This window comes from Xenopus laevis, chromosome 3L (genome assembly GCF_017654675.1).
Source record: "Xenopus laevis strain J_2021 chromosome 3L, Xenopus_laevis_v10.1, whole genome shotgun sequence".
Lineage (NCBI taxonomy): Eukaryota > Metazoa > Chordata > Amphibia > Anura > Pipidae > Xenopus > Xenopus laevis.
The window spans coordinates 45,424,684-45,633,654 of record NC_054375.1 but is presented as its reverse complement, the minus strand read 5'-3'; the positions used below and the strand labels follow the sequence as shown (position 1 = coordinate 45,633,654).

General features: G+C 39.4%; 6 protein-coding genes across 14 annotated transcripts in view; 2 read left to right on the top strand and 4 right to left on the bottom strand.

Moving 5' to 3' along the window:
• Positions 1–339: 339 nt before the first annotated feature.
• On the bottom strand, positions 340–20,417 carry LOC108710576. Of its 3 annotated transcripts, XM_041586186.1 has the most exons (16): positions 19,573–20,417; positions 19,362–19,475; positions 16,526–16,796; positions 15,052–15,099; positions 14,614–14,667; positions 14,211–14,276; positions 13,089–13,136; positions 12,399–12,498; positions 12,035–12,111; positions 5,369–5,416; positions 4,931–4,984; positions 4,527–4,592; positions 3,236–3,283; positions 1,868–1,967; positions 1,493–1,569; positions 340–1,125 (listed from the first exon to the last, which is right to left on the bottom strand). In XM_041586186.1, the coding sequence occupies exons 3-16, from the start codon at positions 16,596–16,598 to the stop codon at positions 632–634; spliced, it is 1,353 nt and encodes a 450-aa protein (XP_041442120.1). In that variant the 5' UTR covers positions 16,599–16,796; positions 19,362–19,475; positions 19,573–20,417; the 3' UTR covers positions 340–631. The 3 variants fall into 3 exon arrangements, with proteins under 3 accessions (XP_041442120.1, XP_041442122.1, XP_041442121.1); XM_041586188.1 differs by lacking the exon at positions 16,526–16,796 and having other exon boundaries at positions 19,573–20,415; XM_041586187.1 differs by lacking the exon at positions 16,526–16,796 and having other exon boundaries at positions 19,362–20,413.
• A 3,535-nt stretch (positions 20,418–23,952) lies between these two features.
• On the bottom strand, positions 23,953–52,779 carry kif3a.L (kinesin family member 3A L homeolog; the record flags this gene model as incomplete). The annotated part of the gene is given in 16 exon segments (NM_001090799.1): positions 23,953–24,001; positions 25,037–25,161; positions 27,433–27,501; positions 27,591–27,644; positions 30,102–30,227; positions 30,418–30,528; positions 31,580–31,760; positions 32,340–32,496; positions 38,800–38,898; positions 39,162–39,336; positions 40,921–41,118; positions 41,630–41,769; positions 43,563–43,668; positions 45,000–45,084; positions 45,335–45,479; positions 52,506–52,779. Coding segments are annotated over 16 exon segments (2,094 nt in total), but the record flags the coding sequence as incomplete, so codon positions are not given.
• An 11,218-nt stretch (positions 52,780–63,997) lies between these two features.
• On the top strand, positions 63,998–82,209 carry ccni2.L (cyclin I family, member 2 L homeolog). Its single transcript, NM_001094251.1, is given in 7 exon segments — positions 63,998–64,257; positions 70,003–70,158; positions 70,671–70,805; positions 71,280–71,354; positions 77,239–77,379; positions 78,699–78,929; positions 79,630–82,209. Coding segments are annotated over 6 exon segments (1,080 nt in total). The 5' UTR covers positions 63,998–64,257; positions 70,003–70,044; the 3' UTR covers positions 80,014–82,209.
• Positions 82,210–83,585: 1,376 nt separating this feature from the next.
• Positions 83,586–150,885, bottom strand: septin8.L (septin 8 L homeolog). Of its 5 annotated transcripts, none has more exons than XM_018251060.2 (10): positions 150,621–150,885; positions 113,091–113,205; positions 111,186–111,381; positions 106,387–106,567; positions 104,051–104,212; positions 102,158–102,254; positions 101,508–101,676; positions 99,471–99,603; positions 98,452–98,642; positions 83,586–85,899 (listed from the first exon to the last, which is right to left on the bottom strand). In XM_018251060.2, the coding sequence occupies exons 1-10, from the start codon at positions 150,648–150,650 to the stop codon at positions 85,737–85,739; spliced, it is 1,437 nt and encodes a 478-aa protein (XP_018106549.1). In that variant the 5' UTR covers positions 150,651–150,885; the 3' UTR covers positions 83,586–85,736.
• A 17,258-nt stretch (positions 150,886–168,143) lies between these two features.
• sowaha.L (sosondowah ankyrin repeat domain family member A L homeolog) lies at positions 168,144–171,528 on the top strand. The gene has a single exon (XM_018252139.2). The coding sequence runs from the start codon at positions 168,671–168,673 to the stop codon at positions 170,249–170,251; it is 1,581 nt and encodes a 526-aa protein (XP_018107628.1). The 5' UTR covers positions 168,144–168,670; the 3' UTR covers positions 170,252–171,528.
• A 31,357-nt stretch (positions 171,529–202,885) lies between these two features.
• The window catches only part of shroom1.L (shroom family member 1 L homeolog), a 41,722-nt gene continuing 35,636 nt past the window's right edge, over positions 202,886–208,971 (bottom strand). For all 3 annotated transcript variants that reach the window (NM_001090687.1, XM_041585026.1, XM_041585027.1), the window contains 3 exon segments: positions 202,886–203,534; positions 206,514–206,786; positions 207,944–208,043. In NM_001090687.1, coding sequence (NP_001084156.1) covers positions 203,280–203,534; positions 206,514–206,786; positions 207,944–208,043 — 628 coding nt within the window. In that variant the 3' untranslated portion in view covers positions 202,886–203,279.

The window sequence follows — 208,971 nt, the reverse complement described above, 5'->3', positions numbered from 1 at the left end:
ACAAATGGCATGTGGTCATCCCTATCCTTAAAAGTACCCTGAACAAAATCTCCTCCCCCATTTTCCCTTCCTATGCCTACTATCTCGTCTTCCACAGAAACCTTTATTTCACCCTCCCCCCCACACCTAGTTTAAAATCTACTCCAACCGTCTAGCCATCTTCTCCCCCAAAACAGCTGCATCATCATCATTGAGGTGCAGCCCATCCCTAGCAAAGAGCCACTAGCCAACTGAGAAATCAGTCCAGTTCTCCCAAAACCCTCCTTCCTACACCAATCTCTCAGCCACGCATTAATCTCCCTAAACTCCCACTGTCTTCTTAGTGTTGCTCGTGGCACAGGTTATATCTAAGAAAATTACCTTGGAAGTCCTCGCCCTCAACTTTTCACCTAGTTTTTAAAAATAATTTTGGAGGACTTCCCCCCTCCTCTATATTTGTCATTGGTACCAAGACAGCCGTTGTGAGTTCATTTGAGGTATTAAAAACTCTAAAATTCAACCTTTGATAAATAAACCCCTTTGTGTTCAACCTATTATTAAAAAAGATGCTTAATTATAAAATTGTTTATTTTATAAGAAACTTTGCTTGGGGTGAGCATGGGAAAGGGTCCTTATTTCCTTCAAGCAGTCATTACACATGGCATATCCGTAATTTCAGGCGCTTTCGACGGCGCCAATCCCTCTTGTTCTTGATAGCGCAAGGCAATATATATTTATATTTCTGGGCTCCTCTCTCTTTCTTATCATCAGTACTTGTCTCTGCCATTATTTCTTCATTTTTCTCAACTTCCTCGTCTTTGCTATTGGGTTCTATTTTACTTTTGTTTTCCTCTTTCATCTCCTTATCCTTGAGGACAACACCCTTTTCTGTTATATTGTTCGGGGTTGTTATTTCTGCTTCTTCTTTCCCATGCTCCTCTTTGCATTTTGGTTTTATTTTATCTTGTTCTGCTTTTTTCTCTTCCGGTATCTTATCAGGACCATGTTCTTCTTTCTTTTTAGGAACCTCTTCTGCTTTTTTCTCTTCTGGTATCTTATCAGGACCATGTTCTTCTTTCTTTTTAGGAACCTCTTTGCCAGTTTCTTCCTCAGTTGTTATTCCTGCTTCTACAGGTGTTTTGGTTCCTAAAGCAAAACATTGCAACAGCTCAAGTGAACTCTGTCTTTATAATATTACTACTGTATCCCATAACGCACTGCATTGTCATATACTTGCGTTTCTACAAATCGCACCCTCACTCTTACCCAGCTCTATCTCTCTTTCTTTAGCTCTATATACTGTAACTACAATACTGAGCCACAGAAATATATATTTCTATATTTGCCCACTTTATTGTAAAGCAACCTCTGTACACACCTTCCAACCACCCCTGTTCCTATGAATTACAGTGCAAGTCTAACAGAGCTACTGCACTGGGCAAATAGTCTAATAACACTCTAAAATGAAGGCTCACTATCTGTTCATGCAGCAAATCATAATATTTACACTTACCGTCTGTTTGTGCCCCATTAACTGCTGCTTCTTCTTCTGGTGCTTCAATATCCTCTTTGCGCTTCTTACATTTTTTGCTAGGGTAAAATGATAAAATACCATGAAACAAATATTTTACAATATTTTACAATATAAAATAAACACATTCCATTACAAAGTATGCCAAAAAAAGAGGAATCATATTAAGAATGTGACCCTGGCACAGGGATATTAAAACTTTCATTCTCTAGTGGCAAATGGGGAACATGGTGATAGCGCTCCCCCAAATGCCTTTTCATTTATTTTAGATATTAAATACATTATTTTCTTTACATGTATATTTATACACAAGCACGGGAATGTGATGGCTACATGATTTAGTTTCAAAGAACTTACCAGAGGCAATAACATACAAGGGCAATTAATGCCACGACAATCAAGCCTACGGTTATGAAGACTTTCCAGAAGAGATCTAGCTGAATATTGTGTCCTGCACCTGCACAGAGGATTAATACAGTCATTAGAAGCATAATATCTTAATCCTAATAACGGCAAAATATTATATATATATATATATATACAAGTTAAGTTGCAGGTAATACCTAGTCCCTTTGTAAAATGTATAATGAAGCAATAGAATTCTTAATGAATCAGATAAAATTGAGCATAGGACTGGCCAGATATGGGATGACTTTGACGTAGTTGGCCAGCTTAAATATATTGCAATATATGGACAAACAATCCCTGTTTTGTTTAAAGGGTAAGGCATTTTTTAGTAGCAGTATGCACAAAATGTCGCTGTCTTAAATATATTGATAATGGGTTGAGTGCAGAGGACTCTTGTATTTGACTATATGTATTTTGTGGTCACAGCCTCATTGCACCCCCGCCTAATGGTTTTAAAAAATAGTGGTGAGCACAACTTTCCCTTGTCTGTTATAGTTTATACAGGAGCAGTGACCAGCTCTATGTTGTAGCTCCCACCCTTCCCAGCTATAGTCAGGTGATCCCACTGGTGTCTAATAAAAGGGCAGCCAAGTATGGAGGTTTACTTTGAAAGCAGCAAGTTAAGTTGCAGGTAATACCTAGTCCCTTTGTAAAATGTATAATGAAGCAATAGAATTCTTAATGAATCAGATAAAATTGAGCATAGGACTGGCCAGATATGGGATGACTTTGACGTAGTTGGCCAGCTTAAATATATTGCAATATATGGACAAACAATCCCTGTTTTGTTTAAAGGGTAAGGCATTTTTTAGTAGCAGTATGCACAAAATGTCGCTGTCTTAAATATATTGATAATGGGTTGAGTGCAGAGGACTCTTGTATTTGACTATATATATATATATATATATACACGAATGCAAGGATTGACAGCAATGCAGTAGTTCAAATAAAGTGGAGATTTATTGGTGATCCAACGTTTCGGCTCCACATTGGGGCCTTCATCTTTCCCTGACGAAGGCCCCTGTGTGGAGCCGGAACGTTGGATCACCAATAAATCTCCACTTTATTTGAACTATTGCATCACTGTATTTCCTCGGAGTGCTGTCAATCCTTCCATTCGTTTACATACTTCTTGGACTAGCACCCAGGCATCTGAATACTAATGGTTGTGCATTCCGTTCGGTTCAATTATATATATATATATATATATATATATATATATATATATATATATATATATATATATATATATATATATATATATATATATATAAAATGATGAGTACATGCAAGAACATACACACAATAGAAATTTACCTTTCATTATATTGTTAATCGTATTGTCTTCTTTATCAGTAGTAACTCCTGCAGAAGAAAAACAAAAATCATTACACACATATATATATATATATATATATATATATATATATATATATATATATATATATATATATATATATATATAACACACAGACGCAACAGACGCATATATAAATTAAACACATCTGGGTTTTCAAATACAGTACCCTGTAGTAGATGTGTCTTCAGCAGTAGTTGTTGGAATTATTTGCTTTATTTGGATTTACAAATACAACATATAATTAACAGAGACAAGCAAATGCCACTTGCTCTCTTCTTAAAGCTAATATTCCATTTAGATAATGATATTAATACACTAAAGTATGCTTTTAATTAGTGATTTCTGACAATAAAGCAAATTATCAAAAGTGTTTTTTGAATTAAAATGGGGGAGCATTTGCAAAAGCTATTGGTAAGCTGATGGAAACCTTATCGTTTGATACTTGGTTAGCTATAGTATTACTAATTTCTGTTTTTCTGTAGGCTCAAGTGCTCCTGCATTAGTAACACACAAATCAATGGGTACATCAAACAACTCTGGGTGTTCAACTGCTACAGCATAAATGTAGTTGAGTATAAAATATTTCTCTATGGAACAAGATAATTCAGCTTCCTTGAGCCCCAGAGCAAAACCCTAACTATTGGTGTCTAATTGCCAGACTGAATTAACCAATAAAATTGTAGTATTCAAAAGGGGAATGCAGATTGGTAACTACAGTTATGGGACCTGTTATCCAGAGTGCTCGAGACATGGGGTTTTCCAGATAATGGATCTTTCAGTAATTTGAATCTTTATACCTCAAGGCTACTAGAAAATCATATAAACATTAAATAAACCCAATAGACTGGTTTTGCTTCCAATAAGGATTAACTGTATCTTATTTGGGATGAAGTACAACATACTGTTTCTTTATTACAGAGAAAAAAGCTAATTAGTTTTAAAAATTTAGATTATTTCAATAAAATGGATCTAATGGGAGATGACCCTCCCATAATATAGAGCTTTCTGGATCATAGGTCTCCAGAAAATCGGATTCTATACCTGGGAAGATTATGTATAACGCAATAATATATGCAGTTCAAATCTTAACCAATGCATTGCCATCATCTTTACCTTCATTGCTTCTAAATTTTGTATTAAATATATAATTTAATGTCTAAAGGTATCAATACACTATGCTTAATATAGAATACTTAAAAGATCTCATTGAAAGAAAATCTATTAACAGAGACAAACTGTAACTCCTACCGTTTGACATGTCATTACTTGGGGTCGAGCTCTCTATTTTATTTCCCCCTTGAATTTCAAATTCTCCTGCATAAGAAAAAAAATGTAAAATGAAGTCAGTAATGAAATTAAAAAAAAATAAAATTAGCAGAAAAAAGCAAACCGTAACACCTGTGATATCATCTGTCAAAATATATATTGTAATAAAAAAGAGGAATATCTGTAATATTATTTATATCTTTCCAAAAAACACACTTTACTGTTTTTCCAATGTTTTGCACTTTTAAAATCAAACATGCATATTAATTAAAGGGGTAATGGTACTGATACACTATAGTATGTATGATTCAGTTACTGTATATAGAACAATAACACTAAGAAGATCCCATTAAAAAAAACTATTAAGTGAACAAGGTAAATCTCACCGCTCGGCACATCATCGCTCTCTATTTGTTTCCCGCTTTGAATTTCAAGTGCGCCTGCATTAGAAAAAGAAAGAAATAAATAACGTACAAATGTCTGAGTTTTTGACAACAATAGAATTTTTCTTTTTGGATTAGGGCAATTCTTTATAAGCCAATCAGAACACTAGCCCTCGTCATTCTGTTAACCAATGAAGGGCCTTGACTAAGCAATACAATAATGGGATTAAAGTAGTTTAGTAGGAAGCCCAAGCCACGCAGATAATTAACCCTTCTATGTAAATAACTTCACCTTGAATTTCTGGTACCATGCATCCATTTATATTAGTTTTATTTCCCTTGAAAGGCTCCTTTGGGATTATTTGGTATAACCACAGAACAACATTGATCTCTGTTCTGTATTAACAATAAAATATAATCATTGATGCCATTTCAACTTACCAGAAAGGTAGTCGGGATATTCTGCATTTGTATAAGTGTTTTTTGAATCTGCATAAAAAAAGAAACAGAGTAACAGAATTAGTAGTGTATGGGAATATAACATATGTACTTGTATATCTCATATCATATCTCATTTCTTCATAATAAACACCTTCCTTCTAATCAGAATATAACTACTGTACTCCCAGTTCATGAAACTGTTGGACATCCCAATGGGATCCCCTGTGTTGGCCTCTGATAGGAAATAAATCCTAGGTTACATCCAGGACAAGTAAATAATATATATATAAATATATAGATGTTACAACACAAACAAGTTGGCAGCAGCAGAGGAATAATGTTACATGCATAGAGATTACTGATATAACATTACATTCCTTGTAAAATATAACACAAAAAAATGATTTATAGTCAGTGAAGCACATTTATAAATATCCACTACAGCTGGAAAAAGTGTGTAACCATAGCAATCCCCTATATATACGTAAAGGCTGCTGTCCATCTAATCTAATAATGTTGTTTATATTAAAATCACATTTGTGACCAATAGCATCAGCCTAGAAATAAAATTGGACATTTAGTATTATAATGCTAATATAATAGAAAACTGTTACCAGTAGATTTTGATGAAATGTATAAAAAATAGAATAAAAAGAGTAAAATCCGCCAAGAGATTTTCCTCTCCATCTTCACAGTCGCTCTTCTCTAGAGTAACTGACACTGTGAGGTGGTTTCCCTAGTAACCTCCCTTTGCATTGTGATGTCATTGCATATTATTATTATGATGTCATAATGTGACACCTGCATGTACACCTGCATATAACTATGTAACATGCAGGTGTGTAACTAACTATGTAACTGTCCGATACTTTGCATTTAATCTCTAACATATATGTCTCTGCAACAATAATATTGTGTCATTTCTGATATATAAATGCCTGTGCTAGTATAATGTAAAATATGTCTCCTATATAAATGCAAACATTTAGGGGGTTATTTACTAAACTCCGAATCCAAAAAATCAAGAAAAATATATATATTTTTTTAATATAAAATTGGAAAAATCACAAATTTTTCGGAATTTATTTAATCCTGAGGATGGAAAAATCCCAATTAGAAAATCTGGCATCTCAGACCTGTCGAGGTTGCATATAAGTCAAAGGGAGAAGTCACAATGATTTTTTTGATGTACCCTGGGTGTCATGCAATACCCCGAAGTTTTAGGGTGAAAACTCAGAAAAAATCATGAAAATTGGATGAAAAATCCAAAAAATTGTGAAAATCGGTTTAAAAAATCCCAAAAAACCTGCGAAAATCGGAACTTCGCAAATTTTATGAAAAATGTACTAATAAATAATCATAAAAACCCGAGCGGATTTGATCTGCGTTTATAGCAGGAAATATTGAGATAAATTCGGACTTTGATAAATAACCCCCTTAGTATTATAATGCTAACATAAATAGAAAACAGTTACCTGTAAATTTTGATGAAATGTATAGAAAATAGAATAAAAAGAGTAAAATCTGCCAAGAGATTTTCCTCTCCATCTTCACAGTCGCTCTTCTCTAGAGTAACTGACACTGTGAGGTGGTTTCTCTAGTTAAATCCCTTTGCATTGTGATGTCATTGCATATTATGATGATGTCATAATGTGACACCTGCATGTACACCTGCTACTAACTATGTAACATGTAGGTGTGTAACTAACTTTGTAACTGTCCGATACTTTGCATATAAGTCGGTACCTGTAGATTTAAAAAAAAAAAGTAGTTGTAAATAAGAAAAAAAATGAATAAAATAATCTTCATCTTCACTCTAGTTCTAAGTTAGACAAAACGACTCTGAAAGTCTGTTTACTTTCATCTGCCTTGTCATTATGATGTAATTGCATGACTATCATTATGATGTCACAATGCAAGGAAGTTTGCAAGATTTTGCTGGCTGTGTAAAATCATGGCTACTTGTGCTGGCAATTGAGATTTTTTTTTTCTGCAGTTTTGAGAATATTTATAATTAATCTCAAGTGACTATGAAGATTTTATTTTTATAATTACTTATATTTGATATTACTCTCAAGTGGTTAAATCACAATCACATTACACTTTTATTCATTTCCAAGAAAGTCAACTATGAGGGGTGCAAAACCAAGGGGAAAACCACCATCATTATTAATTTGCTTTAAACTAGAAGCTACACATCACCTTTAAAGGGGGTTGTGCTCCTTTGAATTAACTCTTAGTATGATGTAGAGAGAGAGACAATTTGCAATTGGTTTTTATTATTTGTGGCATTTGAGTTATTTAACTTTTAACTCAGCAGCTCTCCAGTAGCAATTGGGTTGCTAATGTCTAAATGACCCTAGCAACCATGCATTGATTTAATTGAGAGACTGGAATATGAATTGGAGAAACCTGATTAGAAAGATAAGGAATATGAAGTAGCAATAATAATAAATGTGGCCTTACAGAGCATTTGTTTTTAAATGGGGTCAGTGATCCCTGTTTGAAAGCTGGAAAGACTCAGAAGGTAACAAATAATTCATTCCTAGAATTGACCATTCTAGAACATAATACAAGTTAACCTAAAGGTGCCCCACCCCATTAATATCTTGCAAAAATGTTAATTTATGTTACTTGTTTTTTATATATAAATGAAGGGAAAAAGGCAATTACTAGAAAAATTACAATTTATGGTGGAATTTGCTGAATGGTGAGCAAGTTTGGGGCAGGAGGGGAGGGTGTATTTCCCCTTATCTACACCGTTTGAATCAGTTCTAAGCACATTCTGTAGTTATTCACACATTACCCTGCTCTTTGGCCAAAGTATAAAAACTGGCCCATTGCTGCCTCCAGTATTTCTAACACCCCAACAGGGCCGCCATTGGTGGGGGACACTTGTGCCGGGCCCGGTGCTTTTTGGGTCGGGGGGGGGGCGGTGGCTGTACTCACTTTGGGCCGGAACCCCTGCTGCTGTCAGGGAGCTGTAGAATCTGGTAAGAAGGGCAAAGCTGTAGTGCCTGCACATTTCCCTCCCCTCCTTCTATACTGTTAGTTTTTTTATGAAGTCTTAGTCCCAGTAGAGCTGCAGGGCGATTGGATAAACTGGGAGAGGTCAGATTTCACCCTCCAGCCTATCCAATCCCTGTCTGGCTCTATCAGGACTTAAGAGAAAACCAATAGTGTAGAAGCAGGGGAGGGGAAAGAAACATTCAGGCACAACAGCTGCAGCATGTGGCTCTGGCAAGGCCGCCATCATGTGGGCACAGTTGTCCCGGGCCCCACAGGGTTTTGTGTCTAAGGGGGGCCTGGCCATGCTTCACTTACTTAATCAGGGCAAAAAGGAGCACCTCTTGTTTGCAAAATGTGAAAATATTCTCTGGTGCCCCAATTATTTTTTTAACTTGTAAGGGGGGCCGTGGCACCAATGTTTTTTTAACTTATAGGGGGGGACCTGGTCACCAATTTTTTTTTTTTTTTTTAACTTGTAGGGGAGCCCTGACCACCAATATTTTTAAAAAAGCTTTTATGGCCTCCAAATTCCGAACAGATTATTTCTCTACTTTGTCTGTATATGTTTTGTTTTTTTGTTTTCCTTTATAAAAAATAAATAAAAACATTTAATAAAAAAAAAAAAAAAAAAAAAAAAAGCTTTTATGGGGGGACCCTGGCGCCACAGTTTTTTTTTTAACTTATAAGGGGGCCGCGGTGGACGGAGCCCTGAAAATCTTTTACAGAGCCCCATGATTTCTAATGGTGGCCCTGCACCCCAATATTTATAAATATATATTGTTTGGGAAGACACATTCTACTTGGTAACAATGGAAATAAAACACACAAATCAGCTGAGGAATTGAACTTAGATTTATTTAAAGGCCCAGGAAAAGGCACACATGACATGGGTATTGTACAAGTGATGCATGAAGGTGCTGGGATTATATGGATATAAAACAGTACATGATTCCTAACGAGATCAATAACACCCATCTATTATATATATATATATATATATATATATCCATAGACAACTGTCCAGTCATGAGCCGGAGCATGACGTCCATTTGGCTCAGTAAGTGCTCAGGGCAGGCTGGAGTAGGGAGGGGAATATTCAGAGTAGAACATGGCTGTGTTATTTAAAATAAAATGTTTATTTTCTTTACTGACATCAACACTTTGGGGCAGATTTGTTAAGATTCAAGTTTTTTTTCTTTTAGATCAAAAATCTATTTTTTGTGTTGGGGAAAAAAAAAAACTCGAATTTTTTGAGATTTATTATACCCTGACCCTGGAAATAGCTTGAATCAGAATATACACTATCTAACAGGGCGGGGCCAAGGTAGTTTGGCCCCCTAGTCAAGGGTTCCAATCAGTGCCCCCCCGCCCCATATTTCCCAGCAGCCATCACACTGCCCCCCATGTAGAGTCCTGCGCGGGTCTGTTTTTTGGAACCCGTACCAGCAACCTGCAATCCACAACCAGGACACACAAACCGCATTCTTACCTGCTTGGACCCGCTACCCAACCAGACCCTCAAGTACCTTATCCGCAACCCGGACCCATTGAGAATCATGAAGTGCTGTCATTGTAAACCGGAAGTGACATCATCGGAAGTAGACTAGATCAGACAAAAAGGAGTAAAAATCGCTGAAGACCCGCAGAACCGCCCACCCGCGTGTACCCACACTTGGAAGTTCCACCCGCAACCCGCAGGGGCACCCGACCCGCTGCAGGACTCCCATGTACCTGTGCCAGCAGCCATCACACTAAAGCCCCCACTGTACCCCACAGGCTGTGCCACTGCCAGCCCAGGCCCAGCCATTTCCACCTTTAATACTGCAGCAGGCACCAAGCCCACGCCCCCACCTGTACCGTCCTGCTGTGCCCAACCCAAACCTCCATGATCTGTACGGTACCCCACCCCAGGCTGTGCCACTGCCAGCCCAGCCATTTCCACCTTTAATACGGTCTGCAGGCCCCACCAGTACCAGCCTGTGCCCAACCAAAGAAGCCCCCATGATCTACCTGTGCCAGCAGCAAGCGTCAAAGAAGACAGTAGTAAAACTTAGGTCAAGTGCAGTTGCCAAAAGTGCCCAGGCGGCCAGGCCCCAGCCAGCAGGACAGAAAGCCTCTTCAGAGCGACTTTGAGCACTCTAGGCGCACACACAGCAGGTCCTCTCTGTGGCTGCCCATCACTCCATCGATTGTAGTGACTGATGTGACGTCTCACGGCAGTGTCAGCAAGCATGGAAGGCGCCAACTCACGCTCCCTGATGGGGGAGAGCTTAGACTTTCACAATTTTGCCAGGCTAAAACATACCCCATTTAATGCTTTTATAGGCCAACATCTGCCAAGTGAAGTGAATAGTAAAAAATTAAGAAGAAATATATCTTTCCCCTGAGAAGTGCGCCCCGCCCTAGGCAGTTGCCTACCCTGCCATCTAAAACCTGTCGAGGTCATGTAGGAGTCAATGGCAGAGGTCCCTTGAACCATTTGAAGATGTTAATAGCCTTCATGATGTTTTTTTCCACTGAAAACTTGATTCATTTGAGTTTTGGGGGGTTGCTAAACCCGAACTCGCTGATTCCAGTTTTTTCCACATTCCAGTTTTTTTCTAAAATTCGAAACCATTCGAGTTGTGAGTTCATTCAAGGTCTAAAAAACTCTATAATTCGACCTTTGAGAAATAAACCCCTTTATGTTCAACCTATTATTAAATAAAGACGCTTAATTATAAAATTGTTTATTTTATAAAAAACTTTGCTTGGGGTGAGCATGGGAAAGGGTCCTTATTTCCTTCAAGCAGTCATTACACATGGCATATACGTAATTTCAGGCGCTTTCTACGGCGCCAATCCCTCTTGTTCTTGATAGCGCAAGGCAATATATATTTATATTTCTGCACTCCTCTCTCTTTCTTATCATCAGTACTTGTCTCTGCCATTATTTCTTCATTTTTCTCAACTTCCTCGTCTTTGCTATTGGGTTCTATTTTACTTTTGTTTTCCTCTTTCATCTCCTTATCCTTGAGGACAACACCCTTTTCTGTTATATTGTTTGGGGTTGTTATTTCTGCTTCTTCTTTCCCATGCTCCTCTTTGCATTTTGGTTTTATTTTATCTTGTTCTGCTTTTTTCTCTTCCGGTATCTTATCAGGACCATGTTCTTCTTTCTTTTTAGGAACCTCTTCTGCTTTTTTCTCTTCCGGTATCTTATCAGGACCATGTTCTTCTTTCTTTTTAGGAACCTCTTTGCCAGTTTCTTCCTCAATTGTTATTCCTGCTTCTACAGGTGTTTTGGTTCCTAAAGCAAAACATTGCAACAGCTCAAGTCAACTCTGTCTTTATAATATTACTACTGTATCCCATAATGCACTGCATTGTCATATACTTGCGTTTCTACAAATCGCACTCTCACTCTTACCCAGCTCTATCTCTCTTTCTTTAGCTCTATATACTGTAACTACAATACTGATCCACAGAAATATATATTTCTATATTTTGCCCACTTTATTGTAAAGCAACCTCTGTACACACCTTCCAACCACCCCCGTTCCTATGAATTACAGTGCAAGTCTAACAGAGCTACTGCACTGGGCAAATAGTCTAATAACACTCTAAAATGAAGGCTCACTATCTGTTCATGCAGCAAATCATAATATTTACACTTACCGTCTGTTTGTGCCCCATTAACTGCTGCTTCTTCTTCTGGTGCTTCAATATCCTCTTTGCGCTTCTTACATTTATTGCTAGGGTAAAATGATAAAATACCTTGAAACAAATATTTTACAGTATAAAATAAACACATTCCATTACAAAGTATGCCAAAAAAGAGGAATCATATTAAAAATGTGACCCTGGCACAGGGATATTAAAACTTTCATTCTCTAGTGGCAAATGGGGAACATGGTGATAGCGCTCCCCCAAATGCCTTTTCATTTATTTTAGATATTAAATACATTATTTTCTTTACATTTATATTTATACACAAGCACGGGAATGTGATGGCTACATGATTTCGTTTCAAAGAACTTACCAGAGGAAATAACATACAAGGGCAATTAATGCCACGACAATCAAGCCTACGGTTATGAAGACTTTCCAGAAGAGATCTAGCTGAATATTGTGTCCTGCACCTGCACAGAGGATAAATACAGTCATTACAAGCACAATATCTTAATCCTTATAACGACAAAATATTATATATATATATATATATATATATATATATATATATATATATATATATATATATATATATATATATACACGAATGCAAGGATTGACAGCAATGCAATAGTTCAAATAAAGTGGAGATTTATTGGTGATCCAACGTTCCGGCTCCACACAGGGGCCTTCATCTTTCCCTGACGAAGGCCCCTGTGTGGAGCCGGAACGTTGGATCACCAATAAATCTCCACTTTATTTGAACTATTGCATCACTGTATTTCCTCGGAGTGCTGTCAATCCTTCCATTCGTTTACATGCTTTTTGGACTAGCACCCAGGCATCTGAATACTAATGGTTGTGCATTCCGTTCGGTTCAATTATATATATATATATATATATATATATATATATATATATATATATATATATCTATATATATATATATATATATATATATATATATATATATATATATCTATATATCTATAGATATATATATATATATATATATAAAATGATGAGTACATGCAAGAACATACACACAATAGAAATTTACCTTTCATTATATTGTTAATCGTATTGTCTTCTTTATCAGTAGTAACTCCTGCAGAAGAAAAACAAAAATCATTACACACACACATATATATATATATATATATAAACACACAGACGCAACAGACGCATATATAAATTAAACACATCTGGATTTTCAAATACAGTACCCTGTAGTAGATGTGTCTTCAGCAGTAGTTGTTGGAATTATTTGCTTTATTTGGATTTACAAATACAACATATAATTAACAGAGACAAGCAAATGCCACTTGCTCTCTTCTTAAAGCTAATATTACATTTAGATAATGATATTAATACACTTGGTTAGCTATAGTATTACTAATTTCTGTTTTTCTGTAGGCTCAAGTGCTCCTGCATTAGTAACACACAAATCAATGGGTACATCAAACAACTCTGGGTGTTCAACTGCTACAGCATAAATGTAGTTGGGTATAAAATATTTCTCTATGGAACAAGATAATTCAGCTTCCTTGAGCCCCAGAGCAAAACCCTAACTATTGGTGTCTAATTGCAAGACTGAATTAACCAATACAATTGTGGTATTGAAAAGGGGAATGCAGATTGGTAACTACAGTTATGGGACCTGTTATCCAGAGTGCTCGAGACATGGGGTTTTCCAGATAATGGATCTTTCAGTAATTTGAATCTTTATACCTCAAGGCTACTAGAAAATCATATAAACATTAAACAAACCCAATAGACTGGTTTTGCTTCCAATAAGGATTAACTGTATCTTATTTGGGATGAAGTACAACATACTGTTTCTTTATTACAGAGAAAAAAGCTAATTAGTTTTAAAAATTTAGATTATTTCAATAAAATGGATCTAATGGGAGATGACCCTCCCATAATATAGAGCTTTCTGGATCATAGGTCTCCAGAAAATCGGATTCTATACCTGGGAAGATTATGTATAACGCAATAATATGTGCAGTTCAAATCTTAACCAATGCATTGCCATCATCTTTACCTTCATTGCTTCTAAATTTTGTATTAAATATATAATTTAATATCTAAAGGTATCAATACACTATGCTTAATATAGAATACTTAAAAGATCTCATTGAAAGAAAATCTATTAACAGAGACAAAATGTAACTCCTACCGTTTGACATGTCATTACTTGGGGTCGAGCTCTCTATTTTATTTCCCCCTTGAATTTCAAATGCTCCTGCATAAGAAAAAAAATGTAAAATGAAGTCAGTAATGAAATTAAAAAAAATAAAATTAGCAGAAAAAAGCAAACCGTAACACCTGTGATATCAACTGTCAAAATATATATTGTAATAAAAAAGAGGAATATCTGTAATATTATTTATATCTTTCCAAAAAACACACTTTACTGTTTTTCCAATGTTTTGCACTTTTAAAATCAAACATGCATATTAATTAAAGGGGTAATGGTACTGATACACTATAGTATGTATGATTCAGTTGCTGTATATAGAACAATAACACTAAGAAGATCCCATTAAAAAAAACTATTAAGTGAACAAGGTAAATCTCACCGCTCGGCACATCATCGCTCTCTATTTGTTTCCCGCTTTGAATTTCAAGTGCGCCTGCATTAGAAAAAGAAAGAAATAAATAACGTACAAATGTCTGAGTTTTTGACAACAATAGGATTTTTCTTTTTGGATTAGGGCAATTCTTTATAAGCCAATCAGAACACTAGCCCTCATCATTCTGTTAACCAATGAAGGGCCTTGACTAAGCAATACAATAATGGGATTAAAGTAGTTTAGTAGGAAGCCCGAGCCACGTAGATAATTAACCCTTCTTTGTAAATAACTTCACCTTGAATTTCTGGTACCATGCATCCATTTATATTAGTTTTATTTCCCTTGAAAGGCTCCTTTGGGCTTATGTGGTATAACCACAGAACAACATTGATCTCTGTTCTGTATTAACAATAAAATATAATCATTGATGCCATTTCAACTTACCAGAAAGGTAGTCGGGATATTCTGCATTTGTATAAGTGTTTTTTGAATCTGCATAAAAAAAGAAACAGAGTAAAAGAATTAGTAGTGTATGGGAATATAACATATGTACTTGTATATCTCATATCATATCTCATTTCTTCATAATAAACACCTTCCTTCTAATCAGAATATAACTACTGTACTCCCAGTTCATGAAACTGTTGGACATCCCAATGGGATCCCCTGTGTTGGCCTCTGATAGGAAATAAATCCTAGGTTACATCCAGGACAAGTAAATATTATATATATAAATATATAGATGTTACAACACAAACAAGTTGGCAGCAGCAGAGGAATAATGTTACATGCATAGAGATTACTGATATAACATTACATTCCTTGTAAAATATAACACAAAAAAATGATTTATAGTCAGTGAAGCACATTTATAAATATCCACTACAGCTGGAAAGAAGTGTGTAACCATAGCAATCCCCTATATATACGTAAAGGCTGCTGTCCATCTAATCTAATAATGTTGTTTATATTAAAATCACATTTGTGACCAATAGCATCAGCCTAGAAATAAAATTGGACATTTAGTATTATAATGCTAATATAATAGAAAACTGTTACCAGTAGATTTTGATGAAATGTATAGAAAATAGAATAAAAAGAGTAAAATCCGCCAAGAGATTTTCCTCTCCATCTTCACAGTCGCTCTTCTCTAGAGTAACTGACACTGTGAGGTGGTTTCCCTAGTAACCTCCCTTTGCATTGTGATGTCATTGCATATTATTATTATGATGTCATAATGTGACACCTGCATGTACACCTGCATATAACTATGTAACATGCAGGTGTGTAACTAACTATGTAACTGTCCGATACTTTGCATTTAATCTCTAACATATATGTCTCTGCAACAATAATATTGTGTAATTTCTGATATATAAATGCCTGTGCTAGTATAATGTAAAATATGTCTCCTATATAAATGCAAACATTTAGGGGGTTATTTACTAAACTCCGAATCCAAAAAATCAAGAAAAATATATATATTTTTTTAATATAAAATTGGAAAATCACAAATTTTTTGGAATTTATTTAACCCTGAGGATGGAAAAGTCCCAATTAGAAAATCTGGCATCTCAGACCTGTCGAGGTTGCATATAAGTCAATGGGAGAAGTCCCAATGATTTTTTGATGTAGCCTGGGTGTCATGCAATACCCCGAAGTTTTAGGGTGAAAATTCAGAAAAAATCATGAAAATTGGATGAAAAATCCAGAAAATAGTGAAAATCAGTTTAAAAAATCCCAAAAAACCTGCGAAAATCGGAACTTTGCAAATTTTATGAAAAATGTACTAATAAATAATCATAAAAACCCGAGCGGATTTGATCTGCGTTTATAGCAGGAAATATTGAGATAAATTCGGACTTTGATAAATAACCCCCTTAGTATTTTAATGCTAACATAAATAGAAAACAGTTACCTGTAAATTTTGATGAAATGTATAGAAAATAGGATAAAAAGAGTAAAATCTGCCAAGAGATTTTCCTCTCCATCTTCACAGTCGCTCTTCTCTAGAGTAACTGACACTGTGAGGTGGTTTCTCTAGTTAAATCCCTTTGCATTGTGATGTCATTGCATATTATGATGATGTCATAATGTGACACCTGCATGTACACCTGCTACTAACTATGTAACATGCAGGTGTGTAACTAACTTTGTAACTGTCCGATACTTTGCATATAAGTCGGTACCTGTAGATTTAAAAAAAAAAAAAAAAAAAGTAGTTGTAAACAAGAAAAAAATGAATAAAATAATCTTCATCTTCACTCTAGTTCTGAGTTAGACAAAACAACTCTGAAAGTCTGTTTCCTTTCATCTGCCTTGTCATTATGATGTAATTGCATGACTATCATTATGATGTCACAATGCAAGGAAGTTTGCAAGATTTTGCTGGCTGTGTAAAATCATGGCTACTTGTGCTGGCAATTGAGATTTTTTTTTCTGCTATTTAGAGAATATTTATAATTAATCGCAAGTGACTATGAAGATTTTATTTTTATAATTACTTATATTAGATATTAATCTCAAGTGGTTAAATCACAATCACATTACACTTTTATTCATTTCCAAGAAAGTCGACTATGAGGGTTGCAAAACCAAGGGGAAAACCCCCATCATTATTAATTTGCTTTAAACTAGAAGCTACACATCACCTTTAAAGGGGGTTGTGCTCCTTTGAATTAACTCTTAGTATGATGTAGAGAGAGAGGCAATTTGCAATTGGTTTTTATTATTTGTGGCATTTGAGTTATTTAACTTTTAACTCAGCAGCTCTCCAGTAGCAATTGGGTTGCTAATGTCTAAATGACCCTAGCAACCATGCATTGATTTCAATGAGAGACTGGAATATGAATAGGAGAAACCTGATTAGAAAGATAAGGAATATGAAGTAGCAATAATAATAAATGTGGCCTTACAGAGCATTTGTTTTTAGATGGGGTCAGTGATTCCTGTTTGAAAGCTGGAAAGAGTCAGAAGGTAACAAATAATTCATTCCTAGAATTGACCATTCTAGAACATAATACAAGTTAACCTAAAGGCCCCACCCCATTAATATCTTGCAAAAATGTTAATTTATGTTACTTGTTTTTTTTATAAATGAAGGGAAAAGGCAATTACTAGAAAAATTACAATTTATGGTGGAATTTGCTGAATGGTGAGCAAGTTTGGGGCAGGAGGGGAGGGTGTATTTCCCCTTATCTACACCGTTTGAATCAGTTCTAAGCACATTCTGTAGTTATTCACACATTACCCTGCTCTTTGGCCAAAGTATAAAAACTGGCCTATTGCTGCCTCCAGTATTTCTAACACCCCAATATAAATAAATATATATTGTTTGGGAAGACACATTCTACTTGGTAACAATGGAAATAAAACACACAAATCAGCTGAGGAATTCAACTTAGATTTATTTAAAGGCCCAGGAAAAGGCACACATGACATGGGTATTGTACAAGTGATGCATGAAGGTGCTGGGATTATATGGATATAAAACAGTACTGGATTCCTCCCGAGATCAATAACACCCATCTATTTTATATATATATATATATCTATATATATATATATATATATATATATCTATATATATCTATCTATATATATCTATATATATATATCTATCCATAGACAATTGTCCAGCCATGAGCCTGATTCTCAGTGCAAACAGAATGTACCAGTGCTAAAGTTTCAGGGTCAGAGGGGTGAGTGCATGGCTGCAAAGTGTATTGAAATCACTTTTTGATGCACGGAAATTATAAATAAAACACTACATGTCCCCATTAGGATTAGTTCAATAAACGGCTTCCAAAGGTGTTATATTGGTGCCAGGTTTAGACTGCAAGCAATGAAAGCTCACACTGAGAGTTAGACTATTTGCAATGTGCAATATTTGGAGGCACGTTTATCAAGGGTCAAATTTCGAATTCATGCAAGTTTTTTTTTTTACTCTAATAAAGTCAATTGGGGGGTTATTTATTAAAAAAAATCGAATTTTACCAAAAACAAAAACGAATTTGACCAAACTCTAATCGTGTTTTTTTCCCCCCGAAAAAAAACTCAGAGGTCCAGTGACCAATTTGAAGATGTTAATAGCCTTCCTGACATTTTCCATTGACTTATACATGAATTCGGCAGGTTTTAGGTGGCGAATAGTCAAATTCTTAAAGGGCCAGAATTTGATAAATCTCGAAAAATCTAATTCTAATTTTTTTTTTTTAACAAACGAATCAAGTTTGGATAATTCACCAGTCGAATTTGACAGTTTAGAGTAGACCATAAAAAAGTTAGAAAAATCTAATTTTCAATTCAACCCTTAAAAAATTTGCCCCATAACCATGCAGTTGCTTGGGTCAGTGACCTTACCCCTAAGCTAATAGCCCCACCCAGAGACTACATTTTTCTTTTTCTCAATTATCTTTATTTTCCTATTCAAACCCTCTCCTAATTCTCATTCCTGACAGCCAGACCCTGTGGGAATGTCCTTCAGAAGAGTTACTAAACAAAATATACCATAATTCTTAACTATAAAGACCAGTGGAGACTGGATGATTCTGTTGGTTTCCTTGTTCTGTAATTGGCTGCAGTATTTCCCACTTAAAGCAGATTTGCTGTGTGCCCACATACGTTACTAAGAGAAATAAAAATGAAAGCTAACTTGAGATATATTGTCTTTTATTTAAGTAAACAGAGAAACAATTCAGTGTAGGAACATGTAAATCTCTAGAATATTGTGAGGGTTATAAAGCTTGGCTTACCTCTAGTACTTGTAGTAATTCATCTGAAATCCAACAATTATTTAGCTTTCTCATAGTATGGCAATCATGTAGTGTAACGTCACACAATCATGGCTTCACGGGATATTTTCAGCGCTTATGCAACAAAATGGAGACAAAACAGCAAATGTACAACAGCGGACACTTTATACAGCCATACAAAAATTAAATATACAAGGACAAACCATCTTACATCTTTTAAAGTGCATGCTGAACTTGTCCTCTCTGTCGCCTGAAAGAACATTGTGTTGAAACTGTAAATACGAACTCATGTGTATTAATCTCAAGATGGCTCCACCTACTTTTTTATAACTAAATGAGCTTCACTGTTCGGCCTTCGTCTTTTGTCAAAGTTTCTGCTTGTTTATCTTGGAAAAACAATAAAAATCATTTAAAACTGAAACTGTAAATACCATATACAAAAATTAGGGGGTTATCTTTCTGATACTTCAAAAAAAAAAAAAAAAATCAGACCAAACGTGAATCCACGATTTAACCTTATTTATTATTTAAAAAGCACAATTTCATAGGATCGGGGGAAACTATAAAATCTAGCGAAAACTAGAATCGTACGCGCTTTTTTCCCCGAAAGGCTCGATTTTATTTCTGCCTTTTTCCCAGAAAAGACTGCATTTTTCTGATTTTAGTCCAAAATTGTTGGATTTTTGGGCTAATTCCAGCGCTGACCCGAGAAACTTCCAAATAGGATATTCATATTCAAATTCAAGTTTTTTTTTTTTTTGCACTAAAAATTCGCATTTTATAGTTAAAAAAAACTAAAAAAAAAAATCTTCAGCCAGAACAGGCAACAAAGACCTGCACAGACTTACAGCATCTGTGTTATTCTGCCTTGTGAAAACATAGGTTTAGGTTCACATTAATCTATATACAGTCAGGCAACTGTGTTTCGCATACACTGCGCAGTCACACATACTGTATATAAAGTATGGGACCTATTATCCAGAATGCTCAGGACCTGAGGTTTTCTGGATAAGGGATATTTCCGTAATTCAGAACTTCATACCTTAAGTCTACCAGAAAATCATATAAACATTAAATAAACCCAATACGCTGGTTTTGCTTCCAATAAGGATTAATTATATCTTAGTTGGGATTACGTAGGAATGCACCGAATCCAGGATTCGGTTCGGGATTCGGCCTTTTTCAGTAGGATTCAGCCGAATCCTTGTTCCTGGCTGAACTGATTCTGAATCCTAATTTGCATATGTAAATTAGGGGCGAGTAGGGAAATCAGGTGACTTTTTGTCACAAAAGAAGGATTTTTTCCACTTTTTCCTTTCCTGGCCCTAATTTGCATATGCAAATTAAGATTCCGATTCGGTTCGGTTTCACCACGGAGTTGGGGATTCGGCCGAATCCCAATTAGTGGATTCGGTGCATCCCTAGGATTAAGTACAAGGTACTTGTGTTTGGGTTTCAGATTATGAAAGTTACAACCCAGTGAAGACAAATACATTTTTTTAGCCTATTTACAAAAAAGCAGACAATCCTGAGCTCCTAGTGTCCCCCTGCTGGCCATAGACTAGTACTACTAATTTGCTAATAAGCAATAGGCAGCACAGCTTGATAGCTGATATACTGACAGTTCCTTATCACAGCAAATCTTGGTATAAATAGTGTCATTTTTAGGTATGGGGGTTAGAGGCAGAAACCAAACAAACAGTTGTGTGGTGCTGTAGGTCTGTGCTGGTCTTCTAAAATAACTAGCTGAAATAAACACAGCCTAAAGCATAGACAAATGAAAACACAATGGGAACAACTGCATTACATGTAACACAACATCAAAATAAAAGCGCATAAAAACAATGAAATTTAAAGGTGTAAACAAACACACACACAGAGCAGTAGTGTAAAGGTTATGTCTCCAAGTCAATACAAGACAAGGATGCAGCCAAATCATCTATCTCATGGCAGAAACCTTTTTTTTCCACCTAGAGGACAAGTTCAATTCCCCCCACAGCTGTGCATGAAATATAAAGGGAATCTGCCACTAAATCCTTCACCCACCCCTAGATTCACAGGCCCACCCCAGGACTGTGCAAGCACCTTAACAGAGGCCTAACAAAGGCCTGAGGAAAAAGCCCAGTATACAGTGCAAAGTGGATAATGCAGGGATCAATTGTGTGGACAATACTGTGTTCCCTTATCTGTCTGGATAATGAATAACTCTCAGCTGATCGTACAGTACAATAACTATACCCATTATTTTTGGGTTTACCAATGAGTCCATTCATTAAAATGAAGCTACATTATACAAGTATAGGCTCTATTATCAGAATGTTTGGGACCTGGGGTTTTCCAGATAAGGGATCTTGCCATAATTTGGATCACCAATCATTTGCTAAAAATCATGTAAAGTTTGAATAAACCCAATAGGACTGTTTTGCCGCCAATATGGATCCATGCAGCTTAGTTACCATCCAGTACAAGATAGTGTTTTATCACTACAGAGAAAAAAATAATTGTTTTTTTTTTTAATATTACAATTAATTGTTTAAAATGGAGTCTATGGGGTATAGCCCATCCATAATTGTGTTAGCCAGTTTGAGAAACTGATAAGTTTTAGCACTTTTCAACACTAGGGCAGAGATTGGGGGGGGGGGTATAGTGGGCCGGCGACAAATCTCCTCTTCTTCGGGGCGACTAATCTCCCGAACTGCCTTCCCGCCGGCTAGAATGTAAATCTCCGGCGGGATGGCATTTGGAGCGCTTTGTTTTCCAAAGTCGCCCAAAGTTTCCATGTAACTTCGGAAAACGAAGTACCGTGAGTGCCATGCTGCAGGCGTTTTTTCATTGTAGCAGGCGGAAGACACGGAGAAGCAGTTTGGGGAGATTAGTCACCCCAAAGAAGAGGCGATTAGTCGCTGGGCCACTAAATCTCCCCGAATCCCACAGCATGTCCTTAACCTAAAGAATCAGGCATTAATGCATAAGAAAGTAGCTCACAATACTGTCACATTTCCTGCAGCAAAATGTTACAAGAATACTCCTATACAACTGGGAAAATCCTCAGCTCCTTATATGCACTGATGGCATATGGACAGTGCTGCACAATGGGATAGATACAGTAGGAAATCAGGAGCAGCCAATCACAGGAGCTCACCTGGCAACATACTCCCTTGCTTGCTCTTAAAACTCTCTCATCTCTAGAAAAAAACCTATCTAGTCTGTGGAGCTGGTTATATAGGATAGGAACACGATAGTATGTTAACCAACACTGTTGCCCAGTCTAAAGTATTAGCACTTCTGCTACTGTAACCATCAATACACAAATATGGTTTCTAGTATTATCCCTTATATCTGTAATTAAAGAATAAAATGTAAGTCATTTTTCATGGAAGAATAACACATAAAGCATACTATTTAAATGGTTAGTAAAAAAAATGTATAAAAAAAGACAAAATCTCAATAAAAAGTGCATGTGCTTGAGAACAGAGTCATAGTTCCCTTTGCTGCCTACATGGGGGATGTATTTTTAAAGGGATTCTGACATGATTTTTATGGTGTAGTTTTTATTTCTAAATTACACTGCAAATAATTCACTCTACCATATCAAATTGAACCAATAAGTGTACTTTTTGTTGTTGTAATATCGGTGCCTGGCCATGTGCTTTCAGAAAGAGCCAGCACTTTAGGATGGAACTGCTTTCTGGCAGGCTGTTGTTTCTCCTACTCAATGTCGCAATGGGACCTGGATTTTACTATTGAGTGCTGTTCTTATATCTACCAGGGAGCTGTTATCCTGTGTTAGGGAGCCGTTATCTGGTTACCTTCTCATTGTTCTGTTGTTAGGCGGCTGGGGGGGGTGATATGACTCCAACTTGCAATATAGCAGTAAAGAGTGACTGAACTTTATCAGAGCACATGACAGGGGGCAGCTGGGAAACTGAGAATATAACTAGCTCCATGTCAGATTAAATATAAAAAAATCTATTTGCTCTTTTTAAAAACAGATTTCAGTGGAGAATTCTGCTGGAGCAGCACTATTAACTGCTGCGTTTTGGAAAAAAAAAACAAAAAAAAAACAGTATCCCTTTAAGGTAAGCACTATAGCTGGGACCCTACATACAGAATCACTATCACAGCAATAGTCTCTGCAGCCAGATAAATAATCCTCTATCTGAATCGCTTGACTTACACTTTAACCACAGTAGCCATGAGAAGCCTGAATAGATGTTAGTAGAAGAGTGGGTAGGATATAAGAAGGGTTTGTGTAAACAGAGACAACCAAAACCATTATTGTGTTATGCAATATCCCTTTAAGTCGAAGGTACGGCTGACTTTCCCACTATAAGTAGAAGAGAGTTAACCCATACATACGGAGGGAACTCCACCTAAACGAATTTTACTGGAAAAGCAGCTGGCACTTGCATGGGGAACAGGAGGCAGGTATTCAAAGAGTAAAATGGTTCTTCTCGAACACAAAGGAAGCCGACACAATGCCTTGGAATCTAACAAATGACAATTTATATCACACCAACAATTGTTAGTTGGTCACCAGCACACAAACGTCCTCATTCTTATTGAGTGGGGGGGAGGGAAAACAGTTCATTCACTGCAACAAGGAGTTGATCACAGCTTCGGGCTTTGCAGAGCGCTTTCTGTTGAGAAACAAGAAAGTATAAACATTATTGGGATTAATGACATCGTATAGCAGCCTATATGGTGCATAACTGGATTGACTGGATTGTTATAAAGGCCTGTTGTATTGTGAATAATGGACCTACCAATTCAGCAATGGATACTATTACAAACAGAATCAGGATATAGAGATTTGTCACTCTCTACGATCAGAAAATAAAGCTGGTTGTACATGTTAAAGGGGTGGTTTACCTTTAAGTTAACTTTTAGTATGTTCTAATTTTAATTCTAATTTTAAACAATTTTCAGTTGGCCTTTGTATTTATTTTTTTTATTATAGTTTTTGCATTATTTGCCTCCTTCTTCTGACTCTTTCCAGCTTTCAAATGAGGGTCACTGACCCCATCTAAGTAACAAATGCTCTGTAAGGCTACAAATGTATAGTTATTGCTACCTTTTATTTCTCAGCTTTCTGTTCAGGGCCTTTCCTATTCATATTCCAGTCTCTAATCCAAATCAATGAATGGTTCCTACGGCAATTTGGACCCTAGCAACCACATTGATGCAATTAGCTAAATAGCTCAAAAACCATATATAATAAAAAATGAAAACCAATTGCAAATTGTCTCAGAGCACTCTCTACATCATACTAAAAGTTAATTTAAGGGTGATTAACCCTACTGATTTGGTGAGGTGTCCAAATGAGTAAAACTTTGCCCAGTGTGTCCAGGCTAAGGTCCAGGCAGACACATCAGGACAGGACTAGGGATGGGCGAATTTGACCCGTTTCGTCGAAAATTCGCTGTCGGCGAAATGTCGCAGACGGCGAAAAAAAAAATTTTGTTGCGAGGCGCCATACAAGTCTATGGGCGTCATTTTTTTGGGCGAAACGAGGCAAACAAATTCACCCATCCCTAGACAGGACCTCCTTAATACACTGGTGCAGTCCTTGCCAATGAGATTTTTCAAAATTCCAGAACATATGCACTTTGAATATATTTTATATGAGTGGCTACATTAAACTTTGGACTTTGTTTCCGGGTGTAGATACATACCTTCTACCCGTCTTAGGTCGTGTTTTTCCCTTTGAGGTCCTTGGCCTCTCCAGCTTCATTAAGGACTGACGGAGACTCTCCTCTGTGTACGCCAAATACACGTGAGACAAGTCAACTTCAAAGGGCTGATGAGGGGAAAACAAAAAACAAAAAAGAAACCGTAGATCTCTTTTCAGTTTAAAACAGTGATTATATTATTAGATATTTAGTTATTATTGCTTACATAGGGGCAGATTTATCAAGGGTCGAAATGAATTCGAGGGAATTTTCGAAGTAAAAAAAATTTGAAATTCAAAGTAATTTTTGGGATACTTCGACCATCGAATAGGATACTACGACTTCGAATTTACTTCTAATTCGATTCGCAGTAAAAATAGTTAGAATATTTGACCATTCGATAATCGAAGTACTGTCTCTTTAAAAAAACTTCGACTTCAATACTTCACCATATTAAACCTGCCGAATTGCTATGTTAGCCTATGGGGACCTTCTACAAACTTTCTCCAAGTCTTTACACATCGAATTAAAATCCTTTGATCGATCGCTGAAATCCTTCGAATTGTTCGAACGATTTTAATTTGATCGATTGTCACATTCGCTGAAAGAAAATCGAATTCGAAGTATTTAAATTCAATGGTCGAATTTCCAAATATTTTGTTCGACCCTTGATAAATCTGCCCCATAGTGTCTGTATTATAGTATAATGTATTAGAACATATTTGATTTATATTGGGAATAATAAATCCATCCCATATTGTAAAATATATAGACACAGAATTCAATTCGAGTTTTTCACCCAAAAAAATGTAGTTTTTTCCCCCCCAAATATTCCACCAAACGACTACAAATTGATTTTAGGAGGTCCTCCATGGGCTAAAACACCAATTCGGCAGGTTTTATATGGCGAATAGCCTAATTCGAATTTTTAAAGGGACAGTACATGATAACTTTTCTCATAACATAATTTTATATATATATATATATATATATATATATATATATATATATATATATATATAGTCAACTACAAGAGGTCCTCTGCACTCAACCCATTATCAATATATTTAAGACAGACATTTTGTGCATACTGCTACTAAAAAATGCCTTACCCTTTAAACAACACAGGGATTGTTTGTCCATATATTGCAATATATTTAAGCTGGCCAACTACGTCAAAGTCATCCCATATCTGGCCAGTCCTACGCTTAATTTTCAACTGATTCATTAAGAATTCAATTGCTTAATTATACATTTTACAAAGGGACTAAGTTTTACCTGCAACTTACTAGCTGCTTTCAAAGTAAAACTCCCAAACTTGGCTGCCCTTTTATTAGACACCAGTGGGATCACCTGACTATAGCTGGGAGGGGTGGGAGCTACAACATGGAGCTGGTCACTGCTCATGTATAACTATAACAAACAAGGGAATATATATATAGCTTAGTTGGGATCAAGTACAAGGTACTGTTTTATTATTACATAGAAAAAGGAAATCATTTTTAAAAATCTGAATTATTTGGATAAAATGGAGTCTATGGGAGATGACCTTCAGAGCTTTCTGGATACTGGATCCCATATCTGTATATATATATCAGCCACTGTGCAGCTTGTAAATCAGAGGATGATCAGAACATGCTACAATATTAAAGAGAGTCAAACTCGAGAAAACAATATCAAGTAATGGCTTGAATATAATTTAACAACATTGTACTTAAGGTACAGGTATGGGACACATTACCTGGAAACCCATTTTCCAGAAAGCTCCAAATTACAGAAAGGCCATCTCCCATAGACTCACTTATATCCAAATGATTTCCTTTTATATAAAAAACAGTACCCTGTACTTGATCCACACTAAGATATAATTAATCCTTATTGGATGCAAAACCAGCCTGTTGGGTTTAATTTGGTGTTTACATGATTTTCTAGGTTTTTTTTTTCTAGGAGGTCCTGAGCACTCTGGCTAACAGGTCCCATACCTGTAATCTACCCTAAATCTTTTAACTAAAGCCACCATAAGGCAATGAAGATTTACTTTAAGATCCCAGCCTTATGTGACAACCTATGCAGGACTGCTAAAAGCTACGGACATTAATATGTGCTTTGGGGGGGGGGGGTTATTGTGCTGAAACAGTTAACGACCCTGCATTTTATTTACATTTAATAAAATGCAATCTATACCTCCTGTACATGAATCAGAAATTCAGTAACCGATGCTGTATATAAGGATACTAAAAAATGTGGAGGTATCATTTATTAACTGAAAAACCAAACCTTATCTGAGATTTGCAAAACTGCATTAGTCACCCGAAGTTTTTTTTATAACGGGAACTTCCTATGGTCTCCACTTGCATCCCCACATAAAACTTAATTCACTGAGATAAGAATCATCTTACATCTTTTTCTTTCTTGTCTGGTACTGGAGTCTGTTTTCTCATGTTGTTTCCTGTGTAGGCCACACATTTCTTAGAAAGAAAGACAAAATAAATGTTAGATTTAGTTAACAGATATTCTAGGTGATTTTTAGAAATGTGTTCTAGGCCCAGACACGTACCAGTTGCCATTCTCCAATATCTTCATTCCAGTGAACGTAATTTTCAATCATTTCCTAAAAAAACATACAGAATAAACTTAAAGGGGTTTTTCACCTTTGAGTTAACTTTAGCATGATATTCTGAGATAATTTGTAATTGGGTTTAATTTTTTATTATTTGTGGTTTTTGAGTTATTTAGCTTTTTATTCAGCAACTCTCCAGTTTGCAATTTCAGCAGTCTGGTTGCTAGGGTCCAAATTACCCTAGCAACCATGCACTGATTTGAATATAAGACTAGAATATGAATAGGAGAGGCCTGAATAGAAAGATGAGTAATAACAATTAGCAATAACAATACATTTGTAGAATTACGGAGCATTTGTTTTTTAGATGGGGTCAGTGACCCCCATTTGAAAGCTGAAAAGAGTCAGAAGAAGAAGGTAAACAATAAATAAATAATGAAGACCAAATGAAACTTTGCTTAGAATTGGTCATTCTATAACATTCTAAAAGTTCACGTAAGGGTGAACCCCCCTTTAACATGGAGTGCTGCAGATCATGGGCACAGCTATAAAATTATAGATAGTTATGCTTTCTATCTGGCCAAGGAAATTTCCTAAAATTTGATCTCACAAAGATTTTTTTTTTTGATTTTTTTTAATAAGATTTAATTTTTTTTTATATTTTTCCCAACAAATAGCAAAGATTACAAATGTTAAGGATAAGGAATATTTCAGAAACATTTTGCAAGTCCAACCAGGTATCCCATATAGCATTTAATTCCTCTGGGCAACCCCTGGCTATATAGGTCAGTTTCTGGCTTGGGAGGGCATCGTTCACCAATTTTTGCCAATAATAAAGCAAAGGGGGGGGGGTTCAGAAATTTCCTGTGCAGTAGAATGGCCTTTTTGGCACAGCAAAGCAGCTGTAAATAGTAGGGATGCACCAAATCCACTATTTGAGATTCGGCTGAATCCCCGAATCCTACATGAAAGATTTGGCCGAATACAAAATCCTAATTTGCATATGCAAAGGAAGGGGAAAAAGTGGAGGAAACATTTTTACTTCGTTGTTTTCTGACAAAGAGTTACACGATTTCCCTTTCCGCCCATAATTTACATATACAAGTTAGGATTCGGTTCAGCCAGGCATAAGGATTCAGCTGAATCCTGCTGAAAAAGGCCGAATCCTGAACCGAATTCTGGATTCGGTGCATCCCTAGTAAATAGTATAGTCTGGAGTAGGACCGGAGTTTAGATCACCCGTTATCCCTAGTAAACAAAGTCCATGAGAGCATATATTTGGCAGTTCAAGCTTTTCATTAAAAAATGTAACACATCGCCCAAGAACCTCTGTATTGCCCTGCAGGACACAGAAGACATAAAACAGAGTGCCTATCTCAACCCTGCACTCGGGACATAGGTCGGACACATTGTCATAGATTTTGGCAAAGAGGTAAGGGGTCAAGTACGCTCTGTTTAAGAATTTTATCTGTATGTATCTAGTCTCATGGAGATGGATATTTCTGGAACCATTTTAAGAGTGTCGGACCACATCTCATCATCCAACCCAGGGATGTCTCTCTGTTATTTCATTTTAGTTTTTTTCAAGAGGACAGGGAACTGAGGAAGACAATATAATATAAAACCAGGAGAGCGGTTAAGTCAGGTCTTGTCTGTCGAGGTAGGTCTCAAGGGTAGTTTTGGCTAAGCTAATTGAAAGCATGACACAGCTGTAGGAACCTAAGAAGCATGCTCGGGGGGGGGGGTGCAGTTCTTGCCTCAAAAATCATTGGTTTTACATTCACCATCTGGCAATATCTGGAAGCCCATGAAAGTGAGGGAGATGATTATTGCCCCAGAGTGGAGTCCAGAGAGATCAATGTATACCCCCCCTCCCACCCACATGACCATGAAGTCATCAAAGAGTTAATAATGATATAAAAGACAAAGTCTTAGGCTGTGATGCAGTGGCAAAATAATAATTTACATCTGATTCGCATAAGGTTTCTCTAATAGCTGTAGCCACTGGATATAGATTGGGCCAAAGGAGAGATGTTAAGTCAGAGTGAATGTCATATAAAGGAAAGTACGCAGGTTAAACAAATGATTAAGGTTGCGTTACAGCATTTTAGGTTGTCTGCTGCCACTGTGTGGTTGATCTAAAGCCTTAAGTATGAAATACTGAACTCATGCTTAGACCTACTAAAAATCACTAAATCACAAGCAGCTCATTTCAGCTAGTTCCATGTATAGTGTGTAGCTCCACCCCCTTTTCTAAGATCACCTCTCACTGTGAAGACAGATAAAAGGGGTGGGGCTTCACGTTAGACCAGGAACTGGCTGAAATGAGCTACTTATGATTTAGAAATTACACAAGGCCGAATGCAGGATGAGAGGTTATTCTGGGGAGATATTTTTAATTAAAAAAAAAAAAGAGTTTACTTGTTCTTTAATACCGCAGAAGGGTTGACAAGTGAGCATCACTATAAAAAGGAATTACATTGAAATGACATTAAATCAGTTGGTTACCTGATATTCCTGTGGAATAAAGCTATCAATTATGTTCATCTGAAGTCGCAGCTCTCGACTGAGCTGCCTGATGTTCTCCAGCAAACCCTCTATCTCTCTTTGGTGCTCTTGTTGCAGATCTGCCATCTAAAAGGAAAAGAAGTTATAAATATTTAATACATGTTATAGGTATGAGAATCAATATGTCCACAAGTAGCCCCTTCCACTTTAAACCTCATTAAGAGCAGCACAATGCTTCCAGTGCATTCTGTATTTAATAAGTTGCAAATACATTAAAAGACTATATACCGTTGAGAAAAAAGACACCAGTTCTCACCTCTGACTTTGCAGCCATCAACATAGTCCATACTTTCTTCAGTTTTTTGGTTTTACCTTGGGCCTCCTCCTGTAAACTTGTATATTTCTCTTCAATATCCAAACGCTCTTGCTGTCAACAGTAAAGATATTTCATAGTATTAAAGTACTGGTGCAAAATTTGGAATCGCAGATTTCAATACAATGTCCAATACAAACAGCTTGTCTCAAGTTTCTTGGCCCCAGAAAATCACACAGTAAACATGTAAATGGCATCTACGGAAAAAAAATTCAAGCTGTCCATTCCCTGCCTTTTCTTTGATTCGTTTTGTATTTTTTTACCCCTGATGAAGACCTTTTTGGTCGAAATGCGTATGGCCTATGCTTTGGGGCCACTTTGTAATTTAGCTTTTTGATGTAATAAATAATTTGTTTTCATTTATTTTGAGTGTGCAATCTTTGTATTTTCTACAACATTCCTGTTATCTTGGTGACTCTCCTGGGGAGTCCCGTATGTATATATTGTTTGGGTGTGCGCCTTCTAATTTTCTTTTTCTGCGATGTCCATTCCCATGTAGATCCAGGTTGCTGCAATTGGATCATATGGCAGAGCCATGCAGATCCGCTGAGAGAATACCACATCCATTGCCCAATCTTAAACTGTTTATCAATCATGTTTTAGTCCCATACATGGACTCTCACCAGAACTGAGTAAAATAATTAAAAAATAAAGAAAAACCACAAGAAGGGGCAACAACTTCTATTTCAGGCTATAAGCGCACGTCCAGGGTATAGAATGATTCTTAGCTGGGTGGGTGGCTCTGGAAAGTAAACTCTGGCCCCTTTTTCTGGCATGGCACCCATGGTTCCTGTGTCCCCCAATCTAGTTAAGAGAAAATTAAAAAAAACTACAAGAAAGGGCAACAACTTCTCTTTCATTTTAGTGTCCTCATCTCCAAGTTGAGGGTTCCCTGAGGTGTACCCCAAGTGAAAAGGAGAGAAATTGTCTTAGATGATTATAATGTACAATTTATGAAAATGTAATTGATAAAAGATAAACTTCCTCGTCTACATGTTTTTTTTTTATTTTAAAGAAAATCAAGCCTGTAATATTTCCCATTTGTGTTCTTTTAAACAAGACAAAACTGTTGCTTGGGAAAGAATGATTTGCCTGTTCTGAATACCTCTTTTTCCTCTAACTCTCTGCGCAGTTTCTCTGCTCGCTTTCTCCGCTCTTCAAGTTCAAAATTTGATTCATCTAGAAGTTTCTCTTGTTCCTCTGCTTTGGCCAGCAAATCCACTCCTCCAACAATGACCTTCTTCTCCAAAGCAGATAATTTCTCAAGCAGCGATTGATGTTCTTGTCTGAAAATAAGTCTTTTGTCTTAAGCTCAATAGGAAGCATGGTAAGTGGGGCTGTTAAATATTACTAGAATCTATACAGAACTCTCCCACTTCATATTACCCGAAAACAAGTCAAGTGCCTGCCATGCAAAAAGTGCACATTTAGTGATGTTTGCAGCTTTCCTAAAAGTCAAGTTTTTTTTCTCCTAACATTTGAGGTTTTTTTCTCATGACAATCGAGTTTTTTTAAATTTGAATCAAGTTTTTCTAATTGGAATCAAATTCGATTTGAGTTTTCGGGTCGATTCAATTCGTCCGAGCTGAGAAAATTCGACTTTATTAATACATTTAGATTGGTCCGATTTCTAATTTATGGGAGTTTTAAAAAACTCACATGAATTCGAAATTCGACCCTTGATAAATGTGCCTCCCCGTTCTTTAATGTCCCTTTAATCTAGCAAGCATAGCCACTTTGCTTCCTTCCATAGGAAAGGAAGCAATGTGGATCCTGCTTAACTATATCTGTCTGTGCCAGCCAAATATCCTGCTGCCCAATCTCCCCCAGTGTGATCATCTTCTATGCCGAGTTGTTATACTTACTGTGCCTTAAACAGATCCTTTTCTCTCCTTTCCAGCTCTGCTCTAGCCTTGTTCCTTTCCTCTTCTTCCATATCAAGTTTAGCTTCGAGAACTTTCCTTTCCTCGTCAATTCTAGCTTGCATCTCTGCCATCTTATCTGGGGAGCCTTTCTTTTTGCCTATAAGATATCAGCAACCATTCATTCAGTAGTCTGATACATGATAAACCATAAAGTGACGGTGTCAAGCAATTATTTCACACTCGTAAATAAGATTATCAGATCCTTTATTTACACTTTGGGAAAAAATATGCTCAGAAATTGCAACCCAATAAAAAAGCAGATCCTGTAGTCATGGAAAAGAAATGTCAGCGTGTGCATGCCACTAGGATGCATAAAAGGAAGTAAAGAAAACATTAGAAGGCAGTTAATAAGCACAGAATATTAGAAGAAATAGAAGCACAACTGAGACAGAAGAGCAAAGAAATGTTATCCATAAAGCTCTCGTTGCTTACAGTGAGTGAGAGAAAACCCTTCACACAAACCTGCTTGCTCTTGCATTAAATGGATGATGCAATTAAATTCACAGGTAGGCAGCATTGGCACAAAAACAGGGGAAAAAAAGAAAATGACATCACTCTATTATCGTATTAAAAAGGTAAGTATTACGGTGTGTTCAAGGCAAAAGGTTAAGGTTACAAATAGGTTTCTATTTAAGAGCGCATATATCCCATTTATAAATACAGGTACTGGATACTTAACCCAGCATCCTGCTATCTGGAATACTCCAAAGCCTAGGGCAGCAGGGGGACCAACAAATCTGAGATAATGCACTCCAGTGCCAGGAGTTTGCCAGGTCTGTGAGCAGGTTGTTAGTTCTAGCTAAAACTCCTGCACGATGGGTCAGCACTATGCTGAAATATATCGACCAGCATTTAGAATTTCATCCACTGCAAGGACAGAACCCTTTGGAAATAACAATTCAAATGTATTAATGAATAAGCCCTACTAGATTTGCTTTCAGCATATATCTCTACACCAGATTAATTAAGGTCTTTATTAGTAAGGTACGGCAGATGGATACCTTAATGTTATCCCACAACAGACAAATGTAGTTGTAGAATGCTCTACCTGAATCAGTCGTACAGGCTGATACATTAGATAGCTTTAAGTAGGGGTATGATGGTTTTTTAGCAAATGAAGGAAAACAGGGTCATGGAAGATAGCTCATAGTACAAGTTGATCCAGGGACTAGTCCGATTGGCATTTTGGTGTCAGGAAGGAATGTTTTCCCCCTCTGAGGCAAATTGTAGAGGTTTCAAATTGTGTTTTTCTACCTTCCTCTATATATATTTATATATATATGACTTAATCGGTTGAACTTGATGGATGAAACTTCAACCAAACTTACTTTGTAGCTGGAGATGCCAATCCTTATAGCAGCATTTTTGTAAAATGTTTTTAAAAATATAGCTCAAAAAGACTCACCGACTTTAAGACATATTTTCAGCAGTGCTGAATAGAGACCTGGATGTGTAATTGTGCAGACGCCCTTTTAGACCGCTACCCAGCCTGTAACAGATTTATCCGCTACCCCCACCCGTTGCAAAACATGCAAGTGACATCATTAGAAAATAGGCAGAAGGCGGGATGGAACATGGAAGAGATGGTTTCAGGAAATGTATCCGCCCAATATGGATGGCCCCAAGTACCTGTCCCCGTGCAGAACATTGCAATTGTGCACTCTCCCTGAATTGAAGTCAGTTAGGAGCAACTGCAAAACAATTTAATACATTGGTTGCTGAAATTGCTCATTAAAATTTACAGCCAGCTTAACATGCCAAGAACATCCTTCACTGGCCATAGAGGTAGCAGCAATAACGCTCTGTGTATGCTTGTTGTGTAGTTAAATCAATACAATTCAGCAGTCAATTGAAAAGCTCCTTATATAATGAGCTGCTCCTTATCCAAGACCCTAACTGGCTGTAGCCTGGGGCAAAGGGGTTTGTTTATACAGTGGGCTTTTCAGTGCACAATGATTTACTTTGATTGTGCTTGTAAAAATAAAAAAGTAGATTGTACTTTAGGGTTCGGATTATGTCCTATCTAGTGCCAGATCATTATTTTATTAGTTGAGGTTCATTGACCTAACAATTGTTCCTTGCTTCAGACAATAGCAGGGGGTCACTGGTTTGCTAGGTGAAAATTGTTAAATTGAGTAAAACAGATCAGTCGTTTTCCTGGGTGTGCCAAACAAATTCCAGCATGAATCAGAGATCGAGAATGTTCAAGTGCCAACCAACTTGACTTGCACGCTATTAACACATTGAAAGGAAAGCATAATTAAAATGGATTATGTCTTGGTTTTTATGGTGTAATTTTTATTTCTAAAATGACACTGTTTGCAAATCATTTTTACCAAATAAAATTTCATTCTTGAACCAGCAAGTGTATTTTTTTTTATACTTGTAATATTGGTGTGTAGGCAGCGATCTCAGGTCATTTTGCCTGGTCATGTGCTTTCAGAAAGAGCCAGCACTTCATGATGGAACTGCTTTTAGATAAGCTATTGTTTCTTCGACTTGAACTATAGGCGTTGCAGTGGAACTTTTACTATTGAGTGATGTTCTACCAGGGAGCTGTTATCTTGTATCAGGGAGCTGTTATCTGGTTCCCTTCTCATTGTTCTGCTGATGAGCTGTTAGGGGGAAGGGAGGGGGTGATATCGCTCCAACTTGCAGTACAGCAGTAAAGAGTGACTGAAGTTTATCAAAGCACAAGTCACATGACTGGGGGCACCGGGGAAACTGACAATATGTCTAGCCCCATGTCAGATTTCAAAATTTGAATTTGAAAATCTGTTAGCTCTTTTGAAAAACAGATTTCAACACAGAAGTCTGCTGGAGCAGCACTATTAACTGATGCATTTTGAAAAAAAACATGTTTTGTACAGTATCCCTTTAAGCACATGTACTGTTTAGCATAACTTTTTTTTTTAAGAAATAGGTCCTGTAAAAAAAAAATGAAAAGTTTCTGAGAAAGGCAAGGAGAGCTATTGATGGGTAAAATCAAGAGCTCTTGATGCAGTAATCCTCTCCATTCAGAAGCCTCCTGCATAAAGAGTTCATCTTAGTGCACTACTTTTATTGACCTGGGTTATGAAGCAACTGAGCAAAATTCCTGAGCCCAGAGCAGTATTTTTAGAGCTGCTGCAGACTCCATGCCAATATTCTCTTACTATTAGCAATATGATATGGGTATGGTATGCTCTATTTTGTACCCAAAGAACATTTTTGCTCACTATGTATATTTAGGTGGGGCTTCTTACGATTCTGTTCCTTGTATCCTTGTGAACAGGAGCATCAGCCTAAGGGAAATGTTTATAGTCACTGGGGAGTGCCTAACAAATTGACACCTCCAGAAATTATATCTTTCCTTCTCTTTTAAGTTCGTTGTTTTATAGATAATTAGCTAAACAGCCCAACCACTTCTGTTGCAGTAGGATTAATTATTCTATAGAAGTGATTGCCACGTGTAGTGATAGTTACTATAAAAAGAATACAAAGAAAAGACATATGCTTTAGGCAAAGTAAAAGAGACAAGTAAAATGTGCAGAACACAGCAAAAAATATCCCATAAAAAAAAACTTTAAAAAATGTAATTAGTTAGGTGGAAATATTAAGAGATGGGGAGAATTATAACAGCAAAAAAGAAAGTGCTCTGAAAATACACATGCAAAAAACAGGAATATTACCTTTGGAGGAGTTTAATATTAAGCACATCCCATTACAGTTGCCAAGCCATGCTCCTCAGACAAACCAAAATAAAGGACCTCTCTCAAGTTACCACAGTGCATTGAATACTAAAATATACAGATGGTATTGCTAGCAAATTATTTTATTTCCCAGGAGCTACCTAATAACCAAACTGACATTTTTATTTATTTTACCCAAAAAGAAATCTAGTGAATTCCTAGACACTTGATAATTCCATGCAAAAATAAAAATGACATTTCAGAACATTGAACAAAATGTGTCCAATCTGGCAGTTTCACACCAGCACCAAGTGAGGGGTGCAGCAAATTGTGGCATAACAGTGTTCCATCAAGCATGTACAATATCATGTTCCTAAACCAAACGGCATTGCTGCTGCATTAAAGGAAAACTATACCCCCAAAATGAATACTTGAGCAACAAAACAGCTTATAACAAATAAGGTGGCATATTAAAGAATCTTACCAAACTGGAATATATATTTAAGTAAATATTGCCCTTTTACATCTCTTGCCTTGAACCACCATTTTGTGATGGTCTGTGTGCTGCCTCGGAGATCACCTGATCAGAAATACTACAACTGTACCTGTAACAGGAAGAAGTGTTGAAGCAAAAGACACAAACCTGTCTGTTAATTGGCTCATGAGAGCTAACGTATTATTTGTTTGGTATGTTTGCAGGCCCGGACTGGCAATCTGTGGGTTCTGGCAAATGCCAGAGGGGCTGCTATAAGGTGCCATAGAAAGTCAGTATTTAGTGGGCTGATGGAGAGCTGATTGGGCCTCTGTGTGGGCTAATTGGGCCTCTGTGTACCTGAAATGCCAGGGCCTATTTTAATTCTCAGTCCGGACCTGTATGTTTGTGTGCACAGTGAATCCTACGATCCCAGGGAGCTGCACTTATTTTTTTCTATTTATGATTACCCAATGGCACATACTACTAAAAAAGTATATTATTATGAAAATGGTTTATTTACATGAAGCAGGGTTTTACATATGAGCTGTTTTATGCAATATCTTTTTATAGAGACCTATATTGTTTGAGGGGTATAGTTTTCCTTTAAGCAAATTTCCATAATGGAAAATGTTGATAGCAGACCCTCATCTGCGGCAGCAAATAAGTCGTGGGGGGTCAGTGTGAAAGGAAAACATGCAATGGGATATTCCTCCAGCCACATGGTTCACATTGCAGGCAAAAGCGCAGCAACCAAAAGGGGAGCATAGGAGGTGGTTTCTTACGCAGCCTATGAGATGCCACTCACTAGGTAAGCATTTATCCACTGGTCTCTCTATCACTGTGGAGTCTGAACTGCTACTGCTGCTGCCTGGAAAAAGAGACGTCCCCAGAAAATAGCATGGAAAACACAAGTCATGAGAAGAGAGACAAGATGGGAAAACTAATGTTGTGCCTTTTGTACAGTATCCAATTGAAACATACTATTTAAAGGATCAGTTCGGTGAAAAAATAAAAAATGGGTAGATAGGCTGTGCAAAATAAAAAATGTTTCTAATATAGTTAAACTTAATGTATAAAGGCTGGAGTGACTGGATGTCTAACATAATAGCTAGAACACTACTTCCTGCTTTTCAGCTCTCTAACTTTGAGTTAGTCAGCAACTTTAAGGGGGCTCACATGGGACATAACTGTTCAAGTTTGCAATTGATCCTTATCATGCAACTCATATTCAAAAGCAAACACGTAGGGTAAGGACACACTGGCAGAATCGGGGAGATTAGTTGCCTGATAGCTTTTCAGCTCTATAACTCTGAGTTAGCCAGCGACTTAATGGGGGCCCACATGGTACATTTCTGTTCAGTGAGTTTGCAATTGATCCTCATCTCAGATTCAAAAGCAACAGATATGACCCATGTGGCCCACCCTCAAGTCTCTGATTGGTTACTGCCTGGTAACCAGTCTGTGTAAACCAAGAGAGCTGAAAAGCAGGAAGTAGGGCTCTGGCTATTATATTAGACATCCAGTCATTCCAGCCTTTATACATTACATTTTTGGCTAACTAACTATATTAGAAACATTTTTTATTTTGCACAGCCTATCTATTTACCCAGTTTTTATTTTTACACTGAACAATTCCTTTAAATCCAACTTTTAGTAAGTATTCTTGGTTAATATTGATTTCCACTACTAAATTCTGTTTCTCCAAAGATTGGGGAGAGCTGAAGTATTAATTTGAATGCCAGACAAGAAACCCGAAAGCAGAGTGACTTTCTAATTACTACGTTTATTGTCCCTAGTAGTTTGGAAAGAGGCAGTACAAGGAGGAAAATCCCAAATTGTTAAATAATAATGAATTTCAATGTTCGCTTAAATCTTCCTAATATTTAGCTACAGACCAGAAGGTCACAAAAACATAAGTCCTAGCTGTTTCCATGGTATATGGCAGAATAAAACGCAGTGTTATCCTTCTATAGCGATTTCCTTCCGATGAACCGGAGACATGGCTTTGGCAGACACTACATCCTCAATCTGGGAAACTGCAACAAGGGTCAGTTTCTAATTCCTCAAATGTTTTTTTTTTTACTGAATTCAAATTACTAATAAATGCAAGGCCTAGAAATATTTCTCCATGACAGCCAAATACAACTGCAATGGCAATGTAGATTTAGCACTACAGCTCACAACATTTAGCCTTGTTTCGTATGTGTGGCTTTTAATTCTTTACACTAGCAAAAAAAAATTGTTTCTAGTTTACCCCTTCGCTTTTTTTTCTTTTCTCCATCTTCTCCAATTTCTCCATCTTCATCATCATCATCCTCTGTGCCACTGTCATCAGAACCGGAAACATCTTCTCCTAGAAGAGATCACAGGTACATATAAAGTTTGCTTCTAGTGTATCTTCTCTCATGTTTTCATGTATTAGGAACTCCCTCAGTCCAATGACTATGACATGTAAGTGACTTTTTTATCTCAATTGCGGAGAAGCAGTGATCAGAACACCATGGGATCACCACAGGTTGCATCTCACTAACAGAAAGAGCTGCCGTAAAACTCACCCCACAAGCAGTGATCAAGATACATTTATGTGCCACAGCAATGTAAGCGGTTCCACATTACCTTCCTCCAACTTCTTTTTGAGATCTTCAATTTCTTTTTGAAACTCTCGTAATAACGCATCCTTGGGGTCTTCATTAATTCTAGCTTTATTTTTGATATTTTTGGCTCTGTTTGCATATCTCAAAGTACTGATTGTCTCATCGTAGTTGTAATCTGCAGGGCCGATATTTGCACACTGAAATATAAGAACACATAAAAACAGATATTTAAAATGAATTATACGAATACATTTAATTACACATAAATGACTTGTATACAATAGGGGCTTATCTACCATATCATTTACCCTTAGTAAAGTTAAAGGTGCATTCTCTACAACAAGAACGGAAAGACAAAAGGCATACACAACTTGATATGTATTAACTAGGGCTCCCTCACTTTTGCACATGCCCCAATTACGATTATCTCTGTTCCGATGTTTTAAAGTTGGTGAAATAAAATGTAACTGTGCATTAACATTTGCAAATACTCACTGCTGATTCCTGCATTAATTGTTTCCTACGTTTCAGAAAATTAACTAAGTATTTGGCAAGGGATGCCCAAACTTTTGTGTGCCTTTCAAAGCACCCAAACTCCAAATTCGTTTTTTATGTGACATTGTTTTTTTCTGTTAGAACAGTAACAATTAAAATGCTTTTTACAAAATATTTAATGCACGCAATGTTATATTTTGCAGATCCACCTTTAAGTCTTCTGGAGTAATTACCCGCTCACATTGTTTTGTGTTTAAACAAGACTGAAACAGGTTCTTATGCCATAATTCCCAGTATGCTGAACCACCCATAGTTCCTTCAATAAGAGCATAGACTGGAAGCTCTGTGGGGCAGGGATCTCCTTCCTACTGTTTCATATGCAGATATTGGATCAATTTTTCAGAAACCCGTTATCCATAAAGCTCCCATCGACTCATTACCTTGTACTTGATCCAAACTAAGATATAATTAATCCTTATTGGAGGCAAAACCAGTTTATTGGGTTTATTTAATGATTACATGATTTTCGAGCAGACTTAAGGTGTGAAAAATCACATTACGGAAAATCCGTTATCTGACCAGGTCCCGAGCATTCTGGTCCCATACCTGTACCACATGGCATTTAATCTGTGTATACTTATTTATTGCATGTATTATAATACTTGTCCTCCCTATGTGAACTTTTGTGTGTACTTTTGTACATTCCAAAGGGCAGATTCCCTAAAGGGCGAAGTGACTAACGCTAGCGAAAAATTTGCCAGCGTGACGTCATTTTCGGAACTTCGCCAATTTCCTAACGGGCGCAGGCGTCACTTCGCTAGCGAAGGAGATAGACTCTAGCGTTGCTTCGCAATCTAACGCCAAGCAAATTTTCACTCTGGCGAACGGACGTAACTCCGCAAATTCACTAAGATTCAGATTTTACTGAAGGTTACCTCATTCCCAGACTTCCCAAAAACGTTCAGCGCCCTGGACGCAATTTCGCACTGTAGTGAATTGGCTTTGTCCTATTGAATTTATGTCTGGTGAAGCGTGGCGATGGGTGCGAAGCCGTCGCTGGCACATTTTCGCCGCTTAGGAAATTTGCCCCCAAGATTGTACAGCGCTCTGTCACCGGTAGAGCTTTATAAATAAAGTTATACATACATAGATACTTCACTGTAGGTGTGGGCCAAGCTTGTCAATAGCTCTGCTAACAGTGGAATATATGGGATGATGTTTTTTACAAAGATACATATACGGAGTTATAAACCCCTAGGGATTATAGCTCAGCAAGCAACTCTTACCATCATGGTCTTGGAGTTCCCACCCAGTGAATCCTGCAGCAGCCGAGTTAGTTTGGAATTCCTGTAGGGCACATGAGTACTCTTACCATCAACTAAAGCAGAGATGACATTACCCAGGGTTGAAAGTGACAGATTTATCTTTGTGGCTTCCTTAAGTCTCTGTCCAGTTGCCCCTGTTTTTGCTTGTCGCTCTGAGCCCTGCAAATAACAGGCAAAGAATATTGAATATTGAACAACAGTCATTTGAAGTCGTAATTGTGTACACCTAAGGCCAATCCTCACACCATTGTGCATAGCGGTGCAAACTAGGGTGATGTACAGTGAAAACTGGACGCCAACCAATCACACTGCTCAAGCTATTTTTGGGCTTCTTTAAAAGGATGAGATTTTGTTAAAAACTTAATTTATGTAATCTAATCAGTTTTGCAAGGGGATGTCTGTTTTTAATTATTACAGAATTGTAACTGATATGATAACAGACTTATCAATCACAAACTATTGTTTTATTTAGCTAGGAATGCACCAAATCCATGATTCGGTCAAATCTTCAGAGCAGTCTTACACTTGGCATTTTTGAAACTGTGAAAATACCATATTGGTGTATGGGCCAAGTGTTCAGCTTAACACATTTCAGGTTGTTAATATGATTTTACAGCTCTGAGCAAATGGAAGCAATACATTTTCAATTTCATTCTCAGAAAATACTTACTGCCAAATCTACAAGGTGAAGCTTTCCCATGCGAACGTGAATGTTTCCATCTGCTCCTTTCTCGCTGCATTCAATAGTAATTGTAAAGATAGCATGGGAACGAGAACTGTGTTCATTCATATTAGTGGCCCCAACGGACCCTTGGGAGAAAAAATGAGAATCCTTCATTATTGAACAGTCACAATATTACAGTTCTTTATTGATATGCCTAATACTAGACAGCAGTACATCTCATACCCATGATTCAAAGTGACAACTCCAGCCATAAAAGGGAAATCTTGTAAAGCAATACTGGAAACAGTTGTATATAATGAACATCCTGGGGCAAATTATATTTTTTATGGTCAAATTGACTAGGGAGTTATCCAAATTCGACTCGATTTTCAAGATTTATCATACTCTGGCCCTTTAAGAATTTGAATTTGACTATTCGCCACCTATAATCTGTTGAATTGCTGTTTTAGTCAATGGGATATCAATTTGGACATGTTTGCAGCCTTCCTGACATTCGAGATTTTTTGCGGAGGAAAAACTTGAATCAAGTTTCATCCAATTTGATTAGACTTTTCAGGTTGCTTATAATTCATCCGAGTTTAAAAAAATTTGATTTTCTTTAGGGATGCACCAAATCCACTATTTTGGATTGGGCCGAACCCCCGAATCCTTCACGAAAGATTCGTCCGAATACTGAACCAAATCCGAATTTGCATATGCAAATAGGGGTGGGAAGGGGAAAAGCTTTTTTACTTCCAGGAATCCAAATCCTGCTGAAAAAGGCTGAATCCTGAACCGAATCCTGGATTCGGTGCATTCCTAATTTTCTTAATGAATTCCGACTTGTCGAATTTTGAATTTATGGGTGCTTAGGGGAGTTTAAAAAAAATTCACATGAGTTCGAAATTCAACCCTTGATAAATGTGCCTCCCAGTAAACATGCCAGCTAACAAGCTGTAAATCCCTCTACAGACCCACTATGATGCCTGCAAATGCCAACCTAACAACTGGAATGGAACACAGTGGCAGCTCATACAGTTCTGACGGATGTTCTTACAGTTCAGAGTAAGGGACAGAAAAGCCTCTGCTCAGATTTTGCCCCCAAACAAGTCCAGTCAGTAGGTAAGTTGCAGCTGCTACTAATGGTGGCTCTGAATGAATGGAAACGGGTTATGGATACAATTCTGTGACCAGTGCCGACTGGGGGGCCCACCCTGCCTGCAGCCTCAGAGGCCCCCCCACACCATTCCCTGGGCACCCCAGCCACAAAATCCTCTCTGTGCCCCTATTCCAGCCACAAACCATGACACACACACACACAAAATTTTCAGGTAGCGGATGGGTGCAGGTCGAGCTCTTCTCCCGCTCTCCCAGTCCGCGACCTACTGGCAGCTTCTGGAGCCGGAAATTTATAGACTTCCGCCTGCCCGCCCCGTCCCTTTTGTGGTGTCACTGGGGGGCGGGTCAGGCGCGGGTATACAAAAAGAGGGCAGGAGCGGGCCCGGGCCGGGTGCGGTTCAGGAGGGGGTGGGTTAGGGTCGGGTGCAGGTCGAGAAATTCTCGACCCACACATCACTACTGGCCGGGACAAAAAAAGAGCTGGGGCCCACCGGATCTTTTCCCAGTGTCCTGCCGGCCCAGTCGGACCCTGTCTGGGACAGTGGACAGCATTTTGTTATTCATCTTAGCAGTAAGAAATCATTAAAAACTACAGCAAGAATATGCAGCTAGGGAAAGTAGGTGCAGTTATGCTGGACAGCTTGAGGATCAGCCAGAAATTTGATAATGGCAGAAAATATACATTCCATTCCAGTGCACTGGTAGGAGCAATCACTTCAACTCTGCTTTTCCAGAACCATAGAAATAAGATGCATATATGCCCCATATTATTATAATATTAGGTTTCGGTTGGCAAGTAGACAGTGGCAGCAGAACTTACGATTTTTGTGTCCCAAGGTCATGATTCTATCCATGTCATCTGCATTGTTTACAACATAACCAGACAAGTCCTTAATGTAAACTCCAACATCAGGTCTCTCTTTCACCTGGAATACAGTAAGTTTTAGTAACATTATTACTTTTTTTTATTTTTTATAAACTTGTAAAAAGAGTAGAATTGGAACAGCAGTTAATCTTCCAGGTGTGGCTGGCCTGACAATTATGTGCAAAGGGAACAGCAACAACTTATTCAGGAAGTCATAAAACATTCCAATAATAGCAATAAGAAAACAGAGATTTATGGGGTAGTAACAAGGTTGAAATGACTGCTATCCAATGAAAATACCACTGCTCATTTTCTGCAAAAATAAAACATCTTGATCATCCCAAGCTTTCTGAGGAACTGAAATCGGTATCAGTCTGGCTGTTTATATTCTCTAGTCCAAATAATATGGGCTACACAGACCTTTTTGGAGAGAATAGCATCAATGTACTGCTTTGGTTCTGGCCCAATGGGATTTTCAAACCTGCCTGATTTTGGGGCAGATATCAGTCAGACAGACCAATGAAAGCGCCCATAAACTAGTCAATAAGATGCAGCATATATTTCTCCATGTTTTTGTTTATTTTCTCTCTCTCCCTGTTGAGTGGTAGTTCAGCAAGTACTCACAGGACTTGCTTAAAAAATAAAAAAATTATTTTTATTTTGCAAAGTCAACGTTTCGATCACATAGTCAGACTTTTGTCTGATCTTGATTTATTTGCACAATAAAAAGGATTTTTTTAATCAAGTCTTGTTAGTGCCGAGTTATTGCTGTGGACATATATAGAATATATCATTTTATTTATTTATTTGTATGCGTCAAAAAAAATCTTTATGGGGCTGATTCACTAAGGGTCGAATATCAAGGGTTAATTAACCCTCGATATTCGACTGGGAATTGAAATCCTTCGACTTCGAATATCGAAGGATTTAGCGCAGATAGTACGATCCAAGGATTATTCCTTTGATCGAACGATAAAATCCTTCGAATTGAACGATAAAATCCTTCGAATCGAACGATTCAAATCCAACGATCGAAGGAATATCCTTCGATCAAAAAAAGTTAGGCAAGCCTATGGGGACCTTCCCCATAGGCTAACATTGACTTCGGTAGCTTTTAGATGGCGAACTAGGGGGTCGAAGTTTTTTTTAAAGAGACAGTACTTCGACTATCGAATGGTCGAATAGTCGAACGATTTTTACTACGAATCCTTCGATTCGAAGTCGTAGTCGAAGGTCGAAGTAGCCCATTCGATGGTCGAAGTAGCCCAAAAAAAACTTCGAAATTCGAAGGTTTTTTTACTTCGAATCCTTCACTCGAAGTTAGTGAATCGGCCCCTAAAAGTTGTGCTACACAATACTGCAATACTGAAAACTGGCACAAAAGCTTCCTACCTCCAGCCTCTGGTTCTGATCCTTCCCAAGCAAGTCCCGCACTTCTTCATTATAAATCTCCAGATAAGAGACGCGCACCAAAAATCTGTATATATGTAAATGACAAGGTCATTAAAAAGAACTACAATAAGCCTATTGATGATTATAAGAACAGGTTTGCTATTGCTTTTCCTGTGCCCAACCAGGACGTAGCCCACGTGTTTGCAACCAGGACGTAGCCCACGTGTTTGCATAGGTTTTTCCCCTGTAATGGTTTTGCAGCATTTGAAGTGATCACATTAGGGTCAGTAAAGTAGTGTCTGTATATGAAAAAAAAATTTTGGTCCCTGACTTACCGTGTATCCCCTTCAGCTTTAGCTATATGTCCAAATACATGAGCAAAGGAATTAGGAATGATCCCTCGGAGTTCTGGAACTGTTCGAACTCCTTCCATAGTAAAAGTTTTGCCTGTTCCAGTCTGTCCATATGCGAATATAGTGCCTGGAAAAAGAATCCAGGATTAAAGGAAAACTTTAAGCATGCAACGATCAGTGAAAAAGAAAGGTGGTTGTTTACATAAAATATGATAAAGATAATACAAGCTTGATCATGTCTTACTGTATATGTAATAGCATAATGTATTGAAAGAGAGAAACTCCTGGCCTCTAAAATTAAAAGTATAAAGCTTGACTTGATATGTAGTTTCTTTGTGAATACTGCTGATACACAGAGGAGTGTCTTCTCAAGCTAGATACTTAAAGGGTAACTATTGCGAAAATGAAAATTTAATATACCGTAAGCTTCCTCATACTGAATTTTGAAACTTTCTAAATACAATCAATTAAATATTCTGCACTGTTTGCCTGCCAAATGCAGGCAGCAATGTTTTTGTGGGGAAGTGCACAAAAATTGCAAATCTGTGTCCATCTTTGGACTTTAAACACTGCCTTCCTAACAGTCCCAGACAGATATAGAGATCACATTGACGCTTAAAGGGGTGGTTCACATTTTAGGTAACTTTTACTATGTTCAAGAATGGGCAATTCTAAGCAACTTTTCAATTGGTTTTCATTATTTATTTTTTATAGTTTCATCGTTATTTGCCTTTGTCTTCTGATTCTTTGCAGCTTTCAAATGGGCGTTGCTGACCCCTTCTAAAAAACAAATGCTCAGTAAGGCTATACATTAATTGTTATTGCTACTTTTTATTACTCATCTTTCTATTCAGGCCTCTTCTATACATATTCCAGTCTCTTATTCAAAATCAATGCATGGTTGCTAGGGTAATTGGGACCCTAGCTACCAGATTGCTTTAAATGCAAACAAATCCTCTCCTCCTGTTCATCTTAATGTGGGGGTGCCTCAGGGTTCTGTACTTGGTCCTCTGTTGTTCTCCTTGTACACTCTCTCTTTAGGAGACCTTATATCTTCATTTGGCCTTAAATATCCCGATGCCGATGACATTCGGATATATTTAGACACTCCCTCACTAACCCCTGATGTTCAAACCCAGATAGCAGACTGCCTAGGAGCTATCTCTTCCTGGATGAACCAACACCACCTCAAGCTCAACTTGGCCAAGACTGAGCTCATGGTCTTTCCACCCAAACCGAGCCCTTCTCTTCCTTTCACCATTACTATTGACGGCATGACTATCAACCCGGTTAACTCAGCGCGCTGCTACGGGGCAGGGACCTCCTTCCCACAATGTCTCGTCTTACCACACAGCACTTAAGCTCTTTGTCATATGATTCTGTATATATTTATTATGTGATTTGTCTCCCCCATGGATACTTTTATGTATATTATGCACTGTACAGCGCTGCGGCTCCTTAACAGCGCTTAACAAATAAAGTTATACATAGAAATTGAAGTGCTGCTGAATAAAAAGCTAAATAACTCAAAAACCTTAAATAATAAAAAATGAAAACCAATTGCAAATTGTCACAGAATATCACTCTCTACGTTATACTAAAAGTTATCTGAAAGGTGAACAACCCCTTTAATTTCACTACTACATATATGCAAAGCAGATCATCCTCCAGAGGTCTGAAGGACAACAGGTTTTTATGAGCAAAGTCAAAACAAATTAGCAGTCAAATGAGAAGCCCTCTGTATAAGCAAACCCCTTCCTTCTCCCAACTACAGCTGGCTAGGCTTTCAGCAGATCACTCTACGGGTTGTATTTTGCTAGCATGAGCAGGAAGTAAAATGTGATAACGTTCATATTATTAGACATAATTAAAGGAAAACTATGCCCCCAGAACAATGTAGGTCTCTATAAAAATATATCGCATAAAACAGCTCATGTGTAAAACCCTGCTTCATGTAAATAAACCATTTTCATAATAATATACTTTTCTAGTAGTATGTGCCATTGGGTAATCATAAATAGAAAATTGCCATTTTAAAAAATAAGGGCCGTCCCCTGGGATCCTAGGATTCATGATGTACACAAACAAACTATACATGTCCCAGGTTACATGAGCCAATAAACAGACAGAGTTGTGTCTTTTGCTTCAACACTTCTTCCTGTTACAGTTAGAGTTGTAGTATTTCTGGTCAGGTGATCTCTGAGGCAGCACACAGACCATCACAAAATGGTGGCTCAAGGCAAGAGATGTAAAAGGGCAATATTTACTTAAATATATATTTCAGTTTGATAAGATTCTTTAATATGCCACTTAATTTGATATAAACGGTTGCTTGAGTATTCATTTTGGGGGTATAGTTTTCCTTTAAACTGGAACTTTCATGCCAGATGACATACTTCAAACAGACACATTTGATTCTCATCAAAACTGCTTACTTTGTTTATTTCCCCCCCCCCCATACTTTTGCTTCTAAGTCCCACAGCACTTGCTTTTATTTCTATCTTTCATTTCCTGTTATTGCATTGAATTCAGAAGCCACTAGTGCATTTAAAAAAAAAAAAAAAAAAAAAAAAAAAGAGAGAACAGAAACGTCCCAGTGGTTCATCATTTTTCGGACACCTATCACTGCCAACTGCTGTGTGCAATACAAAATTCAGTAAGGGTCGAATTGAAAATTCGAATTTGAAATTCTAGTTTTCTAGTTTTTTTATGGTCAAAACGGTCATATTCGACTAGGGAGTTATTCAAATTCGATTCGAGTTTTTTCAAGATTTATCATACTCTGGCCCTTTAAAGGGGTGGTTCACCTTTAAGGTAACTTTTATTATGTTATAGAAAAACCAATTCTAAGCAACTTTTCAATTGGTTTTCATTATATATTTCTTATAGTTTTATATTTGTCTTTTTCTTCTGATTCTTTGCCGCTTTCAAATGGGCGTCGCTGTCCTCTTCTAAAAAACAAATGCTCTGTAAGGCTACAAGTGTATTGTTATTGTTACTTGTTACTACTAGGGTTGCCACGGCCGGTAAAAATGATGGCTGATCCCAATGTTATTAATAGGAAAAAAAGTTAAATATATAGGAAGGCTGGTATTTTTTTCCAGAAAAGGTGGCAACCCTAGTTACTACTTATCTTTCTATTCAAACTCTCTCCTATTCATATTCCAGTCTCTTATTCAAATCAATGCATGGTTGCTAGAGTAATTTGGGCCCTAGTTACCAGATTGCTTGAAATGCAAATTGAAGAGCTGCTGAATAAAGCGAAATAACTCAAAAGCCTTCAATAATAAAAAATGAAAACAAATTGCAAATTGTCTCAGAATATCACTCTCTACATCATACTAAAAGTTATCTTGAAGGTGAACAGCCCCTTTAAGAACTCAAATTCGACTATTCGCCACCTTAAACCTGCTGAATTGCTGTTTAGGTCAATGCGAGACGTCCACAGATAAATTTGGAATTGTTTGCAGCCTTCCTGAGAAAAATTCAATTCGTTTTTCAGGGTGGATTTAATTGATTTTTAAAAATTTAGATTTTTTTTTAAATTTATTTATTTATTTTTTGAAAGGGATCCTGTCATCGGAAAATGTTTTTTTCAAAACACACCAGTTAACAGTGCTACTCCAGCAGAATTCTGCACTGAAATCCATTTCTCAAAAGAGCAAACAGATTTTTTTATATTCAATTTTGAAATCTGACATGGGGCTAGACATTTTGTCAATTTCCCAGCTGCCCCTGGTCATGTGACTTGTGCCTGCACTTTAGAAGAGAAATGCTTTCTGGCAGGCTGCTGTTTTTCCTTCTCAATGTAACAGAATGTGTCTCAGTGGGACATGGGTTTTTACTATTGAGTGTTGTTCTTAGATCTACCAGGGAGCTGTTATCTTGTGTTAGGAAGCTGCTGTCTGGTTACCTTCCCATTGTTCTTTTGTTTGGCTGCTGGGGGGGAAAAGGGAGGGGGTGATATCACTCCAATTTGCAGTACAGCAGTAAAGAGTGATTGAAGTTTATCAGAGCACAAGTCACATGACTTGGGGCAGCTGGGAAATTGACAATATGTCTAGCCCCATGTCAGATTTCAAAATTGAATATAAAAAAATCTGTTTGCTCTTTTGAGAAATGGATTTCAGTGCAGAATTCTGATGGAGCAGCACTATTAACCGATTCATTTTGATTTTCTTTTTTTTTTCCCATGACAGTATCCCTTTAAATAAATTTCGATTTGAATTTATGGGAGTTTACGGGAGTTTTTAAAAACTCACATGAATCCTAAGTCACCAGATTCACCAACAAAAGTAGTAAAAGTAGTAAAACAAATTCTTACAGGGGCAGAAATCCATAATGAATTAACACAAAGCAGGAAGGATGACAACCCATTTAAAGACAAGCTTGGGGGGAAATCCAGCATGCCTATGTTATTACTACAAAGAGAGTCATTGTGCTAATGGCCTTGGCCTCTGAAAGGCTTGTGCTGTGAATGTGTGTCATGCCAGCATTATGATTATGAATGCAGATTTGATACCAGACACAGTAAAATATGTACTTCAGTAGAAATAAAGGGCAATGCTTATACAACTGCACATTAACATTTTAGAATCATTTTTGCTTTATCATACATAGCTATGGTTGCCGTCTGGACACTCAAAATGAGACTTGATGACAATATTTTTAATTTTGGCCTGAAAATGCACAGTTGCTAGTTTATGGGTCAAATTCCTGCCCGTGTGATGACAGTAGATTCACGTAAATACACCAGAAGGGAAAAAAAAAAACAGGTGTGAAAAATACGCCAGTGGAGAAAATACCACTTGTGATATTAGCTGTCCACAATTTCATATACCGTATATACTCGCGTATAAGCCGAGATTTTCAGCACCCAAAATGTGCTTGAAAATCCTACCTCGGCTTATACGCGGGTCCCCGCTCTTCATCTGGTCATTTAAACCAGAGCGGCGGCGGCAGTGTTCACGGTGTAAAATCAATACGTGTATGTGCGCGTACGTGTATTACCGGTAATATAAGCGAGAGAGAATGTCAGTCAGTGGTAGTTCTCTTACAATGGGCAGTACATGTATATAGACGGGGCGGCAGGAGCGGCCCAGCACTTACAGGCAACCGGAGCACAATCAGGAAGTCAGAGAAAAACACACAGACATGTTTGATCACGATGACATGGGAATAGAACGCCTCCACGCACATTGCGCTACGCTGGACCTTCCTTACGCCCGGATTTGCTTGCGGCCAGGTAGGCTTTACATTCGGTGCTTTCCTTCTATCTTGGCGCAGTCGCTCTTTATTCTCCCTCGCAGTGCAGGGGAGCCGGCATCGATCGCGTGTAAAAAAAACTTTCAGGAGAGATGGTTGGGAAGTAAAAATGGCTCCCCCGCCTCCCTCTAAGCCGCCTTGGGCCCGGTGGTGGAATGTTGTGTGTGCAGTTGAGTTGGTTGGGGGCTAGAAGTAAAGCCGGCACCCCCTGTCGCTACACATGACGGGGCCTGACACCTCCTGACGACGCCTTCTACTTACGGTAACTGGGGGAAGCAGCCACTCTGTATGGTTAGGGGTAGAGTCGCTGGGGAACATGCCTTCTACTGTTTCCCCGTGGCCCCTAACTTTTTGTCTTCCTACTGTCTACTACATACTGTACTATCCTGGCTAGCCCCATATCTATCATCTATCTATCTATCACTGCTGCTCTTAGCACCTGTATTTTATTTATATATGTGGCTATTGAGTGGATCTGTTGGGATGTTTGTTCCCTTTGTTATGAGATGGGTACGACTAGCTGCTGCCTGGCCAATCAATTACATTTTTTTTTTTAAACTTGTGCTTGTTTTTATGAATTAATGTTTTAAGCATCATGGCTTGATTTTTAACATTAAACCGACTGTTTGATATTTCTGAGACTTTTCTGAGTTGTGTCTAGGCTTATACGCGAGTCAATACGTTTTTCTGGGTTTCATAGGTAAAATTAGGTACCTCGGCTTATACGCGGGTCGGCTTATACACGAGTATATACGGTACAGTTAGAAACTGAACTATGAAAGAAAAGGGAATAATGAAGACCAATTCAAAAGGGAGGGGCAAGCTGGCCAAACCTTCTCAGTGAACTCGCTTGCCACCATGTAAAGGAACAGTAACATCAATAAATTAAATTGTTTTAAAGTAATAAAATTATAATGCAGTGTTGCCCAGTACTAGTAAAACTGGTGTGTTTGCTTCAAAAACACTACTATTGTTTATATAAATAAGCTGCTGTGTAGCAATGGGGCAGCCATTCAAATGAGAAAGGGCTCAAGTTACACAGCAGATAATCTCTGTAGAACATAATGGTGTTATCCTTTATCCACTATTTAACCTGTGCCATATAGCTTTTTTTTCCAATTTCCACCATTGCTACACAGCAGCTTATTTATATAAACAATAGTAGTGTTTCTGAAGCAAACACATCAGTTTTACCAGTGCAGGGCAACACTACATGATATTTTCATTGCTTTTAAAACGCTTTCATTTTTTTGGTGTTACGATTCCTTTAAAGGAATTGTTCAGTGTAAAAATAAAAACTGGGTAAATAGATAGGCTGTGCAAAATAAAAAATGTTTCTAATATAGTTAGTTAGCCAAAAATGTAATGTATAAAGGCTGGAGTGATTTGATGTATAACCTGTCAGTCAGATCACTACTTCCTGCTTTTCAGCTCTCTTGGTTTACACTGACTGGTTACCCTGGTTACCAGGCAGTAACCAATCAGAGACTTGAGGGAGGGCCACATGGGTTGTTCCTTTTGAATCTGAGCTGAATGCTTGGGATCATTTACAAACTCACTGAACAGAAATGTACCATGTGGCCCCCCTTCAAGTCGCTGACTAACTCAGAGTTATAGAGCTGAAAAGCAGGAAGTTGGATTCTGACTGTTTTAAATAGACATCTGTTCACTCCAGTCTTTATATACAGTATTACATTTTTGGCTAACTAACTATATTAGAAACATTTTTTATTTTGCATAGCCTATCCATTTACCCAGTTTTAATTTTCACACTGAACTATTCCTTTAAGGCACAACTAAGATTATAATGCAGTATTTGCAACAAAACCCCAAGGCTTTACACAGAAAGCTTTGAATACAGCCGGACGCCAAGGAATAAAATCCATACCATTGTAGCCTTCGAGCACAGAATCAATGATTGGTCGAGCAGTCAAGTTGTAGACATCCAGTTGGTTACTGTCTGGCCCAAAAACAGTGTCGAATGTGAATGTCTTGGGGGGCTCGTTCATAGAGTCCACTTTGTGTACACTGATAGTCCCTCGAATTTCATCCACGCCAACGGCCATCTTGCTGCTCATGGCTCTCTCTCGCTCGTTGAGAGGACGACATCGTACCACAACCTTGACGTTATCACAGGACTCGGGCTTGTCTGCTCTGTTGATCTGTAAGACACAATCACAATTTTAAAAACTATCAATAGCCGAATCGTCCCAAACCACTGAGCAACAGCTGTAAACGCATAAATCTGGATATGTGTACATTGTCAAGAGACACTTATATTAATACAAGTCTAAACCACAAAGGTGAGAATTAAATTCTACAACCTGATAATGTACTGCTGACCTTGACTAACCATACAGTTCTCAATTTCCCAGCATGGGCTGTCAGAGATCAGAGTAAACAGTGCTGGGCTACACACACACACACACACACACCGCGGTTCCTACTCTTCTTAGCACTGCAGGGAGTGTTTGATAAAGGAAGATTCCTATGTAAGGAAATAACATCCCATGCAATAACTGCTAATATTAGTACATGCAACATTGAAATCACACAACAATGAAGATTAAAGGGGTGGTTCACCTTTAAGGTAACTTTTATTATGTTATAGAAAGTCCAATTCTAAGCAACTTTTCAATTGGTTTTCAAAATTTTTTTTTTTTTATAGTTTTATAGTGATTTGCCTTTTTATTCTAACTTTCTGCAGATTTCAAAGGGGTGTCGCTGACCCCTTCTAAAAAACAAATGCTCTATAAGGCTACAAATGTATTGTTATTGTTACTTTTTATTACTGATCCTTCTATTCATATTCCAGTCTCTTACTCAAATCAATGCATGGTTGCTAGGGTAATTTGGACCCTAGTTACCAAAATGCAAATTGAAGAGCTGCTGAATAAAAATAACTCAAAACCCACAAATTATAAAAAATGAAAACCAATTGCAAATTGTCTCAGAATATCATCGTCTGCATCATACTAAAAGTTATCTCAAAGGTGAACAAGCCCTTTAAAGCGAACGTGACCAATGAACACTCCTCTTTTTTGCCTTACCTGAAGCATTCTCCCAAAAGATCAGCAGTGGCAAAGAGCCATGGTACTGTTCTATTGTGCTCCTTGCTGATGGATAAAATGAGGCTGCTAATACATGTCTAAAAACGGGTATAGGACCCCAGAGTGCTCGGGACTTTGGGTTTTCCGGATGACGGCTATTTCCGTAATTTGGATCTTCATACCTGTCTACTAGAAAATCATTTAAACATACACCCCCCATATGTAATAAAAGGCACTAAGTTCATGCTCCCAACGAGCAGAAAAAATGTAAGGGAACCCTCTCACTATTATACAAACAAATGATATTGATGGGTTCAGAAGACCCTTTGAAACATTTGATTGACTGGGAAGCAGATATAGGACAAGTAATATCTCAACAAGAATGGAACTTAAACTGGAATACGGTCTCAAAAATCTCTCCAAATACCGCAATAAAAGAATCAGCATACAAGGTGATAATGCGATGGCACATCACCCCTGCAAGGAAAAACAGATACGATCCTTCAACCCCCAGCTCCTGGTTTTCAAGGGTGTACAGAAATTGGTGATTATAAACATATATGGTGGACATGTCCCAAAGCGGTGACATACTGGAAAGAATTTTCCAAATAATAGGGAAAGTTTTTAACAAACCCATCACCCTGGACGCTCTCCCTTCCAAAGAGCTCACAAAAACACAAAATATACTAATGGGATAAAAACAAAAAGGTTTAATATGCCAAAACAATGACAACATTGATTGTTTGTATTAACATTACTCTTTGAAAAACAAGGAATAAAAGAGAATTAAAAAAAAAGGCACTAAGTTTGCCATGGGGCAGTTACCCATAACAACCAATTGTGTACAATAAGTTAAGGCTTCCAAGGCATGCACATTATTTCTAATAAATAGGGTATACATATCTGCCTGTTACAGGGGTTGTTCCCATCTTGCTTAAATTTTAGTATGATATAGAGAGTGATATTCTGAGATGATTTGCATTTGGTTTTCATTTTCTATTATTTGTAGTTTTTGGGTTATTTAGCTTTTTATTCAGCAGTTTAGTTGCTAGGTTCCAAATTACCATAGCAACTATGAATTGATTTGAACAAGGGACTGAAAAATTATTAGGAGAGGGCCAGAATAGAAAGACGAGTAATATAAAGTAGCAATAACAATACATTTGCAGCCTTACAAAGCTTTTGTTTTCAGATGGGGTCAGTTACCCCTGTGTGACAGCTGGAGAGTGTCAGAAGAAAAAGGCAAATAATTAAAAAAGCATAGGAAATCGAATAATGCCAAGAAACACACTGTGCAGCACTCCGAATCCTGTGAAAAGTGATTTATTGTGCCAATAAACTTGTTAGCACAATAAATCACTTTTCACAGGATTCGGAGTGCTGCAGCGTGTGTTTCTTGGAGTTATAAGTGGGTCCCTGGCAGGGGGACCAGCAGCTTGCACCTGACGCTACAACAAGCGGTGAGTTATAGTTGAGCATCGCCCACATTTGATTGAAAATTGAATAATGAATTAGTCATTTTACAACATACCAAAAGTTAACCACCCCCCTTTAAAGTAACTACAATTCCAGTGCTCTAGATTTGTCCAGTCACACACAGGGGAATGTATCATACTAGCGTGAGATGATATTCTTATTGCTAATAACATCATTACACATTACAGTACATACTGGCCAAAACCACATTTCCATCATCATCATAGGGCTCATTTAATAAGAACAACAGCAGTTGTGCAACTTTAGCCACAGTAATTGCACAGATCAGTGCCATTCATTACAGGCAATTACAGGTTTCAAAGCCACTCCCTGTACTTATACATAGTTATGCTCAGTGTCTCTGTGTCTATCCCTCCTGTCTCAGAGTGAGTGCACATGTATCGATTTGAATGATCCGTGGTCCCCACAGCAACCTGTGTCGATAGGTGCAGTGCTAAGTGATTAGGGATACACCAAATCCACTATTTCAGGAATCCAATCCCAACCCTCACTTGCATAAGTAAATCAGGGACAGTGGGAAGAAAGAGAACCGTGGGCACAAAACATTTTTTGGATTCCTTGTTTGTGTGATGAAAATTCACGTGCTTTTTCAGATTCGGTTCAGCCAGGCACTTGGATTTTGCCGAATCCTGCTGAAAAAAGCTGAATCGCAAACCAAATCCTGGATCCCTGAAAGTGATACTGACACATTAAAAGTTACCTATAGGCCATGTTGATTGTTTTTAGCTAATAGGTCTACTTTTGTAAGTGTTTGTTACTTGAAATTCCTAAACCTGACTGTTTTGCCAACCTGACTGTCCCTCTCAACCTATCAGAATTTTTAATGCTAACGGACTCCTGCTGCACAAATATGGCAGCCCCCTTATAGAGGAATATGAGGGGATCAGATACATAAAAGTATTGGGAATATACTTCTATGGTTTAATTTCTGGTGTGAGTGCTGGTTCTCGGGGGTCGGGTGCGGGTTGATGTTTTTTACCTGAAAGAATTAATCCTGACATTTCAAAAAAAGTTTCAACATCCAATGCAGAGTGAAACACAATGGTGCACTTTCTGACACAGCAGCTGCAATTGCTTCAACTATATCCCCCCCTCATCGCCGAAATTATTGTTTAAAAAATGCTGCAATGTGGTTAGAAGATATGGCTATTTGTGTCTGAAATTGCACTTACCACAATGCACTTCCAGTTGTAAATGACCCCTCATGTGTGTAAGGGCAGACACACGCGAAGATTCGGGGAGATTTAGTCGCCGAGATTCTTCAGGCGACTAATCTCCCCAAAAAGCCTTCCCGCCGACTAGAATCTAAATCGCCAGTGGGATGGCAATCGGAGTGCTTCGTTTTCCGAAGTCGCCCAAAGTTTCCTTGTAAGGAAGCTGGAACACCATATTAGCTTAACAGGCTTTTTACGTATCATGCAATTCTTTAAAGGGTCATGGGAAAAAAAACATTTTTTCAAAATGAATCAGTTAATAGTGCTGCTCCAGCAGAATTCTGCACTGAAATCCATTTCTCAAACAGATTTTTTTATATTCAATTTTGAAATCTGACATGGGCTAGACATATTGTCAATTTCCCAGCTGCCCCAAGTCATGTGACTTGTGCTCTGATAAACTTCAATCACTCTTTACTGCTGTACTGCAAGTTGGAGTGATATCACCCCCCTCCCTTTTCCCCCCAGCAGCCAAACAAAAGAACAATGGGAAGGTAACCAGATAACAGCTCCCTAACACAAGATAACAGCTGCCTGGTAGATCTAAGAACAGCACTCAATAGTAAAAACCCATGTCCCACTGAGACACATTCTGTTACATTGAGAAGGAAAAACAGCAGCCTGCCAGAAAGCATTTCTCTCCTAAAGTGCAGGCACAAGTCACATGACCAGGGGCAGCTGGGAAATTCACAATATGTCTAGCCCCATGTCAGATTTCAAAATTGAATATAAAAAAATCTGTTTGCTCTTTTGAGAAATGGATTTCAGTGCAGAATTCTGCTGGAGTAGCACACTTAACTGATGCATTTTGGAAAAAAAAAAAAAACATGTTTTAAGATGACAGGATCCCAGATATTTTCTATAGCCTTACAAAGATGACTTAAAGGGGGTTTTCACCTTTAAATCAGCTTTTAGTATGACGTAGAGAGAATTTACAATTGGTTTTAATGTTTTATTAATTGTACTTTTTGAGTTGATTTAGCTTTTTATTCAGCAGCTCTCCAGTTTGCTGTTTCAGTAATCTGGTAGCTAGGGTTCAAATGACCCTAACAACCATGTACTGATTTGCATAAGAGACTGGAATATGAATAGGAGAAGGCCTGAATAGAAAGAGGAGTAATAAAATGTAGCAATAACAATAAATGTGTAGCCTTACAGAGCATGTGTTGCTAGATGGCGTTAGAGACCCCCATTTGAAAGCTGGAAAGAGTCAGAAGAAGAAGAAGGCAAATAATTCAAATACTATAAAAATAATAAAAAGAAGGCCACACACTAAAAGTTAACTTAAAGGTGAGCCACTCCTTTAAAGCTCAAGGGATTGAAACATTGCTGATCAACCTAAGAAACTTGTGTATAGTCAAATCCTTTAGGCCAGTGATCCCCAACCAGTAGCTCGTGAGCAACGTGTTGCTCTCCAACCCCTTGGATGTTGCTCCCAGTGGCCTCAAAGCAGGTGCTTATTTTTGAATTACAGGCTTGGAGGCAAGTTTTGGTTGTATAAAAACCAGGTGCACTGTCAAACAGAGCCCCAATGTAGGTTGGCATTCCACATAGGAGCTACCAAATAGCCAATCACAGCCCTTATTTGGTAGCCCAAGAACGTTTTTCATGCTTGTGTTGCTCCCCAACTACTTTTACGTCTCAATCTTGCTCACAGGTTCAAAAGTTGGGGATCCCTGCTTTAGGGTAGGACTACATGAACATTTACGGTGTGATCCGACGCACTGCGACAAGTCGCATGCGACAAAAATAAGGTAAGTGGATGCATTGTCACATGGTGTAGCAGCGTTGATCCGACGTGACACGACTGTCGTTTTGTCACAGTGCGTTGGATTGTGCCGGAAACGTTAAAGTAGTCCTACCCTTAGGCTAAGGCACATGAGGCAGATGGTCATTTCTTGTTAGACATTCAAATGGGCAGCACTCCGATTAAAAGAAAGCCTTTATTTTTCACATGCAGGGCAACAGCAGAGCAACGTTTCGAGCCCACCTGGCTCTTTATCAAGCTGATGGTCATTTCTTCGCCACCTGTGTTTTGCTTGCTGCCGGAGAAATTTTGTAGCTCCACTGACAGGCAGCGTCAGACTATGTCCAGGCCTGTGTGAGTGGATTTTGCGGCAAAAAACACAAACGTGCATTTTCAGGCTCAATGTAACTGCACACAGACCAACACCGTGCCTTTCAGTGGAGCTATACGAGGGAGCGGCTCATCAGTCCCATGTGCCCCTAGCCTTAACTGTGGGGACTGCTTATATCTTTTTATTTAACAGCTCAGGCTCTGACTCCAGGATCCCAGCACTTTTTGAAGGATCTGAATTCAAAGTCAAGTGATTGTCAACAGCTCAATGCATCAATTTTTGTTTATTTGGTGCACCCTTATTATTACATGTGCTGTATGTCAGGGTTTGGAAGGGACAGATAGCAGGAGGGCTGCCCCATGTTACACAGCAAAGCTCCAATCAATAGCGTTTGTAGCCTTAGTGAGTACATTATATAGTGAATAAAGTACCCCCTCTTGTAAATTATAAGGATATTAGAAGTAGCCGAGGAGTTTCATGACCTTATACAAATCATGGAACTCCGAGGTAACGTCTAATATCCTCATATTTTGCAACTGGGGGTACTTTATTTATTATAATACACAAATTTCTGTGAGCCATGTGACAGAAATGACATCAGAACGCACCGTTTATAACTGATGACATCAGAACGCACCGTTTATAAATGATGACATCAGAACACACCGTTTATAAATGATGACATCAGAACGCACCGTTTATAAATGATGACATCAGAACGCACCGTTTATAAGGACATAATTTACAAGATATTCATGGTTTTTATGTATTATAGTTATGTGTGTGTGTATGTGTGTACTGGAGTGGAGGAAGAGGAGGAGCAAAGTGAAAAAATAGAGCTCTATTAGCCCTATACACACACATTTCCATGAGGAGGCAGAGAACAATATAAGGCAGCCATTATGCCGGACAGCGGCCTGTATTATAATGACAAAAAGACAATCACTCAGCAAAGAAGGAATGGAGAATGTCTGTGGCACAGTATTGGGCTGTGACTGACCCAACAATACGGTTCTCTTTCCCCGCCCCTAGCAACCAAGCTGTACCAAGCACAGAGTACACACGCGAGAGCCTCTCCTTACCGGCATTGTTCACACGCTGCAGCACCGTGACTCGTCGTGACCTCAGAACCGGGGCCTCCCAGGAGTGCCTTACAGAACGAGACACACCGTAAAGACCCGCCTGCTGACAGAGCAGCTTCAACCCCAGCCAGTGGCACAGGCACTGCTGACGCGCATGAGCAGTACAAAGGACGACAATTAATTCCAATGACAACCTAGTTGACCAATAGTCAAATGCGGTGCCCACTTGAGGCTCTCAGACATCCAATGAGCGCGCGATGTTGTGGCAGAGCATCGTGTAGGCGGTACCTAACGCTTTATATGGCCAATGGCAACATTGATATTGGGCACCCAGGGCTTGGCTTCTTGAAGAGTCGCTGCTACTAGCGGGTTGGCATGGGAAGGGATATAAAGAATTGCTGTTGTGTTGCCTGCAAATATTTCAGCGTGCCCGCTGTCTATTAAATGTTCTTGGAACGCTGGCACCCATTGACTTTCCCTGCTGTGATGCTATTGGGGTGCCGCAATAGTTGGTCACCAGTCGCCTTTGGTGGAAGTTCTGCCACTGGTTGGAAATAGAGTTGCCACTTTTGCTGATGGCTAAACCTGAACACAGGGGGCGGGGCAGATAACATTGGGGGTGGGACAGTAATGTAGGCAGTGGCATGATGACATCAGAGGTGGGCACAATGATGTTGGTGGAGTGATGACACCAGGGCAAGGTTATTGCATCACTTAGATGCAACTGGCTGGATTTCTATCCAGTATTCTCAATGTTTTAAAGTGTTGATGCCCAGTTCAAAACCACACAGGAGGCAACCCTATGTCTAGCTATAGTCTGCTTGATGATTACACCCAATCCTTTAATTACAGGTATGAGATCTATTATACCAGAAATCAATTATCCAGAAAGCTCTGAAATACAGCAATGCTAATTTAGAATATAACATTAATATTTTTGATTGATTTGCTTTGTTTTGTATCTGTAATAATAAGAAATGAACTGTACTTGATAGTAACTAAGCCATGTTTAGGTGAGGGACTTTAATGGGCAAAGTAAAGTGAGGGACTTTAATGGGGGCAAATTTTTGTTGAAGCGAAACGGGTCAAATTCGCCAAAGCCTAGTGAGTATCTTAGTAATATAATGCTTTTCATGTATTGGCCAGATTAGTGTTTGGGTTTCATAAGTTCAGACCCAAACAGGCCTTACAAAAACCGAACTGTTTCGGGTCAAAACTGAACAGGTGGCAACCCTTGTTGAAACACATGTGTATAGAAAACGGATCCACACACACACACTGGTTAATGCAGTCGGGGAGTATCCCCTTTTATTCAGCCACCAAACATTCAACATTTGGGGGGGCACCCACCTTTTGGGGGGGGCACCCTTCATTCTGATGAAGGGTGGGTGTTCCCCGGGTGGGTGTACCCCCCCGAAACGTTGCATTGCTAAGGGACCCGGCTGGGTCAACGGAAGAAACGCACCACCAGTTGTAGGATTGGTGAACTACTGGTGTGCGGTAGGAGAAATTACATTGTAACCCTTGTTGAAAACCCCATTAAATCTACATTCATTGTATGGTGTTTATAGAGCAAGAGCTTTTAATTGTGGGATAGTGTGTATAATAGGAAAAAAACATGTCTACTTGTTGAACTGCCCAATAGTGCATGTAGTAATGTGAGATGGTATCTGGGGCATATTATTTGGATATTTTTCTCAGGGCACCAATCCAGAAAAATAGCCATGATAATTTATATGTTATTCATATGGTGCCATATATGGTGCCAACACATTTCTGCAGCACTTTTAGTGAGATTATACCACCACTCAAGTATGGAGTGCTCATTCTGTGAAATACGCTATGTGGGTAAGGTGCAGGACAGTGAGTAGATCCAACCTGCCATGGGTCAAACAATATACCAAAAAGCAATATTCACTGTAGCAAGCTACATCAAGAAATTAGTGCTTTAAAGGTGTTGGCAGGGGCGGAACTACTGGGGGTGCCATTGCACCCTGGCCCACACCCTCTTGCAGTCCTCCAGATGCTTGCGTGCTCGGGTGTTGGCAATGTTAATGCCAATGTTTTTCGGCGGGGGTCAGCAGGGGACAGCAGCACATTTGGACGTGCCTCGTTTTTTGCGCACTGGGCTCTGCCAGAGCGACAAGAGGGAACCAGACTAGGGTGTAAGGCACAGAAGGTACGTGCCTGGTGCCTCCCAGCTTTGCGCCCTAGGCATGTGCCTACTCTACCTACCCCAATTTCCCGCCTTGGCTTATGAGTTGGCCCTCACACCCAGAAATATTTGTTAAAATGTGTCCAGCTGAATGCCACCCTATGTGTTAACTTGTACTATTGATTCCTCACATTCTATGCTAACAGGGCCAGAGATGGACACTGAACATAGAAACAGTCTGAATGGAAGAAACAATGCTATATTTATCAAGAGAAAAGTTTGTAGTAGAAGTCCAACAACACTATCCCACCAGACTTTCTTCTGGTTTTGAAATAACATTTTTTTAGCTTTCATTCTGAGTCTATACTGTATAGTTACTGGTCTATAAAGACATACAGTTATGTCAATGGGGGCAAAGACAGCTCTCAACCAGGTGATCAATAAACAATATTTGAAGATTGGTTGCTATGAGTTACTAGTAGTCCTGGTTCCAATTTTGTGCCTCAACGAATTGGCTCCTGAAATAAAATATGTTTGAACTAGATAGCTTCACAGGGGCAAGGACTGGTGAATGATGTCAAATCTCTGCAAAGCGCTGCAGAAATGTGTTGGTGCTATGTAAATAACAAATTCAACTTGTATTACACTATCTCTGCAGACAATTGTCAATAAACGTTGTTTTCTAAAAAAAACTGTCAATAGAAATGTTATTGACAGTTCCCTTAGTGCCTTATTATTCCCCATACAGCCTCCACTTTTATTGCTTTCAATTCAAAACCCGACTTTTTTCACGGGGATACAAGGTTACATTTCCGATCGAGGAAACGGATTGGAATTAGTGGGTGTTTTTGCTAAGGCAGTGGAATGGAGCGCAAAGCTTATAGCAGAACAGCCGCTACGCTTCCGGGGCAGAGCTCGGGTGTCTGCCTTAACTTGGGCAGATCAGGTTTGCCAGGCTGGCAGTTTTCCAGCCAAATTGGGCTACTAATTGAAAGTACAAACTAGCCATGGTGCAGATTTGGGCTACTTTTTGAGCTTTTGGCTGGTTTGTAGTTTTTTCTTGCCCTACTGTGCCAAGCCTGTCTCCCAATGCATGTTGGGTAATGTAGTTTTTGTTTAACAATTTGCCAACTGCCAAGTTTTAATGTAAGACTACAATACCCAGCATACAATGAGACTGACTTTTTTAGAAGTCGGGAGTTACCAGATTTTGGGCTCTGTACCTCAGTCTCCTGTCCCATTTTCAGCTGACTCTCCTCAATTTCAGAGAAATTTGGGGCAAAAATCTGCTGGTCACCAAAATGTCTAGACTCTAGGGGGCAGTGGCGTAACTAGATGTTGCTGGACCCCACAGCAAATTAATTTTAGGGCCCCCAACATATCCAGTGTTTGTCCTGTTTTACCAATATATGTTCAAATTGCTCATCAATGAGAGCCTCATGGGCCCCCTGTACCTCCTGGGCCCCCCTGCAGCCGCAGGGTCTGCTTCCTCTGTAGTTACGCCCCTGCTAGGGGGTATATTTATCAAAGAGTGAAGTTCCGCCACTAGAGTGAAATTCTGCCACTTTCCATTCATTTCTATGGGTTTTTTAAAGGCGTATTTATCGAAGGGTGAACTTTCACTTTCACCCATTGATGAATATGCCTTTCAAAATCCCATAGAAATGAATTGCGAGCTGCGGAATTTCACTCTAGTGACGGAACTTCACTCTGATAAATTTACCCCTAGAGGTTGACCTGCTTTCCCAATATTTATTGAAATTGTATCTGTATTAGGGACTTGTGGGGCCCCTGTACCTCCTGGGACTTGCTCTGTAGTTACACCACTAACAAATCTGTCACATTTTGCTTCATGGAACGATATGAGAAACAGTGGGACATTTGAAAGAGGTATATTTCCACCTATAGTCATTTATTTTTTTTTAGACTTTTTTCACTGCACATATTGTGCTATTTCTGGGCTACTTTTGAAGTGATTGTTGGCTACTTTTGGGCTGGTTTCCAAAATTAGACCTGGCAACCATTGGGCAGAGCTTTGCCAGTCACGTCTCCTACTCTGCGGGGCGGAGTCAGTTTGTGTGTATAGTCGACTCCTCCCAGTCATAGTTTATACGTCGGGGGCGGGGACGGGTTGCGTCACTCCCGTTGTGAAGCCCATATGTCCGTACATCGTAGTTCTAGTTGTTCCTACTGTTGGCCCCGCCCCATTATTTCCCTAGACGTCCAGTCACGCCCTGGGAGGAGCCTGTGTTTCAAACAACTGAGAGACGTATTTGCACTTAGTACGTCTTGTAAACAATAGAAGCCAGTTGTTCCTGCTGTATAGCTTAGGGTTCAGTATCCACCCAAAAACACCCTCTTCTGTTGCCCTGGTAGCGGCTGGACTCTGATGACCCCCTGTAGTCGGCACCCTGCCTGGCACAAGCCTAATATGATCCAGGATTGTGGCGCTTTGCGCTGGACCCTCGCACAACAGACGCCGCGTCTTTACGGTTTTGGGGCGCCGGCTGAAGCCGAGGAAATCATGGAGTAATGCAGCGTTAGACGGGGGAAGACTCGGAGAGGTAAAGGCATCATTCTATTGTACTGGGTGCTGCTGCTGCAACGGGATTTCACTTCCATCCCGCCCAAATAGACCCGGATCTCAAAGTGGGTGGGACCCTGTATCAGCCCCGCTTACACTTTCCCACTCTCTCACTGTTATGTGATACGGTACAACTCCCAGCATCCCCTGACAGACACAGATGGAGAACTTAATTCACTGTTCCTTATCACTCAAGCTTCTCATTTTTCTAAAGGGGTTGTTCACCTTTGAATTAACTTTAAGGATAAAGGCACACGCAAAGATTCGGGGGCCTGGCGACAAATCGCCTCTTCTTCGGGCGACTAATCTCCCCAATTGCCTCACAAGGCAATTTCGAAACGAAGGGCTCTGAGTGCCATCCCGCCGGAGATTTAGATTGTAGCCAGCGGGAAGGCTTTTCGGGGAGATTAGTTGGCAGGCGACGAAATCCCCCCCGAATCTTAAGCTGGCCATAGACGCAAAGATCTGATCATAGGAATCAAGGATTCGTACGATTTTTGGACCGTGTGTGCAGAGTCCCGACATTTTTCGTCTTGTGTTTGGTCGATCGGACAGGTTAAAAGATTTCTGTCGGCTGCCGATAATATCTCTGCGTGTATTGCCGATCGTACGATTTTACGAGGGAGACTGTGACTAGCTTTGGTCACACATAACTTTCGTACGATTGCTGTCAGGGGCAGAACATCAGCTGTTCTGTTCTTTTGTACTTTATTTGATCTGAATGGTTAGTCGCAGGTCGGGAGATGGGAAAGGTCGATCGTACGATGATTCGTAAAATCGGAGCTTTGCGTCTATGGCCAGTTTAAGCGTGTGCCCTTTAGAAAAATCAGAAGCTTGAGTGATAAGGAAAAGTGAGGCAGTGAGATAAGCTCTCTATCTGTGTCTGTCAGGGGATGCTGGGAGTTGTACTGTATCACATAGCAGTGCAAGTATGGGAAAGCAGGGCTATTACAGGGCCCCCACCCACTTTGAGATCCGGGTCTATTTGGGCGGGATGGAAGTGAAAGGAATCCCGATGCGACTAAATCTCCCCGAATCGTAGCGTGTGCCCTTACCCTTAGGGTGGTGGTGGCTACTTGGGGAAATTAGTCGCCCCATCGACAAATTGGCTCTTCTTTTGGTGACTAATCTCCCCCAAAATGCCTTCCCAACAGCAGGATAGCACATGGAACGCTTCGTTTTCCAATGTCGCCTCACAAAGAAATTTCGGAAAGCTGAATCGATCCAAGTGCCATCCCGTCGACGATTTACATTTTAGCCGGGGGGAAGGCATTTAGGGAAGATTAGTCGCCTGAAGAAGAGGCTATTGTCGCTGGGCGACTAATCTCCCCTAGTAGCCACGTCTCCTACCACCACCAGGGTAAGGGCACACGCTAAGATTCCGGACAATTTAGTCGCCCAGCGAAAAATCTCCTCTCTTCGCGCGACTAATCTCCCCGATTGTCTCACAAGGAAACTTCGGGCAACTTCGGAAAACGAAGTGCTCCGTGTGCCATCCTGCCGGAAATCTTATCTAGGCGGCAGGAAGGCTTTTCGGGGAGATTAGTTGCCTGAAGAAGAGCCGATTTGTCGCTTGGCGACTAAATCTCCCCACATCTTAGCTACTAGGGGAGATTTATAAATCGCCTCTTCTTTCGGCGAGTAATCTCCCTGAAATTCCTTCCCTCCGGCGGGATAGCACTCGGAACTTTTTGTTTTCCGGAGTCTCCTCACAAAGAAACTTTGGAAAGCCGAAGTGGTCCGAGTGCCATCCCGCTGGCCATTTACATTCTAGCTGGCAGGAATTTGGTTGCTAGGGTCCAGATTTCCCTAGCAACCATGCACCGATTTGAATAAGAGACTGGAATATGATTAGAAGCCTGAAAAGACAGATGAATAATAAAAAGTAGCAATAACAATATATTTGTAGCCTTATGAGGGGATCTCCACCCACAAACTGTTGTAGAATGAAAAACATTGTAATTCTAAGCAACTTTTCAATATACGGTAATATACAGAAATGCATTTCAGTTTACAAATACTTCTTTCTGTAGCAGTTCCATGTAGCAATGGAACAGTTTCAACAATTATAGTGTACAGGTATGGGGGTATGGGATCCGTTATCCAGAAAGCTACGAAGTACTGGAGGACCATCTCCCATTTTATCCAAATAATTCACTTTTAAAAAATTATTTAATTTTTCTCTGTAATAAGAAACCAGTGTCTTGTACTTGATCCCAACTAAGATATAATGAATCCTTATTGGAAGCAAAACCAGCCTATTGGGTTTATTTAATGTTCACATGATTTTCTAGTTGAAGATATGAAGATCCAAATTACTAAAAGATCCATTATCCAGAAAACCCTAGCTCCAGATCATTCTGGATAACAGGTCCCATATCTGTATATGAATGTTGCATAGAATGTCCCATTCTGTCATTATGCAAAACAAAAACTGTCCTTGGGTGATGTTCCCCTTTAAAACTGAAGCTGCATGGCAATAGTCACGTCTGATTTACATTTATTACGTGAATTGTCTTATTTATGAGATTGATATTTATGTGGCTTAATGTGACGGAGCAGTTTCATTCTGATTTCAGTGACATCCGGGTGTCTTGCTGGGAGTTGTGGCTTGCGGGAGATAATATACCTGAGAATACCTATAATCAGAAAACTCGCCTGCTTCAATCACGTAATTGTGTTGCAATGTCTGTGGCATAAATGTGTGAAGGAAATATTTCACACAGGCTGCAAAACTCCCCAACTTCTACCCCCTTAAGTTAACTGCTAGTTCAGGTACACTTATGAGATCTGTTATCCAGAATGGCCGGGACCTGGGGTTTTCCGGATAAGGGATCTTTATGTAATTTGTATATTCTTACCCTAAGAGGCAGATTTATCAAGGGTCAAATTTCGAAGTGATAAATACTTTGAAATTCGACCCTCGAGTTGAAATACTTCAACGTCTAAGTATTTTTCACCGAATTTGGCCATCGAACGATCTAAGTAAAACGATTAAATCGCTCGAATCGAACTATTTTACTTCGTCGTGTGAAGACTTAGAAAAATGGTCTAGAAGGTCCCCATAGGCTAACATAGACCTTCGGCAGGTTTAATTTGGTGAAGTATTGAAGTCAAAGTTTTTTTTAAAGAGACAGTACTTTGATTATCGAATGGTTGTATATTTGAACTATTTTACTTCGAATCGAATTCGAAGTCGTAGTATCCTATTCGATGGTCAAAGTATCCAAAAAATGACTTTGAATTTTTTTACTTCGAAAATTCCCTCGAATTCATTTCGACCCTTGATAAATCTGCCCCTAAGTCTACTAAAAAAAATCATTAAATAAACCCAACATGATTATTTGGCCTCTAATTACATTTTAGCTGGGATCACGTCAGGGGAGTGAGCACCTTGCCTCAGGTGGCAGTTCCCCAGAAGAGGAACAAAGCAAAAAGCTTATAAAGGATTCTATCATCGTTACCCTACATTTTAGCCCCCACCCTGTAGTTAGCATCAATGAAATTATATATAACTATGTTTAACTTTGTTCAAAGTTTGGCTACCATGGTCACATATACATATATATATAAATATATATGTATATATCTGTACATATACACACAGTAACCCCCATTTTACGATATATATATTTCATTGATACATATCATTGTGCATCTGCAGCCTTTCTTGTTTGTTTTTGTTTTGTTTTTTTGTATCAGGGACTTTTTTTTTTTAACTGACCATAGTCTATCAGTAAGGTTGCCAAAGTAACTTCCCTCATGAAAAAGCCCCTTTGGGGAAAGTACTTAGAAGGCCAGCGTTAGAAAGGGAAGTGACTTCACTGCTGCCCTAAATATTGTGAATCATGAATGCTGCAGATTATCTTGATTGATCACCCTGCATAATTAGCGTAAAACGGTGTGGGAGTCACTACTGAACCTGCACAGGGATTGGAGTGCACTTCCAAAATGTTTGGGTCACTTGGGATTAGTGTGGCAGCTTAGTATGGATTCGTATGGCTTTATTTATATAGAACTGTTACATTTATGTATTATAAATGAAAACTTCCCCACTGCTAACCTGTATTAGCTTGCAATGACCCACAGAAATGAAAGATCAATCAACCAACTTATTTCGACAGTCTAGCTAGAATATAACATGAATATATTGAGGCATACTTTAAGGGGCAGATTACAAATGAAAGTGAAAATGAAAATTTTCGAGTTTTTTTATGGCCAAAACTGTGAAATTCGACTAGGGAATTCGATTTTCAAAATTTATCATACACTGGTCCTTTAAGAATTTGAATTTGACTATTCGCCACCTTAAACCTGCCAAATTGCTGTTTTAGCCTATGGAGGACGTCCTGGGATAAATTTTCTAGATTCTTTTTAGCTAGATTGCAGTTGGTCGAATTTCGAGTTCATGGGAGTTTTAAGTAACTCCCATGAACTCAAAATACGACCCTTGATAAATCTGCCCCTAACAATCCGCAAAACACAAAAAAGTATTCTTGGATGTAAAGGGGCTCCTTCCACAACATAACATAACAATTTGTGGTTTCCATCAAAAATGCATGTGGCTTAATGCATATATTTTAAAAAAAATCGAACCATTGATGTGCAATGCAGGTGTACACATGTGCTATAAGTAAAGTATCTGCAATTATATATATATATATATATATCTTGTATTTGTCTATATGTATTTTGTGGTCACACCCTCATTGAACCCCCGCCTAATGTTTTTAAAAACTAGTGGTGAGCACAACTTTCCCTTTTATATATATATATATATACACACACACATATATACACATATATACACACGCTAGGGATGCACCGAATCCATTTTGATTCGGCCAAACCCCTGAATCCTTTGTGAAAGATTTGGCCGAATCCCTGGATCCGGAGCATCCCTAATGAATATATAGTGAATAAAGTAGACCCTCTTGTAAAATATAAGAATATTATAAGTTACCGAGGAGTTTCATGACCATATAAAAACACTAGGCTGAAACACAAATTTCAGTGAGTCATGTGACAGAAATGACATCAGAACTCACCGTTTATAACTGATGACTTCAGAATTGTCGCAGACGCCCATTAAAGTCTATGGGCGTCAAAAAAAAAATTGTCGTGCGGCGGAATTTTTTTTGCCGCACGTCTTTTTTTTTTTTTTTTTTTTTTTGACGCACACAGCCATACAAGTCTATGGCCAGGGGCGTAACTATAGAGGAAGCAGACCCAGCGGTTGCAGGGGGGCCCAGGAGGGTAGGGGGCCCAGTAAGACCCTAATTAATTAGCAATTTTAATATATCTTGGTAAAATAGGCCAACTTATAAATATTTTGGGGCCCTAAATTGAATTTGCTGTGGGGCCCAGTAACAACTAGTAACGCCACTGTCTATGGCGTCATTTTTTTGGCGAATGGAGGCGAAAAATTTTGCCCATCCCTACTCATTTATAAGGATATAATTTACAAGATATTCATGGCTCTTGTGTATGGTCCCCAGGTGGGACCGAAACGTCGGATAAGAATCTTTTGTTTAAAATAAACACGACTACTTCGCTTTATAACAGTGTGTGCTGATCTTTTGCAGAAATATACATGCTTTATTGATCGTGCACAACAAATAGAAATGTAATTAAAACCACATTTGTGTAACTAAGGTGCCGGTGACATATCTTCGGGGGTTAATTTTGTTGTGGACCATTAATAAAATCTTTATTTATTCCCTAGATATCTGTGCCTGCAGTGAAACTGGACAAACCGCCAGCAGCCATGAAGTGCCCTGGACTTTCAGATATCCAGCGTCTAATGATAAGCCTGGAGAACAGCCTGCAGTTAGAAGACACCAAGTGGAAGGTGCCTGTTTTTGAAGGCGGTACTCTCAAGGTATAAATAAAGGTCTAAAATGGGTGTGATCTTTTAGCATTGCTAATGATCGGTGACACTAATCGATTTCTACACCTCAACTATAAATGTCAATGAACAAAGTAGATCTGGATTCTTAATATTGGGAGTCTGATACATAAGTGGATTGTAGCATCTCAATGGTGAACATTTTCTCTTGTAGGAGTTACATTTGGTGTAAAAAAACCTGCACTCCATAATACATTTTGGGGTTTACAGTGTGAGGTGCTTGGCATTTTATTAATGCACACATACAGTTGTGGAGAGTTCAAAACCTCTGGGAAAATGACCTTTTTTGAAGTGTCAGGTGCCCGGTCACTGGTCTACTTTCAGGCAGACCAGTCGGAGGGCCACCTTAATCCTGTCATTCATGAAGTAGGAGACAGAGAATGATGGCAGTTGCTAATCCTGTTTAGCCTGGGGTATCAGACTGTGCATACGTAGTTTGCTTATAAATACAGATTTTATTGCATATTGTTTTGTTGTCCTGACAGGGCACAGATATCTCTCTGACACATTATGAGCAGGCAGTCCTGTGGATGGAAGAAGTGACGTTGCGCTTTCATTTTTATCCAGAAACATTTGGTCTGGCTGTCAGTATTCTTAATCGCATTTTGGCATCAGTAAAGGTAAGTGATCTCTTGGTGGCTTTACATTTTGTAATGGATTTTAGTGCAGAATTCTGCTGGGGCAGCACTATTAACTGATGCATTTTGGGAAATAAACATTTTTCCCATGACAGTATCCCTTTAACAAGTGTTAACAAGTGATGGCATGGTTTAAAGGGGCAGCAATGAAAAATCTGTATATAAACTGTGCCTTAGACACAATTCCCTTATATTTTATAAAAGTGACTAGTCTTTTATTACAAGTTTGCCCAGTAGCAATAACCTATAACAACCAATAGAATGTTTGCTTTAAAAAAGGTAACCAGTAAATGCTACCTGCTGATTGGTTGCTATGGGTTACTGCTCCCGGGCAAACGTAGTGCCTTTTATTACATAACCCCCAATGTCTGTTCTATGCACTCAGGTAGCTAATCTGGCTACTGCTCCATTTGAGTTTGGGTGTAGTTAGATTTTTCTTTTTTTTCTCTTCTGTAGGCCCAGGTGAAGTACTTGCGTTGCATTACAGTCGCATGCTTGTTCCTTGCAGCAAAAACCAGTGAAGAAGATGAGGTAGGTTATTAAGCCCAGCTACTTGGTCATGTGAGAAAAAGCACAGCTGTTTTATTATGGTGTGACAAAACTGACATTTCTGCTTGATTGCCACCAAACTATTCTACAGTTAGATAATAATAATAATGCAACTGTCATCTGAGCAGGCAAACTAACAACATGATCACTGTTTTCTGAAAGCATTTTTTTTTTTAACTTTTTTGTTGACCCTGTATTTTATGTTTCCTTTGGATTTACTGACTAGAAAGCAAGAATGTATTTTTCCTTAGCATCTGTGAAGCAGTTACTTGCAGTTTAGCCTAACCAGCTACTGGTTCCACTTACACACTATACACAAGCGTCTTTATCACCCCATATTCCTCCTCTTTTGTTATAATTCCATTTCAAGAAGCCAGTCAACAGCATAACAGCAGTTCACGAGTGTGGAATAATATCGATGTAGGGGTGGTATGGTCGGCCATAAATTACATTTCCTATATAACAGGGACTGCTCATTACATTTTCTCATGACTTGCATGAGGAGGTACAATAATTCTGCATGTGTCGATATTCCTCTATACTAAGTTCTGCAGGAAAGTGGCTCTCCAATTTAATCAGTGTTTATTTTGTGCATGCTTTTATAAAAATGTATAGGATCCACATGCAGATCAGCGCTCCGCAAGAATGTTACAGATCTAGCAAAATGCATTCCAAATCATTAAATCCTTTTGATTTTGAAGATTCTGGAAACTGGGTCCCAATACTGCAATTAAAAAGAATGCTATAAGAATGAAGTAGCGCAGAGACTGTCTCTTTTTCTGAGCAAAATCAAATGATTATCATTGTATGTATTTAAGGGTTTATTTAAATCATCATCAATTTAAATCATCATCATCACTGCCATTAAGCCAGTTAGCGTGTAAGGCTTCTCTTTTAAGAGGAAACAGGCTTTGTATCTGCATTTATTTATGTAGGAAGTGGTCAGATGAGATTAGACGGCTGTTTAAAGAGATAGTTTCCTTTTTAATGTGCCAATACTGCTAACCACATTGTTTTGTTTTTTAATACTGAGTTTTGCTCCTCGCAACATCCCATGCTGTCCTCAGGCTTTCTTAACCGCACTGGTGCCATGAATTCTTTTATGGTGGGAGAGTTGTTATATGCCCAGCAAAAAGGAATAAAGTAAAGCACTGGCACAGTGCTGGCAGCAAAAGACAGTCATGTTTTACAGTTGGTGCTTAGTAATAATGATAATGGCCCCCAAATTGTTCAATACGAGGATTTAAGAAAGCGACTCCAAATTTCAAGACTTGGTGGCTTTGTGTTGTATAATTATTTATTTATTTATCGCTCAAAATGTGTTTTCATATTGGTGTTAAGATATATTTTCCTTTCATGGGACCAGTCCATGCTTTATGCTTTTAAAGGAGAAGGTAAGGTAAAATCAACAGGGGTTGCAAAGATGGTAGGTTCCTTAACTGCTGCCTCATCTTCTTAAAGGAGAATGAAAGTCTTCGTGCACTTGGGGGTGCCAAATGTTAGGCACCCCCAAGTGATTGTATTGACTTACCTGAAACCCCGGGCCAGTGCTCCTATCAGCAGAAAACTGCACCGGCCTGGGGGTTATACCAGTGAGCACCACGGAGCGACTTTCTTTTTTCTTCCTCTTTCTTCTCGCAGCTGCACATGCGCAGTAGAACGAAAAGCCGAACTTTAACTAAAAAGTCAGCTATTTTGTTCAACTGCGCATGCGTCTGCCTTGGGAAATTTGAAGGAAGAAGAAGCTGGAAGAGGATCGATCCGTTCACTGTTATAACCCCGGGCCAGTGCAGTTTTCTGCTGAAAGGAGCACTGGCCCAGGGTTTCAGGTAAGTCAATACAATCACTTGGGGGTGCCTAACATTTGGCACCCCCAAGTGCAAGATGACTTTCCATCTCCTTTAAAAAAAAACACCAGCCCCTTGAACTGTTTATTGAGGATTGTGCTTTATTTTGTCCTCCCAGGTGTCCCCTGCACTAATTCTATTAGGGAAAGGTATAGATGCTGTTACCTTCAAACCAATCAGGCCCGGACTGACCATCTGTGAGATCGGGCAATTGCCCGATGGGCTGCCCTCTTCCTTATGTATATGGGCCGCTAGAAGCAATTAGAAATAAAGAATCGGAACATCCGTACTGACAAGCTTTGCAGTGTGTGTGCACGAGTTGAAATAATTCCCTCCCTCTTCCTGGGTCCTGAAGTGCTGCACATTTACATAACGGCTCAGCAGCCAGCCCAGCCAATGCTTTCTATAGGTCAGGTGACTTACTCACTGACCTATAGGAGAAGATACAAATAGGCGCGCCTCTTTTTGAGAACGTGCAGCCAACTTATCTCTCTGGCTGGCTCCGTGGGGACTGGGGCTGTGCGACCATGCAGGAATCAATTAACCCTCTCAGCCTGAACCTGAACAGATCTACACAGAGAGGAATCAGTAAAACAGCTGAGCATAGCAGGCCCAACCAAGCTAAAGACAAAACAGTAAGAACTTATACCTGACTGTAATTGGCAGTAAGGAGGAAATGCTTAAAATAGGAGATGTCTGCCTGATTTTTAACAATAACTGTCATTAAAATAGAAGGAAATGTACAAGAGCTCATTGATTTCCCCTCATTTTAATATAATGGTTACCTAATACAGCACATGCTAGCAATGATTATGTATATCATACTGCTAAGGGTGGTAGAACTACAGCTCTCAGATTTAGCTGGTATGCCAACCTATAATTCATTATTTAATCATTCTGCTTCCAACCCCAATGAATTATCTGTAAAACTATTTGGAGGAACAGTTAATGTTGGCTACCCATAATTAGAGAGTTGTAGTCTATCAAACAGGACTGGACCAATTTAGTTTGGCTCCCTATACAAGTTTCAATTAGCCCCCCCCTTCAGGCATTACCATTTCCCACCTTACCATGACGATATTTAAAGGGAATCTGTCATCATTTTAAACTTTTTTTTTTTTTTGCCTTTTTATAAAAAGTACACCTCACTAAACACTGTCTGGCAACTAAAATGTTAATTCACAAATTCATACACAAGTTATTACAGTTTTTATTGTGTCATGGGGGCTTCCATATTTGCTCATTATACATTCATCAAGCGCTGCACTTACAGCAGGCACGGCATTACCTGTGTGCTTGGAGGCAGCCAGCCTCTGTTGAAAAGCCAAGTCGCACTACGACATGAGATCCTTCTGTGTACTCCCCCTCCCCTTCTGTGTACTCCCCTCCCCTCTCTGCTCATTCGTGTTATGTCACCAGGAGAGCGGTCACATGGTCTGCAGAGCAGCTACTGCTTTTACTTTCACACTTCCTGTCTGCTCTCCAGCGTCCACGAGCAGCCCTTCTCACACAAGTGGTTATAACAGCTCCTGTCCTCCGGTAAATTTACAGCTCTGCATTCCATTGAAGTAACGTTTGCAGAGTTGGGAGGGGGGAACTTTTACTCATTGCTGCCTTCATTTGTTTATTTGAGGCTGGTTACAAGATAAGGTGATAGAGCTGTGACCGTGTTCCCTCTGCTTTCCCACCCCCACACAGACCTCACTGTGCCTGCAATGTTTATGTTTTGATTAATTACCTACTGCCATCCCTCTCCATTTATGAACTATACAAAGTAGCCCTGAACTATTTAACCCTTCCTAGACTTTATCGTTTCCCCCCTGCTTCTCAAGTATGTCCTTATTTTTTCATTGTTCTGTTCCCTATCATCAGTCTTTATAAGGTCACAGAACAACCCCTCAGTGACTTCTAATATCCTTATCATTTACAGTAGGGGGTACATTATCCCTTATAAAACACGAGTGATACTCAGAGTTCCCTGTATAACTCAGCCTGCAGCCTTGTGCCTTTATATGGTCACAGAACAACCCCTCAGTGACTTCTAATATCCTTATCATTTACAGTAGGGGGTACATTATCCCTTATAATACATGAGTGATACTCAGAGTTCCCTGTATAACTCAGCCTGCAGCCTTGTGCCTTTATATGGTCACAGAACAACCCCTCAGTGACTTCTAATATCCTTATCATTTACAGTAGGGGGTACATTATCCCTTATAAAACACGAGTGATACTCAGAGTTCCCTGTATAACTCAGTCTGCAGCCTTGTTTTAGTCAAAGCAAAGCACTGGTAACAGCAGGCAGCTACAGAGCTCCTCTCAGTCCAATCAGCAGAATCCTTCTGAAGAGCTGTCAGTGAAAGCTGTTATCTTGATACCTGCCTATTGTTCAATTGACAGGCTAAGCAAACAAGGCTCTGTTTACATTACATCAGCTGGTAGGAGGGAGGGGGTGATATCACTCCAACTTGCAGTGCAGCAGTAAAGTGTGCCTGAAGTTTATCAGAGCACAAGTCACATGACTGGGGGCTGCTGGGAAAATGTCAAAATGTCTAGCCCCATAGCAAATTTCAAAATTAAATATAAAAAAATCAGTTTGCTCTTTTGAAAAACGGATTTCAATGCAGGATTCTGCTGGAGTAGCACTATTAACTGATGCATTTTGTAAAAAACATGTTTTCCCGCGACAGTATCCCTTTAAATAAAGAAAGCAAGAAAGTGTACAATACATTAATGAATGAAAATTTTCATTTATATAAATATGTATATGCAGCCATCCATCATACTGCCCCTGTACCTGGCAAACAAGCCCACCACACAGAAGCAGCTCTTAAGCTGTAGGGAGAAGATGAGGAAGGTAAGGCGGGAGGTGGATTCCGTTCTGCCCGGCAGCCCGAGTACCATGTTTATAGAAATAAATTATTGAATAAGCGCAAAGAATAAAATAAAAAATCATCTTTAAAGTGTGCCCCTCGATGATGGCGCCTTACGCAGCCACTTATTCTGCCTACCCCTAGTTCCGGCCCTGCTACAAAATAAGGTATACCATCCTACTATGAGTTCTGAAATAATCTCTGTGCCATCCTACTATAAGTTCTATGGTATTTATACTGTATATATGAAATAGTCATCATTTTGTAGCGGCATCTGAGCGCCTGATGCTTTATAGCTAACCTATTTTCTGCACTCAATAGGCCACTTTTCAAAGAATGTTTACAATAATGTCTGTGATTTTAAACTCTCTAGGTTTTTGGTGAATCCTTTAAGTTGACCTTGTTATATTTAGAGAAATTTCACATATAGAAAAAACGTATCTGACATAAAGCTTTGCAGGGTCCAATAACTGCATTCTAACTTGAGCTTGGATGCCATGGGTTATTTTTCCTGCATTTTATTGAATATGGTGTTTTGTGTATAGCATTTGTTGTCATTTAAAACCTTTATATTCTGCTCGGACGTGGGCTGCTTAGATGTTTTTGCCTGGGCTGCTTTTAACTCCCAGTCCGGCCCTGAAACCAATGGCAGGAAAATAATTAGCCACATTTCTTGTATTGCACCTCCGCTGTGGATGCTACAATGGTATCCAAAATGTAGAAAATTCACAAGAATAGGCCACAATGCAGGATTAACTGCTCAAACTTTAGTGTTTATTGTCAACACTACATGTTACGAGCCCTATGAGACTGTGTTGACAATAAACACTAAAGTTTGAGCAGTTAATCCTGCATTCTGGCCTATTCTTGTGAATTTTCTACATTTTAAAATCTAGTAGGGCACTTGCACAGTACACAAATCTTAGAAAAAATTCTGTTCCGCAACCCAGGCTGGTGAGAGGATCACGGATCATCTATGCAGAGTCACAGGAAGCAGGGGTAGTAAATGATTTCAATACATTTGTATACATAAAGCCAGATTATTTTTCTCTCATTACAAAGAACTGCTTTTAATTCATAATTGCCAATAAAGGCACAGTCATGTGAAAATCTTCACTCAATTTCCTTTTGTTTGATATATTGCAGGTAATACCTTCCGTCAAGAAACTGGCAGTGCAGAGTGGGTGCATGTGTTCCTCCGCTGAGATTCTGAGAATGGAAAGGATTGTGCTGGACAAGCTGCAGTGGGATCTATACACTGCCACACCTGTGGACTTTCTGAACACAGTAAGAATATTTACTGATAGGCACATATTGTTATATTAAAGGAGAAGTAAAGCTTAACTACAGAATTAGGCTAGAAATGTTGTACATTATGTTTTGTGCTTCTGTACCAGCCTAAGGCAACCACAGCCCTTCAGCAGTTAAGATCTGTGTCTCCAAAGATGCCCCAGTAGCTCCCCGTCTTATTTTCTGCTGATTCACTGCACATGCTCTGTGCTGCTGTCACTTACTGAGCTTAGGGACCGACCTAGAATATACATGTCACAGTATAAGGCTGATAAGTTATTAATACAGATTATTGCTACATGGCAGCACAGAAACCGGTGCAACTAGCATCAGAATTTAATAATCAGCCCTGTAGCATCAGTTTATATTACAGACCAACCTCATATTCTGCTTGATAATTTGTGACGACCCCTTAGCTTAGCTTCTCAACTAGGGATGCACGGAATCCACTATTTTGGATTCGGCCGAATCCGAACCCTAATTTGCATATCCAAATTAGGGGTGGGAAGGGAAAACATTTTTTACTTCCTTGTTTTGTGACAAAAAGTCACACAATTTCCCTCCCCGCCCCTAATTTGCACACGCAAATTAGGGTTCGGCCAGGCAGAAGGATTCTGCCGAATCCCGAACCTAATCCTGGATTCGGTGCATCCCTATTCTCAACAGCTGCTCAGAGTCCACTGAACATGTGAGTGTCACAGACACTTTCCAAGATGGTGACCCCCTGTGACAAGTTTGAAGTCCTGGATCATTGCTGCTGTTGAGAAGCTGAAACTTTAGGCTGGTGCAATAAGTTATGTATAGAAAACATGCCATTTTTAGCCATATTCAATTTTGCGGTTTAGTTCTCCTTGAAGGTTTAAAACGCTACATATACAGATATGGGACCTGGGGTTTTCTGGATAATGGATCTTTCCATAATTTGGATCTTCATACCTTTAGTCTACTAGAAATTATTGAATAAACCCAATAGGCTGGTTTTGCCAATTATATCTTAGTTGGGATCAAGAACAAGCTGCTGTTTTATTATTACAGAAAAATATTTGGATAAAATGGAGTCTATGGGAGATGGCCTTTCTGTAATTCAGGGCTTTCCAGATAACAGATCCCATATCCGTACAACTGAAAGCCAGCTTTCATTGCCATGATCTCATTCTAAAACCAGGGGGTATTAATTAGATGTTGGCACATTGTGGAAAAGGAGTTGCTACATTTCAGGCTTCCTGATCTTATATCTGTGACTATATTTGGTCCACAAAAGTGAAAAGACGGGTACAACAAAATCAAGTATATTGATGATTGTTCTCTTCCTGCAGTTCCATGCCATGTTGATGTCCAACTTGCCTCACCTCTTCCACAGTCTTTCTCAGATGAATCCGTCCCACCACTTGGCGCTTTTGACTAGACAGCTCCAGCAATGCATGGCATGTCACCACTTAGTGCAGTTCAGAGGCTCCACATTGGCTCTGGTCATTATTACCTTGGAGTTGGAGAAGCTGACTGCCGATTGGTTCCCTGCCATTACTGAGCTGTTGAAGAAAGCAAAGGTAGGCGTGCGAAATGGCAGCCATGATTTTACTTTCGTGATCTTTGTAAGCAAATATATGCAGTGATGAGAACACACCATGTGTTAGCAAGGGTCAAGATACTGAATAGCTTCCCGTTAATAAAGTATGACCGTGCAGCTTGTGCTCAGTACCTTCATTCTGTACATCGGAGATCCCATATTGCTTGTCTGAATCTTATTGCAAATACAACCGTTTGTGGGGTATTTTGGAACATATACTTTAGACTTGTATTATGTTTATGGGGTTGGAACAAATAGCTTTCCTTTTTAGTTGTTTACAGCCCAGGGGACTAAATGCAGACCCCCCCCCCCCCCCCATAAGATATATTGGATCTAACTGTCAATGATTATCTGACACCCAACTGTTGCATAAAGAGAGAATGGCCAGTGGACGAAATGTAGTCCTAAAGGGGAACTATAGCGAAAATGAAATTTTCATAACATATTTACAAGATGGCAGTCTTCCTGTATGGCCATGATTAGATTTGGCAGCCTTTAACCATCCACATTGAGTCTTGTCATGTTTTTGTGCTTCTAAAATGATTGGATTCTTTTTATGTAGCCTTACTTTAAATTGTGTTGGCGGCGTCCGTTATGTAAAGAACAACAAAGTTATATGGTAATGTTAAATGCGGGGGAATCCTTTAAATGATGCACTGAACTTAATTTCTTTGTTGCAGGTTGACAGTGCCAAGTTTATTCTTTGTAAAGAACTGGTTGACCAGCAACTTGGAATGCTTTCTCCACCCAACCATGTCTATGTTTTCATCTCTGCCAAAAGGGACCCTCCGGCCTATCGCAAGGAGAAATCCTCTGCCTGTTCCCCCGCAGGGTGTTTTCCACAGCCAATAAGCATGAACACCGAAGTTCCAGAAGTTCTTCTCTCTGCCAGGAAGCAAGCTGAAGAAGAAATCATGGAGACCGAGTTTTATGATGGTTTCCGGTATCTGTATAATGAAGAAAGTGTTTCCGAGGATAGACGGATAAAGGAGATGGTCACGGGCAAGCTCCAAGAAGCCAGCTGTCCGTGCCCCGTCTTACAGGCTCCTGGGCAAGATCAGTAACTATCGTGTTGGGCTCGTTATTCAAAGCAGGGGAACCTTGCTAACGGCCTTACTTTTCCTTTAGGAAATGCTGTCTTCCTTTCATCTTGCCAAATCCAAGTCTCTTTGCCAAATATGAGTGTTCTTATTGCCTCTGGTTCTAATGCTAGCTGTACAGTAATATACTGTGCACTTCTCTAGGTACATATGTCAGTCATATTATGAGGCGATGCATAAAGATTTCTCCTGGTACTGTTTGCTAAAGTCCTTTCTTTATTCTTGTGCGATCTGGTATCCAATTAGGATTTGCCATGACTTCTGCTAGTAACAACAACAGTCTATACACATTGACACTGCCGTGTTTTTGCAATAGAACCAGAAATGGACACGCAGGGACTGCCTATCATTATACAGAGGAATAAATATGGTGCAAGGAAAGGTTTCAGGTGAATACAGAGCATTGTGGGAAATGAAAAGAATGCCGGTCCCTTTTGATGCAATTTGGGCAATGCTATGATGCCTTCTTGTGAGACCAATTGCTTCAAAGGCAACATATCCTGATACTGACTATTTAAATGCCTTTTGTGTGACAGATTTACATTGATATGCTCATTTTATTAATATTTTTCAGAAAAAAGAGCTTAATCTTTTTTTATATGTATTTATATGCAATATAAGAGAGGGAATGTTTCCTGTCTTTGTATCTGCCATCCCCAAGGGTCCAATATTTGTTTTGTAAAGGGACCCAAAAATGAATATGCCATGCAGCAGTGTTTTAATTTGTGTGTAGAAGAGGACGAATTCTAGTTCAGCTCCTGCAAGGCAGCAGTTTGCACAGACCTTATGTGTTCTTATATTCTATTATATATATCTATTTTATAAAAAGAGGAATTTCTGTAAAATCTGCCCGGATTTGGTCAGGCAGTTTTTCCCCAGTTTCGCGCTACCGTATTGTTTCGGCATGTCGCCTTGGGTATCAGTTTCCACATGCCAGCCTATTGGATCACAGTTGATCCGTCCAATAAATTTAAATTTTATTTGTGTAATGTACCATTAGATGCTATATGCAGCGGCAGACCCAATAGTTTGGGCCATTGGCTTGATCAGACAGAGCAGTAAAATTGTGGCCATCCTCGTGAACAGCCACTTTTTCACAATATTTGTCTATCTGGAATGCTGGCCAACTAATTGGATATGTGTATGGCCTTGTTTAGTGCACCATAAGTTTCTTATTATCTAAAAGGACCAAATTGCTTTGTGTGTTGGATAAAATGCGTATGGCATGTGCAGCTTCAGTTTTTGTGTTTTTTTTTTTTTTTGTTGTTGTGATTTTCATTTTGAAGTGTGTTCAGTTTGGTGTATTATATTGATGTGTGAATGTTTGAGCCATTGTTTGGCAACTCCAGTGGTTTTTGGATTGGGGGGTGATCGACCTACTTTTGTGTTTTTTATTGTTCTTTATTGCATATCATAAAGATTTATTATTATTATAACATTGGCGCATTCGATTCTTTGAAAAAAAAAGGATTGGTCCACTTCTGAATCCTTCAAAAAGTTCGATTTGGCCGAAACCTGAACAGAATCCTGAATTTGGCGCATCCCTATTATAATATGAATATGCAAAATGTTAATGCAGTATCACTGTTCATAGAATTTGGGCAAGACTCAAATGAATTATTTTTTTGAGGAAGCTGGAAGAAAATTGTATCCAAGGTACTGAATTATATCTCGTCTTAAATGTGAAATTGGCAGCTTTGTAAAGGGATGTCCAGAGGCTGACCAGGAATGCTGGGAGCTGTAAATCAGAAAACAGGAGGACAGCACGCTGGATTTCCTTGGATTACAATGACTTATTACTGGCAGGTGAAGAACTGCCAGCTACAAACTGTGATCACTTTCATGGGATCTGTGCTTTCCTCTATTTTTCTCACGTTGTCAATGCAGTAAACGGTTTCAGGCATGTTCGGTGAAGATTGTGAACTGCCAAATCTCCAACTGTGTGCCCTCATGTTATAAATACTTCTTTATTTATTTCCCAGTTAATGACAGCGACAAATACTGCACTTTTCCTTTATCACATAACTGTGAGTCTCCTGCCAACTCCGTAACGCAGGTGCTAATGTGCTACTTCTGGTTTAACCAAATGCTGTATTACGTGAGTTTTGTTTTTGTTTTCTTTTTTTAAAGAAAAATACAAATAAACGTTTTTGTTTTTTACATTACTGTGTATTTATTGGTGACAGATGTTGCACTTTTCTTAGTGCAGGTGTCCCCACAAAACCAAGGTGGACTCCTGGGAGTAGTTTAGGTTTTGGGTACATTGATATTAAAATTATTTGTAGAAATGTTACTCAACTTTCCTCTGAAGCGGGCTTCAGCTCAACACTCCATGGAAAGCTAGGTTCCATCATCATAAAAGCAAAGATTATAGGAAAGGAAAGTTATTACCCTTAGGCGAATGCGTTTGGATAACCCTGCAATAGGTGCAAGTGACAAATGCCTCAGTCTCTACAAATGAGTCCATGGACCGACTCTCCAGAAAGGTTTTCCGTGTCCAGTAGGCCTGGAACAGGTTGCCCCTTTAAAGCAAGTTTATGGTTAAACCTCCTGCGTACTATTGAGATGGCAGCTTATGTGTAAATGAACCGTTTTGTTAGCTACATACTGGTCATGTTGTGGTATATCTGCAAAATCATCCCATGGCCTGTTCTCTTCGATTAGTTCAGTTTGGCCATCTGTACATAGGAAGCTGTGGAGAACAGACAAGAGCGGGGTAGGGTTGCCACCTTTTCCCAAAAAAAATTCCGGCTGGTGGGGGCGGGTACAAAAAGGAGGTGTGGTGTGACGTCAAAGGGGACGGGGTTATGCCACAAAGGGGCACGGCCAGGACAAGAACCGAAGGACAAGGTACGTTTTAAAAGGGATTGGGGGCTGCCTGAGGGGGTCTTTTTAAGGGTATTACAAATTTAACGGCAGCTACATTGCCGGTAAATTTGTAATACCGGCCCCAGCCTTGGCAGGTGTTTTACCGGCCGTATGGCAACCCTAGAGCCGGGTTAATATCAAAGTCTAGGTATAGTAGTTGTAGTCGGAGACAGTAGTCAGGGATAGAATCCGGCTGGAGGGTCAGGAAACCTATAATCAAAAAAGTTCCATTGCACCCAGTAACTTACAAAGTAAGACCTAAAATTGGGCATTGAACCTAGGTCCAGATGCATTTCTTTCAAATTTTGCCATACTTGTATGATGAAAGCAGGTGTGGCGTTGGTATGGCCACATCATCACAATGGCACCAGAGACTGGCCAGCATGATGACAGTTTCATATAGAACAAACAAGGACAATATGCCACCCGTTTAGACTTGAGAACCAGAATGTTCTAATGAAGCAACACAAATGATTCTTCACCATGAGGTCAGTGTTGTGATGCCAGATTCGTTAACACTGATAAAAGAAAACATTTTTTGCTCTGAACTTATATCCAAGTGGCGGCAGCTCTCAGTAGTGTAGAATACGCCGCTTCATACACACCAACCACATTCCCTTAATCTGGTTTCTCATTCAAAGAAGAATCAAGGTTAAAGACAGACACACGAGATTTTTGGCTCAGTTTTATTCTGTTGGATTCATTACAGAGAACACTGTCAGTCAAGAAGTTCGCCGTGCAGAATGGGTGCAAGTGTTCCACCACAGAGATCTTACAATGGGCGACAATTGTACAGGACAAGCGGCAGTGGAAAGTGTATTCCGCCACACCCGTGGACTTCCACACGTTATTATGCCACTGACAGCTACATGTTAAATGAAGATTACAAAAATAAAAACACGTGAACAACTGCAATTGCTTTAAAACTCCCATCCTTTATAAGCTGCTTCCAGACTGCTAAATCCCTTGGATAGAAAAGTGACAGTTGTTTCATTTCTTATTTTTATTTTATTTTTTTAAATAAATCTAGATTTTTCACTTAAAATCCCTTTATCATGAGATCTCAATATGATGCAAAAATATTATTTTTTTTCTGATTCTGGTTCCATTCATTTAATACTGTACATAGTAAGCATTATTTTTATTATAATGTACACAACACCACTGAAGTTTCCCAGCTTTGCAAAACTGGGTCCATAACGCTCTCTAGCACTTGATAAATCACATTTGTGTTTGGAAGGCTGAAGAATCTGTAATCCGTTCTCTGCTGACAGAAGCGTTGGCTAATCCAAGCAGAGAAGAGAATATTGGACAGTTAAGGGCAGGCAAAGCTTTTTGCTGCTGAAAGTGATTAAAAGTGTCATAAATCTGTCTGCAAAGACCTTACCTGAGCCTCCTGTATTATGCGTATTGATGTCTATCATCTTTGCATGCATCACTGATGGTCTGGCTGAGAGTTGTTCAACTGGAGACCAACCGGTTCATGGCCCTCTAAGGGATTCTCTGTGCCCCCCAGATGCCATAGAACAGGGGTCCCTAACCTTTTTCACCCATGAGCAACATTCAAATGTAAAAAGAGTTGGGGAGCAACACAAGCAAGCGACGAGTTCCTGGGTGCCACATAAGGGACGTGATTGGGTATTTGGTAGCTCCTTTGTGGACTGGCAGCCTACAGGAGACTCTGGAAGTACACCTGGTTTTTATGCAACCAAAACTTGCCTCCAAGGCTGGAATTCAAAAATAAGCCCCTACTTTGCGGCCACCGGGAGCAACATCCAAGGGGTTGGGGAGCAACATGTTGCTCATGAGCTACTGGTTGGGGATCACTGCCATATAACTTTCTAAAGCATCACCAATCTCAACCTTGACGCATATAGTGAGCCTACTACACTGAGAACGTTGTTCTAACAACCTAACTCATTCTCCAAACACAAACATCAGCCAAGTCATCAAACGCACCCTTTGACCTCCTTTGCCTAAACCCACCAGATTCATCTCTACCCTGTGCCAAAGTTACATATTGAAATCAAAAATGCATGCTGTTGCTTTATTATCCAAAACTGGCTGGTGTTATTTCCCTGTATCATACGACTATCTTCACTATATTGAAATATACTTTGGAAATTGCATGTTTAAAAAGGGACTAATGCCACTATGTTATTGTTTACAAATGCCTCCTCTTTAAATGATTGTCTAAGGCTACACTGCAATGCCAGCTTCTCAACACTACTCTTACTCAGTTCTTAGTTTTTTTGGTAATTTCTTTTAAGAAGAATTATTGCCACAAACTGTCCACTGTCATCTGTAGATGAATTTGTCCCCGTGACGTGAAACGCGTTGCTGTTTTTTGCTCAGATGTTCACTGTTCTAGATTTTATAGAAATAAATAAATGCCCGGGATTTAGGAAATGTAAATGGTCTGCAACCCAATTCCTCCCAATCCTTCATAGAAATAATGATAACTGCTTGTGTGTGTTAACTTTTGAGAGTTGGACCCTCTGATTCTGGGTAGGTGGAACATACAAACAGGTATGACCCAAGTAATGGTGGAGCGAGGATCTAGAAAAAGGTTGTGTTTGGAGAGCACAGATCCCCTTTACATTCAGTAGAAGCTTAAAAGGCTGATGGTCAATAACAAGATGGGCTGACGCATGGAAAGAAGTTGCTGTAGTTCAGGCTTCCCAGCGTGATCTGTAATTTATTTGCTATATTTTGGTCCAGAAAATAAAAAATGGAGACGACTGGCCTAAGAATATTGGTGATTGTTCTCTTCCTGCAGTCCCATGTCGTGTCGATGTCCAACCAGCTCAGGCTCTTCCTCAGATAAATCCCTCCTGCCATGGTCCTGTCTTGACCAGACAGCTGCAGCACTGCACGGTGTTCCACCAGTTATTGCAATTCAACGACTCCACATTGGCTTTGGCAATCATCACCTTGGTGCTTGAGAAGCTAACTGTTGATTGGTTCCCTGCTATTACCGAGCTGCCAAAGAAAAGCAAAGGGAAGTGTCAATAAAGTCACATTTCATTTTAATTTTAGACTAGGGCCACACGAGGTGGAAATTAGTCTGTGGAAATCCACAGGCCAATTTCAGCTCCTACCACCAGCTGTAGCCTCCTCCTTCTTTCTTCTCGTTTGGAACCAATCTGTCGGCTCCAGTGTGAATTTACTTGGCGGATTTTGGCACAAATGCAAGTTCCGCACAGTGAGTTTGTTCTGGAGTCGTAAGAATGGTTCCAGATGTTAAGAAAGAAGGAATCTACTGCTGGAGGTATGGGTTGCAAATTGTGTCTGGATTTCATCATGTTGATTTGGTCACTGTGTGGCCCTAGCCTTAGGCTTTTTTCTGAGGAATGTGTTTGGGGCTTGTTTGTAGGATACCAAAAAATACAAATCTGGTTAGAAACCTGCCAAATTCCTCTCTTATGCAGACTGCACATATGTCTCTCTAACTCTGGTTGCCATTAGCAGAACAGCGACAAGCAGCATTTACCACATTTTATGCAATCATATATGACCCACAAATGTAAATGAGACCAGGGTATCACCCCTCAAATTATCCTTCCTCCACAACTTCATTTTTGCCATTTTTAGTAACTTATGTCCCTGAGGTGTGAGTACCATATTTAGCCACACTTGTACCATGGTCAAACTGGATGCATGTGAGTGGCAGGACATGCTTTGTTACAGGCAATAAATAAACGTGGGGTCTAATGGTATCATCCTGTCCTATATCCAGAAATATAGAATGGACTGGTTACAGATAAGCCGTTGTATTACTATTTGTTGCATTGTTGGAGCACTAGTATTTGCATCTCATTGCAGGCCCTGTGGTTGAAACTTTTCTCAGTAATGAAATGTTTCTGAGGATCACCAAATATTTAACAAAACAATGCTCCCCCATATAAACCCTTTACTTGCAGGGGATCCTAATGTATCTTAACTACATAGGGAGCGTTTCCGTTTCCTCAAAGGGCATGTAAAGTCTAAAATAGAATAAGGCTAGAAATGCTGTATTTTGTATACTAAATATAAACATGAACTTACTGCACCACAAGCCTAATCAAACAAATAATTTATGCTTTCAAAGTTGGCTACAGGGGGTCACCATCTTGTAACTTTGTTATACATCTTTGCAAGACTAAGACTGTGCACATGCTCAGTGTGGTCTGGGCTGCTTAGGGATCGTCATAAACAAAGCTGCTTGAGTTCTGCATGGCTGGGAAGTAAGGTGGGGGCTCCCCCTGCTGTTCATAAGTATGATTGTTTCCCTGCTCAGCAGTTAGGGACCATCTGACAATTCCTATCCACAGCAGTAAACGAATTTCACTGCATACAGTCAGGTTTCATTTAAAAATGGTACACATTTTTTAATCAAAGTATATTGGAGATAGGTTTCTTTTTCATTAAAGAAGTAAAAATTGGATTTTATTTTTTTGCCTTTACATGCCCTTTAAATCTTTATGGACCAGTAACATCAAAAAATTAAATTGTTTTAAAGGAATGACAATATAATATAGTGTTCCCCTGCACTGGTAAAACTGATGTGCTTGCTTCAGACAGACTATTATAGTTTATATAAACAAGCAGCTGTGTAGACATTAGGGATGCAGGATTCGGTTCGGAATTCTGCCTTTTTCAGCAGGATTCGGCCGAATCCTTGTGTCTGGCTGAACTGAATCCTAATTTTTATATGCAAATAGGGCAGGAAGGGAAATCGCTTGACTTTTCGTCACAAAATAAGGATGTAAAAAAATGTTCCCACTTTTTTTCCTTCCTGCCCCTAATTTGCCTATGCAAATTAATATTTGGTTTGGTATTTGGCCAAATCTTTTACGAAGGATTCGGCCGAATGTGGATTCTGTACATCCCTAGTAGCCGTGGGGGCAGCGAACACACAGTAGATAACATAAATTCTGTAGAATCTAGGGATGCACCGATTCTAAGGATTTGGCCAAATCCTTCTGTCTGGCCATCCAAATCCTAATTTGCATATGTAAATTAGGGGCAGGGAGGGAAATCACGTGACGTTTTGTCACAAAACAAGGAAGTAAAAAATGTTTTCCCCTTCCCACCCCAGGTTTGGTATTCGGCCAAATCTTTCGCAAAGGATTCGGGGGTACAGCCGAATCCAAAAAGTGTATTCAGTGCATCCCTAGTAGAATCCCATTGTATACTATAAAACTTATCGGTTATCTGCGGTGTAACCTGTGCCCTTTTTCAGCTTTGAATGGCTGCCCCCATGGCTACACAGCAGCTTATTTATATAAACTATTGTAGTCTGTCTGAAGCAAACACTCCAGTTGTACCAATGGAGGGCAACCGTACATTAGATTTTAATTATTTTAAAATTCTTTATTTTTTTGGTATTACGGTTCCTTTAAGCCGTCTGATATTGATGTGCCATGTACTACGCAGGGCAGCTTTTTGGACATGAGCTCATTCAGTAGGGTTTATATAGTAAAGGGGCGTAAAAACAGATCTGAACCATACATATCTAATTCCACAGATAGCGTTTTCACCTTTTCTGTTAACACTACCCGCCTAGTGGGGGGGCAGGTAACACAGGGCTTCATGTATAGCGTTTTTGCCACGTGCTGCAGCACCTACCCTATGGGTCCCCATGTTGCTGGTTGGTCCTCCATCATCCCCCTAAATAATGTGAGTTATTTTCCTGCAGTTGAACATAGAGATAAATAAAAGGCAAATAAGTGGTTCCCACGGAGAGAAAGGAAAGCAACCCCCAGCCAACTCCGTGCTGGAGAAGAAACCCACAGAAGCTTACAATTCACCTCTGAAAGAAAAGCAGCATTTTATGAAATCTTGCCCCTGGGATATTTTCCCCCCAAACAGAATGTTAAAATGAAACAAAAGGGGGACTCCCATTCCCCTGTGATGTTTCAGTCCAGTATCAGTGCACATGACTGTGCTGATGGTGGGCCCATTAGTAGAAGAAAATGTCACTCTCGGTGCAGTTGGACTTGGTGTTTTTTAGGGGTGAACTCTCAATCCTTTCTTGAACCCATCAAATGTGTATTGAGGTTCCTTAAAAACAAAGCAATAGCATCCAATGTCCACCTCTTTGTAAGCATCCATGGCGTGAATTTGCAGTGGTAACAGTGACCCTACTAGAGTGTGCTGGGCCCCCCTGAGAAAAAAAATTGCCAGAAGGGCCCGGTGCACTCTGATCCCCATCCTCCCACCCACTTCCTGTCCAGCCTGCTTCCTGTCCCGCCCATGTCCTGTAGCCATCCCGCCACAACTTACATACCAGGTAAGAGAGTGGCTGGGGAGGAGGGTTTTTATTTTATTAGCTATTTAGAAAGCAGACCCCACAGTCCAGGCCTGTTCCCTAGGGCCCCCCTGCGACTGCAAGGTCTGATTCCTCTATACCACTGAGTGGTAATAAATCATACACATTATCACCAACATTTTGAACAAACTGCTACCCAAAATGTATTAGGAGTAAGAGCACTGCACTGTGAATACTAAAATATGAATTATATTACAGTTACTGGATCCGTTATCCAGAAAGCTCAGAATTCCGGGAATGGCCATCTCCCATAGACTCCATTTTAAACAAATAATTCAATTTAAAGTAATAAAACAGTACATTTTACTTGATCAATTTATGGAAAGATCCCTTATCTGGAAAACCCCAGGTCCCGAGCATTCTGGATTACAGGTCCCATATCTGTAGTTTGTCCTCAGTGGCGTAGCTATAGACTAAACAGATCCAGGGCCTGGACCACGAGGTCTGCTTCCTCTGTAGCCACTGAAAATGTGTATGCCGCTGCAAACTATCCCCTTGTGGGTGAGTGAGTGGGTGGGTCGCTGAGTTGGTGGGTTTGGCTAAGTTGCTGTGCTCACCAGCCCCTTTAAGCGTCCCTAGTAGACACGAAACGCATCCGGCCCTTGCTTTTAATTATGGATAATACAATGTACATTTTTAACATCTGCCTTTTGCTGCCCTACTTCGTGTGGTTCGGCTTGTGCCAGCCTTTTTTGATGTTTCCTGGTGTCTAATCGGGAGACTGTCCAATTTTCTAAATTTTCAGATGGCAAAGAACGTGGGACGGAGTGTTTCGGAGCCAAATTAAACCTCCAGCATCAGCAAAAGGCAGTGCATAATGAAAAGTCAAAATAAACACACACACACCACAATGCAAAATAAAAGTGAGATTTAATAATAGGAAAACAAAAAGAGTACAAATGTGAACAGATGATGCTAGGAGCCAATAAAAAAAAAAAAAAGAATAACATAAAATCACACAGAACAGAAAATCAAGTAACGCTTCTGTTTAAGGCTCATAATGAGAAGAAAAACACTGTATAATGTAAAGACCTGATCTGCTCGGCACAAGAAGCCCTGGCACTTTATACTGTTCTTCAAGAAGGAATATTACCTATAAAAGTATATACTCTCATTGTAATGGCAAAAAGTCCCAAGAACTGTAGAAATGCACTGAAAAGATGGGCAGAGTTCCCCTTTAAGTGCACATATTAAGCAAAGCCCTCAACTGTTGCTGCATTTACCCCTTTACCCGTGAATTCTGCACTAATACAGGGCCAATAACTCCACAGAGGGAAATCGTTTTTTAGATACATGTTATACATTTATTTGCAGCAACAGACTTTTTTGATATTCTATTAACATATTATTTATTTAAGAGACATAAACCCACCCAAACTGAACACTATCATGAATTTGTAACAGGAGCTCCCCCTACTGTTCTGTCCAGGCAGCCAGTCGGTCATAATTTGTATGGTTTACTTTTTATTTCTAAATGACTGTTTACATTGCAAATAATTCACTCCACTATTTATAACGTTATTCTTGAACCAATTTTTTTTTATTTTTTTAGCTGTAATATTGGTGTGCCTGATCCTGAGCTTTGAGAAGGAGCCAGCACTTCAGGATGGAACTACTTTTAGACAGCTATTGTTTCTCCCCTTCCCGTTCTACTTCACCACTCCCCCACCTAGTGGTAGTCATGAGAATATCACCCAAGCAGAAAAAAGCAGGGAGTAATTTTTAGCACTGCAAATGAATCCTTCAGCAGAGGCGTCAGGGAGCTGCTATCTGGTTACATTGTTCTGCTGATGGGATGCTGGGGGGGGGTGATATAACTTCAACTTGCAGTGCAACAGTAAAGAGAGACTGAAGTTTATCACATGGTTGAAGGCACCTGGGAAATGGACAGCCCCATGTCAGATTTCAAAATGAAATATAAAAAAAATCAGTTTGCTCTTTTTAAAAAAAAATGGATTTCAGTGAAGAATTCTGCTGGAGCAGCACTACCAACTGATGAAACATGTTTTTCAGCAACAGTATCCCTTTAAGCTGGCCATACAGTAAAAGATCCACTTGTTTGGTGACCCTGCAATCTTTCCCTGATAGGTGGGTGCTGATCTGAAGGTCAAACTATTGGATTGCAATGACAGCAAATTCAGGCCATCAGTGCGAGGACTATCCTCCCCAGATACGATTTTAAGACCTGACCAATTTTTGGCCAGATATTAGTCGGGAAGGTCCATTGGACGGTCCTATACAGAGGCAGAGAAACTGACGACTTGGTCTGAATAGGCCAAGTTGGCACCTTATATCTGCCCGTGTATGGCCACCTTTACTTATACATGAAGTGTCTCCTGGTGCATTTCTGCTCCACTCAATGGCACAATTTGACAGAAGAGCTAGAACTGAGCAGAGAAACGTTTAGCTCTTTGTCCACACACCTGGCCAGACCCAGCAGAGAGTACTCCTGCCACAACATCATGACATCAGATTTACTTACTAATGCAACTTGCATCAATGCTCAGAAGAGCACTATAAGCAATTGGAATATGAAGTCTGCAGTGAAAGCGCTGCATGGTGCCCCATTCTTATCTAGTAATCTCACCCACTGCATCTATACAATATATATATATATATATATATATATATATATATATATATATATATATATATATATATATATCATCCTGTTGTTTGCATGTTTAAACCAAGGTTTTCAGTTTTGTACTGTGTGATTGGTCGATACCAAGAGTGTCAAACAGTAAAAGCTAAATATGAACAGTCGTGATCTTGGTTCCCATACAGAGGACAGATTTAGGGGTCATCCTACCTTTATCTTCCCCACTGTGAATCTCAGCATAGGCATAAACGATGGGACATCAGATTTACATGAAACACCAAAGACAATTGTGCTTTGTGTCTGACAACATGGAAGTCGCACAGACACAGGTTCTGTTGTCCCACAGACGTATATAACAAAAGCAGTAAGTGATACTTTGTCAGACAGTTCTATACAATATCGAAGTTCAATAAGACATAATTTAACATTCCTTTGGATTTTAAGCTGCGTTCAAGTTAGGGATGCACCGAATCCACTTTTTGCGATTCGGGGCAATTCCCCCATGAAAGATTCCGCTGAATACCGTACCAAATCCTAATTTGCATATGCAAATTAGGGGAGGAAAAGGTGGGGGAAATGTTTTTTACTTCCTTGTTTTGTGACAAAAAGTCACAAAAAGTCACGTTCCCACACCTAATTTACATATGCAGGCGGATTCGATTCGGCCAAATCCGAATCCTGCTGGATTCAGTGCATCCCTAGTTCAAGTAGTACAAATATATGTATTCTGACTGAAATTCAACAATGTGTGGTGTTCTAGGAAAAATTTCCATTCACAGAAAAGAAAACTGTTTTCTTTTTCAATTTAATTGTTTTTTTTACTATGTTGCTACCAGCTGCCTCTGCCTCATTTAGTACATGTATGGGATCCGTTATACGGAAACCCATTATCCAGAAAGCTCGGAGTTACGGAAAGCCCATCTCCCATAGACTCCACTTTATCCAAATCCAATTTTTTTTTTTAAATAATTTCCTTTTTCTCTGTAATAATAAAACAGTAGCTTGTACTTGATCCTGACTAAGATATAATTAATCCTTATTGGAAGCAAAACCAGCCTATTGGGTTTATTTCATGTTTACATGAGTTTTTAGTAGACTTAAGGCATGAAGATCCAAATTATGGAAAGATCCGTTATCAGGAAAACCCCAGGTCCCGAGCATTCTGGATAACAGATCCCATACCTGTATAAAGACAAAGTTTCTGGTCCTATAGCAACTTTTACTTCTAGAAAATAAGTAATTTTACTTGTTAATTGTCTTAACAGAATGGCAATCTAAGAATTGAAATATTTGAAAACCCTGACACAAAACGGACTGCGTATATAGTGTATGTCCTGCTCAAAACGCCCATAAATAAGAAATAATTAGCCGCCTATTCTATTTCCTATCTTTACAAACACCAAAAGGAAAAGAAAAAAAAAATAAAGGGAAAATTAAATACAATTCAAGCAGGATTTCTAATATTTCTGCAGGAATATTTTATTTTAAAACAACAGTAACGGATAAAACATCGGCTATTCAAATGGCAAGAAACAAAATAATAGTGAAGCCCTTCTGTTACTAAAGGGCCTTTAGGTCCACTTAAACACCTTTTTGCCTAAAACTCCCAAATGTTCATAAATAAACAAAAATTCAAAAAAAAAAACAAAATAAGGAAAATGCAGGAAAAAGAACCAGAACGTGGACGAAAAAACCAATATGAATTTGCTGACATGATCGGGCAATTTGTCTCAAATATACTCATCAAATATAACTGCTTCCAGACAAAAATATTTTATAAATCATTTTTTCATGTAAATGTATGGATTATAGTTAAAAAAAAATAAAAAAAGTGCTGCAATGCATTTATTTTGTACCAAATTTAGTCCTACCACTCTGGATTATACTGTATTTGGAATTTCAGTGACATTTTATCCCCCATTATAGTATTTAGTCTTTTCCTCTCATCAAGTCTCTCTAAAAAAAAAACAAATCAATTAAGGGGGAATAGATAGATAGATATATATATTTACATTTCTAGATAAATGTAATGGATTGTCTCTTTTTTTTTCTTTTTAGTTCTCCTACAATAAAAAAAAGGGAGGTCTTTGCGTTTAGTCAATATGGTTACCAAGAGAAAGACTTCGATATGTTAAAAACTATTAAATACATTTGTAAGTGTTTTAAATACACATTGTTATTGCATAGATAATTAGAAAGAGGCGCCTTTCTATACTTATTTTATACCTGCAGACTTTTCAAAAAAAAAAAATCTGTTTTGCTTTGTTGCAGTTGTAAACGGAAGTTTTCTTTTAAGCTTTGGTCCGCTCGTGTAATGTTAGGGAGTAAAGATGGCATGGTGAGAATTCATGCAGTTAAATGACATGAACTGGTAAGTCCACTCTCGACATACACTGTAAGTCTGTGCCTCCTTAACTGAAAAAATGGAGAAAGAAAAAGCCAACGTTATAACACAGAAAAAAAAAAGGGGGAACAAAACAAATGTGTGAATCACGATAAACGACTGGTGGAACAGAGGGAAAGAGAAATGGGATCGGCAACTAGAGGAAATGACAAGTCACTCCTGTTTGTATCGTCGTGGTGCGATACCTTTACATTAAGTTTTAGTATGAAGCAGACAGTGATATTCTGAGACAATTTGCAATTGCTCTTCTTTTTTTATATTTCTGTGCTGCTCTATGGTAGCTCTACAGGTCTTAAAGCTTTGTGAACCATTTTGAATTTCAATATTTTTGCATAAATATGACCTCTAACATTTGATCTGTTTTTCGAAAAACTAAATCAGTCCCAGCAAAGTTTTTGACCACACCCCCATTTTTTGGCCACACCCCCCCTAATTACCATGTTCATTTTACAAAATTTGGCGGGTTATGAAAGTTTGAACACATTTCTGTGCTTTTTCTGTGTTATTACAGTTTTGCTAATGAAAGTGAACTGTCCTTTAAGCTGCAAGTCAGTTTCCCATTGTTACAAAAGTATCAAGTATCTATTCTGGGCTCTGGGCCAAAAGTAAATTAAAGTGGACCTGTCACCCAGACATAAAAAACTGTAAATTAAAAATCCTTTTTAAATTAAACATGAAATCCAATTTCTATTTGTTATTAAAGCATTCATAGCGGTTGTAAGCTTATTTAAAAATCTCAGCTGTGAATCAAATATTGTCTGCCCCTCCTCTATGCCTTAGGCATAGAGGCGGGACAGACAATTACTTTCACTTTCCATTCAGCACTTCCTAGATGTCACTGCTCTCCACACATTCCCCCACTCTCTTTACCGTTTAATTGTGTAGCCAGGGCATGGGGATGGACATCGGGTCTCTTTTTCAAGTGCACAAACAAGATTCTGCAAGCAAGGCTTGCCTTAATAACAGTGTCCACAAAATGGCTCCTGCCTGCTTGCTATAATTATGAGTTCCCAGACCAAAGGAAACAAGATTCACATAATTTATATAGTGTAATCAAAGTTCATTTTGCTTGACTAATGTGATAAAATAGCATTTTGAATTTTTTTTAGGTGATGGTTTCCTTTAAGTTAGAAACTTTGTATCTTTTTCTGGCTGTTAACTGCAGGAAATGAAACAAAGTCAGAACATTTCAGTAACAAACCAGGGACTGCGGGTTGAGTTGTTAAAATCGGGACTGAGGGTTGAGCTGTCAAAATCGGGACTGAGGGTTGAGCTGTCAAAATCGGGACTGAGGGTTGAGCTGTCAAAATCGGGACTGAGGGTTGAGCTGTCAAAATCGGGACTGAGGGTTGAGCTGTCAAAATCGGGACTGAGGGTTGAGCTGTCAAAATCGGGACTGAGGGTTGAGCTGTCAAAAACGGGACTGAGGGTTGAGCTGTCAAAATCGGGACTGCGGGTTGAGCTGTCAAAATCGGGACTGAGTTTAGTTTGGCATCAGCAGGAACACACAGTGGATTTTGGGGCTAAAATGCAAACTGGAGCATTTCCGCATCAAAATCCTCTGTGAATGCCTGCACCCGAGCCAACGCAATGGTTCCTGGTACAGGCAAGGAATAACCGTTAGAGGCACATTTATCAAGGGTCGAATTTCGAATTCATGCAACTTATTTGTTTATTTTTTAAAGCTCCCATGAACTCGAAATTCAACCAATCGAAATTAATAAAATGAAATTTTTAAAACTCGGGTGAATAAAATTGACCCGTAAACTCAAATTGATTCAAATCGAAAACGTTTCGAATTTAAAAAAATTTATATGTTTTTTTTTCACCGGAAAAAACTCGAATGTCAGGAAGGCTGCAAACAACTCAAAATTTATCCCTGGACGTCTCCCATTGACTTAAACAGGAATTCTGCTGGTTTTTGGTGGCGAATAGTCGAATTTCAGTTTTTTTAGGGCCAGAGTACGATAAATCTTGAAAATCAAATTCAATTTAAAAAAAAAAAACTCGAATCAAATTTGAATAACTCCCTAGTCGAATTTGAAATTTAAATTTCGCATTTTTAATTCGACCCTTGAAAATCTGCCCCTCAATGTCAGTGTTGGGGTTGATTCTCGTCAGCCCCCGTGTGTCATTAGCCTTTTTCTTCATCTACGTCACAGTTCTAAGAGGGTCTATTGTGCATCTAAATTGGATAATAGGTTCCCCTGAAAAGGCCACTACAGATGTATTACATTTCTATCAAATATAAATATTAAGAGCTGAATGGTACAATTATTCCCCTCTTCCTTTTTTAATTTGATAAAGATGTTACTGGCTCAGCTTGTACTTATTTCAGTCATAAGACTGGATTCTCCAACAACCCTCATCTAGTCAGAGTAGAACCCAATTAGTCTGTGTATAGCAATAAAAGATATACCAGCGTATGTAGCTGAAATATGTGGCCCATCAGCGGTGGTGCTGAGAATACGGAAAATTGTAGTTACAATTATTGCTATGGTTGGTTGGCGTGTATGTTATTGAAGTCCTATCGCTGCACAACATTCAGAAACTCTGTGCCAACATTCACCTTTAAAGAGGCAAACGTATCAACCTGGTGGTTGCTTCATTTTTTTAGTAGTTTTTTAGTGCAACCCATAACATGATGCCTTTTTCTCTCTCTTTACAGTGGAGTGTTAGCAGGTATATGTGCAAGGTGTTAGAGTATTCACAATTCTTGTTTTCACGCAGAACACCATGACCTACAAACGGTGCTTCCCGGTCATCCAATCATCTCAAATTTTGCAAAATGTTACAACCGATCCCTCTGTCCTGATATAGCCACATGCAGTGAATGATTTAGATTTCTCTTCTGTCAAGAGAGGCCATGCTTAGTAGAACATCCTAAGAGAAAACAGTAAGTGATGTGAAGAGTGCAGAGACAGGCATACTAAGCCAATGGTTTAGAAGCAGGCCATGTACACAGACAGTATAGCTTGCTCTTGGGTTAGAAGCTTCCATTAGTAGGCTGCATGTACGGCTGTTATTTATTTTAACACTTTGTCGAGCCAACTGTTGAACTTGTGAAAGGAAAAAAATACTGACAGAGCTGCCTTCAGGAAAATACCCCATGTAATACAAGTCATTACACTAATAAAAAGCCTTTGCTTGGCCGGGAGCCATGTTTGTTAACATTTCCACAGTAAGTGAAGCATATTTTAAGTTCCAAGTAGCACAGGCATCCATAGTGGGCCCTCAAAATCATGCAATAGAATTACAGTTGTGGAAGTTACATCTGGCAGACATGGAAGGCCTTTTATATAAAAGTAATATGGGTTGGGCTGTGTTCAAAATGCTTTAGCTGCATTAAGAGACTAACACACGATCGTACTCCTTCTTAAGTGGTTAGTTTCTACTAGGCTTTTCTCCAGCAACAGGGCAGGTACCCACAGTGCTAAGCAAATAGTGGCTGAGTTGTGGGTTGGTTCTAAACTTAGCTTTTTCTGCAACCCCTCCAGCCTACATATCCCTTCAAGGCAGGTGGGTTAATCACCGTACTGTTTTGTAGGGTAGGCACTAAAAGAGCAGTCTTCCAGGCTGTAGTAGTAAAAAAACAGGTCTTTTAATTGAGGTACAAGCGTGGATCACTGCCTTATGCGTTTCGTGTTCTCACAACACTTAATCATAGGCTCGTGTTGTGAGAACACAAAACGCGCAAGGCTGTGATCCACGCTTGTACCTCAATAAAAAGACCTGTTTTTTACTACTACTACTGGAGGACTGCTCTTTGAGTGCCTACCATACAAAACAATTCAGTGATGTCCGCTTCCTTATAGTGAAGGCTTGGGGCAGAGCACTTAAGCCTCCTCGTTCACATAGGGAGTCTCTCTAAAGAAATGTCTATATGATGGGTTTGTGGGTTAAGTAGTACATCCAAGCAAGTGAAAACATGGGTCTGGGTTCATGTCTACATATTAGATAGACATTATTCCTGCCTTATTCCCACACTTGTCCTCACAAAACCATGTATATCCTTCAGTAAACCGTGAGAAACACTTTTGTGGTTAGTGTCTTTAATGATAAGGTCTATGTATCCATACAAACTACACTACTGAACTAACCATGATATGCAGTGCTATAAAAACAAAGTTAAAGGGAAATGATTAGTATTAGATAACAAGCTTGGCAGCGGCATTAACGATGTTAGTAAGGTTTCTGTAGGACAAAATAACTTACTTTTTCCGATCTTTGTCTTTCTTCAGAGGTTGCTGGGAGGTGGCCTGGAATGACTGGGACTGGAGAGCTTCCATGGCGGCTTTCCGTCTGTTAAAGGAATTCATTTCTTCCTCTAAGTCTCTCCTTTTGTCTTCCACCTTCTTTGACTCTTCTTGGTGTATCCTCTTCAGCTGCATGAACTTTTCTTGCAGCTGGAATTAGGGAAACAGGCAATGATGTGACAAGGTATACAAACTATATTTTTCTTCAAAAGAGCAGTGTTGCAGTAAATCGCCGCCCTCTCAGGCTATGGCAGCACTACACATGGACTTGAGCAGGATCAGCCAAAACTTGTCTATGGATTGCAAATTTAAATTACAAAACAATTACACTACGGGGGGGATTTTTAAGCTCGAGTGAATAATTCTAATGGGAAAAAAAAAAATCGAATTTCAAAGTATTTTTTTGGGTACTTCGACCATCGAATTGGTCAAATTCGATCGGATCCAATGATACAAACGATTCGAAGTAAAAATCGCTCGACCATTCTATAATCGAAGTACTGTCTCTTTAAAAAATACTTCAAACCCTCGAAATTCGACCCTTGATAAATCTGCCTCTACGTGTAAACAGTTCATTGATTTTATTTAAAAAACAAAGGGGCAGCCATGTTCATAGCTGGTTTTCCAGAAGAGACACTGCATAAATGTGTTCATTTCATATATTCAACAGGGGGGGGGGGGTTGAGCCAATAGATGTAATCCTAAAATAGACTCTATTGGGTCATTTAGCTGCTTTCTCCAGTAGAGGCATCTTCTCTACTATTTGACGATAGGATTGTCTGTGAGCTGTGAACTTCTTTTAATGTATAATTTATGTTTATAATCCACACTTTCAAGTGAGTAAAAGCTGGTGCTTAAAGTTCTGACTGATACAGAGGCTACATCCCTCTAATTGCTGTCTAACAACTTGAACACAAACACACACATAACGCCATAGCTTCCAACTGAGTAACTAGTTAGAAACTTGCTAGGACTTACCTCCCGTTCCCTCTCTTTTAGTTCGGCCTCTGTTTCCTTCACCTTATTTACAAACATCTGCCGCATTTCCTCCTCCTTTCTCTGTAACTCGGATAAGAACTCTTTTCTTTTGGCTTCATAAGTCTCTTGAAGGCTAAAAATGTACAATATTCAATGAGATCTTGTGAGAGCTATTTAAATACACTCACCCAGCAAGGGTCTTTTTTACACCAATAAATGGGAAATGTTTCATGGCTTTAAACAGTTGCTTTGACTGCATGTATAAACCCCATTACCTGGGGATACAGTGAAAGGTTAATGAAATTGTTATTAAAACATGCTGAATAGCTATTTTAAACCAATTTTTGTGTTCCAAAGCTGATTCTCCAACTAAATGTGGGTCCTTTTAAAACATTTTAATAAACACTGCTGTATAATGTATACTTTGCTCTGTGTCCTTTCAGCTCATCAGGTGCAGAGGTGACAACCAAACCACACTTACAGGTAACCTACAGGGTGTAGACCCATTGTACAAACAGAAGGGGCTTGCAGAAACTTCTATCATATGAGGAACTCATTGGAGAAGCATCTAATGGAGAATAAGCAAGAGTAATGTTGAACGGTACTACCAACAATGCTGTACTGTCTTTTTATTGTGATCTGGAAATACAAATGCGGTCACATTCCGCTGCACAAGAATAGTGATATATACAAACACTACAAACTGGTGTATAAGGTGATGAGTGCCTTGCTTGTGAGAGCTTTCAATACAAAATGCACAAGCACTCCCCAAGGGCAGGAATTGTGTAGTTTGCTTTCACTTATTACAGTATTGGAATGTAAACACAAAGTTTGCAGCATTTAAAGCACAATATTTGTTCAGATGCCTTAGCTCCTTACAATGTTACTGATGTTTACTTGTTATTAGTGACCATACTGTAGTTCCAGCTGAATGGAGGGTATGAAGTAAAGATCACTAATATGAGACTCCCTGCGGGAGCAAGCCCCATAGTTAGGGAAAACCCTGCTATAGAGGGAAGCTATCACATCTACCTGAAAGATTATTCATGAACGGTTATATCCGTATGTCATTTAATGCTATTCATCTCAAAGTATTCCTTTGTTTCATCCCAACCTGAGTGAATTTGGTGTGATGGTTGATGTGTATTAAATCAAAGCAAAGCACCTCATTTGTCCAGAACTTTTACTATAGCAGTGCTGGCTGATGGCTGGTATTTAGTTATTATAAATGCTTTTCTCAGTAACACACAACACCAAATTGTTGATAAAACTTTACATGAGACTGGGGTATTCATTCAATTCTTCCTTAAACTAAAAGGAAGAGTCAAATGTTAGATAAACCATACCCCCAGTGATTATAATCACTTACCTGAGACCCCTGGCTGGAAACTGCATCTGCCCGGAGTACTTCTGTAAGAGCACCATGTCATCTTCTGCTTTTTCCATCTTTTCTTTGGGCCTGGGCTGTATGAGCAGTAGAGTGAAAAGCAGGCTTTTTGTTCCTAAGATCAGCTTTCCACTCTACTGTGTATACAGACCAGGACTGGAACACAGATGAAGATCCAAAAGAAGAAGATGGCATCATTGCACTTTTAGAAGTACTCTGGATCAGTACAGTTTTCAGCAAACAAGAAATCCTAGTAGAAATCCTAATCACTGGGTGCTGCCTAAAGCTGGCCATAAATGCAAAGATCCGAACGATTGGACTTCCCCATCTCCTGACCTGCCACTAACCATTCAGATCAAATAAAGTACAAAAGAACAGATCAGCCGATGTTCTGCCCCTGACAGCAATCGTATGAAAGTTATGTCCGACAAAGCTGGTGACAGTCTCAGACTGAGAATCATACGATCGGCAATACATGCAGATCGTACCGAACGACCGATTTCCGCCGGACGAAAAATGTCGGGACTCTCCACACACTGGTCCGAAAATCGTACAAATCTTTACGTCTATGGCCAGCTTTACATTTTGGCATTTTACTTTTCCTTCTCCTTGGATTCATTTTTCTGCATCTGGACATTACCAGGAGGTACCTGAATGGCTGTGTGTCGGGATCATTGTCCTTGAAGCCCATCTCTTCCAGCTTGCACCGCCTGTACAGCTCATAATGCCGGGTGTGAGTCTGCTCTCTCAGGTCTTCCATGTTAACCCGAATCAACATCTCCCTCAGCTTCACAAAATCACAGTGGCTCTCATTTTCAACTACATTTCAGCAGGTAATGAAAAAAATAATAATGTACATATTTAATCTGTTAAAAAAAATTAAGCAGTGTTGTGCATGTAGTTTTACCGCACTAGCAAATAAAGCAGACATGCAAGACACCTACAATGTTAAACTGCATGACCTACCATGATCTGAAGAGTTTTAGGGTTGGTAGTTAGTGACTTTTGTTTTCATTCATAGAAAAGGGGAAGATTTATTACAAGTCAAATTGATTGTTCCTGTTAAATGTTGTGTTTTACTCACAGATCAGATTTTCACGTGATCTATGCCGTTTGGGAAGTTTTTATTTAAACTACAATCAGGAACAGTGTTAAAGCTGCTAGGGTGCCATAACACTTAAGAGTTGTGCTTTAATATCTAAAGTGTTAGCAGTGTAGTCTGCATGTTTCCTCATTCCATTCAAATTAATGGTGGGGGGGAGTAAATCAGAATTTTTTTTTTAAATAGCTACAGACATACCTTGTACTACTCCCCAAGGATACTGCCTGGCTCTCACAAGTTTATTTCCTACTTTCACCTCCTCTGTGCTCCCAACTACAGCGAAGGGCAGGTGAGCCTACAAATAAAAAACAGCATTCACTATTAATATTTACAACCTTATGAAATAGAAATATAACTAAAGACATGAAAGAGAAATTCACAAAACGCTACATGCAAATATTGTATTCACGAACTACAGTACTAATGCTCTTCGAGGGGCTAATACTGGGATCCAAAGCAGTATTGTCTGTAATAAGAAGCTCACTGATTGGGAGATTTTTTTGTTAAATACAGCAGAACCCCCATTATACATCCCCTGAATTTCAGTTTTCTCTCATTTTACTTTGTTGTTTTGTGGTCCCACCTATATATTATGCATAATACATTTTTACACCATTTTTTTCTGGTCCCCTGAAAAACTTAAAATGGGGGTTCTATTGTATTTAAAACATGCTTTGGATATAATGTCGCCAGTGAAAAAGTAAAATATATTTCAGCATATTTTGACCGCAATCAATCATACAGAATGTTGCGGACCTGGGGTTTTTCAGATAAGGGATCTTTCTGTAATCTGGATCACCAGACCTTAATACCTTCTAGAAAAAATTAACTTAATTTAAACTCAATAGGCTTGTTTTGACACGAACATGGATTCATGTGGCTTAGTTACTATTGAGTGCAAGCTACTGATTATTACAGATAAAAGGAGGAAATACAATTTTTTGCTTTAAATTTACTGTATGGGATATATCTGGCATAAATGTGATCTAGCTTTACAGAGCACATGGTGCAAAGATAATATTTGTGATATCTGTTTTTCAGTTATTATTAACATAGCCCCCTCCCCCGTTCAGTTATTATTAACATAGCCCCCTCCCCCGTTCAATTATTATTAACATAGCCCCCTCCCCCGTTCAGTTATTATTAACATAGCCCCCCTCCAGCCTACCTGGTGTTTGCCAGATACCGCCAATCCCCATTACTGGACTTTCTTATGTTATTCTTTGGCAAGAATTAAATGTTCAGTTATGTATAGAGCACAGAAATGTACAAAACTGCACAGTGCCTTGCAAAGTATTCAAGCCTTTAAACAATTCTCAAATTTCTCAATTCTGTTCTTCTTTCCACTTCTGCTATGGTGTATAAGAGTAACCGCTATACCAACCACTGTCAGAAGATGGCCCCAGAGGTTTAGAGGACAAAGTAAGATTGAGAAAATATCAGCCCAACAGCCGAGACTGACAATTTTTTTTTTTTAAATTCCATAGCTCTATCATGTATTTTAGCATTTCCCAAGCAGTTGCTCGTGACCAACCCCTTGGATGTTGCTCTTAACGGCCTCAAAGCAGGTGCTTATTTTTTAATTCCTGGTTTGGTTGTATAAAAAACAGGTATACCGTTAAATAGTCTTCAATAACCTACCAGTCCACATAGGGGCAAAAAAATATGTATCTACTCTGCTGAGACGGCTCTCCCCCTTTACAGGTGACATACTTGCAAACACAGTCAGGTAGGACAGTCAACATTGGCCAAAATGCCTGACAAAATGTGGGAATGTATGTCCAGCTTTATATAGGCTGATGAAATCAGGGGAAGGTCTGCAGATGTGAATAAGGTTTGGACCAAAACTTCTATAGGTTCCTTGCCTGAAGGCCAGTAAGTATAAGAGTTGAAGTGTTATCTGACCTGTATAGTCCTGGATTATTAGTGGGTTAGGGATCCAATGAGGTTTCCATATGTATTTCTAAACTTGCTCTAAGCGAACATCAGCCTGAATAACCAGTGGTGCTCAAAAGGGAAGCTGAACCTAACAAGGTATAAAACCTTTGCCTGTTAGCTGATGGATGATATTGCTCAGAACGGAGTACTTACATTCATTACAGAGTTGATCTCTGCCACTGCATCATCGTCTGTAGGGAACTGGTAGATCTGAACTCCATTGCTGACCAGTTCACTCATGATCTTGATTTTGAACTTGTGGAGTTCACTCTTGGAAATAGTGTCGGCTTTGGCTATAATGGGAATAATATTAACCTGCGGGACAGAGCGATGAGTGTGAGAAAGGCAGATTGATGGGCTTACCTCCCACTTACTACAAAGCAGCATTTGGTTTCAATAGCAATTATTATTCCCAGATGGTGGGAGGCAGCCAAAATGTGTAACAGCTAATACTGCAAGCCAAAATCTTTAAGGCAAATGTGTGAATAAAAACTCAAGTTTGGCTTTTACAATATAAAGCCTTACGCTATGTTAAACAATGGTGTGAGCAGTTTACATCTTTGCAGTAAGATTAGATAAGGCTATTCAGACTTGCTTAGAACATATAAATAATGATAGCAAAACCAACATCATATATTGACCAAGTTAAATGCCACGTAACACACCAAAATGCTGATCTAGAATATTAAAAGGATGCCGACATATACATGTGCCCATGACATCTTCAGGTCTGATGCGAATAATCTTTTCTGGTCAAAACAGTGGGTTTTTGTTTGATGGTACAGCCACCCAAACTCTCAGGTCTTAACTATTGCATGTTGCAAATTATCGAGCAGAAAATGAGGTTTGTCTGTAATATAAGCTGATGCTACAGGGCTGATTATTAAATTCTGATGCTAGTTGCACTGGTTTCTGTGCTCCCATATAGTAAATATCTGTATTAATTACTAATCAGCCTTATATTGTGACATTTCTATTCTATGTGTACTGTATATTGTGAGTGGGTCCCTAAGCTCAGTAAGTGACAGCAGCACAGAGCTTGTGCAGTGAATCAGCAGAAAAGAAAATGGGGAGCTACTGAGACATCTTTGGAGGCACAGGTCTTCCCTGCTAAAGGGTTGTGGCCTTGGGCTGGTACTTTAGTTAAAGGGATACTGTCATCGGAAAACATGTTTTTTTCAAAACACATCAGTTAATACTGCTGCTCCAGCAGAATTCTGCACTGAAATTCATTTCTCAAAAGAGCAAACAGATTTTTTTATATTCAATTTTGAAATCTGACATGGGGCTAGACATTTTGTCAATTTCCCAGCTGCCCCTGGTCATGTGACTTGTGCCTGCACATTAGGAGAGAAATGCTTTCTGGCAGGCTGCTGTTTTTCCTTCTCAATGTAACTGAATGTGTCTCAGTGGGACATGGGTTTTTACTATTGAGTGTTGTTCTTAGATCTACCAGGCAGCTGTTATCTTGTGTTAGGGAGCTGCTATCTGGTTACCTTCCCATTGTTCTTTTGTTTGGCTGCTGGGGGGGGGGAAGGGAGGGGGGTGATATCACTCCAACTTGCAGTACAGCAGTAAAGAGTGATTGAAGTTTATCAGAGCACAAGTCACATGACTTGGGGCAGCTGGGAAATTGACAAAATGTCTAGCCCCATGTCAGATTTCAAAATTGAATATAAAAAAATTTGTTTGCTCTTTTGAGAAATGGATTTCAGTGCAGAATTCTGCTGGAGCAGCACTATTAACTGATTCATTTTGAAAATTATTTTTTTTCCCATGACAGTATCCCTTTAAGCTTTAGTTCTCCTTTAAGGCTGGTAATGAGTAAGCTACAATGGTCTCCAGTCCCTGCGAGAAGCACCAGCTTAATAGATAATGAAAAACGCTGGTGAGCAAAGGTTGCATTTCCAGCTGTTCCTTTCTAAATGTATTATTTTACTACTGTGCAGTCCCTAAAGTAATATTTGAGAAAAGCAGCCCTGGGCCAGCACTTGCCCATGACTCAGTGTATCCGCTCTATTCACTGCCACCAATGCAGCCTATACTGACAGCTTCACAGGTCTTGGGAAACAAGTGTGGAAATGAAAAGAGCAGTATAAAGGGTTAGGGGTGGAGAGAGAAAATAAATAAACAAATTAAAAAGGCAAGTGTGTATAGATACAGGCTGAGAAACAGCTGATTTTTCCGGCTCCTGTGCACACTCAGGCACAGTGTCCACCATGGTGCAGACACACTGAGAATCTTGTCTTGGAAAAGTCTTGAGATCTACCGATCACCAGCTAAAGGTCTACTTGTAGAACCTGATCTACCTTTTGGGCACCCCTGCCTTAAAGAGTTCTGAAGGGTGAAGCACATGATACCTGGGAGAAGAAACATGTTACATCTCATTGGGGGGGGGGACAGGTTGAAAAGGACAGAAGGGTGAAGAAAAAGAGAGCTACAACAGAGTGGAGAAGTAAAGGTTGTTTGGTTGATGGAGATCCTGGTACCTTACTGTCCAGCTTCTTCATGGTGACCAGATCTAGTGACTTTAGAGAGTGCCCAGTGGGTGTGATGAAGTAAAGGCACACGTGTATCCTGGAGTCGTGGAAGTTGAATAGGGAACGGCGGATCTTGAGCTCTTCTTGCAAATAATTTTCAAACTGAGTATCAATGTAGTCAACAACTGACCTGTAACTGCACAAAGATACCATGTAAAGCTCTGGTTATGTCTCCTAAGACTATTTTTACATTGTTTAAAAAAAAATCATAGGAACGTGTCAGTATCAAGATATGCTAAAAGCAAAAGTGTCCAAAGTCTCTGGAGCTTCCCCTTTAATCCGACTCAAAAAAACTTGTTCTCCTCGAGCATAAAATTCAACAAAAAATCAACCAAAAATCTGTAGGGATCAGCGCTAAAAAGCTAGGGAAAATCAGAATTTAGCAAATAGAGAACTTATGGTGTAGTATTTCTTGGAGAGTGGTAGTTCAACACCTTCACCTATTCATGCACTATGCAATATTGTGTTCCTGTTTTATATTTAAACACCACGTGCTGATGATGGGTGGGTACTCACAAACGTTTCAAATTAAATTCAGCATATATCAACAGAGAACGGAAACGGAAAGGCTTCCCGATGGAATCTGCTGCAGATAGATGTGGAATATGAGAATAGTGTAAAACCTTTATTACTTTAAAAATCTCTATAAAACAATGCACTCACAATTTTGTGGTTAAGATTGAGCATATCATATCACCCCTTTTTCTTGCTTCTCGTCTGTGGTTTTCAAAGAAACCGTAGTGTCAGTGGTTTGACTCCGACCCGCAGTGTCTTCCCCTCCACGTGTAGGTTCCTCGGCGCTTGGGGATGATGTCAACAGTCACCAAGGCAAAGTATTTAAATTCATGTATATGGTATGTAAACTACTTTTATGTATAAATGTGTAATTGATTTTTAAAGTATTAAAGGTTTTACACGATTATCTATCTGCAGCAGATTCCATCAGGCAGCCTTTCCGTTTCCCTTCTCTTTTGATATATGCTGAATTTAATTTGAAACTTTTGTGAGTACCCACCGATCATCAGCACTTGGTGTTTTAATATAAAACAGGAACACAATATTGCATAGTGCATGAATAGGTGAAGGTGTTGTACTAAAACTCTCCAAGAAATACTACACCATAAGTTCTCTATTTGCTATATTCTGATTTTCCCTAGCTTTTAAGCGCTGACCCCTACAGTCTGTTGATTTTTGATGGAGTAGGTGCTGCACCTGGAATATTTTCCCTCAAAGCCTCAATAGGAACGTGTCAGTATCGCTTTAACCTCTGACCATTATAAGCATTAGATTGTGGGAGCTATTTAAATGGCTTGTTCAACTTTGACAACGATATAGCCATCAGAATTCTAAGACTAACTGCAAATGGTCTTTGTTATTTTTGTGTTTCTATTTACACTTATAGTTGTGCAGATCTCAGGCTTAGAAAGTAACCTGCGCTTTGGTTTCTAGGGGATAATGTTTTCTCACTAAGAAAACAATATGCACCCACTTTCTTTTTATGTACCCACCTACCCTCTTTTCTTTATTCATGTATTTTTTTAATAAAGCAGCCTGTAACCAACGTGTAACAGTGAGTGAGGATGCTAAAGCTTTTTGTTCAATCTCAGTAACCTGCTGTGACTTGAGACATGATGCAATGAACAAAGGGTAAGTAGAGCAGACAAAAGAAATCTCCTAAAACCCTCACAGCAATGAGATGTGCAATGTCATCCCGGCCCTTTAACAAAGTGCCCTGTCTTTTGCACCTTGCCCCTCGGGTTATGCCCTTTGTGAATTAAAGGGGTGGTTCACCATTTACTTAAAATTTAGTAAGTAATGGCTAATTCTAAGCAACTTTTTAATTAGTCTTCATTGTTTATTTTTTAGAGTTTTTGAATTATTTGCCTTTCCAGCTTTCAAATGGGGGTCATTGACCCCACCTAAAAAGCAAATGCTCTGTAAGGCTACACATTTATTGTTATTGCTACTTTTTATTACTCATCTTTCTATGCAGGCCCTCTCTTCTTCATATTCCAGTCTCTTATTCAAATCAATGCATGGTTGCTAGGGTAATTTGGACCCTAGCAAAAAATCAAAAACTACAAATAATAAAAAATGAAAACTAATTGCAAATTGTCTCAGAATATCACTCTCTACGTCATACTACCAATCCTTTAAGAACCATGGCTCAGACACTTAATTTGGCAGACTGTGGCATATTCCCTGGATACAATTTGGGTCTGGGGCATTAGTAAATGACCCCTTTTGTCTAAGAAGTGTAATATGTAAGAAAACTTCACTCAAAGATACAACAGAGTATAAGAAGAGAAAAAAAGAGCTTGCAGTGATACAGTGTCATGGTTTCTCAGATTAATGGAACTGCTCCATTCTTGTCTTTGTCTGCAACGTTCCCTAAAGCAGCGGTGGAGGGCACATGACTTCATGAATACTGTATACATAAACGATGGGTTATTAATACAGAAAACCCACAGACACCTCATAGCAGTGCCAAGACTTACTGGGAAACATGTGAGACTTCCCTGTGATTTATTTCTCTAGGAAGTGAGAGTCTGCTATTCAGCTCCAGTCTGCACAAATACTTCTCCAGAAGACAGAGCAATCACCTTTATTTACCTAATTTTAGGCTGGATAAAATGTGGTTTTTAGTCACCTAGAACAGGCAATATACAGCCTAGGACAAAGGGGTGTTTTTGAAACGTGTTAGGCGTCCATCCACAGCAGCCAACTGTTTTTTTTAAATGTTATAATAAACATTGGTTTTTACTTTATGAGGCAGTGTGCCCTCTATTTTTTCTTTTTCGTCTTGAATATACAGCTATGGTCAAGACAAGAACATTAAAGGGGTTGTTCACCTTTGCGATAACATTTAGTATCATAGAGAGTGATATTCTGAGACAATTTGCAATTGGTTTTCATTTTTTATTGCTGAAGGTGTTTGAGCTATTTAGCTTTTTAGTCAGCAGTTCTTGAATTTGCATCTTAACCAATCTGGTAACTGGGGTCCAAATTACTCTAGCAACCATGCATTGATATAAAATAAGAGACTGGAATATGAATAGGAGAGAGTCTGAATAGAAGGATCAGTAATAAAAAGTAGCAATACATTTGTAGCCTTACAGAGCATTTGTTATTTTAGAAGGGGACAGCGATACCCATTTGAAAGCTGCAAAGAATCAGAAGAAAAAGAGCCAAATAACTATAAAAAATAAATAATGAAAACCAATTGAAAAGTTGCTTAGAATTGGTAGTTCTATAACATAATGCAAGTTACTTTAAAGGTGAACCACCCCTTTAAAGGGTTATTGCCTTCCCCCTGAATGGTCAGTGAAGCTGCAAATAGCTCTTTAACGTTCTTGTGTGTATATGTGTATATATATTATGAAAAAGGTCAGACTCCTTTTTAATAAAACTTTCATAATATTTATAAGACCTGGGAGTGCGGATCCTATTTGTATTCTATAGATTTATAATTGAAGATACTGCACCCAAGCAATTGAAACTTTTTTATCGTGAGTGCCGGCTTTTCGATGGAATATATATATATATATATATATATATATATCTAAATAAAATCGAATAACAATGTCCGCACTCTCAGTTCTCAGTTCTTTTCAATAAATAACCTTTTCACTTTTTAAGACCTGAGAGTGCGGATATTGTTCGATAATTCTATATTTTATGACTGCACCCAGGCACTTAAGATTTTTTTTTTTTTTTTGTAACGTGAGTGCCGGCTAATTTTGATGTTTTATATAGTGAATAAAGTACCCCCTCTTGTAAAATAAAAGGATTTTATAAGTTACTGAGGAGTTTCATGACCATATAAAAACACGAGGCCGAAGGTCATGGAACTCCGAGGTAACTTCTAATATCCTCATATTTTACAACTGGGGGTACTTCATTTATTATAATACACAAGTCTTCAGAGTCATGTGTCAGAAATGACATCAGAACTCACTGTTTATAACTGATGACATCAGAACTCACCGTTTATAAGGATATAATTTACAAGATATTCGTGGCTTTTGTGTATTATATATATATATATATATATATATATATATACAAATAGTCCTGTTTGGTGCACACAGAAAAAACGTTCACGTGCCTGGGTGCTGGTAATTCTGCATCGTTTGTTTGCTGCCAAATTTAAACTGAGTGGAGGAGCTGAAACATTGATAATAAAACTACTTTTGTATAACTTAACAAGACCTGTGAGTGCGGCACTTAGCATATACAGTGACATACTGTGAAAAATAGACATATATAAAAAGCATGTACTTCAGTAAAGACTTATTATTTGATTAAATTGGAGTCTATGGGAAGCAACCTTCCTGTAATTTGGTACTTTCAGGATCCTATACCTGTATATAGAATAATGACAACTCACCTGAAGAGTTCCATGACCTACATATATAAAAGTATTTGGACCCTGGCTACAAGCCTTTATATGGTCATGGAACTCCTAATAACCTTATATTTTCATTATTAGTCTATTCAGAGTTCTGCTAGTGGAGCATTTTGCTAAATATATTTTTAATGCATTACAAGCACAAACAAAACTGCTGGCATGAACCAGCACTACACATTAGGTGAAGTAAGTGCACGAGTAACTCTAGGCAGCTGCCAAACCTTTGTTCTAGTTGGTTAACCTGGATCTATATAACTGAACACACTCCTAATCGGTACATTAATAGAAAGTAGGAACGCAGGAATTAAAAGTCTGGTGAATCAGTCATGATGCTTGCCTGTCATCTTTGTTGATCTGATCCCCAAATCCAACAGTATCGACTATTGTCAGCTTTAGATGCACGTTGCTCTCTTGTAGGTCATATGTACGTGGTCGCAAGCAAACGCCATTCTCATAATGACTGGCCTCTTCTGTCTCGAATGTTGTATTAAACAAAGTGTTCATTAGCGTGGACTTTCCAATGCCGGTTTCACCTATGAGACAAACAAGGTTTAGTAGCAAGGTCGTATAAAGGAGTCGGATTTGTGCAGCTCAGTTGATACAAGCATGTACCTGTTTCATGGCAGAATAGCTTCTTGCTATGATTACTACTGCATACGCTACTCCCAATAATATTACATGAAAAAACACATACAGATATTTTCACCTTCCCAACCACTTTCACAGGTGAAGGTACATAAACATTCCATTCATTGCATATCATGGAAATGATGTTTTCCATTTGACAGCAAAGTTTTGAGTACATATACTGGATAACTATTTGCATAGGCACAGAACATTTTCTCTCTGCACATTTATACATATATATGAGAGGGAGCTGCAACTTTGCTTGCTTCATTTAAGGCATTCTTTACAGACAAATGGAACAAAAGTACCCCTTTTTTTAATGAGAAGTAGGACAGCAGTTATTATTTAACGTAGCAGGTTATTAATAAATGTTTTAATTAAGCTACCAACATTGTAATTTAAAATAAATGGAACAAGCATTTGGTATACACTGAATTTGATTTATTTCCCTTTACTTTGGACAAAGTCAAGATAAAATTATGGATCAGCGCCACAGGCAATGGGGGAAAAAAAACCTAGTGCAGAATTGTTAATATTCAGTGCAGTCAGGGTGTTGCAACACAAATCTGTGTGTGTCTTGAACCATAGAAAGTCTAGGAACAGGTTTTTCTTATGTGTTCTGAAGTGCTATAGTGATTTTTATAAAGTGCTATCTCGAAAATAAAATTATAATTAAGTCAAACAAGGTGCTTGTAGTGCTTTCTTCAAAAGGTAAAATGAATTAAAATAAGGTGCAATGGTGTATTCTTCAAACAATAAAACACAGCGAGGCACATTTACTTAGCTCGAGTGAAGGATTAGAATAAAAAATACTTCGAATTTCGAAGTATATTTTTGGCTACTTCGACCACGACTTTGAATCGAACGTTTCGAACTAAAAATCGTTCAACTATTTGACCATTCGATAGTCGAAGTACTGTCTCTTTAAAAAAACTTTGACCACCTACTTCGCCACCTAAAACCTACCAAGCATCAATGATAGCCTATGGGGAAGGTCCCCATAGGCTTTCCTAGCTTTTTTGGATAGAAGGAAAATCGCTCGATCGATGGATTAAAATCCTTCGAATCGTTCGATTCGAAGGATTTAATCGTTCGATCAAACGATTTTTCCTTTGATCGTGCGATCGCAGGAAATGCGGTAAATCCTTCGACTTCGATGTCGAAGGATTTTACTTCGACTATCGAATATCGAGGGTTATTAAATTAACCCTCGATATTCGACCAATAGTAAATATGCCCAGCATGTGACTTCTCCACGCTCTTGTGGGATTAGCAATTTACAATATATATATATATATATATATATATATATATATATATATATATATATATATATATATATATATATATATATATATATATACACACACACACACACACACACACACACATATATATAGGCAAAGGAAATAATTCTGAGGGTTTATTTTTCCTTTAACATTGCAAATTTTGTTTGTTTTGCTTTTTTAACTTTGTTATACACTTTGCACAAAGGTCTGCGGCAGATTTAAAGGAAATAAGCTTTAAATAAATAAAATTTTTCCTAATAAAGACTTAAAACTCAAACTGCAAGAGCGCTGCATAGCAACTATAGCTATTACAGAACACAACTTACCCACACAGAGAATGTTGAAGCAGAAACCTTGTGTGACAGATTTACTAACAAGCTGGTCCGGAAGGCTATCGAATCCCACATGGCCACTCATCGCAAGGCTTCGCTTCTCTTCATTCTGCAAAAGAGTAACAAATATAATATATGTAACTGAGAATATTCTCCACATTTAAAAACACATTTGGTTTTAAAGCAAATTAAAAAATAAACAAAACAAAAACAACAACCTAGGCAAGCCTTTTACAGAGAGGGGGGTCTGAGTTGCCAGACCATACCAGGCAACAAAGTTCCAGGATTTTGCCCCAGTCCCCAGGGCACCCTCAATTATTATTTAGCAAAACTGCCCGTGAACTGTTGGTTATAAAAAATCACATTTTTATTAAATTAACATATTAAAAATAGTACATTCTGACCCCATATGACCCACCTTATGCATTTCAACACCTATGATTAAGTACCAGAGGATACAAAACACGTAAGGTGGGTCATACGGCGTCAGTATGTGCTATTTTTAATATGTTAATTTAATAAAAATGTGACTTTTTATAACCAACAGTTCACAGGACATTTTTGCTAAATAATAATTAAGCCTTTTACAGATTGGCTGCCATATTGCTAAGCTAAGCAGTTAAACATTGGCAGTTGCATGTTCTACCCTTACAAGAACCAGGCCCAGGTCTTGTGTTGTTTTGATATAGCACATTCCAGACATACTGACAATTACACACGGCATTACCATGAAAAATGTAATCTTGATGGTGATCTAAGCACAGGGAGGGGTGGAGGGGAGGATGATCTGCTTTTCTCAAAAGTAGATACAGCCCGTGTGTCCCTTGCCGAAAAAGGGATAGAACTCAAACCTCAGAAATAGGCAAGGCCATAAAAAATCCAGAGAATCCAGAGAATGACTTTATGCACAGACAAAAGCAACCAGAATCATCCATGGTTCATGCTAGTGAGTAGGATAAAAAGTCAGAGCTTCTGCAAGGAAGGCCTGCTAGAGGGGATTCTGGGATGACCAACCCATGGCCCTACAAGGGTTATAGAACTAAAACTGCAAGTAACCCTAAAAATTCACCTAAAAAAGTAATTTTTAACATACACATATGAAATCCATACATGATACATCATGTATAGTATACGGAGGATCCTGATGGATATGTATGTACTATGGATATTGATCTCTTTGTAAACTGGGCAGGCTTCACTTGCAGCTGTTCTGATCATTCAGGCTGAATGTGGCCTCTTGGGGATCAGTCTAAAATATCTTAATCAAAGAACTGCTTAAACTACATGGAAATGCAATTGTAAAGTATAAGTCACACACATTGAGGGGGTTATTTACTAAAACTCAATTTTTTTTTCTGTCTGGGCCTTTTGGGGCAAAAATTTAAATTTTTCATGGAAAGGATTTATTATACCCAGATTCTGCAAAAAGCCCAATCTGAAAATCCGCCAAAAGGTGGCCACCTGTAAAGGTGGCCATAGACACACAGATCCTAACGTACGAATCGAGGATTCGTATACGATTTTCGGATCGTGTGTGGCGAGTGCCGACATCTTTAGTCCGGCGAAGATCGGTCGTTTGGTCGATCGGACAGGTTTGATTTTGATCCCGCTGGAGCCCATTGCGCATCGTAATCGAATTGTTCGGCCGTACAGCTGAACGTTCAGATTACCCCTGATATAGCCATGCTTGTTAATGGCATATCGGGGAAAGATCCGCTCGTTTGGCGATGTTGCCAAACGAGCGGATCTTTGCGTCTATGGCCACCTTTAAGGCCATGGATAAGTCAATGGCAGATGTCTCTATACCAATATGAAGATATCGTGGTTTGTGTTGGCTTTAGCTCCATAATCCAAAAAAAATTCAGGGTTTTGGGCAATAACCCGAAAAAAATTGTGTGAATCGGGTTTTTGATCGTTTTATCGAGTTTTCCCCCCAATTCAAATTAAGTTATTTTAATGATAAATAAGCCAAAATCGTGGATAGGAGTTTGGTCGAACTTTGTTTGATAAAAAAAGATTTCATAAATTCGGATTTTGGTAAATAACGCCCTATGAGTTGAGCCAAATTGGGAAGATTGGATCAGGTCAGTCTGGATGGGGAAAACGTGCCAAATCGGTCCCCCTTTTTGCAGACCAAGAAATGCAGAGCAGAATACTTGTTATTGCAAGGATGTGCTGAACAAAATTATTTTGATTTTTTTTCCTATTCCCTTAAATAATATATACATTAATCAGCTATAAAGGCAAAATCATGTGCTCTTGCCATAAGGTGAAATTATTTTTCCTTCCCTGCTATGTTATTCATCTCAAAATAGCTTAGTTCAACGCTTTGCTCATGAAATGTGCAGGAAAAGAAAGACAAACACAGCATGGCCACAAAACTTCTGAAAAGCTTATTAATGCGGAATTCCACCAGTGCTGGAAAATGAACCCTATTCAGTTCACAATCCCCTGCAAGCAAGTGCACCTCACTGCTGTCTAACAAGTAAATTGGAGCTGGTTTTGAAGCATTTTGTCCGCTACTTGCGTTACTGCCAATCCCTCTGATACAAGAATTATTTAAACATTAAATAAACCCAATAGTATTCATTTTTATCATTGTCGCTTTTTTTTAAAGAACGTAAAGCAATATTTCAGAATCGGACTATGGTACATAAATTATATGGAATATACAATTAAACAACAAAATTCTAAAAGCATAGCAACGTATTTATGAAAACAGCACAATGGCAGTGCAACAGACGTGCGGCACCTCTTATTTGCTGCAGGATATTTTAGGTGCAACTGTTGCATAGACGGCCATGCTGCTTCTTCCTGCTGTGACTAACTACTTTCAATAGCAAGTGGCAAGTTTTTCGGGAAAACCACAGTTGTGGTCAAGCTGCTAAATCACACGTTTTGTACAAGCGCTGCTAAATATAAAAGGCTTGAGCCCTTAGCAACATACTGTAGCCATAGCAAAAAAACTTGACGTTCCTAAACGAGCAGCAAAAAGAAGACAAAGTCATAGCTAAAAGCTGGCGGTTTCTGGCCTTCAAGCTGCATAAATGAATCATTAGAGATAGGAACACATTCTTTTAAAATGAAAATAAATATAATAGTAATGGCAATTTCCACTTAGCACTCCAAATAGCTATTTCAGCAATTCACTGCAAGGGCTTATAATGCCAGAAAATGAAAATGTTTCCCGGTTACTCTGGTTTTATACAATTGTCTTATTTATATTTTATTATTATTTTTTTAGATAAGCGTTCCTATTCTGCCATTTTCCAGGCTACAGTTGCAAATACCAATTTATTGGGGTCACAGACTGGCAGCCTATTGGCCCATCTATGGTAGCCTCCTGATGTGCTGCCCAACCTACTGATCCAGACGGATCGAGGAATGCATTGGGTCATTGATGTGGTCCTTAATCCGACCGCCCATATTCTCCTCGTTGGGTCCTACCTAGGGCCCACAATGAGCCTGATATCGGCCACTTCAAGGTGAGCTTTAGAGTAAATATAGAATCCTTGCTAAAGGAAACAAATTATTTTTCACATTGGTTCACCAATATAGTCATATAACGTTCCAGAATCCTCTGCCTCACTCTCATATCAGGATTCTGTCAAAGAAACATTTTAAATGACTTGCTGTGCTTTCTGTCTGTGGTTAGAGTCCTGCAGAGACCCCCTATCGGGAGCCATCCATTTCATCGCATGCCAATAATAATATTCCGCTTCCAAAGGAAAACAAAAGACCATAAGGAAATGATGTGATGGGGACAAGGGCATAGTGTCTCCAAAAATATGTTCATTGCTTTGAACGTTATTTGTAAATTACTTCGCAATCGAAAGTATTGTTCATCTCTTTCTGTTCTCTGGTTCTGACTCTTAAAACAAAATAGCCGAAGACAGTCCTTGACTGGACTTAATTAGCTGGCTTCTGCTGCAATTTTTTTCAGGAGTCAGAAGCAGAGATGCAGAGAATAAAAACAGTCAGACAGATAAACAAATCAATTTAGACGAATTACTGAAGCAGAATCTTTTGCAGCCTTATGGGCATCAGCACACAGGGAAAACATAGGGCAGAGTGTGTTCTTAAGGTGGCCATAGACGCAAAGATCCTATCGTACGGATCGAGGATTCATACGATTTTCGGACCATTTGTGGAGAGTCCCGACGACCGTCCGGTGGTCGTTTGGTCGATCGGACAGGTTTGATTTTGTCTCGACCGTCCCGTCGGAGCCCATTACTCTCTCATCGTAATCAGATTACCCCCGATATATGCCCGTTAGTGGCATATCGAGGAAAGATCGGCTCGTTTGGCGATGTCGCCAAACGAGCGGATCTTTGCGTCTACGGCCACCTTTATGTGAATAGGAAAAACAAATATTCTCGGCTTTGATCTGGTCTTCCACTGACCCACGGTGTCAGGTCATGAAATGTTTATGTGCAGGGTTGCCAGGTCTAATTTTCAAAACCAGCCCAAAACTAGGCAAGAGTCACTTCAAAAGTAGCCCAAAAATAGCACAATATGTGCAGTGGAAAAAAAGTCTAAAAAAAAATTGTAATTAATATATGTGAAAATACGCCGTTTTCAAATTTTCCGTTATTTGCAAATTTTTCAATGAAGTAAACAATGGGACAGATTCGCCCATCACTAGGGTCGTAACTACAGAGGGGGGCCCAGGAGGTATAGGGGCCATTTTGGTGGCCAACAGATTGTAGAAAATTGTCTAAAATTTGAGAAGAGATTTTTGCCCCAAAATTGTCTGAAACGTGAGGGACGTGAGATTGAGGTACAGAGCCCAAAATCTGGTAACTCCCGATTTCTACAGAGCTTAGTCCCAATGCATGCTGGGTATTGTAGTCTTACATTAAACTTACATTAAACTTGGCAGTCGGCAAATTGTTAAACAAAAACTACATTACCCAAAACGCATTGGGAGATACAGGCTTGGCACATTAGGGCAACAAAAAACTTTGGCTGGTTTCCAAAGTACAAACCAGCCACAGGCCCAAAAAGTACCCCAAATCCGTACCTCGGCTAGTTTGTACTTTCAAAACCCGCCTGGACTTTAGATTAGAAGCCCAATTGGGCTGGAAAACCGCCAGCCTGGCAGCCACGGTAATGTGAATAATGGTTGCAAGGATGTTGGTAGCAGTTGAAAGACGTCAGTTTGTTTTTCTGGTTGTCATGATACATGAAGAAAACAAAAAATATGCAAGTGGGCGATAAAGCTCTTCCCTTCTGCTGAGTTTATTGTTGGAAACAGGAAGACACAACACTTAACAATGAAGTGCCCCTCTCCACCATTACTAGACATTCACTTTTAACCACTACAAATATACCAAAATGCCAAAAGCTCTTTGACTGAGCAAGAATGGCACAAGTATGGGACCTGTTATCCAGAATACTCTGGACCTGGGGTTTTCTGGATAAGTGATCTTTCTGTAATTTGGATTTTCATACCTTAAATCTTCTAGAAAATCATGTAAACATTAAATAAACCCAATAGGCTGTTTTTTCCTGGCTTTGAAAAAGCCAACATATTGATCTACTAGTATTAGTTATATTATTCTTAGTTGGGATCAAGTACAAGGTAATGTTTTATTATTACAGAGAAAAAATAAATTGTTTTTAAAAATTTTATTTATTCGGTTTAAATAGAGTCTATGGGAGATGGCCTTCCCATAATTCGGAGCTTTCTGGAGAACGGGTTTCCAGATAATGGATCCTATACCTGCACCATCAATGATATGTATCATTGTTAATCCCTTGTGCTCAACCATAAAACACAAATCTAGGGAATGATCCATTTAAAGGGGTGGTATATATTGCAGTTTTTACAGTATTTGACTTTTGACGCTTTCCAGCTTTCAAATGGGGGGTCACTGACCCCATCTAAAAATGAATGCTCTGTGCTGCTCCAAATGTTTTGTTATTGCTACTTTTTATTACTCATCTTTCTATTCAGTTCCTCTTCTATTCATATTCCAGTCTCTTATTCAAATCAGTGCACGGTTGCTAGAGAAATATGGACCCCAACTACCAGATTTCTGAAATTGCCAACTGGAGAGCTGCTGAATACAAATCGAAATAACTTAAAAACCACAAATAATAAAAGAACGAAAACCAATTGCAAATGGTCTAAGAATATCACTCTCTACGTCATACTATAAGGTAACTTAAAGGTGAACAACCCCATTAATATTATTTTGTTCTGAAAACGGGACATTACCGAGGCTGAGAAATGTTAAACCATACTATTTGCTAGCAAGCATTTCCCTCAACTGTCAACAAAGCGCTAGAGCGTATCCAAGGCGTTCAGATTCCACTCACACCAGTAAAATACATTTTCGACATTTGTTAAACACACACTTGAATATTGTTTAAGTTCTATTGATGACTTGAGAACAGCATAGTGGAAAGATGTGACTTTTTTTTGTTTGTTTTTGACGAGAATGTGTCGGACTTGACTACAGCATTCTTCTAATTCCAGGGTGTACCCGCCAAACATTCGGATAGCGACCTGCCCTCTTACAGGAAAAGACGTTATCTGGGGAAGTTGTGCTCCATACGTTACACAAAATGCAATGCAAAACTGGGACAATGCACAGCGTTCTGCTATTCATAAAGTCCCTGACAAACAATGGTTATTTCAGTGCCTATTGCAGGAATTCTATGCCTTTGTACCCGTAGATTTTTGTCAACTGCAGTGGTTTAGACACTGAGCTCTCAGCGGTCTCAGGCACTATGCTTGGGAAAGTGGCTGAACATAAGCAGTCACAACATTACATATTATATATTACATATTATTGGGTTTGTGCTGTATCTACCTGCTCGTAGTTGTAAGCGCAAACCCTGTATTTGTAGGTGTCAACAAAGCTCATCCATGCGTTGGAACACTCATGCTTCCCAGGGCTGTGCCGAGCAATTCAGCCAAGAGTTTTATTAAAAGTCTATTTACTGAACCCATTGATGTAAATCTGTCAGCAGGTTATATCCCACACTAAATAAGCCAATGACATTACACAGAGACTAAGCCGCAATGAAGCTTAAAGGGACAGTATAAACCACACCTCCCAACATTTTGGAAACAGAAAGAGGGACAAAAAGATTTGGCGTGAGGAGCACAGCCCATTTTTAAGGCACACCTCCTAATTACCATGTACATTTTACAACATTTGGTAGGGTTATGAAAGTTTAAACACATTTCTATGGTTTTTATATGTTACAGTTTTGCTATAGAAGGTGAATTGCCCTTTAAGCTGTGAGTCTTCCTTGTTATCTCATCTAAAACTGTTACAAAAGTATCTTGTGTATGTATTCTGGGCGCTCTGCCAAGAGCCAATTGAGTTAGAAACTTTGTATCTTTTTTTCTGGCTGTTCATTGCAGCAGATCAAAGAGAAACTGGGGAAATGTCACTACAAATCCGGGACTGCGGGTTGAGCTGTCAAAAGTGGGACTGTCCCGCTAAAAACTGGGACCTATAGTACCTATAGTTTTATTCTCAAGCTCAAACTACACAGTTACACTGAAGCGCCTCTTTGTAAGGTAGATTATTATTATTATTATTATTATTATTAACATGTATTCATAAAGTGACAACATATACTGCAGTGCTGTACAATAAATGGTTCATAAACGGAATTTACAGATTTACATACAAAAACAACCAATAACCGATACAAGAGGTAAAGAAGGTTCTGCCCAAACATGCTTACAATCTAAAAGGAGAAGGGATATGGAAGACTGGGTTTGGGCAAGTTTAGGAGTTGGCCAAGTGAAAGAGGCATGGAATACTGTATTTAGCAGCATATAGTGCACACTGAAGCTGACCATACATGTGATAATCATTTGGGGACCTTCTTTCACCTTGAGGTGGGTAACATGGGACACTGATCTGATTGTTTGGCCCTCGGGGCAACAACCAGACCATAATTGGAGCTATGCAAGCAGTCGGGACAAGGACCACACTGAAGCATACATGCTGCCCCCCCCCATCAGATAGCAATGTCAAACCTGCCCAAACATTTTTAGGCAGTAGCTTACCTTAATCAGGCCCCCCCCCCCGCAAAAATCTTCAGAGGAGGACCTGGCGATCCTGTTGAAACCCAACCACCTCAGGACACCGATGAGCGAGCGCTGAGTTTAAGGGCAGAGACACTCTCAGATTCAGCCCGGCAACAAATCCCCTCTTCTTCGGGATAACATCCCCCCGAACTGCCTTCGTCTACCTTCCCACCGGCTATAATGAAAAATCGCCAGTGGGATGGCACTTGCAGCTCTTCTTTTTCCTGAAGTCACCTGAAGAGAGCGTGTGTCTCTGCCATAAATAGTAAATCAACTGGTGACAGAGAACTACCATACAGTGGACCCTGAGGTCTGAGCCCCTTTAGCCCCCCTTTCAGTTTCGGGGGGTGTGCTGTATAGGTAGTTACACAACTGTTTATAAGCCATATATTGCTCAGGCAGAGCGGTCGGCTGGCACCATACACAGGCCAATAAGCTGCCGACTCAGCCGTCTGTATGGTTTAGCTTAACATACTATTTCATTTAAGTGTAAACTACCCCTTTAAATCAGTTTCAGCATGTAACAGCTATGAGGCATAAACAAATAGCTTCAGCGTGAATTCATGGGCCATTGCATAGAAACAGAACAATCAAGGTATAAATCACTTCAGCAGCACAAACTTGATATGAACCATGTTTAGTCAGCAATCTGCTCATAGCTTTAGTTAAAGGGAAATATACCCTTTTTACATGTATGGCTTATATCCACTTCTTCTCTATATTCTCAGACAGGCTTTCCTACATAACCAGCATTATATATATGCTAGGCTCAGGGACAGGATTAATGTGTATCTATATCACTTCAGTACAACACAATTGAATTTTCAGAGCACACAAAGAGACTTTAATGGCAGATATTCCTTTAAGGATTTTAGAAATCAGGACCATGCATAGTGGCTCTGAATCCAACATCCATACAATTTCACTGGGATGACTGGGTATACGTATGCATACCTCCCAACATTTTGGAAATTAAAAGAGAAGAGAATTTTTTTGACCATGCCCATTTTTGTGGCTCCACCCCCTCATTACCATTTTACAAAATTTGGCACGTTATGAAACATATTTCTGTGTTTTTTTACTTATTACAGTTTTGGTAATGAAGGTGAATTGCCCTTTAAGCTGTGAGTCTAACTTTTCCCAAGGGACCTCCTTATCTAAATTGTTACAATTACTGATTTGTTTATCTCAAAATTGTTACAAAAGTATCTTAGCTGCTGTGGCTGTTCTGGGCTCTCTGCCAAAAGCCAATTAAGTTAGAAACGTTGTATCTTTTTCTGGCTGTTCACTGCAGAGAAAGTCAGGATTTTTCGGTACAAACGAGGGACTGAGGGGTTGAGCTGTGAACATTGGGACTGTCCCGCTGAAAACGGGACAGTTGGGAGATATACGTATGTCCGACCAGGTTTCATTCATTCAGGTTTCATGGGTAACCTTGCCATTCCACATGGGGATCTATGGAACACCTATGCAGTGAAGTGGGACTTGGAAAAACTGGCATTGGGCTGTGCTGCTTTTGCTTTCATACATAAAGGTTTATCATACTTATGTGAGCCCGGCCACGCTGTTTCCGTTTGTTTATAGTAAATTCCTATCCTCCCTTTTACCAAAAATAAGCATTGATACAGAGGGAAGATTAGGGAAATTCCAGGGATAAAAAAAAATCCAAAAAAATAGAAAACTCTTGTACTGTTTCTGTCATGTAATGTTACTGAACAATGTAAGATATTGAATTGCATCAGAGTTTGGACATATTTCTGCCCGCCTGCTCATTAATTAAAGCAGCGATTAAAGAGGAGAACCATGAGCACCCTGTCGGCTGATTGGAGCACCGAGAGGAAGGCCGAGGCAAAGGTTATGGGAATGTGCGGCAGGAATGATACTGCATTTATTCCAGCTGGGAAGACTCTATCTTTGACCCAGGTCATTGCTGTCTTGGTGAGAAAGAAGCCAAAATGCAATGAGAAAGAACTGTATGTGCTCCAGTGTGTTCTCCGGTGCAGGAAACTGCGGAACTACAAATCTCAGAATCCCATAGCAGAAAGTTCTAAACAAAGCAGTGGGGCTTGTATTTTACTAACTGCTGTTCTTAGATCTGTTATCTGGTTACCTTCCCATTGTTTTGTTGTGGGTGATATCACTCCAACTTGCAGTACAGCAGTAAAGAGTGACTGAAGTTTATCAGTGCACAAGTTACATGACTGGGGGCAGCTGGGAAACTGACAATAAGTCTAGACCCATGTCAGATTTCAAAATAAAATATAAAAAAATATGTGCTCTTTTGAGAAACAGATTTCAGTGCAGAATTCTGCTGCAGCAGCACTATCAACTAAAGCATTTTGAAAAAAAAACATGTTTTCCCATGACAGTATCCCTTTAAGCTTTCAAATGGTGCTCTGCAAGGCTACAATTGCATTGTTATTGTCATTTTTTGATTACTTATCTTTCTATTCAGTCACTCTCCTAATCATATTCCAATCATATTCAAAACCATTGCCTAGTTGCTAGGGCAATTTGGAAAGCTGCTGAAAAAAAGCTCAATAATTAAAAAAAAACAATAAATAAATTAAAATAAATAAATAAAAAATGAAGACCAACTGCAAATAGTCATGCTAAAAGTTAAATTAAAGGTGAACATCCCTTTAATTAGTGTAGCACTTTTTCAGCAAAACGTTTGCCTTAAAACTAGAACTGTTAGTGAAGGTTACCATATACTGGCCAAAACCTGGCATTGTACCCTTCAAGGTATCCAACTTGAATAAACAACAGATAATACTGCACATCTGGTGATGCAGAGGGATGGCTAAATGCCTGAATTATTGGATGTGTCAGAAGTTAAAGGAGCTTTGGCTATTCCCTGCCATGCCCCAGATTCAACAGTTTATTAAAACTGAACCTCAAGTTATATCCAGAACGACAGGCAGCATGGACAGAATAGAACAGCATGACCAACCAAATCTAAGCATTCATCTCCAGATTTACAGGCACTTCCCTGTAGAGTCCTCCAGGTCGGGTACAGGTTAGCTTCAAAAACCTGCGGTACCCTGCGGGTTGCAGGTAGAACTTCCGGGTGCGGTATAGACGCGGGTCACGGGTCGGGCTGCGGGTCTTCTCAATAGTGATTTTTACTCCTTTTTCCGGATCACGTCTACTTCCGATGATGTCAGTTCCGGTTTACAATGACAGCACTTCCCGATTCTTGATGGTCAGCGGGTCGTGGGACCGGGTTGCGGATAAGGTACTTGCGGGTCGGGTAGCGGGTAAGAAATGCGGGTTCCAAAAAATGGACCCGCGCAGGACTCTACCTCCCTGTCAACAGCTCCAAGCCCGTTCTTACCAGCACATGCAGACCAATTGCAAATGATCTCAAATTAGTGCTCTCTACTTAATTTAAATCAAAGGTGACCTACCTCTTTAAAGATTCCAACATGCCGGTGTTTGTAGGAGCAGCTACTAAGCAGGAAGTCAATATAGAAATGCATTTGACTTTAAAATTTGAAATCAATTATGTATGCTGGATATATTCAACAGTGCTATACAGGAATGAAGAGAATGATAATCTTTGTTTTTTTTATGCATGGCAGCCGAGCGGGCTTTCATGACCACCCTTGAAGTGGTTAGCGCTGCTCTCTGTTGAACAACAATGCGCTACAGATCTTACAAGTCCATCTGTCCTGCTGTGTGAGTGGCATGCAATCAGAAAAGGTTACATTCCTGAGCCCAGTGCCAGTCCCGCTGCTATTCACTTTATCACGTTACATTTGTAGCTGGATCCTGCAACAAGATGTCAAACTGCTATGCTTTGTTACCAGATCAAAGCTTATTGTAATGGAAACCAAAACCCAGCACACATTTTTAGAATTTGAAGAATTCAGAGGAAACGGGGCTGTGTGTTTTTTTGGCACCCTGCTTAGCAGTGCGTGGCCCCCAGTTATGTTTGAAACTTATTAAAGAAATAATCTAAATGTCAGTCATGAACATCAGCACCCTGAGCCTCAGGCCCTCACTAGGACAAGAAATGAAAAAGCATCTCTATATAGGATTCTGCTGGCTGTATGACGGACTAGAAATTCTATATACATGTATTGTTTTAGCAGCTACTAACAACTCCACCTCTAATGACTGCCTCTGTTCTCTGGCTGCTTTTGTAATGGCGTTCCCGGAGCATGATTGGTAAAAAGGTGCAAGGCAACAAGTGTGGATGGACAGCAGGATTGCTCCCTTGTAAGAACTGCTGGTATGACTAAAGTGCTGTGCTGGCTGCGTCGAGTCTCGTGGTCATTTTCAGCAAACATTTCACACCGGTCAGTCGTTTGTCACAACACAAGACATTATAGAAGATGGCTTACCCTCCAAACCTCTTTAATTGATTCAGAGGGTCTTGTGACTTTACGTTACTGAAGGTTTTCCACATGGGTCGGGACCATAAGGGGTGATGATCTTTTGCAGTGAATAGGGTGGTAAGAGGCATTTATAGAGGACAGATACAGTGTGACACTATGCATGGTGGTGGCTGGAGAGTGACATTGGTGGTTGGTTGTCCACAATGTAACACCAAGTTTGTTGGGGTTTATGTTGCTGCATGGAGAAGTCAGAATGTCTTGGTTGGTTTTTCTCTACCCATTACTAAAGACCCCATACACTTGCAGATATAAATCAGCAGCTTATTGGTCGGTGTATGGGGCCCTCCGACAAGATTCCCCAACCGAAAGTCGGCCAGAAGTCAATCAGCCTGGTTTAAAAAATCCTGTCAGATTAAGGACCACATGGGCTCGTTGATGTGGCCCTCTATTCGATCGCCCGTATTGTACTCATTGGGGCCCAACGATCGGATCAGCCGGACATCGCTCACCTCAAGCATATCAGGGAGAGTTCTACCAATGTATGGCCAGATTAAGTCTAAGCAGCCCATAAAACATGCTTGGTTAAGAGATACTGCTTTCCTACTTTGATCTAGAGAGCTGGTGCCCATATTTTACTAATGCAAGATCTTTTAGTGATGTTGTCCCATTATGATCTACATCCATAAAATATTGTGTGTTCTGTTCTATTGAAAATATTATTTAAATATTGATTTATGAGAAAGTGTATATATATATATATATAAAACTTTTTCTAATGTAACCTTAACATAATAAAAATCTGAATGAAAAGCATGAAGTAGGAGGGTGATTTAGAGAAGCTGTTTGTTGACAGTGTCTTGAGATCTACTGATCACTAGGTCTACTGGTAGAACCCCGATCTACCTTTTGGGCACCCCTGCTCTAAGCAGTGTTATCTGCCTTCCATAGCTATAGATCTGGAGTTGTATACTCAGAACCCATGACACAATTTGTCATGTAGGCTTTGTTTTGATATTTAGGCAGTTAAAGCCCATTTAATGTGATGGTTATTTCACCTTTAAGCTAACTTTTGGTATGTTATAGAATGGTCAGTTATTAGCAGCTTTTTAACTGGTCTTTTGGTTTAATTGTTTTTTTTTTTTTTTTTAATTATCTGTCTTCTTCTGACTCTTTCCAGCTTTCTAATAGGGGTCACCAACTCCGGCAACCCATAAACGATTGCTCTGCGAAGCTGCAATTTTATTTTTTTATTATTTCTCTTTCTATTCAGTCCCTGCCCTATTAAAAAACCCAGTCCCTCATTAAAACCACAGCCTGGTTGTTAGGGTATTTTGGACCCTTTCAACCAGATAGATGCAAAAATTCCAAAATGGAGAGCTGTTGAACAGAAAAAGCTAAATAATTCAAAAACTACAAATAATATAAACACCTGTTGCAAATTGTCTTAGAATATCACTCTCTACATAGCCCTAAATTAAGTCCTAATTTGAACAACTCGCTTTATCCGATTTGAATGTATAAAAAGCTATACATATTTTGTTACAAATGTTTTAAACATGTTTAGCATTAGAATTACGTGGCCCAGTCCGAGAACCTGAGAGCAAAATTAATTTTCTGACGCCTTAGCATTCAGTCGAAACAAACCGAAAAGGCTGTGTGTATATAGGACTTCAATCACTGGACAGTGGAAACCACATTTTTTTCTCACCAAAAATAGAAATATGTGAAACTGCAACAATTTTTAAATAATCAAAAACATATGGCATTTTTGTATCCATAGGGGAGGAGTCGGGTCCTCAAGGGCTCGCCCTATATAAATTAATGCACATTAAACTCCAGCAGTTTATAGCAGTAAACTGTCTAAGCATTTCCTCAAAATCCTACCAATTTCTCACATCCTTTTAGCACAAATATTTTGATTACTGCCAAACTACAGCTCCCTGAATGAGCTAGGTTACTAAGGTTAGGTTAATAACTTCCCATAAGTTATGGGAAGAAATACATTCAACAACTCCGTATTTGGAGATGATGTGTTATATTTATATATTGTGTTATATTTTAGTACACAATTTCGGTACAATCCAGTTAAACACTACCAAATAATGTGCCACCATTGCTTATCTGCATCCTGAAACAATGAATGGGTAATACTGGAGTAAAATCAATGGGGCATTCACACCCAGAGAGAAACAGATTAGATAAGGGGCAGGGTATATGTTTTGCAGATCATTAATCAGTGTCCCGAGTTCTGTCAGGGAGAACAGTGGTAGGGAAAGCAATGTTAAAAAGTCATGGTCACCACAAACATGATAAGAAATGTTTAACTGGGACTCTACATATTCCTGGAAAGGCTTCATTCATTTAGTCCATGTTATACTTGATATCTCCAGCACTATTATCACTGCATCCTTATGGAATGAAATGCCTCATGGCTGGAATTGATAAAGTGGCCCTAAGGGCAGAGACACACAGTCAAATTCGTGAAGATTAGTCGGCAGGCGTCAAATCTTCTCTTCTTTGCGGCGAATAATCTCCCCAAACTGCGTTCCCCTGCCTCCCACTGGCTACAATGAAAATTGCCGGGGGGATGGCACTGAGTGATGCATTTTCTGAAGTCTCCCGAAGTTACGAGGAAACTTCGGGCAATTTCGGAAAATGAAACGCTCAAAGTGTCATCCAGCCGGCGATTTTCATTCTAGTCAGTGGGAAGGCGGGCGACTAATCTCCACAAATCTGAACGTGTGTCTGTGCCCTAAATTTGTGTGCTCATGCTCAGTCTTAAAGGAGAAGGAAAGATACTGAAGCAATTTATTGCCAATAGATTAGCCACAATAGTGCAAGCTATAACTGTATATTTATTATGCAGAATGCTTTACCATACCTGAGTAAACAGCCCTAGAAGCTCTCTCTGATTGTTTAGGGTAGCAACTGCCATATTAGTTTGGTGTGACATCACTTCCTGCTTGAGTCTCTCCCTGCTCTCTCATAGCTCTGGGCTCAGATTACAGCAGGGAGGAGAGGAGGAAGGAGAGATAGGAAGAGGGAGATAGGAGCAAACTGAGCCTGTGCCCTGGTGGTTTAATCTGAAAGAAGAAAGTCTGATACAGAAGTCCATGTGTACACAATAGAAGGAAACAAATGATGACAGACAGAGTAGCATTACTTTGAGGGTTTACTGGTGTATTTATACAGACCTTTCTGATAAAGCTTACTTCATTTTAGCCTTTCCTTCTCCTTTAAATCAACCTACTTCCAGTAACGACTGCCCCGAGGGCTGATCTACTGGGTCTGTGCATTCAGTCCATCCACATGTGATTTAGTCATGGCACAGATGGGTTCCTGTTGAAGGCTAGCATGGGTGGTGGGTATACTGTAGACAGCAATAACAGTGCATAAGCTGCTGTGAAAGCAACACTCTTCCAACGTTTCTTTAACCTTTTATACCTTCCCTGGCAGGTTGATGAAAGGCATGAGTTAAAAAGGCTGCAAGTTGTCACACATTACAAGTACTGGATGCAATGGTCACGTTGGGTTTGGGGGGAGATGGACTTGTGTGGCCCCAGCTTTGGAACATTGCTATAATGTTTTGAAAATGTCCTAAAGAACATGTATTGTTTTTTAAATCACTAATTTGCCCATATGATAAAGAAACAGTAGACTGGGGATAAATCACATAGGCAATATACTCTAAGGAGCATATTTATTATGCTGTGTAAAACAAAATTTGCAAAATAATTTATGTAAAAAGCAGTGTAAAATCAATGGAATTATCAAAGTGTGTTTTATTTTACACCAAGCAAACGCCAAATTTGCCGCTGTTATTTTGCACTGCTCCTGGCATAAGTTTTTAGCGCCGAAGCCTGTTGATGTGTGGTGTAATATCCCGCTGTTTTTTTTTACCCCACATAATAAATATGCCCCTAACTGTAGAGACACCAACCCAGTTCGGTTAACTACCGAGTGTCTTTTGGCCATACCCACTCTGCCATAACTATGCCCAGGTCATGCTGCCAATTTCCAAGTATGCTATACCCTTTTGAAGGGGGGTTTGGTAGGTTTCAATCATTTTCAATGCTTGAGGTAAGTTTAATTGGTTATTGCACATGACTGAGTGGTGAAAAGTTAAATCAAAGGTTAAATCTATTTTCCATAACATTAAAGGTGTGTTTTGCTACTTGGAAACTTGCAAAGTCACATCAGAGTGTATCATTGCTGCTTAAAATGTATGTGGGGGTAAATCCCTATGTTCTCTTTGTTAATATGCCTCTACTTTTCTATTATTTGACTGCACATGTTGGGTTTAAAGCTGCAATTTTAGATTATTATACTGTATCTCCTATACAGATGCAGAGGCTTCTCACCAGTTACAAAAGACCAATAAATCAAGGTACGAACACTGGGCACATCAACTATTAAAATGGCCATACACGTAGAGCAGTGGTCCTCAACCAGTAGCTCGTGAGCGACAAGTTGCTCCCCAACCCCTTGGATGTTGCTCCCAGTGGCCTCAAAGCAGGAGCTTATTTTTAAATTCCTGGCTTCGAGGCAAGTTTTTATTGCAAAAAATCTAAGTATAATGCAAGTAGAGCCTGTTTGTAGGCTGCCAGTCCACAAAGGGGCTACCAAATAGTCAATCAACGCCCTTATTTCGCACCAAAGGGACTTTTTCATGCTTGTGTTGCTCCCCAAATCTTTTTACATTTGAATATGGCGCACAGGTAAAAAAGCTTGATGACGTAGAGATAAACCCCTAATATGCCCACCTCGAGGTGGGCAATATCGGGCTGATTCAATCATGGGCCCTAAGGCCCAACCATAGGATAACACCGTTGAGCATACAGGCAATCATATCGATGAACACATGAACAAACCTATGTGGTCCTCGATCCGAGGGGATTTTTAACCCCGCTCCCCGACCGACAACTGCCCCGACTATTCGACAGATATCGATAGGGAAGCCTGTCGGAGGGCCCCATACACTGGGTAATAATAATTAATTTGTCTGCAGCTTATATCTGTCTGTATATGCTGGCTTTTACTAGGGATGCACCATCCAGGATTCGATTCGGGGTCGGGCTTTTTCAGCAGGATTCGGATGAATCCTTCTGCCTGGCTAAACCAAATACAAACCCTAATTTGCATATACAAATTAGGGGTGGGAGTGAAATCACGTGACTTTTTGTCACAAAACAAGGAAGTAAACATTTCTTCCCACCCGTAATTTGCATATGCAAATTAGGATCCGGTGCGGCCGAATCTTTCGCGAAGGATTCGGGTGTTCGGCCAATCCAAAATAGTGGATTCGATGCATTACATAGCTAAAACTTTGTCTAACAATCCATGGTCCTCTTTTCTTTTTCATTTTCCCTTTATACCCCCTTAAAAATGAAAAATAAAAATCAATTCAACAGACAAAGGACTTAGTTGGAATACACAAAGCCAAGTGTTTCTATCTTATAGGAAAGAGTTATTGCGGTAAGTTGCAGTGACATGTAAATACATAGACATTGGTTTAACCACAAAAAATCCAAGTAATTTTCATGCAAGTCATTGTGGTATCTAAACAGACACAAACTCAATTTAGTATTCACATTCACTTAGATAAAGATATAGTACCAACAATATACAAACATGCACATTAGCCAGAACCGTAAATATAATTCCTTTCAGCGCTAGCAACCATAGGGCATTGAGGAGCAGAGTGGCATGCACTCTGTGTATAACCTACATGAACGAAATGATTAGAAAATATAGCTTTGTGGGCCAGATACATCTATGACAATACAGTCACATAAAGTTGTTTAAATAATGTTCACAGACACTTGACAGCCATTAAAATAAGTAAATAAGAACCTGAGCATGACACGCTGCCTCCAGGCTTTCAGCTGTATTACCCTGTTCTTAGGAAATACCACTTAAGTACAAGGAAAGGTTCCCTCCACGCCTATCAACAAGAGTGTATACAGTACAGTTTTCCACAAGTAGCCATTGTAAAATTCCATTGTGATATAATGGTGGGAAAATGCCTTTGGTGACCAGCACAGAAGAACAACAAATGACTTTAGCTGGGTTATCTAGCTGGTAACATTCCACATGGAAAGATAACACTCCAATTAGGCGGTCCTGATGTTTAATGTTTTGTCTCAGTGGTTTGGACCTATTATCTGCCCGTTTTAAAAACAAAAGTCTCGATCAGCTTTTGGAGTAAAGGTGGCCATACACACACAAATATTTATCAATCTGTACATGTGTGGTGGGCAACAAGGCGACCAATATCGGTAAAAAGCCTTGGATACCGGTCATCTCATCGATCTGGCAGGACTGAAAATTTTGATCAGGCACCTTTGAAGGTGCCCTAAAAACCTATTATTAATGCTGAATTGTCAGAGATAAAGAATTACCTGCATATAGGACGATTCAGCTCTTAATGCTAGTACAGGTATAGGACCTGTTATCCAGAATGCTCGGGACCTGGGGCTTTTCAGATAATGGATCTTTCCGTAAATTGGATCTTCATACCTTAAGTCTACTAGAAAATCATTTAAACATAGGCATAAACAATAGGCTGGTTCTGCTTCCAATAAGGATTAATTATATCTTAGTTGGAATCAAGTACAAGGTACTGTTTTATTATTACAGAGAAAAAGGAAATAATTTTAAAAAAAAATCTGCATTATTTGGATAAAATGGAGTCTATGGGAGATGGCCATTCCGTTATTCAGAGCTTTCTGGATAATGGGTTTCCAGATAATGGATCCCATACCTCTAGATTGGATGAAAGTTCTTTTGTACAACCAAAGGTCGTGGGAAAGATTGTAATGTTAGGTAATTTTGGGTGGGGTCTCTTAAAAAGGCAGTACAATGTTGCCAGGCATCTATTACCTGCAAATTCTTAAATGTGATTCACAGAGGAAGGTTTTATTGGTGTATTGTTGGAAAAAAACAGAATGCCACTGACTGTTCCACATGCCACTGGCCCAAAATGTAGAGTCTTGAACATAAATGACATACTGTTTGTGGCCCCTCGTACAGTACCCATCCATCAGCCAAAAGCACAAGCACCTACATATTCCCATGGTGGTTTATCACTCTAGCTGCTGCAAAATACTCAAAAATGTTCTTCTCTGTTCTACTATCATATTCTTTGTGATAAAAAATGTTTATTATGTCTTTCAGTTTAATAAAACTACCCTACGCCCTTGTGATAATCTCGAAACCTTATTATTAATAGAGACACAACAATGTAGTAAAATAAGTTTGGGCAAGTGGAATGTAACCACTCCCGGGCCCAGGGCCAATGTCACCAATGAAAGAAAGTCATTTTGCACTGCAGTTTAACACGGATGCCGTATCTATCTGAAACAGCCAGGACTGTGTAAACTCATTTCTGCTGCAAGTTTTTCTAATAATCTAATCAAAACATTCATTATCGGCTTGTTCATATGAAGGATAGCAAAGAAAAGCAAACTTTTATCAACTTGAAAAAGCATTTGTGCCAAGGAATAAAGTTGTATAATACCCCTGGTTCCAACAGAAGTGCAAGGCAGTCTGTGAAGCTATGGTAACCCATGAATTTTTCATTAATTATGAAAAGTGATTCAACTCTACATTCACTTACATAAACAGAGCTACAAAAATTAGCCAGCTTTGCAGTTACACATTAAAATATATATTTTTCTGAGTGATTTATGAAGCATTTACCTTCAAATTAAATAGTCTCATTCTTGGCAAGTTTTCAGCTGATCTTAATTTTTTTATAGCTTTTTATCTGCCTTCCTAATTCAGGTATGGGACCTGTTATCCAGAATGTTCGGGACCTGGGGTCTTCCAGATCTTTCCATAATTTGGATTTTTATACCTTAAATCTACTAGAAAATCCTTTAAACATTAAATAAACCCAATAGGTGGGTTTTGCTTCCAATAAGGATTAATTATATTTTAGTTAGGATCAAGTACAATGTACTGTTTTAGGGTTGGGGCAGACGGGCAGATTCGGGGAGATTAAGTCGCCTGGCGACTAATCACCTCTTCTGCGTGGTGACAATCTCTTTGGAAATCGAAGCGACGCGAGTGCATTAGCGCAGGCAATTCTTCATTCAAGCATGAGGAAGGCAAACGGAAGACAGTTCGGGGATATTGTGGCCACGCAGAAGAGGTGATTAGTCGCCAGGCGACTAAATCTCCCCGAATCTGCCCCAACCCTTATTATTACAGAGAAAAAAGAAATAATTTTTAAAAATTTTGATTATTTAGATAAATTAATTCTGTGGGAGATAGATAACAGGTTTCCAAATAACGGATCCCGTACCTGTACCTGCGTGGCACTTTTATAGAAACTATTCAAAATACGATATGGTTGTTGGAATCACTAACCCCAGCAACTCTTTGAGGCTGAATTTGTTCTATTGTTGTTAATTTTTGTTGCTTGTCCTGTTGTTCAGGTTTTGTGCTAATTGTCTTCCAGTCATTCAAATCATTGCCTAGTTGTAAAGGTAAGCGAGACCTGCACAACCAGCTGAGGAAACCGAACTGTTGAACAAAAGGTAAATCATTCACAAACAAAAAAATAAAAAATTACTATGGGACCTGTTATCAAGAATACTCAAGGATCTGGGGGTTTTGGGATAAGGAATTTTTATTTAATTTGGATATCCACACCTTAAACGAGACGTATGTAAAAAACAAGAATGTGTCACTGCATTAAACTCTTTTAGATATAGAAGCAATGTGCTTTAAAATGTTTTGTTTCTGAATACTTTATTGAACATTTCTGCAAAACCCAACTAGTCCCGGCCATCTTTACACTTCTCGATGCCTCCTTTCCCAGGCTGTGCAGGGGAGCCGGAGGCACTCAGCACATCGCGCTGTAGGATAAAAACCAGCAGCTAGGCTGACCTGATAGGGAACTGAAGCATGTATTTGCTTGTGTGACTACATAGGACTGTGATTGGCTGTCCACCTCCTTATGTGCTTCGGGCAGGGACCGTCAGGACACGCCCAACCCTCATTTGAAACACAGAAAGGGACCAGTGAACATCTATAGGAAACTTGAGTAAAGGGTCCATTTTTAAAGACAATATTAATTTACACCCAAAAGTAAAACCAGCATCATATTATACATCACTGACTTCACAATTAGATTTTTTTTTTAATTTTTCTTATATGTCTCTTTTAAGTCTACTAGAAAATCATTTAAATGTTAAATAGACAGAAATAGGTTTGTTTTGCCTCCAATAAGGATTAATTCCTTAGGCACAAGACAGTTTCATTATTATGGATAAAAAGGAAATAATTTTTTAAAATTTGAATTACCTGATTAACATGGAGTCTACAAGAGATGGCCCTTTAAATCCCAAGAAAGCTTTTCTGAGGTGCGGGGGGGGGGGGGGTTAGTAGAGGTGGTAGGCTGCAGCTGGACAGGACCAGTCAAAAGGTCCTACTGTAGTACTGAGAGTAGTTGCCTTACTGGATCTTCTCTCAGTGTTTGACATCTTCTTTCTGCCAATGTTGTTACATGAATTTATTTATAAATGCAAAATATGTCTTTACACACATCAGTGTGTATGCTGAATGTATAACTAGTTTGTGTGTGCCCAAGTGCAAGAGCTGATACAAGATACTTTTCAAATGAATACGATTCAGAAAGGAGTTCAGGTCACATGAAAAAACATTCACTGCTAAGTCACAGCAGCATACAAGTCCCCAATAAGCACCAAATAAGTCATGTGTCCTGCCTGTCTTTTGGAATGCACATTGCACAATGCAGGCAGCAGGGCAGGAATTCCTTGATTCTCTGCTCTGCACTAACATAAAATTTACATTTTGAATACTGGAGAGTTAGATGCAGGCAAAACATACTCTATTACACAACAATAGGGCAATTTAAAGGAGAAGGAAAGCTACCGAAGCAGTTTCTTGACAATAGATTAGTCACAATAGTGCAAGCTATAACACTATATTTATTCTGCAGAATGCTTTTTACCATTGCTGAGTAAACAGTTCTAGAAGCTCTCTCTGCTTGTTTAGGATAGCAGCTGCCATATCAGCTTGGTGTGACCAATTCCTGCCTGAGTATCTCACGGTTTACTCATAGCTCTGGGCTGAGATTAGAGCAGGGAGGGGAGGAAAGAGAGGAGCTAACTGAGCATGCTCAAGCCCGTGGACTGGACCCTTAGGTTGAAAAGCGGAAATCTGATACAAAAGTCCATGTATACTCTATAGAAGGAAAGAAATGCTGTGGTATTTTTAGACAGAGGTCTCTGAGGAAAAAAGGGGGCAATAAACATTTTAATATTCCTTTTTTCACAGAGAAACAAAAATCCTCAGACACCAACAGTACAGGGGTCAGACTTTGCAACCAAGCTCCCCAGGCCCCTTCCTCCCCCTAGAAGTAACCGCCATCTGCTAAACCTTGTTCCATGTTGAAGTGATGGATTCTGGTACAGGTATGGGATCCCTTGACTGGACACCAGTTAACCAGAAAGCTCCAAATTGCAGGAAGGTAATTTCCCATAGACTACATAATAAAATAATTAAAAATGTTAAATGATTTCCCTTTTCTCTGCAATAATAAAAGCGTACCTTTTACTTGATCCCAACTAATATATAATGAATCCATATTGGAGGTGAAACAATCCCATTGGGTGTATTTAATGTTTAAATTATTTTCTAGTAGTAGTAGTAGTAGTAGTAGTAGTAGAAGACAAGGTATGAAGATCCAAATTACAGAAAGATCGTTATTCAGAAAAACCCAGGTCTTGAGCATTCGTTGAACTCCCTCTGCTTTCCATGGGGTTTGATGCACATTTCTCTGAAGAGCAAAGGGATTTCAATGACCTAAATCAAACCTTATCAAAGAGTCATATAAAATACTAAAAAAATGCTATAAAATCCACATCCTAGCCATGAAAGTTGATATATAAAAAAATGAGTAACCCTCTATCCACAGATAGATAGGAATAAGGGATTAAATTAGATTAAATTAGAGTGGTTGTATAGCTCAGTAAATGATGCTGAACCATCTTACTGGTCTAATGCAAAATAAACATCAATAAATGCAAGGTACACTCATTACATTTAATATCTCTTTTACTATTTTGTTACATTTGGCATTGCCTAATCATCCCTGTGCAATACATACAGTGCATCTCAATTTAATTCAGTTCTGATTCATGTTGCCAGCTTCACTGATTTTAATGCAAGTAAGTGATGTGCAGCCAAAATAATTACTAATCACTTATGAACTGTCAATTAAGCATCTATGTACTACAGGTATGGGATCCGTTATCTGGACACCAGTTATACAGAAAGATCAAAATTGCAGAAAGGCCGTCTCCCATAGACTCCATTTTATCCAAATAATCAATTTTTTTCCCTTTTCTCTGTAATAATAAAACAGTACCTTGTATTTGATCTCAACTATAATAGAATTAATCCTTATTAAAAGCAAAATAATTTTATTGGGTTTATTTAATGTTTACATGATTTTCTAGTAGACTGATGGTACGAAGATCCAAATTACAGAAATATCTTATTTGGAAAGCCCCCAGTCCCAAGCATTCTGGATAACAGGGCCCATAGCTGTACAGAAAAATGAATAAATAATACAAGTATAGGATCCCTTATTTGGAAAACAGATATCCAGAACGCTCTGACCATCTTTCACAGAGTACTTTTTATTCAAATAATTCTAATTTTAAAAAATGTATTTCCTTTTTCTTTATAATGTAACAGTAGCTTGTACTTGAAAGTAACTAAGCTGCATGAACCCATATTGGCGACAAAACAATACTATTGGGTTAATTTAATGGTTACATGATGGGGCTGTACTCACACAGGCACGTGTAGGTGCCGAACGCAGGAAAAATGTAGCATGTTGCGTCTCAACCTGCGTTCGTCGCCTACACGCGCCTGTGTGAGTACAGTCCCATTGGAAAAAATGTAATGCGTCTATTCCTGTGCTCCCCTGTGGCATGAACGCAGAAAAACAGAACGCAGGGGAGCACATCTACAACCGCTTGTGAGTAAGAGCCATTAGAGTCTGTACCTGAATTAATGAGCCGCCAGACACAAACACCAGTCAGGAACATTAAACTTTCAACTTAGATTTTGAAAAAACTGTAAAAAATAACGAATTGAAAACAATTGAAAAAATTCTTTATTTCTGGGGAACAATCTGAAAACAATTGAACTGAAAAAAGTGTGTTTGGAAAGCAAACAACCCCTTTAAACATTTGTGACGATTTGAGTTTGGATTATACTTACAGCATTAAAACTATTAGTATAATTGCACCCACATAAAGCTCTGAATCAATTTGAACTTGATTTGTGATCTGCCATCATTTATTGCCAAATATTAAAATGATATAAATGAATTATGCAGCAATCCTCCATTCAAGCAATTGTTGTGCAGTTGAAGCCCACCCATAATAACACAGCATTCACAAGCTGACACTTAGGGTGAAGAAAGAGACGGGGATTCATCGGCGCAACTTTTTTAAAAATCACGATTGAGGCGATTTAGTGGCCATAGGATTATGTATAAGTCGTCGCAATGTATAGCGGGATGTTTGCTGTATGGCCAACAGTTGCCACTATTTGTTGCAGCGACAAATCTCTACCTGTGTCTTTGCATTAAGATATAAAGGCTGATGCCACACAGGGCTGAATCTCGGCCTGCTGAAAAACACAGGCCAGGACTCAGACCGTATGCTGGCATAAGCCTTTTACCTTGCCTGTATCTAGAATGATTGCGTTGGCCAGGGGAGACACACGTGGTGAATTTTGGTGCCAAAATGCAACAAAATCCACCACACCATACTGAAATTCTCAGCATGCACTTTTCAGCAGGCTGAAATTCAACCCCGTCTGGCATCAGCCAAAGAAGCTGTGGTAAAAGTAAACAAACAGTATACCGCTGCTAAACCATTGCAAGCTTTTGTGAAAACTTAAAGGAGCAATTAAAAATGAATTAACAATTGTATTTATTTTGTTACAAATGGACACTTTTTACAGCAAAACTTCTAAACAACTGCATTTGCCTGACTGGTTTCTATCTTAATGCCTGATATAAACGAAGAGAAGCAGAAAAGTAAAGAGAAAATACTTCAGTTTATCAGGCCCTTGTCCTAAATTTGGATGCAGATCAAAGGTTCTTGGCTAACTTTGATTTGGGAAACTAAGCCAGACAGGGCTGTCATGAGTGGCAAAGTGCCGACTAAACATTCACCTGATACGGTCTGGCTACAAGCAACTCTCACAACGTTTAAGTGCAGAGCAGACAAAAAAAGAGCGGGAAGGTGGTGGAGCAAAGGAAACATAAGTGGCAAAGCACACAACAGGTAATACATTGTTGTGCAACTCTTAAGACATACTCATATTCCAGACCACACCCAGACAGCCATTTCACATTAAAAGAATTAAGCCATCACTATCTATGGAGAAGCCAGAAGGTGTCACAGTCACCGTCTGAACAAAAACATTTAATAAAATGTAGGAGTATCACCATAAAATGCTTTCACTAATGGCAAGGGCCTTGTGCACTTTCTTGCTGAGGGAAAAATTTTTTTCCCTTTCTAAAAGTACTTTCAGTCCTCGCTGCCGATGGGACACAATCCTAAAATATACAGTAATACCACCATGCTTGACAGTAGGTCACCATGACATGATTCAGTCAAACTGGTAGTCCCCAAGATCGGTTCCTTGATAATTTATCAGATTGCAGGAAAAACGCTATCTTTGGGTCTATGAGGGGTGTATCATATACCCGGGAGAGGGTTTACCTACTCATCAGCATCTGAAACTGTGGTATTTGGGGGGGGGGGTATTTAAAATCTGTACCATCAACTGATTTGTGGGTTTCCACAGCTCTGTCCCACAGTTCTTCACAAAACAACTTTTTGCCCATGTTAAATCTTTCAATTGCCCTAGACAGCAATTGTCCTGAAGTGCCCATGTGCAGTCTGTCCACAAAGTTGCAGGGTCAGGCTTTCAGAGGGCTTAGCTTCAGATTGAATAGAGCTAAGCATTAGGTATGCCACTGAAATAAAGGGACTTTCAAAGTCACTAAAAACTATTCTTCACATTATTAATGAACAATAAGGGGCCGATTCACTAACTTCGAGTGAAGGATTCGAAGTTAAAAAACTTTGAATTTCGAAGTTTTTTTTGGGCTACTTCGACCATCGAATGGGCTACTTCGACCTTCAACTACGAATCGAAGGATTCGAAGTAAAAATCGTTCGACTATTCGACCATTCGATAGTCGAAGTACTGTCTCTTTAAAAAAAAATAACTTCGACCCCCTAGTTCGCCATCTAAAAGCTACCAAAGTCAATGTTAGCCTATAGGGAAGGTCCCCATAGGCTTGGCTAACTTTTTTTGATTGAAGGATATTCCTTCGATCGTTGGATTTAAATCCTTCGAATTGTTCATTTCGAAGGATTTAATCGTTCGATCGAAGGAATTATCCTTTGATCGTTCGATCGAACTATCTGCGCTAAATCCTTCGACTTTGATATTCGAAGTCGAAGGATTTTAATTCCTAGTCGAATATCGAGGGTTAATTAACCCTCGATATTCGACCCTTAGTGAATCGGCCCCTAAAGGTTACCCATAGACCATGTTGATCGTTTTTTAACAGACAGGTCTGCTTTTGTAAGTAATTGTTACTTGAAGTTCCTTAACCTGACTGTTTTGCCAATCTGAACTTTTTCAACCTGTAAAGAGTTTCTAAGGCCTACTGCTGCATAAATATGGCAGCCCCCTCATAGAGAAACATTGGGGATCATAGAACTAAAAGCGTTGGGAAAATACTTTTATGGCAAAAGTATAGCATGAAAAAAAGTTATGATAGACGTTTAAAAAAAAAAAGTTTACTTTCTGGTGTCAGTATGTCTTTAAGTTGCCTTTCAGCTTGGTATGTGATTATATACACAAAGAGACACAGTCAGTGTAACTTAATATTTTAAGCCATTCAGCAGTATTTCTGGGATTTAAGTAATGAACCCTGAGTGGGATGTGCCCAGTATTTCATTAAAAACATAAATCACATATATGCAGAAAATTAAGTGGTGTAAACATAGAAGTAACCTTAATGCCCTAAGGGTAAGGCCACACTAAGCGATAGCGCGGCGATTTGACTCGCCGCGACTATTCGCCGCGACTTTTAATCCTCAATCGCTGGCGAAACTTTGGCGCTGGCGTCTATGGGGAATCGCTGCGTAAAAACACACGCGGCGATCTTTTTTCTATTGTCGCTCGAAATCGCCTCGCTAGGCGATTTCGAGCGACAATAGAAAAAAGATCGCCGCGTGTGTTTTTACGCAGCGATTCCCCATAGACGCCAGCGCCAAAGTTTCGCCAGCGATTGAGGATTAAAAGTCGCGGCGAATAGTCGCGGCGAGTCAAATCGCCGTGCTATCGCTTAGTGTGGCCTTACCCTAATGCTCTAATAACAGAATCCTTTAAATCCTCTTTGAATCTCAAGAGGATATTTAAAAACCCTGCTCCCCACCTTAAACACAATACACCCAAGCCAGGAGCAATTAACAGATAGCAGTTAAGCATATGCTTCCTTTTGATTACATCGCTATGAGATATGGGATTTTCTGAAACTAAACACATACGCCAATTAGAGCAATTGCTTGCTGTCATGTAGATAAGCTAATAGATGGCACCAGACCAGCTTTCTTCCCTTAAACGGTCAATATACTGTGTGCAGGATACATTTTGCATGCTCAATCATTACTGTGTATTTATGTGCAAAGAAATGGAAGGAAACACCGATTTATAGTACTTAAATAGGGTATATTATATAATTGCAGTGCAGTTTTTCTTAGCTTCTTCCTTGTCTAGCTTGAAGCTCCGACCCTTTTCCCTCCTGAACCTTCATTTACTATATGTTAACACTGCAAATGGGTACCTACAGGACATACCTGCGTCATTTGTTTTGGAGCGGAGGCAGTGAGCATGTCCAGTAGACACCAATTTGATGTCTTCACAATCAGAGAGAGAGAGAGAGAGAGAGAGAGAGAGAGAGAGAGAAAGGTTTAGAGAAGAGAGGGGGTTCAGTAGCTGAGAGAGCTGCACTTCAGCTGCTTGTACTGTCGAATCGAAATAAAATCAAAATGGAGGAAGAAAGAGATGTTTTTCTGAGGGCTGTTTAGAGTAATGTAAGAGTTAGGAAAAAAAGTTTTACTTATTCTTCACTGAAACTTTGGGATTCTGCTCAGCTGGACAAATGATTAAAAATGTATCAACCAATGTATCAATTTAGAACAGTTTACAGAGTCAACAGTGAAAAATAAAACTTTACACTTCAATAATAGAAAATCAGTCACAAAAAAAAAAAGAATGTAACTGAAAAACCAGGTAACTGGTATACTATCTGAAAACAACTGAAGTTAAAAGGGATACGGTCATGGGAAAAAAAATTTTTTAAAAATGAATCAGTTAATAGTGCTGCTCCAGCAGAATTCTGCACTGAAATCCATTTCTCAAAAGAGCAAACAGATTTTTTTATATTCAATTTTGAAATCTGACATGGGGCTAGACATTTTGTCAATTTCCCAGCTGCCCCAAGTCATGTGACTTGTGCTCTGATAAACTTCAATCACTCTTTACTGCTGTACTGCAAGTTGGAGTGATATCACCCCCCTCCCTTTTCCCCCCCAGCAGCCAAACAAAAGAACAATGGGAAGGTAACCAGATAGCAGCTCCCTAACACAGGATAACAGCGGCCTGGTAGATCTAAGAACAGCACTCAATAGTAAAAACCCATGTCTCACTGAGACACATTCAGTTACATTGAGAAGGAAAAACAGCAGCCTGCCAGAAAGCATTTTCTCTCCTAAAGTGCAGGCACAAGTCACATGACCTGGGGCAGCTGGGAAATTGACAAAATGTCTAACCCAATGTCAGATTTCAAAATTGAATATAAAAAAATCTGTTTGCTCTTTTGAGAAATGGATTTCAGTGCAGAATTCTGCTGGAGCAGCACGATTAACGGATACATTATGGGGAAAAAAAATGTTTCCCATGACAGTATCCCTTTAAAAAAAAAGTGCTGAAAGGTGAACAGTCCCTTTAAAGGGGTTGTTCACCTTCCAAATACTTTTTTCAGTTAATTTTTCAGAAATAAAGACTTTTTTTCAATTACTTTTCATTATTTATTTTTTACTGTTTTTCCAAAATCAAAGTTTAAAGTTGAATGTTCGTGTCTCTGGTGTTTCAGTCTGGCAGCTCAGTAATTCAGGCACACACTTTAAACTGTTACAATTTTGCAACATTTAGTTGATACATTTCTCAGCAGCATCTCTGGAGTATTAGCAACTATTGTATCTATTCTAACAGCTGCCTGTAATGAAACCCAGAGATTCTACTCAGTAGGGACCAAAATAAGAAATGTATCAACTAAATGTATCAATTAAGAACAGTTTACAGGGTCGGTGACCCCCCCCCCTCCCAGAGCTGCTTTAGAAAGCGAAAAATTACACTTTACACTTCAATATTAGAAAAACGTGATAGACAGAAAGTAGTTGGGAAAAGATGTTATTTCTGGTGATCTATCTGAAAACAACTGGTTGTTTGAAGGTGAATTACCCCTTTAATGGCTATAACTATCCTATTTGCTCCTGAATGTATAGTTAGCCTAAGGGTCATATGCATTCCTCCTGCCACAGTTCCTCAAGTCATCTGTTATTGCAAGGCAATGTCACACAGGAGCCACGTGAAGATTTTCTGTTTGAAAAATGCCTTTACTAATATTTATTCACCAATTGACTAGCTTGACTCCTTAAAAGTCCACCTTAGAATAATCTTACAGTTTTATCTGTTACAGCAGATTTCAAATATTCAGTTTAACATGAAAAATGGCAAGTGACAACCCCCCCACACACACACAGACACACAGACACACCTAAATGAACCTCTTTATTGCAAGCGCTAACAAGTAGGAGCCTCAGCATATCAGGTGGCACTTTTCTTATCACAAAGAGGCTTTGGGAGTTGCCAAGAATTAACTGTCAAAGAAACAAAATTACAGAAAGTACAATTAAATCTAGCCAAATATCACACATTATATGTACAAGCGTCACAGATTTATTTCATAGAATGCTCACATGCCCTAAAATCCAGCATTTTAAAATTCAGCTTAGCCGAAACCGAATACAACTGATAATATAAACAAATTAAAACATAAATACCCTTAATTATTTCAGAAATAAAATACAGTTGACACACTGCTTTTTATTGAGCAGCTCTACGGTTTGCAAACATCAGCAATCTGGTTGCTAGGGTCCAAATAAATCTAGTGACTTAGCATTGATTTGAATGAGAATCTGGAAAATAAATAGAAGAGGGCCTGAATAGAAAGATGAGTTATAAAAAATAGTAAATATGTAGCATTACAGAGCATTTGTTTTTTAGATGGGGGTCATGGACTCCCATTTGAAAGCTGGAAAGAAAAAGGCAAATAACTAAAAGAAAACTTTAAATGAAGACCAGTTGAAAAGATGCTTAGAATTGGCCATTCCATAAAATACTAAAAGCTAACTTAAAGGTGAACCACCCCTTTAAATCAGTCACAAAACATGATTTAAGTTAGAAAGAACATGAGTATAGAGAGACTGCTGGTCCTGCACATGGTGGTGCAAAAAAGGTGCAAGCACCTCATAAGAGGACTCATTTATCAAAAATCAGAAAGGAGTAAAGTGCAAAAATGCAGTGTTTATTGTGATCTGCACTTAATCCCATTGGAATTCTGTGGTTGCAATCTTTTTATGGAGTTTGTGGTGAATCTAGACTATCCACACTGCATACAAAAGGAAAGGAATATGTGGAGCACGTGGTGCAACCTGGAATGCACCGTAGCTTGTGCTTCATTAAGAACTTACAACCAGGGAGTTCCAAGGACACACACACACACTCTTCTTGTGCCTGTACCTAAAAGAGCCCAAAGGACTTGAAGCAGCATTTTATATGAGCATCTAATTTTGGGTTGCAAACAAACCATTGCATGACAACATGGGGAAGCACATCTGACAATTATGCTGATAAAAACTGTCAGGTACGGTTTTAGCATATATACACAGTTCAATGAAGATTTATTCAGGGATACGCAACTTTAAGCAGAGCTGGCAGCTAGATGCTCAGAGTCGCTGTTCCAGAACAGTTGCAACGCCAGAAACTTAATTTGCCTGGATTAACATGCACACAGTGTAGAAATATTTGCACACACACACACACACACAATTTACACGCACACATCAAATTCAGAAGCTCTTAATGGTGCTCAGATGCTCTCACGAGGCAGACAGAGAAAAAAAAAAAAAAAAACAAAGTTCTATTAAATGGGACCCCTACAGATTTCCCTAAAGAACAGTACAGTGAAACCTTGATTTTAAGTACCCTGATTTTAAGTTTTCCCACATTTTACATTTGTGGTCCCACCAATTTATAAACAATTCACAAACAGAACACACAAATACACCCACGCCTGGTCCTTCCCTACTGTTGTTCTATTACACACAGAATCTAAATAGAGGGGGACACTGGTAAAGTGGCCCTACAACAACTGGAAGGCTTCAAGTTAGCCACCCATCCCCTTAAATATTTGGTCTTCACACAAGTGAAAGACACTAACCTACATGTAGGCAAACTTCTCTCCCCCCATCCTGTAAAACAAGTGCCACAGAAACGTTCAAACAAATTCTGTTCTAACAGGTTATGGAACATTCTGAGCATACATTTGGGGATGACACAACATTCTCTCTTGCACAAGTGGAAGACATTTTTATGCTTCGCTGCAGCAAATGACTGTGGCCTGTATAGTACTGTATATTTAATTGTTCTTATTTTCAGAATGTTAGAATTTCTTATTTTTGTTCTTTCATTATTTAGCCTTAATTGCTTAGAGCAAGATTTCCTAAATGAATCAATATATCAGTAGCTAGATTGACATATACTGCTCACAATATGCATAATAAGCAAATTCAATTTTCTTTGCCCTCTGTACCAGGGTACATGGATACAAGTGTTCCTTTGCACAGTGCTCCTTTCAGAGATAGGACAAAACAGACTTTGCCAAGCCAGGTTCCTTATATAAAATAGGAATGTCCAATGTATGGCCCCTCAACCTTTGTACTACAATTATATGCCCCTTCAACCTTTATACTACAATTCTCAGCACTTCTAGAGCACCATTAAACCCAAGCCCCAAAATTCTGTATGGGGATGCCGACCTGAACATATGCATGTTTGACAACACAAAGTGATAAAATCACCATTTTGCCCTACCATAGCCATTGATACTACTCTCTCCATTGTACTAAAAGGGGTTGTTCGCCTTTAAATTAACTTTTAGTACGAGGGAGAGAGTGATATTCTGAGACAATTTGCATTGTGTTTTCATATTTTATTATTTGTGGGTTTTGAGTTATTTTACTTTTTTGTTGAGCAGCTCTCCAGTTTGCAATTTCAGCAATCGGGTTGCTAGGGTCTAAATTACTCTAGCAACCATGCGTTTATATTAATAAGTGACTAGAATATGAATAGTGGAGGGCCTGAGTAGAAAGATGATTAGCAACAACAATATATGTGTAGCCTTACAAAGCATTTGCTTTTTTATATGGAGTCAGTGACATCCATTTGAAAATTGGAAAGAATCAGAAAAAGGCAAATAAAGAAGTTCAGTTCAGTTTTTTAAAAAAAAAAAAAAAGAGTATGGCACATACAGGAAGCATAGGACAGGCAGAGTATGGCACAAACAGGGAGCATAGGGAAGTCAGAATACAGTAGGTGACAGGGAATCTTATCAGGAGCACTCTTAAATGAACAGTTCATACTTTGCTACATACAGTCACACAATACTGTGAAGTGTGCAGGTTTTAAGGGGTGTGAACAACAGAGATATTACAGCTGTGAACAATGCAGGTGTTTAGGGTGGTGGCAGATTGGGAGATTAGTCACTCAGCGACAAATCAGCTCTATTTTGGGCAAGAAATCTCCCCGACATGAAAGTCTGTTTGCTGTGACTGCTTACTTTGTGTAAATTTAAAAGATATCAGAACTGAGATTAACTGGCACATGCATTGTTTACACTTCAAATTCAGACTATAAGGGTGGTGGCAGATGGGGAGATTAGTTACCCAGCTACAAATCTTCTCTACTAATCTCCTCGAAATGCCTTCCCGCTGGCAAGAATACGAATCGCCTTGGATTTCCAGAAGTTGCCTCACGAAGAAACTTCGGGCAACTTCGGAAACCCAAAGCGATTTGTATGCCATCCTGCCGGCAATTCGTATTCTTGCCAGTGGGAAGGCATTTCGGGGAGATTATTCGCCCGAAGTAGCGAAGATTTGTAGCTGTCGCCCCAGCAACAAATCTCCTCTTCTTAGGGGCGACAATCCCCCCGAACTTCCTTCCCCCTGCCCTCAACCGGCTAAAATGAAAATCGTTATGCGGAAATGCACTCGCGGCGGTACGATTTCCGAAGTCGCCCGATGTTTCCTTGTGAGGCAACTTTGGGCGAATTCAGAAAACGAAGTGCCACGTGTGCCTTCCCCAAGGCCATTTTCATTTTAGCCAGTGGAGGGCAGGGGAAAGGCACTTCAGGGAGATTGTTGAAGAAGAGGAGATTTGTCACTGGGGCAACTAATCTACCCCTAATCTGCTTGTGTGGCCAGACACTTATAGTCTGAATTTGAGGTGTAAACAATGCACAGGCCAGCTTCACCATGTGCAAACTCTAGCCGTGCAGCAGCAGATTCACATAAGTTCAGGATTTTCAGCTACCAGGGACAAGTTTTTCCTCTGGATAAAAATAGAGATTTCTGCATACCAGGAGTAAAATGACGCAGATTCCTCAAAAGATCTGTTTCAGCAGATTCTGTGCCAAAATACCCTGCAGTGCATTGCTCAGCACTGTGTTTCCAATCCATTTGCCAACAAATCTGTTTCCTCTGCACATGTTGATAGGTAATGTGGGATAATTCATTACAAAAATGCTGTGCATGCCCTGTGGCATCCAAGTTACTGTGTCACGTATTAAGGATAGACGGGCTCATTCCAAGAAAGGAAAGAGACAGCTTTCTCTCACACTCCCCCTTAGAAGCGACCATAAAACTCACCTGTGTAAACATGGATTTACCATGTATGAGACCTCTAGACTGACAGTAGACTTCACAAGCCAAGGAGAACTTTTTTTTTTTTTTTTTCAATTATTTTAAAGGAGAAGACCATTTAAAATCACTTTGCAGGAGGTGCCAATTTGTTAGGCTCTCTCAAGTGATTAAAGCTGATAAACTTTTACCCTGGGCCAGAATGGCTTTTCCTTACAGAAGAACTCTTCTGATTCTTTAGGGTAAGGGCACAGGCTAAGAGTCCGGGAGATTTAGTTGGCTGGCAATAAATTGCCTCTTCTTCGGATGACTAATCTCCCCGAATTGCCTTCCAGTCGACTAGAATCTAAATCGCAGGCGGCGATTCGTTTTCCAGTGTCGTCCAAAGTTTCCTCGTGAGGCAACTTTGGGCAACTTTGGAAAACAAAGTTCTCCGAGTGCCATCCCGCCGGCGATTTCGATTCTAGCCGACGGGAAGGCTTTTCAGGGAGATTAGTCGCCCGAAGCAGAGACAATTTGCCGCCAGGCGACTAAATCTCCCCAATTCTTAGCGTGTGCCTTTACCCTTATAGTTTCACTGACCCCCGTCTAAAAACACACATTCTCTGCAAGAAAACAAATCTATTGTTATTATTACTCTATTCAGGCCTCTACTACTAATATTTCAATCTCTTATTTAGATCAATGCATGGTTGCTAGGGTAAATTGGACTCTAGCAATTTCTAGGAATGCACTGAACCCACTATTTGGGATTCAGCCAAATCCTTCATGAAAGATTCAGCAGAATATCGAACTGAACCCTAATTTTCATTTGCATATGCAAATTAGTGATGGAAGGGAAAAAGTGGGAAAAAAAACCCAGTTTACTTCATTGTTTTGAGACAGTTGCGGGATTTCCCTTCCCTAATTTGCATATGCAAATTTGATCAGGCACGAGAATTCGGCCGAATCTGACTCCTGCTGAAAAAGGCCGAATCCTGGATTCAGTGCATCCCTACCAATTGCAAATTATATAGTGAATAAAGTACCCCCTCTTGTAAAATATAAGGATATTATAAGTTACCGAGGAGTTTCATGACCATATAAAAACACGAGGCCGAAGGCAGAGTGTTTTTATACAGGTCATGGAACTCCGAGGTAACTTCTAATATCCTCATATTTTACAACTGGGGGTTTCTTATTTATTATAATACACAAATTTCAGTGAGTCATGTGACAGAAATGACATCAGAACTCACCGTTTATAACTGATGACATCAGAACTCACCGTTTATAAGGATATAATTTACAGGATATTCATGGCTTTTGTGTATTATATCAGAATATCACTTTTTGCATCATACTAAAAGTAGGGATACACAAAATCCACTATTTTGGATTAGGCCGAATTCCTAAATCCTTCATAAAAAATTTGGTTTAACATTGAACCAAATCTGAATTAGCATATGCAAATTAGGGTGGGGGAGGGAAAAAGAGCTACGCACACTTGTTTTGTGAAAAAAATCACATTTTAAGGATTTGGATTAGATTTTGCCGAATCCTGGCTAAATATAAAACCAAATCCTGGATTCGGCACATCCCTAACTAAAGGTTACAAGCCCTTTGAAAGGGATATGCACCCTGCAAACAATATGCAATGATGTTTCTTTTCATGTATTCAAAATACATGTAGACTTTTAGGTCACTACTTTCTGATACTGGTCCAGCGGCACACAGTCAGGTTTAGGTTGTTTTTAAGAGGCCATTAATAAAAATGAAATAGGCAACAATCAGCAATTCATTCCTTATAGCCTACTACAAGTTAGAAAATACAGTAGAAAGAAAATAATTGTTTGGTTGCTACTGGCAAATGCACTGGTGGAGTGAAACACCAATCTGCCCCCTGATGCCCATTCTATGTTAAAAAAAAATCCATATGATTTGTTAGACTACAGGCCTAAGCAAAATAGCTCTTGATGTCCATAGTGGGGTGAGCGGGAACTGCTGTCAAACAGCTGGCAGGCAGGACAGGGATTAAAACTGCCAACATTCTCAAGGGCAAGTGCTGTAGCGGTTGCAAGCTGAGGGCCAGACAACACTAACCATGCACGAGAAAGGGAGCGGAAGGGAAAAAGAATGTTAGAAAAACTAAATTTAAATGTGTATCAGTTTAGAACTCCATGGGGAAAAAAAACATATCCGGTATGTACAAATATTTCTTGGAATTTGTCTTAAAGAGATTCATCTTGCTTCTTCAATAAATCATGCAAGTGGTGCTCGACAACTTGAAACGCCGCAAGTTCCGAAATCCAAACTAGACACATATCCGATAAGTAGTAGCAATTCATAAGAACACTCCTGCCCACACCAGCATTTATGAACCCAGCGCACACACCCCAAAGGCGCTGTACACACATGGGTGCCAGTCACCCTCACTTTCTGGCCACAGCACACAGAGGAGCCCAGGCTAAAGAAGAAAGACTAGACAGCAGAAAGTAGGAGAGAAAGAGACTGCAACTGATCATGGATTGCCACTGCCATGTGTTGTGTGCTGAGAGCCTGCTGATCTGGCAGCTGGTGAAAATGTGGCACTTAGTGGTACAGTGGGCGGCAGAGGGCAAAATTGCTTTAAGAATGAATGTTCTAATTGTATAAAGTCATGTGTTCCCAAGCCCAGGGGGAGTTGAATGGAAATAAGGAACTATATTAAACACTGACTTCTCCGAACATCAATCTGACAAGTAATAATCGGAGCCCACTGGCTACAACTAGCACTTTCCTGCAACAAGATGACCCTGGACTGGGAGGATGCTTGCAATTAGAGTTTAAGGACGACTCCCCAGATGTGTGTATTGATCAGTCACTCTCCAGTGAGAAGTTGCTGTAAAAAGCGCACAGTCTTCAGTGGACAGAAAACCGCTGCGCCGTGTAGTCCTACGATTCTACTGTATACGCGCACCTTAAACACCCGCAATCCTGCTGCAAAATCGCACACAATAGAATGAAGCGTGATTGGCGCACTCACCGAAGCCCGTTGTACATCAGTGGCAGCCATAGTGGCCTGGATGAGCGCAGCGATATCCGAGCGTCTGTCCTGCTCTGAATGGATGCACTAATCCCAGCTCGGAGGCTCTCAATGGGATCCAAGATGGCCACTGGACTTCCTGGTAACTCCCATCTGCATTACGGAGAGTCCTTTCCACCGCCCACGGGTAATCGCACCGCTCACACTGAGGGAAGTCGAGATCCCTTTCTGTTCTTGCTTTCTATATATTTTGGTTTTTAAACAAACAAGGGCATCATACAATCACTGGCTATCATCAGTCCCCCACTCTCCGTCCAGGAAAAGCAGAGCATGTCGGGGTTTGTAGTCCGCTCCCCAAAAGCAACAAAGGTGATGCTGTCATTGTGCTGTGGGGAGGGAGAGGGATACTGGCATGTACCAGCCGCCACCATTCAGCTGTGCATAGGATAGTATTGTGTGCAGCAGGACCAGCTCATTACTGACTATTTACATATATATTTACACTGGAGCATTTCTTTATGAATATACACAATGTCCTACCAGAAACCATCAGCCACACAGCACTTGGTCAATTTATTAGCCCCTTCCCCCCCCAGTTTGTGCTTTTTTTGAAGGCTTTGAAGAGTTTGACTGTATTATAAAGCACAAACATAAGCTATAGTAAAAGGTGGCCGATAAAAGCTGTCGACAGGCTGAGTCATTGGGCTTCTCCGATCGATATCTGTCAGAAAGTCAGAGTCGGTAGCTTATTGGCCCATGTATGGGGTCCTCCGTCGGGTTTCCCCGATCGATAGCTGGCAGAAAGCCAAACGAGTGGATCTCTCAATGTATGGCCACCTAAATCTAAATAGCCGGCGGGATGGCACTCGGTGCTCTTATTTTTACAAAGTCGCTTGAAGTTTCTTCGTGAGGCAACTTCAGAAAACAAAGCGATCCGAGTGCCATCCCACCGGCAAATTAGATTCTAGGCTTTTCAGGGAGATTAGTCGCCCAAAGAAGAGGCGATTAAATCTCCCTGAATCTTAGCATGTGCACTTACTCTTAGGGGCCGATTCATTAACTTCGAGTGAAGGATTCGAAGGTAAAAAGCTTCGAATTTCGAAGTTTTTTTGGGCTACTTCGACCATCGAATGGGCTACTTCGACCTTCAAATACGACTATCGAAGGATTCGAAGTAAAAATCGTTCGACTATTCGACCATTCAATAGTCGAAGTACTGTCTCTTTAAAAAAAAATTCGACCCCCTAGTTCGGCAGCTAAAAGCTACCGAAGTCAATGTTAGCCTATGGGGAAGGTCCCCATAGGCTTTCCTAAGTTTTTTTGATCGAAGGATATTCCTTCGATCGTTGGATTTAAATCCTTCGAATCGTTGCGCTAAATCCTTCGACTTCGAATATCGAAGTCGAAGGATTTCAATTCCTAGTCGAATATCGAGGGTTAATTAACCCTCGATATTCGACCCTTGATGAATCGGCCCCTTAGGGTTGCCACCTATTCTGGAAAAAAATTCCGGCCTTCCAGTATATCTTTTTTTCCCTATTAATAACATTGGGATCAACCATAATTTGTACCGGCCAGGTGGCAACCGTACCGACAGTAAGGGGAGTAACTATAGAGGAAGCGGACACAGCGACTGCAGGGGGCCCAGGAGGTATATACAGTATATTTCATATAAAGTTTCAATAAATACTGGTAAAACAAGTCAACCTCTAAATATGTTGAGAGGCTGAAAAATAATTTGCTGTGGGGCTCAGTAATATCTAGTTACGCCACTGCCGACAGTACTGTACAATATTTATCAAACATAAAGATAAGTCCAGTTGGCAGGAACACTTCAGGCTTCTTCTGGCAGGGCCACTTCAAGGCCATACCAAATCAATGTTTAGCAATTTTGCCTGCAATAACCACTTTTAGGCGATTGTCATACAGGGCAATGGAGAGTGATTTCAATCATTTTGTCCCTTTGGGCTACTAAAAATGTGGGCATTAAAATACTTGAAAACGCACCCAGAGCACTTTCCATTAGACGACATTCCATTAGACAACAGCTCAATCAAGGCTTTCTGTATCTACAGGTATGGCTTCTGTTTTACAGGAACCCGTTATCCAGAAAGTTCAGAATTACAGGAAGGCCATATCCCCTAGACTCCATTTGATCCAAGTAATCCATCCATAAATTATTTCATTTCTCTGTAATAAAACATTACTTTGCACTTGATCCCAACTAAGATATAATGAATCCTTATTGGAGGCAATTGGAGTCATTTAATGTTTAAATGATTTTCTAGTAGACTTAAGGTATAAAGATCCAAATTCCAGAAAGAACCATTATCCAGAAAACCCCAGGTCCTGAGCATTCCTGGATAACAGGTGCCGTATCTGTACTTAGTGGCATGCAAGGTTTGTACTAGGCTTGGAAAAAATACCTACCCTCCCATCATTTTATTTTTCTTTCTTATTGACATTGGCATCAAGTATAATTTTTACATGGCCAGGTGGAAATTATATACTGGACTACACCCTGTTTTAAAATAGTAAAGTTTTAGGGATAAAATCTGCTCACCCTTGAATAGCCACTGATTTCTGTAAGTTTCAGTGCCAAGAAACAAAATAGTCCAATCTTTTAACTTACACGGACCACAGAGAAAAAACAAAAACAACTGCTAAATAAAATGTTTTCAATCGACCATTATAAATGTGTTAAATTTCTTTTGTTGAACAAAAAAGTTTAAGTAAAAATAGACAGATGAAAAGCTGATCTTAAAATAACAGAATCTGTATTTCTAGGCCGAAAAGAGATGAACCCCTGTTCTAATGGGCCACGAGCAAATGCCCATTTATTAATACTCCACTGGAGATGACTGTGTGAATTTTAATTGTATGCGCACTGTATTTGTCTACAGGGTTTGGTCTTGACAGGCACATAAAGGCTGAGCCTCCTGGAGTGTAGATGGGAACTCAGTATGGGAATTTCTAAACTAACCTGGCTAGGATCTGTATTTAAGGGGTTATGTGTGGAATCACAGAGTATGGTTTTCACTCACATATAAATGATAACTAAATATAAATGATAAATCAGCAGTTTGAATGTGGAACAAATATAAACCTGTAGGTACAGGTGCAAAAGTAGTATATGAGAAGGATGTATTGTCTTTTACCAGTAGATCTTTAAAGAAGAATTAAACCTAGTTTTATCCAATAGGGCTCCAGCTATCCATGCAAGTCCCTCCCCATCCTCATGTTCCCTCATGCAGAGCTGCACATGTTTGGCTACGTCATGTCCTTTCTTTAGGTATACATGGACAGATTTAATCTGCCTAATTTGGGCCCTTTAGCCCTATTTAGATTTGTTTGTAGATCTGCCCATGTATGGGGACCTCTGATGGGCCCCCCGCCCAATATCTAGCCAGAAATAGGGCAGATTTTATTTTCCCGTCAGATTGGGGACCACTTTGGCTAGTTGATATGGCCCTCTCTCTGATGGCTTTTATATCTGGCATTGTAATCTGATCGTAATGATTGGATTAAACCCCAATATCATCCACCTTAAATGGGCATATCGGGAAAGATCCACTTACCAAATGATCAGATCTTATAATGTATGGCCACCTTTAGGCAGGGTCGGATTTAGTGGGCAGGGCCCCAAGGCCGCACGGTCCTGGTACCCGGCCACGCAGTCCTAGTGCCCGCCCATATACCACCCAACATTGCGAGCACACATTCGTGCCTGCACCATAGCGCTGGGGTGATGTAAGCGGCTGGGCGGCATGCCGCCCCTATTATTTTGCCACCACAATCTTGCTTGTCAGCCAGAAGAATGCAAAAAGTTCCTATATCAAAAGATATCTGTCCCAAGGCTTTTTTCTTCAGTAAAACAATATTTAATCTAAATTCACATTAAAATTCAGATACATACTGACCCCACATGGCCCACCTTACGCGTTTCGCACCCTCTGGCGCTTAGTCATAGGTGTCTTGACTAGGTGGCAATGGTGCAGGGGTGTGGAACATGTACATTTATGTATGTATTTATATTGTAGTGCTCGGTGCTCCTAAAGAGAATGGGACCCTTGCACAGGAAGCAGTGTTTCCCTGGGACATAAATATGGGAGTGCTCACAGGGGTAAGACAGTATCAGGTGACATGTTGTGGTGCAAAATTGTATTTGTATAGGGCTGTGCAAATAGACTGCTGTTGTGTCCAATATGCCTGTTGCCTTCACAGTCTTCTAAAACATATACAGTATATTTATTCTTTCTTATGGGATCTTCATTCTCATCAGTTCCCACATACCTGCCAACATTCCCACCTGTAAAAACCGTATATATATTTTTAGATATTCTCTCAGTCTGCCCAGACAACACCCAGATTTGTAATTAACCCTGTCGCCCTCCAGGAAGCCATCAGAAAACCCACCCCATCCCAGTACAACTTGTAATGTGGGACCACCATACGTAAAAATGAAAAAAGAAAAAAAGGATAGCAACTAGTCAGGTCTTTGCTTTTGTTTTCTAACTTGTATGTGACTGTTCAAATCTAATTGCTAGGGGCAACATCACGGGTGATGGAGACAAACATCACAGGTGATATTGCCCCTAGCAACCAATCAGCAATTAGATGTGAACACACCTACAAGTTAGAAAACAAAAGCAAAGTTTTATCATCCATAGCTTTCATACTTTACGTCTTCTAAAAATAAACAGTAAACCCAATAGGATTGTTATGCCATCTATATCAAGTACAAGGTAATGTTCTATTATTACAGATAATTAATGTCATCCTAAGACTTTGTTGGCTTTTTTTGATTTATGATATGGGGGAATTCAGTGTAGTGGTGTTTATGAATTCATTGGTGAATGACATTACAGTGGTTGTAGCGCCCTCTATGGTTTTTACTGATTAGTAATGAGCCTATTTATAAATGTGTGGAAAAAAGGCAGTTTGCATGATTTTCCCTACGCTGCATCACACACTAGAAATGTTCCTGTATTTACAAAATGCAGTGAAGATTTCCACATCGCTGTACAAGAAATGGGTGTTTACATTGAATATAAAGATTACATACAAAAACAACAACAAATACAAGGTAAAGAGGGCTATATGCAAAACAGCTACAGTCTAAAAATTCAATGTATCAAGCATACATTTCTCTGCACCAAGCATGTTCTGTTGATGTGATCATAAATTATCTGTGTGGAACAGGTTTAAGGAAGTTATCTACCTTAATTCAGGAATTGTTCCAAGAATAACATACTGTGAGAAACAGAAGAGCTACAGTAATACTTGAAACTGCCTTCTAATTGCATAGAACATCGTTACATAACTAGACACTGACAAATACACTGAGATAGACTAAAGACTGTAAATATGCTGCTGCAATTTAGGAAGCCAGAATGATACACTGCAGATCACTGGACTACTGATAGTATTGCAACCCCATCTTCAGTCTCTCAGGAAGATGTAAGAGAGTGGCACAACTTAAAGAGCCCAAGTCTAATGGTACTACTAGAACCCTTTTCTCCAATCCCTGAAGAAGATAGGAGAGACAGGAGTACAAAATCCTGCATCTACTGATATTACTCAAATCTCATCTCCAGCCCCTGAGAAAGCCAGGGGCACAAATTAAAGGGATCCTGTCAGCGGAAAACATGTTTTTTTTTCAAAACGCATCAGTTAATAGTGCTACTCCAGCAGACTTCTGCACTGAAATCCATTTCTCAAAAGAGCAAACAGATTTTTTTATATTCAATTTTGAAATCTGACATAAAGGCTATGAGATTAAATTGTTGTTTGTATAAGAAACATCTATTTAGGGTATTAAATAGCTAAACAAAATAATTAGGTTCATTTTTGTTACCATGGTAGGACGGGCTTTGGATGAGGCAGTTATTTAAGATAAAGTTAAAGGGATCCTGTCATCGGAAAACATGTTTTTTTTCAAAATGCATCAGTTAATAGTGCTACTCCAGCAGAATTCTGCACTGAAATCCATTTCTTAAAAGTTTCTTTTATATTCAATTTTGAAATCTGACATTGGGCTAGACATTTTGTCAATTTCCCAGCTGCCCCCAGTCATGTGACTTGTGTCTGCACTTTAGGAGAGAAATGCTTTCTGGCAGGCTGCTATTTTTCCTTCTCAGTGTAACTGAATGTGTCTCAGTGGGACATAGGTTTTTACTATTGAGTGCTGTTCTTAGATCTACCAGGCAGCTGTTATCTTGTGTTAGGGAGCTATTATCTGGTTACCTTCCCATTGTTCTTTTGTTTGGCTGCTGGGGGGAGGGGAGGGGGGTGATATCACTCCAACTTGCAGTACAGCAGTAAAGAGTGATTGAAGTTTATCAGAGCACAAGTCACATGACTTGGGGCAGCTGGGAAATTGACAATATGTCTAGCCCCATGTCAGATTTCAAAATTGAATATGAAAACATTTTGAGAAATGGATTTCAGTGCAGAATTCTGCTGGAGCAGCACTATTAACTGATTCATTTTGAAAAAACATTTTTTTCCCATGACAGTATCCCTTTAAGGAGACAGTGTCTACTTCTAGTATTGTAACGTTATCTCCAGCCACTAAGAAAACTGAAAATGCTAAGGGTGCAAATTGCAGATCCTGATAGTTGGTTACCACATGCCCAGTGTGTAAAGGTTAAAGAGCCTTGCTTTCAGGGAATTATTTTCATAGCTTTCCTTTGTATACACTGCCCTGCAGTGACAGCCAATGCAAATTCTTTACAAACTCCATTTACAATGGCCCAATTATGATGGCTTAAACGAAAGAGGAATCCAAAGAACATCCAATGGCATTCATGCATGCTGATGAATATATATTACATACATAGTAACACAGAGAATGTTTGTTACATGAGATATCAAAAAAATATTTAAACTTTAATAAAGAATAAACAACCTTCTGCATGAAAGGGGTCATTTACAAACACAGTGCCAAATTTACATTGCTGTGTCTTTTATCCATAATTGTTATCCACATATTGAGTCACCCCACTAAGGGTACCAATAAATTTGTGCCATATCCAGGCTGGTGGTATTTCCAAGGTTCCCTCACACTTCAAGTAGCAGAAGAAGGCTCCTTAGTGCTCTTGTGTTTCTGCCCGAGGGACTTGTAAGTCTTCAGCACTTTGCTGATTAAAGCTTAGACTTTCTACTATTCATAGGAGAAAAGTGATTGCAGTCTGTCTGCATTGTGCATTCGGCTAATGACTGATGTATGTGATGTGCGTATTAATTTCATTCACTGTCTCAGCACAAACAGCAAAGCCACTGTGTCAAAGGGGTAGCCTTTTGATGTCCGACAATACTTATCCTCCCTGCCCTCTCAGATGGACTTTCAGACAGTTCCTATATTGGGGAAAACATAAATATCATAAGAGACAATACAGCTCTATGAAAATCCACTTGGCCTGCAGCCTTGTGCTTTTGTATGTTCAGAAATCGACTTGGCATAGCGAGGCCAAGTAAGTCTGGTAGAGTTACAGTAGTAGTGTACACAGACCAGCTGACACAGGAAGGGTAATGAGAGACAAGAAGCCTTTCAAATTTACTGCTGTGCATAACACACTAAATTAAATTTTTAAAAAAAACTACGTTTTCCAAAAATAATTGCACTATAAGCAAGCGCTTCTTTTTATTATTACTACAGTAGATCCACTTATTTAACATATGAAACTTGGCAGTGTTGGGGTTCCAGGTTTGATTCGAACCAGGGCACTATTTGCAAGGAGTTGGTATTTATTCCCTGTGCATGAATTGGTTTCCTATAACACTCCGTCCAAAAACATATAGGCACCTTCATTGGCTTCTAATTAAATTAACCATAGTGTGTGTGAGAATGTCACATCAGTCATTAGCCCAGCAGAGCATAGAGTGTAAGCTTTGCTCGGACAGGGACTGATGTGACTATAATAGGTCAGTGCTATTTCAGTAAAGAATAATAATAATGACATCCCAAAAGCTTAAGGAGTGATCAAACCTTATTGAAATGTTTCCCATACACTGCAAAACCTTTTTCCCCTTTGAACCTACAATATGCCACATAACCTAAACACTTCACAAGTTTGCTCTCATGTTGCCTGCCAAAATATTACAGATATTCTCTTAATTTAAGTACGCTGCTAGTGATTAGTGAGCAGATGGGGCATGTAAAGGTCAAGTAGAAAAGTGTGTACATAAACTGCAAATACATAATGCTGCGCATGTGTATCTATGTCAAATACATGGCATTCTACTTGTTTGAGTAGAGCTGTCTGGTGTACTTGTTGATACTACAGCAGCTCCATTCACTGACACTCAGGAATTGAGTGCTCTATCTTCATACACCTTTAGTCTGGCTTGTTTCTCGCTTTTATACAGTTATGGGATCTGTTATATGACAACCCATTATCTAGAAAGCTCCGAATTACGGAAAGGCCGTCTCCCATAGACTCCATTTTATCCAAATAATCCAGATTTTTAAAAACTATTTCCTTTTTCTTTGTAATGGTAAAACAGTAGCTTGTACTTGATCCCGACTAAGATATAATTAATCCTTATTGGAAGCAAAACCGGCCTACTGGGTTTATTTCATGTTTACATGATTTTCTAGAAGACTTAGGGGCACATTCGCTTAGTTCGAGTGAAGGAATAGAATAAAAAAAACTTCGAATTTCGAATGTTTTTTTTGGCTACTTTGACCATTGAATTGGCTACTTCGACCTTTGACTACGACTTTGACTTCGAATCAAACGATTCAAACTAAAAATCGTTCGAATATTCAACCATTCGATAGTTGAAGTACTGTCTCTTTAAAAAAAACTTCGACCCCCTACTTCGCCACCTAAAACCTATCAAGGTGCAATGTTAACCCCCATAGGCTTTCTAACAATTTTTGGTCGAAGAAAAATCGTTAAATCGATGGATTAAAATCCTTCGAATAGAACGATTCGAAGAATTTAATCGTTCGATCAAACGATTTTGCGTTCGATCGAACTATTTGCGGTAAATCCTTTGACTTCGAAATTCGAAGTTGAAGAATTTACATTCGGAAGTCGAATATCGAGGGTTAATTAACCCTCGATATTCAACCATATGTAAATCTGCCCCTTAAGGTATGAGGATCCAAATTACGGAAAGATCCATTATCCAGAAAACCCCAGGTCGCAAGCATTCTGGATAACAGGTCCCATACATGTATACTAATACAATCTTCTGTAAAAATATATATACAGGTATGGGACTTGTTTTTCAAAATGCTCGGGACCTTGGGTTTTCCGGATAACTAATCTTTCCATAATTTGGGTCTTCATACCTTAAGTCTACTAGAAAATAATTTAAACAATAAGTAAACCCAATTAGCTTGTTTTGCTTCCAATAAGGATGAATTATACCTTAGTTGGGATCAAGTACAAGCTACTGTTTTATTATTACAGAGAATAAAGGAAATAAATAAATAAAGGAAATTTTAATTATTTGCTTAGAATGTAGCCTATGGGGGACGGCCTCCTCGTAATTCAGAGTTTTCTGGATAAAGGGTTACCGGATCCCATAACTGTATATTTAACTACAAAGGTGAGAACATTTAACTATTCATCATATAGATGTAAATTGTTACAACTGCATTCAAAGGTTTTGTTGTATAATCTGAAAAGATCTCGACTCTGTTATGCCCAGGGCGCTGAGTTCAGTTGATCCTGCCAGCAAGTATTAAATAACAGTGCACATGACAAGGACATGGCACAAAATGACATCTAGTGAGTAATTCACCCGGATAAAGAGATCGACCAAGAAAGAGGGAATGTGAATGTCTATAGGTGTTAGTGTGGAACGTTAGCACTGTTATTATTAACAACACAACATGTCTCGCTGAGAAAAGAAAGAGGAGTCTGGCGACAAGTGTAATTACACAGGCAATCGTATGACTGGAATGTTTCTAGAATAGACAAGAGCCACTATTATTAATGTAAATAAATCATGTAATGCAATCCAGCGAGCATGGCGCTGTTGCTTAATCCGCTTTAAAGCAGGAATATATACTGTATTTTGGATTTGTTTATAGATACTGCATACAGGAGAGGGACAAGGAGTGAATATAAAAACGTCAGTGCTTCAGGGAGCTAATTCTAAAATGACATTTTGGTAAAGTATTTGCTAGACAATCTAATTTTACAGTCGGTGCCATGGGAAAATACAACGTTCACCCACCACAGTTTTTTACGCAGTTATTTCCAGAGAATTTGTCCCATTGATTGTAACAGATTACACGAGGTCTGAAGTGGTGTCAAATAATGCTGGCACATGCGGCATTTGGGTGGCGTAAAAAATAAAAAAAACACATACCTTGATAAATTAAATGTCATTTATCTCACACAGTTTTTTAAACCATTTCTCTGGCTTTAGTTGTTGGCATCATAATTTATCCCTGTCATCAGCCAAAAAAGACCTTAGGCAAACCTCCAAGGGGAGGCCCATTTATTGAAGGTTACATTTTAGTGTGTTGGAGTTTTTTGAAACCACTATTAAACCCATTTTCTCTAGGACCACGAATGCCATGAAAGTTATTAAACAATTCGAATATAAAAAGCTAGAATGGAAAAAATGCTGGAAAATGTGCTAAAAAATATGAAAACCTCTAAAACCGTAAAAATATTAATTTTTAGGACAATTACTAGTGGAAAAAAACAAAAACCTCTAAAAGTCTGGCTATAAAAAATGTCCAATAGGCTCAGTGCAGCTCCCACTGACTTCTATGGGACCTCAACTGCTTTTACTTGGCAATGTTTTGTAGTAGAGTTTTTCTTGGTCTTCCTAAATCTCAAAACAAATTAGAAATCCAAATGTTAGTAAATTGGCCCCTTAGTTATAAAAGTACTATAGTAATCTCCCCAACTGATATCTGGGGACCACTTCCTTTGGAACCTTCTACACTAATGGTATGCCCTGTCCCACACTGGCATCTACTGACTGAAATAAGTAGCTACAGCCACACCTTAAACTACTTTTAACCATGATACACAAATCTCTCTTTAGCCTTCTTACAAATAGATCTAATTATAATCAGGATCCTAGTTGAGCCCCGCACTCCTGGGTTAGAGATAAGTTGGCAGGATGTAACCCCATGTAGCTGTCCTAAAGTTAGTGGGAGTCACATTTGACCCTTTTATGCTGAGCTGTGCAACATTAATGGGCACTGTAATCGATATCTAACCATAGACATACAACTCCTAGCAGACAGCTTAATAGTACATGTATATGGCATAAACTGACACCCAGCCACTCCAAAATGATGGTCTGCCTCAGTGGTGTAACTAGATGTTACTGGGCCCCATAGCAAATTCAATTTAGGGCCACAAACGATTAGTAAATTAACCTAATCTACCAAGATATAGTGGGATTGCTCATTAATTAGGCCTTTACTGGGCCCCCCTACACTCCTGGGCACCCCTGCAATCGCAGGGTCTGCTTCCTCTATAGTTACGCCCCTGGTCTGCCTGATCAATATCTAATGGCATTCACAAATAAGGAACCAACAAGCCCAAGCAAATTCATTAATTCCTTATGCTGCTCATCTGACCCGTTTTACAGAATACAAACACACATTCCTTTAAAGGGCTTGTTCCCCTTTCCAATCGCTTTTTTCAGTTCAGTTGTTTTCAGATTTTCATCAGAATGAAACCACATGGTTTGTTTTTTACCATTTTTCCAAAATTGAAATTTAAAGTTTAATATTCTATCTCTGGTTTCAGTCTGGCAGATCAGTAATTCAGGTGCAGATTCTGAATTGTTACAATTTAGGGGCATATCGATCATGCTGTGTAGTGTGCAACACAAAATTTGCCAAAAAGACTATGTAAAAAGCTGAGTAAAATAAAAGGCTAGTTTATCAATCTGTGTTTTATTTTACGCCATGCAAAAGTCAGATTTGCTGCTGTTATTTTACATTGCTTCTGGTGGAAGTCACTTCAAATAAAAATGAGTAAAAAAATGAACGCTATTTTACTTTAAGATATTTTCCTTGTTTCATAAATTCCTGCACTAGGTTTTTTCACAAATGCCATATGCCAACAAAATATTTAAGCTTACCTGCCAAAAGCAGAGAACTGTACAACCTGCTTTCGGCATTAATAACCAATACTGTGGGTAAGATTAGTTAATATTGGATAAATATTAATATTGGATGAAGATTAAAAGTGCCTGGGGGTACCTACTATAATGAGCAGTTGGGTAATATACTCTACATTATACACACAGAAATGAGTGTTATTGAAGCGTTACTGTCCCTTTAACATTCACATAGAGATTTTTTGGTCCTGTCTAGGGCTAGAAGAGCCAATGAAAACAAAGCTCAAGCATTTTCTTGCCCCTGCTGAAATGTATATGGGTAGCCTTGCACGCAGATACAAAGTGCAGCAGTAGTTTTTGCACAAGTAACCAGTCCAAATTCTATTTAAATTCATATTTTTAAAGTTCAGTTCGTTCTTCCTTTGGGAACGCATTCCTCAGTCAAATTACTTTTTGGGAAAGAGAGATTTGCTGTTAATTTTAGATCAGACAAGAGTCTGACAGTCTCGACAAGTGAAAATCTCCATTTGCTGCTTTGCTGGTTAATAATGAAAATGTTTAGAATCATATTAAAATTATAGGCTATTTTTTATTTCTATGAGTTGAGTGTCAGCATTCTTAAAACCAGGTCAGACTTGAAAAGCAATAATAAAATACAGTAAATATATAGGCAGCATGTTTAAGTTAGGACTGCATTACCTGCCCTTAAATAGGTCAAAAGCAAAAATGGTCTTAAAGGGAAAACCAAAGTGTATTGCTTTAAAAAGTTTTTGGTGAAGGCCAAGTGGTTTCCTCAGCTGCTGCTGGTTCTACACAAAGCACTCATGGGCAATTGGCAGTGGGAAATGTTATGTATGTGCATAAACTTAAAAAATTGACTATTTCTTATATTATTAGTTCGTGTGCATGAAAGGGAGGAGCCCACCTGGAAGGAATTAAAGGGGGCACAGAGAACGGTTTGACCATTGCACTCTGGCAGAAAACCCCCCCTTCACAGTGACACATGGAAAAGGGCATTTTGACCACTCCTGATTGTTAGGATAACCAGATAACAATTTATTTTTTTAAGCATGAAAGCTTCAGAACTGAAAGGTGAATATAAAAAATAAAAATCCAGCTGCAGATAGTCTTAGTAAAAAGTATAGATTTTTGTGCTGTTAAGGCAGTGGTAGCATGCTTATAGCTAGTACATGATGTTTGCTAATTACATCTTATAACCACAAAAAATGACCATTGCGGTGCCCTAGGCACACCTCCCTGTCCTACACAATTGCCACATGTACAATACAGTCTATACAGCCAATACAGGTTTTGTTGGATAAGACCTTGGGCAGATTAGTGAGGGCTGCTTATGGACGGAGCTCTGGTTTCATGCATGCACAGGGAATGTGGCTTCTGGCTACAATCAGAAAACACGCTAGCTGTGGTGGAGCAGCAGTCAGGGTCTAGACCAGGGGTCCCCAACCTTTTTTTACTCGTGAGCCACATTTTAATGTAAAAAAGAGTTGGAGAGCAATACAAGCATGAAAAAGTCCATAAAGGATGTCAATTAAGGATTGTTGTTGGCTGTTTGGTAGCCCCTTCATTGACTGGTAGCCTACAGAAGGCTTTGTTTGGCAGAACACCTGTTTTTTATGCAATCAAAACTTGCCTCCAAGCCGGGAATTCAAAAATAAGCACCTGCTTTGAGGCCACTGGGAGCAACATCCAAGGGGTTGGTGAGCAACATGTTGTTCGCGAGCTACTGGTTGGGGACCACTGGTCTAGACCCTACCACTAATACATGTATAAACATGATGTCTCCAAAATCCTTGCTGGGAAATGTAGCAATAAACCTGTACTATATAATCATGCATTGAAGCCACATTATCAGCTCCGTAGCTGCTGATATAGTTCACATCACAACATCTAGCAATCATCTGTTAAGACTTTTGGTAATTAGTTTAACTGTTTTCTACAAGGTCAAACAGCTTTATATATACGCACTCAGGTTCTATTTTTGGCTAATGGTGTGCACTCTGCCTGCATGAGCAGTGTGAGGATCTCTAAACCCAGTATCAGTCCTTTTTGTGACTCGCCTTCACTAATCCAGACATATGTACCCCCGGAGTCAACTGTTGGACTCTAACTCTGCCCCCTCCCTAATGATCCTACCTGGTATTTATGCCTTTATGACAGGATTCTTATCCAGAATATATTGCAGGGAAACACTTTGGGAGACTTGCTGTGTACTCTCTCCATCTCTGTAGGATTTGGTGTGGTCCCTCTTATCTTTCAGGCTATTATTCAAACCAATGAAAGCAAACTAGAACAAAACAAAAAAGTTCATTATTTAAAAAAATAAAACAAATATCAACATGTAAATCACTAAAAAGTATTTAGAATTTGTGCTTTAAATTATGTGCTCATGGATGTGCACTGCAAAGGTGATGTATGAGCTGGGATAATTCTTGGTTCTAAAACACGAAGGGGGCTTTTAGCTTATTTCAAGGTTATAGACCCATAAAAAGTGGTGAGCGAATTTGTCAATAGATGTTTTTTCAGGCGACATTTTTCAGATGTCACAACATTTTCTTAAAACTATACATTAGCGTCTATAAGTGTTTTTTCACCACAAAACACAGAGAAATATTTTGCTCATCCTTAACCATAAATACAAGAACAGAAGGACGGCACTCCGGTAAAAAAACAGGTTTTATACATAGGGTTCCCGAAACGCGTAAGGCCTATGTATCTTCACAGCACCCAGCAATAAAAACCTGTTTTTTTACCGGCCGTGCATTTACTGTTGGCAGTGGGGACACTGTGGACTGAGCACCCGGCACCTACATGGGAGCAGCTAAGTGGTGGTGAGTTGAAGTAGTCCTAATCGTTTTTGTGGGGCTTAATAAATAAATAAATAAGTGTGCACTTAAAATGTCACCTTAACAGGGGCAAACCTGTACATTTTGCCGCCTGAGGTGGCCTTCATTTTGCCATCTTAACGGCACTCACCTTACAGTGCCAGAGGGGGTCGTGGGTGGTCCAGTCGCTAGTGCAGAGAGTGCAATTGCGCTCTCTGCGGGTTGAAAACGGAAATTCAGCTCCTACTTACCAGGAGCGGCAAAAAATGGCAACCAGGGGGGCGCTGCCGCCTGAGGCAATTGTCTCAACTTGCCTCATTGGTGGAGCACCCCTGCACCTTAACCTTCAGTCATTTCTTGAGTATTTAGACTGCAAATTGGCACTTTACCTTAACTGGTCTCCCAGCTGTGCCCCTCCAGTCCCAGCCAATGCTTTATGGGAGGGTAGGCAGAGCAGTTTGGGATTCACACACGTTTTTTCAGCTAGCAAGTAGGCTGGTTTTATTAAAGCACAAAGGTTAGACTTGATGGTCATTGTCTTTTTTCAGCCTAAATTACTGTTTATGGCTGTGGCTGACAGGTAGAGTTGTCGCCTGCAAATATTTATGTGCAACTGCGAGCGACAAATCTCCCAAAAATGCGTCTCCACTGGAAATAACTGAAATCGGCAGCAGTAAAACGAACATATCACTAAGTCGCCCAAGGTTGCCTTGGGAGGAAACTTCAGTCCACTTTGCGATATGTTGGTTTTACCGCCAGAGATTTCAGTTATTTCCAATAGAGACGCATTTTTGGGAGATTTGTGGCCCACAGTCCTATATAAATAATCAAGGGAGCAAATCTCCCCTTTGGCCAATGCCCTTAATGATGTACCTACCATGCCGCATATTGGCAAAAACAGCAAGCTTCAAAAACTGCTTAAAACCCAAAGCTATTTTAGGAAAGATTTATGCTTCCTCCACCTATTTATACTTCATTTATACCCTACAGTTATTTCCAAATATTTACTCTCGTGAACAGGAATAACCACTTCACTGTGCAATGTCCTTTACAAAATGAAAAGCTATTTTTATTCACATGTTATCTTCCAGTGGTACACGGAAGTGAAAGTCATTCACTGTAAGTGGTGCTAAGATATAATGAATCCTTATTAGAAGCAAAACATCCTATTGGGTTAATTTAATGTTTAAAATCATTATGAGTAGACAATGTATAAAGATCCAAATTATGGAAAGATCTCTTACCTTGGGAACCCCCGGTCCCGAGTATTCTGGATAATAGGTCCCATACCTATATGATTAACTCGTATTTCAAAGCAACAAAATATTCTGCAGAGCTGTACAATAAGTGGTTGTAGACATTGAACATACACATTTACATACAAAGCAACCAATAACTGTCCAAAAGAGCATACAATTAAACATGGCAAATCTATATGGCTTTCATTATTATATTTTTTATGTTTTCATAATAGGTCAGCAAATGAAATGCAAGCCAAAATACAGAATTAGTCTAACAGGTTTGCGACATACGTGTGTAAACTGGACGTGTCTGGGTAAGAACTGGTTACTAACCTAACCTCAGCTAATTCAACTGGCTAGCAAAGGATGCTGGGAGTTAGTAGCAGCTCCAAATTCTCCTTGTAGCTAATATATTTGGCGGTAGTTTGCTAACTTCAAGGAAAAATGAAGACCAACTGAAAAGTTGATTAGAATTAGTCTATAACATACTAAAGTTAACTTAAAGGTGAACCATCCCTTTAATAAATTGCCATTGATGTTAAAGTTATTTGTATTTGCAGGTGAAAGCAGCCTTTTTTTATATCTCCCTTCTGTTCCCTGACTCGCAGTGTGGAACTGGGACACAAGGGGCCCACCAAAAAACCTTAGACCAGGGGCCCGCCAAAAAACTTCAGACCAGGGGTCCACTCTCAGTACTATTATTTTCTTCCTCTCCTCACTCAACCTCTATTCTCCTAGTCTCTTTTCTTTACATACTATAATCTATTATTCCATCTATTGAGCCTTTTTTTCTCATAGAAATAAGAAATGACCATGAAATAGGCCAAATGTTTAGCAGCATGAGGGCCCACTGACACCTGGGCCCACCGGGAGTTTTCCTGGTATCCCTGTGGGCCAGTCCGACACTGCTGACTGGGCCTGACTGTTGAAACAGTGGAGCAGAAGTCAGTTCTCCTCCAGGTCTGTTAATCAACTGCTTCTGCGAAATTGTTTCAGGAGTCAGAACCAGTAGCAAATAATTCAAACCTAACCTCCCCCCACCCAAAAAAAAAAAAAAAAAAAAATATTTGCCTTTTTCTTCTATTTCCAGCTTTCAAATGGGGGGTCACTGACCCCATCAAAACGAATGCTCTGTAAGGCTACAAATGTATTATTATCGCTACTTTTTACTACGCATATTTTTATTCAGGCCCAATCTTATTCATATCCCAGTCTCAGTACCACAGTTACTAGGTTAATTTGGACCATAGCAACCAGGCTGCTGAAACTGCAAACTGGAGAGCTGCTGAATAAAACGCTAAACAAGTCAAAACCCACAAATAATAATATTAAAATCAATTGCAAATTGACTCTGAATATCACTCCCTATAACATGGATTATGATGGATATGGAGTAGGAGTCAGTCTATTCCATCCTCTGCTCCAGCAGTCTATGATCTATCCATCAAGCAGCAAGTGGGGCTAATGCATGTGGGTGTTTAAAAGCAATAATACTAGTAAAAAAATCAGTTAATAATTTGAATTTCTAATAAATTGCAGCTCTGCTAGATACTTTTCAAGGGTTAATAGAAGTTTTACTTCAGCAGCACAGCCAGACAGACTCGTTGCGCTTCAGTGAGCAGGTAGGACGCGGCACCAATTAGTGACATGACTGACTACAATTCCCGAGAGCCTTTGCTGCAGCTCCCCCCCCCCCTAATTGAGTGATCAGGCAGAGTAGGGCGTAGCTGCACCACTGAAAGTAAAGTTTCACCCCGGAAGCAACAGGTAAATCGCTCTGAGCAGGAGGAGGAGAAGGTATGTGAGGAATCTGATCAGGTGCTGTTCCCTTTCATTTTCCACTGCCTTTCTCTCCCGGTCAGAGGCAGAGAGAGGATCTCACCTGAGTGTGAGTGAAGTTGGGGAGGGGGAGATGGCAGTGACCCAGGAAATTGTGCTGAACTTTCTGCTGGAGCAGAGGGGCAAGGTGAGGAATTCTGATCTGCTCAAAAAGTTCAAGCCTCTGGTGGACTGCCCTGATCCTGACAAGAAGGCGCACAACAGGGCTCGCTTCAAAACCTTTGTCAACACCTTAGCTGTGGTGAAGGATGAGGCAGAAGGCAAGATGGTGGTTCTGAAGAAAAAATATATGCATTTGCTGACAGAAAAAGAGGGAACCAGGGAACAAGATCCTGAGCCTATCCAGGCAGTGAGTCAAGGGCTAACCCAGCCTGTAAATGTGATCCAACACCAGCCCAAGCAATGTGCAACAGGGGAGCCAGCACCCAGCACCCAAAGGAGACATTCTAGCCAGCACCCTCCTTTGCAAGGTAGTAGTGAAGACCTGCAGCAGAAAAGCAATCAGAGTGATGCTAGAGAGAGTGTTGCCTCTACCGAAATGACTGATCTAACAGATCCCAGGGAAAAACCTTCATCCGATGAGTCTGAAACAGAGTCCAAAAGAGAGACTGTGTTTGCTATAGTGGCTCGGATGGATAATGCAGGACCTGTGCCTGTCCCTAAGTCTTGGGTGGATGTGCAATCGAAGGAGGCTGCTCAGAAACCTTTTATGCTGCCCCTGAGATGCCCACAGCCTTCCCCTGGTGGCACAGACAATGAGCCAGAGAGCAGAAGCACCATGGCAACCCCTGCGATCAATACAGCAGTAGAGGTAGTGGCACGTCCCGTCCAGCCCCGATCCCCTCACGTTGGCAGGAGGCAATACGACGACACAGCTACAAAATCCCCGCATCTCAAAAGGGCCTCCAAGATGCAGAAAGTGTCAGAGGATCAAAAATACTCAGATGTTGTTCCCCTCGATCCCTCTGAGCACAAGTGGCTAGTGACCTCCACCAATGGCCGGTGGAACCACACGCTCTATGGGCTGATCTTGAGCGATGGAGAATTGGTTGGGAAGAGAGACTTTATTTCTGGTTTCACTGCTTTGCACTGGGCGGCTAAGACTGGGAACACCGAAATGATGAAGATATTAGTCGAAAGTGTAAGTAAAAATAACATGAAACTCAATGTTAACATGAAGTCTTTTGGCGGGTACACGCCGCTGCATATCGCTGCTATCCACGACCACACGGACTTTATAACCAACCTCGTGAGATATTATCACGCTAATGTAAATCTCCGAGACCACAGTGGCAAAAAGCCTTATCAATACTTAAAGAAAGACTCGCCCCAGAAAATCAGGATTCTTTTAAATGACCCCCATGCCATTAGCACTGAGAACTCTATGCCAATGAAAAGGAATTCCAAAGTGGCCACCTCCATTTTGGGCACCACCAGTGCTTTCCTTGGGGTCCTCTCAGACGATGCCGCCCTGCAGGACCTGACGAAAAACATTAAAAAGAACAAATTTTTCAATGCACCTTCAGCGCAGAAGAAGAAACTGAAAGTAAGGGAGAGTCTCCCCGTTTTCATGATACTGAATGAAGACCCCGAAGAAGAGATTGAGGGAACTATGGGAAAGCGCAGGCCAGTTTCAGAATACTTTAGCCATTAGTGGGTGGCACCTTTAAATGCAATGGCATTCCTGTTGGTGAACTGCAGCTCCCAGAATCCCTTGCCAGCTGCTGAGTGATGACGGAAGTACTACTTAAATAATAACTTAGGAATTCATAGTTTTAGCAAAATCAATGGGATAAAGATTTGCTCAGCATCTTCAAATATATCCCCCGAGCTGGCATGGTGATTTAACTGGTAACTGTGTGTAAAACCTGTTAGTAACTACTCTGTGTACCTGCAAAGCTTTTTGAGTGACTTGTAAATATATAAAAAAATTTAGAAGATCGTGGATCAGTGATAGCTTGTGATGCTAAACTACATTTCCCAGCATCCAGTGCTGACTGCTGATGGATGGGAGTTGTATTTCAGCAGTGGCTGGAGTGCAGCCCATTAAGATGTCACTCTTGATTATTATTATTTCAAGAATATATATCTATATATATATATATCTATATATATATCTATATATATATATATATATATATATATATATATATATATGAATTGTATTGTATATCTTCCCCTTGTCTTCTCTGCACAGAGAGACCCACATGCATTTTCCTGATTCACTGAAATACTGTTACTTTTATAATGTATTATATGCTTACACGTGTAAGATTATAGATAAAGCAACTGGCACATGAGGGGTTTAACCCTGATTATACAGGGGATGTACCTGTTGATCTGGGGGGATAATATATGTGGTATATGGTATATTCATTAATGCATCCAATAGTTTCTTTGTGATTATCGTAACTGCAATATATAAGTAAAAGCTGATTGGTTACTGTGGGTTCGACAGGAGTAGGCACCAGTGTTACTGCATGAATTCATATTTGTTTACAGATCTTTCTTACATCCTATTTTGAACTATGTTTAAAGCACTTATTGGTCTAAATCAGCAAACCAAGAAAAGGGCTCGTTTATCAACACTGGTCAAATAGGCAACCGGGCAACCAATCAGACGTTTGCTTTTATAGTTCTTTCTGCATCTGGAACTTGCTGGTTGCTATAGGTTACTGCCCAGGTGCAAATGTGCCCAGTGTTAATAGATGAGCCCCTGTTGGTTTCCAAGAAAAACTGTCAGTAATGGGAGTGTCATCAGCATGTGTCCAATTAGGTGGGCAGTTTGAAAGCACCTGAGTATTCCACATTAAACTTATATTTGCAGCAATGAGCGGCTTTATTCATGCTTCATGCACTCAGTGGCGTAACTAGATATTACTGGGCCCCACAGCAAATTATTTTTCAGGCCCCCAAATGTTTAGAGGTTGACTTGTTTCTCCAATATTTATTGAAATTGTATATGAATTAGGGCCTCATGGGGCCCCTATACCTCCTGGGCCCCCTGCAGCCGCAGGGTCTGCTTCCTCTATAGTTACGCCCCTGCATGCACTGGTGCACACAATATGTATAATAAGGCATTCCTTATTATCGTTAATTGTGGAAAAAAAATCCCTAGTGTAATTGCAGCTTTGGGGACAGTTTCCCTTTCGCTGTGGAAAGTTTACAGTATTGATCGCCTGAATCCCGCAGTTGTGCTGCTGCTGTAAAATACAGGTATATGATCCGGAAACCCGTTATCCAGAAAGTTCTCCGTTACGGGAAGGCCACATCCCATAGACTCCAATTCACATTTTTCAAAATGAGATTTCTCTGTACAGGTATGGGAGCTGTTATCCAGAACGCTGGAGACCTGGGGCTTTCTGGATAAGAGGTCTTCTTGTAATTTGGACCCAATACCTTAAGTTGATAAAAATAGGGACATTTAAAATAAACCCAGTAGGATTGTTTTGCTTCCAATAAGGATTAATAATATCTTAGTTTGGACCAAGTACAAGGCACTGTTTTATTATTACAGAGAAACAGAAAATCGGTATTTAAAATTCATTCGCTTATAATGGAGTCTGCGGGAGATTGACTTCCCGTTATTTGGAGCTTTCTGGGATAACGGATCCATACATGTAATAATAAAATAGTACCTTGTATCCCAAATAAGATATCATTAATCTTTATTGGAGGCAAAACAATACAATTGGTTTTTTTTATGTTTCCATGATTTTTTAGTAGACAAACTATGAAGATTCAAATTAAAGAAAGATCTCTTATCTGGAAAACCCCAGGTCCCAAGCATTCTGGATAACAGGTCTCATACCTGTATAAAGGTGGCCATACACTGGCCGATATAAGCTGCAGACAGACCCGCGCCCGCATCTGTTTGTTGATGCGGTCCCCCGATCTGACTACTCGTTACCCTTCATTACGATCCGATCATTGGGCCCTAGGGCCCACAATCAAATGAGCCTGATATCACCCACCTCAAGGTTGGCATATCAGGGAGAGATCCACTTTGCAAGTCTCCTACATGAGTTGCGGCAGTTTTGGATTTCTGATGTCATGATTTTAGCAAGGCAAAAGTAGGGCAGCTGAAATGTCCTTAGTAATATCCCATGTGGCATTGCTCTTGGTCGCAGTGGAACAGGGGACTACCTTGGGCACTTTCAGCACCAAACTTTTTAGTAGCCCAAAACACAGCTCTATGTAAAATATACAGTATACGATAACAATATACAAATAAATCACCTGGTAAACGCTCTGAAAATGCAAAGTTCTGGGTCTGTGCCTTTGTCCTAAACATTTTCTAACTGTAGATTGCTAGTAAGGCGCTTACTCTCTTCTATTAATGGTTCCCCCTGCAGAAACTGCTGTAGGAAAAGAAATGAGTGTGCGTTCATTAAACAAGCCAAGTACTGGACTTTGGATTAACCATTGTGTGACAAGATTGCCGTTCAAGTGACTCACGCACTCACACATTGTTATCAGAATGAAGTCATACCTGCAAGCATTGTGTGCTGCTGTTTATTTTTGAAAAAGGTAATAATAAAGGCAATAATCACTTATTCATTTCTTGGTAAAACTGGATTTACTAGATTTACTAGGTTTACCTAGTAATACAGAATCGTCTTGGCTATGGGTTGTATCAAGCAACCCTGTGAAGAACACGGATCTCACAAAACTCCAATTCTTTCATTATGCAACATTTTGTGCTTGGGTTAACATTTTCTTTATATATAGGTGAATCGATATATTCAGTACAGGTATAGGATCCCTTATCCGGAAACCCGATATCCAGAAAGCTCCGAATTACAGAATGACTTGTCTCCCATAGACTCCATTTTATCCAAATAATCCAAATTTTTAAAAATGATATCCTTTTACTCTGTAATAATAAAACAGTAGCTTGTACTTGATCCCAACTAAGATATAATTAATCCTTATTGGAAGCAAACCCAGCCTATTGGGTTTATTTAATGTTTAAATGAATTTCTAGTAGACTTAAGGCATGAAGACCCAAAAAACGGAAAGGTCCATTATCCGGAAAACCCCAGGTCCCAAGCATTCTGGATAACAGGTCCCATACCTATATATGCACAAGTTACCATGTCCTCATGGTACGTGAAATATCCCAGAGGGATGCTATTTTCATTAAAAGGGTTATTCACCTTTGAATTAACTTTTATTATTATGTACAGAGACAATTGCAATTGCCAAAGTTAGCAATTTTTATTAATTGTTATTTATGTATTTAGCTTTTTGTTCAGCAGCTCTCCAGTTTGTGATTTCAGCAATCTGGTTGCTATGGTCTAAAACCCTGCGTTGATTTGAATAAGAGACTGGAATATGAATATGAGAGAACCCGAATAGAAAGATGAGTAATAGAAGGTAGCAATAACTATACATTTGTACAGTAGCTTTACAGAGCATTGTTTTTTGATGGAGTCTGTGACCCCCATTTGAAATCTGGTTGAGAATCAGAGAAGGAAGGCAAATAATTAAAAAAAAAAAAAATTAAATTATATATATATATATATATATATATATATATATATATATATATATATATATATATATAATAAAGACCAATTGAAAAGTTGCTTGGGATTGCCAATTAAAGGTGAAGGTACTCGGATTTCCAGAGATAAAAAAACTTTTGAAGCGAAACCCACTGAAAAAACATCATGAAGGCTACAAACATCTTCAAATGGTTCACAGGACCTCTGCCATTGACTTCTACATGACCTCGACAGGTTTTAGATGGTGTATTTTCCACCTTTGGGGCATAATAAATCTGACTATTGACTTTGACTATTTAAAAAAAAAAAGACCTATGTGTCAACAGAACCACAGGCCGTGTGGGTGATCTGACAGGGCCAAGTCCTGAACTGCTAGGGAGTGTGGGCAAAATCTGGGCATCTAAAGCTGTCATTGTCACATCAGCCACAGTTATTCCAAGCAGCAGTGCAGTAAATGTTAATGAGCCATTCGGATAAAAGGAAAGTGATCCTGCTTTGTCTTGTGAGACGGCAGCTCAGATCACAAGTGTCTATCTAGTGTATATATCTGGTATTTCTAGAGTATATCCGTACCTGAAAACAACATGGCATTGCACAATAGTATACTGTGTTTTCAGGGAAAAGTAAACATGTTTCATACTGACAACAGTGGCCTTTAATTTCTCAGCCTCTTGTAACAATCTGCTATGAAGTAAGGATAACGTGATATTTCACCCATAATGCATATTGAAAGAGAGTATAATTCTAAGCATCTTTTCATATGCTGTACATTAATAAAAGGGGTTGTTCAACTTTACATTAACTTTTGGTATGATGTGGAGAGTGACAAGCTGCAATTAGTATTTATTCTTTATTTGTGTTTTTTTAGATTTTTTTTATTCAAGGATGCAATTTCAGCAATCTAGTTGCTAGGGTCAAAATTACCCTAGTAACTGTGAATAAGAGACTGGAATATGAATAGGAGAGGGCCTGAATAGAAAGATGAGTAATAAAAAGTAGCGATAAATGTGTAGCCTTACAGAGCATTTGTTTTTTAGATGGGGGTCAGTGACCCAGCATTTGAAAGATGGACAGAGTCAGAAATATTTCAAAAACAATGAAAAAGAAAACATAAAGGCCAAATTAAAATTTGTTTAGAATTAGTAACTAAAAGTTAACCTAAAGGAGAATTCAGCCCTAAAGTTAAAAAACTCCTACCCCCCTACCCTACCTAAGACCCCCCAGCCTAAGTGTTACTCCAGGCAAATGCCCCAACCATTTTACTTACCCCTTGGTGCAGATTCAGGCATCGCAGTTCACAGGTGTAAATTTTCTTCTCTTCGGGAATTTTAGGAATGAGACCGGTGCTTCGGCAATTTTTTGTGAGTTTCGGAGCATGCGCAGTTGGGAGTCATTTTCTGTTCCGCGACAACTGTGCATGCGCCAAAACTCACGAAAATTGCCGAAGCGCAGGTCTCATCACAAAGAAGCGGCTGAAGATGGCGCCTGTGAACTCAGATGCCTGAATCTGCACTGAGGGGTAAGTAGGAGTTTCTTTAGGGTTAAATTCTCCTTTAAAGGTGAACCGCCCCTTTAACAAATTATCATTGATTTTAACGTTATTTGTAAATGCAGGTGAAGGCAGCATTTGTTTATCCCTTTTCTTTTGTTCCTTGGATGTGACTGTTGAAACAGTGGAGACAGACATCCTTTATCCTCCAGGTCTGTTGCTTCTGCAACGCTGTTTCAGGAGTTAGAACCAGTAGCACAAGGAATATAAATAGCCATATTTAAAGTAACAATAAAACAGTAGCTTGTACTTGATCCAAACTAAGATATAATTTATCCTTAATGGAAGCAAAACCAGTCTATTAGGATTATTTAATATTTACATGATTTTCTAGTAGACAGAATGCTGGGGACCTGAGGTTTTCCAGATCCATAATTTGGATCTTCATACCTTAAGGGCTCTTACTGACGAGCGGTTGTAGCTGCGCTCCCCTGCGTTCCGCTTTTCTGCGTTCAGCTGCAGAGGAGCGCAGGAATAGACGCATTACTTTTTTTCCAATGGGGCTGTACTCCACAGGCGCGTGTGGGCGCCGAACGCAGGAAAAATGCAACATGTTGCGTCTCAACCTGCGTTCGGTGCCTACACACGCCTGTGTGAGTACAGCCCCATTGGAAAAAATGTAATGCGTCTATTCCTTATATTTTCATGTTTTACTTGGCTGTAGGAGACAGAGGCTGCATAATATTGAAGCTGTAGAAAATGTAACAGTAATCTTTCAAAACATATGAATTCTGCTATTAGCCGTATTGGGGTGGGAGAAATGAAATCTGCTGCACCCCCATTGTAACAAAGCCGCCTGCGTAAACAAAGTCCCCTCTACCCAAACGTGGTTCACCTTTACATGTTTTAGGGGCAGATTTATCAAGGGTCGAATTTCGAAGTACAAAAAACTTCGAAATTCGACCATTGAATTGAAAAACTTCGAATTCAAATATCGAATTCAACGTTTTTTCACCGAATTTGGCAATCCTACGATCGAATAAAAATAGTTCCATCGAACGATTAAATCGTTCAATTTGAACGATTTTAGCGTACAATCTATTGATTTTTATTCGATGTGTAAAGACTTAGGCTAACATAGCAATTCGGCAAGTTTAATTTGGCGAAGTATTAAAGTCGAAGTTTTTTTAAAGAGACAGTACTTCGATTATCGAATGGTCAATTATTCGTACGATTTTTAAGTCGAATCGAAGTCTAAGTAAATTCGAAGTCGTAGTATCCTATTCGATGGTCTAAGTATCCAAAATTACTTTGAAATTCAAATTTTTGTACTTCGAAAATTCACTCGAACCTTAGTAAATCTGCCCCATAGTATGTTATAGAATGGCCAATTCTATAAAACTTTTCAATTCAATTATTTTTATAGTTTTTGAATTATTTTTTTGACCCTTTCCAGCTTTTAAATGGTAGTCACTGACCCCATCTAAAAACAAATGCTCTGTTATTGCTACTTTCTATTCAGGCCCTCTCCTATTCATATTCCAGTCTCTTATTGAAATCATTGCATGGTTGCTAGGGTAATTGGGACCCTGGCAACCAGATTGCTAAAACTGCAAACGGGAGAGCTGCTAAAGACAAGGTTAAATAACTCTAAAACCACAAATAATAAGGAATGAAAACAAATTGCAAATTGTCTCAGAATAATGCTCTGTACATGAGAGAGTTAATTTAAAGGTAAACAACTCCTTTAACTTCTAACTAGTGGCATTGCAGCTGCTGTGATCTATCAGCAGTCCTGGGATGTCCCTATGGATTATTACATTAATACACTAACTGGCAATGATGTGATGATTCACTGGTCTTTTAATTATTGGGTTCAGTTGGATTGTTTTTATAATATTCTGATCATTTTCCATTCAGCCAATAAAGCAATTTAGTTTGCCATCTTGGGATTTTGTTAGGAGGGTCAGTGACACTGCACATGCTCAGTGTACTCTGGGCAGCTGTTGAGAAGCTAAGCTAACTTACATCTTTAGTTATGCTGTAGTTCCCCTTTACATTTGCCATTGGGAGCCACCAATGGTACATGCCCAATGGACATCCAAGCACAGAATTCTGTTAGATTACACATTCACTTACTGCTTCTGGTTCTGAAAACATAGACAGTTAGTGAGTCCTGGCCAGGCCTTGATTTGTGGAAAGGCCACCTAGGCCCGGGCCTAGGGCGGCAGGATTTTAGGGGGGCGGCATGATGCCCAACCACACCTACTTTGGTTCAAAAACACTGGGTATGCGCTGGAGATACAATATTTTTTTAAATTTCCCCATTGATGATGAAAATTTGCACGAATAAAGGGGAGCGGACAGGGGCGCTGAATGGCAGTGGGCCTAGGGGCGCCCTCTATGTAAATCCGGCCCTGGTCCTGGCTTAAACTCAAATGAATCTGTTTTTTATTAAAACAAAGCTGATCAAACTCCCTTCCACGAATTGAACTCATTTATCAAGAATTTTTTTTTGGAAAAAGTTGTGACAAAATCAAGTGTCAATTCGTTATGTACGATTGACAATCTGAAAACGTGACTTTATTGAATTGTCGCTGCAAAAAGTCGACTTTTTTTGAATTATCGGATGGAAACCCAGACTTTTATCAGATTATCCAGTGCAGATCATGATGTCAAAAACCACCATATGATCTGGACAGGTTTGAGATGGAGTATTTTCGGATTTGGATTTTTAGGAGTTTTGGGTTATAATAAATCTCTAAAAATTTGAGGGTTTTTTTCAACGGAAAAAAATCGTTTTCCCCTTTAAAACCTCAACCAGATAAATGTGAGATTTAATAAATGGGCCCCTAACTATTCTGCTTGTCTCATCTAAACATAGATATAAAGTAATGTGCTCTGGACGATACAGCAAAATAACAGCAAACAGACAAAACTTGTTCTTCACTCAGTCCTCAACCCCCTCTACTAAAGTCAGAGACACGCTTAGATTAGACGAGATTAATTCCCTGGTGACAAATCTCCTCTTCTTCGGGGTGACTAATCTCCCTGAACTGCCTCCTCTGCCTTCACGCCGGCTAGCATGTAAATTGGCGGCAGGAATGCACTAGGAGCACTTTGTTTTCCGAAGTCGCCCGAAGTTTCCTTGTAAGGTAATTTCAGGCGACTTCGGAAAATTAAGCATTCCGAGTGCCATCCCGCCGGAGATTTACATTCTAACCGGCAGGAAGGCAGGAGAGGCAGTTCGGGGAGATGAGTCACCCCGAAGAAGAGGAGATTTGTCGCTAGGCGACACTGGAATATGAATAGGAGAGGGTCTGAATAGAAAGATAAATAATAAAATGTAGCAATAATAATAAATGTGTAGCCTTACAGATCATTTGTTTTTTAGATGGGGTCAGTGACCCCCATTTGAAAGCTGAAATGAGTCAGAAAAAGAAAAAGGCAAATAATTTAAAAAACTATATATAAAAAAAAAATAATAAAGACTAATTGAAAAGTTGTTTAAAATTGCCCACTCTATAATATACAAAAAATTATCTTATAGGTGAACCACTCCTTTAATTCTGTTCAGTAAATCACGACTAGCTCCAAACTTACTACATGTTAATTTAATTAATAATATTAAGAAGTGAATAATTGGGCGAATGCTGTTCTGTTGTGATTGCACGCCTAATTTGGGTGTACTAATCACTATTTCCAAAGTAGATTCCATCCATGCTTGCAATAATTCCGCTCTGGCCCACAGTGTCCGGACCCCGCTGAGTAGCAAACTTTAATATTTCCCTTTCAGCTACGACTTTCGCTGTATATTGATTTCTATAAAACATTAAGAGCCCTGGTATTTGTATTTGGAATGTTATAATATTTTAATGGCCCACTTTCATTAAATAAACTCAAATGAGGAGAAAGGGCTGTAATTTGGAATTTTATTTAATAATGAGAAAGCTATATTTTTTTAAAAAATGATTTTCCAATAAAAGAATCGAGTACATGAATATGAATGGAGGGGAAGGAAGGGGAAACAGACTTTTAGAATTAAAGGTGTAGTAATTACCAGGGTCAGTGGAAAGGCAATTTCTGGCCTGATTTCACTTTTTAATACACATACACTAGGACGTGCGTTTCCTGGTTAAGGCCTATAATATGGGTGGGATGCCTCGCTGTGTTTCTCATCCAAGGCTGCATTTGATGGCAGTTTGGGATGGTTTTTACAGGAGGGAAAAAATCCACAGCAGCAGGTTGGAGCCTGATAAAGCTTGATAAGCAAGTTGGTCTCAAACTGCAAATCTACTCCCAGAATCCAAGGCAGGGCTGTCCAACTGGCAGCCCGAGGGCCCCCTTTATATGGCCCTCCACATCAAAGTCTGCCTGCTGTGTCTGTTTACCATATCACTACAAAGATTAACTGGCCCCTGCATTGTTTAAACCTCAAATTCACACTGTAATCCCCCTGTATTGTTCACACTCGTGACATCTCTATTGTTCACACCCTAAAACCCTGTACTGTTCACACCTGAGACCCAGACTGAAACTGCCCACATTGTTCACCTGTTCACACCTTATTCAAAATGCTAATGGGGCACCAGCACTGTGTCACTGTATGTAGTACATCTTAGACTGGTCCTGATTCCTGTCTCCTGCTCTGTTCTGCCTTCCTTATGCTCCCTGTGTGTGTCATACTTTGGTATTTGTTCTGGGGGTTTGTTAGCAATTGAAAATTATTGTTAGTGGTCCCTAAGGTGTTAAATCATATGCTGGGGTACTGTATTATACACAGGGGAGGAGGAGGCATATGGATTTATGGGTATGTCTTATATGACTTAGCTTTTTTCACATATGAGTGACATCCTTGTCAGGACAGGCACAAGGTAGTTTGGCACACTAGGCAAGAGCTTCACTCAGTGCCCCCTGTCCTGCATTACCATTTCCCTCCTTACCATGATGGTTTTTAAATAAAGAGAGCAAGAAAGTGTACAACATTTTTTCATTTATATTACTGCTCCCTGTACCTGTACCAGCAAGCCCAGCAGCCACCCATCATACACCCCGCCCGTACCTGTACCAGCAAGCTCAGCAGCCATCCATCATACAGCCCTCCTGCAGCCATCATATTGCCCCCAATCTTTACCTGTGCCAGCAGCAGCCAAAAATAAATCTGATCACATCATATTGCCCCCAATCTTTACCTGTGCCAGCAGCAGCCAAAAATAAATCTGATCACATCATATTGCCCCCAATCTTTACCTGTGCCAGCAGCAGCCAAAAATAAATCTGATCACATCATATTGCCCCCAATCTTTACCTGTGCCAGCAGCAGCCAAAAATAAATCTGATCACATCATATTGCCCCCAAGTATTTATGTACCTGTGCCAGCGACCAGCAGCAACAGCAAACAAATGGGCCCCAAATCTGTACCTGGCTGTGTCAGCAGGAAGCTTCACACTTAGAAAATAGAAATAATAATAGAAAGAATGTCTTCAGTTCAGTGCAACTGTGCAAGGCTGAGAGCAGTGAGAGCGAGCCACACCAAGTAGGCCGCCAGCTCTCTGCCTTTCTCTGTCACCCAACACATCAGTGATGTCATTGACGCGTGTACGCACGTCGTGCTTCACGCACAGAAGGAGCTATTACTTGCCGGTAAGAGGGAGAAGGTGAAGGAGATGGATTCCACCCAACTGGATGACCATGATTACTGAAACAAATTATTAAATAAACACTTAAAAAAAATGAAAAAATGAAAAAAAAAAAACCTTAAAAGTGCGCCCCTCAATGATGGCGCCCTAGACAGCCGCCTACTCTGCCTACCCCTAGTATTGGCCCTGATCCCTGCAGTGAGCACCAACGATTTGGTTTTTTGGTGTGCAATTAATGTGGACGTGGTCTTGCGGTAACATGGGTGTGGTTTAAAGTGGGTGTGGTCTAAAAACAGGGAGTGGATAACACTGGCTTCCGTTATCGGCCCTCCACCATGTAGATTAGAAAAATTCCGGCCCTCAGTACCATAGAAGTTGGACAGCACTGATCCAAGGTGTCATTTCAGGGAAACAGAGATTTCAGCCAAAGTAGAATTGAGAAAGTACGTGCCACAATGATAAAATCAAAACACCCTCATAATGGGTGGCACTACAAACTGAGTAAATGGGTTGGTGGGGCTCATTGTGCAGTAGGGGAAAAAGAGCACTGAGGAAGGATGGATTATCCATATGCCTTGGGCTTCTGAAAAAATAACTGATGTCAAAACAATGTTTACTAATTTCTTGGTACAAAACAAAAGTCTTATATTTATATAACAAAGGTTTCACCAATCTTTTTCTCTCTAGATGTTGGTCATTTCCAGCCAGATCAATACCTTTAAACCATATTTAGCGCACGCAGCGCGCCAGATTTTTTGACCACGCCCATTTTTGTGACCACACCCCCTAATTACCACATTCATTTTATAAAATTGGCAGGTCATGAAAGTTTGAACATATTTCTGTGTTTTTTTCAGTTATTACAGTTTTGCTAATGAAGGTGAATTGCCATTTTAGCTGTGAGTCTAACTTTTCCCAAGGGACCTATTAGCTTATATTGTTACAATTACTTATATGCTTATCTCATAATTGTTACAGAAGTATCTTATCTGCTGCTCTGGCTTTTCTGGGCTATCTGTCGAAAGCCAATTAAGTTAGAAACTTTGTTTCTTTTTCTGCCTCTTCAGTGCAGAGAAAAACGGGACTTTCCAGTACAAACGAGGGACTACGGGTTGAGCTGTCAAAAGAGGGACTGTCCCTCTAAAAATGGGACAGTTGGGAGGTATGTGAATATACATGCATAAGTGGTATATTATAAGTGCAGTGCATGGACACTGCTGCAGCTTGCAGCACCTGTCTATATCATATTTGTAGTCTTTAAAGGAACAGTAACACCAAAACTAAGGTGTTTGCTATAGAAACACTACTATACTTTATATAAACCAGCTGATTTGTAGCCATGGGGGCAGCCATTCCAGCACAGGACACACAGTAGATAACAGATACATTCTGCAGAATCTCACTGTTTACTACAGAGATTATCTGTTATCTGCTGTGTATCCTGTGCTTTTTCTCCTTTTTCAGCTTTGAATGGCTGCCCCCATTGCTACACAGCAGCTTATTTATATAAACTATAGAAGTGTTTCTGAAGCAAACACACCAGTTGTACCAGTGCAGCACAACAGTACATTATATTTTCATTACTTTAAAATACTTCCATTTCCCCTACAGATGATCCGGTTGACGGCCTAAAATTCCTACAGGAAGCTGGGCTTCAAAAATTGTCGGTCCAGGATAGGGAAATTCTCAATGCCCCTATAACAAATGAAGAAGTATTAAAAACAATTAAAAAATAACAAGACACCAGGACCAGATGGTCTCTCTGCAGAATATTATAAATTACTAGCACCTGAACTCTCCCTTATTTTAACTTATCTTTATCCTACAAGGCTCGCCACTATGGCACGAACCCAATGTAGCAAGAATAATATTAATTCCTAAAGAAGGTAGAGACCCAACAGACCGCACATCATACCGACCTATATCGCTGCTCAACCAAGATATAAAAATTTTGACCAAAATAATGGCAGACATATTACAACTAATCCTTCCCAGAATACTTACCGAACACCAAGTAGGCTTCCTTAAACACAGACAACCGGTGCAAGCCCTCCGCAAAATATTCACAGCCGTTTATCATTGTAACCTGGAAAAAAGGAAACATGGAATGTTACTAAATCTCAATGCAGACAAAGCCTTCGATCGGATCTCACAAATACATATTAGGCGATTGTTAAAATATCAACATTTCGGCATCCAAATATTCAATCTTTTCAAAAACTTATATTCAAAACCCAGCACATTTATCACAGTAAATGGCCTAAACTCAGAAAGATTCACAGTTATTAGAGGAACAAGACAAGGCTGCCCACTCTCTCCACTACTATTTAATCTAGCCATAGACCCCTTACTGAGACACTTTCTACAAAACCCACACATATCAGGCATACAAGTCAATCTAAGACACAACTAAAGGTCACAGCCTTTGCGGATGACATTCTACTCTTCATACAAAAACCCCAAATGGAACTCCCAATCATTTTGTCAATCATACACAGATTTGGACAGATAGCCGACTTCTAAATCAATGCCGAAAAATCTGAAACACTCCAACTCCATGACACCATACCACAAAACTGGTCGGCAGATTTCCCTTTTAAAAAAGCTAAACATTATATAACATATTTAGGCATAAAATTACCAAAACACCACAAAGACATTTATAAAATGAATATCAGATCAATTATAGATAAGATATAGCAAGACACACAACAACGGAAACACATCAACCTAACCTTTTTGGGAAGAATCCATTTCATAAAAATGATTATATTTCCAAAATGAATGTAGCCAATACAAATGTTGCCATACCGTATCAAACCAACTGGCCTAAAGCACATATATCATATATTCCGAAGCTTTATCTGGCAGAAGAAACGCCCCAGAATCAGCATGTATAAACTACAACAACCAAAAACATTAGTCAATCTGCCGAATATTAAGGAATATAATGAAGCAGCACTATTAAGATACACAGGAGATTGGCTAGTTAACAGAAGTGGGTTCACTAACATAGATCTAGATCAATCCCAATCGGGAGGTCTTACTCTAAATTACCTTTTACATTCACCACCTTCAACTATTCCCCCATCATTAAAAGATAACCTATTATTCTCAGACACCTACAAAACCTGGCAATCTCTAAAAATAAAACATCAACTATCCCCATACCATTCCCCATACTTAACATGGATAGGGAACAAGGGATCAAACCAAGTTCTACATATTTGGCAAGATGAAGGTCTATATAGAAACCTTATCAAAAGAAATTGGGTCTTGCTTTCCCCAACGGAATTAAAAGACAAATTTCCATTCACAAATCCACACATCTTCCTTAGTATGCAAACATTAGATTTTGCAAGAAACATTATCCACAGAATAAAAGACCGAAAACGACAACGTAATAGACAACCTGTGGAAAGGAAAAACTGCTGTACGCTCAACTGCTCAAAAATATCATATATTAAGAACTAACATAAACACCGAAGGATCTCCCCCATTTAAATGGACAACACTTACACCACAAATACCAATCGTGGAAATTCTGAAGTCCCACACGCACATAATTCAACTATTACCTACCAGCAGATACCAAGAAATGGCGTTACAACTCCTCCACAATTCTTACGTAACGCCTGATAAATGATTTAAAATGGGACATCTCCCCTCAGACAGGTGCATTCGAAGCTGATCTTTTACACATGCTCTGGTCATGCCCCAAAATACAAAACTTATGGCTGGAAATAATCTCCTATTGGATGCAGATAGTAAACAAACCAACCCAACCAACGTAGATTGGGCCTTGTTTAGCACTGTTCAACATTACCCAGATTTGAAAAAAGGGTAAAAATATTTGGCGGCTAGCAGTGGCGGAACTACCGGGGGAGCAGGGTCCGCACCCCCTCAGGGCCCCCCGGCAGCTCGCGTGCCACTGAAATGCGGGCGGAAAATTGCGTACGGAGGGGGGCGGGGGGCCCGGCTGCACGTCCTGCACCCCCCCTCTAGTTACGTTACTGGCGGCTAGGTTGGCGGCAGTGTCTCGAAAGGCAATTCTTCATCAATGGCTCTCAATAGAAGCCCCATCAGTTACACTTGCGAAACAGAAATTGCACCACATCTTTCACATGGACTGGCTGGAAGCCATGACAAAGAAAGAGCAACAAACTAAAAAATTCTTCCTTACTTGGACTACATACATCAACCATCTCCCTTCACCACTCAAATACCTAACCACCCACACCTTCACAAACACAACTTGGTATGAAACAGAAATTTTGAGGGATAACTCATTGCTACAAGAAACTAACCAATATATCCAAAACACGTTTCCAGAGACTGGAATAACTTCAAGATCGCCCCCCAGGAGTCAACGAACAGGCTTCATATCTAAGGTAAACAACTTTAGCCTGTTAAATTTGTAAATAATCTCAGTATTTACTTTATAAAAATGTAATACTATGTTAACTTTGTTTTAATTTAACATCTTTCTCTATCTACTCTACTTCTCTTTTCTATTTAATGTATGTATTATAACACCAATGATAACTGCACTAGTAATTGGCTGTATAAAATGTCCATGAAGTGTATCACATGCTATGGAAATTAATAAAAACAATTACATTTTTTGCTGTTACTGTTCCTTTAAGCATAAGTATGCCCCGAAATGATATTTCTACACTGTTTATTGCAAGAACACAATTCATGCATTAGTCACTAGTAAAAGTGGTTTGCAAGAACTCTGTAATTATAAAAATGCCCTACTGCACGTGAGGAAAATATGTTTAAAATAAAAAATGAACATATTTGTAATATGAATTTGAAATTGCATTTGCTCTTCCTTACAATGCTGTTCCTAATTTAGACTGAACAGTCCCATTTTGAAGACCTAAAGAGCCAGATTTGAATATGGACCGGGTGTGAGTGAGTGTATTTGGGTTTGCTGAAGGCATAAATTATCCAGATTTTTCCAGCTAAGAATTTTGAGTGCCATGGAACAGTGGAGGGCAGGTATAGGCGTGGGACCATTTTTAATGTCTGTCCCGAGTGTGCTTATGCTCTAGTACATGTCACTACTAGTTTAGCAGGTTTAGATATCTACTGTAGGTATTGCACAAACCAGAGTGTTTGGCACAGATGATGCTGATATTGGCACCTGATCATCACCCTTATTGAATCATAATAAGCAAGGGTCACCGTAAACTACAAATGGGAATCTATCTCTCTCCAGATTCTTTCCTGCCCCATACAGCTATGGAACTGTCCCTCTGCAGCAGTCTCTGGTACTCTGGCCCATATCCGCAATAATCGAATATTCCCGTCTCTTTTAAAACCACTAAAATAAGGATAGTGAAGAGTTCAGCTACCTATGCCTCAGCAAATAATTATATATACTGTATTAGCCTATAAAATAGTCAATTGCTTTTTGCAAAGACTACTGGTTATCCGTTCAGCCCTGAAAATAGATTTCGCTAAATGCTGTATGTAAGATGGCCATTAATGAATGACTTTTTTTTATAGTAACTTTTTATTAAGTTTCATTAACAAACAGAAGGAAATAAAGAAGTAAGGAAGAAGAAAGGTAGACATGGAGAGGATATAATGAATATTTCTCAGTAGACTTATTTGGTCATTGTTGCAGGTGAATCCAGCCATGGAGACCATATTTTTTTGAATTTCTGTGGACAGCCTCTGGCAATATATGGTAACTTATACTGTAGTTCCAGCTGGGAATTTATGAGATTCATCCATAGGAGTAGGAGGCGTTGGCCACATCCAGTGTAGGGCTACCGTTTTCCTGGCATAGAATAAAAGTGCTCTCATCAATAATCTTGAGTGGGTTCTGGGTACCAGAGCATCTGTTACTAAGTAAATTAGTAGGCTAAAAACTGCATTACTTTTTTCCAAAATTTCTGTATATCTGGACAATACCACATGAGGTTTATGAAATCCGCATCTGGTGAATTGTAGCGAGGACATCTGGAATGTTCTAGGCGGCCCATCATTAAATTGAATAAGCAATTGGAGGTCTGTATTGCTTGTGTTGCTGGGTAGTATGACTCATAGTTAGGCATTGCTAAGCCTAGTTGCGTTGCAGGGGCATGTAGTGTTGTTCTAGCTACTGTGGGAGTTTTTTGGGCCCAAACAAAATCGGCTTGTGTGCGATCTATTGTTTGCAGAATTGATTTTGGTATGTATTGGTGTGAATTAGTGAAGAAATATAAAAATTTGGTAAGAAATACCATCTTACATATATTAATCCTGCCAATTTGGGTTAAAGGTAAAGAATGAATACGACTTTAATCAGATTGCTAGTATTGTGTGCTAAAGGGAGATTAATGGATAGGGTGTATATAATCAAGGTGAAAAATTGCATATGTGAATTAATTTTGGCAGTGAAATGAGGCAAAGCAGCTACATTCATTCACATTATTGATGAACATTATTGAATAGTCAATATCCTTATGGTGATGGATAGTAGCCGCCACCACCAAGGTCCCACACTGCAGGACAATGTAGAAAAGGTCAAATAAACAGGTGCATTTGTGTCCCTTATATTTAGGTATTTCAATGTAGGGATTGTGGGAAAGTGTATACAGGCATGAAATCCATTATCCAACCTGTTATCTAGAAAGCTCTGAATTACAGTACGACTGTCCCATAGGCTCCATTTTTTCCAAATAATCCAAATTTTTAAAAATGATTTCCTTTTCTCTGCAGTGCCTTGATAAAATGAATCCTTATTGGAGGCAAAACAATCCTATTTGGTTTATTTGGTGTTTCAATTATTTCTTGGTAGACTTAAAGGGATACATGTTTTTTTCAAAACGTATCAGTTAATAGTGCTGCTCCAGCAGAATTCTGCACTGAAATCTGTTTCTCAAAAGAGCAAACTGATTTTTTATATTTAATTTTGAATCTGACAAGGGGTTAGACATATTGTCAGTTTCCCAGCTGCCCCCAGTCATGTGACTTGCGCTGTGATAAACTTCAGTCACTCTTTAATGCTGTACTGCAAGTTGGAGTGATATCACCCCTCCCTTTCCCCCCAGCAGCCAAACAACAGAACAATGGGAAGGTAACCAGATAACAGCTCCCTAACACAAGGTAACAGCTGCCTGGTAGATCTAAGAACAACACTCAATAGTAAAATCCAGGTCCCACTGACACACATTCAGTTACATTGAGTAGGAGAGACAACAGCCTGCCAAAAAACAGTTCCATCCTAAAGTGCTGGCTATTTCTGAAAGCACATGACCAGGCAAAATGACCTGAGATGGCTGCCTACACGGCAATATTATAAATAAAACAAAATACACTGGTTCAGGAATTACATTTTATATTGTAGAGTGAATTATTTGTAGTGTAAACAGTGTAATTTAGAAATGAAATCTACACTATAAAATCATGACAGAATCCCTTTAAGGTATGGAGATCCGAATGACTGAAATATCCCTTATCCAGAAAACCCCCAAGCATTCTGGATAACAGGCCCCATACCTGTAACAAAGCAAGATGGAGTTATTTATTCATCAGCTGGACTGAAAAACCAGGTGCATTAGATTTATTTCTACTAGATAAATCATGACTTGGATGAATGAAAATCGTCGTAATCATATTAATCAACAGTTGTGTCCATTTTTGCACAGCAGCAGTTGCAGTCATAGATGAACCCTGTAGTGTTTGATGGTGGAGAGACTCCTGGTACTTGCCTATCATCAGACTGAATGTGCGTTTTCAAGCAACTGGTGACAAGTGGTAGCTATTTACTTTAATGGTGCAGGTAATGGAGGGTGTTTCTACAGCGGCGTATGTCTGCTGGTGGAGAAACGCCTGTCACTATGTGTGGTTGCTGTCACTGATGTGATTGGTAACAACTTCTCACCAGCTGCCTGAAAGACATCAGTGGAGCAAACACTACATTTGTCAGTAGCCTAAGAACAGCCCTGCAACCCATGGGATAATACACTCTAAGCCTGATTAAAGCTTGGATGCCAGGATCAATAGAACTATTGTTTGCTCTTCTTCTCCCTGTTGTGAAAACATATCCAATCTGACGACCTCTTCAAGAACATTGACGTGCAAAGGATTTTATTTCTGTTGCCCAAAAACACCATCAAAGTTGGCTCCATGAGAAAGTAAGGAATGCAGAAGTGCAAATTGTGAAGCCTGTTCCAAATTGCCTGGGGTGGATATTAAAACCAAGTGTCACCCTCCGGCTGATATTCAGCTACTCATTCTTCTGCAAAGCTTGAACGTTAAAGGCTCTGCTGCCTCCTGAAGGGTTTGTGAAATACATTCTCCTTAATGAGTAGCTTCATTTCAATTACAAAATCATCCTTCCCTTTGTACATTTGGTTTTATAAATCTTTTATCTTTTATGAGCATAAACAGTTATATCAAAGGGTGGGAACCATAATGCACAATATTCACTTGTATAAAAAGGAGATGGGTAGGTGAAGTACATGAAATGTTGATAATAAATTAAGAGAGGTGGTAATTGTGAGGCAGCAGTATCGCTATATGAAACATAGGTGGGGTGAAGCGGGGGGAGATGGGTAACACAACAGTAAGAAAGAATTGTATGTGGGTTATAGGAAATGAGAGGTGGATGTGGAGAAACAGGGTTGGGTCAAGCCCAGGGAAGGGAAAATGGCAAAGGGGAGAAGAACTAGGGGTTGGCAGAAGACCCTTTTACAGGTACCTGTCCAGCACTCCCTATCATTGCACCCTAGGCAGGTGCCTCTTCTGCCTATCCCTAGTTCTGGCCCTGGGGGGAAAGTTTACAGAGGAGTGCAGGTGGGGGTAAACCCATGTAAAGATAGTACACCTCCAAAATGTGCCAAATACAAAAATGCCTGTAAATGCAAAGCGCAGGTACTCGGCAACATGTCCAGCATTTTTCATCTTGGAAAACTATTTGTCCTTATATGAAAACATTAATTGTATAAAGAATTTGGAGTGCAGTCCAGTTTTTAGAATATTGATGGGCTGCTGACTATGGTAGGACCTGCAAGCAGGAGTGCTATTACCCATCCAGATGCTGAACAGCTCTCCAAACCGTATATATAACAGATCTTTATAATTATAACAGTGCCCATGGGCAGCTATATTTACCTTTATCCATATTGTATTAACGCAGAGACTCAGGCAATGGACTTGAAGACTTTCTGATGGCTGTACACCAGGAAGAGGTAAGAGTGAATTCCAAGGATTATTGTGCTGACCAGTTAAATATGTAGAAAGCAACTATTTCTGGCAGATCTGCTTAATTCAAATGACACAGTGTACATATGGTAAAATAGCTCACTTTTCTCAAAAAGGAATTGAACCATGCGTGCGCTTTTTCATGGGGTCGTTTTTTGGTCTCTGACACTTACATACATACAAATAGGCAGGAAAATATATGTTTATATGCCAATATGTTTAAAGAACATTCATAAGTGAAAAACTTAGTTTGCCCTTACTATAAATATGGTATATTTTGCCTTTATAGGAGAATTAAATTTCCTAGGGTGTGCCATATTGTTAGGCAATGACTACAAATCCTCTTGTTTAAATAATGCACCGACCCAGGGTACTTCCTAGCTATGCTGTGCCTTCACCTCGTCCTTACTCCCAGCTATGACTTGCTCTGTCCTGGGGGGGCTCAAGAGTAGTCAGTGGCGTAACTACCGGGGGAGCAGGGGGTGCGATTGGGCCAGGGCCCGCACCCCCTCAGGGCCCCCCGGCAGCTCACGCGCCACGATTCCCGGCCGTTTCCGGGTGTACGGGGGGGGTGCGGGGGGCCCGGCATTGCGTCCCGCGCCAGGTTACCCCCTCTAGTTACGTCACTGAGAGTAGTATAGTCATTTTTGAGTCCATTAACCTATAATATTTCAGAAACAGTAAATGTGTAATGCATGGAATAGCTAAAAGTCCTCTAATGCATTAATATTTCAGAGGGTTTTACATTTAAAAATGTACAGTAAACGGAGAATCCAACACAAAGAGGTTTTAGTCCCCTTTTATATTCTGTTACAAGAACCAGGGTACTCCAAGGCAATGTTATCATGGTGAGTTTGATTTTAGAATCCCTGTAAATCTGGTTTACATTTTGCAGTCAGTGGAATGCACAGACAAGCAGGAATCTGTTTGAAATGGTTTCCATACTGCACTCTATGAAAGCTTTTAATTCCCAGGCAGTTTCAGCATATAGGCAGCCTACAGCTTTTCTTCGCACATGGGTTTAGAGACCAGCAGATGTTGTTCAGCTGTAAGACTCAGCATCCTACGGACAACTCAGGGCCATAGGTGAGTGCTGAGAGTTGTAGTTCAAAAACATTTAGGGGACCTTGCCGGCCCAGGGGTGTCTAGGGCTTCATAATATACAGTTGGTCTACCTTTCCTTGTCTGAGGCATATGCACAAAACAGATTTCCTTGCATGCTTGTAAAGGCTTTGTACCTCCTTTGTACTCTTTTTCCAAGAAGGGTGAGGAATACTAATGGTTAAATTTACATATATCCCCAAAGATTTAGTCTGCCTTGAACACTCCAGATCCAGCTCTGGCTGCTAAAGCACATATAAAGCCTGAGAAAATAATACGGCTAGATATGTTGTCTCATATACATATATATATAATATAGAGTTACCACCTGCCCCTTTTTGAACCTGGACAGTCCAGTTTTTACAGGGGCTTTATAGGTTAAAACTACCTGCCCAGATTTCAGAAGTCTTCAAACCTAGACAAGACTCGGCCCTGTACACAAGCAGGTTCCTCCCTTATGATTGTTAGGGCAAGGCCAGACGTGGCGTTTTTACGTTGCATTTTAAAAAAAGAACAGTCAGGTGTAAATACACCACTCAAATCTCATGCGACCGTCAACATGCGTTTTTCAGCACGTAGGATTCTTTTCCCAACATGCACTTCTCATTGTTCTCATTGAGAAATTGGACGCCATATTTAAAATACGCTGCGTATTTACGCAAAGTGTGGTTTCAAACGTGCAGATCCCAGATCCAGAGTCTATGGATTTGGTAGTTTCTTGACGTATTGGCGTTTCTGCTAAAAAACGCCAATACTGGCGTCCTGTGGCGGATTTCAGATTGCAAGTGCCCTGTGTAAATTGCCATAGTGCGTTTTCCATTAGTTTCAGTGGCAGTGCAGTTTATGCGTATTTACACCTGGCTGTTCTTTTTTAAAAACGCAACGTAAAAACACTGCAAAAACGTCATGTCTGGCCTTGCCCTTAGGCTGTTTTTTGAGTATCGGTGGCACTGCACATGCTCAGTTTGCTCTGGGATGCTGTTGAAAGGCTGTCAATCAATCCTATATCATCACCTCTCCATGATATGAAGTGGAATTGCAATGGGGTCATAGCAGCTGTTGCAATTTATTAAACTAGCTCCTGGGAGCCTGCACATGCAAGGGGAGCCCTGTACCTACTGCCTGGTCTAAAAAATGTTGTAATATAGAAACAAATGATAACTTCAATCATCTGACCACTTTAAGATACTGATTTTCTTTAGTATGAGTTCTCCCTTAGAGCTTCAACATTTAGTAATGGTTCAACTCACTTAGCTTAAAATCAGGATACGAATGTATGAAAACATGAGTGCATAGTTCCAAGAATAACTATGACAGTAAACAGGAGTCCCTAACATAAATCACTTTCAGACTGGACTTCTAGTACAATCAAGAGAGCATCCTTGCTAAATTTTACCCAAAATGGCCTTCAGACCTTTTGCCTTTAATTTACCTCACTTTTATTTTTAATACATCTAACATTTAATGAATATAATACCCTAATTTGTGTGTGTGTGTGTGTGTGTATATATATATATATATATATATATATATATATATATATACATATATATATATATATAGTCAAATACAAGAGTCCTCTGCACTCAACCCATTATCAATATATTTAAAACAGAGACATTTTGTGCATACTGCTACTGAAAAATGCCTTACCCTTTAAACAACACAGGGATTGTTTGTCCATATATTGCAATATATTTAAGCTGGCCAACTACGTCAAAGTCATCCCATATCTGGCCAGTCCTATGCTTAATTTTCATCTGATTAAGAATTCAATGGCTTAATTATACATTTTACAAAGGGACTAAGTTTTACCTGCAACTTACTAGCTGCTTTCAAAGTAAAACTCCCAAACTTGGCTGCCCTTTTATTAGACACCAGTGGGATCACCTGACTATAGCTGGGAGGGGTGGGAGCTACAACATGGAGCTGGTCACTGCTCCTGTATAACTATAACAAACAAGGGAAAGTTGTGCTCACCTATATACTATATGTATTTTGTGGTCACACCCTCATTGCACCCCCGCCTAATGGTTTTTAAAAAATAGTGGTGAGCACAACTTTCCCTTGTTTGTTATATATATATATATATATATATATATATATATATTGTCTAAAGACCGGCACCCCCTTTAAAAAAAACTTTTAACTCTTTATTAATAGCAGAGTCCAGCGTTTCGGTCCTCATTAGGACCTTTCTCAAGAATGATATCTAGTGAATAAAGTACCCCCTCTTGTAAATAATTAGGATATTATAAGTTCTAACTTGTAATATCTAATATCCTCATATTTTGCAACAGGGGGTACTTTATTTATTATATTACACAAGTTTCAGTGAGTCCTGTGACAGAAATGGCATCACAACTCATTATAACTGATGACATCAGAACTCACCGTTTATAACTGATGACATCAGTACTCACCATTTATAAGGATATAATTTACAAGATATTCATGACTCTTGTGTATTATATAGTGGATAATGTACCCCCTACTGTAATTTATAAAGATATTATGTCACCGAGGAGTTATGTGACCATATAAATGTCACATAACTCCGAGGTGACTTCTAATATCTTTATAAATTTCAGTAGGGGGTACATTATGCATTATAATCTACATTTTATGTGAAATGTCGGGAGGGGATTGGCATCCAATTCTGGTCGCCGGCGTCCAATTTGGGTGCGCCGGCATTCAATTTGAATGAGGCGGCATCCAATTCGGATGCGCTGCGTCAAATTCGGTGGCCGGGGACCCGTTATAAACGGCGCGTTCTGACGTCAGAACGCACGTTTATAAGGATATAATTTACAGTCTGGTCCCATAGGGAAATGGCCAGACTACAGATTATATATCTATATATACTGTTGTCATAATGGGGACAAATGTAACCTGATATATTTCCAGCTTATCTGCACACTGTATATGAATCACACAGGTGTGGCAAATTTTTTTGTTGAAATTGTGGGGAGGGAATCTGATAACAACAGTGCTGCTTTGGAAATGGTTTAAAGGTTTAAACCATGGTTTATCCATGAGCCACATTATAATGTAAAAAAAAGTTGGAGCAACACAAGCATGCAAAAAAAGTTCTTGAGGATTCCAAATATGTGCTGTGATTGGCTGTTGGTAGCCCCTATGTGGACTGGACATGCTCTGTTTAGCACTATACATGTTTTTTTATGCAACAAAACTTTCCTCCAAACCAAGAATTCAAAAATAAGCACCTGCTTTGAGGCCACTGGGAGTAACATGGGGAGCAACATGTTGCTTGTGAGCCACATGTCGGGATCACTGGTTTAAAGGAATGGTAATGTTTTTTTGTTTGTTTTTTTAAAAATGCTTTTGCCATTAATATGCACTTACATAGTATACCCATAATCTCATGTGCACCCAGGAAGGGGTGAGGGTGGGTTGGCAGCCACAGCCAGTGATGACACATGGCCCATGCATTATTGTCCTATGGGACCCCAGGTTGACCATCACTGCTACAAATGAATCCTGTAGTGAATATAAATTGTGTGTGAAACGTGCATTGCTCTGTGTCTAGATATTTTCTAGGAACTACCAAATGGTTCTTTACATACTGAGTAAGCATTGTTCTGAATGGCCGCTATGTTCACAAAAAAAAAGAGGTCTAAAGGGGAGATTTATTTTCCCCTGAACACAAACAGCTTTTTTAATTAGCAGAAGGCCTCTTGTTAAAGCCAATTCAAACAGGATGAGGACTGCAGCACAAAACCTCGTCCAATAAATTCCTGCAGAGTGAAGTCATGCCTGCTATAAATAAGGGACTTTGCTGGGTATACTGAGGTCAGCAAAAATAATTCTTCAAATAAATTTGCTTTGTTAAACATGATTTAATTAATAGGATATAGATCTACCTTCAGAGACAGATGATAGCAGACTAAACATTCCTTAGCCTTTAGCTAAGGACACATGCTTCTAATATATCTTATATCTCATGGATAAGAGAGGCTATGTCCTCAGCTTTGTAATATTGGGGCTTATGTACGTAGGGCAGTCTTTCCGTGAAAGTTCATAAAGGCAGTTGTGTTTATGCATTGGCATCAAATATGGAGTTTCTTATGCTAACCATCAATGTGATGTATTGGAACTTGTGCATGTTTGTGCCTACTTAATCCTAATATTTTCCTGCACAATAGTCAAAAATAGTCACCATATCTTTATAGTCTCACCTTTATAGTCTCAGAAACCCTAGGAAGTTTTCCCTTTTATAGAGCGTGCCATTTACAGCCCACATGCATTTACAGTTCATTAGTCCCAATGGCTACACTGCTAAGATTGCCCCCCTTGTTCTACAATGTAATTATGCCATAAGGAAGAGGCTGAGGATCACCGTTTTCCATTGTAATTATGCCAATAGGAAGAGGTTGATCCCTGTTCTACAATGTAATGGTGCCAGTAGAAAGAGACTAGGGTCACAGATCTACAATGTAATTGTGAATTGGGCCAGTAGAAGAGGCTACTTTTTTACTGTACCCCAATGCAATCATTTAGGGACCCCATCCTCAAAACCTTAGGGAATATGAAACTGGACCCCCCAGGTAGACCCTCTATAGTCCTAGGATCCCCAACAGCCACTGGGTATGCTGGTTTTATTCTTAAATTCCTGCCAAGGTCCAATAATAATAAGTCACCTCTGTCAAGCAGAGGGTAAATTACAGCTACAGGTCTCGCTTGCATATTCAGCATAGATAGGCAACCTACTGATTTTAGGAAACCCCGGTCAGACAGTGTTCTTGCCTTGTGTATGCAGACATGGCAGATGTTTCATGTTTGTGTAGCCTTTTCTGTGCTCTTTGTAGTATCCTGTACATTGCCTGGTGGTAGTGTTCATCATCTGCTGCAAATTCTACAGTCTATCAAAGTGGTAGACATATTTAGAGTACCTGACCTTGTTCATATTCAGTTGCATAAATGGCTTAACGTTTGCTAAAAAACAGCATTTTCTACACCTCTGTGGTTACTATTTTAGCAGTAATGAAATACAGTATGTTCAACCAAGCCAGTGAACACTCTCTTGCTGGTTCCAGAGAAAAATAATCAGTCAATAAAATTCAATAAAGGCCATTTGTTTGTTTAAAAAAAAAGTAAATACCGTGGTAAAAAAGGAAAAGAAAGCGTACCCTGTTACTAATGTGCCATGTGAGTTCAAAATAGAATGAATAATTGTAGTGTAAACTGAGTTCACATATTAGGCAAATGAATTGAACTGATTTAGTGTACCATTATACCATACAGTTCTCCTGCTAATTTAGTATAAGGGATGTCTATGATTGTAGAATTCATATGGTATTTCTTTCTACAAGATCTGATCACATGAAGGGGGGGGGGGTATGGACTCTATTGCAAGGCCTAAGGGCAATGACAGGCACTTGGTCGCTTGTGGGAAATTGTCTCTCCCGCAGGCCCAAAAATACATTTTGATCTGGAAAAATGGAGATTGCAGCATGTAAAACACTTTTAAATTAGCGATCACGTATAATAATCATTAGACTGGGGTCTCCGGGCCCAACAAGGATGTGACCTGTAGGGTAGAGTCCTGCAACCTACAATTTGACCCGCATGTTCCCGCTACCTGACCCGCAATAGGCAAACTAACCTACCAACCCGGGAGACATGCGGAACCAGAAGTGACACCACATTTGAAGTGACGGAAGTGATATCATTCTGGTGCCTTTGTTGGGTACCCAGCTGGGTTACCCACGGACTGCCCACACGGCCAAGGAATCTGGGACTTTTTGCCGAAACCCGACCACTTTCGGGGTATTCTGCACAGGTACCCAACCTAATGCAAGACTCTCACCAGATTTTTCCCAGTGTCCCACCGGTGGAACCCAACTCATAATCACAGAAATTGTAAAAAAAATAAAATAAATAAATAAAAATGCATTTTCCTGACTAGGGAGCCAATTAGGTCCAAATTATATCCCCATGCTGTTTACAGTATATTTTCCTTATGCAATAATCAGCCATAATTAAAAAAAAAAAGATAGGTAGTTAATTCTATAACAAATCTTGTGTTCTGAGCTGGAATCCCAGATATAATCGTGATTATTCTTGATTCGTTTCCCAGCATTAGCAAAGAATTCCCAGCAGCAGCGTGAGTTGCTCAGTTACTGACTAGAAGTATACTCTCCGAGCTTTGCTAAACGCTTAATGTCAGATACAGAAGCATAAAAAGAAGAAGCCATCCACATTTATCAGATCAGATGTTACATTACAGCATAGAGGACCAGATTTTGCAGCATCACATAAATTCTTATGCTATTGTATGACAAGATCCTGTAATTCAGATAAAGTCTGAGCCACAAAGTTTCACTAAAATCTCCCACGTAGTTCTACCCTTTTGGCACATTTATTTAAGAGTGAAACTGGAGCTTGCTACAGTCAGCGGAGGGAAATTCTGATGCTTTCTATCCATTTCTATGGGATTTTTGACTACTTATCAATCCTATCCTACTTATCAATCAATAGGTTAAAGCCAAAGTTCTCCATGTGATAAATATGCCTCTAAAAATCTTACAGGAATGAATAGAGAGAGCAGTGACATTTCCACTCTTGATAAATGAGCCCCTTACCCCCATATGTAATAAAAGGCGCGTTTGCCCAGGAGCAGTAACCCATAGCAACCAATAAGATTTTTGCTTTTAAACAAGTGACCAGTAAATTCTACTTGCTATAGGTTACTGCTTCTGGCAAACAGTGTATTTTATTACATTACCCCCTTAGTGTCCTTTTTAAGATCAAAGGCAAACAGGGAGGTTTCAATTGTTCTATAGCAGAAGAAAATACCACAAACGTCCTTTGTGCCGTGGCCCTAAAAGAGAATGTTTCTTAATAACAGCAACAGCTACAATGATTTTTTTAACTGATTCAGTCAATATATCTTTAGACCTGCCTAGTGTGATTTTCAGGCCTCTATTTCACACCGGGAGCTAGGACCCAGCGGCCTAGGGGCCCCAAGCCCAAAATCTGGGCCTGGTGATTTGTAAGTAAAAATCCATAGTCTTTTTGTTGCCGCAGGCCACCTATGTAGTTTCCCCTGTGGATAGGGTTGCCACCCATCCGGTTTTCACCTGGACAGCACAGTTTTCAGAAGGGCTGCCCAGGTCAAGACTGGACCACCCTTGATTAATGGGACGACCAGCAATCAATCACCACGTCATAGCCCCAATCCCCATGACAACACTTGCAGTATCGGACTGGCCCACCGGGATACCAGGAAAACTCCCGGTGGGCCCAGGTGTCAGTTGGCCCTCTTGCTTCTAATCCATTTGGCCTATTTCATGGTCATTCCCTATTTTTTTATGGGGCTTAATAATGGAAGAATAGAGTATAGTATGTAGAGATAAAAGACTAAGAGAAAAAAAGGTTGAATGAGGAGAGGAGGAATAATAGTTTGGAAAGTGGGCCCACGGCCTAAGGGTTTCTGGTGGGCCCCTGGAATCCCAGTCCGACACTGATCACTTGACCTGCTCATGCTGCAAATGGCCTGTCCCATGATGTCATCAGCCCGCCCCCTTCCCGGATTGCGGGCCAGTAAAAGGTGGTAACCCTACCTCTGGAGCATCATTCCTCCTTCACTTTTAGCACCAACATATAGCCATGCCAAGCTGGGGTGCAGTCCTGATGGGGTGATGGTAAGGACTAGAGTTTGTACTCGCATTGCAATGGCTTAAGGGGCCTGCCCCCGAAACGTTACATCACTTGACGCAATAAACGTGCAGGGGTTCGTCCTGCTTCACTTGCCATTTTGTGTTTTGTAATGTTGTTGCATACAAAAGGGAGAGGTGCCCAACTCTCTAACCAGCACAAGTCAATTCTACAATTAGAGAGGCTGTGGGACAAAGAGGAAAATTGTTTCTTTAAGTCAAACAAACACAGAGATGGAGTCACTTCCACAACAGAATAGGAAGCAGGGTATGCAAGAATCCTTACTGCACTACGACACTATGGGGAAAAAACAATCATATTAAATAGGAGCTTCCACACCCTGAGCACATAGGCCCTGCAGACAGCAAAATCCTCTATAAAATAACAGCTCTCTGGCTATCAGATGCTACATAAGCATTCTCGTTTCTGAAAAGCCCAATGCCGCATGTGTGTGGGTGTGAGGAAGCAGAGGGAATGACATGCATTGATTATATTTCATCTCAATACAGCCAGATCTGTGTTCCCAGGCAGTATTTAATTGCACTCAACCACCTTACCCTAGCACTCTAACAGCAGCACATCAGTAGACATGGGATCAGACGATGGATGTTAAATTGTGGTTGGACAGCTTAACTGGCCAATCAAGGACAACTTTGTGCAAGGCATGCAAAATCTATATAATATGGGGATGGTAAGAAAACATCCAAGGCAGGAAAAATTGAACATGGAAGTCACAACATGTACACGGATATTAGGGAAGAATTTCGACGCTGTTAGAGGCAGTCAAGCCCCAGATGCTGAAGAATGAAATGCTTTATACATGGAAAGACTTCAAAGTCCCGCAGAACTAAATCCCATGCCCCTTCAGCCAAGAACCAGACAGCAGGGAAATTTTTTTAGACTTTTCAAAGTTCATTGCAGAAATGTTTGTACTGTGGCGCTGCAGAAATAGTTACATTTTTTCTCCCCCTACGAAGATATGATCTCTGAAAATAGAAAGACGTTTTTCATATGGGTTTAATTTCTTTAGGCCGGGAGAAGGCCTCCGCTTCTGATCCCTTTGGAGGAACATAACGGTTTATTTTGTGTTTTTGGCTGCACTAGGAACTGGCTCCAAAAATATTTCTTTCCTCCAAGCCAAATGGGTCAGTCTTTGTCATCAGAGTGGATTGAAACAGGCTGCTGTCTTGTCCGTTGCCTAGCTTTAACCCATGCAGCACAGGGAGCCTGGGAGATTAGCTGTCTGCTCTGCTTAGGAATGTCAGGGTTCTTTTGGCCTCTATGAGACGTATGGCCTCATAGCTCCACATATTTCTGCTGGGCCTCCAAAATGAATTTGCAAAATATCTCTTGTACAGGGAGAATATAGTGACCGCTATGAGCAGTCATAACCGTGGGAACTCATGCACAGGCAGCATTCCAGCAGGTTTTTTTTTTTTTTTAAGCATTGTTTGCTTTGCTTAAAGGGCCCAATCGCCCCAGGGAACCATGAGAAATAATGACCCCCCTCCATTGGTTAAGACTTGCAGTTGGCCCTGTTCCAAACCACACGGTTCTAAGTCCTGTCAGTGTTTTTCTTTTCTTCTTATTTTAGTGGTGCGGCACAATTGCTGGGAGATAATGATCCAATTCTGCCATTTTTATAAAGTTGCACCAAATCCAGATGTGGTTCGGTATTTGGCAACGATTCAACCTTTTTCAGCAAGATTCAGCCGAATCCTCGCGGCTGGCCGAAAAAAATCCTTAAAATCAGTTTCGTCACACAAACAGGAAGTAAACATTTTTTTTTAACCATGTGCAGTTCTCTTTTGCCCTTCCCTGCCCTAATTTGTATATGTAAATTAGTATTTGGTTTGGTATTCAGACAAATTTTTCACAAAGGATTTGGGGTTCGTCCAAATCCCAAAATAGTGGATTCAGTGCATCCCTACATTTTTATCAAGAATGCATGACACTACCCTATGGTTCCTATTTATTGTGGTTTCCTGGGGCAGTTGTATTAGTAAAGGCCCCCCCATACACGGACAGATATAAGCTGCCGACAGATTATCGAGCAGTGTATGGGGTCAGATGGGCTTTCCCGATCGATAACGATCGAGGGCTTTTTAAGGGACCAGAGTCTACTTAGATACAAGCGGTAGTCCATCCTTGATTAGAAGGAAACCAGAGAATAATAAATAGTGAAGCGGCACTCCATTTATCATAGATAGATATCAGTACTTCGCATTAGCAAGTAGAAGTCTCAGGGAACATCATAGAATGTATCACAACTGCCTCCGGTCTCTACCAATCAGTGCTTAGAGATAATGCTGTGCAAGCAGTCACATTTTGCTTTCACAACCCATTCCAGCCTGTCATTCAAACCACTTTAAAGTTGCCGTCAGCTGGTCCAACCGAATTTTAAGTCATTAAAAAGAGTAAAAAAGATAAAAATGAGCTGCAAATTGCCTTAGGACAGTTTTCTAGAACGTCAACACTAAGTAACTCTGAAACTCGGCAGCAGTGTAGGATATATTCCACTAATCAACCTGCAGGAAAATAAGCTACATATCGGAGAAAAATGGGCATGTCAATAATTTGTTTGCACTGGACTTGAATCGGATTGTGGGATGGGAAGGTGCAATTCTAAGGGTCAGTTCTTTTTCCCTCTACAGCAATAAAGAGTGACTGAAGTTTATCAGCCACATGACTGAGGGCACCTGGGAAACTGACAATATGTCTAGCCCCATGTCAGATTTCAAAATTAAATATAAAAAAAAAATTTAATTTTCTCTTTTTGCTGGAGCAGCACTTTTAACTGATTTGCTATGACAGTATCCCTTTAATATAGATAGATAGATAGAGAGAGAGAGATAGAGCGAGAGAGCGAGAAAAGGATCAGTATAAATTCAGTACAAGTTTGCAAAAAATGTAAGCAATGCCATTTGTCTTCAATAGAAAGACTAAACAGTGAACTCATCTCTCAGCAGCCAATGTCCGGAGTCTTTAGATAAGCAGCAAAGTGACATTTTCACCATACAATGTGGTGTGCGTTGAGTATATGGAGAATCGGAATTAAAAGCTTTACACTGATAAACTTCCATTATTCATGGTAAAAGGGAAAGAAAGCATCATTTTGAGGAAACAAGCTTAAAAAAAAGGATGTGTTGAGGGAACGGACTGCTAGTAATATTTCAACAAATCCAGGAAATTGCAGTTAACAAGGGTAGAAGGACTTTGAGTTTCCCAAAACTGCTCTCCTGCTCCTCTTTATTAACCATGCCTAAGCAGCCATGGTCTCTCAGGCTGGCTGGCTAACCACAAGCTTCCTTCCTTGTTGACATATAGAAATGTATATGGTGAAACCTTGCATGATAGAGGCAAGTCCTCAGGTTGTTGGACAACTCAAAGATAGACCACCAGATACTTTTTAACAGCCACACATCTCAAACTCATTGACCAAGTGGATAAGCTTTATCAAAATCATGCCAAATATAGAAATCTGTAGAGCCGTTAAGAAGTCTTGGGGCCACAAAATGCCTCAGAGGGCTGCATCTGGCCTGCTCTGACTTTAATGGAACCACCACCCCTAAGCAATGCCCTACTCTGTTTAACAACAGAGCACTCATATTGACGGCTTTCTTATACACCAGAGTGTTGCTTTTCAAGCCAAGCGTCTCCAAAATTCCTGGGCAGAAACAAACATTTTTATTTAAATCATTTTGTCAGGAATCCAAATTACAAGGACACGCTGTTAGTCGTCAATAACATTGAAAAAAAGACAAAACATTGATAACTTATGCAAAATAAAAAGGCACACAATCATAGCTAACCACTGTCCAGCTTGTGTAGTATTCACCCCCCGTCTCTTTCTTGCCAAGGAGCCGGATTAACACTGTCAGAGTGGCCTTTAGCAAGTCCCGTCGAAACACGGAAGAACGAGAATTAACCGTGTTAAGTTTTAGCAGCAGTTTAATCAACACTAGAGAAATTTCAATGACATGAAACCCAGAGAGAATTTTCATTTGTAGCGGGTGGACGGTGAGAAAAACAAGAGCTGATCTTGTGTTGGCTGATGATTAGGGTGGGAGGCTATTGTGGATGCTCTCAAACTGCTCCTCATACACTTTTATCTTCTCCTCAAGGTTCTTTTGCTCAATCAGGAGTGAGGTCTTCAGTCTCACAAAGTGCTTGTAGTCCTGCAGCTGCTCCTCATTCAGGTATTTTACAAGAATTCCTGTGACAACTTGTTCCCTGCGGTCCAAGTTTGCCTTTAGGTCTTTGGCATCTTCTCTTTGACTGGACAGGAGATTGTGACGTTCCTTTAGGGATTGCTAGGAGCAGGAATCAAACACAATACAGTTAGGAAGGGCGTTCTCTTCTAAGGCTGCTAAGGGAGAGAAGCTGTATGCATGCACTGTATTTTTGGATATCGGTCATCTAGTCTTTCAGCATAAAGTCAACATAAACCCACGAGAAACCATTTAGGTATCGGAAAATCAGAAGAGATTTGTAAGGATTCAGAATGATGTGAGTTGCAGTTTCAGTTACATGAATGCATCCCAGTAAAAAGAGGGTACATGCTGCTTGTATTGAGCATAGCGCTGCTAAATGCTATTACTAATCAAATGAAGACAAAATGTAGCCAAATTCTTTCAAATGTAAACCCCCAAAATACTAATTTAGCAGCATGTATTTTCCACATGATACACAGATTAAATTGGATTTTTTTATGGCAGCTTTTGCAGATTTCTTAAAAAAAGTACTAGCGATTGTGATCATTATACTGAACAGACCAGAACCTGGAGCACAGAACCATAACCGGCAGTATGGACCGACCTTCCCCTTTTCTACTGAGCTCCCTACATCTCTTCTGTTGTTTATATTCTCTACTTCTGATCTTCTCCCCTGTTTCTATTTACTTCTGCATTGAAAGCTAGCTTTTTATTCTCTCACTCATTAATCTTCAGGTCAGTTTTGTTCTTCTGCTACATAGCTCTTCTTTTTCCTTGTCTGTACATCTACACCATTCAGCTTCTCACTCCACATCTTTCTGATCTTCTTTCTTTCTTTCTTTCCTTTTCTGCTGTTTCTCACCTACTGCTTCTTTTCCCTTCCTTTCTACATTTTTCTATCTTCCTAATACTGCTCTCCCTTCTAGCCTTGTTTCGACTTTATGTTTATGTTTCACTCATTCCTTTCTTCCCCAATTCCTTCCTCTACTGCTGTCCCCTTCACTTCTGGCTGCTTTCCGTTTTCTGACTGCAACATCCGGTCCAAGACAAAACAAAGTCTGTGGCTGCCAAGCGTACTGGTACATTTATTCTTCTTACTGCTAGAAATCTTGTGCCATTTCTGCTAAAAAATCCCAGGTCAGTAGGTGAAGTTAAGCTTTTGGGCTGTAACTAATCACTAGCAGCACTGAGCAACCATTACCCATCATCTCCAAGCACAGGCAGTGGTACATTCCATCTAATTGGCTTACAGATGATTCAGAGTGGAATGTCCAGTCATCTGACTAATCCCTGTATATCTCTGAGCTGTGCAGCTAACAATCAGTGATTACTGAAGAATACCTCAACATATGCAAACGGACTTGATTTTGTATTTTTAGCAGCCCAAGTAAACTGAGGCTAGAATTAAGAATAAATGTTAAGTGTAGCAGCACAGCCAGCATGCCAGGCCCCCTGAAGTTAGAGAGAGACTCGGTGACTGAAAGCAACGGCTTTGTGTATGAGCCAGTTGGGCTAACTTCTAACAGAAGCACAATTGCCCTAGTGCTAGAACCCATGTAACAACAGAGACACCTACTGGTCATTTTGGCTAACTGTATATGATAAGAAAACAACTGCTAAAAGATGTTATGAGGTTGCATAATACTAACTAGCAAACATTAGCCTTCTAAGTTCTAACATTACTCTTCTAACATAATTGTCCATGCACAGTATCATCATAACACTTTTCAGAGTTAAAGGTTTTCATCCTGACTGTGTACAGTCGCCAAAATGACCAATAGGTGACAACCGTCATTAGTACAGCTGTTTTAAATGGTCTGTTCTTTTGGAAACAAAAAAGACGACCTAAAATGTAACATTCATTGGTTACAAGTTCTGCAGAATTCTAAAAACAATGCACATCTGTACCCTGCGTTTTGACTACCTCTAGCAGTTCCAGTGTTTTTAGGTGCTTAAATGGCGCCCTCTAGTGTTCACATTGTTATTAGACTTTTGTTGTGTTGCTGGGGATTCAATTTAAAATGTCAGGTCGAAATTTATTTTGTCACCCTTACTGGACTTCTGCTAAATACTCTTACAATTTATAAAAAGCTGGCGACAGATTCGGCAGCTTATTGGCCCGTGTGTGTGGCACACCGACGGGCTTCCCTGATCCATATCTGGCAGAGAGCTGGCCAGATGTCGATCAGGCAGGGGTAAAAATCCCAAAGGATCGCAGACTTACCAAAAGGATGGTGTTTATATTATTGAGCTTTGGCAGTGATAAAAATGCCTTGCAATTTGTGTACTTAACATAGAAAATACATTACTATATTAAAGGAACAGCAACACCAAAATATGAAAGCATTTTAAAAGTTAGTAACATATAATATACTATATATCAGCATGTACTGGTAAAAGCTGTGTGTTTGCACAGGTTACATAACAAATAACAGATAAAACACCATTGTAATGGACAGTGCTCATCAGTTATGTGCTATGTAACCTGTGCCTTTTCTCCTTTTTTTCCCAGCAGCTTAAATGGCTGCCCCCATAGCTACACAGCAGCTTGTTTATATAAACTATGGTAATACTTCTGAAGTAAACACACAGCTTTTACCAGTGCAGTGCAACAGTACATTATGTTTTAATTACTTTCATACACTTTCAGTTTTTGGTGCTATTGTTCCTTTAAAAACAGAGGAGTCAGAGTTGGAATCGGAGTCACCATAAAATGAGGAGTCAGAGTCGGAGTTGAAGGATTTGTGTATCGACTCCACAGCCCTGGTGCTGCTCGGAGTAGTAATGATGGACCAAATATTATATTGTTATTGATTTAAATCTAGCAGTAAATCACAGCTTTGGGGCATACAGTTGGTGGTGGAGTAAGGTTACACTGGCCCTCAAGATCTTTAGTGGATTCCCTGGTGGCTCAGGCATAAGTCAATTCCCATAAGCCCTTTCTTATTTCCAGCACAGGGGTAACCATCATCTAAAATATTTGGCACTGTCTCCATAGTATTGTTGTGGGAGTCAGCCCTGGATTCTAGGTTTCCTGGTGGGCCCTAGGAGGCATGGTCTGACAGGATGCTTACTTACCATCTCTTCTGCATCTGTATTTTCATCAACTTTGCTTAAAGAGTTTTCGACCCGAGTCAGCCTTGTGGACAGGGAAAACAGCAGGCTCACCACTTTCTCCAGATCCCCAATGAACATCATGTAGCGCTCAAACTCATTGGGCTTACACAGCTCTTTTACCATTGTCTGCATATTATTGCCGTTGGTCGTGTTCTTACTTATATCAGACAAAAGGAATTCTCTCTGCTCACAAAGGTCTTCTAGCTTGGAACCAATTTTGGAAAGGAGTTCCATCTGAAAGAGAGAACATAAGTTACATAAAACCAAAATGATGGGTGCATCAGAGAACAAGCAAAAGAAAAGTCTTACAAATGAGCACTGGGAAAGGCTCATGGCTGGCTGTTCTGCACAACGGCTCATCACAATACACTCCTATATAATGGACATGCCACCATTTCTTTTTGTACACAAGTTTTATCTGTATTGAGTATTTGAGTATAAGGGAGCTGTGATTTTTCTCTTTCACAACACAGTGGCTTGGCACTAACCGCACACACACGACAAGAGGCAAAGCAGCAAATGATGGAGGGCCCAGCAGTGGTCCTGATTTTTAAATGTATGTTGACAAAGCATATTGACTTTTTAGAGCTGTGCTGTGGGGCCCAGTCTAACAACGTAACTATGTTACAATGTTTTTGTAGCTCCTTGGGCAGGAGACAAAATGCTCGAAATAAGGCACTTGAATGGGAATCACATGCAAGAGCTCAGTGAAATTAAGTGATTAATTGCTTGAAAACTCTCAGTGACATCATCTAGTGATGAGTTTGTTTTACTTGCAGGCAATTCCCATTCGAAGAGAATGTGGGGGTGATTTTGAAAATTAGGTCTCCTGCCCATGGAGGTACACAACACTAGTGTGACAAAATGCTCAGAAATCTACCTGTGTTCCATTAACATTAAATGCCCTTGAACACAGCAAATGTTTAGGCTAAAATGTAAAGAAAGAAGCTTTCTGTCAGGGACAATTATCCTGGAGGGTTGTGTCCAAACTCTCCCAGGACCATGAAAAGCAAATTTCAGTTCTATAATCTAGGCACTCTATCAGATGGAGCAATTGTTAGACAGACTTGGATGCTACACCACATCTCTTCATTTCAAGTAATCATTATCAAGCCTTTTTAAATAAAACGTATGTTGTGACATGGTGCTCTGATGTGCGGATTTACACCATATATAATATCAAAATAAAGATTGCTCAATCTCCTACATATGCTTTGGTCAAATGGATTTCTGCTCCAGCCTGGCATTTTATAAAGCAAGATGATCACCAAGATCACAAAAAGGAAACACGCGTTTTATCCAGTTGTAAATGTGCATTTTGGACATGTCTCATTTCATTATCCAGTACTATATTCAATACATAACACATAACCAAGGTAAAGGTCACATACTTTCTTTAAAGTGATGTCATCTAGGCTTTCCCCATCTGGCCTTTTCTGAAGCATCCCTGTTATTTTTGAAGGAAGTTTAGAAGAACTTTCAAGGTCCGAGCTACAGAACAAAAAACCATGAAGTTAAAATCCAACCAAAACCAAACAACCAAATTCATGAATCTTGTTTGACTTTAGGGCTTTGGCACGTGCAGAATTTAGATCAAGTAAATAAAAGCTGATCCAGTGTTACAGGCAAATCTCTTTAAGGGTAACTTGCCCAACGTAAATGGACTTTATTTTCACTACAATATGTGTTAAGATTTTTCTCACATAGAGAGAAAATTATTTCAGTGTAGTGTGGAAGCTGCCGCTGCATGCTCTGTCAAGGCAGAATTAAATATTATTCATAAACACCCATGAAAATGTGCCCCTTGTGGAAAGGTTACTATGGAAAACTGAAGAATACAGCAACGTGTAGAAATATTAGAGTCATGTTAAAAGGATTCTGTCATGATTTTTATCACTAGATTACACTGTGGTCTTTGCAAGTAATTCATTCTACCATTTAAAATTGTATGCTTGACCCAATAAGTATATATATATATATTTTTTTAGTAGTAATACTGGTGTGTGGGCAGCCATCTCGGGCCATTGTGGATGATCCTGTGCTTTCAGAAAGAGCCAGCACTTCACAATGAACCTGCTTTCGGATAAGCCATTGTTTCTCCTACTCAATATAACTGAAGGAGTCACAGCGGGGGTGTTTTACTGTTGAGTGTTATAATCACATCTACCGCTAGGTGTCACGTGGGAGCACTTTTAATATTTACAATAAAATATAAAGCTTAATCGGAGAACAGCAAATAACATTTGATAGGTTTAAGAAAGTGCACTCTACCCTCCCCCTCCTCCACTATGAATATGAGGAAATAATGCTACCCCTAATTTAAAATGTAAGCATGTCACCAAGGCATTCTTTGACCCTATAAACATAAAAGGCAGCTAGACATGTGCATTTATACAAGTCAAAGTCAGATGTCATTATA

What these genes read in the sequence shown, in the direction of transcription:
- LOC108710576 (XM_041586186.1), bottom strand. Translation starts at nt 16,598, where the DNA reads ATGGAGAGGAAAATCTCTTGGCAGATTTTACTCTTTTTATCCTATTTT. An exon ending in GATTAACAATATAATGAAAG is followed by an intron (nt 1,968 to 3,235) that starts GTAAATTTCTAT and finishes TCCTCTGTGCAG; the next exon opens with GTGCAGGACACAATATTCAG. An exon ending in TAATGGGGCACAAACAGACG is followed by an intron (nt 1,126 to 1,492) that starts GTAAGTGTAAAT and finishes GTTTTGCTTTAG; the next exon opens with GAACCAAAACACCTGTAGAA.
- septin8.L (XM_018251059.2), bottom strand. Translation starts at nt 150,650, where the DNA reads ATGGCTGCCACTGATGTACAACGGGCTTCG. An exon ending in CTGATGTACAACGGGCTTCG is followed by an intron (nt 113,206 to 150,620) that starts GTGAGTGCGCCA and finishes ACTCTTTTGCAG; the next exon opens with AATGAAGAGAAGCGAAGCCT. An exon ending in TCCTTGGGGAGTAGTACAAG is followed by an intron (nt 101,677 to 102,157) that starts GTATGTCTGTAG and finishes GCTGAAATGTAG; the next exon opens with TTGAAAATGAGAGCCACTGT.
- sowaha.L (XM_018252139.2), top strand. Translation starts at nt 168,671, where the DNA reads ATGGCAGTGACCCAGGAAATTGTGCTGAACTTTCTGCTGGAGCAGAGG.